Source organism: Pleuronectes platessa, chromosome 21, assembly GCF_947347685.1.
Source record: "Pleuronectes platessa chromosome 21, fPlePla1.1, whole genome shotgun sequence".
Classification (NCBI taxonomy): Eukaryota; Metazoa; Chordata; class Actinopteri; order Pleuronectiformes; family Pleuronectidae; genus Pleuronectes; species Pleuronectes platessa.
Window position 1 is genome coordinate 18,710,955 of NC_070646.1, and position 277,702 is coordinate 18,988,656.

The window sequence follows — 277,702 nt, forward strand, 5'->3', positions numbered from 1 at the left end:
ACTGCTATTTGGGTCATTATACTTCTATCTGTAATGACACCTGACCTGTGGGTTTCTTTCTGTACCATAGTCAGGTCACCAGCCATCAGGGCTGACATGTTGGGACAAACAACCATTTACACTCAATTTAGAGTCGCCAAGGAACCTAACCTGTGTGTGTGTGAGGAGAGGCACACACAGCAGCCTTCTTATAGTGAAGCAACAGTGCCAATCAGGTGACAACCACTGTGCTCTGTTAAACGCACATTAACAGTACCAGGAAAACAAGCCCTTGCTATCTGGGTTACTGTTCTCATATCTGTGACGACTCCTGACCTGGAGGGTTTTTATGGAAAGTTTACTTCTGGCAGATGTATAGATAAATATAAACTCATGACATCAGTGATAATGATGGTCACATTGTGTTTGTATGCTAGAATTATGAATACGAGCATGTTTTATTACCTGTTATTGGGAAAACCCTTATATAACTCAAACTGAAACAGTACAATATGGGGTTGTATTTGTCTTCTGTGACAAGCTGCATCATCTGAGAGAATAACCTGGGTCTGTATTTATACACACATTCAACCATTCACACACATATTTTACACATATTCTTAAGTCACTCATGCATTCCCTCCCAAGTGAGAAGTGCAGGCACCTGGACCACTGTCTTCAATCAGATATAGGATGGATGCTGGTAGAAAAAGACACAAGCTTAACTGAAAATAATAAATGGCAATACGTAGTTTCACCCGTTTCCTGGTTTTGCCTGTGACTATCTCAAGTGTGTCAGAAGTTCATTCATACCATACCAGTAAGCCGTGTCCAACAGCTTACTGTGACATTACAACATTTGGTTTTGGTTACAACTTTTGGTTTTCACCATCCATCCAAATCTAACACGGAAGCACAGGGATGACATATTCTTTAGCTAATCTTTTCCATTCCTTTTCCCCTTTGTCCTTCATCTCCACTTGTGCTATTTAGTTGACAGGATGACAGAGGGTGTTCTCAAGCTGTCAGATGTTTTATGTTCAACTGTGAACGGTGAAATCCTCTATAGCAGCTGAAATGGACACACTGAATCAGAATGGCACCCCCTGCTCCAATATCCCTTTAGCAGCACAAACTTTCCCTGCTCAGTACCAATGAGTCTACTATTTATCTTAGCAACGTTTGTTTTTTGACGTTTAAACCAAATTCCCAGATAATAATGTAAGGGGATAAAACAGGCATATTTAGCGGAATTATAGGACTTTGAGCAATCTGGTGCAGCTTGATTGAATGTAAAGGCCACTGGCCATTGTGGAGCCCAGGTATAGCACATGTTTAGATTACATTTAACATAAAAGAACTTTGAATGTCAGACAAGCTGTTCCTTACTCAACAGCCCTAGTTCTGGTTAGTTTGAAGCAAGTTCCATCAATTTAAACCTTTCCATACTTCAAACTCCCTCATTAACTTGAAGGAACCTCAGGCACAGCCATTCCCAAATTGACGGATGCCGTGGACCAAATTGAAAACCGAAAAATTTGTGCAGGGCCCACCCACACCTTTGATCACAACTATATGATTTCACAAACAGGACTAGAACCACACTCACGTGGGGCAGTGTGGACTAGGGGGTAGAGTGGGTGTTCTCCAACAGGAAGGTTGCCAGTTCAATCCACACTCTTCCCCATCTGCATGCCGAAGTGTCCTTGGTAAGATACTGAACCCCTAAATGGCCCCTCATAAATGTTGAGTGTACTAAAAATGTAAGTCGCTTTGGACAAAAGCGTCAGCTAAATGACATGTAATGTAATTACCATACATATTATTTAGTTTATAGCCAAAATAACTGTATACGAACGTGGGCAAATCCAAAAATGTATTCAGCGTAACAACTTGCAAAGCAACAAATGTAAAAAACATGAAGTGCAAATAGTGGATTGATAACACATATTCTTGCCGTTTGTATAACAGAGCACAACAAGAAAATCATGGAGAAGAAAAACACATTTGAGGCCTTTACGGCTCACCTGCAGTGGCTAGACGGGCCACCAGGGGGCCGCGGCCCACACTTTTGGAATGACTGCTCTAGCAGAATCAAATTCAGTGTGGGCGGCCATCTTCCTCGACCGGTTGGGGTGAGCTGGGAAAAATGGGGAGCGACCTGTGCAAAGGTAAGCCCATTCTTACATGTATCTGTGTTTGAGTGTATGTGAATTTGAAAGTGACTATATAGTCGTTTTCAGATATAAACTCGAGAGAATGTCTGCAGACTTGGGCCCAGCCTTTCTTTCTTGGAGGTTGCCTTTCACACCTGATCAACGAAGTGGGAGATTCTCCTCTCAGAAGCTTTTAGAACACAGGAATCTCTGGAGTGTTCAGGCGAGGAGTTGTGCACCAGCCAGAGGCAGTATAACAATTTTTAACTTCTGCTGAGATTATTTATAGTCCATCGAGACCGATGTCAGCCCAGAAGCAGAAGGTCCTTAGACATTTTTTTATTTTTATAGATATTTCTAGTTTTTATAAAAACACGCCCAGTCGCTCATGGTGAATCCTGCAGAGGGATCTGCTGTTGTGTTCTCACACTGACTCCTGTGGACATTCTGTGGACTTTTTACTAGGGGGCTGAAACTGAATGTCCAGAGTTCAGTGCAGACTGAAAGCAGCTCATGTAAACACCTTTCCCCTTCGGGTGTGCCTTAATGGCCCTGGTGTCTGAATGAGACGTGACATGAAGATTCCAGAGACTCTGTCAGTCAAATAGTTCCGTCCAAGTTATCTGCAACTAAGCACAGCTAAAGGTAGGGTAACTCTTTCAACATTGGATATTTGAAAACAAATACACCCCTTCCTTCACTGCTCATTCAGAGGCTCCACACCCCCTCATTCATGCACAGGCATTGTCAAGGTGAACCAGTAATATCCAATAGTTGGAATTAGCCACCACAAACAGTAGCATTATCTGCAGACAAAATACAGCCTCTGTATTTATACAAACGTTCAACAAACCAGAATCAGTCTCGACAGTGATTGTCTGTCTGCTGTAGAAGAAGCACACATTCAGTGACTGATGCATCATTACCTCTGTACTGGGGGCTGCCCACTCAGAAAACTCTGTGTGGTCGCGCTGGCCAGCAGTGTGGTCCGCAAACAGGAGGCGTTGCTGATCTCAAAAAGTAGAAATTAGCCACTACAAACATAATCATTATCTGTAGAGGAAATTCACCCCCTGTATTTACACAATTAAAGAGTGAATTTCACTCCGTTGCTCAGGGAAAACACAGAGCCAGTGTGTAAGGATACTGAAACAGTGAGTTGATTCAGTGTTCTCATCAAACCAGATCAAATGCTCAACATTGTACAAAACAACCTAAATCTGGTTTGGCTGTCCTACCTTTTCCTTGTTTATTTACAGACATCAGTGGCTGCAGCAGAGGATGTGGTATGCAGGTCCTCTGAATAACGCAGAGGATTTTCTGTTATGAACGAGTCTGTGCAGAGAACCTTCCGAATGCATTTCATCATTACCATAACAAACAGTAGTTGATAAACCTTGATCAGAGATAGTGTGATAAAGAAATGTTGATGCACTAAGAAGCTCTCCCAGAGTGCTCACCTCTATCTGACCTGCTGAACTTGTCAACGCTCTCTCAAATTATGAATAATCACAGTGAGCCACTAACAACCATGCTAACGATCCCATTAGCATCTCTTACTGGGCACGCATACAGCTCCACAGCAGGGGCCAAGGGGCCAGCAGACGCTGTGCCAACGCAGTTTGAGGAATTAACACTTTCATTGACTTACATTGACTTTTTCACCACAGATGCTATAAGCCAATTGACTCTCTGTGAAACTCGGTCATCAAACCAAACAGATGCCCATTGACATTAAAGTGCATCCTTACTGTGCGTGATTAACCACACTGACTTTCATTTGATAAGATTATTTGCCCCCTCTACCATATGTTTAATGCACGCATACGTTTAGGCCCTTATCAGTGAACAAAGGCCTTTAGAAAAAAAAAATATGACATTAGAAGTTTTTGTCTATGGAAATTTGTAAAAGCCCATCACACAACTTATTAACATCCCTTAAAAACATTTGTATTTCCAGCTGTTGACCAGCTGTTGTTATATAATAGAGCTCAATTTGCCAGAGTTTTGTTTACATTCTTTGATTTTATTTTGGTATGCAGCATGACATTCATATTACCTTCTCTCGTTACTGTTATGGAATCAATGCTCTTCAAACTGTGTTTACTTAATATATTTTCCTGTGCTGGATATCTGTAGTAGTGCAAAGAGGCAGATGTAGAGATAACATGCAATAATGTTGTCAAAAACTGGATGATCGCTGCACACGATATTTCTGCAGGGATATTATTATCTTAAAATTCAAATAGAATCTTCAATCTCTTGACTCGCCCCCTCACCTCTCCTGTTCATGGCAACAAGTGGTTCGGTGTATAAACACGCTGCCCTCAATAACACTAGTTCACCAGCTATTACAATGATTTACTCCGGACCGTGTTCAGGCCTGAGGATCTAATTGAAAGCAAGCTAGTTTCAAACCTCTTTCAACACTGTGTTGTAAATTCACTACAATGGTCACGAATGTAGACAAAAATGGCCTTGGCCGTGGTAAGTTTGGTCTCCACTGGGTGATGGGGAACAATGGAGGGAAGCAGACGGTTTCTTTAGAGGAAGGACAGGAGGCAAAGTTCAGAAAAGTTCATTCACATCGTTCGAGGGCTGAACCAGCGTGGATAGGATGGCTGGACATAAAGGTGTCAGCTACAATTTAGTATAACAATCTGGCCATTAAACTGAAACTCTGAGCCACTGTGACTAACAATAAGTACAACAGTTCAGCATTTGTGGATCCAATAATTGCAAGTAGCACAGTAATAAACAATGAGCAGGGACAACAGTACAATGCTAAGAAGTCGGTGAGGAGTGGAGGGAGGCTGGGTTTAAATCAGAGCGGCACCAGAGAGAGAGAGAAACAACCTGTGAAAAAGGCACATCTGCCAGTTAGGCCACCATCAGCCTGGAGGCTTTTATTTGGCCACCTAAGTGAAGACTAGTGTCTTACAAATCAAGCAGTGAAAGTTTTTCATGCTGCAGCTGAGATTGACAGCACCTCAAAACATCCACAATGAGTGTTTGTTATAACCAGGTAATCTACTGCAGGGTCATTGTAAGGGACATGGGGTGTATACAGTTTTTTAATGCCAAAGATCAGCTCTAACCTCCAAGCAGAGAGGGATATTATCCAGCACATGGTTATTTCTAGTCTTTCCTCTTTTGTGTAATTAGGGAATGAACAAATGTAACAATGAAAATGTGTGATTTGTGTGTGTGTTACATAATGGAACTATATATTCTGGTAAGTAAGAGCAGGTGCAGTTACTGTATCCAGATTCCTGAGGTTTTGGCATCACAGTGACGTTGCCTGTGCCTGTGTGCAGACCCAAACCTGTGCTCACCAACCGTATTCCAAGAAGCCACGCCCGAGCTTCAGATACTCCACAGTAGGGCTGGGTGGATAAAGACACTGCTTCAGGGGTGCTGGCAGGAGTGTGCAGTTAGGATAAGATAAGATAAAAACTATATTGATCCACACACCAGGAGGGTTCAGAAGGAGGTAGACAAGAGGGCACAAGATAACATTTTAAATAAAAAAAATACAGAATATGTACATAATATACACCCTTCACTACATAAATATTGTTTGTATAGAAATGTTATTGAGTAAAGTGCAGTGGCAAAGCATGTAAAACTTTATGTGTGCATAAGTAGGTCCAATCAGTCTAAACTGTACATATGTCCACATATATGCAGATCAGTTTATACGTATATAGGCAGATATGGTATACAAAAAGAATAGGTATAATATATATAGGCATTACGTTTTAGGTTTGTCTTGTTCATCCCATTCCTGTTGACACATAATCACAAATATAAACTGGTATAAACATTCAAAGTTCAAGGCAACCCAGACTTCTTGTTCTTGTGAATGTGATATGTCAAGAACATTCATCAGTAATTTAAATACATCTGGCACAACACTCACTTGGACTCAAGGATTACCTTGGTCAAGGTCACAGTGGCCTGTTGATCATCAGGTTGCATCAACTATATCATTATGGAATTTGTTCAAATTTAGATCACAGGTAAAGGTCATGGTGAATCTGGAAACAAACGTATATAACTGAAACTGCGTTGGTTGGCGGAGGCATACAAATCTAGGATGGGATTTCTAGTCTCAAATGAAACTTTGTACGAATGAGCTCCTCTCCCCGTCTCCCCCTCAAGGTGGCGAAATAAAAATAGTTTAAATGGCGTGGTCCTAAAGATTAACTTTGGTAAATCACATATAACAACAATCCATTTTCTGGTTGTTACCCTAAATATGCAGAAGGAATTATCCCTGTCAGTGACCATGTATCCATACTACTGGCTCTCTTCCACTGATCCAATGGGGGTGGAGTGTCCTGAAACTGAGCTCAACAGTTTGAACTCAGTTTCACCCTCTCTGCTCATCTGCCAGGGTCATTAGCCTGTCTGATGGATTTTAGATTTGTCTTTTATTTTCCTTTTCTTCTCACAACGTATTGATTAGATAAAGTTAATGAAATGTGTGTGTGTTTCTGAAACCCACCCAGTTTCGTACATTACTATCATCAGTGAACATTGACTCAAGTTCCAAACACAATCTCACTGCTAAACAAAATTGTCCACAAGTGTTTTTGTGTTTCTCCATTCAGACCTGGCTTTACAATGTGACGGTGTGATTGGACCTCACTTCCTAGATGTATATGCTAATAAACACGCATATCATTTCTGTTTGTGGAGAACAAATGATGTTGGTTTTAGCCAGCCTGACTGATATGCTTGTGGTCAACTTTACCTGTTAGTATGACAGAGTAAGGGTGGAGCCAGGAGGGGCTCAGCAAATCAATGCACTGTTCAGAACTCGACCACTGAATATGATTTTTACTAATTTGAAAAAAGAAATAGGAAAATAATATGTGCCAGTCAATGTTACTATACTGCTGTGGTGGACACAATTAAATCAATGTATGTGACAAACTGAGAAGTGTTAAGATCTTTCTGGTCCATCAGGAACCTGTTGTGCACAGGAGGTATCAGGTGAATAGGCGGTTTTCAATGTGGCCAAGGAAACAGTTGTGATCACACGGCTAAAAGAATGTTGCCCCCTGCGTACCGTGATCGGATCTCAGATGAGATGAGAGAGAGGCTGCTTTCGGGAGGGGCATTCCAATAGACTTTCTACACATTTAACTTTATTCTATCTAGTTTAAAATAAAGGTTAAAATCAAGATTCATTGCAAAACAGTTTTATTAAATAAAAAGCTGATACAATCTAACACAGGTCATTTAAATAAGGTGGGATAAGAAGTTATATAAACAGTCTCTACATTATATATGTACATAATCCTATAGATACACCTCTGAGTTGATTTAAGTGTGCCATGTTTGTGTATAGTGCCTCTTGTTTAGTTTGTTCATATGTTCAAAAAATGAATATATACAAATTCAAAATTAACACTATCATATAAAATACATTCTCAATTAATATACAGTATATACAGTTCACGCCATATGACCACATGGACACAAATCCAAAAGAACCTCTTTTCTCTTCAGGTCAAAATGCAGCCTTTTTTTCTTAAGAACACCTGAGTGCTTCCAAAACCTTTGGATTTGGAAGTAAAAACATACACGCCTCATATTTCACACCACTTTTAGGAAACAGCCCCTTGTAGTCGCAGTTTAATTTTGTACATAGCTGGTAAACTTGGTTGGCAGATTGTCCACAGGATAGACAGTAGGTCCTGTTTTCATGGTAGGCAGCCCATTTAAAAGAGTCCAGTGACACTGTGTGACCACTTCCACCAGGAAGATCTTCAACAGGACTTTGGCAAATTCCTTGCCCACACACATTCTGGAGCCGCCTCCGAACGGGATGTACTGGAACCTGGAAGAGTCGCCTGGGAATTTGGTCATGAAGCGCTCTGGTTGGAAGGCTTCCTTGTTGGGGAAGATCTCTGCCACCTCATGGGTGTCACAGATACTGTAGATAACGTTCCAGCCTTTGGGGATTTGATAACCCTGAAGTGGTGAGGAGAAAAGAATGTGTGAGCAGCTTGTTTGGACACATCCAGTCAAATGCTTGTGGGACCCTTAGGGTTGCATGATCTCTGAACAGTGCACATCAATCTGCCAATCAAACAAACTTCAGAAATCTCTGTTAACGTACATTGAGTTCAAAGGTCTTGAGGGCCACTCTGAAGCCCCCGGGGACAGGAGGGTTGATCCTCAGAGTCTCTTTAAGGACACAGTCAGTGTATTTTAACTGCTCCAAAGACTCGATGTTCAGATTCTGGAAGTCCATCCCCTGCTCCTCCTGAACACAATGACAGAAAAAGGAGCATATTAAGAAAAGAATGGTTGGGAATTCAATAGTGCTGGTTGGTCATTTCAGCTTGATTTTCAGATTTGCTAATTGATAGAACTGAAATAATCTCATTGGTTGAATCAAACTACAGCTGGTTTACTGTTGACACACTTGCTAGCCCAGCTCTCCGTCCAAGCTCGGACAAGACTTGATATCCAGTGACTCAAATCAAACACCAAAGCAAGTTGCACAAATAAAGGCATATTTGTCATTGATGCAAGCAGCTCAGTGCTGTTCATAAGACCTGCCTTCTTGATCAGTGTTAAACATGACCAATTTAGTTTACTTTGCAATAGTGATCTCTATGGCAGGCACAGGCGATAGGAGACATACCCAAAAAACTACCAGCCTTGATTAATGGATTTATGGACCTCAAGCTATGTAAATAACTCACCTTTTCCATTAGTTCCTGCCTCAGTCTGTCCACAACTTCAGGGTTCAGGCCCAGGAACATTATCAGAGAGGTGGCTGTGCTGGCTGTGGTTTCATGCCCCCCGAACAACAGCTCTGTAGCAGACTCCTTAATGGCCTAGAATCAGAAAGGCAGACACTGCATTAGGCCCCAACTTAGGCAAAGGCTTTATGAGCAGGATAGAGGCAAATGTGATCACCCAGTCATTACCTGCATGCTGAAGGGCTCTCCACTCTTTTTGCTGCTGTCGATAAGCTGCTGCAGAGCGTCTGTGTGATTACACCCCCTGTCTGTCTCCTGCACCTTCTTCTTGATGTTCTCCTCTATCTTGGAGTGGATGAAGTTCCTCGCTTTCAGACCCTGGAGAATAGGAAGGATGACAAGAGCGTGAGTCAAGCAAACCCCCGCAGTGAATATCATGTGTTTGAAGCTGATGCTTTAGAGTGTTAAACATTGTTAAATATCATGCGAAATGACTTGTATGGTCCTTCGAGTTTGGATCCCTTAGCTCCACTTTAAAGCATTGAAACGCGGCGTAGCTACAAGACAATTAGGTGTTCGTCTCTTACCCTGTACAGTCCGCTGAAGGGCACCTCGATAGGCAGAGAAAAAAGATTCTTGGTCATTTCCTCGAAAGCTTCCACCAGCTCATGTTCATCAGTCTTGATCTGCTCTGGCTCAAATCCCAGCAGGATCCTCATGGAGATACGGAACATAAGCCGCTTCATCTCGGGGTACACCAGCACGCAAGGGTCCCTTGCCAGCCACTCCTTCACCGAAGCCCGCACCTCCTCCTGGATGACGGGGATGTAGAGCTCCAGAGCTTCCCTGGAGAAGGCTCGCATGATGGCCTGGACAAGAGCAGAGAGGTGAACATCCAAACTTAATTTCTAAAGACAAAAAGATACTCTTTGGCCAATGTGCTTAATCAACAGATACGACAACTCAGAATATACATTTTCTTAGTGCATGGCAAAAATCCTATTAGGTAATCTGTGTGTAGTGCAGTCTTTTAAGTGAATTATTTTTATGATCAACCACTACTTTAAGAAAGTTGACACAAAAAAATCCTGTAAAGTGCCAATTTCAAGTGAAAACAAGTTCAAAGAGCTACAGAGCAGATCTTTTTATTTGATTTGAAAATAAGAGGTTCTTGTGAACATCCTCATTTAGTCTCTGATTAATATCAGATGCAGTACTTATAATACAACAAGTTGTAGAGTGTGGATGTAATATAGATATTTTCTCCTCACTGAACGACATGCACTTAAAACTAATATTTTCTTTAATAAGACTGCAGTGCCACAGGCCGGGCATTGTTCATGAGGACACTGAAGTTTCACAGACTTTCTGCAGACTTTTAAACAGAATCGGGACGTACCTTTTTCTTGCTCCTGTGCAGGGCTCCGTGCACATTTGACAGTGTGTCCGGGCCCAGGATGGTGCGCACAGACGCGGGCCACTGCACAGAGACGAGCTTGTGCTCCCCCAGCAAAATCTGCTTGACGTTATCCGCTCCGGTGACGCGCACTGTGGGGTTTCCGAAGAGATGTGTGCGGTAGATGTAACCGTACTTCTGCCGCTTCATCCGCAGGAACTTTCTCCTCTGCAGGAAACACACACCAAGACCATTAAACAAACAGTGGAAAACGCCTGCAGACTGGTGGCAACACACAGCAGCAATGGAAAGGACATGCAAAACGAGAAGAATTTAAAGTAAGTACATCTTTTAAACTAAAATATTTTACAAACACACATTTCAAGATCTTTAACATGAAGTCGAGTTGGATGGAGTTAAATTAAAAACGTGCATTTCATTCATATAAAGAGCTGGTGGAAACGCAGGACACTGAATAAAAAGTTGATCTGCTCAAATTGGAACATGTACGGTGTTAAATCCCTCAGTGTGTGGAGCAGCCGTGAAAAGTCCCCTTGAGACAGATGCATCTGGGTCGTGCAGTTACCTGGAGGATGAGCTGCAGCGTCTCTCCAATGAAAGGTAAGCCCATAGATCCGGGCGGCAGCGGGCTGGAGCAGCTCGGATCTCTGCCTCGGATCATGTAAACCTCCCACAGCTTCACCGCCACCAGGAAGAGCAGGACGGGCAGCACGATGGTGCACAGCAAGGTGGCCAGCAGCGCGCTCATAGCCATGGTGAGTGGGTGTCAGGCAGCGTGTCGTGGTCCGAGGAGCTCAGGTGAAGCGCTGTCAGCTACTGAGGCTCCGGGCTGCTCATCCAGCGCTTTTATAGGCTGCCGGGACTGCGGGCAGCCCGTTACCTTCTCCTCCCTCAGATAAATTAGTTCACTCAAAGTTCATCTTTAATTGTGGGTGTCGCTCGGCTCCGCCTCCGACCTGTACCGACTGACTTGCCTCGGCCATTTGTTCCAAGGGCCGCATCTTTTAATCCCTACCTCCTGTTGCACGCAGACAATCCGAGGCGGATTTCACTGAGAAAAGGTGCCGATTCCCTCCGAGACAATGGCATCACGTCCCAAGACGCCTTTGTTGGCGACGCGGCAGCTAGTTTACACACTCATTACCTTGGCTTAAGGCCGCTGGCAGGCTCAGGAATCATGCCTGCAGGGCGGCCTGCATTCAAGAGCAAAGCGCTTTACGCAGCGCATTTTCAGCTGCTTCACGAAAAGGAGAAGAGGCTGGAGAGCGTCCTAATCCGTCTCCTGCGGCCCCCACTGGTGCCATTCAGAGTTGAGCTGTGTTTTATTTTCACATGTTTATTTATTTTTATGATATTGCCTGAATGACACTTGAACCAGCTGGGACTACTCCAACATGAGGGTGTTGCCAACATCAGGAGGCATACGAGTGAAAGATGATTAACAGTGGAGTGAAGCGGACCTGTCCTCTGAGTGACAAGGCTTCAATCTCACCACTTTCACATCCGACCTCTTCCTAATCTGGAAGACTTTAACCTCTCCCTCTGTGTGTGTGTGTGTGTGTGTGTGTGTGTGTGTGTGTGTGTGTGTGTGTGTGTGTGTGTGTGTGTGTGTGTGTGTGTGTGTGTGTGTGTGTGTGTGTGTGTGTTTGTGTGTGCGATACAAATGATCTCTCTCTCTCTCTCAGCGAGTTCAAACCTGGGTCAGCACAGTCAGCCGGAGGGACGGGCGCACACATAGGCGCACGGGCACGCAAGGTCATCTCCGGCTCCAGCGCATGAAAAGTAAACACGGAGCAGAGGCTCATCGGCCGTTCACCACATCCTCACCCCGCGTTTGGACTGTTTTTATGACCGGCCATAACGTCAGGGTGTGTGTGCGCCGGGACGCAGTGAGACAGCCTGGCTACTGCTTTTACTGCGACACATTACGCGGATGGATCCCTCTGTTCTGGCTGACTGAGAGGCTGCCCTGAGGTTCACCCTGGTGGGAAGGAACGAAAACTATCACTATCACAGTCTCACAAAAAAACCTGGACATATAATCTGACCTCCCATTTTGGCTCGGATATAACATTATTTTAACCAGAGGACACATTCTCTGTAGCCGCCTCCAGGGATTTGATTTATTGTCTGTTTTTAAACTGATACTAATTCTTCGCTAAATGATTGCTGATGGATAGCCAGTAAATAAATAAACAATTCAGTTAATCTCTACCTGAATATTATTCAGCAGTAAGAAGAATTAGAAAAAACACAGCCATATTTAGATGCTATGGGGCCCTGGGGCAAAGATTAGCCAAAAGGCCCCTCATAACCCCCGCCTTTTCTTCCACTCTGTGCAACATGTGGAGTATCTCTCAAATTGGATATTACTTGGCCCTGCATCTATTATGTTAGTCCAGAGAATACTTTCATGGTGTGTCTATACCCAAACAATGTTTCACTTAAATTAAAAACCATCCGACAAACTGTAAACCTGGAGCTCCAGAGGCCCCAGGGCTTCTCCCAGTCGTTAACCCAGTCTTGGAAACAGCAAGTAGACCTTAATTTCATTGAAAAAGCAGTAAGGAATAAACTTCCTGAACTATCAATATAATCAATTACTAATAGAAAACATAATATGTTTTGATACAAAACATTTATGTGAATTATAATTCTGTTTTCAGAGGGATGTCCTTGGAACATTCATTCCAAACAAATATGACTTACTGTCTGCTGTAAAAAGATGATATAACAACCAACTGTTGCACGTGTTTAAAATAACAATATATATATAACTCTTGGCTATATCAACAAGAGACATTCTTTTTTACTTTAACCTTCGGCTTCCATTCCAGTTAGTCGTTTAATGTGATGACTGAGTACGTTGGAAAACTTGGGCTGCTTTATGATTCTAAGGGATCACTGTGTTGATGGCAGCAGTAGTGGACAAACCCTGGTTTACTGTGTTTTCAGGCAGAGCGAAGTGGGTGATGCATGTTCAGGGTGAATGGGTTTCCAGCTGGTCATGCTGTAGCTGGTGAGTTTTTCTCATCCCAGTGTGAATGTGTGAAACAGGATTCTGCAGGTCAGGTGCGATAAAGCAGGGGGAAGGAGGAGTGGGTGAAGCGAAGTTCAAGTGTAGAGAATGTTTCCTGCCTGTTTATATGTCCACACTCATGTTTATGTCCACATAAGAGCATAACGGTAGGATTTAATTCAACTTTTTTTTAACCTGGTCCAAGTACTAATTTCCAGATCCAAATATTACAGACTGGAAACATCAAAATATTTGGATGAACCATTTCACTACATGAACTCTTATCAAGCACCAACAATATCAACTTCACTAACTAATAACATCCTCTCCACCCATGTATCCTACAGTCTAACAGTAATCAAATAATAGAACATGGTTCCTGCATGTTCATTCAGCTGATTATTGTGTGAGCTAATGGACACTGCAGCCAGTGGGGTCCACAGGAGGGTCTTTGGGCCTTTCAAAGGCCACGTCACACTAATGGGTTCAGTCTTAATACATCACTGTTTCTATTTATGTCTGGCATCAACACCTCAAGTTTTTGAGCCCATCCAAACTACTATCTGCTATGGATACACCTGTTGTCCACACTACTCCGGAGTTATAGAACATCAAAAACAGATACGTTTTAAATGCTACTGGTTCGTTTTAGCTTGAAACTCAGTGGCTGCGTGGTTTTCAGGACAGGTAAAATGGGTGGAAACAATGACATGTCACTCACAACCGCTTCCTGATTGGGCCATTTCGGTCATGACGTAACTTTCACTGATTCGTCAGGCCACTATCAAATGAACCCCTTCTGGAAGAACACAAACAGCAGTAGCCTGAGTTACCAGTGTGGAACACAATGTGGAGCTATTGCAAACGTTGTTGACCCTGTTGTTTTTTTGCTAACAGCTGTTGTGCAGTAAAATTCTGTATTTTTTCTGTAATCTGGGACAATTCCTGATTTGTGTTTTCAGGCCTGTTATTGTTGGCAGGGATTAAAACTGATACACAGCCAAAAGGCTTGTTTGAATATGTTTTAGTTTCCAATCACAGACGTAGAATTATGGATGTAGCCAGAGACTTTTGGAAACACTGCTGGCCCCGTTAAGACACCGGCTAATGAGCAGCAGCATAAGGATATGTGCCAATAGTCTGGTCCACATGTAAATTCTTTAAACAATGCAGGTCACAAAACCATAAGGGCCGGCCCTGTTAACACAATTAGAAAAAAATGTGGCTACCAAAAGTACAATATGAATGGTCAGGTATTGAAATTGTTTAAAAATATATATATATATTCATAAATAAAACTCTAAAATAAATAATAATTGTGGAAAAACTGAGAATTGTTTCTTTTAACGTTTAAATTTATAGGTGAGAGTAGCTGTTCTCTATTTCCTCTACCAAATATTGGTTGATATTGACTTTTCATCTGTGTTATGGTGATGATGGAAGCTGCAGGTAGCATGGCTCTGTTCCAAAGCTGCACGCTCACAAGTACACATACACGCATGCTGATACACACGAGCGCGCAGTCAGCACAAGCGCTAAACAAGCGCTGTGCGTGCACGCATTTGTTCTCTGCCTCCTCCCCCAACTCGCATACTGGCTGACCTGCCTGTGACCCTGACATCTTGGTGAACTCCATGGCGCAATCAAGTTCACTGGCCGTCAAAGATAGGGAGAGGTTGGGTGAGGTAGGGGGGTGCTGCAGAGACATTAACTGGTAGGTTACTCCCTTTTTAAATGATTGAATAATGTCTGACTCCTGTCTACATCATGATTTCTCTGTGCTGTAAGACTGGCAATGCAGGGCCACTCCAATGTTTTTTGGGGGTTCTACTTTAAATTTGATGGCAAACAGGCTCCTGTAAAGAAAACACAACATAAACATTAACTGAAAACCAATGTCTCTTTCTTGTGAAGTGCAGCTTGAAGCCTGTGCACCCTCCTACGACCCGCTAGACCATGTGTGTGTGGACAAATTGGCTTTGACTGACAGCTCCACACTCCTGTTAACTTTGTAGCAGCCGTTTGGGCAGGACGACTTGTTGACCTGTTATTATTCTTATTGGTAGTTAGAGTTTTGTGAAACCATAAACTCTCAGTGCTCAGGCACTGTTTGTACTGTGCATTAAAATACATCCGTGGTGATCCAATCACAAACGGACAGCTCTAATTATTGGGGCCCTATGTTGCCAGTTTTTGCAGCGTGAACCTGAAGGCATCATGGTCACATTGAAAGATTCAATGGACTCAGTTGTTTTACTGATTCACTTGGTTCTCAGCTGAATGCTGAGCTATCTTTGTACACGATAAAAAAAGACCAGAGCATGCAGAGAAATATTTTTCTTCTTCCTTTAGTCTTTATTTTTCTAACCAATCAGAGTGGGTGCTCACAGCTTTTAATCAGTGTGTGGTTCGTCCTCTGGTCTTATACTCCTTGGGCACAAGACTTTGAGCTAGTGTGAGTTGCAGAAGATTATACCTGCAGGTAACATCCGGAGAGTTTACCCTCAGTTTACCGTTCACACGTGCACAACACATCGGGAGGTTCTCTACACTGATGCGTTAACACCAGAATCAAATCCTCCTCATTATTCCGGCCAGAGGTGGAGCAGCCGGGTGAAGCAGACAGATGCAGGAAGTGACATATTAACTCCGCTGCGGAGATCACATGATTTTCTTGACAATGAACTGACACCGTCGTCAGCTCTTATCACCACAACTCTCTTGACACCTTTTTCAGTGTCTTCTTTTTGTGTGTCACTGCTTTTTCAATGGGAGATATTTGTTTTCTTTTTTCTTTTTTCATTTTTGCATCTGTCGTTCGTTAGAAGCGTCAACATCCGTCCTGCACTCGCTCACTGTCAATCCAGAAGGAGATCCCCTGAAGTTTTTTACACATCGGATTCTCCTGGATTTCTTTGGAAATTAAATAGGATGCAAGGTGGAGAAAGTCCGCAGAGACTGTGGAGCATATCAATCGGACATTTGCGTTCACATGCACCTCCTCCTGAAAAGATACGGACATGAGTCCAGTGCATGTCTGAAAGCAGCTCATGACTGAAGGCTAGCGATCTCCTGATTCCTGCATTAGCAGACACAGAAAACATGATAAGATGCAGGTGAAGCTCTGGGTGGAGGGTAACACTTACTGCGGCTGGGGGAGGAAGGGATGGGACAAACAGGGTGGTGTTTCTATGTCTCAGCTTTTCACAGTCTTTTCGCATCTTTCTGCTCATTGTTGTTCTGTCCGGACCAGAACTTAGCTGTACTGATTCACTGTCACCCCTCTCATAGCTTTGTCACTGCCAAACAGCTGTAAAAAGAAACTGTGCTCCACCTGCTCAGCAACAAACACGGAGATGGTCACAGAGCAGCTGGTGAACATGCTGGAGCATTTTGCAGATGTTTCCCTCAGGAGCTGGTGGAGACCAAATCAGAGCTAAAGGCAGAGTGTTTATTGGAATATTTGACTTTCTTTAAACATTCACCTAATAATTTCTACCTCTAACACTGACCTTGTAATGCTGTATATATATATATACATTTTATCTGTTTTATATTCTATTTCTAAGTTACTTAACATTTTTATTTCTGTAATTATATTTTTTTGCTTTCGGTACATCACTTTGAATGTCCTTTGTATGAAACAGGCTTTATTAAGAGCTCAGGTCTTACCTTTGACTTGATTTCAGGAGGCAGACTCAAAAATGACTGAATGAACGTAAATCTTGTTCTGTGTGCTTGATCCTTAACTGTGCACTTAAAGGAATACAATAATGTATGTCAGTATAATGCTAACCATGCAGCTTTAATAATACATTTGGACGCATCCCACTCAGTGTCCTTGTTGGGAAATTATGGCAGAAAATGTCAGAAATGTTAAAACTGCCTCCGGTCACTGTCATGACTCTTGTGGAAGAATTCTTCAACTCGGCGAGCAGGACTACATTTATGCTGATTTACAACACACTTAATGCTAACTGGTCTGGGTGACTCCTGCGTTCTGTAGTTTGAGGTGCAAATCTGAGGTGCATTCCCAGCGGAAGGAGGTCAGAGGGAGTGTCAGGCTCCTGGTTCAACACCAGGTCACTCACAGTTTGTCTCCTGATGTCACGGTCTCTCTGCGCCTCTGTCTCACATTGTGGAACTCTGAAGGATTTTACAGGAGAGAGTGAAAAACAAATGACGTTCACTAGCTCCTTAATAATAACAGTTAAACCAACAATCCATGGTTTTCAGCTAGATACAGAACATTCTGAGTCACAGAGTGGGGTCTTCTCCAGACTATATTCTATTCATCACTATAGATATGCAATGTTTCATCAGATATAATGCAATCTGGATCCGTATTCAAGAACTCTGAATGGAAATGATCCCGGACCTTAATAGAAGCACCTCTACCGAAATGTAAACAAACTGGGTAGATTACTGCATAAAAAAATCTGCAAAAGCAAATCGGGGTAATGCAGAGAACTTTTAAGTGAGCAGACTTAAAAAAGACTGAAACTAAAAGAACGTGACTTTGTTACTTTTAGTCTCCCAACATGGTTAAAATACTGTATCCAAGCTTTTCCCAACTACTTCCAAGATGCCCTCTCTGTTTCAGACTCCACACCTGAACTTTGTAATTCTGCTCTAAACTTTCTGTTAAAATGATAGGTCTCAGCCAAAGCTCAGCTACCCCTGATGACATCCTCCTCAAGAGCCACAGATGCAGTAATAGCTGTGCGCAGCCTCTCTACTAAACTGTGTAAGAGTTATTTATAGAAGAATCAAATTCAGCCCTGTATTCTACAGTGGAGGAGGGTTCATTAGATTCAAGAAGTGAGACTTTAGTGAAAAACTAAAATACTGGAGAAGTCAGTATGTGGGTCAGAGCATGTGAATAAGCAGAGGTGTAGAAGTATACTTGTCTCCTCCTCTGTCTGTCTGCTGTATTGTTAAAGTGAATGTTAAAGCTGTTTACTGCCTTGTTTAAGTGTTTGATCTCTGCACTAAAATACTTGTCACTCCTGTTGACACACAGGAAGGACCCCCACCCCCTATTCTGGTGACTTATAAATAAGTCATAATAGGCTGTAAATAAACACTGGCAAACCACATGTGGCCTAAAGCATATACAATTTAATATATAAAATGTCAAGAAACAGTAAAGTAAGAAATACTCCACTACATATCAAAATTTATCTGAAAAGTAATATCAGTCAAAGTAGCTTTAACGTAAAAGCTCCACACAAGAATGGCTGCCATATAATAATATAAATTAATATTACTGAGACTTAATCTATATTGAGCCTTTTAGTGTAGTAGTTCGTTTTATTAATTAAATTTTTACGATGAATCTTAAAATCAAACCATACCCATGTTCTGATTATAAGTATTTGAATACATACATTTATATAAAAATGGGATATTTAATATTGAGCACAGAGTGGACCAACCAGTATAGTTTTGACTGAGCTCCATTTTATTAGACCAATTCGATTTTTAGGTAAGAGCACTCAAACCTAATAATGTACTAACAAGTACTGTACATGACTGCATGACACCTGCTCGATGCACTATTTCCAAACATGAGCCAATACAGTAGTCATTTACTGCATATCTGGGAATTTGTATCATATGAATATTATGTGCGACTGCGAGGGACTTTGTCAATACTGGTCTTGATGCTCTTTACTCTAGTGTCCAAGCACATGAAGTCTACCCAGGCACGAACACTCTCCTAAACCAAAGGGAATATTTCCAGGAGGGGAGAGCATGTGTCACATGGACAATGTAGAGTTGTGTGAAAGGGCAACTCCGGACAACAATCCAGACAATCGGGGCAAGGTCCGGATTTCATATGTGAAAACAGCTTAGGTATGTGAAAAGAGATGAACCCATGGAGATGAAGGTCATAATGTTGCAGGGTTAATACAGTTGAGCTCAGAGTGCACAGTAGCCCTCTGAGGAAAACATACACATTTGTGTGTGTGTGTTTGTGTTTCTGTGTGTGGGTGCGTGGGCAGGATGGCTGCTGTCCAGTGATAATAGAGGTTTCTAAATGTCTCTCGCTTCATTACATCTGTGGCGACAGGGATCCTCGCATTCAAATGCTGACCCAGGCCAAAGTTCACTGGCTGTTTGTTAGCGTTTGTGCGGTGGAATACAGCGAGGGTGAAGACACAAGACAGAAATCCTTCACATAAGTTACGCTTCTGCCTTTGTCTCTGTGCAAGCGTGTGTGAGCGAGAGAGGGAGAAAGAGCACCTCTATTCCAATCTAAGGCTTTAAGGGGCCACTTCCCCCAAATTAAAAAAACAAAACTCAACCTTTCCTGTATAAAAGTATTTAAAATGGTTTGTATGTTTTGGTTTTGTATTTATATAGCGCTTTTCTAGTCTTGATGACCACTCAAAGCGCTTTACAGTACAGTTTTACATTCACCCATTCACACACACATTCATACAGTGCATCTATTCGCAGCACTTAGTTATTCTATGGGGGGCCATTCGGGGTTCAGCATCTTGCCCAAGGACACTTCGGCATGCAGATGGGTCAGACTGGGGATCGAGCTGTCGACCATCAGGTTGGAGGACGACCACTCTACCCCTCAGCCACAGCCGCCCGCTCATGAGTACTATTCTCGCTTCTCTCTATACAGATAGCTTTGGTTCTATTTGTCTAGGTTTGGAAAGGTTTGTCTCTTAGATTTATGCCTTCACCGGTGATGTGCTGTCACGACAAGTAAGGTGCTGGCATGTTTAAATCTATAAACAGACATCAACCAAAAGAAGACCGAAGCATGGATTTCTCTTCTTTCTCCTGACCTCGGAACAGCGTTATATACCATACAGGCAATGATGTTGCCTATTTGGATCCATTTTTTTAATTTACTGCCCTCTTCTGGCTGCAGCCGGCTAGTGTCTCTTGAAGCTAGCTCCACTTTCAGCCGTTACTCATTGTTTCTGTCATTGTTGTGATGGTCTTACTCAATCAACACGGCCAATATGTGTTGACAAGCAGTCAGGATGTATTGTGCAGCAGCTTGAATAACTCCCCCTGCAAGGGAGGGGGCCCAGGTGGTCATAAAGGAACACTTTGACGTGTTCAAAATGTTTCTTCTAAAGGGAGCATCAATAAATATAATACAGCTTTCTTTTGTCCAATGTGAATTCAGGAACAAAATAATTTCTGTCTAAATCTTATTATGTTGAACATTATACTAAAATCATTGGCAGCAGTAAAGTTGTTGTCTGCTATCTAAACTCTAAACTGGTCGGATTAGCTCCTGGATGTTTAGCTCACATGATCAAAGCTAATTGAAAACAAGTGCCGGGCTGGCAGAGCCTGCAACATGAATCAGATCCAGTCTCCAATAGCACCTGGATTTCCCACTGAGTCAAAGCAGCTTGGGAGAGAGAGAGGATTGGACAAAACTTGTACACCAAGGTTTTTCAGTAGAAGTTGGGTGGGCATCATTAAAATAATTAAACACTCTAAATAATAATGGTGGAATTGCTAAAAGTGTTATAATAAGCATCCCATTGAAAACCCCTGCAAAAGACAGTGAGGACAGCGGAACAGGAGCGTTTCACCAGACTTTGGGGGCCAAGAGGCCCCTGCATCCAAAACCAATAAACCACTAATGTAACCAGCTGTTCCCAGGGGCCCCAGGCTATTGTCTGCTTTGCCTAACTTAACACCCCTGAGAACTCACCACCAACCCCAGACTGCTTGTCCCTCTGCCCTCTGTGAGGAAACAGAATGAAAAACCATTGCCTCCATCATATTTAACAACTCCTTCCCCCAAGACAGGTGTATACTCATCTCCAAGAAATAAGATCAACTTAAGCAGCTCTCAGACGTACACTGAACTCTGGAGAACCTCTGGACATTCTCCGACGGGGCTGTATGTGAGAACTCAAATGTCCGAGTGTCCCATGACTTCTGCTGACTATCTCTGGCCAGTCCCCAGTAAAACCTCCGCAGAATGTCCGAAGGAGCTTATGTGAGGGGATCCACTCCAGGGTTCATCACCAGCGAGTGGACATGATGATGTTTCTAACACGCAACAAATGCAAAAGCTAAAAAAACAAATAGAATAAAAAGAATATCTCCTGATTAAAAAAATGAGCCATATAGGTAGAAGACACAGACAAAAATATGTCATGAGAGCTTTAAATACACAGGTCACAACTGGACACCTGTCTTATAAAAGCTGCATCTGCCAAAATTTGTATTCATGCACATCTTAAACTTACTCTCAGGTGAATTTTAACTTAAGATTTGGATTTTACATTGAACAATTAGAGCGAAGGCTAAATAACTCACAATGCGTTGCTTAGCATACGTCACATACTACGTTGCTCTGATTGGTTGTAGGTCTATCCAATTGAGCGAAGAAGAATTTTACTTCCTGGTCAGTTGAAACACGCCCCATAATCACAGCCCAATGGAGCGGTCTCAGACTCACATTCTGACTAGAATTGTGAGTCTGACAACGTCAGGCTAGGGACGAACAACAGCGTCGAGGAAATTTTCAAAATGGTAAGATTGATAAATATGCATTAGAAGGTTGATAATTATGAAATCGATGTGCATTTTTTTTTCTTGTTCACAGCTCTACCAAACATTTTCCCGAAACTGCTTTGAACATTGAGACACAGCTATATTTAAAATTCTGAAAACAAATGACAAATGATTTATCATTGTTTCTTGATTTGCCGGTTACGTAACAGAACAGTAACCCCAAACCTTTGCATGATTACACCTCTCATGTAAAATGAAATTACCCAAACCACATCAGAGCCAACTGGTAATCAGCTCGAATTAACCTTAATTATTCACAACAAAGTTCATGACCCATCCTCTTTATGGCAGCGTTACAGGAATACTCGCTACAGGGCTGTTCATGAATAATGACAAATGTTAAATCAGCCTTATGTCAGACATTCCTGTTTTACATGTTTTTATTACATCACACAAAAATAAAAACGACAAACGTAGGAAAACAACATCTCAGTCAGGGTGTCTCACTGAGAACAACAAAGGTAAAGCTGTTAACATGTACCCTCTCTACACCCACTCTCCATCTGTGTTAAGGCAAGAACAACTGTCCCACCTTTTATCTGAATTCAAAGAATCACTAACATACATAATGTAAAAACTTGATTTGTGCCATTATACTAGTATATTTGTACTAGTAAAGGGTCTGATCAAGTCAGCAGGAGATTATGTGACACATTATATATTATATAAATCAACATAGATTTATTTGTTAACTATTTCCCTCAGGTACAGAGTTGTGAACCTACACAGTTTCAGTATTCGATCATTTTTTACAACAATGTCTCTGGTTGTGGAAATTCAGAGTAAAGGTATTACACATATCCTCAACGATCTTTAGCGAGCTTGTATTTGTTTAGACTCGTCCTGCTTAGATTTCAGACTTGACTGTAATTCGAGTATTGGCTATTATAAGATAATTTATGGTAAATGGTATGAATACCTGCAGGAGATGGAGAACTGAATGGCACAGGCCTCCAACAAGGAGAACCAGAGAGGATGCGTTTGCACAGAATCACTGCCACAAAAACTGATCTGTGACCACACTATAGTTTGGATGTCTGCCTGTGTTGAATGGAGAGAAGGTACCAACATGAGTCACTGAGCTCCTCATACTGCACTCAACTGTGTTCACCAGGTAAGCAAACAAAGCAAATTCAGAATTGTATTAATTACATATTTACTGTAGGTGTAGATGGAGGGGCATATCACAGTGTCAACCTCCAGTTCAGTTTGTTGCAGACAACCTGATGTAATAGTTTCTTTACAAAATATGCAGTATATACAGTGGCATTTACAAGCAACTATTAAAAAGGCAAAATAAAAATAAAAAGAATCATCAGCTTCAGTGCAAAAAAGCTAAAAGTAGAGCACAGACCCAAAACATAAACAGAATAGAAACAGTCTCATTACAAATGGTTTTATCAGGAGTCCTGTGCAAGTTTAATTAATTACTCGACGTGCCTTCGAGGCTGTAAAGGAACCAATTATTATTGCTGTGCTTTGTGGATGTCTGTGGGTTATTTTATTCTAAAGCTTATTTTCACCCTGAGGAACAAAAAGAAAGAATTTAGAACGTGAATCTGTTAAATATATAGGTTAATTAATACAAGTGTGAATCAAATCATTTGGGTGGACAGCTGTTAACTTCTCATAAATAATCTCCTTCACTGTACAACTGAAGGATTTACAGAGGGAGGAAGAGGGCATGCCACAGGAAACCTCCCTCACAACTATGGAGTCACCCAACAAAGCTCTAGCTGCAATCACTGAGTACAGCTAAAGGTCGTCAGATTAGACAAGGATGTGTTTGACTTGCCAGCTGGTCTGTGAACACCGAAATTTACCACCCAGTACTAACATGTCATCTGAAATACAACATCTGATTACAGGCCTGTGACTTAAGTTTGAGCAAAAGAAATGTAATCATAGCCAGTAAAGACGCTTGTTAGCAGTATTCCTGGCTTGGCTAATAAGACTGTCATGTGGTTGCTCCAGTCTCCTGAAGGGATACTGTGAACCCTCTCTCTTTCTCAAATGAAATGCATACTGGAAACATATTGTGACACAACTGTCTAATGAAATGAATGAAAACATAGGTTAACTAGAATCGCATACTTCCACCAAAGGCCAACAGTTCCCTTAAACTCAGTCAAGCTGCACCAAATTGCACAGTCATAGAAATATAATTTTTTTCCATCAAGATCCATGAATTATTCTCTGGGAAGAAGGTGAACATGTTAAAATCGCCCTATCTCGCCAAGTTATAGAAAGTAAAAAAAAATCCTGGATCAACCCCCTGATCCAAATCTGCAACAAAATTGAATGGGTTCTTCCCTGACTCATAACACATCATTCAAACAAGTTTTGTGGTAATCTGTCCTGTAGTCTTCGCGTACAATCAATCAGACAAGGTTGAAAATACAACCTCTCTGGCGCTGCTGTCAGATAAACTACACAACAGATTATACTGAATAATAACAGCGGCTGGAGCAAGCTGTGCAGCCATATACAGACTGCATTTTCATACCAGGTGTCAGCTTGCTGTGACAGAGGCATACTTCTCATGTGATGACATCACATTTTGCAATGTTCTGACCTATGTCTGCATGAATTGCATTAGTTGGTTCAGGTGTTATGTTATGTTATGTGATCCAACTTCTACACGCATATTGGGCCAAATCATTAAACACCTCTATTTATGACATTCTTCCAATCAGAAAACATGTGACGTCCCAGACTTCAATCTGGGAGTCAACGACTCACAATCTTGTCCATGTTGAGTCACTGTGAGGGTCTGTCTGCAAAGTTTTAATGTACAACATGAGGAAGAAGAAAATGAGACAGGAAACAAAGCTACAAATGAGAAAAGACAACACTCCACTCTTTTCATGAACATCAGTCTTTCAAGACGTCATCATCCACTCCTCTATTCTTCCACCAACCCAAGACCTCAGCATGTCACACACTCACACGGCCGCACACACACGCATGTACAAGAGTTCAGGTATTGGGACAATGAGCTTAACTTGGTCAGAGCCATCTAAGGCTACAGTCCCATCATTCTGGGGGCATAGACAGTAGGTGAAAACCATGTGGAAGCAGTGAGATTTTTCAGCAGAATCTGCAGCACATGTGGTCACATTTCTTAATGATGATGATTGTGCTGGGAGTTTATCTGACTATTCAGAATAAAATGATCCATGTCAATTAGTCTGTGCGTTTACAGAGAGAGGTGTTAGGGTAAGAATTCATCAGAGAGGGGCCGATAAGTCTTAACATCAAGCAAGACGATTGCGAGGTGTTGTTGAAATGAAAAATAAACATTTTTATCGTTACACTCAAAATCTATACAGGTCTTTAAGCATCTGAATTTTCTCCAGACCATAAATTAAATATTTCAGATGAGGGAATCTAGATTACACTCATCTGATTACAGTCATCTGTAAAGTCCATCATTCTAGATTAACAATGATTTCTTCCAAATAAAAAAGCTAAACAATGTGTTCCATTGAACACATTGTTGATGACACCATCCATCTAGAATAGAGGTACTGTTATTTTTTACATAGCACAGGTGTTAATAAATGTATCTACAGGAAATGGTTCGTCCCATTTATGTGAGGGGCAGAAAGTGTTATTGACCTTTAACCTCATTGTGCCAGTACTTAGGAGTGTCACTTCCTGTGCTGTACCAGTCTCCCTCCGCAGCTACAATCATAGCACTCTCACAAATGTACAAACATAGCTCGTCTTATCATCATCATGAAAATACTACAAACATTTTTACTGTTCAGTCCAATAAAACTGTTAAGTGTGTTTGTGTTATTTACATTGGATATTCAATCTAGTTAAACAGTACAGGGAGGACTTGACTTCATACAGATCCTGTGTCTGCTTAATTTCCCTGCATGCCTTGTACAGTGTGTATTGCTGTGCCATTATGTGTGTGAGTTTGTATGCCAGGCCTCCGAATCTTCCTGTTGTGTGTGTCTGTGTGTGTTTGCATGCATGCTTCATCCCCTCTCTGTGCCAGCAATATCTGTGTGTGTGTTCATGAGGACATTCCGTTGACCAGGCTCCTCAGCTGTTTAACCACAGTCTCTATCAGCTTCTGTTTATCTCTGTCGTTCTTCCTGAACTGAGAGAAAATGTTGTTCTTCTTACTGGTGTCCTTCATCCTGGAAACAGAGAGGAAGAGGCTGTCAGACAGATGTATTCTCTTCACTCCGCCTTGATTGTGACAAACGAAACTTATGATGTTATGATTTAATTTGGGTCAGTAGACTTAAGTTACACATTGTCTACGAGTGCAGGTGGAAGACTTTTCTTTTTTAGGGCTGGTTTGGGGCATATTTGAGGTGCAACTGTTACAATTGGGCGGGTTTGAGAGATGTCAATCAAACCCAGCAACTAGTTTGTTAATTTCATTTGTTTATCAAAACAAAAAACAAACCAAACACATATGTGATTTAATGTGGATTAAAAAAGTCTGAAGAGAGTCTATATAAGTTGTGAGGAGCCTACATTTTGTAAACATAGAAAGTTTCTATTCTACATTTTGTAAACATAGAAAGTTTCTATTCTACATTTTGTAAACATACAAAGTTTCTATTTTGTAAACATACAAAGTTTCTATGTTTACAAAATGTAGGTTCCTCACAAAAAATGTAGTGTTACATACATATTGTTTCTATTAGAAATAATATGTATGCAACGCTAAATTTTATATGATAGAGTTAAGGGATAAAAAGAGATACAAAATAAAAGTGTGTCCTGCTTGTTTCCTACTTAGTGTATTTTGGTAGTTCTCGAATAAAACAGAGTGAGACGTAGTGATCACACAGTAGCAGGATATATCCCTATGTAATGTTACGCTACAGTTGCATCTTTTTATCTGTTATTCACTATTTATGATATCATATATGCAGTTCCCAGTTCGAATCCCAGTTTTGTTGGGAGGTCTGTCTGTGTTGAATTTAAATTTTTCCCCAGAAACTTTGCCTCCTCCCACAGTCAAAAGGCATGTAATGTGGGGTTAAAATAATTGGGGAACTAAATTGGCGATTGATTTGAGTGTGAATTGTTGTTTGTCTCTTTATATTGGTCCTGTCATTAGCTGGTGACCTGTCAAGGGTGTACCCCACCTCTACCCAGATTTCAGCTGGGATTGACTCCAGCCTCCCCAGTGACTCTCAAAGGATAAGCGTTACAGATAATGGATGGATGAACGCATAGACTTGCAGAGCCTTTTCGTGACAGAGATGTTCACAAGACATGATCCTAAATTTATGCCAGGTCGAGAACACCATATTATCAAGAATCTGCAAACTGGAGTATCAATGAAACTGAACAGACAATGTTTCTGACAGCAACTGGCTACATGACAATGGTCAATGTGTATATATACACAAAACCTGAAATCAAAGTTAGACAATTTTATAATAGGTTTTAAGAAAAAAACTATTAGACCATACAAAACACATTAAAAAAGTTTGGTTTCAAGACAAAAGACCTCACAATGAAAGAATCACAAAAGTGGACAACTGCAGCTAATGCATTCAACCATGAGCCACTAAATCACTTCGCGTAAATGTATGATCAACCATGGTAAAAGTCACAAAAAGTTGAATAGATGAAAATTAACAATTGGTTTATAAAAATGTGATTACGCATAGTCAAACAATTAGGCAGCCTTTGTGCTGAGCTTAAGAATAGGAAGTAGAACCACTCCTAGATGTGAGTGTGTGTGTAGAAGACAAAAGAAAAGCTAGGAAGCTGCACCTACCCCCGGTGGACTCTGAGTAGCAGCCGTTAGGAGCAGCGGAAAAACAGTAGACAAAATAAGATTTAGAGGAGCAGTAAGAACATTTTTACCAAAAAACAGAGGGAGAGGAAACAAGCGGCCACATTCAACTCAAGCTATTTAAGTTTGAAATGATATGCAATGTCACACAGTAGGGGTAACAGACTCATTCTTCCCCCAAAACAGTGTAGGCAATTGAAAGAACAAGATTGAGACCATATTTAAAGAAGAGCATGCAAACTAGTGAATGTAAAGTCAATGCACAGTCCAAACGTTGGGCTACATGCACATGTCCCCTTAAGGGTTCGACTTGGACATTAACATGAACCTTAAAGCCTTTTTTGAGGAAATTGGATTGATTGCACATTTGCGGCGGCATAAATACCATGGCACTGAAAAATGTTAGGTTCAAAAGACATTTCAGCTGATTTGATTCCTGGTTCACAGATCACGTCCCGAGTAGTGTTGCAGTATGGAATGCACTCACTTCTCAAGTAGAGCCAGGGCAGTGGCTGGATTCACTCTCAGGTATTTGGAGGTTGGCTGGCCGTAATCTGCCAGATATGTTGACCAGTCCCACACCATGAACAGGTCCAAGAGCTATGAAACACACACAGAGATATACAATGTTTAGATATACAGCAGACGTCTATTAAAGACAAAAACCTTAGAGTGGTAAAAAAGAAAGATGCAGGGTGGTGCTACAGGTTTGAAGTTGATGGGGGAATGTGAACAGAAGAGATCAACATGATCATTTGCCTTTCTTTAGCTGTTTTCACACATGTACTGCAACCCTGAACTTTTGTAGACATTCACCAGAGAAGCTGGAAGTCATAGTTTTACAGAGCGATACCACCAACTGTTTCTCAGCTCTGAATAAACCACGTCTCTTTCAGATATTCAAGAGTCAATTCTTTTTACAGGCTATAGTGGCATTTTGTAGTCTGCCACACATTAAGTCATGAAATTAGCAGTAAATAACATCTGATAAATGAGAAGCACTCATTTAATTGATTCTGTCCTTGATTCTATGGACATTTGGGAGTTTTCACACTCCTTTATTGTTGCAAAGTTGAGGCCAGAACCAAATCCTGTAACTACATGGTCCACCCATTTGACATAGGTTAACACCTTGTTTGTAAGGGTTCAATCATGAGATAGGTCTACAATATAATTTAAACAACTAAATGAATTCAATCTATGGTAGTAACTGGGGTGCAACCGCACGAAGGTCACTATCAAGCGAAACAGATTCATAGTGACTGCAGCTGAAACTATGGGGTCTGAGTCTCTTATGCTAGGTGTATGCTAGTGCCAATAATTTGGACAAATTATAATTGGTGGGCCGCCACAGTGTCGATATTTAAGGGAAAACACTGGACTTCCATTTGATCTTGTGCATTTCCTATACAGAGATGTAAACTTTCAGGCTGAAAAGAGAGGTTTGGAGTTACCACTTGTATATGATTGTTTGTGAGACACCTTCCAATTTTTTCCCTGTGGAGGTTGAGGTGACCGTTGTGTCGGTGCAAGGGAGAGGTAGCGATGAGCTCTATGAATCAATGATCTACTATGATGAAAGACAAAATATCTTTATATATTGCTCAGAACGCATTTTTTACACAGCAATAAGCATGTTGCCACTTAAATCCATGACCACCTCTGAAATGTGGTATTGGATCTCATGATGTACTGCGGACGCATTTGGGTGCATCCAGACCTGAATTTAGTGCTGACCACTTGTTATCCGATGACTTGGGATGGATGTTAATACCAGGTTTGAATGGGGTGGGGTCAGTTTCTGTATGTCCTGACTAAAACCCAATCCTCCAGGTTTTCTAACTAAAACAGGGCCTGCAGCATTTCCCAAATTTTAGGGGCTCAAAATCTTAGGAGAAGTGTGGGGGGCTGACAAATGTAGCAGAAGTTAAGTGTTTAAAATGTCTAAATTAGTGTGGATATAGCCAGAGACACAGAGAGCAGGCAGAAGATTGAGAGTTGCAGAGAGAAGAAGATAAGGGGGGGTGCCTCTTCTCTTACATGATTAGTGTTAAGTGTGAACAGGAACATTTAAAATGACCACCCCACGACCCCTGGATAACCTGATGGAGATGACCTCCCTACCCCACCCACACACACAAAGTATGCTAATGTCACAGGGTGAAACAGCTGGGTGTTTGGGTCATGTTGAAAGAGCGGTGAAAGAACTGCTTAGTGATAATAGCATTATTCAGCTGACTGAGAGACTCTGACATACAGAGAGGGGCTTAGCAACAATGCCACGATTCTCACCTGGAGCTAAGTGATGAGCAGGCACGTAGAGGAAGCCACTCACTGAACTCACAACAGTTCGTGGTGGTTATTTTAGAATAATGACCCACTTTAACAGCAGAAAGATGCTCCTTCCGATTTGGCTGCACCATCTGCAGGTGTCAAAAGAGCCACATTGCAGTGCCATGTATTTACTGCTGCTCTCAGACCAGCACGGTTCCCACAAACCCCCATCTCCAAAGGACATTACTTTTTCTTTCTAACAATCCGTTGCTTGCTGTATTTGCAAAACTAATCTTATGTTGACAATGTGAACCTCATGTAAACACACTGATGAAGTTAATATTTTTTATCTCTTGATATCTAACCTTGCCCATTTCCAGATGTTGCAATGGTGAAAATCTCCCCCTGTGGGATTTAAGCGAGTCTATATCTGACAAAAACAGTCCTTAATCTCACAGGATCCTGCTGGGCAAGCTGAGTCATGTTATCATACGAGTGAAATAGTGAACACCTCTGTGTTGTGTGAGGGGTAGTCCACTGTCACTGTGCAAGGGTTCACAGGTAAGAATACAGAACAAGATCTACTGGGAGTCATTATGTTCACAGCTTGCGCCAAACTCTCATCATCAATTTTTTAAATGAGCTTGAGTACTGTTTGAAAGAATAGAGCCGGGGTTGCAAGCAGCTGAAACTAAGTTTTATGGATTCCTGGGTTCTTCGTTAGATGTGAGGTGTCAGTGAATGACTGGCATGCTGCCACCACAACTTGCAACTGTATAACCTGCAGAAAATTGCCTGGGTCAAATTGGCAACGTTAGCGGCATGTGTGCATCTCAAAACGTCTTGCTTTCATTCAGGAACTCATGAGACAGCATCAGACGGGAGTCTCAGGTGCATGTCAACAATGCTGCTCTTCTAAAGAATCGGAGTCTCGCCTTTTTCCTCCCTGTGCTGCATGCATTTGCAGCAAAATAGAAGATAAAGATAATATTTCAACACAGTTTCAATGTCTATGTGTCGAATATGTAACAAAAAATGTATATTTGGAACACTTCCTTATCCGTTATAGAGTAAAACACTCTGAATACACTCTGACTCAATCCATGTATATGTTTTAACAAGGTTTGTGTCGACCAGAGGATGCACAGCTTCCCACAGTAGAGTCCTGGCATTAAGTAATCAAGCTCACTGACTTGGTCAATGTTTATAACAAAATGTCTGTTTGAACATGCATTATATGGATTAAAATAGTACAATTAGGTATTCTAAAAATAAAAAGCCTGAAAAATACTTATTAAAACAAAAATATTTCCTGCACATAAAGAAATGAAAATGGTAATTTAAAAATAACCTCCATAAATGAGCTAGTTTCTTTTAAGTTGTAGGATATCTTTGTAGGATAACAATGTCATTGTTTTGCCCCCTAACACGGTTTGTTAGCGGGTGGTGGTGAGGTTATATGTCCTCTGAGCAGCACTACGTCTTCAGGGCAGGCTGGAAGCTACAAAGACGAGACAGACTGGGGCTAGTTCCTTACCAGGCTAACTTAAGGAGAAGCAATAAAGTACTAGAAGCAATATGAGAGTTTACACTGACGTTACATTCCATCAATGGAGACTCCTCTTGGTTAGTAGAAATTAATGCTGCAATTACATTTCTGACTGGTTGGTAAAGCTAATCTTAACTATATAGCAATAGAAAAACCTACAGGTTCTTTTAAGCCAGTTTATTTAAATGGCGCATTTAATGACTGAGGTGTGATATGTTATTAACCGTGAATGGTTTTAATTGATACATTAACATCAACTCTACTGCAACAACTGCAAAAATCCATTCAAATCTCCAGCCCTTTATAGAAATTCCCTCTATCACACACAAGTTTTGCCTTTCAGTCACTAAACTTACAAGATAACAATCTAAAATGCAGTTACAGCTTAGACATTTTAAGCCATAAGATAAAGGGAAAGTAAAAGGATGACCTGTAGGTAACCTCAGCCTGTGGATGCCTCCAAACCCCTTTACCCAAGGCTGGGATTAATAGGTCAACCAAGCAGCATGTATGAAAGAGATCATGGACACATCTTGTCTAATGAGGTGCATCACAGGAAACATAAGGTCTCTTCAGAATAATATACATTTTGTCTGGGAATTTAGGCATTTAAGCAATTTGTAGAGATTGAAAAATATATTTTATTTGGAACGACACCGTTTTTTATCCAAATATAACAAATATAATAATAATAATAATAATAATAATAATACAAAAACCAATGCAAAGTTCAACATTTTACATTTACTTAAGTTGATAAGTCAGTCAACCGTTTGAATTATCAATCAAGTCCTTCAATTTTTTCTATTTCTTATTTTCTATTCTTTTAATGAAAATACTGTAGGTAAGTTGCAGTGCGAGTTGTTTAAAACGTATAATCAGCGGCTGATGTCTCGTAGGCTTTCCCTGAAAGAAATACAAAAATTCATTCTTTATTTATATATATTTGGAGCTTTAGCTTTACATATATGTTGAATTGCTTGTTGAAATATTTCACATGTTGCTACTTGACTGAAACTAAGACGTTGTTATCCTTTTCATGACATGACATGGATTTATCAGGAAATGACTGCCCATAAATCTTACTTAGGTCAACTAAATAAATAAGACTCAGTGTCTTTCAAACCTGAATTTAACTCACGTCATGCCATGTCAGCTTTGAAACCTCCTTTAGACCTTAGAAGCCCCTGCACTCAGTTAACACAAGAAACACACCAATACTACACATACACACTGTACAACATAAATCTAGCAATATGCCTTCATGTGCACATTGCTTACTACTGGTTTTCCTTTAAGATTTTAATTTAATAAATAGAGAGGGAAATTTGATTCATCCACAGTACCTTACTAGTCACAATCTTACTTTTTTCAGTGTGCTTACAGTGATTTCAACAAACTTACCTAGTATAGTGCGGTGACCTGGACTGCATGAAGCATTAAGCCTCCACCTCAGGCTCAGATTAACAGGTCAACACAGACTCAAGTTAATGAGACGAAGCAGCACTTTACATACCACTGGTGTTGACAACAAAAAGGGAAGGGGGGCAATGTGTGTGTGTGTGTGTGTGTGTGTGTGTGTGTGTGTGTGTGTGCCTGGTTGGTGGGGGGCTGTTTTCATGAGCAGGTGAACTACAGTACAGGTGAAAGTTGAAAAGGCCGGTGAAACACAATATTGCTGGTTGTGATACAGAGAGGTGAAACGTGGGGCAGCTGAAGTACAAAGAAAAGTGTATAAAGGTTGAAAAATATTATTTTGGCAATCCCTGTATTGGCGACTCTGCCATCAGCTTCTAGAACAAATAAATACCAATTGATCCCCTGTTTGTTGTTAGCATCCTTTATCGTAATTATTCTGTGCTGTAATTGCTCAGCTCTTAGCATCAGACCTTTAGTGATCTTCCCTATGTGATTGACAGCTCATCAATTAGTTAGCCTTTTGTGAATCATGGCAAGCACAACACAACTGTGCTGTATTTAATAATGGAGGAACCAGCGCAGGAGAAACACATTACACATACTGGAAGATGATTTGGATAAATCGGGCAGAAAATGTGAGATTTAAATGAAAAAACGACGAACGTTTGCTGATAAGTCTGTTTAAACAAGTATCTTTAGCTCAGGGAGAAACTTTACCTGTCGTAGGTCGATGAAGGCCAGCTGGAGTGTGTCTCCTTGGAAACCAGGGACGGGCTCAGAGCTGGCAAACACTGAGAAGAAACAAAAAAAATAACTTAAAACTTGCAGTATACAGTACACAAAGCTAGTGTCAAAAATTGCAGCTCCAAATCTTCTTTTTATAACTGGGATCATGTAAAACAACAGTGTTGATGTACCCTATTTAAACTCTGAGCTAAGTCACGGAAGGAACACACATCAGTCTTACAAATGCACCGTGTTATCTGCCTCATGCCAATAAAGACCACTTCCTCTTAAGCCGGCAACTTTAATCAATCAATTAGAATGACCTGTGAAATCAGAATGTTTTTTTTTTTTTATGATACTGATACTGTTTGAAATACAGCTTTAGTTTGTACAGAGGGAAATTTTGATGAAAGATTTACAACTTGTTAACCTCTGGAGATTAAATAGTGGAAATTTAGAGGCCAGTACCAATATCGATTAATGAATAATTATAAAACTTTAAAACATTTTTGATAAGGATCCCTTGAATTTGATTATTAAAGAATTGTGACCAAATAGGTACTGAGCAGAACATTTTACACTTTAATAAAAATAAACTTCTCAGTACTTTGACAAGCATTTTTTTTGTCCACCAATAGTTTGCACCAATTTTATAGTCAATCTTTTTCATAAAAAGAAACTGAATTAGCTTTATTATTGTTCATGTGTGCGGCTCATATATACGTTTGAATGATTTACTTATACATTGCAAGTCGGCTATTTCAGTGGTCTATTGAGCAATCGAAACAATCTTCAGAGCCAAATTCGCAGCTTTTCAATATGAAAGCTCGGTAATTCACCTTGATATAAAGCATAACAGCAAAAAAACTAAACAACGATAGTTATGCTTTTACTTTGTAGAGAAATGCTTAAATAGGAAGTGATTCTATGAATGTTGTTGCAATGACGAAGATCAGCATCCAGAACCCTGTGAATGTCTGTTTCAGTCCAATGTGGTTAAATAAAAATTAAGATATTAAAAGGATCCTGCAGGCCAAATATTATTCCTGATGGGCCACATTTCACACAGATTAACAAGTTTTGCCACTCTTCTTTCACTAGGAAGACAATTACAGTACATTTCACGAAAATATCTGCATTTACTGCACCAATTACATGCATGCATGCACCTCAATGCACATTTTAACTTTCGCTTTCAGACATGTTTAAAACAGACCTTGGAAATGTGTTTTTCATTTCAGTCAGAGATCTAAACAAATCAATTAGTAAATCAATTAGTAATAAAATGATGTCTTTCCAGCTCTGTAGATGCAAACTAAATAAACCTAACTATTACACATATTTATACTCACATTCACACTGAATGACATCTAGGTTGAATTGCTGAACGGCTCCCATACTGATCTGTCTGAGTTCCGTGTCCAGCAGCATTTGCATCAGGGATGTGGACAGATGCTTACAGGCTGACATACAAGCTGTCTGGGCCACTTTACCCTGCAGAGAGAGAGGCAGCAGGAGGGAGAGGTGTAAAGACAGACGGAAGAGATGGAAACGTGTGGGAAAGATTAGGATGGGGATGAGGAAAAAGAATGAGGAAACAAAGGAAGGAAAAGAGGTGGAATGAGGTCATTGACAGGGGTGAAAATTAATAAAAAAAAGGGAGGAAGCCATTGTGGACAGAAATGATTTGGTCAGGATAAAGCAAGCAGGAAGGGCAGATGAGTAAAAAGGAAGAGAGTGAAGAGATATAAAAGAGATAGTTTGAGGCAATTGGCAAAGGAGTAAAAGGTTAAATGGCAAAAGACCAGGAGAAAGATTTGTGAGAGGAATATACAGGAGAAAAATAGATGTAGGGGATAAAGAGCAAGGATGAAAAAATATAATTCAGCGTTAGGTCTTGGCTTCACCTTGAATTCTAGATTTAAATAAATGAAAAGCAATCAGCAATTTATAACATCTACTCATTAGCCCAGGGGTCAGGAACATATGGGCTGTAAGTTCTAACGTTTTTTGAAAGATCACTGGGAAAGTGAACAGCCAATTGCCAACCGTCTGTTAAGAAGCACAGACAAACCCCCCCAAAAAACCTCTGCTCCAAACATGCTGAGAGAACTTTCCTCAGAAAGGGCAGCACAAGACTGGAGTCTAGAGACGGCTCTCACTGCATGCACAGTCAACCTACTCTACAATAAAGGTATGTATTTAAATCAGAGCAGACACTTAAGTGGTGCACAAAGCTTTAAAGGCACTGATTTGTATCAACATTATGCATGATGTTGAAAAATTCACAATATGCTTATGTATGCATGTATGTGAGGTTTTACTGGCACAGTCAATAGACTGTATATAAAGACAGATGACACATCTCCACTTCCTCCCACTGTTAAAAACTATAGCTCTATATCAGATTGCTGAGATCGTGATACATGGATTCAGGTGCTGTTCAGTCATCCAATGTTTTGTCTTTTTTACGTTTTAGCTTTGCCCTGATTATACTGATGATGACATTTCCTTCAGTGGCAAACACAAAAGGAAATAACATCAATGACCACTGACCATTGATACATGTAGATACAAGACATGCATCTGTGGGTCAGAGAATGTTCCCAATTTCAAATTGTACATCTGTGAGTCATTTACATGAAATATGTTATAAATTAATAAAGAAAAGCTTTACCAAACAGGTATGTATAATGTGCTAAGAGCTGGGCGATAAAACGCTTAAGATAAATATCGCAGAATAACTTTTCCCCGAAATATAAGACATGGACGATAGAACTTATACCCATCCGTGTTTTGACAGACAACAAGGACAGCCAATAATAATAACTAATAGCTCCGCGCAAATTCAATCATATGGCTGGAATAGAGTTAAAGCCATGCCAGGTTAGGTTGACGCACACAGTACAGAGCGTAGAAGTAGCAGCCGGCAGCAGCACACGTGCTAAAGTGTGGGCTATTGCAGTCATGCCTACCAGTACATCAGTACATTAGTGTGAGTGAGAGCGAAGAGAAAATGACAATAGAAATGTTAACGAAAACTCGAACGAAGAAAACGTCCCCAGCGAACACAGATCAAGGCTTAAAAGACGAGGGCATTGTTGAAAAGAAGGTTAAGAGGAAAAGGAAGTGCAGATACTTTGGCTACTTTGGTAATATCGCTAATCTTTTTTACCATCTGAAGCAGAAATGACTGAAGTAGTAATTTGATTTATATCGTGATATATATCGATATTGACTGATATCGATATGACATATCGCCCAGCCCTACATTTGCTATTAATCTAATTAATAGCATTAACATAATGAAGGACAATTCATACACTTCAAAAGATGAAAATGTTCCCAACCCCTGGACTAACGTAATGAACAGCTACTGTGCAATAGCAATCCTTGTGCATCAAACAATTCTTATCTATACTGGATATTTTTAAGACATTCAACATTTCACGTGTCACGAATATATAATAAAGCATGCTTTGATTACTGAAATCTCTCACTATGAGATATAACACTGTTTACGTTGCCATTAATTTACCAAGATGTGATCTTTTAAAAACAGCAAACATAAAATTAAAACCAGATTCCAACACATGCAGATGAGGCACAACACAATGTCAATCAATAACCATACACATACAATGCTTCACATAATTATACGGCATCATGTTTACAACTCCAAGTTGAAATTGAATTGTGAGTGTTTCCATTACTTGATATTCTTGACTTTGCTCTTTATGTGAGCAATCAGGTTTTAACTTCAAAGTATGAGTTAAATGTTTGAGGTGAACAGGGACAGCAGATCAACACAAGTCATTCTCATAGATATTCATGCAATAAGTCTCACATGGGTTATGTGGTGACCCCAATGGCAAGGACAATTCAACCGCAATGAAAGTCATATTGAAAAATAGCTTCTTAAGGAAACATCCATATTAAAATTATACAGTCATTTGTGTAATCAAAGGTATATGAGTGAATGTTTAAATTCCTTTGTTGCAGCCCAACAACATCTCTGTTACTATTTTTCATGTTGATAGGTGACTAGCAGAGAGACAGCAGTGATAAATGATGCGCAGCATTAAAACCTGCCTATAAAATCTAAATGCTTTTTCATCCTTTGATATTTGTATTTTTATTTGCATCTGTTGCATGGTTGAAAAGTCGTCAACGCGCCTACTCGCTCAAGGTGAATCCTGTTGATGAGTTTATACCAGGAGGCTAGTTGAAAAAATTCCGGGGAAAGTACATATAGGCTCTCATGCAAGAATGTCCATAAATCAGTGCATGTCTGAAAGCTGCTTAACAGTAAATGGTTATGGTAATGGTAAATGGTTTTGTGTTTATATAGCGCTTTTCTAGTCTTGATGACCACTCAAAGCGCTTTACAGTACAGTTTTACTAAAACTAAAAATCTAATCGCAGCACTTTTTTATTCAATGGGGGGCCATTCAGGGCTCAGCATCTTGCCCAAGGACACTTCGGCATGCAGATGGTTCAGACTGGGGATCGAACCGCCGACCTTCAGGTTGGAGGACGACCCCTCTACCCCTTAGCCACAGCCGCCCCAGTAATGGTGAAGAAGAACAGAGAGCACATTATTTCCTACTGTTTTCTTCACTATAATCTAGACAGAAAGCTTTACAAAAACAAACACCACTTTTTTGGTGCAATGTTTTGGCGTGTAAACACCTTCTAAAAGAAAAAAAGCTAGTGTTAGTGTGTATGCAGTCCTGTTGCCTTGGCAGCAAGTTGCAATGAAGACAAATGCAATTTGCAACAGCGTTTGCACCTTTTCCAACTCATTGTTATACATGTGTCTCCTGCTTATCTGTATCAACCACTGGGGGCTGAGCATTTTCTCAAAAGCATTTCTATGAAGTGTGCTTTTACTTCTTCTTAGAGTACCACAAACTGTACAATGACGTCATATGAAAACAAAGGATGTACAATTAAAATACAATTTGCATCCCAAATGCATTCACTCAATAGTTATATAACAACCTTTCATATCTCACCTATATCTGATTAGACAAAAAAGCACAGGAATTAATTGAGGATTTAAAAAATGTATGTATTATTTGAATAATAAATAGCTGAAAAGCAAAAAAGTTAATGTTAACACTTTTCTCCAAGTGTTTTGACTAAGTGTTACAAAAGGAGCCGGACCAACCAACAAGCCCGGAGTAGTGGAACTTCCACTTTCAAACATGAACATGATTTTCATCTCCCCACTGCCTGTCAGATGGCAGCACAGTATTGTAACAGTCAGGCAGGAATACTCACCGACATCGATGCATGGTCATTGTTGTTATTCTGAGCAGACAACCCCAAACCAAGCAAAAATGGAAGAGGGGGAGGGAAGGAAGGAAGGAAAGGACAGGAAAAGAAAGGTGGCAACAATAAATGGACTGGAGGAGGTCAATTCAACTAGCGATATTTTGCATGCTTAACAAGTCAACATAATAAAGGAGTAAAGCAAATCAGTTCAAGCACAGTTCTACTGCAGAAGGTGTGGATGGGAGACAAAAGATATTCTTGGGAAACATAAAACTGAGTTAAATTCAGACAGGGTGGAGAGAAAAGCAGGCAGGTGGTCCATAGCGGTCCAATCAACAGGCTGCAGCTGGCAGCCAAACACACATTTACTGACCAAGTCCTTCAAACTTTATTATCTCCGAAAGTGCCTCATCCAATTGTAGATAATGTCATGGCACCCTATGAGTCAGTAACAGCACTGTTCCCATGCATAACCACAGACAACCAATGCAACACACTCAGTTCAACTTCAAAGTCACAAAATCAATTCACTTTCAGATAGTAGACACACTTTAATAGGGACGTGATGTAGATAGCAAGACAAGGATTGATGGAGCACGGAAAGAAGGAAAGAATTATCACATTCCTATTATTTAAAGCCAAAATCAAAAAGACAATGTCCCACAGAGAGAGGTGCCGGGTTCAGTGGGTCAAAGTTAGTAGGGGGATTAGACTCACTGGAAGGTGTGTGAAGACTTGGAAGGTGGACCGCAGGAAGTTGATCAGATCCATGAGGTATCCAGATGCACGACCATCTGACTCACTCATGCCCCATTCATAGTCTGCAAGCTGGATAAACTCATCAATTTTCTGGTTGAGTTTGGTATAGATCTCTCCCTCTGCAGCATGACGAGCGTCCTGAAAAACATTCGCAATTTATCAGACTTGAAAAAATCTTTTGCACAAAAACAACAGAAATAAGTGTTTGTATAAAACCATTTGGTATTCCAACAACAAAATGCACTTAACACAAAGACAAAATGAGGACACAAAGAAGAGTCCACATTCAATTTACCTTAAATGTGGATAAGCCATAGAGTCTTGTGGTGTGTACCGTTTCAGGGGAGACATTGGTGATGTTTGTTATAAACTCCTCCAAATACCTGCAGGCCTGCTCCAGGTGGGTGGTATTTATGATGATCTGCACCAGCTATAGAAAGAATGATGCAATTTGAGACATTACATATCTCAAACCCCTGTTGCTGTGTGCAACTGACTAGTAACAGCAGCGTGGTTCCCACCTCAGTTAGTCCTATGTGAGGTTTCTTGATGAGGTTTTGCAGACAGCTGCTGAGTGTTCTTGTCAGCAGCAGGTTGGTGGATTTCCGCAGCATGTCATCAATCTCTGTTGAACTGGATACACAAACTAAATTTCAGTTCTCAAGCTGCACAACAAAGAGATATATAATCAGGCAAGACTCAACGTATATGGAAGTGTTCTAGTTTCCATCATGAATAACTCACACTGAGCATAAAGTAGTTATACAGGGACATACCTGCGGTGTAGTGACTCCGAGAACTTGAGGCTGGCATAAATGAACTCTTTGACCTGTGTGTAGATCACAGGGACAGACTGGGACATTGGCAGCTTCTTCGGAAAGTCCTGCTGCATATGGACACAGACAGACGTTCACAAAACACAGAACTGTCATTAAAGGACTCACTAATTAGTTAGTTAGTCATTTTAAAGTCTGCTTCTAGAGATATTCCGTTTTTTTTAATGTTTAATTGAAATAATTAAATGACAATTCATTCAAAATGCTAAACCTCAAATGGTTTTCTGTGAATTACCAAGACTGCCACGATCATATAATGAACCAAAATATTTTAATACTTGCTTTGTGAATATTTGCTCTTAACTAACTTTGTATTTCTCTGGTATATGTCTATATGTGTGTAGAATTAAGTAATAAAACCTTTGATGTAAAGCTAGAGCGTAAGAGTCTATGGTACTTGAAGTTGTTACCTTCTCTATCTCTGCATCATGGAAGGGAAAGCGACTGACAACCACTTTATACTCATCCTCTGTCTCCACTGGGATGGGACTGTAGTTATCCGACTCAAAGATCTCCCTGTGGAAAAGAACACTGTTTAGTGTACGTGTACACTTACATTTTTGGTATGAGTAGTGGAACTTTCTTTCTTTGACACAATCTGTTGTTCTAAAAGTAGTTTGTTGTGTTTTTGGTGGTTCTCATCAAATTTCCTCCAAAGACGACAACATGCTGTGGGTGTATTATCTTGTAGTAATCAGTGACAACAATCACTGCCAATATTTAAACAAAGACAACAATAGGAAAGAAAGACACCTTTATCTGACAGCTTTTGTTATTAAGGAGGGACCTCAGCTAAGATGGATAAGTAACATCTTTTAAGACAAACAGATTAAACTAATTTAATTTATCAAATTAAGAACAAATAAAGTATTGAAAGCAAGCTTTTTGTTAGAATGAGAAGTGTCGTGGGGGCCAAATAAAGCTGTTCTTAATACCATGTGTTGTTGGAGATTTGATGTATTAAGAGTATGAGGTAAACATATGAGGAAACAACACAACTGAATGTTTTTTTCAACACAAAATTATGCAAATATCTCTCACATAAAATGATGGATAAAAATAAAATCAGAGACAGCGACACATCAGCAAAGCCCACCTGAAAACCAGCGCCCACTTCTTCAGCAAAGTTTCATTGTACTGGTCTCTGACCTCGAAAAGCAGGTCGAACAGGCGGTTCACCGGGAAACCATAATCCTGTTCATACACACACAGACAGTACAAGAAACAAAGTGTGTTCATGTCAGTTGCTCTAAACACTTGAGATTCACAAGCTGTTCAAATGAGGTCGGGCTCTGGACCAACCTGTAGTGTGTCAGCGAAGATTACTATGAGGTTCTTCAGCTCCAGGACCAGGTCTGGGTCCTCACAGTAAGACTGGAGATAGATATCAAATATTTAGCATCACTTAAAGTATCTGTGAGAACAGTAGCAACAACACGATGATAATTTACAAAGAAGTATCTAGTGAGGTCACAATGACCTTTGAGATATTGTGTTCATAAGACTGAGACAGAGAGACAGGCTTACGCAAGTACTGATGGACAGACAGGCATCCCTCAGACAACATGATGCCTCCAGCTCAAGCTTTTTGAGTGTGGGAGCATTTTTATTTATTCAACATCAGTCATTGTGAATTAAGTCACAAAAAGAAAATGAACATAACTACTCAGATTAGCTTACTGTCTTCCATTTCCCTGAACTAATCATCACAAATATGAGTCAAGGCAGTGACTGTCCAATATTTGCATGTCTGTAACAAATTATTATTTATTACTCATATAATAGCACTGAGTCTGTTAATCTGCAACTTGCAGACAACTTGTAAACTAAAATGAGTTAGGATTAAAAATGTTGGGGGTATTGCCACTATGCTTTTGAATTTTTTTTACAGTCATTGAATCACTGAATAACAATGTGCGTGACCATCAGAGTGATTAGTAAAGCTGTAGGCAGTTTGCCATCAAGATCGGTGCTTCTTTATTACATATGAATAACATTAAATCAACTTGAGCAACATTAACTTCCTTGAAGTCAATCCTTCACTTTTGGCCTTCCATGTTATGCTCTATCAATATAAATGACAAATCTTGGATTGCAAAATCTACCAGCAATGGTTAAAGCTCAGCCAACATCACTCATGGTCACAAAAATGTACCTTACAATGCACGATATGTAACACCTGCAATTTTATGAGCATACTTATCCTGAGCACTCAATGTTCCATCAAAAGGAATGGAAAATGGCAAAAATGCAAATTATGTAAATTGAAGTATTTATTATGTAGGGAATAGTGACTGGGGCAGCAAAGTCATAGTTTCGGACTCAGCTTCATTGCAATGAAAATTACCATTACTTCAAGTAAGAGTCAAATCTAAAAAAGTTGTCCTTGTAAAGTCAAGCTGCTGTTAGACATGCACTGAACTCTAGAAAACCTCCAGACATTTTGCGGAGGGACAGTACAGACATTTTCAGACATGACCTGAGTGTAAAATCTGGAGAATTGGCTACGGAGTTTACCCAGAGTTTGCCTTTCACACATGCACAACACAGCGGTAGGGTCTCTGCACAGACACGTTCACAACAGCAACAAATCCTCTGGATTATTCAGGAGAGAGCTGGAGCAGCATAGAGCAGCAGCCGGAGGCAGGAAGTGACCTTTAAACTCTCACTTGATTTTCTTGACAACAACAGACATCGGTGTCTTTATTATTATTATTATTATTATTATCACCACAAACTCAATTGACATCTTCGTCTGTGTCTTCTACGTGTATGTCTACACTTTTTTAACGGGAGATAATTGTTTTCTTTTTGAGCTTGTCTTTTTTGCGTCTGTCACGCATTAGAACCCGTCATCAACCCCCATCCCCACTCGCTTGCGGTGATTCCAGCGGGGGTTCCCCTGACTTTATACTAGAAGGCCAGGTGAGAGACGGCCAACTTTCTCCAGCCAGTCCCCTGATATAAAGTCTGCAGAAAGTCCAGAGGAGCCGATGTGACAACACAGCAGGAGATCTTCTGAGGATAATGGTTTCAACACCTCCACGTGACAGGGCCACTGATGAAGATGGCAAGAGAGCTTTTGGTGATAAGGGCCGAGCATGGTCGACACATGATCTTCATAGCACAATTAATACTTTACATCCTGCCTCTGCCTGATGCACCAACCTTCACCTGAATGCTCCGTAGAGTTATGTTTTCTTGTGAACTTGTCTGAGCAGAGAATCTCCCACTGTATATGTGTAAAAGGAAACATCCACAGAAAGTCTGGACCCAATTCTCCGGACAGTCTGTCTGCAGGTCATGTCTGAAAACGGCTATAGTAAAAGCTTGGTGGAAATAACAACAGTCCCTACGGAGGGAGGGGCTCTATTTTTCAGGAGGATGGAGTGATTTATGACCCTGAGAGAAAAAGAGTTGAGTGTGTAAATCAACCGAGTCAATTAACACAACCTGAGGTCTGATGTAAAGCAGCGGCTACCAGCCTCTCTGTTTACTCAAACACACACAATCACGTCAACAATCAGCTGGAGACTCCACTAAACAGCAGCAAATCACAGCAGAAGCAAGGATGTACCCTCCCTATATTAGTCCACGGCTTCCATATCATGATCAATACTGTATATGAATATGGCATAATGTTTCAGTTCTGCAGGCTGCAGTATGTAAGTGTATTCTTTTAATTTGATGTTATTACTGATGGTGCACAGAACTGGTAATACTGTATTTAGAGCTTTTTACTGATCAAACTGGGAGAACATTTAACATTTATTACAGGATTCAACACAAAACTTTCTGTATGTTTACAGTGAATTAGTGGCGGGCTGGCCTACTTTTTCTCTGTGGGCTGACAATGCAGTGGCTCTAAGTGCAGGAACCTGTGTGGCACTGCCTGAACTGTGGCCCAGCAGAGGGGCTGCAGGCCGGGGGGACATAGGGTCTTTGTTAATCTTCCCATCCCATGCTGTGCAGCCCATTCTCTGACCTGTTAGCATAATCCTCTGAGTCATTTACAACTGACTGGAACCCAGTGGTCAGGAATATGCCTTCTTAATCTGCTGTTATTGTTGCAATCTGTCTCTCATTAAGGCCCCAATGACCTCCTCTTTGGCTGCATGCGTATGTGTGTTTTGACCTCTTCTCTTGAGAGTGACATCAGTGGTGTGTATGTGGGTGCACTGACCTCCACAGTGTCCTGTTTGTGTGTGTGTGTGCGTGTGTGTGTGTGTGTGTGTGTGTCAGACTGTGAATGAAGGCTCTTCCAGGATAAATAGATCCACAGCAGGCTCTATTATCTCTCTTAACTCTCAACAGTCTCCTTCTCATTTAAAATCAACTCCCTGCTGGCTGTGTGTGTGTGTGTGTGTATGTGTGTGTGCGCACAGTGCATGTTTGTGTGTCTCTGTGTGTGTGTGAGCACGTGCCTGCTTTCTTTTCGTTGTGTATGTGTGTGTGTGTGTGTGTGTGTGTGTGTGTGTGTGTGTGTGTGTGCATGCATGCAAGTTTATCTTTGAGCACCTACAGAGTGTGTGCGGAGCACAGCGATGATCTTAGACAGGGCCATGTTCCACAGTTCATCAGTGAAAGCTCTAGTCACCAGCCCATGTGTGGCATGGAGGATATGATCCTCCACAACAAAGAACCTGATGACACACACACACACACACACTTCAATACTTTTATCACAGTTCTTTGAAATTGAAACAGAAAGAGCTGATCGATCAAGACTTGATTTCACTGCCTTATGAAACTAAGCTTTTAAAGGTTCAGGGTGTTGAATTTAGTGACATCCAGTGGTGAATTTGCATGTTGCAGCTGAATACCCCTCAACTCACCCTCTCCTTCCAAATATTAATGAGAATTTATGGAAGCCTTCAATTGTTATAAAAACTCAAAAAGGTGTTTAGTCTGTTCAGTCTAGGCTACTGTAAAAACAAATGTGGCAGCCTCTGTAGAGAACCCTGCTCCTAGTGTACATATTAAGTATTTAAATATAAAGGGCTAATTCTAAGGTAAAGAAAAACAACAAATGTTACAATTTAGGTGAAACACACTATTGAAAACATCGTTAGGATTACTTTTATATTCAATTTCTGCCAATAGATCCCTTTCACCTAAATCTTACAAACTGGACCATTAAGGTCAACTGAATCTAATATTAAGGGTAAAATTCTGTACAGAAATAGGAAGAACATCTTACCCAACAATCTGATTGAAGTATCTTCTGTAGCCTTCCACTGTCTCATGCTGGATACACAAAGAAACACACAGAAGAAGCCATGTTTACACAGAGTGGATATATGCATATCATATGACATAGGTTATCATTGTGTAGGATTGCATCAATGAGCCAGGATTGTTTTGCAAGTTATAATCGCTGTGGGTAAAGTTAAGCAAATTTGATTTGGCTATTTGAACTTCATAAATATGCATTATATGCGTGTTGTGATATGTGTTACTTACCATGTTAGCATGTGGCTGCAGCACTAGCCTGGCCTGTTTTTTCCTCTGTTTCCTGTAGTAGTTTTCAAATGTTTCTCGATCACCCTGTGGACAAGGAGAAATACAACACATTTTAATATCCATCCTGAAAGCTCAAGACTGTATTTTTGTTACAAGAAAAAATTCCAAATTCATTTAAGTGGAGAAACAGAATCAGTCGCCCAAACAGCCACACTAAAAAACGTAACTATGTAACCTTTCCATGAAGTATAAATCTACAATAATTCTTATTTTTGAAATAAAGTTTTAAATAATGAGAAGTGCCTGTAGCAGCCTCCACTGCATTAAGTCATAGCTCACAGTTGCAGGATATTAGCAGATTTTCACAGTTTATCAAATTCAACTGTACAGAGAAATGTAGTAATCAGCATACATAGTGTACATAGTATACATGTCATTGAACCTTCACGGAACATGTGGTAATGTCATCACTCAAGTGTGTGTGTGTGTGTGTGTGTGTGTGTGTGTGTGTGTGTGTGCACAACACCTACCAGCACAGTGTATATATGTAAACATCTGTAAACAGGTGAGAAGTCCACAAGGTCCTGAGCTGTAAGAACCTGTCAACACATATGACGATATGTGATTACTGTCAAATATTTACTCTACATTGATGCAACAATGTTGTTCCTACAGGAAGGGGGAGCTAGTGTGCATGCATATGTATTAGATGTGTTTGGTCAATGCTTTTCTCAGAGGAATCCCTCTATCTGGACTGAGAGCATGACAAATTCTGAAAAGTTTCCTACGAAGCCAGGCACACCAACTACTGAGCCACTGGAGCTGCTAACAATGAGAATACAAACAACTCCCAGTGCATCAGAGAAGCCAGCCACCGCACTAAACTTTACCTGGAGATTTCCATGTAAGTTCTACATACAAGGCTGAAGCTAAGTATTTAAAGCTAACAGAAGTAAAAAGCCAGTTTCAAATTTAAAAAGGCTCGACTTAAAGGCTTCCTCTCTGAGACAAAAGATTAAGACTGTGTTCACACAACATAAAAGAGGGTGAAGAGGAAGGTAAACCCGCTGAATTTGTTTCAAAACTTGTCGTCACGCACGGTTAAAGTGGACCATGCACCCCATTCTTTCCAACCCAACCTGGCTACTGGGCCAAAGCTATGCAGCAATGCACAATGAGGTGTAGTTTGACATCACAGGTTTTCTGGTCACCATTTACTTCTGATGCCTTCCTGGTCAAGCTGTTCTCTTTCTTACAGACCAACATGGGAGGTATATAGTAAAATGGCCTGTGGAAGGAGTCATTTTTGCACACAAACTTTCCTGTACATTTATGACCCAAACATAGACAAGCATTTGTTTGAGAATTCTATTGATTTGTTCACATCCTCACCCTGCTCATCCTTAGAATGATATCCAGCTCTAAGAGAGACTCATTCCAAAGAAGAAACAGATCTGACCAGTTATAGACCCATTTCACTGCATATCTTTGATAGAAAGGTAATTAGCCAGATAAACAATCCCCACTTATCTTCCAACCCGATAGCTCATCTCATGCAGAAGCCACATTTATTCTACATGTACTGATCATGAGAAACCCAGTGTAGCATCGATATCCCTCGATGGATGGAAGGCTTTCAAATATATTGATTGACCCTAGATGTTTGAGTCCCTTCTGCCATATGAAGGGCTTCCTATGTTGGGGCACTAATGTCCTCCAGGTTACTTTGCCGCTGAGGCCCCCTTGTGGCTGCATATGGAGGCTAACATTTTTCTACTTGTTGCTGGCAGACATGCTACTGTAGTCAAAAAAAGAAAGTGACGCACCTCAGATGCCACTTCTAAGCAGATTGAATGGGGATAACCGTCCTTCTACATACAAGTCCTACAAATAAGACACTGCATCCAATAAAAGATTTGCAACGTTGAAACCCTCCTCAGGAGGCATGTATTTTTCCAGTTTTTTAACTGGCCAGTTTTGAACGGACATAAAACAGAAAACTGATTTAGACCTGGTAAAAAACATCCATCTTGAGGGATCCAAACACAAGTGCAGGGATTCTGTTATAGTGGTTATAGAAGTTATAGTGGACCCAACCAGAACTGATAGTGATTACTTTGTGATTGTTTGATTGGTTCAAGAATTTATGAGGCATGCATTTCCCATACACATGATGAAAAAAAGTGCCACATTAGGTGTGAACAAAGTTCATCTGCATCAAACCACACAAGACGATCAGGTTTGAGGAGGATTTGAATGTTCTGGCTTCACAATCCAACACAATAGATTAATAACTAAGTAAAGCTGCTTTCAGACAGGCACTGAACTCCAGATAATCTCCTGACATTCTCCGGACTGGCTGTATGTTTCTTCTGCCAGCACTGTAAGAACTCTGGATAATGTCCAAATGAGCCCATGTAAGAATACAGAAGAAGATCCTCCGGAAGATTTACCACAAGTGTGTGGGCTTGTTGATGTAGAACATCCCGGGATGAAACAGCAATGCCATACACGCATAAGACACCTACAAAGATTTCAAGAAAACTTTTGTTGATAAGGGCCGGCGCTAGTGTCACTGTGCTTGTTATGACCAATTAGGAGGTTTGTTAATATATTTATTTTTGGGTTGAGGTGTCATGTTAGGTGTAGAGTGAGGTGGTAGGAAAAGACTGACTCTCCACACAGGGGTTGGTACTAACTCACTTTTTAGTGGACAACTCTACACACCTGAGAGATCGAGGAGCATAACGGCAGCTGACGGCAAATAGCAAACCAACAAGCCTCCGGTCAAGACAGTAACTAACCTGCAGATTATTTTCTTCTACACTAATTTATTATGAACAGGGAGAATCCTCCATTACTTGAATCAACTTTAAACAAACCACAGCGTCTGTGCTGGCCTAGCCTAGCATGGCTAAAGGGTACGCCCGACAGACCGCGTTATGGTTCACGGGGCCCGCTGGACGTCTGGAGGTTCGGCGGAAAAGTGCAAGTAATCCATTGTATCCCATGTCAGATAGTCTTGCTGCACATAGGGAATTGAGGCACATGATTCAAGTAAACTGCATACAGGGCAAGAACTGAATTAAATGTTATCTGGTGAACATAAAGGAGCTAGAGATGAGAATAGGGCCAGCATTTATCAAAGGTGAGCCAGTTCAGTTAGTCTCGTAACGATTTGATCTCAGAATTTATGCATTACTTCCTGCCTCTGCCTGCTGGGCGACCCCTCTCCTGAACAGCACGGAGATTCGTCTGTTGTTGTGAACACGCGTGATTGGAGAATCTCCTGCTGTGTCGTTCATATGTGAGAGGCAAACTCCAGAGAACCGGAACCAATTGTATGACCGCTCAGAGGTGGTGTGGGACACGTGGCCACATTCTTTTTGACTGTGTACACAATTATTCCTTACCTCTTCATCTGCTTCATCCTCATCTCCTGTGTCGTCATCCATCATCAGGCCATTGTGAGTGTGTGTTCGTCCATTAAAGGAGTACACAGGCTTGGTGTAGTGACCCATACTGGCCTGCTTTGTTACTACTCTGTTAAAGGTCCTGTGGTGCTGTGCCTGGTGGGACATCACACACGCACGCATGCGCACAGATCGTTTAAATGATTAATAGCTATTAAAAGCCAATGAGGAAATGTTAAAAACTCTTTGAAAGGCTCATACCTGTCTCATGGCAGTTTCTCCAACCTTGTCTGAGTGTTTTCGGATGCTCTCCAGGAAGTCCTTGAGGTCTGACATTGAGATCTCCTTGATCTCCTCTCTCAGTCTGGGGAGGTTTTCAGCCATGATTTGACAGAACCTGTACTGGCTGACTCTGTTGAACCAATTACATTTTGTCAACGGACAATCAAATTCAACTGACATTTATTTTTGTATTCAAATGAATGCAAGTCAACTGGGAATTTAACCAAATGAGACCATTCAACCAATAAGGCAACATTACAGTCAGCTGGATCTCCAAACTGATTTGAAATGTATTCAATTTGTTTCTGTACTTTCTCTTCAATACTATTTGAAAAAACCTTAAGAGGATGCTCTTATACTGAAGATAATTTTGAATACTCATGAAATGGCATTATTTCTTCCTTCGGGGAAATATAATTCTTGTTGAAACAAGTTAGTGGAACAGGACAATATGCAAAGCAGAATAAGTCTTAAAACTGCACTAATAAATATCACAAACTCTATTTTTCCCTTTTTAGCTTCTATCAGGTCATTGTTATGGTTTATTGGCCCAGAATTTTCTTTTTTGTTTCAGTTTCTCAGTTAATCAATCCAGTTTCAGCCTGTGTAAGAGACTAACTGGTTAATATTGTAATCAAGGCTGTCATGATATCAGATTTACATGGCAAATATAATTGATGAATTCTTTGCATTAAAGTAGCACTATTCTGGTTTTAAGAAACACAAAAAAACTTTTTACTTAACCAAATTCACAATAACAACATAATTAAAATATCTACGGAAAATTTAAAAAAGAATAATAGTAATTATATTAGTCATTTCATGTTTAACCAACAGTTGTGACAACAGTATTGTAAATTGTAGTTATTGTAGTGAATACAAGTTTTGAGAGAGCGAGGTAGACAGAGACAGGGAAATAATTATAACTAATAACTAATACCATCATGTTGATGTGTAAACCAAATAGTTACTCTGCGTCACGATGGAAAGAAAGAAATGTGCAAGACATGCTTGAACATAATCATGTGTGTTTTCAACATATCAATCATTACTTTTTAATAGAGCTGTGAAAAATAACGCGTTAACGCGTTATGATTAAATTACAGGATTAATTCGTTTTTTTTTTTTTTAACGCATTTAACGCATGCGCAGAAGGACCTTCCAATTCCGCCGCCTCTGCACTAGTCGCCGCTCTAATGCAGTCAGACGGCAGCTGCTATTCAAACAAACAAACAACATGGATAATTCTGATGAACCTGAGGACCTTCTGGACGGGAAGATCGTGTTCCAAAAAAAACAAAGATCGAACATTCAGTAAAACCAAGGTGATATGCACACTCTGCGAGAAGACGTTATCGTTTCAGCGTAGCAATACCCGCCTAACCACCGCAACGCGAAGCATGTGTTGCTCGGCGAGGGGCGTTCAAGTGGAATGCGCCAAACCAGACTCACTCGCCGGACACATTGTGCAAAAGAAGCGGTCAGCTTTACTGTCAGAGAATTTGAACAAGTTAGTTTGCCTCACCAACTGGCTAAAGACCGAGTAGCTAAGAGGGCCTTTAGAGGCATTAGATTGTATCATGGTGTGATTAATGGTTGTGTGACAAAAAATATAAAAAATGTCAACCATCCTATGGCTAAGAAGCTCAAATAATTTCTGTTTAATTTAAAAAAAAAAGTTTTATTCAACCACACAATGGCTAAGGAGCCCGAATTCTGTTTAGGATGAAGATTATATTAATGTTCCATATGGAAAAGCAATGATAACTGCTGTAGAACTGCTGAGTTGCAGCACAAAAGAAAAGTTAAATGTCATAAATCTTGTTTTCACAAAAATATTCCGAAAAAATCGGTAATGTGATTAATCATGATTAATCCATAGAAACCTGTGATTAATTTGATTAAAAATTTTAATCATTTCACAGCCCTACTTTTTAAATATTACAAGTATTGTCAATACCAGGGTATCGCGACAGCCCCCAGCTTAAATAATACTGTTGCCCTGTGTTTCCTGGATCTGTGGACAATTACTTGCCAACATGTTTGCCCTCACAACTTTTTTGGTGTTTTCTATTTGTTCTTCAACAAGTGGCCAAAGATGCAATTAATGCAGTCTTTAGATTAGGTAAATGTTATAAAGAGTTTCATTATTTTACCTGGGGATGAAGACCTTCTCCAGCTGCTCCATGGTTTTCAACGCAGCATAGTATCTGCAGAAACAAACTGTAAACCATCAGTAAGGTGGCACAGTCATTTTGTCCTTTAACTATTACAGGACAGATTTTCAAATAAAGGTCAGGTGCCAATATTAAGTTTTTGAAGTTTGTTGAAGTTTAACTGCCATGATCCTTTTCTTATGCTCTTACAATGTAACATCCATAGTCTATTTTTCTTTCCAACCTCCTCTCTGTATACTTGAAAAATTGTGTTACTATTCTTTTAAAGGTCCAGTGTGTACGATTTAGGTGAAAGGGATCTATTGTCAGAAATTGAATATAAAATAATCCTGGTGATGTTGTCACTAATCCAGCGATGTTGTGGTTCATCTAAATTGTACGAATTGTTGTTTTCTTTAGCATAGATCACATCGGGAGCCGGTCCTCTCTACGGAGGCCGACATTTTTTTTAACAGTAGCCCAGACTGGACAAACTAAACACCTTTTGAGTTTTTATGGCAACTGAAGGATACTACAGGTTCTCTTTCATGTTTGTAAGGGGAGGGTGAGGTGAGGGCTATTCAGCTGCAACATGCAACTCCACCATTAGGTGTCACTAAATTCTACACACTGAACCTTTAAAAAGTATTTGCTTTTGTATTTGGATCAGTTAGCAGTGTGCTGTCAGACTATATATAAACCAAGGATTACTAATAAAAGGAATGCAGACTTTATTGACAAAAGTACCTGATGCTGTTCTGAAAGAATTTAAAGTACCAGAGTAACAAGCACGTAAGAATAAAACAGATTTATGTCTAATTTATTTAAATAGTAATCAGTGTTTTAAAAAAAGGTCAACTTTTATTGTCAATAGTAGGTGTCAAACATATTGGATGAAGGGGAATCATAATAAATAAAATTAACAAAATCAATTGAAAAGCAAGAGCAAACATGGTATCACTAGTCTGAGCTAAGAAACTGTGAACGTACCTGTGGATAAGTCTGGAGAATTGGTTCTTTAGTTTACTAGCAGGTAATACCATAACTTTAAATCTCTTTTATAGTTCTATACAAATAAATACATAATAAATAATTAATAATAATGAAACCTGTGTTTCATTCTTTGGTCTGTCACAGTGTGCACACATCACAAGGGTTCAGCTTTGGGTCAGTTTGCTGAGCTCCCATCGTTAGGCTGGTAGGCAGGCTGTGAAGGGATCTAATTGGTCAGTGAGTGTGTGTAAAATTTGTTGCATACACATGAACAGAAGACAGACTCATAAACTGTACAGTGAAAAGGTTTGTCAGAGTGCATGGCACCAGGACAGAGGACACAAAGGCTGCAAGTGGCAGATAATTGAATAGGATGTGACATGGGCATCAGCATATACAGTTTAAAAATGTGCATTTGAGCAATACAAACTCATTCCAATGCATGGTAACAGTGTATAAGCCATGTCATTACTGCTAAAAGTACCCTCCATGCACACAGATCCCACAGGGTGGCCAGCATGGTCTAACTGGCTGTGACAGAGCTGAAGTAAGGGGGCCTTGTTCTAAACAAGGGCACACTGAGGGTCAATTGTCCTGCCAGTGAATGGCCTTTTCCTTTGGTACACACTAATGAACAAGAAAGGGCAATTATTTTCCAGTCTAAAGTGAACTCTCCTCTTTATACAGACAGGCATGTAAATGTGGCCAAACATGAAGTTCATGGGTATAAGAACAAAGTTCAATCAAACCCGCAGAGCAGTAGAAGAGTTGAAATGCTAGAGGAAACTTGCATCATGAATACTGGTTTAATAAGATGTTTGATTAAATTCAATTTTATTCAATTCAATATCATTAAATACAATTTTATTAAATTAAATATCATTAAATTCAATGTTATTTTTAAAGCACCAAATCATAATATACATTATCTCAAGGCACACTACATAGTAAGGTCGAGACCTTCAAAATTGTAGAGAAACCGAACAGTTCCCATAATGAGCAACGATTTTGGCGACTTATGAGCGAAAAAAATGTTGAAAAAACTAGTGTTGCTGACCCCTCAAAACGCTTTACAGTACAGGATGTGCCATTCACCCATTCACACACACAGTCATACAGTTTATCTATGGCAGCACTTTGAAGGGCAATTTGGGGTTCAGTATCTTGCCAAAAGGACCCTGCAGCACATCACTGCAGTATGAACTTTATAGCTGTTTATGATCCGCCACTAAGACCAAAGAAAAATCTCCCTCAAGTGTTTCCCCACTTTTGACGACTTGTCTCTGCTGTATTATTAGCAGTCTTTGCCTCTTCCATTTTTCTAAGCTTTTGTCCAGAGAGCAAACAGCGTTGTCACAAGAGCAACACAAGGCACAGCATTGGCTAGTTTACTAACCCCACCTCAGGAGACATTGCCACAGTGTGTACCATGTATAATAACAGACCTGACTAATCGATCATGAAATTATGTGCCAACTATTCTCATACTAACTTGTTGTTACCTTTTGGTTTCCAGCTGCTCCTTCAGTTTGCTATACATTTCTAGCACTGCAAAAGAAGAGAACATGTGAAAGAGGATAAGTAGAAAGCTTTTTTTGGTTCAAGCTTTTATTCAGTTGGCTCCTAAACAAAAAAAATCTGTAACCAAAGTAAATCCATCAATACATTATCTATACCCTTATCCTGTCAGGGTGGAAGGAGAGCTGGAGCCAATCCCAGCTGAGACGGGGCGAGAGGCAAGGTACACCATGGACAGGTCGCCAGCACAGCGCACAGCCAATATGCAGAGAAAAACCACTATTCACATTGCTCGCGTTGTCACACTATGGTTGTTAAGACTCATAATTTCAGCTGCAGTTGCGGCATGCATGCAGTTCTTTCCCTCACGTGAGAACTTATCCTTCACCTTTCAGCCTGTGTGCCTGTCAATTGGAATGTGGAGAGTGATCTTCATGCACATGCACCCTGTTATTGCCATGGGTGAATCAATTCTGTGGGAAATGCTGATGTTTATTATCTCTATATGAAAGCCCTGTGATGGAGTGGATAGAGTGTACCCCGAATCTCGCCAGCCTCCTGCGAACCTCAGACGACAAGCGTGTGGAATATTTGCTGACTTGGGGAAATAATGCGCAAGACTTGCTCTTTGTTGAACAAGTCAAATTTGAGGCAGCCCATTTACACTAGAATTAAGTGTATTAGTGACCATCATATTGACACACAGGCAGCAGCGGTACCTGGTATACAGAGCTGGAGCTTCTCAACAGTCGTGGCCATGTTCCTCTGCTGGATCCGACAGCAGATCACCTCCTGTGTCTGAGCTGTCACCTAAGGGAAGGAACACACAGTGGAAGGAGACAATGAGAAAGAGGCCACCATTGTTGACTACTGGGTCAAACAAGGTCATGTTTGACGCACGACTCTCTTTTCAATTAACAAGCATGCCTATGTGCCCACAGCACAATAAAAACCTTCTGCATATTCATGCATTCAGGCGTACGCAGACTTACCTCCCTCCCAGCTTCTTGTAGTCTTCGATTAGTGTCTGTCACTTGACCCTTTGAAAACAAAAACAATCATCAGTTTAACACAGCCTCTTTTCCTTTCCCTCTTTTTCCTATATTATTGCCTCCTATACTTTTAAATTTCAGACAACTTACTTATTTTATCAATTATTATCATTATTTTCACCAAAAATCTTATGTTACAGATCAAGCTCCACTGGCTCAGTCTGCAACTTGTAATGGTCCCAAACAAATGCCCTGGGGTGAGCAACATTTCTTATAAACTACGGAGTCCATTTGGTCTGTTTTTTTAAGTTACTCAGTTGTTTCTCATAATGAAACATATTTGTGAGGATTTAAAAAATGCTAAATAGATAAATGTATATATTTGTATATATAAGGTTACGTTTGATTTGATGTGAATTAATCAAAATTCTGATACTGAGCTAAAAGCTTAAAACGAAAATGTAAGTGTGGAAATAGCCTACAGTGGAGTTGATGCAAATCTTCACATGTTGATATGGTTGGTAAGTCACGTATTTGTTGATAGTCTAATCCTATTTTAGAATGTATGAATACCTTTGTTTTGCTTTAACCCATACATGCTGTCACATGTCTATCTGTTCTACCTCACTCTGTCTGCTCCCCCTCTCCATGCCCTCTCTTTTCCCTCTCTACTTCCCTCAGTGCAGCTGCGTAATCAGCTCATTGTCCATGAGGGGTCAAGATCAAAGGCAGGAAAATTCTGATTAACCAGGCGATGGGGACTTGAACCCGTTGCTAATGCACTGGGCCTTTCATGGGGTTTAATGGCTTGTGACAGGCTCTTTCTCACAGATTCAGTGACAAACTTGTTGATTCTGGGTGGGGATTTTTGAACTCTCGGCTCTTGACGCACGGCTGAGAGCCATGACCAAATAGACCAGTCGGCTTTTTGAAGACAATTCTTTCAACAGTGAAGCTTTCAATTGAAATGGTATAACTATATAATCACTATGTCTTACTTCATCCTACAAGGGTCCTGTTATCAGCTGTAACTGAGATATTGTAATCTTCACTACAGTAATCTATCTTACCATCAGTTTCTCTGCATCAGTGCGGACTTTGAGCAGCTCTGTGATGGCGTCCACAAAGCCTTGGTGGTGGAAATTGCACATTTTCTCAATTTCTCGGTCATGGTTCCTTATCCTGGCATCCAGCTTTTCCATGAAGCGCTTGTGGGCATTGGGCTGGTCATCGTAAATAGACCTGCAAGACATAAAAGAGATGAGAAAAAGGGATAGAAGAAAAGGAATAATAGACTATTACAGAGTACAACTTTCAGAATAACTGTCTGAATGATAAGGATTCACATTTTATCTAATCTTATATGTCACTTTGCATGATGGAGGTTCCTAAGCTGCAATATACAGCCTTGATATGGCCAACCGGCAACATCTATGAGCCAATGGCCTACAGTACTGACATCACCATTCATTTCTCCTGGAGTAACAGCTCCATCTAGTGAAGCCAGGAGTGAAATGATAAATTCATAATGCTGTAAAGAGTGTAATTTTGGGATTCTGAACATCTCTGACACTGATATTTGGCATTATGACCTCATATCTACTTTCACTGATACAGGATAACACATGGGCTCTTATTATTAAAAGTGCCTATACATTTTAATACACTGGAACAGTATTGATTTAGTAGTGTTTTTCCTGTGCAATAGCCAACATTACCAACAAGTAACCGTTAAAGGACCAGATTAAATTTTTGTAATTAGAATGGACGAGTGTCTCTGTCACAGTAAAACAATACCAACAAGGGATTATTTTTAGGCAGCATAAGCAACAGAAGGGATTCAGACATCGCACACCTAAACTGTGCAGCTTCCATAGTCTAATTCATCCTGCCATTGTCCAAAAGTTTTTAAAAGACATAGACCAACCCTAACTTGCTGTTTTGCACTGTTGCTTTATTGAGCAAAATAATTAAATACTATTATGATTTCGTTTACTTTGAACTGAAAATACTTATTGTCTGTAAACATTTGAACTGTTATTAATGGAACATGGCTGTTTCTGTCATTTAAAGTGCAACAATTAAATGTGATTTAGACACGCACACAAACATCGCCATCAGCACTTTGGCACTAACTTGACATTTTATAGCCTTCCTTTCACATAGAATCTGTTATAACTATACTATTGCCATTTTCTTAAAATAGACTGTGCATTTCATCATAGTTTCACACAAAGTTTAAAATAAAGGCTTTAATAATTAAATTACTTTTATAAAAGATCAAAGTTGAATTAAAGCTGCAAGCAGTATTGACAAACACTCACACTTGTTGGAGGCCTCAACGGAAACATTGCTCATTCACTTCAAATGGGGCAATGCCTTGAATTGCCAAACTGCTCTGTAATTCTGTTGCTTTGCTTTACTTGTGCTGAATGAAGAAGAAGTTGAGAAAATCTCAACTTTTAAGACAGCATGGGTACTCGCCAACCAAATCAAGTTAATGTAAATATTCATGTGCAGGCAACCGCCATTCAAATCACATGGATTCAAATATACAATGAAATCAGACGTCAGAATGACCTGGAGAGATGAAGCAGAGACAGCTGGTGAACCTGGCATTTTTTTCATCTGCTGCAGTTCCTTTTCTGTGCAATTCCCTTGAACAGGAACTTCACCTACTTTCAATCTGCTTTGTATTGTTACAATACTATTTGAATATGAGCAATGTTTAATTTCCCACTGTGTTGCCTTGGACTGAGATATACAGTGCCTTGCATAAGTATTCACCCCCTTTGGACTTTTCTACATTTTGTCATGGTATAACCACAGATTCAAATTTATTTCATTGTGAGTTTATGTAATGGACCAACACAAAATAGTGCATCATTTGGAAGTGGGGGGAAATATTACATGGATTTCACAATTATTTACAAATAAAAATCTGAAAAGTGTTGAGTGCATATGTATTCACCCCCTTTACTGTGAAACCCCTAACAAAGATCTGGTGCGACCAATTGCATTCACAAGTCACATTTGCAAGTCACATAATTAGTAAATAGGGTCCACCTGTCTGCAATTTAATCTCAGTATAAATACACTCTGTGACGGACTCAGAGTTTGTTGGAGATCATTACTGAACAAACAGCATCATGAAGACCAAGGAGCTCACCAAACAGGTCAGGGATAAAGTTGTGGAGAAATATGAAGCAGGGTTAGGTTATAAAAAAATATCCAGAGCTTTGAACATCTCTCTGAGCACCATAAAATCCATCATAAGAAAATGGAAAGAATATGGCACAACCGCAAACCTACCAAGAGGAGGCCGTCCACCCAAACTGAAGAGTCGGACAAGGAGAAAATTAATCAGAGAAGAAACCAGGAGGCCCATGGTTACTCTGGAGGAGTTGCAGAGATCCACAGCTGAGGTGGGAGAATCTGTCCACACTGTCGTCTACTCCACAAATCTGGCCTTTATGGAAGAGTGGCAAGAAGAAAGCCATTGTTGAAAGGGATCCATAAAAAATCCCGTTTGGAGTTTGCCAGAAGCCATGTGGGAGACACAGCAAACATGTGGAAGAAGGTGCTCTGGTCAGATGAGACCAAAATTGAACTTTTTGGCCTCAATGCAAAACGCTATGTGTGGCGAAAACCAAACACTGCCCATCACCCTGAGCACACCATCCCAACAGTGAAACATGGTGGTGGTAGCATCATGCTGTGGGGATGCTTCTCTTCAGCAGGTACAGGGAAACTGGTCAGAATAGAGGGAAAGATGGATGGAGCCAAATACAGGGAAATCCTTGAAGAAAATCTGATGCAGTCTGCAAAAGACTTGAGACTGGGGCGGAGGTTCATCTTCCAGCAGGACAATGACCCTAAACATACAGCCAGAGCTACAAAGGAATGGTTTGGATTAAAGAATGTTAATGTCTTAAAATGGCCCAGTCAAAGCCCAGACCTCAATCCAATAGAGAATCTATGGCAAGACTTGAAGATTGCGGTTCACAGACGGTCTCCATCCAATCTGACTGAGCTTCATCTTTTTTGCCAAGAAGAATGGACAAACCTTTCCATCTCTAGATGTGCAAAGCTGGTAGAGACATACCCCAAAAGACTTGCAGCTGTAATTGCAGCGAAAGGGGGTTCTACCAAGTATTGACACAGGGGGGTGAATACTTATGCACCCAACAGATGTCAACTTTTTTGTTCTCATTATTGTTTGTGTCACAATAAAATTTATTTTGCACCTCCAAAGTACTATGCATGTTTTGTTGATCAAACGGGAAAAAGTTTATTTAAGTCTATTTGAATTCCAGTTAGTAACAGTACATAATGGGAAAAAGTCCAAGGGGGGTGAATACTTATGCAAGGCACTGTACTTGATCTTTTGTTGCCAAAAGTCTGCCAGATGACAAATGTTACGTTATAGTGGACTTCTGCAAAAAGCTCCCTTGCTGTGTGCTAGAACTACAACATATACTTTCGCATTTTTGTATGATCGAGTGAGGGGCAGTGGCACCAAAACATCCAAACAACATTAGAACAACTATAAGGCATGGACGATATGGAGGAAAACTATATTGTAAGTGTCACAAATGAGCCTGAATAGACTGTGGAGGAACTACAGCATATGGAGGAAGTAGAGGCCACCATTGCCGACAGTGAAGAGGTACATAGCTGCATCGTACTGGGGGACAATTGGTGATGCTACTGTGGAAAATGTACATCTATGCTAACAAAAGAGGAGTCGCTGTGTTGCAGGGTATTTCCAGCTCCAGCATGTGTAACGTGACACAAAATCTTCAGGCCACATAGAAACAAAGGATTAGGAGACGTACTTCAGAGTCCCCGAAAAAAAAAGGAGAAAACAACGTGGAAAAGAAGTCTGAGCACAGAGTAATTTCAGTGAAGGTGCTGCTGACATTGTAAAAATGTATATTCCCAGATCGTACTTGTGCTGTTGGTTTTTAATCAGTGCTGTGAAGTGAACTCTGCTGGCCCCTCTGTTCTGTATAAGATAAGATAAAATGTCCATCTTAAAAGACCATGTGAATGTGTTATGTAAATGCAAAATAGTCAAATAGTCAAATATAATGTGGATTTTGTGCTTACCTGATTACATTAGTACAGACCAACTAACATTAAACCAAGCCGTGCCAGAGTTTGGTACCTGGGGGCCAGTCTAGGTGACAGAGAGCAGAGCATAGTCCACACTCCAGATCAGTGGGTGGCAAAAATGCACTCACAGGCTGAAGAAGACAGGGTACTGGTGAGCCCCAGCATTGCAGTAGTCAAGACAACAAAGCAGGAGGTATTTTGTTAAGCAAATCAGAGGTTTCCTCACCTCATCAAATGTTTACTTTCACTCTGAATCCCTATTAGGGTAAAAAAAAAAAATTCACTTTCATTAATGATAAATATTTTTTTCCCAAATGTTCATTTAATCTACAAAATGTAAAAAAATATATTTAAAATTGCTTTAGTTTGCTTAATCTGGAAACAAAGATATTCAGTTTAGTATATGACACAAAGATAAGCAGCAAATCCTTACAATAGTAAACTTGACTGAATTATGTTTGTCTTCGATAACTAATTAGTAAAGAGATCCTCTCATAACTGAAGTGATGCATTAGACCTGATATAATGCCCAGCACAGCATATGCAAACTGGACAGAGGCCCATCCATGCAGTCCAGTCCTCATTAGTTTCCACGCTGCATTATGAGCTTCCGCTTTCCTGCTATTAATAATTGAGAGCAGGTGCTTGTTGAAACAAATAGATTACTGTGTTCCTGCTTCCTGCCAGGACAAGAAGGAACTTCAGCCAGTTTAAGTAGCCTGTGGGTTACAATGCTTTACCATGACACCTTCCAATATGTTAAAATGCTAGTCATACTACCAACCCCCAGATACATTTTTATCAGACAATACATTTTGATAGCTGTTATAACTTCTTCCTTAACCACCCATGTGTCATGCTGCATTCCAGACTACTTGGAAGTCAAGTTAACATGGCATGTTGTACAGCTCAACTGTTTCACCTGCATTTTGGACTAAAATAGATGTGTGTGAGCTATAAAATGTATTTATCACGTTTGAATAACATAACTCATATTACAAAATGTAACCCAACACAATTATGATAATGACGCCATCAATGTTTGAGCAGACTCTATGCATCTAGATCTAAGAGCAATTACCTCCTTATAGCAATAGCATATACCAGCTAGTCATAGTGAATTTACAATCAAGTTCAGAGGTTGTAAAGATACGAATGTTCGCTGAGGTCCACCAATAATAATCATTAACAAATCTGTGCAGAAAACTATGGAGGACCATACATGACTTAAGTAAAAATAAATAAATGTATAAATAAATACAGAAATAAATAAATAAATAAAATAGGAAATAAATTAATTAATACAGAAATAAATAAATAAATATGTTAATACGAAAATAAATGTCAAAATAAATGTCTTAAATATATTTGCACATTTATTTATTCCCTGATAGATTTCCTTTTCATTTGCAGTGTCCTTATGCTAATGAGAAAGGCGGGCCTAACCGCAGTCTCATGCAGGATTGGTCACAAGAGTGTAATGATCCAGCCCTACTACTTCTGCCTCTCAATGCTGGTGTCCAGTAGCTGTTTGCAGCGTTGAGCCAGTTCACACTTAAAATGAACTAGTTCAAGTTCAGAGGGTTAGTTCAGGTTATTTTTTATTGGGATGATGTAGGTGTCGGTAGTCCTGACTGTGAGCGTCACGTGGTCTACTGAGCACAAGGAGCGAGCCGAGAGGAGAAGGAGGAAACAGAAACTCCAGCTCGGTACAAACCACCTGCAGCTTCTGCTCTGATCATGAAGCCGCTGATCTCTGAGCAGATGTGACCAGAGAAGCTCTGTGTTTCCACTGTTCTACAAAGTCACTGACCGGCTGTTTCACGGTGAAAAGCTCAAGTCTCAGTCACTGCCCGTGTCTCTGAGCGAGTGTGTGGCGGAGCGCAGGGGCTGTGTGTGTGTAGCTCAGTTGACCAATCCTGCTCGAGACTGAGGTTAGGCCCGCCTTTCTCATTAGCATAAGGACACTGAAATCGAAAAATAAATGTTGGAATGAATGTGGAAATAAATAAATAAATGCGGAAATAAATAAATAAATGTGGAAATAAATGCAGAATTAAATGAATCAATGTCTTAAACTTATTTCCACATTTATTAATTTATTTCCACATTTATTCCAACTTTTATTTATTCCGTGATATATTTCATTTTCATTTTCATTTTGACATTTCTTTTGGTATTAACATATTTATTTATTTTTTTCTGTATTAATTAATTTATTTCCTTTTTTATTTATTTATTTATTTCTATATTTATTATATTTTTACTATTACTATATTTTCTATATTTCTATATATATTTATTTTTACTTAAGTCATGTATGGTCCTCCATAGAAAACATTTGGCAGCAGTTTTTCATTTTTATCTGAATGAGCGTTACTCTCATCAGTTGAAATAACATATCATATCAGTAATTTAAACTTGAAATGTTTGAACAAGGACCTTCGGTATTTAGTTCAAGAGTTCAAGTTCATGAGATTAACTAGTTTTCAAGTAAATAAGTCAGAGGCTGTTTAATCAGGATATAAATATCATAAGTATAACTTCTGGACAATAGCAGATATTCAATACTAAACGACTCAGCTCTGAATCAGTGCCAAACATCTTGAAACAGAAAAATTCCAAAATCTAGTGAACTTCAAAACAAAATTAAAAAAAAACTCTGCTTGTATATATATCTTGTAAGAAAATATGTATTATTTGAATAATGTACATTGTGCCCCGCAGCGGGAGTATGGGGTAAGGGGGTCTATCCTCAGGGCCATCCAATCCCTGTACTCCCAAAGCGAGAGCTGTGTTCGCGTCCTCGGCAGCCAGTCAGTTTCGTTCTCAGTGGGAGCTGGTCTCCGCCAGGGCTGCGCCTTGTCACCAATCCTGTTTGTGATATACATGGACAGGATATCGAGGCGTAGTCGTGGTGGGGAGGGTTTGCAGTTCGGTGGTCTGAGGATCTCGTCACTGCTTTTTGCAGATGACGTGGTCCTCATTGGATCATCGGCCTGTGACCTTCAGCACTCACTGGATCGGCTGGCGGCCGAGTGTGAAGCGGCTTGGATGAGGATCACCGCTAAATCTGAGGCCATGACTCTTAGCAGGAAACCGATGGATTGCTTACTCCGGGTAGGAAATGAGTCCTTAGCCCAAGTGAAGGAGTTCAAGTACCTCGGGGTCTTGTTCGCGAGTGAGGGTACTATGGAGCGTGAGATTGGCCGGAGAATCGGAGCAGCGGGGGCGGTATTGCGTTCGCTTTACCGCACCGTTGTAACGAAAAGAGAGCTGAGCCGCAAGGCAAAGCTCTCGATCTACCGGTCGATCTTCGTTCCTATCCTCACCTATGGTCATGAGGGCTGGGTGATGACCGAAAGGACGAGATCGCGGGTACAAGCGGCCGAGATGAGTTTTCTCAGAAGGGTGGCTGGCGTCTCCCTTAGGGATAGGGTGAGAAGCTCAGCCATCCGTGAGGAACTCGGATTAGAGCCGCTGCTCCTTTACTTAGAAAGGAGTCAGCTGAGGTGGTTCGGGCATCTGGTAAGGATGCCCACTGGGCGCCTCCCTTGGGAGGTGTTTCAGGCACGTCCAGTGGGGAGGAGACCTCGGGGAAGACCCAGGACTAGGTGGAGAGATTATATCTCAACACTGGCCTGGGAACGCCTCGGGATCCCCCCGTCAGAGTTGGTCAATGTGGCCCGGGAAAGGGAAGTCTGGGGCCCCCTGCTTGAGCTGCTCCCCCCGCGACCCGACCCCGGATAAGCGGACGAAAATGAGATGAGATGAGACATTGTGCCCCAAAAGTTTCTGAATTTAAGGAATCATAATGTGACAATTGAAGTGAGCACTGAAGCCTCCTTGCACAGCCTGCATATATAAAGTCGAAATTTTAACTTATTATCAGTGATCAATTTACAGGAGCATGTTTACTACACCATAGTCTATTATTTTCATTGAACACAGGTAAATATCCTTAAATATGCCATTAATCTAAGCTGAGGATAGACACCTAAGCTGAGTGTTGGTCCCTTGTACCTTTTCTAGCAGGAGGTGAAGACAACCTTGACTTGTAAGTTGTCTGAAAAGCAGTGTTAGTCCCCATCCAGGAGAGAGGAGCACAAAGGCCAGGTCACAGTGGAGGACACTTCTGTGACCCCACTTGCATTGAGGACACAGAAGAATTAAATCTTTGGTCGTGAAATCTAACCAAAAAGCATACAGCTTTCAGAAACGTTGGTGTTAAGGTGGTTTCTTGGTTCTGTTTTCAAATGTTTCAAAGAATGTTAAGTAGCCAATGACAAGGTAAAAGGCCTGACTGAAATCTAGCCTTATAACATGCTGTTAAAAAGTGACTGTGTTGATAATATCATAGAGGAATTGCGGAAATGAAACAGGCAGCCAGAGGTGCGCACCTTCAGAGCAGATAGCCCCCGATCAGCCCCGGGTGTGCTGAAGGTCCTGTACAGCCTGTGACACAGTATGTGACTCACAGTGTGTGACCGAGTTGCAGACATTCACCTGAAGTCATTAACATTCATTTGTTGAATGAATGTCGTTCCCTATGGCATTGGAAGCTAGCTTGGCACCTGCTTATGATGCAGCATTGCTAGAGAACGTTAGCCTGAGTAGTTCCTCATCCAGTTAGACCGTCATCAAGCTCTTAGACAAACAGACAACACAGCACTAGGGAGGTCATCATGACTCATCTACCATGACACACAGGACTGTCAGTAGCGTTACTTTCTATTTTTTTTTTTGAACGACAACACGGAATAGTTAGCAGTCAACATCTGTGAGATGAAAAGTCCCACAGCCACAGCCACACCCACAAATGATGTTTACATTTTTTGACAGGTCACCAGCCGTCATTGAGAAGTGTGGAAACCCCCCACACTCAGATGTATAAGAGCTGCTTTTAGCTGGTAGAAATGCTGCTCGGTGATAGCCGTTAGCCTGTTAGCTAGCATGCCAGCTAGGCTGACGGCTCATTTCAACCCCATACAGCCTGATAGCAAAGACCGTTAGCCTGCCGGTGGCTAGGTCAGCTAAGCTAGCTAATGGACAAAAGGTCTGATAATAACAGTGATGCCAGCACACACACAGATATTCTAGTGTCGAGGTGCTCTCTGAGGAGCCGTGGATTCCTACCGAAGAGTGGGACCAACACAAGCCGTGTCGGTGCTCTCTATTTCCTGTAGAATCCGCTCGTGCTCCGTTATACACTCCAGGCTTTCATTCTCCGCCATGATTGTTATGTGTGTATTGTGGCTGCAGCTGCAGCGGAGCACAGGCCAGTGCGTCATCTGGTCTGTAGGGGGCGTTCTACAAGTGTCACCTGTATGACAGCAGCTTTGTTTCCACACATCAGACGTTCACCTGAACTATAACTATAATTATTTTCCCCCTTACTCTTGTTGAGGGTTAACGGCAGAGGATGTCACACCTTGTTAAAGCCCTATGAGACAAATTGGGATTTGTGAATATAGGCAATACAAATACAATGTTATTGATTGATTGATTGATGTTATTTAAATAATTTATTTTGTATGTACATGGGGCATGTTAATGTACATATATATTTCTTTGTATGACATGTTTATGTGCCTTTTTTGTCTTTTACTTTTACCTTTGAAACAAAATAAAAAAAGTACTAGTCCACAAAAATATTTGTTATATTATAAATGTATATAATTTATATATATATATATATATAAAATTTATATTATTGAAATGAGACCTACTAACAAACAATGCAGCATATGCATCTTTGTTGAAATAAGTGCTTTGACTGATACTCAGGTTTAGTGTCTTTTAAAGATAATATATTAATTAGGCTACACAAGGAAATCAGTAGGTCAAGTATAGATTTATGAATATTGCCTCTCACACATCCACACCCAGCCCTGCAGATTTTAATATCAGACTGCAAATCGATACCTGCTGCTGCTCATAAAGCTAATTTATTTTTCTGTTTGAAGGGTTTTTGTAAAGTACTTTGCACTATACTATAAATATAAGCATGTACTTCTTAAAGGGATAGTTGACCCAAAAATGAATATTCAGTCATTATCTACTCACCGCTATGCCGGTGGAGGGGTGGGTAAAGTGTTGTGAGTTCACAAAACCCTTTTGGAGTCTCAGGTGTAAACAGGGTTGAAGCCAAATTCAAAACAGTTGAAATAAATGTTAACAAATTTTTCCAACGTATAAAAACAATAAAATGCCTCCATACTGCTCCTGTGGTGTCATCCATGTGTCTGTAAGCCCTGCATTCAAATTCAACTCAAAACGAGTGCATTTACACCATGTGGATCTGCGATCCCTGCACTTACGAGGAGGTGGACATTTAGACTAAAACATAGTGTAAATGATGCTGTTTGGTGATTAGATAATTTGTTAATTTTCATCTTTGGGTGACCTATATCTTCCAATACATTACGTGCAAATATCCATCGACGCTCATGAACTTGTTAAGTTCAATCAACATTTACATGACTCACTTTGTAAATCAGATCAATGACTCCACCATCAATCTTGGCCACCAGTTAAAAAAAATTCCCAAATGAGTTTGAGTTTACCTTAAGGTGGTTCCTAGGGGCAAGTCCACAGATTCTAACTCTGCAAAAATATTTCCAAACACTTTCTCCTCTTCTCTGTTGTCCTCTTCATTCTGACTGGGAGGGTCAGGTAAAGCAGCATGGACCCTGTCAGAGGCCATTTCTCTCTTCACACTCCTGTGTATGATGACTAGATTTCTGCATTTATGAGAGGGGATACCAAGAGCTGTGTGTTTGTGTGCACAGTTGTGTGTATGTGGGGACTTCCAGGGCACCTGCTACGGTCAGCAGAAAAAGAGGGTGCAACAGGAAAAAGAGACCTTGTGATTCACTGGACTTTGAAACCAACCACACTAACTTCTATTGTCCTCTCTGTTAACATTTCTCATATACTGTGAACCCTGACAACATTTATGAAGAGGCCCGACCTGTTGGTTTTATTCAAAAGATAGACATTTTAAACACATTAAGCATTCAGACTTGCAGATAAGATGCTCATTTTTGGTTGTGGGCAACGAATGAATGATGGTGGAAGAATGGTGGGTAACGAGATTCTACTACAATAGAACTTATAATTTTATGTAATACGAGACCCATCGTGACACAGAGCCAATCTGAGAAAACGTGTGGGTGTCAGTGCAATTACAGAAACTCTTACTTCTCTCAGCTAACTTTATCAGAAATATTATTAACAAAATGCCTTTGATTAAGAAAATAAATACTTCAGTGAATAGCTTACGTCCATACATTTCGGGGACTTTTGAGAGACAATTTAAAAGAGAGCGAGGGAATGGTCAATTCTGGACAAAGCAAAAACATTGCAAAAAGGGGGTGAAAAGGTTACTCCCTTGGTGGAGGTGATAACTCTTTCAGCATAAATTTAAGCATGGCAATAATGTTAATAATAATAATGTTAAAACACAGACTATTCATATAGCTCATACTCACAAATCACAACCAATACAATTGTTCACAGTTTGTATTTCATACAATTCTTGGTTGCTGCAGAGTAAAACATCAAGTAAAGCAACAGAGGAGGGACACATCTATCCCCTTGTGCCTTATATGGTAGTAGCATTGTGCATTTCAACACAGTACTGTAACATGTGGTCTCAGACTACCTTCATGCATTATAGTAACAGAACAGTAAAAACATAATAACAAATACTTGACCACCTAATTATACATTGTTTTTGGGGGGTTCTGCATAGTGTATAAACAATTCATTGTTGTAAGGTATTTAACACACTTCTCACATTGTCAGTGTATATATACCAAGGCAGCTTAGAATGTTTTCTGAAATGACATTTTGAGTAAGGCAGCAGACCATGGCCAGCGCACAAAACCACTTTTTTGTGGGCCATTAGGATTGTGGATATAGTAGTTGACAATAAGCTCATTACAAAATAACTGACTATGAGTTTCCGTATTACCCCACAAAAAAACAAGAAGTGAGTATCACCAATCTATGATTGGTGGTCATGGCACTACATGAGTCAAATGTGTTAGTTACCCAGGTCTGCTCCTTTACTATAATAAAGAATGGAGCATTTCATCATGTTAAAAAAAAATTTTTGCCAGTCTGTTGTGCCCTTTTCTGTCATTGACAGGAGCTACAGGTCACAGAGGAAAAGTCTCTGAAAACAAAATTATATACTCAAGCAGGGCTATATGTAGATTATAATAGATTCTCTGCATTATTATTATTATATATTTTTTATCTCATTACTAATTGTGGAGCTTGTCTGATTGTATACCTTACACACAGGTTTTACCTGGTAGTCTTGTAAACACATGCAATGTCATCGGCCGATTTGATTTGGAAAGAAAACAGTTGGCTCAGTTAGAAACTGTCATCAGCAGTGGTGTTGCATCAGAGAGAAAAGGAATTAGAGATAAAACAGGAAGAGAGGAGAGGGGATGTGTGTATCTGTGTGTGTGTGTGTGTGTGTGTGTTAGAAGTGGTATCATACTCTGCTGTTCGCCTCTAGATATCCAGTTGGACATCCTGTCCTTCAACTCATTAGCGCTGCAGGTTTTCCTCTTGTTTTCCACTGAATCCCCCTCTTTGTAATGTTTGATTATTTTTTTGTCCAAGACGGACCTTTTATCATAAAGTGGTAGAGGACTCTCGGAGTTCTCTTTACATTTGGTTAAGATGCTGCACTTGAAGCTGCTTTCAGACATGCACTGATTTTCAGAGATCCTCTGGACATTCTCTGGAGGGACCATGTGTCTGAATGCAAATGTCCGAGCGTGTGCCTCCTGACTTTGTATTTAGTCCGCAGAATGTCTGCAGGAGCTGGTGAGAGAACACAGCAGGAGATCCTACACAGGATTCACCTTGAGCGAGGGGGGTGTTGACACAAATCAACGAGAAAGATTAAGATGTCAAGAGAGCTTTGAGTGATAACGCCTGACACTGATGTTGATGTGCTGTAAACAAAAAGACCTGATCCACTCCACAGTGGCTACATCCACCGAAAATGATATGAAAAAAATGTACTGGTTCAATCACCACTCATCTGCCAGAAGATAGTTCCATTTAATGATGTTTTGGCCAAATCTTCAACCAGTCTTTCCTCTTGCTTGTCCTTTCAATCTGTTAGTTTGTAATCTGTTTTGCAGAACCCAACTTGAAATTCTTGTGCTCAGAATTGTCTGCTTGTTTATTGTCCGTCCGAGCAGATCAGTCAGCCAGCACACCCCCTGAGCTACAGCACATGCTCATTCTGCCATGTCTTACCTCTTGCTTGTCAAAGAGTGGATCATCTTGACCCTTCAATTTGAGAATAACAGCATTGCCAGCACCCATTGTTGAAGCTCATTTAGTAGTACCATCTTGTCAGCGCATCTTTTGTATTAAAAGACTCTTGATTTTTACCTGAATCATGTCTCTTATCTTGAGCTACATGTTAGCTTAAACGTCCCTATTTAAGATTTGGTTAAGGTTAATTTTAATCCATATTAGAAATTTGAAGTGTTAACGTGACAGACCAAAGCAATACGTCCCTTTCACTATGTTAATTGAAAACTGTGACCTCAACAGATAACCCTGTGTATGTTTTCAGCTATCTCTTGAGAAAAAGATTGATATGCAATTCATAATGAGCAATAATCCGTGCAAGTGCCCCATTTGAAAGAGGAGGATATATGGATCACAGCCATAAGGGTCAATGTGAACTTTCACCTATTCTTCTGTCCATGTGCTTTTCCTTTCCATGGTCTGCCAGCTTCCTGCCAGCTTCCTGAGTCTGTCCAGGGTACAGGCTCCCAAAAGACTGCTGACCTCCACAGCATGTTACACTTTAGGACATCTGGGAATGGGACTGGGACAGTTCACTGTGACAACCAGGGAGGTTGTCCAGATGTTCCAGGAAAGGCCTGAGGTCAACTGGATCACATTTTAAATAGTCATGGAAATACAGTATTTAAATAAAAATAGAAAACCCTGGGTGTGTTAAACCTAGCTTAGCTGACGAACTGGAGGCAGAATTTGTTTCAGCCTAGCATGTTATGATACATTTGAAACAAAACCCAAACCACTGTTTCAGCAAAAATTGAACATTACAACATTCATGAAGGAGGACTTATTGAAGGACTATTGGATTATTTGTTTCAAGTGATTTAAGTTTTGAATGTTACTCACCTTTCCATATTACGGTCCACAACTAGCTACAACAATAGAATGTCTTCAGCCTGTATGTGTTACGGTTTGATGGAGGAGATGGACCCAGGATGCAGAGGTTATAAAAAAAAAAAAAGGTGTATTTAATATAAAAGGGGTCTTTAAACAAGACAAAAACAAAACATAACCGGTGACTACTGGAGAGTCAAAAACCCGGGGATGAAAAACACAGGTGCCTACTCTCGTGAGCAGGAGCAGAAGTTGAGCGTCAAGGCGCACAAGGAACACAGAAGATCCGCAGGGGAAAGCTGCACGAGACAGCAGTACAAAACAAACCTATAGACGACTACGTGTAGAAACAAGTAACACAACCACGAGTACAAACAGACAGAGGGCTTGGGGAACACAGAGGCTTAAATAGAGACACAGAGGGAAGGCAGGAGCAATTAACCACAGGTGAAACCCATGAGGACTGGGAAGACAATCACCGAAAGGAAGTGAAGATAGAAACCACACACAAGGGACAGATACTACAAAATAAAACAGGAAACAGAAAATACACTGTTGAGACTGGAATTAACAAACTAAAATGACAGGACGTCACAGTATGACCATATAACTGATTCGACACACTCACAATACGAACTGAACACAATTATATATATTTAAATTTATTCGATTTCTACTTATGTCTCCCTGTAGTAAGTAGACGTGTGGATGCCAAGTATAAATTCAGCAAAAGCCATAAAACTGAAATGCATTTGTGTCATGATTCTGGGCCCTGAAGTCTATGAACTACTGAAATACTCTTGGACTCGAGGTTCTGTTGTTTGGCCTTTTTGGTTTGTGGACGCTATATTGTTTTTCCTTGTGTTCTGGATTATTACCTGCCACTGTAAGTCTGTTTGATTTTTTGTTTATCTTTCACTGACCAAGCTGTTGTGCCTGCATTTGAGTCCTTTCCTGAAACTCTTACCAATAACTGTGGATGGAGCCTTGGTAAGACAACCATAGTGTCTCTCAATGTAAATAGTGGTTTTGCATTTTGATGTAAGTTCTGTCTAAAGGTAACTTATTAGTTTGTGTTTCTCTCTCAAGATGATAGTCATATGTAGTTATCGTAAAACTACTACAACAATTATCCCGGTAAGTAAAAGACCTGTTGATTTCATAAGTTTTATATAGCCTGCTGCTAAATGTTTTGGGAGGATAATGAACTATATTGTGTTTACTTTGACTTGATACCAGCATATCACATTAGTGTGATCTGCAATCTTGTGATCCAAAGGACTGAGATACTCAGTGCATTTAGTTGTTTGCACTTGAGAAGGGAAAAACAACTTTCAACACCTGACACTACTGTCTGTTTTGTTTGTTTAACTATAGGTTCACGGTAGTAAAAAAAACGTATTTGTACTAACCCCTACACCCTAAGCTTTGTTCAGTCCCTAGGAAGAGAACAGCAGCACAAGGGAACACCTGGGAGCTGAACTGACCAAGAAGGAGACAAGTGAGGCAGGGAAGGTTGCAGTCAGGTGAAACACATCAGGGCCGGTCAGACAGCCACAAAAGCAGGAAAACTAAACAATAACAGGATGAAGTGAGACAGACCAGATAAATCAAGGGGGTAAAGTGATCCACTTACTTTTTCCACTTTAAAACTACAATAACAACACATATTGTAATAGTTAAAATCCTGACAGCTAGATTGACAACCACACATTCCAAAACTAATATCGGTCTAGTAACAGAATCATGGGGATTTGTCAATTAAGCACATTTATGATTATTATGATTCATGTGATCTCTTGCACACCCTAGTTTACCTGCACATTGTTTCTCTGTCCAGTTGGCAGGGACAGGGATATTGTTTCTCTCTGCATATTTAAATGCCAGTTCACGGCACTTAACTGGAGCAAGGCCATGGAACTGGTCAGCTAGTTTTTTCAAGTGTTTGGCAAGCTTCTCCTCCATCTCATCTGTGAATATTCTCTTTGCCTCAGCTACTGCACCCCAGGCTACAGATTTTTCTTCCCCGTTCTCTTTTTTCTTTATGAATCTTTAGAGGGTTGTCTTGTCAATATTTCTATCACTTCCAGCTTTTCTTAAGGACTACTTTCCTTGCATGTAGATAAATGGAAGGATCTATCTGTTTGACATTGACATGTATTGTTACAGTCTGCAAAAGCGTGATCTAATTCTAAAAAACCTGCATCAGGACCACCACACCTGGCCCAGTGTTACTGGCTTTCACTAGCTCAGCACCAAACAACCAGAAGCCCCGGGGCAAGATGACAGCACTGAGGTTACATCATGCATGAATCTGACTTCTTATTGCAAATAAATGTGTGGAAAATTTGTGTGGGCTGTGGTTTTGGCAAGAGGTTTAGTTGCTTGCAGGGAATCAGGCTGCTAATTCTGCTTGTATCCATTATATTTGTATCATGTAAAAAAACTTGCAGTGCCTGTTGTAAACCTGAATTTTTGTAATGGGTCCTGTCCTGTGTTAATACTCTGGAGCTACTTCAGAATTACTCCTCTTAAAAGACAACAAAAGGAAAGTTGTGCTTTCAGATGTAAGCACTCAGTATACCTGTCACTGTCTATGTCAGCCGGATAAGGTTAAATGAAATAATAATATTATAAAAATGATTGGTAACAATTTTGACCCAGTCCTGTAGTTTATCCGATGACTTAGAAGATGACATGTCCAAATGGGTTCTGCTGACTGAAGACACACTGTCCCGCCCCCGCTGACTGCTGTGAAGTGCTGGTCACCTGTTTAATTAATTTATATTAATAAAGAATGAATCACGGATCCATTCCCACCAAACTTGGTCCTGCAGTTTCTCAGGCAATTTGCAATAAACATGATCACTGTAAAGGCCATACGAACTGTTTGAGGGATATTTTTTCCACATACAGACAGATGTTTGTGGAAGGTAGATGGATATTATCAAAAATGAATGTCTGCATCATTACTCAGGTTGTGTCTTAACTCATTCGTATGACCCTTGTTTTATTGGGGGTTTGAATGACATAATACTCCTCCAAGCAGTAGGTGGTGTGTGGTGATGCCAAGTTGGAGATGCATTTTAACCTGATGCTCTTACATAAGTGTAATTAACACAAGAAATCTGTTGGTTGTGCCGTGGATGCATTTTATTTAGTAAATAATACCAACGAGACAAGTAGTTTTTCCTCTTAACCCGTTGGAGTGTCCTCATGCTGGTCAGCATGCCAGAAAGCCTCCGTCCACCGGCAGAGTGACTCCATTAGTCATGTTGCTCTTATCGCTGAGCAGGAATAAAATACTATTCACTATGTCCTCCACCTCTGCACACAAACACACAAACACAGAGGAAGCAGGTTTACACATTGGATAACAAATGTATAAAGTGCGTGTGTACACTTCATGATCCTAGCACTGGGAAGGAAACAGTGCAACCTTCCATTTGTTGATTGTGATAGGGCACTGACAAAAACTTACATTCAGTTTATAGACACACTGACAAAATATTAATTTTATGTTTGATTATTCTTTGATTGCACCTGAACGTCCTCACTGTGAAAAACGACCAACAGAATGAATGAGTCAGCACTGTCTTGGTAGAGAACAACACGAACCAAGAACTTTCTACACTCACTCCCTCCTCTTATTCGAGGACACTATGAGCAGGCAAGGGTGAACAGCTGTTCCATTGTTCCACATCCAGGATGGAATCCACATTCCTGAATCTGAATTAACCTTCAGGCTTCTTTTCAGCGACCTGGTATGAACACACACCCTCCAGGTCCCTTCTCTAAGGGGGGGCCACCTAAACGTCGAGTTCAACTTTAGGGGAAACACTTGCTTGATTTGATTTGACTTCATATTAACTAATGTCATACCTGTGTATTAAATCTGCATTTTATTTATCTCAGATTTCACTTTTGAAACGTCAGTTTATTTTCGAAAAATGATGATCTACGCCCTAAAGGTGGGCAGATATCAAGACAGACTAGTGTCCAGTCAAGGGTCTCACCTGCCTGCCACCTAACTTGTGATAGGATAGTCTCAGCTCACATGTCCCTGTACCTCAGAACAGAACAATCGAATAGGAATGTGTACATGTGGCTGAGATAACCGCAGTCATCTGTAGCACCCTGCTGCATTGAAGTCAACAGTATGCGTTTCCAGTCTGCTGGGTCTTACCTGCAAAGCGGCCCAGGGGGATACGCGCCATCATGGTCTTAGCTTTTTCGGGCTGACTCCAGGCTAGACGACCCATCTCAGTCATCACCACTGTGGGGTTCACGCTGTTCACACGGATCTGATCACCACACAACACTGGTACTTTAGTTAAAACTCCTCCATTCACTGAGTGAGAGCTCCATGAAGATCCATTCATTGATATTTAACATGTCTTCAGGATAAAGGTATAAAATGGTTATAAATTAAGTAAATTCAACTCTGCTCTGTTGTTCTCTATTCAATCAAACTGAATTATTGTCATTATTTAAAGATGCAATACTATGTGTATAATGTACAGTAGTATAATGTGACAATAAAAAACGATACAATATAAATGTGATAATTGTAATAAAAGTTGTATCAATGTGTGTTGGATTGCATTATAATACACCTGAGCACCTAGTTCTCTAGACAGTTAATGAATATAAACTCTATGCACATAATATACGGTCAAAGGAACATTAAGGTCTCAATTTCATTCAGGGGCCCTGGTTCTTGCCTCTTCCTTCTGAGGATGGTTTACTTTACAGACAATCAGAAACTAGACCTCCGGAGCTGACTGAGGAATCTGGGTGGGCTTACAGAGAGGAATTTTGCAGTGGTCAATTACGCTCATATGCTGTATATAGGCAGCCATATATACTTTATATCTATATCTTATATCTACACTCACTGGCCACAAGGGTTCACACATTAAATTATCTTTCACCAGGAGAAACCCATTACTTGTGTCTAAATTAAATTGGATCACAAAGACACAGTGAATCCTATTGATCCTGGTGCAGCTCTGTGTCATCCTGCTCACAAAACGACACCTCAGGCTGGAGGAGGTGAAACGCTTCATTGGACGTAACAGGTGTCCCAAACCCGTCAAGCATTCTGTTTTGGGTTTTTGTCCAAAACCCATGCAGTTAAACGCGGAAGCAACTCCAGAGAACTTTCTCCACAGTTTCCCTTTCTCAAATGAACAATGCAGCAGGAGGTTCTCGGCTCATACGTGTTTACAATGCAGCAAATCCTACAGAGTATTCAGGTGTGGGGTGATACAGCAGGCAGAGGCAGGATGTAATGTTTTATTCCACTGCAAAGATATCATCGTTTTGTTCACAGTACATCAACACTAGCGTTGGCCCTCATCACCAAAAGCTCTCTTGACATCTTTGTTAGTGTCTTCTACGTGTATGGCCTGAGATATTTGTTTGCGTTTATTATTTTTCATTTTTGCATCTGTCATGTGTAAGAAGCATCATGAACCCCCCACAGTCGCTTACAGTGAATCCTGAAGAGGATCTCTGTGTTCTCACATCAGCTCCTCAGGACTTGATACTACGGGGCCAGGCTTCAGGTATACCATAAAGTATGTTTACATCTTCCTATTTTGAGTTTTTGTACCATCAAAATTATTTAAAAGTCATAAACTTAATGTATCAAACAACAATGTGCTGCATTAAGATGGATTTCAGTTCCTGGGATTTGTAAGTCAAAAATGGGCTTAAGAGTAATGGTACCTGGTGAGGTCCGAGCTCTAGAGCCATCCCTTTAGTCAGCATGTCCAGGGCTCCCTTGGTGGCACCTGGGACACAGAGATACAAAAATCATAGCAGGGTGTTCAAAAACTGAAATAGTCTTAATTTCCTTAAGTGTACTTGAGGAGAATGTGGTCACATGGCTGTTCCTCTCTTACTCACAGTACACAGCATGGTCTCGGATGGCACACTGTGAGGCCTGGCTGGACACATTGACAATGGAGCCTCTAGATCCTCTGGCCTTCATGCCACGAGCCACTATCTACCAACAGAGACAGAGGCTGTGTTTTATTAAGCACAATTCAGACATTTTAATTTAAACTAATGGTATTATTCCTGTTAGATCTTTTCTATTTGACATGTTCAGGCACTGCAGGCGAGTCAGATGAACCTTTGCTGTACTTGCCCTGACACCAAACCAGAGTTGTACATTTTCTGAATGAAACATGAAATGAAGGGCCATCCAATCCCTGATTTCTGAAATGTAATTTTTTCAGATGTGCAACAGGGATTAGACCCTGAGTTCAAGTGGAGATATGAGGCTGTGTGTCATCTCACAGGACTAGATACCGTTTCCATATTTTCAAATATTATGTAAAAATGGCCTAAATAATTTGGGCCACATATAGTTGTCAAATAAAGAGTTCAAGCCAATAAAGTCTGTCAGCTTCAGAACTAGTTTAAAACTTTGACACTGTAGTCTAACCTTCATCTACAGAATGACCAGTCTATAATGGAGGTAAGGATGCAAATGCAGGGCAGTTATCTTGGTTTCCTTTTTAATAGGCACGGTTTTACCTGGGATACATGCAGCACTGCTTTCACATTCACATTGAATGACCTGGAAAGAAAAGACACCTTAGAACACAGCAAACACATGCCACTTGACATCATTATACATTGCACTGTGACTATTTGCTAGTGTAGCATCATATTTGAGGGAACATAGAAGTATCTCATATTCATCTTACTGGTCAAACTGGTCGGGTGTGACCTCCAGAAACGGCTGCAGGCTGGCAAAGGCGGCATTATTCACCAGCAGATCAATGGGGCCGATGTCCTGCAGGGCTGCCTCCGTGGCCCCCCAGTCTGCCAGGTCCAAGCACACTGGAGTGATGGAAGCAAACTGCGGAGGAAAGAATGAATGTCTAAATTGGGTTTTGGTGGGCAACAACCTCAGATTATACAATGAACAATGTTTCTAGTCAAACAGAAGGTGTTGACTGACTTACTAAAGCAGTACATTACTGTAAAATACTGTCGAAATAAGAATAAAGCACATGCCGTAGTATTTAGTATTTAGTATTTAGTATTGAATGATCAGCTCCAGTATTCTCACAAATTTGTCATCAGTGAGTGTTGTATCCAGAGAAGAGGCTAAAATGTCTATAGCCTTCTCATCTCCCACTAGAGAGGCGGTGGTCTAGTGGCAGAAACTTGGACTATGGGCAGAGAAGGTCTCTGGTTCGTCTCTGGTTCGACTCCACGGAGAGACAACAAAAGACGAACCTGGATTCATCTGTCCAGAAATCCAAGAGTCTCCCTACCCTGTCTAGTGCCCCTGAGCAAGGCACCTTACTCCCCCAACATCTGCTCCTCGAGCGCTGTACATGGCTGCTCACTGCTCTGTGTGTACTGCACCAGATGGGTTAAAAGCAGAGATTAAATTTCCCTACCTGCATGAGTGTGCCTTTGCATGACTGTGCATGTGTTTGGGACAAATAAATGCATCTTATCTTATATTATTTGACTCTCGTGCTTCTCATATCAAGCTTTACCAAAGGCTTCATCTCACAAGATTTATCTTTAAAACTGGATCTTTTTTTAACGTTTGAAATTACTTAAGAATATAATTTTCTTCTGGTATATTTATAGATTAACTTGGTTTTTACAAGCAAAAACTTCACAATGTCACTTTCTTTAAATACTAGGTCTAATTTGAAAAATAAATAATAACAAAATAAGATAAGCAGAGCTGTGTGTTGGAGAGGAAAGTCAACACCTTAGATGATATGAGTGGAGAGATGGAGTGGGGGCGCATTGGGTGGGATGAATCAGAGTGTAAGGGAAAATTCAACTGACCAGGTGTCTCACTGCTGTGGCCTTGGCAAACAGGACACAGCAGATAGACACAGAGGAGGATTTCATATCTTTTTTCTTATTACGTTATTTCTTATTACGTTTTATGAAGCACCTCTTTGTATTAGTTCTGGCATGTCTTCTCTTTTTCATATTGTCTTGTGAAACGCCTCTTTGTATAAGTCCTGGCTTTTTCACACTTGCAGCCAGTTGTTCCATCTTGAGCACCCGTGCTTGTTGTGTAATCTCTGCAGAGCTTACTATTATAAAGACTCAATGGCAACTCCAGTCTGAGAATTTCATTATTTCAAATCTCAAGATGAATTTCCATCGCAAGAGCAAGGTTGGGGATGAGAGGTCAGAGGTCGGGGACTGAGCCCCTCAGTTGGGTGACAGGGTATGTGTGTGTGTGTGTGTGTGTGTGTGTGTGTGTGTGTGTGTTTGGGTTTGCACCTCCTGCATAAGCGTGTCCAGGTCAGCCTGTGTGCGCGTCACCGCCGTGACCTCCGCTCCGCAGCGTGCCAGAGCCAGAGCCGTGGCCCTGCCAATCCCTGAGACACAAAACATCCATAAACACAAAGACTTATTACTGAGTGGATCTGCGGCTGTGACACCAGACCTGACACACACACATTCCACACATGTCTCAGACTATGCCAAACTGCACTCAGTGAACAAAGCATTTTTTTTAATCCATTTTCTCACAGTCTGAACTGGCGAGACTCTCTCAGGGCACATTGGAATTTACATTCATCATCATTACTTCAGCTTCATTACTTAATGTTTGCTAACACATTTATAATAATAATAATAATAATAATAATAATAATAATAATAATTCCTAAACAGAGATTAAATAAATACATCGTGTTTAAAGTTGATCCTTCTGGTACTCTGCAGGTAACCTCATAGTTTTTAGAGGAGCATTAAAATAACTTCTATTGCAAAAGTACGAGGTGAACCAGTTAAAAAACAAGGCCAGACAGCATGCTCACTCAGTCTAAGAAAAATAATCTGGTGGTCCACAGTATTAGCAGCACTCTAGTAGCACCAGCACTGAAGGCTTGTTTCTATCAAGATTTGTTCTATTATCGTTCACTACTTTTAGCAGGACTGTCTCTTTGCTGTGACTTGTCCTAAAACCTGATTGAAACATTTACAATTTACTGCTTAAAAGGGTACTCGGTTGATTAAAAACTTGTTTCTGTGAAATTTTGCATAAAAATAAGAGATTTTAAATCTGTCTAAAATTGCTAGGCCCAAGATTCTCTTTCTTTAAAAGAGGATTTACCAAATCAGTTTTAAAATCAGTGGGGAAGTACATCAAGCTGTAGGCAGTGATTTGCTATGTCCAGGATGTCTTCTATTAAAAAACTGTTTTATAAAGGGAGGTTGGAATTGTGAGGTAGGGTAATACGAGGAGGGCCTCAGTTCTGATACAAATTTCCTGAGAGTTTCATGATTACCAGGCTAAAATGTTCCAACTTGACATCATTGTTGAAACAGGGTATGGATAAAAGTACAGTGTCCTCATTCTGTTGGCAGATACCAGTTCTAATGTTGATTATTTTATCACATTTGTGTCAAAACAAATTGAGTCAGGTAGAAAAACTCTGCGCAAATCATCCTGCAGCGCATATCATCGTGCGGCGCCCTTCATCCTGGGGTGCACATCGGTGCACATCTTCCTGCGGCGCACATCATCCTGCTGCGCATATCATCATCACCACAAATTGAGTCAGGTAGAAAAACTCTGCGCACATCGTCCTGCGGCGCACATCATCCTGCTGCACACATCTCCTGCTGCGCACATCTCCTGCGGCGCACATCATCATAGTGCAGCGTACATCATCATCATGCAGCGCACATCATCATCGTGCAGTGCACATCATCCTGCGGCGCACATCATCACCGCACATCATCCTGCAGCGCACATCGTCCTGCGGCGCACATCATCCTGCGGCGCACATCATCACCGCACATCATCTTGCAGCGCACATCATCCTGCGGTGCACATTATCCTGGGGCGCACCTCGGCGCATATCGTCCTGCGGCGCACATCATCACCGCACATCATCCTGCGGCGCACATCATCACCGCAAATCATCTTTCAGCGCACATCATCCTGCGGTGCACATTATCCTGGGGCGCACCTCGGCGCGCATCATCCTGCATCATCCTGCATCATCCTGCTGCACACATCTCCTGCGGCGCACATCATCATCGTGCAGCGCACATCATCATCGTGCAGCGCACATCATCCTGCGGCGCATATCATCATCACCGCACATCATCGTGCGGCGCACATCATCCTGCGGCGCACATCATCGTGCGGCTTCATCCTGCGGCGCACACCATCACCGCACATCATCCTGCAGCACACATCGTCCTGCGGCGCACATCATCCTGCGGCGCACATCATCACCGCACATCATCGTGCAGCGCACATCATCCTGCGGCGCACATCGTCATGCGGCGCACATCATCCTGCGGCGCACATTATCCTGGGGCGCACCCCGGCGCATATCCTCCTGCGGCGCACATCGTCCTGTGGCGCACATCATCCTGTGGCGCACATCATCCTGCAGCGCACATCATCCTGCGGCGCACATCATCTTGCAGCGCACATCATCCTGCGGCGCATATCATCCTGCGGCACACATCGTCATGCGGCGCACATCATCCTGCGGCGCACATTATCCTGGGGCGCACCCCGGCGCATATCCTCCTGTGGCGCACATCGTCCTGTGGCGCACATCATCCTGTGGCGCACATCATCCTGCAGCGCACATCATCCTGCGGCACACATCATCCTGCGGCGTGTATCATCATCACCTCACATCGTCGAGCGGCGCACATGGTCCTGCGGCGCACATCATCCCGTGGCGGACATCATCATCGTGCGGCGCACATCATCCTGCGGCACATATCATCCTGCGGCGTGTATCATCATCACCGCACATCATTGTGCGGCGCACATCATCCTGCTGCGCACATCTCCTGCGGTGCACATCTCCTGCTGCACACATCTCCTGCGGCGCACAACATCCTGCTGCGCACATCTTTTTGTGCATTTGGGAGAGGCGGTTGACTAGTGGCAGAAAGTTGGACTGTGGGCACAAAATCCGACGGTGGTCTCTGGTTCGAATCCACGGAGTGACAACAAAAACAACATACCTGGACGGACAACACCTAGATCTGTTCCACACTGTCAAAGTGTCTACCCCACCCCACTGTCCAAGTGCCCCTGAGCAAGGCACCCTACTCCCCTAACACCTGCTCCCCAGGGCGCCGTGCATGGCTGCCCACTGCTCTGTGTGTCCTCCTGTGTACACCAGATGGTTCATAGCAGAAAATAAATGTCACCCCTTGTATGTCGTGTATGTGTGTGGGACAATAAATGGATCTTATCTTATTTGTCTCAGAATTTACGAGATAATTATCCCAGAAAAACAGAATAATTTTTTTGTGAAGTGAATGTAATACACTTCTTCAGAAGAAAGCTTATTTTAAGTTCTAAACATATTTAGGGTGTTTTTTTCTCACTTTCTGTACGTCCTATAGCGACCATTACATTATGCAAATTAGGCGATGACGTCATTTAGCGACATCTAGCGACTTTTAGGTGTTTCCGTGAGTTTTTGTTTTAAGTATTTTACCTTTTCCAGCTCCGGTGACCAGAGCTCGTTTACCCGCGAAACTAATCTCCATGGTCGTTCCTGTGCGCAGAGATCCGAGGCAGGCAGACAGACCTGGAACAGACACAGTTAAAGGCTGAACAGACGCGAGCAGTCATGTGACTCCTGCAAGTCTGACTTCAGCGTTGATCGAGCTAAACTTAGCTGATCTCTCCTAAATCCTTAAAAAACATGAGCCTGCATCCGAACGCAGTTTCCTATGGTCTGTTAGCGGTAGTGAGAGACTCACAGGCAGCAGCAGCAGCAGCAGCAGGAGTAGACGTGTCTCAGCTCCGGGCTGCAGGAAGCTCAATAATAACCTCCACACTGTTAATGTTTGTCTTCCAGGTCAGAACTGCACAGTCACTGTGAACACTGTGAACCACTTGTTAACCATATCCAAATAACAAGGTTGTGATATCTCCATACACTGTATATGGGTTCATATCTGGGTTCAAATAAATATATCAGTAAATCCTGTGTGATCTGGTTAATCCACTCACCATCAATTAAATGTTCACTTTACTCTTTATTATGGTGTTTGAACATTAATATAATAATCAATCATATAATGTGGATACAATGGGGATCACAATCCTTGCTACAATGTTATCACTGTAAAAGCTCAACTAAAAATACTATATTTGAGATGAATGTATAAAATAAACTTGAGATTTGGTGGATTTTGAGTAATTATATTATGCTTATCGAAACCTACACATTGAGTTGTTTCCATTAAAATAATCTGTTATCAGTTGCTGTGATAAATGATTATTGTTAATAATATTGTTATATTACTGAGCGCACACACACGCACTTTCTACATTCAGGATGATACCCATTGACATAATGTATTCCCTTTACACACACAGATATGAATGTACTCAAACCCACTTTTTTACATAGTAGTGGAAAGTCCCACAGCAGTAAATCATGGTGAACCTCCACCAGCTTTATTCAATTACACACACATCCCAGTGAGCTCATCATCCATTGTTCTTTATAAGAGACACTTCCCAGTGAGAGGTCTCTATAAAACTCCTATAAATCAGATTTTGGGGCCATTTCGTTCAAATTGTACAAGTTTGCAATAACCACATTACTGCCAAAGCACAGTCTTCCCGTTCTGACCCAATAAACACACATATTGCGGCAGTTCTACAAGCAACCAGTCAAACACTTGAGAATGTAGGAAGATTTTATTCTTAGTACAAAATAATACATCAGCGGTAAACAGTTGAACAACCTCTGTCCTTCAGGCTCACTCACTGACCTGCAGTGACACACAAGCTCTGCATTTTTGATTTTGTCTGTGTGGAAAAAGGAGGATAGCTGTTTAAAACAAAACATTTTACAGGCACAAATACTGCGGCTGGATTGTGTAACATGTGTGGGTGCTGCCAAATGAACCAGTTTATTAAGTCAATGCCACAAACCTGTATTCCAAAGAAGGTCTAGACCTGATATAATGGTCCCAGAGATTTTAATTTTCCCATTTCTAAAACTAAAGCATGGCTGTGGCAGTAAAGGCCTTTCCTCAGGTAGGTCAACAGCAGGGTTTCACTGTAGCGTTAGCTCATCAGAAACCTAATCATCGACCAGGAAACTTCAAGTTAGGACTAAACAGTCAATTATTAGCAACCATCCTCGGGGACCCTTCATAGCAAACGTTGAGATGTTCTTTGGCTCCACCCATTTAAGTCACATGGTTAAGTTGCTTTTCCTTCCTCCTCTTGACCACATCTCAAAGAGTTGACCACAGAGCTACACTTACAACCTACGAAAAAATAAAAGAATATACAAGAGCCAACAAAAACATGAACTAATTTAGACATTTAGCTACAGTCAGTAACTTATAGGAAGCGATACAGTCAACGTAGTGCAAAACCATAGATAGGGACCAGTAGGAAACAGGGAGAGGGTGTTAGGCTGAGAACATGAGGGACAGGACAGTAACAGACTGAAATAAATGTGCACACACAGTAGCGCAAACAGCACAGTCTACATTATTTTAAATTGATTAAACTGCAGTTCATATTTGAAAGAAAGAGAAATAAAAACTTAAATACACACTCAGGCCCATTTAAAGTACCTCAATCATTTTTCACTACAGGAAACCATAGTGATGCTATGTTGACTTTGGGCGGTCACGTCACATCAGCAGTAACCGAACAAGGAGATGAAATTAACTTGAAAACACCAACTGATTTGTTGCCGAGTATGTCATAATAACACTGTAGCCTCCTTCACATACAAGGGCTTCTACCTGATTGTATCATAGGTATTAACAACCTCAGAGCCATCACACTTCAGAGCACAAGACAAGCTGGAAATCGTGCAGTGACTTATTTTATGGTCATCTAGAACCACGTGGCAGCATATGAGTTTTTACTTGACTCTCCTCAGTAACCTGGCCCAGCATGCTGCTCTACTGTTAAAGTTAAACCACAGTGGATCAGCGTATTCTTTCCCACTTCCTGCATTTATCATTGAACCAGTGACAGAAGCAGATTGCAGTCAAATCTTTTTGGTTTGAAATTTCCATCTTTGTGTGTCATTTGGACTGAGCTGTGGCAGAGGCCTTCCTTAGGGTTGTCCCGTGTAAGGTTGCTGTCATGCAAACAACTGCCAGAACAAAAACTCCAACTTGAGTTGTTGAAGCTGGCCCGCAGAATCCTGGTATTAACTTGCTCTATAAAAGTATTGCATCACAGTGACCCATAGCTAAATAGCTGCTGTAGATAACTGAGAGTGCATGTCTATGGTTAGGAAGAGAGGAAGGGTTTAGTCTTTTCCAATCGATGCCTTTGTAACTATGCCACAGAAAATGACTTGGATCCTTCCTCTGTCGTTTCACTTAACCTGTCAAATAGCAGAATTTACTGGGACAGGCTAAGGTTACAGGAATCTCCAGGGTTAGGGTTAGCTACATAAGATGACTGGCCAACTGAAAGCTTGCACTTGGATGGGCATGAAAATCTATTGGTACAAAAAAACTGCTTCATTGAACATAATTCAAACATCCAAGACACATACCATCAGAAGAGAAGTTCAGAGGGTGAGCTTTTTAAAACTTGGACTAAATTCAGCCGCTTTAATTTCCTCTTCTATATTAGGTCAATTTAGAAACCATGTTGCAGAGTTAGTTTCTGACTGCAATGGCAAAGGGAACATTGTCTTATGCTTCATTGATACCTTGTCAACAGGAATAGGAAAATGTACCATTATTAAAACACACATCACATGACTTGGAGGAAACACTTGGTAAGTAATTTAACAACATGTATCAAATGAAAAAAAGTTCTACACAGTGTCATGAACTTATAAACTTGCTTAATTAACATGGGCACTGTTACGTTAAGTCAATTTTCAAAAGCTCATTTACAAATGTAGCTCCAGACACTAATGGCTTCATCCACTCTCATGCTCTGTTAGCCAGAAAAGGTCCTTCTTTGGTTCCACATGTTAGATTCAGCTCTGCCGATTTAAAAGCTTCTCACAATAGCAATGGGCTTTCATGAAGCATGAGATGAGGCTGCTTTGGGTGAAGGCATCCACTTCATGACACGTGAGGAATTCCCAGCTACACGTGGCTTCACCCAAACATGGCAGAGTGAGGCAAAGCTCCAGCAAGTGTCAGTGCTGCACAATTAAAACACTGTGGCGTTCAGTTTTTGTGGCGAGGTTTGATCTTTGGACACCAGTCAGTAATTGGATACAGATGGCAGTGGACTGTCTTAAACCTGCAGGATTAAAAGAGACCAGAGTCAGGGAAAGGGACACATTTCAAGTGTTCAGTGTTTCCCACAGTAGACGCTTTGGTAAAATCAGGCATATAGAGCAATGCACTGTTCTACAAGCAAGCACCAACACTAAGTAGAGATCTTTTGTGTTACTATAATTGTATAAAAATGTTGGATCCTTATCTGTGTCAGTGTAATTATGTTATTAATGTGAAACAGAAAAATGCTCACAGCAAAATGCTAAGGTTTAAGACCAAAGTAAGAGTTTTACTGACATTGAGGCGAAATACATGTCCGATGTAATCCATCTCAAATAAGAACCAATTTAGCATCACATTACCATTCAAATAAGCTTTAAAGACATATGGTATTAATAAGACAGCTTCAGAGTTTGGCCACTTGAATTTCTTTACCTTGTGGGATCTTCAACCAGTGAAAATCCTCCAACAATACTGACCACATTTCTTCTGTTCTCAAAACCTCCGTAGCTGAGAGTTACCTGGAGCAAGAAGCAAAAATAAAACCAAAACATTTTTTAAAGCCAATACAATCCTGGCAAATTCATGTGAAAGTGCCCAAAGTAGGATGGAGATTCATTGAAACCAACTTAAATCTAGCTCATGAGATATAGCATTACCACAGCAGGACATCAGGTTTAAAGGGACCGAAATGATGCAGATTCAGGATCCGAAATCATCGATTATAACTAAATAAATGTGATTGTCAGTTTGTCTGAAGAGCGACAGAAGAGCCGACACACATCACAGAAGAAGCGACACCCCATTTATCCAGAAACATGAATAAGAATTCAGTATGATATTATATAGATCAGTTCTAGGTGTGAGTGACTAGAAAAGAGAACAGGAGGAGAGTCGCTTGTTGGCCGGCGCCGATTAATGCAGCGTTAATATTTCTGCAGATTTCCGATACAGACTTTTTCAGTGAATTATGAGAGAGAGAAAAAAATACAATAATAGTTCAGTGATCTGCTAGAGGTATACATTTGAAGTCATATCACACAGCCCTAGCACATTGCTAAGGTTTCTTTAGTCTCAAGTCCTAATGAACATGAATTATAAACAACAAAACAACAAAACAACAGCCCTACACGCATGCATACTACTCACCTGCTCCAGGAGAGAGTCAGTGGGCAGCTTCTGCAAGTTCTCCAGGTGAGAATGGAAGAGGTGTGTGTGTGTGAGGGAGACCTCCAGCAGCGCCTCAATGATGTAGCCGATGGTGCAGTCGTCTGGGAGTCGGATCTTTTCTGCTGTGCTGATGAAATTCCCTAAACTGAAAGCACAATACATTTTTGCCAACAAGCCTAAACAACAGAGCAAAGTCAATGTCTTCCTATGGGTCGAGTTCTGTTTTGATAAAATAAATTAGCTTTTACAATGTGTTGTCCAACCACATAAGAACATGAAATGACAAACAGAATGATCGCTACAACGCCCCCTGGGTTATATTTCAGGGAAATACAAATCTATTTCTATTCGACATTATTTTCTCATTTGGCTGCCCAGGTTTATGTTGTTCTTACTTTTCATAAGAAATACAAAATGCAGCTAAGTGAGTACCTCAGCTTTGAAAGGTTCAATAACTTTAATAAGTTAAAAGAGCAGAATCCACTACCCACCTGGCCCAGGGGCTCATTTTCAGTGCCAGACCTCTGCTGATACAGAAACCAGCTCCACCTGTGGCGAACCAGAACTTAACAGACACCTGAAATGAGAAATAAACAGTCACATGCACGTTTCTGCAGGAGCACTCTGAAGATTTAGAAAGATAACATTATCAGTCTCCAGAGGGTTAACCGTAAAAAGATAGTGGAGTCAGAAACTCCTAATAGGTTGTAAGTTGACTGACTGATCCGTCACTCTTGACTCTCTCTGAAGCCTCTATAGGGTGATCCAGACTGGGCCGGCCCAGGTAGACATCCTGGCTGTGGTGGTAGGAGGACAGCATCCGCAATAAGCTGGGCAGAATCACATAGTTATCATCATCCACATGGCAGAACCACCTACAAAAAAAAAAAACACGTGGGCACAAACACACAACAGCATACATTAGTTTGTGCCCTACATAGTCACACGTTTTTAGTTCGGGAGCAAAGAGCAAACAAAACAAAGATTTAAAAAAAAAAAAAATAGAATTAAAGCCTCATGCCTATATCCGTGTGTCTCATTTCAGATACCTCTGTTATTACACAAACATTGTTCAGAAGTTCACACAAATGTGTGGCACTGTTAGGTTGTTGTACTTTCACCCTGTGTCCAGTTCACATTAAAGCACCATGAGGTGACAGTCTAGAGTCTGTGCTGCTCTTCATCATGCAAAGCCTCCATCTGCTGGTCTCTCCCTCGATTGTTGTGGTTTATTATGTGGCTGCAGGATGAAGCTCTGACCAACCAAGCGGTCTTCTGCTACACTTCTCGACTCAAGGCAGTTTACTTTAGACCTTTGTAACATTTAAGGTAATCCAAAATCCGTGAAACTGGTGCTGTTCTAAATCTTTTGACCCTTTAAAAGCATGCAGCTGTCCATTGTGTTAGTGGGCTTATAATCAGCTCCAAGAATATCACTACACAACTGTAACTGTTCATTGTGTCCCTGCTGTCTATTGGGATCAGGGACAGAACACGATTCACTCACTTTTTCTGAGACTCAATAAATTTGTCATACTCCACAGACATCTTGCAGCACAAAGCCTGGCGGGTGTGAGCTGCTGAGCAGTTTGTGTTGATGATGTTGGCTCCTGTGAAAAACACGGCAGAGGACAAACAGTTCAGCTGCAGGCGGTTGTGTCCGGATATTACTGTGAAGTGTTTATGCTGGTTGTAGATCATTCATATAATTATCATTGATTTGTTCATACTGCTGTCACAAACTTCCTCTTAGTTTTTCTAAGCTGGTGACCAATGAGCAGGGATCGAGAGCGGCTCTCTGTCAGCCAATTGGCTATGGACTATATAGGCATTCTAAACCAGAGTCATAATTTGTAAATCTAATTGTTAATCTTTTGTTTTTGTAGATACACACAACATGCACAATTACTTTAATATAAATAGCCCATTTGGCAAAATATTAAACCAATTGTAAAAAAAAATTAAGATTATTTTTATTTACACCTAAATGACAAATCAGAATACCATTCTTCACAGTTGCAACAAATGGCTATACATGTTTGTTGTGATTTGACTTTGTAACCTCATGATATGGCCAAACAAAAGGAATGAGGACACTTAAATATCTTTGACCTATGACAACTGTTGGCATCTTACCTGTTCTCATCCGCAGCTCGTTGTCCTCACCATCAGTGAACATGAAGGTCTGAAACAGACAGACAGTGTTAAAAGTACACATATAAATACTCTCCTTTAAGGGCACAATCAAGTGCTCCTTCGTTTTCTCTTGACCATGGGTATTTGTGCAGTGGCAGAGCTTCAAAGGACACACACACAAACACACAACAGAGTCAGGTAGATTTAAAATGAGACATTTCAAATCAAATTTGAGTTGTATAGCCCATATTCACAAATCACAATTCGTCTCATAGGGCTTTAACATGGTGTGACATCTTCTGTCCTTAACCCTCAGCAAGAGTAAGAAAAAACTACTAAAAACCCTTTTAACAGGGTAAAAATACGTAGAAACCTCAGAGAGAGCCACATGTGAGGATCCCTCTCCCAGGACGGACAGAAGTGCAATAGATGTCAAGTGTAGGAAAACATCAAGATTAAAGTTTTTAGCAGCATTGATGAGGGTAAACATTTTGAAGGATAACTTCAATACTATATCAAGTAGTCCAGCTGCAATCATAGTCTATGGACAGCAACCAGCAAGATCATGATCCACCATCCAGATCGGATGCCACTATAGTCCACAGTCATTGTCCACTGCCGCTTATTAGGATCCATCATCATTTCCCACAACATCTAATGTTTAATGTCACCACAATTTCAGAATTAATTAGTGACGCTATTAGAAAGTGACATAAACAATAACATACAAGACTATGATCTGTATGCTTCTATTCCTCTTTCCTTGTCATTTCTCTTTAGGTTTAACGTGTCAATGTTTTTAGAGCCAAAAAGAAAAAAACTTTCTAAATATCAAAATGTCTCCTGAGATACAAGGACCCCCTTGTCCATCCAACGGGACAACAAGTCATATTCACACAAGCACACATTTCACAGAATCAATATTTTTACTATTCATCTCACAAGCTTCAAAAGGAAAGGTAGAATTATTATAATATATTTTTTAAAGATGTAAAATTCACTCACGACTCACTAGGCCTTTAGAGCTTGATAAAACGTATCTCTTACTAAAACAGGACTTTCTGGGTCATGTTTCATGCCTGAACCTGAACAGTGTTTACCAAACCAGACCTTGTCCTAACTACCAAGGGGTGCAAACACAATTAGGGACAACTCATCTCGACGAGGGAAACAGAATTCATCACAATACTGGCCGAAGCACGCTTTCATGCACGCACACTGACACACACAATGCATAGGGAGAGAGAGAGAGAGAGAATCATTGCAGTCTACAATGAAGCAGTCTAAAACACTACATTAGAAATGTTCTCCTATAATGAACAAAAGTTTTACAAAAATACAGTGTAGATCATAAATGAGGAGCTAATTAAACAACACCTCTACCAATGTAGGCCCCTGCATCTTCTTGACACAGAGAGGTTTTTGATCTCATTATCAACTAAGAAAAACAAATTAACAAATCACCCCAAATTATCCGTCCTGCAAGCTCTAATTTGACAAGACTTAATTTGAAAAGACGTACACCATGCCAACCAATCAAATTTCATATTAGCCCATATTTACAAATCCCAATTTGTCTCATAGGGCTCAACAAGAGTGAGGAAAAACTACCACAAAGAAACTTTAACATGGGAAAAACCATCGAAATCTCAGAGAGCCACATGTGAGGAATCCCTGCCTCAGGACGGACAGAAGTACAATAGATGCCATGTGTAAGTGAGACCATCGGCAAAATAACAGTATTTACAACATTGACTAGAAGAAACAGTTTGTAACATAATGTGAAGTCATCACCTTTGATAGGTACAATTATCTACTTCTTTAAAAAGTACAACAACTGATTGTTCCAAAATGAAAATTGGTGTCAGAGCCTCTGACAGTGAAGCCATTCCCCACAGACCTCTGCAGAGACAGCTAGTGATGTACAGTTCGGAGAAGACGGAGACAGACAGGCTCTACTTGCTCAAAGCCCTGCGACCAGGCTTGTAATTTTCCCCCACCATAAAATGAGCCACTCAGTCAAAGGGTCATTTGAGTTAACCTTGGCCTTCTCATAAATAACCATCATCTGTATCTCTATCAGGGATTCAGACTAACTTTTTACATTGGTTGCACTGATGCGCTTGATTTTCTTAATTTTGGTGCACCAGCGCATAATTTAGGTGCACCTAAATTCTCTCGCAAATCAAACGCACAGATAGTAAACTTCAGTAGTCTAAATCCTAATAACTTGTGATGAGCATTGGTTTAATTTTACTGCGAGTTGTTAACACAGGGGAGAGACTTTACTGACCTGAGAGCAGTAAAATAAGGCAGTCACACAGTATGTGAGAGAAAATGGTTGGTTAAAGCTGACAGCTAATACAGAACTGACTCACTGTGTAGCCATTTCGCAACAGACCTGGAATCCAAGCCAGTACGAGATAAGCTGTTGATACAGGGCACACGAACTGAACAGGAAATCCCTCAGGCATGAAAACAGGTTATATGAGCCTCCCTGAATATTAAAGTCCTTTTTTTTGTTAATTTATGTAAAACTTGTACGCACTCAATAATTTTGATAAAATGCCTGACTATGCTCCTGCTGTTGAGTTTGAGTGAAAGATCACAATGTGTGTGCTAGGTTCATTCAAGTCTCCCTGTGAACGCTGGTGCTGGGAAGCTTGGTGGCGTAGTGACTGCTTGTGCTGTGTTGTTAAGTCAATGGTAGGTGAACACAGATATTTCAAGGGAACATAGTACATTTGCAGCATGCACTTGTGTCACATGACTGACTGAAGACTGTGTACCATCTTAACCTTCTGTAAGGTATTGGTGATCGTGCTACACATCATTACCAGGACTTTTACTGATGATGGTTTGCAGTTGCTCAATACAAAAAAACAGTCACAGTTCTGACATCTGATCATTGAACAGACTGTGGGGATTCAATTGCAAGTAATACACTTTGATGGGTTATTGTTAGAATAATCAAACGCACGTGCACACACGCTCCTAAGTCACTTTACATTACATCTACACTAAATTAATGTTATGTAATACATATACTGAAGCTGTGAGGACATATACCAAGGCAGTTTTGGTAAAAACTTTGGTGAACGACTCTGACCCTGGAACAGAGGTAAACCCCCAGCTGGCAGCATTTCAATCAGAACCCATTTTCTTTGGACACAACTAAAACATTACATAAGCCATTACTCCACATGTTGAGCTGAAATGTTTTCAAGCTCCTGCTAAGGAGAAGTTCTGAATCATTGCTGGCCTTGATTTAAATTTGAAAAATCTGAGAGATGTTTTGCCATCTCAGCCTCAAATTCCATCTCTGTTCAAGCAATGCTGAATCATCGTGCAGTCAGCATTGAGTGGGAAGAGACTGAAGTAAAACATGAAAGGTAACTACCACAATGATTGTAAACAGAAGCTGGAGCAGAAAATATTGTGTTTGATAAATGACTTAATGCACTAATAGATCCATTGTGCACACCAGTAATTGAATCAGTGTGTGTAACTGTTACATGTTTAAAGGGATAAAGCCTTTGGGGTAGTCCAGCCTTAGAAAGAGCACAGTGCTGTTAAAGCTACATCAACAAGTAAAAAGGACAGCAGCTCTACTCACATGTTCTTTAGCTTGAGAAACCCAGGTGTGAATTAGCAGCTCCAGTCGGGACTTGTGGTACTTCTTGGTAGTTTTCACAGCAATAAAAATGTCCTTCAACTCTAATGGGTCATGGGATGTAGATCCTAAAGGTCCACCAGCTTTTCATGCAGGAAAAGCCCCTCTGTCAATGCTTTTTGGAGAGTCCACCAGTCTATAATTATCTCCCCCGGTAACTTCCATCTCCATGGTTTCCCCTTGGCCCAATGAGCTTCCATTTAGCCCTGTGGCTGTGTCAGTTGCCCCAGCAAGGACAGACACTGCTGGTACCCTGGTCTGGTGTGATGAGCCTGCATGTGTGGGTCTGATTTGAGGTCGGGGCTGAGGCAGGTCCACCTGAAGAGCTGGGGGCTGGAAGGCCGGGATTAACAGAAGCAAGAGCCCACAGAATGCAAGGGAGAACAGGAAGCAGAACTTGCTGACACCCACTGAAGCTATGTGCATCCTGACTGGCCAATGGAGCAGGTTCATCAGCCTCCAGGGCTGCAGTCACACCCAACACCACCTTGTCCCATCCTCACACCATCACATGGAGTCCTGCACAGAAGAGGAGAAGATTCAGTCTGTTCAATGATCAGATGTCAGAACTGTGACTGATTTTTTTGTATTGAGCAACTGCAAACCATCATCAGTAAAAGTCCTGGTAATGATGTGTAGCACGATCACCAATACCTTACAGAAGGTTGTCAAATTATGTGCCAACTATTCTCATACTAACTTGTTGTTACCTTTTGGTTTCCAGCTGCTCCTTCAGTTTGCTATACATTTCTAGCACTGCAAAAGAAGAGAACATGTGAAAGAGGATAAGTAGAAGGCTTTTTTTGGTTCAAGCTTTTATTCAGTTGGCTCCTAAACAACAAATCTGTAACCAAAGTAAATCCATCAATACATTATCTATACCCTTATCCTGTCAGGGTGGAAGGAGAGCTGGAGCCAATCCCAGCTGAGACGGGGCGAGAGGCAAGGTACACCATGGACAGGTCGCCAGCACAACGCACAGCCAATATGCAGAGAAAAACCACTATTCACATTGCTCGCGTTGTCACACTATGGTTGTTACTGTCCACACAAACAGTAAGACTCATAATTTCAGCTGCAGTTGCGGCATGCATGCAGTTCTTTCCCTCACGTGAGAACTTATCCTTCACCTTTCAGCCTGTGTGCCTGTCAATTGGAATGTGGAGAGTGATCTTCATGCACATGCACCCTGTTATTGCCATGGGTGAATCAATTCTGTGGGAAATGCTGATGTTTGTTATCTCTATATGAAAGCCCTGTGATGGAGTGGATAGAGTGTACCCCGAATCTCGCCAGCCTCCTGCGAACCTCAGACGACAAGCGTGTGGAATATTTGCTGACTTGGGGAAATAATGCGCAAGACTTGCTCTTTGTTGAACAAGTCAAATTTGAGGCAGCCCATTTACACTAGAATTAAGTGTATTAGTGACCATCATATTGACACACAGGCAGCAGCGGTACCTGGTATACAGAGCTGGAGCTTCTCAACAGTCGTGGCCATGTTCCTCTGCTGGATCCGACAGCAGATCACCTCCTGTGTCTGAGCTGTCACCTAAGGGAAGGAACACACAGTGGAAGGAGACAATGAGAAAGAGGCCACCATTGTTGACTACTGGGTCAAACAAGGTCATGTTTGACGCACGACTCTCTTTTCAATTAACAAGCATGCCTATGTGCCCACAGCACAATAAAAACCGTCTGCATATTCATGCATTCAGGCGTACGCAGACTTACCTCCCTCCCAGCTTCTTGTAGTCTTCGATTAGTGTCTGTCACTTGACCCTTTGAAAACAAAAACAATCATCAGTTTAACACAGCCTCTTTTCCTTTCACTCTTTTTCCTATATTATTGCCTCCTATACTTTTAAATTTCAGACAACTTACTTATTTTATCAATTATTATCATTATTTTCACCAAACATCTTATGTTACAGATCAAGCTCCACTGGCTCAGTCTGCAACTTGTAATGGTCCCAAACAAATGCCCTGGGGTGAGCAACATTTCTTATAAACTACGGAGTCCATTTGGTCTGTTTTTTTAAGTTACTCAGTTGTTTCTCATAATGAAACATATTTGTGAGGATTTAAAAAATGCTAAATAGATAAATGTATATATTTGTATATATAAGGTTACGTTTGATTTGATGTGAATTAATCAAAATTCTGATACTGAGCTAAAAGCTTAAAACGAAAATGTAAGTGTGGAAATAGCCTACAGTGGAGTTGATGCAAATCTTCACATGTTGATATGGTTGGTAAGTCACGTATTTGTTGATAGTCTAATCCTATTTTAGAATGTATGAATACCTTTGTTTTGCTTTAACCCATACATGCTGTCACATGTCTATCTGTTCTACCTCACTCTGTCTGCTCCCCCTCTCCATGCCCTCTCTTTTCCCTCTCTACTTCCCTCAGTGCAGCTGCGTAATCAGCTCATTGTCCATGAGGGGTCAAGATCAAAGGCAGGAAAATTCTGATTAACCAGGCGATGGGGACTTGAACCCGTTGCTAATGCACTGGGCCTTTCATGGGGTTTAATGGCTTGTGACAGGCTCTTTCTCACAGATTCAGTGACAAACTTGTTGATTCTGGGTGGGGATTTTTGAACTCTCGGCTCTTGACGCACGGCTGAGAGCCATGACCAAATAGACCAGTCGGCTTTTTGAAGACAATTCTTTCAACAGTGAAGCTTTCAATTGAAATGGTATAACTATATAATCACTATGTCTTACTTCATCCTACAAGGGTCCTGTTATCAGCTGTAACTGAGATATTGTAATCTTCACTACAGTAATCTATCTTACCATCAGTTTCTCTGCATCAGTGCGGACTTTGAGCAGCTCTGTGATGGCGTCCACAAAGCCTTGGTGGTGGAAATTGCACATTTTCTCAATTTCTCGGTCATGGTTCCTTATCCTGGCATCCAGCTTTTCCATGAAGCGCTTGTGGGCATTGGGCTGGTCATCGTAAATAGACCTGCAAGACATAAAAGAGATGAGAAAAAGGGATAGAAGAAAAGGAATAATAGACTATTACAGAGTACAACTTTCAGAATAACTGTCTGAATGATAAGGATTCACATTTTATCTAATCTTATATGTCACTTTGCATGATGGAGGTTCCTAAGCTGCAATATACAGCCTTGATATGGCCAACCGGCAACATCTATGAGCCAATGGCCTACAGTACTGACATCACCATTCATTTCTCCTGGAGTAACAGCTCCATCTAGTGAAGCCAGGAGTGAAATGATAAATTCATAATGCTGTAAAGAGTGTAATTTTGGGATTCTGAACATCTCTGACACTGATATTTGGCATTATGACCTCATATCTACTTTCACTGATACAGGATAACACATGGGCTCTTATTATTAAAGGTGCCTATACATTTTAATACACTGGAACAGTATTGATTTAGTAGTGTTTTTCCTGTGCAATAGCCAACATTACCAACAAGTAACCGTTAAAGGACCAGATTAAATTTTTGTAATTAGAATGGACGAGTGTCTCTGTCACAGTAAAACAATACCAACAAGGGATTATTTTTAGGCAGCATAAGCAACAGAAGGGATTCAGACATCGCACACCTAAACTGTGCAGCTTCCATAGTCTAATTTATCCTGCCATTGTCCAAACGTTTTTAAAAGACATAGACCAACCCTAACTTGCTGTTTTGCACTGTTGCTTTATTGAGCAAAATAATTAAATACTATTATGATTTCGTTTACTTTGAACTGAAAATACTTATTGTCTGTAAACATTTGAACTGTTATTAATGGAACATGGCTGTTTCTGTCATTTAAAGTGTAACAATTAAATGTGATTTAGACACGCACACAAACATCGCCATCAGCACTTTGCCACTAACTTGACATTTTATAGCCTTCCTTTCACATAGAATCTGTTATAACTATACTATTGCCATTTTCTTAAAATAGACTGTGCATTTCATCATAGTTTCACACAAAGTTTAAAATAAAGGCTTTAATAATTAAATTACTTTTATAAAAGATCAAAGTTGAATTAAAGCTGCAAGCAGTATTGACAAACACTCACACTTGTTGGAGGCCTCAACGGAAACATTGCTCATTCACTTCAAATGGGGCAATGCCTTGAATTGCCAAACTGCTCTGTAATTCTGTTGCTTTGCTTTACTTGTGCTGAATGAAGAAGAAGTTGAGAAAATCTCAACTTTTAAGACAGCATGGGTACTCGCCAACCAAATCAAGTTAATGTAAATATTCATGTGCAGGCAACCGCCATTCAAATCACATGGATTCAAATATACAATGAAATCAGACGTCAGAATGACCTGGAGAGATGAAGCAGAGACAGCTGGTGAACCTGGCATTTTTTTCATCTGCTGCAGTTCCTTTTCTGTGCAATTCCCTTGAACAGGAACTTCACCTACTTTCAATCTGCTTTGTATTGTTACAATACTATTTGAATATGAGCAATGTTTAATTTCCCACTGTGTTGCCTTGGACTGAGATATACTTGATCTTTTGTTGCCAAAAGTCTGCCAGATGACAAATGTTACGTTATAGTGGACTTCTGCAAAAAGCTCCCTTGCTGTGTGCTAGAACTACAACATATACTTTCGCATTTTTGTATGATCGAGTGAGGGGCAGTGGAACCAAAACATCCAAACAACTATAAGGCATGGACGATATGGAGGAAAACTATATTGTAAGTGTCACAAATGAGCCTGAATAGACTGTGGAGGAACTACAGCATATGGAGGAAGTAGAGGCCACCATTGCCGACAGTGAAGAGGTACATAGCTGCATCGTACTGGGGGACAATTGGTGATGCTACTGTGGAAAATGTACATCTATGCTAACAAAAGAGGAGTCGCTGTGTTGCAGGGTATTTCCAGCTCCAGCATGTGTAACGTGACACAAAATCTTCAGGCCACATAGAAACAAAGGATTAGGAGACGTACTTCAGAGTCCCCGAAAAAAAAAAGGAGAAAACAACGACGAAAAGAAGTCTGAGCACAGAGTAATTTCAGTGAAGGTGCTGCTGACATTGTAAAAATGTATATTCCCAGATCGTACTTGTGCTGTTGGTTTTTAATCAGTGCTGTGAAGTGAACTCTGCTGGCCCCTCTGTTCCGTATAAGATAAGATAAAATGTCCATCTTAAAAGACCATGTGAATGTGTTATGTAAATGCAAAATAGTCAAATAGTCAAATAGTCAAATAGTCAAATAGTCAAATATAATGTGGATTTTGTGCTGACCTGATTACATTAGTACAGACCAACTAACATTAAACCAAGCCGTGCCAGAGTTTGGTACCTGGGGGCCAGTCTAGGTGACAGAGAGCAGAGCATAGTCCACACTCCAGATCAGTGGGTGGCAAAAATGCACTCACAGGCTGAAGAAGACAGGGTACTGGTGAGCCCCAGCATTGCAGTAGTCAAGACAACAAAGCAGGAGGTATTTTGTTAAGCAAATCAGAGGTTTCCTCACCTCATCAAATGTTTACTTTCACTCTGAATCCCTATTAGGGTAAAAAAAAAAATGTCACTTTCATTAATGATAAATATTTTTTTCCCAAATGTTCATTTAATCTACAAAATGTAAAAAAATATATTTAAAATTGCTTTAGTTTGCTTAATCTGGAAACAAAGATATTCAGTTTAGTATATGACACAAAGATAAGCAGCAAATCCTTACAATAGTAAACTTGACTGAATTATGTTTGTCTTCGATAACTAATTAGTAAAGAGATCCTCTCATAACTGAAGTGATGCATTAGACCTGATATAATGCCCAGCACAGCATATGCAAACTGGACAGAGGCCCATCCATGCAGTCCAGTCCTCATTAGTTTCCACGCTGCATTATGAGCTTCCGCTTTCCTGCTATTAATAATTGAGAGCAGGTGCTTGTTGAAACAAATAGATTACTGTGTTCCTGCTTCCTGCCAGGACAAGAAGGAACTTCAGCCAGTTTAAGTAGCCTGTGGGTTACAATGCTTTACCATGACACCTTCCAATATGTTAAAATGCTAGTCATACTACCAACCCCCAGATACATTTTTATCAGACAATACATTTTGATAGCTGTTATAACTTCTTCCTTAACCACCCATGTGTCATGCTGCATTCCAGACTACTTGGAAGTCAAGTTAACATTTCCAATTTGTGACCTCAAACATCCCAGCTATCCCCAAATAACATGGCATGTTGTACAGCTCAACTGTTTCACCTGCATTTTGGACTAAAATAGATGTGTGTGAGCTATAAAATGTATTTATTATGTTTGAATAACATAACTCATATTACAAAATGTAACCCAACACAATTATGATAATGACGCCATCAATGTTTGAGCAGACTCTATGCATCTAGATCTAAGAGCAATTACCTCCTTATAGCAATAGCATATACCAGCAGAAATAAAAATGAATGTCATAGTGAATTTACAATCAAGTTCAGAGGTTGTAAAGATACGAATGTTCACTGAGGTCCAACAATAATAATCATTAACAAATCTGTGCAGAAAACATTTGGCAGCAGTTTTTCATTTTTATCTGAATGAGTGTTACTCTCATCAGTTGAAATAACATATCATATCAGTAATTTAAACTTGAAATGTTTGAACAAGGACCTTCGGTATTTAGTTCAAGAGTTCAAGTTCATGAGATTAACTAGTTTTCAAGTAAATAAGTCAGAGGCTGTTTAATCAGGATAAAATATCATAAGTATAACTTCTGGACAATAGCAGATATTCAATACTAAACGACTCAGCTCTGAATCAGTGCTGTGATAGAAATTTTACTCATTAGGGCAATGATTGATATTGATGTTTTCGAAAGATAACAAATGTTGCCTGAGAAGTCAGGGTTGCACTCATGACTGTTATGTGACATCCTCACTGACGAGGTCACCAAACAAATCACTTAACAGAACAGAGGATTTGTGTTTGTAAACTACTCAAGGGATCTTGAGAAACAGATGCTACATTCCAAAGGTCTGGGAAAGATTAGGTGACAGGATATGGGTCACCTATTGTTTAACATGAAAGAGGTTGATCGATAACATTTATCTCCTCTCTAGGAGGGGCTTGGAGATGTATAAAGTGTTGCTTTTCCTGTATGTCATTGCTCATTGTATGAAATCCATTCCATGGTCTTGTACATTGATGCCCATCTGCAGATGTAGAATAAACTTCCAGAAAGACATTGTAATGACTTGTGCTTGACTATTGAGAAATTCCCATGACAGTGCCAAACATCTTGAAACAGAAAAATTCCAAAATCTAGTGAACTTCAAAACAAAATTAAAAAAAAACTCTGCTTGTATATATATCTTGTAAGAAAATATGTATTATTTGAATAATGTACATTGTGCCCCAAAAGTTTCTGAATTTAAGGAATCATAATGTGACAATTGAAGTGAGCACTGAAGCCTCCTTGCACAGCCTGCATATATAAAGTCGAAATTTTAACTTATTATCAGTGATCAATTTACAGGAGCATGTTTACTACACCATAGTCTATTATTTTCATTGAACACAGGTAAATATCCTTAAATATGCCATTAATCTAAGCTGAGGATAGACACCTAAGCTGAGTGTTGGTCCCTTGTACTTATTCTAGCAGGAGGTGAAGACAACCTTGACTTGTAAGTTGTCTGAAAAGCAGTGTTAGTCCCCATCCAGGAGAGAGGAGCACAAAGGCCAGGTCACAGTGGAGGACACTTCTGTGACCCCACTTGCATTGAGGACACAGAAGAATTAAATCTTTGGTCGTGAAATCTAACCAAAAAGCATACAGCTTTCAGAAACGTTGGTGTTAAGGTGGTTTCTTGGTTCTGTTTTCAAATGTTTCAAAGAATGTCTAGTAGCCAATGACAAGGTAAAAGGCCTGACTGAAATCTAGACTTATAACATGCTGTTAAAAAGTGACTGTGTTGATAATATCATAGAGGAATTGCGGAAATGAAACAGGCAGCCAGAGGTGCGCACCTTCAGAGCAGATAGCCCCCGATCAGCCCCGGGTGTGCTGAAGGTCCTGTACAGCTTGTGACACAGTATGTGACTCACAGTGTGTGACCGAGTTGCAGACATTCACCTGAAGTCATTAACATTAATTTATTGAATGAATGTCGTTCCCTATGGCATTGGAAGCTAGCTTGGCACCTGCTTATGATGCAGCATTGCTAGAGAACGTTAGCCTGAGTAGTTTCTCATCCAGTTAGACCGTCATCAAGCTCTTAGACAAACAGACAACACAGCACTAGGGAGGTCATCATGACTCATCTACCATGACACACAGGACTGTCAGTAGCGTTACTTTCTATTTTTTTTTTTGAACGACAACACGGAATAGTTAGCAGTCAACATCTGTGAGATGAAAAGTCCCACAGCCACAGCCACACCCACAAATGATGTTTACATTTTTTGACAGGTCACCAGCCGTCATTGAGAAGTGTGGAAACCCCCCACACTCAGATTTATAAGAGCTGCTTTTAACTGGTAGAAATGCTGCTCGGTGATAGCCGTTAGCCTGTTAGCTAGCATGCCAGCTAGGCTGACGGCTCAATGAGACAAATTGGGATTTGTGAATATGGGCAATACAAATACAATTTTATTGATTGATTGATTGATGTTATTTAAATAATTTATTTTGTATGTACATGGGGCATGTTAATGTACATATATATTTCTTTGTATGACATGTTTATGTGCCTTTTTTGTCCTTTACTTTTACCTTTGAAACAAAATAAAAAAATATTTGTTGTATTATAATTACCATATGTATATAATTTATATATATATATATATATATATAATTTATATTATTGAAATGAGACCTACTAACAAACAATGCAGCATATGCATCTTTGTTGAAATAAGTGCTTTGACTGATACTCAGGTTTAGTGTCTTTTAAAGATAATATATTAATTAGGCTACACAAGGAAATCAGTAGGTCAAGTATAGATTTATGAATATTGCCTCTCACACATCCACACCCAGCCCTGCAGATTTTAATATCAGACTGCAAATCGATACCTGCTGCTGCTCATAAAGCTAATTTATTTTTCTGTTTGAAGGGTTTTTGTAAAGTACTTTGCACTATACTATAAATATAAGCATTTACTTCTTAAAGGGATAGTTGACCCAAAAATGAATATTCAGTCATTATCTACTCACCGCTATGCCGGTGGAGGGGTGGGTAAAGTGTTGTGAGTTCACAAAACCCTTTTGGAGTCTCAGGTGTAAACAGGGTTGAAGCCAAATTCAAAACAGTTGAAATAAATGTTAACAAATTTTTCCAACGTATAAAAACAATAAAATGCCTCCATACTGCTCCTGTGGTGTCATCCATGTGTCTGTAAGCCCTGCATTCAAATTCAACTCAAAACGAGTGCATTTACACCATGTGGATCTGCGATCCCTGCACTTACGAGGAGGTGGACATTTAGACTAAAACATAGTGTAAATGATGCTGTTTGGTGATTAGATAATTTGTTAATTTTCATTTTTGGGTGACCTATATCTTCCAATACATTATGTGCAAATATCCATGGACGCTCATGAACTTGTTAAGTTCAATCAACATTTACATGACTCACTTTGTAAATCAGATCAATGACTCCACCATCAATCTTGGCCACCAGTTAAAAAAAATTCCCAAATGAGTTTGAGTTTACCTTAAGGTGGTTCCTAGGGGCAAATCCACAGATTCTAACTCTGCAAAAATATTTCCAAACACTTTCTCCTCTTCTCTGTTGTCCTCTTCATTCTGACTGGGAGGGTCAGGTAAAGCAGCATGGACCCTGTCAGAGGCCATTTCTCTCTTCACACTCCTGTGTATGATGACTAGATTTCTGCATTTATGAGAGGGGATACCAAGAGCTGTGTGTTTCTGTGCACAGTTGTGTGTATGTGGGGACTTCCAGGGCACCTGCTACGGTCAGCAGAAAAAGAGGGTGCAACAGGAAAAAGAGACCTTGTGATTCACTGGACTTTTAAACCAACCACACTAACTTCTATTGTCCTCTCTGTTAACATTTCTCATATACTGTGAACCCTGAGAACATTTATGAAGAGGCCCGACCTGTTGGGTTTATTCAAAAGATAGACATTTTAAACACATTAAGCATTCAGACTTGCAGATAAGATGCTCATTTTTGGTTGTGGGCAACGAATGAATGATGGTGGAAGAATGGTGGGTAACGAGATTCTACTACAATAGAAATTATAATTTTATGTAATACCAGACCCATCGTGACACAGAGCCAATCTGAGAAAACGTGTGGGTGTCAGTGCAATTACAGAAACTCTTACTTCTCTCAGCTAACTTTATCAGAAATATTATTAACAAAATGCCTTTGATTAAGAAAATAAATACTTCAGTGAATAGCTTACGTCCATACATTTCGGGGACTTTTGAGAGACAATTTAAAAGAGAGCGAGGGAATGGTCAATTCTGGACAAAGCAAAAACATTGCAAAAAGGGGGTGAAAAGGTTACTCCCTTGGTGGAGGTGATAACTCTTTCAGCATAAATTTAAGCATGGCAATAATGTTAATAATAATAATGTTAAAACACAGACTATTCATATAGCTCATACTCACAAATCACAACCAATACAATTGTTCACAGTTTGTACTTCATACAATTCTTGGTTGCTGCAGAGTAAAACATCAAGTAAAGCAACAGAGGAGGGACACATCTATCCCCTTGTGCCTTATATGGTAGTAGCATTGTGCATTTCAACACAGTACTGTAACATGTGGTCTCAGACTACCTTCATGCATTATAGTAACACAACAGTAAAAACATAATAACAAATACTTGACCACCTAATTATATATTGTTTTTGGGGGGTTCTGCATAGTGTATTAACAATTCATTGTTGTAAGGTATTTAACACACTTGTCACATTATGTCAGTGTATAAGTACCAAGGCAGCTTAGAATGTTTTCTGAAATGACATTTTTAGTAAGGCAGCAGACCATGGCCAGCGCACAAAACCACTTTTTTGTGGGCCATTAGGATTGTGGATATAGTAGTTGACAATAAGCTCATTACAAAATAACTGACTATGAGTTTCCGTATTACCCCACAAAAAAACAAGAAGTGAGTATCACCAATCTATGATTGGTGGTCATGGCACTACATGAGTCAAATGTGTTAGTTACCCAGGTCTGCTCCTTTACTATAATAAAGAATGGAGCATTTCATCATGTTAAAAAAACAATTTTGCCAGTCTGTTGTGCCCTTTTCTGTCATTGACAGGAGCTACAGGTCACAGAGGAAAAGTCTCTGAAAACAAAATTATATACTCAAGCAGGGCTATATGTAGATTATAATAGATTCTCTGCATTATTATTATTATATATTTTTTATCTCATTACTGATTGTGGAGCTTGTCTGATTGTATACCTTACACACAGGTTTTACCTGGTAGTCTTGTAAACACATGCAATGTCATTGGCCGATTTGATTTGGAAAGAAAACAGTTGGCTCAGTTAGAAACTGTCATCAGCAGTGGTGTTGCATCAGAGAGAAAAGGAATTAGAGATAAAACAGGAAGAGAGGAGAGGGGATGTATGTATCTGTGTGTGTCTGTGTGTGTGTGTGTGTGTGTGTGTGTGTTAGAAGTGGTATCATACTCTGCTGTTCGCCTCTAGATATCCAGTTGGACATCCTGTCCTTCAACTCATTAGCGCTGCAGGTTTTCCTCTTGTTTTCCAGTGAATCCCCCTCTTTGTAATGTTTGATTATTTTTTGTCCAAGACGGACCTTTTATCATAAAGTGGTAGAGGACTCTCGGAGTTCTCTTTACATTTGGTTAAGATGCTGCACTTGAAGCTGCTTTCAGACATGCACTGATTTTCAGAGATCCTCTGGACATTCTCTGGAGGGACCATGTGTCTGAATGCAAATGTCCGAGCGTGTGCCTCCTGACTTTGTATTTAGTCCGCAGAATGTCTGCAGGAGCTGGTGAGAGAACACAGGAGATCCTACACAGGATTCACCTTGAGCGAGGGGGGTGTTGACACAAATCAACGACAAAGATTAAGATGTCAAGAGAGCTTTGAGTGATAACGCCTGACACTGATGTTGATGTGCTGTAAACAAAAAGACCTGATCCACTCCACAGTGGCTACATCCACCGAAAATGATATGAAAAAAATGTACTGGTTCAATCACCACTCATCTGCCAGAAGATCGTTCCATTTAATGATGTTTTGGCCAAATCTTCAACCAGTCTTTCCTCTTGCTTGTCCTTTCAATCTGTTAGTTTGTAATCTGTTTTGCAGAACCCAACTTGAAATTCTTGTGCTCAGAATCGTCTGCTTGTTTATTGTCCGTCCGAGCAGATCAGTCAGCCAGCACACCCCCTGAGCTACAGCACATGCTCATTCTGCCATGTCTTACCTCTTGCTTGTCAAAGAGTGGATCATCTTGACCCTTCAATTTGAGAATAACAGCATTGCCAGCACCCATTGTTGAAGCTCATTTAGTAGTACCATCTTGTCAGCGCATCTTTTGTATTAAAAGACTCTTGATTTTTACCTGAATCATGTCTCTTATCTTGAGCTACATGTTAGCTTAAACGTCCCTATTTAAGATTTGGTTAAGGTTAATTTTAATCCATATTAGAAATTTGAAGTGTTAATGTGACAGACCAAAGCAATACGTCCCTTTCACTATGTTAATTGAAAACTGTGACCTCAACAGATAACCCTGTGTATGTTTTCAGCTATCTCTTGAGAAAAAGATTGATATGCAATTCATAATGAGCAATAATCCGTGCAAGTGCCCCATTTGAAAGAGGAGGATATATGGATCACAGCCATAAGGGTCAATGTGAACTTTCACCTATTCTTCTGTCCATGTGCTTTTCCTTTCCATGGTCTGCCAGCTTCCTGCCAGCTTCCTGAGTCTGTCCAGGGTACAGGCTCCCAAAAGACTGCTGACCTCCACAGCATGTTACACTTTAGGACATCTGGGAATGGGATGGGGACAGTTCACTGTGACAACAGGGGGAGGTTGTCCAGATGTTCCAGGAAAGGCCTGAGGTCAACTGGATCACATTTTAAATCGTCATGGAAATACAGTATTTAAATAAAAATAGAAAACCCTGGGTGTGTTAAACCTAGCTTAGCTGACGAACTGGAGGCAGAATTTGTTTCAGCCTAGCATGTTATGATACATTTGAAACAAAACCCAAACCACTGTTTCAGCAAAAATTTAACATTACAACATTCATGAAGGAGGACTTATTGAAGGACTATTGGATAATTTGTTTCAAGTGATTTAAGTTTTGAATGTTACTCACCTTTCCATATTACGGTCCACAACTAGCTACAACAATAGAATGTCTTCAGCCCGTATGTGTTACGGTTTGATGGAGGAGATGGACCCAGGATGCAGAGGTTATAAAAAAAAAAGGTGTATTTAATATAAAAGGGGTCTTTAAACAAGACAAAAACAAAACATAACCGGTGACTACTGGAGAGTCAAAAACCCGGGGATGAAAAACACAGGTGCCTACTCTCGTGAGCAGGAGCAGAAGTTGAGCGTCAAGGCGCACAAGGAACACAGAAGATCCGCAGGGGAAAGCTGCACGAGACAGCAGTACAAAACAAACCTATAGACGACTACGTGTAGAAACAAGTAACACAACCACGAGTACAAACCGACACAGGGCTTGGGGAACACAGAGGCTTAAATAGAGACACAGAGGGAAGGCAGGAGCAATTAACCACAGGTGAAACCCATGAGGACTGGGAAGACAATCACCGAAAGGAAGTGAAGATAGAAACCACACACAAGGGACAGATACTACAAAATAAAACAGGAAACAGAAAATGCACTGATGAGACTGGAATTAACAAACTAAAATGACAGGAGGTCACAGTATGACCATATAACTGATTCGACACACTCACAATACGAACTGAACACGATTATATATATTTAAATTTATTCGATTTCTACTTATGTCTCCCTGTAGTAAGTAGACGTGTGGATGCCAAGTATAAATTCAGCAAAAGCCATAAAACTGAAATGTATTTGTGTCATGATTCTGGGCCCTGAAGTCTATGAACTACTGAAATACTCTTGGACTCGAGGTTCTGTTGTTTGGCCTTTTTGGTTTGTGGACGCTATATTGTTTTTCCTTGTGTTCTGGATTATTACCTGCCACTGTAAGTCTGTTTGATTTTTTGTTTATCTTTCACTGACCAAGCTGTTGTGCCTGCATTTGAGTCCTTTCCTGAAACTCTTACCAATAACTGTGGATGGAGCCTTGGTTAGACAACCATAGTGTCTCTCAATGTAAATAGTGGTTTTGCATTTTGATGTAAGTTCTGTCTAAAGGTAACTTATTAGTTTGTGTTTCTCTCTCAAGATGATAGTCATATGTAGTTATCGTAAAACTACTACAACAATTATCCCGGTAAGTAAAAGACCTGTTGATTTCATAAGTTTTATACAGCCTGCTGCTAAATGTTTTGGGAGGATAATGAACTATATTGTGTTTACTTTGACTTGATACCAGCATATCACATTAGTGTGATCTGCAATCTTGTGATCCAAAGGACTGAGATACTCAGTGCATTTAGTTGTTTGCACTTGAGAAGGGAAAAACAACTTTCAACACCTGACACTACTGTCTGTTTTGTTTGTTTAACTATAGGTTCACGGTAGTAAAAAAAACGTATTTGTACTAACCCCTACACCCTAAGCTTTGTTCAGTCCCTAGGAAGAGAACAGCAGCACAAGGGAACACCTGGGAGCTGAACTGACCAAGAAGGAGACAAGTGAGGCAGGGAAGGTTGCAGTCAGGTGAAACACATCAGGGCGGGTCAGACAGCCACAAAAGCAGGAAAACTAAACAATAACAGGATGAAGTGAGACAGACCAGATAAATCAAGGGGGTAAAGTGATCCACTTACTTTTTCCACTTTAAAACTACAATAACAACACATATTGTAATAGTTAAAATCCTGACAGCTAGATTGACAACCACACATTCCAAAACTAATATCGGTCTAGTAACAGAATCATGGGGATTTGTCAATTAAGCACATTTATGATTATTATGATTCATGTGATCTCTTGCACACCCTAGTTTACCTGCACATTGTTTCTCTGTCCAGTTGGCAGGGACAGGGATATTGTTTCTCTCTGCATATTTAAATGCCAGTTCACGGCACTTAACTGGAGCAAGGCCATGGAACTGGTCAGCTAGTTTTTTCAAGTGTTTGGCAAGCTTCTCCTCCATCTCATCTGTGAATATTCTCTTTGCCTCAGCTACTGCACCCCAGGCTACAGATTTTTCTTCCCCGTTCTCTTTTTTCTTTATGAATCTTTAGAGGGTTGTCTTGTCAATATTTCTATCCCTTCCAGCTTTTCTTAAGGACTTCTTTCCTTGCATGACCTCAGCGGCGGCACTCTCCATCTCTGTGTTTGGCCCCAGCTTGTCTTCCTGGTGTAGTTTCTTGGCATGATGGCTTTTCTAAAATGTTTATGACATTAAAAATAAAACATATGTAATGTAATATTACACTAAAATATGTTTAAGACTAAAATTAACTTGTTCTTCATGTCTCACTTTACCCCACAGCATTTTTTCTCACTTTACCCCACAGCAAACATTTTAGAAAAAACATCTCTTAGCAATTCAGGCTAATCTTCAGCTAGCATCAATCACATGGTTTTATATGTTGGAAGTTCATCAACATGTATGATATAAGTTTTTCTACCTGATTCAATTTGTTTTGACACAACAGTTGATTAAGTTCAAAGCAAGACAATTTACTTTTACATGCAAAAAAACTATTTTTGTGAAAAAACATACTTATCACAGAACCAGCACAAACTTCTCCTTCATGGCAAGGAGGGAATGGGAGGGGCTTGAAAATATTATGGTCACATGACCACAAATGGTCAAAGCTACTTTATATTTTTTTCATATTATATATGAAAGCTACATAGGGATGTCCTCTGTAGATAAATGGAAGGATCTATCTGTTTGACATTGACATGTGTTGTTACAGTCATCAAAAGCGTGATCTAATTCTAAAAAACCTGCATCAGGACCACCACACCTGGCCCAGTGTTACTGGCTTTCACTAGCTCAGCACCAAACAACCAGAAGCCCCGGGGCAAGATGACAGCACTGAGGTTACATCATGCATGAATCTGACTTCTTATTGCAAATAAATGTGTGGAAAATTTGTGTGGGCTGTGGTTTTGGCAAGAGGTTTAGTTGCTTGCAGGGAATCAGGCTGCTAATTCTGCTTGTATCCATTATATTTGTATCATGTAAAAAAACTTGCAGTGCCTGTTGTAAACCTGAATTTTTGTAATGGGTCCTGTCCTGTGTTAATACTCTGGAGCTACTTCAGAATTACTCCTCCTAAAAGACAACAAAAGGAAAGTTGTGCTTTCAGATGTAAGCACTCAGTATACCTGTCACTGTCTATGTCAGCCGGATAAGGTTAAATGAAATAATAATATTATAAAAATGATTGGTAACAATTTTGACCCAGTCCTGTAGTTTATCCGATGACTTAGAAGATGACATGTCCAAATGGGTTCTGCTGACTGAAGACACACTGTCCCGCCCCCGCTGACTGCTGTGAAGTGCTGGTCACCTGTTTAATTAATTTATATTAATAAAGAATGAATCACGGGTCCATTCCCACCAAACTTGGTCCTGCAGTTTCTCAGGCAATTTGCAATAAACATGATCACTGTAAAGGCCATAAGAACTGTTTGAGGGATATTTTTTCCACATACAGACAGATGTTTGTGGAAGGTAGATGGATATTATCAAAAATGAACGTCTGCATCATTACTCAGGTTGTGTCTTAACTCATTCGTATGACCCTTGTTTTATTGGGGGTTTGAATGACATAATACTCCTCCAAGCAGTAGGTGGTGTGTGGTGATGCCAAGTTGGAGATGCATTTTAACCTGATGCTCTTACATAAGTGTAATTAACACAAGAAATCGGTTGGTTGTGCCGTGGATGCATTTTATTTAGTAAATAATACCAACGAGACAAGTAGTTTTTCCTCTTAACCCGTTGGAGTGTCCTCATGCTGGTCAGCATGCCAGAAAGCCTCCGTCCACCGGCAGAGTGACTCCATTAGTCATGTTGCTCTTATCGCTGAGCAGGAATAAAATACTATTCACTATGTCCTCCACCTCTGCACACAAACACACAAACACAGAAGAAGCAGGTTTACACATTGGATAACAAATGTATAAAGTGCGTGTGTACACTTCATGATCCTAGCACTGGGAAGGAAACAGTGCAACCTTCCATTTGTTGATTGTGATAGGGCACTGACAAAAACTTACATTCAGTTTATAGACACACTGACAAAATATTAATTTTATGTTTGATTATTCTTTGATTGCACCTGAACGTCCTCACACTGAAAAATGACCAACAGAATGAATGAGTCAGCACTGTCTTGGTAGAGAACAACACGAACCAAGAACTTTCTACACTCACTCCCTCCTCTTATTCGAGGACACTATGAGCAGGCAAGGGTGAACAGCTGTTCCATTGTTCCACATCCAGGATGGAATCCACATTCCTGAATCTGAATCAACCTTCAGGCTTCTTTTCAGCGCCCTGGTATGAACACACACCCTCCAGGTCCCTTCTCTAAGGGGGGGCCACCTAAACATCGAGTTCAACTTTAGGGGAAACACTTGCTTGATTTGATTTGACTTCATATTAACTAATGTCATACCTGTGTATTAAATCTGCATTTTATTTATCTCAGATTTCACTTTTGAAACGTCAGTTTATTTTCGAAAAATGATGATCTACGCCCTAAAGGTGGGCAGATATCAAGACAGACTAGTGTCCAGTCAAGGGTCTCACCTGCCTGCCACCTAACTTGTGATAGGATAGTCTCAGCTCACATGTCCCTGTACCTCAGAACAGAACAATCGAATAGGAATGTGTACATGTGGCTGAGATAACCGCAGTCATCTGTAGCACCCTGCTGCATTGAAGTCAACAGTATGCGTTTCCAGTCTGCTGGGTCTTACCTGCAAAGCGGCCCAGGGGGACACGCGCCATCATGGTCTTAGCTTTTTCGGGCTGACTCCAGAGTAGACGACCCATCTGAGTCATCACCACTGTGGGGTTCACGCTGTTCACACGGATCTGATCACCACACAACACTGGTACTTTAGTTAAAACTCCTCCATTCACTGAGTGAGAGCTCCATGAAGATCCATTCATTGATATTTAACATGTCTTCAGGATAAAGGTATAAAATGGTTATAAATTAAGTAAATTCAACTCTGCTCTGTTGTTCTCTATTCAATCAAACTGAATTATTGTCATTATTTAAAGATGCAATACTATGTGTATAATGTACAGTAGTATAATGTGACAATAAAAAACGATACAATATAAATGTGATAATTGTAATAAAAGTTGTATCAATGTGTGTTGGATTGCATTATAATACACCTGAGCACCTAGTTCTCTAGACAGTTAATGAATATAAACTCTATGCACATAATATACGGTCAAAGGAACATTAAGGTCTCAATTTCATTCAGGGGCCCTGGTTCTTGCCTCTTCCTTCTGAGGATGGTTTATCAGAAACTAGACCTCCGGAGCTGACTGAGGAATCTGGGTGGGCTTACAGAGAGGAATTTTGCAGTGGTCAATTACGCTCATATGCTGTATATAGGCAGCCATATATACTTTATATCTATATCTTATATCTACACTCACTGGCCACAAGGGTTCACACATTAAATTATCTTTCACCAGGAGAAACCCATTACTCGTGTCTAAATTAAATTGGATCACAAAGACACAGTGAATCCTACTGATCCTGGTGCAGCTCTGTGTCATCCTGCTCACAAAACGACACCTCAGGCTGGAGGAGGTGAAACGCTTCATTGGACGTAACAGGTGTCCCAAACCCGTCAAGCATTCTGTTTTGGGTTTTTGTCCAAAACCCATGCAGTTAAACGCGGAAGCAACTCCAGAGAACTTTCTCCACAGTTTCCCTTTCTCAAATGAACAATGCAGCAGGAGGTTCTCGGCTCATACGTGTTTACAATGCAGCAAATCCTACAGAGTATTCAGGTGTGGGGTGATACAGCAGGCAGAGGCAGGATGTAATGTTTTATTCCACTGCAAAGATATCATCGTTTTGTTCACAGTACATCAACACTAGCGTTGGCCCTCATCACCAAAAGCTCTCTTGACATCTTTGTTAGTGTCTTCTACGTGTATGGCCTGAGATATTTGTTTGCGTTTATTATTTTTCATTTTTGCATCTGTCATGTGTAAGAAGTATCATGAACCCCCCACAGTCGCTTACAGTGAATCCTGAAGAGGATCTCTGTGTTCTCACATCAGCTCCTCAGGACTTGATACTACGGGCCAGGCTTCAGGTATACCATAAAGTATGTTTACATCTTCCTATTTTGAGTTTTTGTACCATCAAAATTATTTAAAAGTCATAAACTTAATGTATCAAACAACAATGTGCTGCATTAAGATAGATTTCAGTTCCTGGGATTTGTAAGTCAAAAATGGGCTTAAGAGTAATGGTACCTGGTGAGGTCCGAGCTCTAGAGCCATCCCTTTAGTCAGCATGTCCAGGGCTCCCTTGGTGGCACCTGGGACAGAGATACAAAAATCATAGCAGGGTGTTCAAAAACTGAAATAGTCTTAATTTCCTTAAGTGTACTTGAGGAGAATGTGGTCACATGGCTGTTCCTCTCTTACTCACAGTACACAGCAAGGTCTCGGATGGCACACTGTGAGGCCTGGCTGGACACATTGACAATGGAGCCTCCAGATCCTCTGGCCTTCATGCCACGAGCCACTATCTACCAACAGAGACAGAGGCTGTGTTTTATTAAGCACAATTCAGACATTTTAATTTAAACTAATGGTATTATTCCTGTTAGATCTTTTCTATTTGACATGTTCAGGCACTGCAGGCGAGTCAGATGAACCTTTGCTGTACTTGCCCTGACACCAAACCAGAGTTGTACATTTTCTGAATGAAACATGAAATGAAGGGCCATCCAATCCCTGATTTCTGAAATGTAATTTTTTCAGATGTGCAACAGGGATTAGACCCTGAGTTCAAGTGGAGATATGAGGCTGTGTGTCATCTCACAGGACTAGATACCGTTTTGTTGGGCAAGAGTCCCTGCTGAACTGGCCATGTGGTGGGACCCACACAATGAGTCGTAAAAGTAAGGCCTGTGAGCCAAGATGAAACCAGCTCTAAAGTTTCCAGCTAAGATCAAGCATGGAGATAGCATCTCCTCTGGTAGTAACTTCATCCCTGGGGTTTCCCCAGAAACCCCTGCTCTGCTCCTGGCCGTTCCCACTCTGATCTGACCTCTGACACTCAATTGGCTTAAAGCCAGCATCATCTCAGAACCACACCTCAAGGAGGCTGGGCCCTCACAGGTTAATAAGAGGGGCTGCTCATCAATAATCGCGGCCCATTCCCGATTCCCTGAAGATAGAGCTGACCTTTCCAGTTAGTTGATCCAGAGGTAATTTTAGGGAGCAATTACAGACGTTTGTTTTAATTCCATTTTCTTTTATTTCTTTAATTCAGTCGACGTTTTATTTTGATAGGACTTTTTTTTTGTTATTTTAACTTGAAGGAGATCGCCAAAGGAAGTCCACTCGCCGGCCGAGATCACAGACTTTATTTTTCACGATCCCCACAACAGCGCCACAGCTGATCATCCCTGCAGAAGAGACGAGGCCGAATTCCGTTCCAAGAGCAAGAGAAGTTCGCTCTATTCGGCCCAGCGCTGACCTCCGTTGCAACCACGAGACCCAGCGGAGCCCCGCTTAAGAGGCCAGGACTTCACTCACCTAATTCCGAGGATTCGCTGACCGCATGTACCCCGAGGAACACAACACGAGATTCACTGGACTTCCCGAAAATCCGCGCGACACGCGCAAGCAACACCGCGAAGGTCACAGTAAGAGGCTTTATTGTCTGGGCAGAGACTAGTTTAAATACTTAGCGTGTCATGTTTATTTGAGTGTTTGTTTGTAGATCGCTGATCTGTTTTTAGCCGTGTAACGCGTGGCGAACTGGAGACGTCACATCCGGTTCCTTTGTTTACTATGTTCTGAGAAGCGCGCGTAATAAGCCGGCACTTCCCTTTTTAAAGTGTTACCGTCAGAGATATTGTGCGGAGATTTACATCTGTTAAAAGATACATCTCACGTAACTGGACTGCCCGCTTCGCCGGAAGTTTGTCTCTGACGATGTTTTGAGAGCTTTCCTGATCTCTCTCTCTCTCTCTCTCTTTTCTCCTAAACCTGTTTTTACACACGTCCCGACCTACACTTACATATTTCATGTGGCATAGAAAATTCTAGATTTAAGGAGCCTTGATACATCTCGACGCCATTCGGCGCCAGAACCAGGAGATAAGAAATCCCTTTGTCTAAAGATCCCCTTTGTTAAGTTCAGTGACCGGCAGCCATTTTGCTTTTCGCAACGTGTCTTCATTCATAAACCTCCATCTTGAAAGTACGTGAACGTAACATCCTGATCCTGGCCAGACTTCGTCACCACGTGATCTCGTCATTACGCCATAGCCACTCCCTTTTTTCTTTAGACACACACACACACATAGAGACACAGACAGGCAGACACACACACACACCAGTAGATACCCAGTATTACCTGTGTGACCATTGTGATAAGTGCTGCTGCTGCTGTTGCCATCTTTGAAATATTGGTTTTGTTAAATGAAGAATCATTGAAATAACATTAACTTTATTTCCCCTTTTTAATAAATACTTTTATAATTAAAGTATTTGTATTTCTGTGATTATTTGTACATGTGTATGTGAATACAGCTGGATTACTATAGCCTGTGCTCGAACTTAAAACCCTTCATTGTTTATTATATAATCATTAATATTAACTATTGAGATTATTAATTTAACTTTTATCACTTGAGACTGATAACTATAGTTTGACTCGTTGGTCCCTGTAACCAGGGTGGTGCCCCGCTACGATAAGCATTAATTACAGATTGTTTCATTCTTAATAGATAATTTTATTGTTTTCATTAATTATTTAACCATTATTATTTGATAACCGTATCATTTCTAATTAATTATTTTACTATTCTTAATTACTAGCTTTATAATTTTTAATTATTTTTAACAAATAATTTCTACTTTAATAATCATTTCTCATGATTATTAATAATTAGCCAACGTCAAATCTACTACTACTATTTCACAACAGTTTCCATATTTTCAAATATTATGTAAAAATGGCCTAAATAATTTGGGCCACATATAGTTGTCAAATAAAGAGTTCAAGCCAATAAAGTCTGTCAGCTTCAGAACTAGTTTAAAACTTTGACACTGTAGTCTAACCTTCATCTACAGAATGACCAGTCTATAATGGAGGTAAGGATGCAAATGCAGGGCAGTTATCTTGGTTTCCTTTTTAATAGGCACGGTTTTACCTGGGATACATGCAGCACTGCTTTCACATTCACATTGAATGACCTGGAAAGAAAAGACACCTTAGAACACAGCAAACACATGCCACTTGACATCATTATACATTGCACTGTGACTATTTGCTAGTGTAGCATCATATTTGAGGGAACATAGAAGTATCTCATATTCATCTTACTGGTCAAACTGGTCGGGTGTGACCTCCAGAAACGGCTGCAGGCTGGCAAAGGCGGCATTATTCACCAGCAGATCAATGGGGCCGATGTCCTGCAGGGCTGCCTCCGTGGCCCCCCAGTCTGCCAGGTCCAAGCACACTGGAGTGATGGAAGCAAACTGCGGAGGAAAGAATGAATGTCTAAATTGGGTTTTGGTGGGCAACAACCTCAGATTATACAATGAACAATGTTTCTAGTCAAACAGAAGGTGTTGACTGACTTACTAAAGCAGTACAGTACTGTAAAATACTGTCGAAATAAGAATAAAGCACATGCCGTAGTATTTAGTATTTAGTATTGAATGATCAGCTCCAGTATTCTCACAAATTTGTTATCAGTGAGTGTTGTATCCAGAGAAGAGGCTAAAATGTCTATAGCCTTCTCATCTCCCACTAGAGAGGCGGTGGTCTAGTGGCAGAAACTTGGACTATGGGCAGAGAAGGTCTCTGGTTCGTCTCTGGTTCGACTCCACGGAGAGACAACAAAAGACGAACCTGGATTCATCTGTCCAAAAATCCAAGAGTCTCCCTACCCTGTCTAGTGCCCCTGAGCAAGGCACCTTACTCCCCCAACATCTGCTCCTCGAGCGCTGTACATGGCTGCTCACTGCTCTGTGTGTACTGCACCAGATGGGTTAAAAGCAGAGATTAAATTTCCCTACCTGCATGAGTGTGCCTTTGCATGACTGTGCATGTGTTTGGGACGAATAAATGCATCTTATCTTATCTTATTTGACTCTCGTGCTTCTCATATCAAGCTTTACCAAAGGCTTCATCTCACAAGATTTATCTTTCAAACTGGATCTTTTTTTAACGTTTGAAATTACTTAAAGAATATAATTTTCTTCTGGTATATTTATAGATTAACTTGGTTTTTACAAGCAAAAACTTCACAATGTCACTTTCTTTAAATACTAGGTCTAATTTGAAAAATAAATAATAACAAAATAAGATAAGCAGAGCTGTGTGTTGGAGAGGAAAGTCAACACCTTAGATGATATGAGTGGAGAGATGGAGTGGGGGCGCATTGGGTGGGATGAATCAGAGTGTAAGGGAAAATTCAACTGACCAGGTGTCTCACTGCTGTGGCCTTGGCAAACAGGGACGGACACAGCAGATAGACACAGAGGAGGATTTCATATCTTTTTTCTTATTACGTTTTATGAAGCACCTCTTTGTATTAGTTCTGGCATGTCTTCTCTTTTTCATATTGTCTTGTGAAACGCCTCTTTGTATAAGTCCTGGCTTTTTCACACTTGTAGCCAGTTGTTCCATCTTGAGCACCCGTGCTTGTTGTGTAAACTCTGCAGAGCTTACTATTATAAAGACTCAATGGCAACTCCAGTCTGAGAATTTCATTATTTCAAATCTCAAGATGAATTTCCATCGCAAGAGCAAGGTTGGGGATGAGAGGTCAGAGGTCGGGGACTGAGCCCCTCAGTTGGGTGACAGGGTATGTGTGTGTGTGTGTGTGTGTGTGTGTGTGTTTGGGTTTGCACCTCCTGCATTAGCGTGTCCAGGTCAGCCTGTGTGCGCGTCACCGCCGTGACCTCCGCTCCGCAGCGTGCCAGAGCCAGAGCCGTGGCCCTGCCAATCCCTGAGACACAAAACATCCATAAACACAAAGACTTATTACTGAGTGGATCTGCGGCTGTGACACCAGACCTGACACACACACATTCCACACATGTCTCAGACTATGCCAAACTGCACTCAGTGAACAAAGCATTTTTTTTAATCCATTTTCTCACAGTCTGACTGGCGAGACTCTCTCAGGGCACATTGGAATTTACATTCATCATCATTACTTCAGCTTCATTACTTAATGTTTGCTAACACATTTATAATAATAATAATAATAATAATTCCTAAACAGAGATTAAATAAAAACATCGTGTTTAAAGTTGATCCTTCTGGTACTCTGCAGGTAACCTCATAGTTTTTAGAGGAGCATTAAAATAACTTCTATTGCAAAAGTACGAGGTGAACCAGTTAAAAAACAAGGCCAGACAGCATGCTCACTCAGTCTAAGAAAAATAATCTGGTGGTCCACAGTATTAGCAGCACTCTAGTAGCACCAGCACTGAAGGCTTGTTTCTATCAAGATTTGTTCTATTATCGTTCACTACTTTTAGCAGGACTGTCTCTTTGCTGTGACTTGTCCTAAAACCTGATTGAAACATTTACAATTTACTGCTTAAAAGGGTACTCGTTGATTAAAAACTTGTTTCTGTGAAATTTTGCATAAAAATAAGAGATTTTAAATCTGTCTAAAATTGCTAGGCCCAAGATTCTCTTTCTTTAAAAGAGGATTTACCAAATCAGTTTTAAAATCAGTGGGGAAGTACATCAAGCTGTAGGCAGTGATTTGCTATGTCCAGGATGTCTTCTATTAAAAAACTGTTTTATAAAGGGAGGTTGGAATTGTGAGGTAGGGTAATACGAGGAGGGCCTCAGTTCTGATACAAATTTCCTGAGAGTTTCATGATTACCAGGCTAAAATGTTCCAACTTGACATCATTGTTGAAACAGGGTATGGATAAAAGTACAGTGTCCTCATTCTGTTGGCAGATACCAGTTCTAATGTTGATTATTTTATCACATTTGTGTCAAAACAAATTGAGTCAGGTAGAAAAACTCTGCGCACATCATCCTGCAGCGCATATCATCGTGCGGCGCCCTTCATCCTGGGGTGCACATCGGTGCACATCTTCCTGCGGCGCACATCGTCCTGCTGCGCATATCGTCATCACCGCACATCGTCCTGCGGCGCACATCATCCTGCTGCGCACATCTCCTGCGGCGCACATCATCATAGTGCAGCGCACATCATCATCATGCAGCGCACATCATCATCGTGCAGTGCACATCATCCTGCGGCGCATATCATCATCACCGCACATCATCCTGCGGCGCACATCATCACCGCACATCGTCCTGCAGCGCACATCGTCCTGCGGCGCACATCATCCTGCGGCGCACATCATCACCGCACATCATCTTGCAGCGCACATCATCCTGCGGTGCACATCATCACCGCACATCATCTTGCAGCGCACATCATCCTGCGGTGCACATTATCCTAGGGCGCACCTCGGCGCATATCGTCCTGCGGCGCACATCATCACCGCACATCATCCTGCGGCGCACATCATCACTGCAAATCATCTTTCAGCGCACATCATCCTGCGGTGCACATTATCCTGGGGCGCACCTCGGCGCGCATCATCCTGCATCATCCTGCTGCACACATCTCCTGCGGCGCACATCATCATCGTGCAGCGCACATCATCATCGTGCAGTGCACATCATCCTGCGGCGCATATCATCATCACCGCACATCATCGTGCGGCGCACATCATCCTGCGGCGCACATCATCCTGCAGCACACATCGTCCTGCGGCGCACATCATCCTGCGGCGCACATCATCACCGCACATCATCCTGCAGCACACATCGTCCTGCGGCGCACATCATCCTGCGGCGCACATCATCACCGCACATCATCGTGCAGCGCACATCATCCTGCGGCGCATATCATCCTGCGGCACACATCGTCATGCGGCGCACATCATCCTGCAGCGCACATCATCCTGCGGCGCATATCCTCCTGCGGCGCACATCGTCCTGTGGCGCACATCATCCTGTGGCGCACATCATCCTGCAGCGCACATCATCCTGCAGCGCACATCATCCTGCGGGGCACATCATCCTGGGGCGGACATCGGCGCACATCCCTGCGACGCACTTCATCCTGCAGCTCACATCATCCTGCGGCGCACATCATCCTGCGGCGCACATCATCCTGCCGCGCACATCATCCTACGGCGCACATCATCCTGCAGCGCACATCATCCTGGGGCGCACATCGGTGCACATCTTCCTGTGGTGCACATCGTCCTGCTGTGCATATCATCATCACCACATATCATCATCACTGCACATCGTCGAGCGTCGCACATGGTCCTGCGGCGCACATCATCCTGGGGCGCACATCGGCGCACATCGTCCTGCGCGCACATCGTCCCGTGGCGCACATCGTCCTGCGGCGCATATCATCATCACCGCACATCATCCTGCGGCGCACATCTCCTGCTGCACACATCATCCTGCGGCACACATCATCCTGCGGCGCACATCATCCTGCGGCACACATCATCCTGCGGCGTGTATCATCATCACCTCACATCGTCGAGCGGCGCACATGGTCCTGCGGCGCACATCATCCTGCGGCGCACATCATCCTGCGGCACACATCATCCTGCGGCGTGTATCATCATCACCTCACATCATCGTGCAGCGCACATCATCCCGTGGCGCACATCATCATCGTGCGGCGCACATCATCCTGCGGCACACATCATCCTGCGGCGTGTATCATCATCACCGCACATCATTGTGCGGCGCACATCATCCTGCTGCGCACATCTCCTGCGGTGCACAACATCCTGCTGCACACATCTTTTTGTGCATTTGGGAGAGGCGGTTGACTAGTGGCAGAAAGTTGGACTGTGGGCACAAAATCCGACGGTGGTCTCTGGTTCGAATCCACGGAGTGACAACAAAAACAACATACCTGGACGGACAACACCTAGATCTGTTCCACACTGTCAAAGTGTCTACCCCACCCCACTGTCCAAGTGCCCCTGAGCAAGGCACCCTACTCCCCTAACACCTGCTCCCCAGGGCGCCGTGCATGGCTGCCCACTGCTCTGTGTGTCCTCCTGTGTACACCAGATGGTTCATAGCAGAAAATAAATGTCACCCCTTGTATGTCGTGTATGTGTGTGGGACAATAAATGGATCTTATCTTATTTGTCTCAGAATTTACGAGATAATTATCCCAGAAAAACAGAATAATTTTTTTGTGAAGTGAATGTAATACACTTCTTCAGAAGAAAGCTTATTTTAAGTTCTAAACATATTTAGGGTGTTTTTTTCTCACTTTCTGTACGTCCTATAGCGACCATTACATTATGCAAATTAGGCGATGACGTCATTTAGCGACATCTAGCGACTTTTAGGTGTTTCCGTGAGTTTTTGTTTTAAGTATTTTACCTTTTCCAGCTCCGGTGACCAGAGCTCGTTTACCCGCGAAACTAATCTCCATGGTCGTTCCTGTGCGCAGAGATCCGAGGCAGGCAGACAGACCTGGAACAGACACAGTTAAAGGCTGAACAGACGCGAGCAGTCATGTGACTCCTGCAAGTCTGACTTCAGCGTTGATCGAGCTAAACTTAGCTGATCTCTCCTAAATCCTTAAAAAACATGAGCCTGCATCCGAACGCAGTTTCCTATGGTCTGTTAGCGGTAGTGAGAGACTCACAGGCAGCAGCAGCAGCAGCAGCAGGAGTAGACGTGTCTCAGCTCCGGGCTGCCGGAAGCTCAGTAATAACCTCCGCACTGTTAATGTTTGTCTTCCAGGTCAGAACTGCACAGTCACTGTGAACACCACTTGTTAACCATATCCAAATAACAAGGTTGTGATATCTCCATACACTGTATATGGGTTCATATCTGGGTTCAAATAAATATATCAGTAAATCCTGTGTGATCTGGTTAATCCACTCACCATCAATTAAATGTTCACTTTACTCTTTATTATGGTGTTTGAACATTAATATAATAATCAATCATATAATGTGGATACAATGGGGATCACAATCCTTGCTACAATGTTATCACTGTAAAAGCTCAACTAAAAATACTATATTTGAGATGAATGTATAAAATAAACTTGAGATTTGGTGGATTTTGAGTAATTATATTATGCTTATCGAAACCTACACATTGAGTTGTTTCCATTAAAATAATCTGTTATCAGTTGCTGTGATAAATGATTATTGTTAATAATATTGTTATATTACTGAGCGCACACACACGCACTTTCTACATTCAGGATGATACCCATTGACATAATGTATTCCCTTTACACACACAGATATGAATGTACTCAAACCCACTTTTTTACATAGTAGTGGAAAGTCCCACAGCAGTAAATCATGGTGAACCTCCACCAGCTTTATTCAATTACACACACATCCCAGTGAGCTCATCATCCATTGTTCTTTATAAGAGACACTTCCCAGTGAGAGGTCTCTATAAAACTCCTATAAATCAGATTTTGGGGCCATTTCGTTCAAATTGTACAAGTTTGCAATGACCACATTACTGCCAAAGCACAGTCTTCCTGCTCTGACCCAATAAACACACATATTGCGGCAGTTCTACAAGCAACCAGTCAAACACTTGAGAATGTAGGAAGATTTTATTCTTAGTACAAAATAATACATCAGCGGTAAACAGTTGAACAACCTCTGTCCTTCAGGCTCACTCACTGACCTGCAGTGACACACAAGCTCTGCATTTTTGATTTTGTCTGTGTGGAAAAAGGAGGACAGCTGTTTAAAACAAAACATTTTACAGGCACAAATACTGCGGCTGGATTGTGTAACATGTGTGGGTGCTGCCAAATGAACCAGTTTATTAAGTCAATGCCACAAACCTGTATTTCAAAGAAGGTCTAGCTCTGATATAATGGTCCCAGAGATTTTAATTTTCCCATTTCTAAAACTAAAGCATGGCTGTGGCAGTAAAGGCCTTTCCTCAGGTAGGTCAAGCAGGGTTTCACTGTAGCGTTAGCTCATCAGAAACCTAATCATCGACCAGGAAACTTCAAGTTAGGACTAAACAGTCAATTATTAGCAACCATCCTCGGGGACCCTTCATAGCAAACGTTGAGATGTTCTTTGGCTCCACCCATTTAAGTCACATGGTTAAGTTGCTATTCCTTCCTCCTCTTGACCACGTCTCAGAGTTGACCACAGAGCTACACTTACAACCTACGAAAAAATAAAAGAATATACAAGAGCCTACAAAAACATGAACTAATTTAGACATTTAGCTACAGTCAGTAACTTATAGGAAGCGATACAGTCAACGTAGTGCAAAACCATAGATAGGGACCAGTAGGAAACAGGGAGAGGGTGTTAGGCTGAGAACATGAGGGACAGGACAGTAACAGACTGAAATAAATGTGCACACACAGTAGCGCAAACAGCACAGTCTACATTATTTTAAATTGATTAAACTGCAGTTCATATTTGAAAGAAAGAGATAAAAACTTAAATACACACTCAGGCCCATTTAAAGTACCTCAATCATTTTTCACTACAGGAAACCATAGTGATGCTATGTTGACTTTGGGCGGTCACGTCACATCAGCAGTAACCGAACAAGGAGATGAAATTAACTTGAAAAAACCAACTGATTTGTTGCCGAGTATGTCATAATAACACTGTAGCCTCCTTCACATACAAGGGCTTCTACCTGATTGTATCATAGGTATTAACAACCTCAGAGCCATCACACTTCAGAGCACAAGACAAGCTGGAAATCGTGCAGTGACTTATTTTATGGTCATCTAGAACCACGTGGCAGCATATGAGTTTTTACTTGACTCTCCTCAGTAACCTGGCCCAGCATGCTGCTCTACTGTTAAAGTTAAACAAAAGTGGATCAGCGTATTTTTTCCCACTTCCTGCATTTATCATTGAACCAGTGACAGAAGCAGATTGCAGTCAAATCTTTTTGCTTTGAAATTTCCATCTTTGTGTGTCATTTGGACTGAGCTGTGGCAGAGGCCTTCCTTAGGGTTGTCCCGTGTAAGGTTGCTGTCATGCAAACAACTGCCAGAACAAAAACTCCAACTTGAGTTGTTGAAGCTGGCCCGCAGAATCCTGGTATTAACTTGCTCTATAAAAGTATTGCATCACAGTGACCCATAGCTAAATAGCTGCTGTAGATAACTGAGAGTGCATGTCTATGGTTAGGAAGAGAGGAAGGGTTTAGTCTTTTCCAATCGATGCCTTTGTAACTATGCCACAGAAAATGACTTGGATCCTTCCTCTGTCGTTTCACTTAACCTGTCAAATAGCAGAATTTACTGGGACAGGCTAAGGTTACAGGAATCTCCAGGGTTAGGGTTAGCTACATAAGATGACTGGCCAACTGAAAGCTTGCACTTGGATGGGCATGAAAATCTATTGGTACAAAAAAACTGCTTCATTGAACATAATTCAAACATCCAAGACACATACCATCAGAAGAGAAGTTCAGAGGGTGAGCTTTTTAAAACTTGGACTAAATTCAGCCGCTTTAATTTCCTCTTCTATATTAGGTCAATTTAGAAACCATGTTGCAGAGTTAGTTTCTGACTGCAATGGCAAAGGGAACATTGTCTTATGCTTCATTGATACCTTGTCAACAGGAATAGGAAAATGTACCATTATTAAAACACACATCACATGACTTGGAGGAAACACTTGGTAAGTAATTTAACAACATGTATCAAATGAAAAAAAGTTCTACACAGTGTCATGAACTTATAAATTGGCTTAATTAACATGGGCACTGTTACGTTAAGTCAACTTTCAAAAGCTCATTTACAAATGTAGCTCCAGACACTAATGGCTTCATCCACTCTCATGCTCTGTTAGCCAGAAAAGGTCCTTCTTTGGTTCCACATGTTAGATTCAGCTCTGCCGATTTAAAAGCTTCTCACAATAGCAATGGGCTTTCATGAAGCATGAGGTGAGGCTGCTTTGGGTGAAGGCATCCACTTCATGACACGTGAGGAATTCCCAGCTACACGTGGCTTCACCCAAACATGGCAGAGTGAGGCAAAGCTCCAGCAAGTGTCAGTGCTGCACAATTAAAACACTGTGGCGTTCAGTTTTTGTGGCGAGGTTTGATCTTTGGACACCAGTCAGTAATTGGATACAGATGGCAGTGGACTGTCTTAAACCTGCAGGATTAAAAGAGACCAGAGTCAGGGAAAGGGACACATTTCAAGTGTTCAGTGTTTCCCACAGTAGACGCTTTGGTAAAATCAGGCATATAGAGCAATGCACTGTTCTACAAGCAAGCACCAACACTAAGTAGAGATCTTTTGTGTTACTATAATTGTATAAAAATGTTGGATCCTTATCTGTTTCAGTGTAATTATGTTATTAATGTGAAACAGAAAAATGCTCACAGCAAAATGCTAAGGTTTAAGACCAAAGTAAGAGTTTTACTGACATTGAGGCGAAATACATGTCCGATGTAATCCATCTCAAATAAGAACCAATTTAGCATCACATTACCATTCAAATAAGCTTTAAAGACATATGGTATTAATAAGACAGCTTCAGAGTTTGGCCACTTGAATTTCTTTACCTTGTGGGATCTTCAACCAGTGAAAATCCTCCAACAAAACTGACCACATTTCTTCTGTTCTCAAAACCTCCGTAGCTGAGAGTCACCTGGAGCAGGAAGCAAAAATAAAACCAAAACATTTTTTAATGCCAATACAATCCTGGCAAATTCATGTGAAAGTGCCCAAAGTAGGATGGAGATTCATTGAAACCAACTTAAATCTAGCTCATGAGATATAGCATTACCACAGCAGGACATCAGGTTTAAAGGGACCGAAATGATGCAGATTCAGGATCCGACATCATCGATTATAACTAAATAAATGTGATTGTCAGTTTGTCTGAAGAGCGACAGAAGAGCCGACACACATCACAGAAGAAGCGACACCCCATTTATCCAGAAACATGAATAAGAATTCAGTATGATATTATATAGATCAGTTCTAGGTGTGAGTGACTAGAAAAGAGAACAGGAGGAGAGTCGCTTGTTGACCGGCGCCGATTAATGCAGCGTTAATATTTCTGCAGATTTCCAATACAGACTTTTTCAGTGAATTATGAGAGAGAGAAAAATATACAATAATAGTTCAGTGATCTGCTAGAGGTATACATTTGAAGTCATATCGCACAGCCCTAGCACATTGCTAAGGTTTCTTTAGTCTCAAGTCCTAATGAACATGAATTATAAACAACAAAACAACAAAACAACAGCCCTACACGCATGCATACTACTCACCTGCTCCAGGAGAGAGTCAGTGGGCAGCTTCTGCAAGTTCTCCAGGTGAGAATGGAAGAGGTGTGTGTGTGTGAGGGAGACCTCCAGCAGCGCCTCAATGATGTAGCCGATGGTGCAGTCGTCTGGGAGTCGGATCTTTTCTGCTGTGCTGATGAAATTCCCTAAACTGAAAGCACAATACATTTTTGCCAACAAGCCTAAACAACAGAGCAAAGTCAATGTCTTCCTATGGGTCGAGTTCTGTTTTGATAAAATAAATTAGCTTTTACAATGTGTTGTCCAACCACATAAGAACATGAAATGACAGAATGATCGCTACAACGCCCCCTGGGTTATATTTCAGGGAAATACAAATCTATTTCTATTCGACATTATTTTCTCATTTGGCTGCCCAGGTTTATGTTGTTCTTACTTTTCATAAGAAATACAAAATGCAGCTAAGTGAGTACCTCAGCTTTGAAAGGTTCAATAACTTTAATAAGTTAAAAGAGCAGAATCCACTACCCACCTGGCCCAGGGGCTCATTTTCAGTGCCAGACCTCTGCTGATACAGAAACCAGCTCCACCTGTGGCGAACCAGAACTTAACAGACACCTGAAATGAGAAATAAACAGTCAGATGCACGTTTCTGCAGGAGCACTCTGAAGATTTAGAAAGATAACATTATCAGTCTCCAGAGGGTTAACCGTAAAAAGATAGTGGAGTCAGAAACTCCTAATAGGTTGTAAGTTGACTGACTGATCCGTCACTCTTGACTCTCTCTGAAGCCTCTATAGGGTGATCCAGACTGGGCCGGCCCAGGTAGACATCCTGGCTGTGGTGGTAGGAGGACAGCATCCGCAATAAGCTGGGCAGAATCACATAGTTATCATCATCCACATGGCAGAACCACCTACAAAAAAAAAAAACATGTGGGCACAAACACACAACAGCATACATTAGTTTGTTCCCTACATAGTCACACGTTTTTAGTTCGGGAGCAAAGAGCAAACAAAACAAAGATTTAAAAAAAAAAAATAGAATTAAAGCCTCATGCCTATATCCGTGTGTCTCATTTCAGATACCTCTGTTATTACACAAACATTGTTCAGAAGTTCACACAAATGTGTGGCACTGTTAGGTTGTTGTACTTTCACCCTGTGTCCAGTTCACATTAAAGCACCATGAGGTGACAGTCTAGAGTCTGTGCTGCTCTTCATCATGCAAAGCCTCCATCTGCTGGTCTCTCCCTCGATTGTTGTGGTTTATTATGTGGCTGCAGGATGAAGCTTTGACCAACCAAGCAGTCTTCTGCTACACTTCTCGACTCAAGGCAGTTTACTTTAGACCTTTGTAACATTTAAGGTAATCCAAAATCCGTGAAACTGGTGCTGTTCTAAATCTTTTGACCCTTTAAAAGCATGCAGCTGTCCATTGTGTTAGTGGGCTTATAATCAGCTCCAAGAATATCACTACACAACTGTAACTGTTCATTGTGTCCCTGCTGTCTATTGGGATCAGGGACAGAACACGATTCACTCACTTTTTCTGAGACTCAATGAATTTGTCATACTCCACAGACATCTTGCAGCACAAAGCCTGGCGGGTGTGAGCTGCTGAGCAGTTTGTGTTGATGATGTTGGCTCCTGTGAAAAACACGGCAGAGGACAAACAGTTCAGCTGCAGGCGGTTGTGTCCGGATATTACTGTGAAGTGTTTATGCTGGTTGCAGATCATTCATATAATTATCATTAATTATCATTGATTTGTTCATACTGCTGTCACAAACTTCCTCTTAGTTTTTCTAAGCTGGTGACCAATGAGCAGGGATCGAGAGCGGCTCTCTGTCAGCCAATTGGCTATGGACTATATAGGCATTCTAAACCAGAGTCATAATTTGTAAATCTAATTGTTAATCTGTTGTTTTTGTAGATACACACAACATGCACAATTACTTTAATATAAATAGCCCATTTGGCAAAATATTAAACCAATTGTAAAAAAAAATATTAAGATTATTTTTAATCACACCTAAATGACAAATCAGAATACCATTCTTCACAGTTGCAACAAATGGCTGTACATGTTTGTTGTGATTTGACTTTGTAACCTCATGATATGGCCAAACAAAAGGAATGAGGACACTTTGTAAATATCTTTGACCTATGACAACTGTTGGCATCTTACCTGTTCTCATCCGCAGCTCGTTGTCCTCACCATCAGTGAACATGAAGGTCTGAAACAGACAGACAGTGTTAAAAGTACACATATAAATACTCTCCTTTAAGGGCACAATCAAGTGCTCCTTCGTTTTCTCTTGACCATGGGTATTTGTGCAGTGGCAGAGCTTCAAAGGACACACACACAAACACACAACAGAGTCAGGTAGATTTAAAATGAGACATTTCAAATCAAATTTGAGTTGTATAGCCCATATTCACAAATCACAATTCGTCTCATAGGGCTTTAACATGGTGTGACATCTTCTGTCCTTAACCCTCAGCAAGAGTAAGAAAAAACTACTAAAAACCCTTTTAACAGGGTAAAAATACGTAGAAACCTCAGAGAGAGCCACATGTGAGGATCCCTCTCCCAGGACGGACAGAAGTGCAATAGATGTCAAGTGTAGGAAAACATCAAGATTAAAGTTTTTAGCAGCATTGATGAGGGTAAACATTTTGAAGGATAACTTCAATACTATATCAAGTAGTCCAGCTGCAATCATAGTCTATGGACAGCAACCAGCAAGATCATGATCCACCATCCAGATCGGATGCCACTATAGTCCACAGTCATTGTCCACTGCCGCTTATTAGGATCCATCATCATTTCCCACAACATCTAATGTTTAATGTCACCACAATTTCAGAATTAATTAGTGACGCTATTAGAAAGTGACATAAACAATAACATACAAGACTATGATCTGTATGCTTCTATTCCTCTTTCCTTGTCATTTCTCTTTAGGTTTAACGTGTCAATGTTTTTAGAGCCAAAAAGAAAAAAACTTTCTAAATATCAAAATGTCTCCTGAGATACAAGGACCCCCTTGTCCATCCAACGGGACAACAAGTCATATTCACACAAGCACACATTTCATAGAATCAATATTTTTACTATTCATCTCACAAGCTTCAAAAGGAAAGGTAGAATTATTATAATATATTTTTTAAAGATGTAAAATTCACTCACGACTCACTAGGCCTTTAGAGCTTGATAAAACGTATCTCTTACTAAAACAGGACTTTCTGGGTCATGTTTCATGCCTGAACCTGAACAGTGTTTACCAAACCAGACCTTGTCCTAACTACCAAGGGGTGCAACCACAATTAGGGACAACTCATCTCGACGAGGGAAACAGAATTCATCACAATACTGGCCGAAGCACGCTTTCATGCACGCACACTGACACACACAATGCATAGGGAGAGAGAGAGAGAGAGAATCATTGCAGTGTACAATGAAGCAGTCTAAAACACTACATTAGAAATGTTCTCCTATAATGAACAAAAGTTTTACAAAAATACAGTGTAGATCATAAATGAGGAGCTAATTAAACAACACCTCTACCAATGTAGGCCCCTGCATCTTCTTGACACAGAGAGGTTTTTGATCTCATTACCAACTAAGAAAAACAAATTAACAAATCACCCCAAATTATCCGTCCTGCAAGCTCTAATTTGACAAGACTTAATTTGAAAAGACGTACACCATGCCAATCAATCAAATTTCATATTAGCCCATATTTACAAATCCCAATTTGTCTCATAGGGCTCAACAAGAGTGAGGAAAAACTACCACAAAGAAACTTTAACATGGGAAAAACCATCGAAATCTCAGAGAGCCACATGTGAGGAATCCCTGCCTCAGGACGGACAGAAGTACAATAGATGCCATGTGTAAGTGAGACCATCGGCAAAATAACAGTATTTACAACATTGACTAGAAGAAACAGTTTGTAACATAATGTGAAGTCATCACCTTTGATAGGTACAATTATCTACTTCTTTAAAAAGTACAACAACTGATTGTTCCAAAATGAAAATTGGTGTCAGAGCCTCTGACAGTGAAGCCATTCCCCAAGGACCTCTGCAGAGACAGCTAGTGATGTACAGTTCGGAGAAGACGGAGACAGACAGGCTCTACTTGCTCAAAGCCCTGCGACCAGGCTTGTAATTTTCCCCCACCATAAAATGAGCCACTCAGTCAAAGGGTCATTTGAGTTAACCTTGGCCTTCTCATAAATAACCATCATCTGTATCTCTATCAGGGATTCAGACTAACTTTTTACATTGGTTGCACTGATGCGCTTGATTTTCTTAATTTTGGTGCACCAGCGCATAATTTAGGTGCACCTATATTCTCTCGCAAATCAAACGCACAGATAGTAAACTTCAGTAGTCTAAATCCTAATAACTTGTGATGAGCGTTGGTTTAATTTTACTGCGAGTTGTTAACACAGGGGAGAGACTTTACTGACCTGAGAGCAGTAAAATAAGGCAGTCACACAGTATGTGAGAGAAAATGGTTGGTTAAAGCTGACAGCTAATACAGAACTGACTCACTGTGTAGCCATTTCGCAACAGACCTGGAATCCAAGCCAGTACGAGATAAGCTGTTGATACAGGGCACACGAACTGAACAGGAAATCCCTCAGGCATGAAAACAGGTTATATGAGCCTCCCTGAATATTAAAGTCTTTTTTTTTGTTAATTTATGTAAAACTTGTACGCACTCAATTTTGATAAAATGCCTGACTATGCTCCTGCTGTTGAGTTTGAGTGAAAGATCACAATGTGTGTGCTAGGTTCATTCAAGTCTCCCTGTGAACGCTGGTGCTGGGAAGCTTGGTGGCGTAGTGACTGCTTGTGCTGTGTTGTTAAGTCAATAGTAGGTGAACACAGATATTTCAAGGGAACATAGTACATTTGCAGCATGCACTTGTGTCACATGACTGACTGAAGACTGTGTACCATCTTAACCTTCTGTAAGGTATTGGTGATCGTGCTACACATCATTACCAGGACTTTTACTGATGATGGTTTGCAGTTGCTCAATACAAAAAAACAGTCACAGTTCTGACATCTGATCATTGAACAGACTGTGGGGATTCAATTGCAAGTAATACACTTTGATGGGTTATTGTTAGAATAATCAAACGCACGTGCACACACGCTCCTAAGTCACTTTACATTACATCTACACTAAATTAATGTTATGTAATACATATACTGAAGCTGTGAGGACATACAGTGCCTTGCATAAGTATTCACCCCCCTTGGACTTTTTCCCATTATGTACTGTTACTAACTGGAATTCAAATAGACTTAAATAAACTTTTTCCCGTTTGATCAACAAAACATGCATAGTACTTTGGAGGTGCAAAATAAATTTTATTGTGAGAGAAACAATAATGAGAACAAAAAAGTTGACATCTGTTGGGTGCATAAGTATTCACCCCCCTGTGTCAATACTTGGTAGAACCCCCTTTCGCTGCAATTACAGCTGCAAGTCTTTTGGGGTATGTCTCTACCAGCTTTGCACATATAGAGATGGAAAGGTTTGTCCATTCTTCTTGGCAAAAAAGATGAAGCTCAGTCAGATTGGATGGAGACCGTCTGTGAACCGCAATCTTCAAGTCTTGCCATAGATTCTCTATTGGATTGAGGTCTGGGCTTTGACTGGGCCATTTTAAGACATTAACATTCTTTAATCCAAACCATTCCTTTGTAGCTCTGGCTGTATGTTTAGGGTCATTGTCCTGCTGGAAGATGAACTTCCGCCCCAGGCTCAAGTCTTTTGCAGACTGCATCAGATTTTCTTCAAGGATTTCCCTGTATTTGGCTCCATCCATCTTTCCCTCTATTTTGACCAGTTTCCCTGTACCTGCTGAAGAGAAGCATCCCCACAGCATGATGCTACCACCACCATGTTTCACTGTTGGGATGGTGTGCTCAGGGTGATGGGCAGTGTTGGGTTTTCGCCACACACAGCGTTTTGCATTGAGGCCAAAAAGTTCAATTTTGGTCTCATCTGACCAGAGCACCTTCTTCCACATGTTTGCTGTGTCTCCCACATGGCTTCTGGCAAACTCCAAACGGGATTTTTTATGGATCCCTTTCAACAATGGCTTTCTTCTTGCCACTCTTCCATAAAGGCCAGATTTGTGGAGTAGACGACTAATAGTTGTCCTGTGGACAGATTCTCCCACCTCAGCTGTGGATCTCTGCAACTCCTCCAGAGTAACCATGGGCCTCCTGGTTGCTTCTCTGATTAATTTTCTCCTTGTCCGACTCTTCAGTTTGGGTGGACGGCCTCCTCTTGGTAGGTTTGCGGTTCTGCCATATTCTTTCCATTTTCTTATGATGGATTTTATGGTGCTCAGAGAGATGTTCAAAGCTCTGGATATTTTTTTATAACCTAACCCTGCTTCATATTTGTCCACAACTTTATCCCTCACCTGTTTGGTGAGCTCCTTGGTCTTCATGATGCTGTTTGTTCAGTAATGATCTCCAACAAACTCTGAGTCCGTCACAGAACAGGTGTATTTATACTGAGATTAAATTGCAGACAGGTGGACCCTATTTACTAATTATGTGACTTGCAAATGTGACTTGTGAATGCAATTGGTCGCACCAGATCTTTGTTAGGGGTTTCACAGTAAAGGGGGTGAATACATATGCACTCAACACTTTTCAGATTTTTATTTGTAAATAATTGTGAAATCCATGTAATATTTCCCCCCACTTCCAAATGATGCACTATTTTGTGTTGGTCCATTACATAAACTCACGATGAAATAAATTTTAATCTGTGGTTATACCATGACAAAATGTAGAAAAGTCCAAAGGGGGTGAATACTTATGCAAGGCACTGTATACCAAGGCAGTTTTGGTAAAAACTTTGGTGAACGACTCTGACCCTGGAACAGAGGTAAACCCCCAGCTGGCAGCATTTCAATCAGAACCCATTTTCTTTGGACACAACTAAAACATTACATAAGCCATTACTCCACATGTTGAGCTGAAATGTTTTCAAGCTCCTACTAAGGAGAAGTTCTGAATCATTGCTGGCCTTGATTTAAATTTGAAAAATCTGAGAGATGTTTGGAAACGATGTAACAGTCTCCATCTGCGACTCTTTGCCATCTCAGCCTCAAATTCCATCTCTGTTCAAGCAACGCTGAATCATCGTGCAGTCAGCATTGAGTGGGAAGAGACTGAAGTAAAACATGAAAGGTAACTACCACAATGATTGTAAACAGAAGCTGGAGCAGAAAATATTGTGTTTGATAAATGACTTAATGCACTAATAGATCCATTGTGCACACCAGTAATTGAATCAGTGTGTGTAACTGTTACATGTTTAAAGGGATAAAGCCTTTGGGGTAGTCCAGCCTTAGAAAGAGCACAGTGCTGTTAAAGCTACATCCACAAGTAAAAAGGACAGCAGCTCTACTCACATGTTCTTTAGCTTGAGAAACCCAGGTGTGAATTAGCAGCTCCAGTCGGGACTTGTGGTACTTCTTGGTAGTTTTCACAGCAATAAAAATGTCCTTCAACTCTAATGGGTCATGGGATGTAGATCCTAAAGGTCCACCAGCTTTCCATGCAGGAAAAGCCCCTCTGTCAATGCTTTTTGGAGAGTCCACCAGTCTATAATTATCTCCCCCGGTAACTTCCATCTCCATGGTTTCCCCTTGGCCCAATGAGCTTCCATTTAGCCCTGTGGCTGTGTCAGTTGCCCCAGCAAGGACAGACACTGCTGGTACCCTGGTCTGGTGTGATGAGCCTGCATGTGTGGGTCTGATTTGAGGTCGGGGCTGAGGCAGGTCCACCTGAAGAGCTGGGGGCTGGAAGGCCGGGATTAACAGAAGCAAGAGCCCACAGAATGCAAGGGAGAACAGGAAGCAGAACTTGCTGACACCCACTGAAGCTATGTGCATCCTGACTGGCCAATGGAGCAGGTTCATCAGCCTCCAGGGCTGCAGTCACACCCAACACCACCTTGTCCCATCGTCACACCATCACATGGAGTCCTGCACAGAAGAGGAGAAGATTCAGCAGCATATACATATGCAAAAGTAAATAATGTTCTCCTTGTGTAGTGGGAAGAGCTCTGTCAGTAGGTCGTTTTCGAAAGTGCCCACAGAGAAAGAACGACAATAGTTTAAATCAAACGGTAATCAACTAGAAATACTCATAAGTCTTTGGCTTGTCTAGGACAATCTCATCTTGATTCAACAATTTTTTTAAAGATTTCTTGCAAGTGTTTTTGTGATTAAACATAGTTTGAGGATCATTGAGGGATTTCTCCTGGTGAAACATTGTGTAGAGTGTGACCCTGTGTCATCATTCAGTCCCAATTCAAGACACCATGTCGTGTAGTGCGAACTGTGCAGTGATCCGATGATCTTGAAAGTAGTGTGTTTGCGAACTCGGCATTGTCCCACACTTAGCATTGCATCGTTAACTACTTTAATCTGCAACACTTTGTGCAGCTTGGCCACTTGTAAAGCTAGCAAGCTAGCGCGTAGGCTACATCTCCAATCCTGGGTTATGTTGGAAGGATCCACCCAGTGGATGCATTGTTGCTTGTGTAAAGAAGGACGCATTTCTAGGCCCAGTTTGAAGGAGACTTCAAATTGGACATGCTACGTAGTTGCAATTGGCCTTCATGTGCAGCCTCTGGGGGGTGGAGCTTGTCATTGGTGCATTGTTTGTGCCTGCGTGTTGCTAAATGAAAAGAGTTAGTTGGACATGCTTTTCATGGAAAATAATAAAAGTGTTTCCAACTATTTATGAAGAACACATCACATGCTCTCACATTTTAAGCTTTATCGCGTCTAATTTAGCAGCAAACAAATGAGATGCTTACTTTTAGTCAGTGTTAAAATCATCCAATGAAAAGAGAAAACTTCAGCTAAGTGCAGTTAACTTTCGTGGCTTGATACACTGATACAACCATTAGATAAGAAAATAGTAAAATCTCCACACAAATACTACACTATACTACAGTGCACTCCAGTAACATAACATTCATTTACAGCTGAGATCGAAGCACTTTATTTTAAATTAATGTGTGCAGGAAAAGCAGTTCTACAGGTGGTGTTTTATCAAAAGTCCACATGCTGGTTGAAATGTGCACACAGAACGATATGAAAAGTTCTTATCAGTTTCTCAGATTCACTTCCATGTTCCACGACGCACGGCAAAGTAAATGGAGACGATTCCCGAGTGGACTTTGTGCGGAGGCAGCTTCAGGGAGAACAACATCCAGGCTCCTCTGCGGCGCTTGGAGCACCGAGCCCCGGGGGACACGTGAAGTGGCACGACACCGTTAAACTAATCGGGAAGTTAGAAGGAAGCAAAACAGAGACTTGTGAAATAAAACAACGCTTACTTGAACACCTCTGTGTGGACGGAGGGAAACGATGAATGCCACTGCTCGACTCGCTGAATTGCTTTTTTCCCCGACGTGAATTTAACTTCCAAGCAGCCTTGTTAGCTTCTCTTCTTCATTCTGCGTTTAACAACTTATTCACAAGTCGTGTCCACACTCGGGGTTTCTTACACTGCAGCTTTCTTCTCAACTACAGATCCAAAACACTCAGCCACCTCGAGATGGCCTGAGTAACCGCAGCCATGTTCCGGTCGGGTCCTTCAAAATAAAAGCTTCCTTAGTAAAATAAAGCAACTGCTTGGAGACCCAGGCCATGAAGGGGCCTTTAAGGGCTGACACACTTTACACCACAGCTGTGTCTCATAATGTGTCCACTAACTTAAACCCCCTCTTTCTTAAAGGGATAGTTCACCCAAAAACTTGAATTCACTCATTATCTACTCACCAATCATCCTGGTTGGATGGTGGGTGAAGTGGTAATGAGTACCCCTGAGTTTCAGAGGTAAACAGTGTTGCAGTAAAATCCAATACAATTGAAGTAACTGGTGATCAAGTGTCGTCTGATATCCTCTTTGTGAGCTGTGTTCACGTGTGGATCACAGCGGACATTAAGGCTAAAAACCTGGTGTAAATAATGCTGTTACCATTCAAATGTTTTGGTTAAATACCTCTTTTAGGGTGAACTATCACTCTATACATCTCTATATGAAAAAGAAAGATAAGGAAAAGAAAGAAAGAAAGAAAAAAAAGATGACGAAAAACAACAAGCCTAGTAGAACAGAAAGAATTGAAACTGTCTGTATTCATATTGTCCCTGACATTCCTAGAATAGCCTTTTAATATATATATATATATATATACACAAACTGAAATACTCATCTGTGTGCTGGAGCAAATGCAATGCATTATGCATTTGATGTTGCCATGAAAATGACACACTATGTGAAGCTTTTGAGCTCGATAAAACTTTACTCTTTTTATTCATTAGTATCAGTCATGTGTGTCTTGTGTCGGCACAGACACAACTTTTAGCGTGCCATTGGTCCCCATTTTCTTCCAGATCAATAAAGAAATAAGACATAGCACCAAAATGTGACTCTTGACTTGACTATTAACTTCGGTGACTGTCTACATATTTTTACCCTGTTAAAAGGGTTTTTAGTAGTTTTTCCTTACTCTTGCTGAGGGTTAAGGACAGAGGATGTCACACCCTGTTAAAGCCCTATGAGATGAATTGTAATTTGTGAATATGGGCTATACAAATAAAATTTGATTGATTGATTGAAGTAACATGTGTTTTCTGTTTTCGGTTAGGCATGCACAAAGAGCCGCATACAGGTATGAAAAGCACATTGTTTTTTAAGCCTGCCTCAGCGAGCTGTTTGAGATGTGTCCAGAGAGAGTGTCGAGTCCAGTTGCGATATTTTTCAGCAGCTACACCAGAAGGGGAAGGTTGCACTTGGTGGAGATATGCAAGCATACTCACCAGGTAAGCCAAATATCGGTCCAAACAGATGTGAACAGTGTGACAGTGCTGTATTTCCCTGTTACAGTGTCTCATTAATCTGGGTACAGCTAATACAAGCCCATAGGCCCGTGATGGGAATTTCTTGTTAAATTCTTGCAACCTTCTCAGTTTTTTTTTCTTTAGGTCATTCAGCAAAGTATGGAGGCTACACTCTCATGCACCTGGAGAGCAACACTCTTCTAGATTTTCTGCCTATTCAGGTGTGTTACAGTTTATGGTTGTTTTATTGCTTGCATCACATAGAAAAATTATTCTGACTATTACTAAGATTTGTATCATATTGTCTATGCACCACCAGAGCAATGAAGTTGGTGGTAGCTACCGTATGGAGAAGGGGGGGCTGAAGCGATGCCTGGATCTTCTGGAGTCGAGTGGTTTGGCAGTGGAGTACATTATCACTGACCATCATCCACAGATCCAGAAGTTTCTGGGAAGGCGGTATCACACAGTTCTATGATATGTGGCAGTTTGAGAAAGGTAAATATTCATCCCTTTATGTTTCATAACATACAGTGTTACACATTGACTCATGCATATCAAACACAGAGAGGGTCCTTCACAGATCACTTCAGCGCAATGAGAGTTCAACTCTTAACGTATATTTCAACCTTTCATTTCAATGCCCTGTGTATTAGAGGAATGACAGAATGCTTTGGGTTTTGGCTGTAATGCTAATCTGTGGTGATGTAGATGTTACACAGACACGCGTTTACCTGTTCTTCCGGTGCTGAACAGATCCCAGACACCTGAACCTGCCATTGACCATGATGGCCATTCTGTTGCAGAGAGCCTCACATTCCTCCATGCTGACATAAGGACACAGGAGTAAACACATAAGCATTTACACTGTGAGTCGACCTTCAGCAGTTAAACAGAAATTAGTTTAATTTCATTCGCACAATAACTGATTTTATTTTCAATCATCTGATGTCTTTGTTTTCAGAGCTCCAATGATTGAATACGGATTTGTGGGTGCCTTGTGTTATATTATCATCCTCATTTTTATGGGTACATTATATTTACATCTCCTCCTACCTTGGGAGGTGGGAACTACAGCTCTTCCCTCTTTGGTGACGCTCTGGATGGAGTTCCACAATAATCGTTTGGCCTTTGGGTCCATACCAGTGGTGGGCTCATCCTGACATGAATTACAAAAATAAAAGCATGAGGGATACAGGTGATGTCTCTGAATACTCTGTCCCTAACGGTGGCTGTTTGTATAACAAAAGGCAATGTGCGGATCCTTTATATGTCCAAGTTCATTTATGTTTTTATGTCTTATGTGTTGTACCCCTTGCTATCATTTATAATTTAGTATTTGTTTCAAAAAATAAGTTTTTGCGGAGAAATAAATGTGTCTCTAATTTGTCCATGAGTTTTACTCATTCTGTGGTATTATGAAAGCATTACTGTATCTGTTAAGATTCATATTCATCCAGGTCGTGGTATCTTCAGAAAAGTCCATGTAGCCAACTGTACTTGCTTGAAGACGTTTTTCACGTCTCATCCAAATGGCATATTCAGACAAGTCCTAACTGAGTCCAGTTGACTACATAAACCTGTACAACTTCTGAAGATACCATGGCAGTTTTTATGTTCTGCAGTTGGATCTCATGACAGAAATCAACGATTAATAAACATAATCCTCTTTTGTTCTAAGCCTCAAAGGTGCGTAATGATCTGTGGATATTGTGGATGTCCTGCCAGGTGCGGGGGCTCCTGATGTAAATATAAAGTATTTAAAGGTAAATGTACAATTTAGATGAAACACACAAGTGAAAACATCACATGGATTATTTTATAATCAAATTCTTCCAATAGATCCCTTTAACATTAATCTTACACAGTGAACCTTTAACTCGAACATGAACAATTTAATTATAACTAAAACTTGGGACATCCTCAGTCGTTCTAGATCAAATACACTGACAGGACAAAAAAACACCAGATGAAACTCAAAGTCTCTGTTTATTATTGGCCACACACACATTACAGTCCATGCCACAGATCACTGCCCATCATCAGCTGTAGATCATGTCTGTCGTCTTTCGTAAACTTTTCAAGAGTGATGTTATTTTGACTTGTAGGCTTTTCCTCAAACATAGACCTTTTAAAATAAATTAATCAGCTGAGTATTTCAACTGGTTTACAATACTTCTTACAGAATGAGCACAAGGAAGCCACAGATCACAGCACGAGGGGCACAATCTCCGCTCTGTTCTCTTCTCAATGTAACACAACTTTATGGTCTGATAGTAACAACACATCCACTTTGTACCATACGATTTTTTTCAAATTTTGGGTACACTGCTCAAATATTGGGAGAATCACATTGCTTTGCAGTTATACCAAACATATCACCAGATTTTCACCAGATCAATGACCTTTCAACTCCACATTATGTTACTCCATGGTGAAAGCTATAATACCTGTAAGGAGATGGCACACTGCACACACAGCACATTAGATGGTTATTTCAGCTATTTCTTATTCAGATCTTCTTTTTTGTAGTTCTTGTAGTTTTTGTAATAAAATGTGTCCAAAAATAAGAAAGTGAAAAGTTTAGATTTTTCAGTATATGACCTTTATTTCAATGGCATTTCATTGCTCCAATTTCAAAGTATAAATGGTTATTTTCTTAGATTTGCTTAAAAGTGAAATAATGTGTGTACATTACAGTGTTATAGGTGGAGGAAATGTTATGACAGCGGGGGGAACCACGTTGAGTTTTCAGTACAGTGATGATACTGAGTCATGTCAACAGGAACTACTTTGTGGATAGAGCGCAGCCTCATTCCAGACCACATTACAGCTATGATGCACAGGTTATACAAATTACCACTAGAGCGTGACAGAGGGCTGCACATGGGTTCATACATTCAAACAACACAGAAAGGAGAGTAGGACTGTTCATGCTAGAGGGGCTGAGGTCTGATCACTCGTCAAATCGCCCCTCCAAGATGCTGTCGAATGAGAAGGGGAAAAACTTGTAGCCCTGGCCGCAGTAGAACTTGTTCTGGAACTCCACCCTGAGAGGAAGAGACAAACAGAAGGGCAGTGGTGGTCAGAAGTGCGATTTTAAATTATGGCAAAATATACCAACAATGAAAACCATTCTTAATTATTGAATATTGCTTTTAGCCAGGAGAAGTAAAGAATATTATTCTCAAGCCCAAACACACTGAATGCATGTGAGGTTCAGAGGGAGAGCTTAATTTGTTTTGTCTTGTTAGTGGCTCTTCTACCACACCCACCATAGTTTCTCACACAAGGTTGGCGATTAAACACAGGCCAGTAAAAAAACATGGCTAAATAAGCTCTTAGTGCCTGTCAGATAATGTGCATGCCAGAGTGTGTATCCTCTTTGCTTTGTCACAATGATGGTATGCCTACAAATACTTCACAATAAGAATCCTGCTTAGAAATGAAGGGTTTCTGTCCACTGAGAAGCTAAATGGCTTTTAATTGTAAACGGTTCACAGAGTTTTATGAATGTAATAAAAGTGCAAAATAGAACAAGTGGGAGCACATCAAAAGAGTTTAAAGTTTAAAGTTACAGCACATTTGAAAGGAGACCTATATTGCTCACTTCCAGCTCCCATATATTTTTATTTTGAGACTACACTGGTGAAGCTTTGTATTCCTCACAGTTCAAAAAAGTCCTTTATCCAAAACCGCCTGTTAGGCAGCCACTCAGCTGAGCCTCTCACTTAACCAGGGAATATTAGCTCAGGCCTCCTTTAAGATGAATCCTTCAGAGCAAAATTTCCTCTGATTGGCTAAACATCATGGAGCCTGTTGAGGGTTAGACCGACTTCGCTGCCACTTCAAAAGTTGAGCTTGAGCGGAGCTTTTCTCAACTTCTACTCTACTTAGCAACAGCAAGGCCAAGCAACTGCACCACAACAAATTTCAGCAACACATGACACCACTCAATTGAAAGGAGCAGCACAAGCTCTTTGCCCAAGTGCGCGCGTAGGTTGCGCAGTAGCATCGCTTGTTTAGGTAGCAAAGCTGCATAGCTGCATAGCTGCAGTTACTGCTACCTTTAACAGGCTTACATCACACACACCTTTCACACAAAGCGAGCATGTCGGGTTTGAATTTCTCTCTTTTGTACGTCTCACTCTCATTCCATGTATCACTGTCTCACCCCTCTCTGTGATGACACACTCCAAGTGCAGTCAGTTGGTGCAGGTGCAAACACCTTTGCCTTTGGACATGAATGAAGCACCATCTAAATTACTTTTTTGGAGGCGCTGATTGTAATGAAAAACAAAATGTCAGAGGGATGAAAGGCAACACTGGACTTTAGCTGCTCATGTTTACCTTTGTGTGAACAATACTAGCGGGCTAAAATTGGCAAAATAATTAGCGGTTAACACAAAGTTAAACTGAGGAGGTTGGAATGTAGTTGAACGGGTATTCGTATTTAAACAAGTAAACAGGACAAAGTGACATTTTGAAAATAACCAAGACAAAATTCCTGGGGCTGTAATGACTTTAGTGCAGGGCACATTCCATAAAGTGAAATCCTCCCACACGTCACATCCATTTCTCCTCACACACATACAGTCTATTTGAAAAGGCTGTATTATGTGAAAAATAGATGATAAGGATAACGTTTTTAATTAACACACTGCGGTTGTATGCCTCGGTCAATAGTGCAGATTCTGTGTATATATTTCTACACTTTTTTCCAGATTCACATAAAGGTCATTGTAACCTTTACCTTTGTCAACTGAAACCTAAACACTTAATCTGAGTCCATGTGATATCTGATCAAAAGTTGTAGAAGTTCCCTCAAGCAGTTTTGAGAGACACATTCAAGAGGCCAGTCCTAATATGTCACATTCAAAGTAACATGAGGCCACTGTGATTCTGACCTTTGACATTTAGGCACCAAGGGAAAGTTTGTTCCAAATTCTAAGACATTCCCTCAAGCTGCGTACATAGGGGAAAGCGGGGTAATGTGGGACATCGGGATATGTGAAACACCCCCTGTATCTAGGCAACGGAACACATTTGTGGTCATGTGACTATTATGTTTTCAAGCCCCTCCCATTCCCCCCTTGCCATGAAGAAGAAGTTGGTGCTAGTGCTGTGGAAAGTATGTTTTTTCACAAAAATGTGTTTTTTGCATGTAAAAGTAAACTTTCTTGCTTTGAACTTAATCAACTGTTGTGTCAAAACAAATTGAATCAGGTAGAAAAACTTATATCATACATGTTGGTGAACTTCCAACATATAAAACCATGTGATTGATGCTAGCTGAAGATTAGCCTGAATTGTTAAAAGATGTTGTTTTTCTAAAATTGTGGCTGTGGGGTAAAGTGGGACAGTGTCTCACTTTACCCCACCATGAAGCACAAGTTAAGTTTAGTCTTAAACATGTTTTAGTGTTATATTACATTATATATGTTTTACTTTGAATGTCATAAACATTGTAGAAAAGCCATCATGCCAAGAAACTATACACCAGGAAGACAACCTGGGGCCAAACACCCCTCGAAGAGATGGAGAGTGCAGCCGCTGAGGTCATGCAAGGAAAGAAGTCCTTAAGAAAAGCTGGAAGGGATAGAAATATTGATAAGACAACCCTCAAAAGATTCATAAAGAAAAAAGAGAAAGGGAAAGTTAAATCAGTAGCCTGGGGTGCAGTAGCTGAGGTAAAGAGAATATTCACAGATGAGATGGAGGAGGAGCTTGCCAAACACTTGAAACAACTAGCTGACCAGTTCCATGGCCTTGCTCCAGTTAAGTGCCGTGAACTGGCATTTGAATACGCAGAGAAAAACGATATCCCTGTACCTGTGCAGGTAAGCTAGGGTGTGCAAGAGATCACATGAATCATAATAATCATAAATGTGCTTAATTGACCAATCCCCATGATTCTGTTACTAGTCCGATATTAGTTGTGAATGTGTGGTTGTCAGGATTTTAACTATTACAACATGTGTTGTTATGGTAGTTTTAAAGTGGAAAAAGTAAGTGGACCACTTTACCCCGAAGCTGGGGTAAAGTGGGACACAAGACCACTTTTTTTAAAACAATCATATTTTCACTGCCCTTTGTCCTGAAGACATTCTGATCATTTCCATTGCTAGAAAACATCCTGAATTAATGGGAAATGTGTAAATTTTACTGATTTATCATTTTAGCTCGCCTAGAGGGGAGCAAATGTAAAAAAATGTCCCATATTACCCCGCTCTCCCCTACATACTAACAGACGGACGGACTGATGGACGGACGGACGGACGGACGGACAACCCGAAACAAAATGTATGCGGCCTCTAGCTGTCACCTGCCTGAAGGCATAAAAAGTGCATTTTATTTTCTGTCTGATAATTCTACCTTAAGTTTTAGTGTCAACATAAAAACCTGCTGGTACAGGATGTATCACAGAGTACTGGTTCATCACAGAAAACATATTGTTTCGGCCTCTGAGCCTGGGCTTATTATGCACATATCTTTCAGTCTGTTCTACTAATGTGCCGTCAATAAATGGTTTATAAGGATTTATGAATTGTAACTGATGCATGGATGGGAAACATGGAGGCAGCTTGAACTAGCCTATGACACAGTTCATGGTTATAAAAAGCGACTTAGAAATACAAAAATTATAATTCTTTAATTCTTTACAACTCTGTGATTAAAGAAATAAGATAACATGAACGACAGAAATAAAAAAAACTAAATTGTAGCCTAACACATTCAGAGTGGTCCTTTCTATTACATGTCATCACTGACAAAGACAAATGGCAAATGTTTTGAGATAAAAGAAATTAAAAGTTTCTGCTCTGGTAAAACCTCAGGTAACCTTGAATGTGGGCCCACATTTCTGCCTGGGACAAGCTCCACAGTGCTTAGCAGAAAGAGGTGGGAGGAATCAAAGCCTTTTTGAATTCCTGAGCTGTCTTCACCTTCACTTCTTGTTTAGCATGTCACAGACATTTGCACATGAAATGATGACAGAGGTTTGTGGAAATGAACTGTGAGAGTCAGTGGATGGGACGCATGGGGAATACCATGTGACCAAATATGGCAGCTGAGAGTCAGGGCAGTCTGTCAGTGACCCCCACCCCCTCCCCCCCAGACATCTGCCAATGAAGCTGGTCTCTGATGTGCTGCCTCCTCATTACATCAAGAGAACTCATGTTAATGTCATACTGATAATTAACTTCTCAACTACCCGAGTGAGTGTGACAGAGTGAATCAAGTTCTGTTCATTTCTGCTACAGATACAAGAACGGGTTTGAAAAAAAAACACAAGACCCTGAAAAAGACTAAATGCATATCAAAACCATACGCAGGATAATCTTTTTTATTATTAAATTCATTGTAGTTGTTTATTTTTAAAATAACCTATATACTCTGCTTAATGTTAGTATAGTTGAATAGTCAGTCTTTAAAAAAAGTAACTTTTGACCTGTAATGGCTGGAAAATAAATGAGAATTTTTATTAACTTTTTACCATAGTCTGTTTTACTAACTAAATACACAATTACTTTTTTTTTTATGACAGTATCGAGCATTTTAAAAGTAAGTTAAACATGCGTCTGTTAAAAACATTGCAGGACAATTTTGTGATAAAATGACAGCACCGCTTATTTTGTGTCAATACATATTGGGTGTCATGTTTTCAGAACAGTCCTTGAAATTCTCAAATTCTGACAACGCCTGACATCTTCATTTAAGAGGATTTGGGTTCCTGCTGGCTCCTGGCCTCAGCAGAGAGGGGAGTGCTCAGGAATGTCTCCTGGCCATGGCAAATATTTGGCCTGCGAGAGCTGTGTGAGAGGACAACACTTAAAAAGAGGAAAGAAATGAGAGAACCTCTCATCTACCTCTGCACACAGCTGTGGAGATGGAAAAAAACACTTGTTCCTAGCACCAACACTAAGCTGGACCCACTCTGATGTGCTTTTGTGTTGATAACTCATCAGCATGAAGAGTGGACTGCAGAGCAGAGGCTCCGGCTTAACTGCTGTTTACTTGTAACATCTCCATTCACTCCCCTTTGTGAAAAATACTCCACTACTCTTTTTAACCTTGGCGGAGACCTGCTGAGCTGACACGCTGCTGCTTTATTAAAAAAGTGCCTCAAGATCACAGTTACACACACCAGAGCCTGAGAGCATTTTGTGATGCTGAAGCACATACGGATGGATAGTTAATGTATTACATAAAAAAAGTTGTGTAAAAAAAGCCTCAGCAGCTTTCTAAATCTGCTGATCACATGTTAGTCATTTGCTGGGACTTTTTTAGAGGTGTATTCATTCTCAAGTGAGTATTTGGAACAAAAGGACAGAGTGTGCGTGTGTTCATGGTGAATAGACAACGTTTGTTTAGCCAGGGATGCAAGCACTGTTCTTCTGGTTTGTGTTCAATTTAGATTTCTTCATGAGACCACTTCTGAGCGTCAGTAAGTTTATAAGAGGGTCACTAGTGGCCTTTCATCCAAACCCATTTCTAAACACTGACAGACATTTGAAATTGAGCCACAAGTTAAATATGACCACCCCTCTGGATTTTCCTGCTGGTCTTGTCACTTAGCTCGTTACTTATCAGGCAAAATTAGCATCAGTATCTTATCTGTGAGGTAATACTGTCTGATAAAACCAGCCTTTAAAATGTTTCAGATTATGGCAGAATTTAACATGCACTCAACCCTTGGGGAAAATAGGATTTTCGTTTAATAAAATATGTAAACTAAAATATGCGCTTCATGTGTAACCCTTCATTCAAAACATGACTTTCTTCAGGTGATCCAGCAAAGATAGATTCTTGATAGAAAGAGATTTCAAAGATATTTGCACAATCCCACAGATGTTTGGTATCATATCATTATAAAAGGTATTTTACAATGAGATATCTTGTTGCCTCCACTTGTCTGATCTCTTTAAAATCACTGCAGCTGCTTCCAAGCAGACAAAGTTATATTTGGCCTGGAGTCAAGCTTTTGACTTTCCATCTTACTCTGTGTTAATGAAGACGTTATGGTCCATGTGTGAGGCAGATACTGCAGGTGGGACTATGCAAAGGAACACAGAGGTGGTTGGCCAAAACTAGGCTGACCGCTATAACATCTGATCATTTTGGCTTTTTCTTGTTTTTTTAATTTCACAATATTAGACAGATACAAGCATTCTGGTGCTACAGATGCTGATCTCCATCATGTAGTAACAGTTTAGCCTACAAAGTAAAATCGGGAGAATGTTAAATTTTTGCTGAATTATTCATAATTTTATCAGAAAAGTTGTGAAAAGTTCAGTAAAATATTCAAGCTTAAATATAAAAATAGATGAGGAAAACTAATGAGGAAATAACTAATGACCACATTTAAAGATCTGACTCACAGACAAAATATTTGTAACATTCTATCTACACACAGCACTAACTGTGAAAATATAAATAAAAATACTCTTTCACTTTTGAAAAAACACGCTCTCTCTCCTTCCCAGTATGTTGCCGCTTTACTTTCTTTACGCCATTTATACACATCTATCTGACCGTGAAGCCCACGGTGTATATGAAACACTCCCTGTGTGCTCATGAATCCCTGGATTTATATCAGTATGTGCTCTATGCTGAAAGGGATGTTTTCCTCATGAAATACTGAACATTTATCATCACTTTCACTATACAGTACCTCCTCCTCATAGTTCTCTGTACAACACAATCTGTGTGCACATTTCAAAATATTATTACTGAGAATCCCATCTGTTAAAATGTATTAATATGATTCATGATTATAGCTGTTATCTTCTAATAAAATCCTGCTACCTGTTAATACATATATTTGTATTAATGCATAGTTTTATCTCACTCCCTGTGTCAGGGTAATCCATGATTTCTTTACACTGGATCTCCTGTGATCTATACAGTGTAGCTTCCCTATGTGTCATAGCAGTATACACTGGCGCAGGCCGGCTCAGCAGGGGGGAGGTGGTGCTAGGAGGCGATGGAGCTGGGTGTGTGTGAGGTTATCTTGAGACCTGTTGCTCCCACAGATTGGTAAACCACTCTGGGTCAGGAATGTTTCATGTTGCATTCCTCATGTACATGCAAAACTGAAGAGCTACAGCTCTGGCAGTGATACCTGGTTCGAGAGGTAAAAGACAGCTCACTGTGTGTATGTTTTCAATCAATGTGGAATTCAATGTGCAGGCATATGAGAGTCTACTGGGAATTATGCTCTTAAAACGTGATGAGTGTATGCATGACTGCTTTTGCTCGCCTTGCGCATTCACACATATAATACCAATTTGGTAGCATGCATGTCGGCTGTGTGAGTGTGGGTGCTGTATGTGTGTGTGTGTGTCTGTGCATGTGTGACTAACCAGTGCAGACGCAGGGCGTGCAGGAAGGCTGACAGTCCCTCCATGACAAGCAGAATGGCGACAGTGAGAGTGGCAAAGGCCGAGAAGATGATTGACAGACCAAAGAACCCGCCCCCGCTCCGGGAAGACAGACCCAGGTGCATGACCATGGTCCAGAGCACCTCCGACAGCTCTGCACACACACAAAGATAACAACATGACATGAATGGACTGGACTTAAATAGGATTGTTATATAGTCCAATGTCACTGAGCTGATTTACTGCTATATATATAATGCAGACAAATAGGGTTTTTAACTACAACCTCTTAAGACAACATGTACTTACGTGCATGAGCCAGGCTGAGGGCCCAGAGGCGCAGGTAGGAAGCCGTGTTGGAGATGCAGCCCAGACAGTATTCTATGGTATGGATAGCCTGGATGACTGCAACATCTCCAAAATCAAACTGAGGAAAACCAAGATGATTAGCACAAACACCATGGGTACAGTCACAGTAGGTCTGACTGTAAGTGTTTTTATGTAGAATATTAAGAGGTTAGAAACAAATAAATGGTATTTAATAAACCACAAATATAGTTATGAGGAGATTTAGGTGTTTAACCTCCACAGTCTATCTTTCTACTAATTCTACAAATGTCAGTCTGTCTGTCTGTCTGTACCTTTGTCTGTGTGTACGTCTGTCTGTATGTACGTCGTTTTGTCTGTATACGTACGTCTGTCTGTAAGTGGAATGCAAATCTCACAAACAGTTGATCTAACCACTTTCACACTTGGTATGTGTATTGTAAATTGCCAGAGAAAGTGATATCATTTCAGAACTCAGCCACTCTGCTCTGCACGTCCTCATGTCACAGATCCCTTTACAATCTCCACCCACAGACACACCTTCCTTCCTTCAATCAACTCATTAGTCTCCCCAGTATATCTACCTGCCTGTTTCCTTTGTCCTCTGCCAGATCGTTTAGTGTGTTTGTGCCTAATCCTTCCAGCGTTTTCCCCCCCGACTCATCTCCTGCCTGATCCCCATCGTGACCTGCCTGCTTTTCCCCTGGACTGCTCTTCTGCCTGCTCCTAGTCGGATTTACTTGTATCGGACTGACTGCCTGGCTCCTGACCCCTGCTACATTTTAATAAAACAAGAACTTTGCTCATCCCCACTCTGCTTCAGTGTCGTCGCTTTTGGGTTCACGCCTGCCATTCTGCCAGCCCTGACAGTAGAACTGTTTCAGGAGGGCTAACTCATGACAAGGAATAAGTAGCTCCAATAACACAGGCAACAGCCCATTAAAAACAGGCAGGTTAACAAGAGACTCACATGTGGGTATAGGAGAGGCGACAAATAGTAATATTTATAGCACTGCACAAACATTACAATGTTATAAATGATTTATTAATTCAGTGCTTATAAAGGCTGAAAAGAGAGACCTACAGTGATTTTTTCAACATGTAGTGGCATGCTGGCTCTAATGGGACATACTTAGAAAAGGAATGAATTGAGTATCTTGTTAAGATTCACTATTCTCAGAGGAGAAAACAATGCACAGCTGTTAATGGACATATTTAATAAAACATATTTAATCAGAAACACATCACCCACTACCCTTACATGCACATAAGAACAATCTGAGAAATCAGGTAAACCTACACATGCACTGTAGTAACCTGATTACTGCATATGCATGTGTTCATGCTGTGAACCAAGCACATGTCTATCCATCCATAAATACATACATGCACACATACAGTGTTGTGAAAAAGTATTTGCCTCCTTCCCTTCCTTAATTTGTTGGCATATTTGTCACACTTAAATGATTCAGATCATCAAACAAATTTTAATATTAGAACAAAATAACCCAAGTAAATACTATGCAGTCTTTAAACCTACCTGGTCCCTTTGAAAAAGTAAATGCCCCCTTAACCTAATAAATGGTTGTGCCACCCTTGGCAGCAACAACTGCAATCAAGCACTTGCGATAACTGGCAATGAGTCTTTCACATCGCTGTGGAGGAATTTTGTCCCACTGTTCTTTGCAGAATAGTTTTAATTCAGCCACCTTAGATGGTTTTCGAGCATGAACAGCTTGTTTAAGGTCATGACACAGCATCTCAATCGGATTTAAGTCCGGACTTTGACTAGGCCACTCCAAAACCTTTTTTTTTTTTTTTTTTAGCCATTCAGAGATGGACATGCTGGTGTGTTTCGGATCATTGTCCTGCTGCATAACCCAAGTGCGCTTGAGCTTGAGGTCACAAACTGATGGCCAGACATTGTCCTTCAGGATTTTCTGGTAGAGAGCAGAATTCATGGTTCCATCAATTATGGCAAGTCGTCCAGGTCCTGAACCATCACACTACAACCACCATGACTGGTGGTTGACTGTTGACTGTTGACTGTTTGACTGTTGTTATGATGTTGTTTTTATGAAATGCTGTGTTAGGCTAGCCACTCCTGGGAAGATTCACCACTGTTCCAAGTCTTCTCCATATGTGGATAATGGCTCTCACCGTGGTTCACTGAAGTCCCAAAGCTTTAGAAATGGCCCCATAACCCTTTCCAGACTGATGCATGTCAATTACTTTGTTTCTCATCTGTTTTAGAATTTCTTTAGATCGCGGCATGATGTGTTGTTTTTTGAGATCTTTTAGCCTACTTCACTTTGTCAGACAGGTTCTATTTAAGGGATTTCTTTATTCAACAGGTCTGGCAGTATTCAGGCCTGGGTGTGGCTAGTGAAATTGAATTCAGCTTTCCAAAATTTTTTGCTAATCACAATTCATTCATAATTTATCATGGGGGGCAATTACTTTTTCACATAGGGCCAGGTAGGTTTGGATAGCTTTTTTCCCTTAATAAATTAAATCATCATTTAAAAACTGCAATTTATATTTACTCGGGTTATCTTTGTCTAATATAAAATTTGGTTTAATGATCTGAAACATTTAAGTGTGACTAATATGCAAAAACATAAGAAACCAGGAAGGGGCAAATACTTTTTCACAGCACTATACATGGCTCCGTTTGTTAAGGTTCTCACATTCCATCTGGTGTTTCTGCTTATTCAGTCTGTTCATTGTCTATGTTTAAAGATGTTTCAGTATAAAGGAAACAGCATGTTTTTTTAAAATATTGAACGCAATAGTAAACATCCCCAAATAAAACTAAAAAGTACAATCTGCGTATGTATGTTTGTATAATCTTTAAAACTAAGGCTCAACCTTCTACTTGACATTGAGAAATTGTTATCAACCAGCTGTACCATCAGAATGTGGCCAATAATAACAATGAGCAGTGGAAATTACTTAAAATGGAAATCGTGATATCAACTCAAAGGTCTAAAGACCGTGTAAACCAAACACAGTAATTTGTCTCCTAACATGCTATCAGTAAGTGATTACAGAAAACGTGTGGAAGGAATGGGATCTATCTAGTCCGGAATTGTGAAGTTTGATCGTTTTACATGAATTCCTTGTTTCCTGATTTTTAAGAGAGTCTGGGCAGTTGATCGAACAACATCATCATATATTTTATTGGTTAACATGATGAAATGGGGTCCTCATTAGCAAAGCCTGCCCCCCAAACTATTTAAGAGCTAGAGCCCCGCAGCATCAATGGTTCTCTCTCGCCACAGTTCTGAGGCTTGAAGCACCTGCACTGAAGCACACATGCAGGTGATGAGTTCAAGTACGACGAAATGAAGCTTTGAACAGACGACAGTGCAATTAAACACAACACTGATGATTACTTTTAAAGATATCAGTGTAATTAAAATAAATATGATCAAAAAACAGTTCAACAGCCCGCATTGCTTTAGTAAATTGACAAACTGTGTACACTGGGAGACTGTAGCTTGGTTGTACTCTCTGTTTGAGTTTTTCAAAAGCAACTCTAGGCAGCGGCCTGCCCAGGGGCCACGGAAGCCACGCCCGGTTAAGGAGCAGCCGAATACTGCTGATTCTTTTAAGCAATCAAATTTGTCTGGGTGGTTGATAACACAATGCTCTGTGTTGTTACAAACTCAGAAAATATATTTTGAATTGCTTTAAACGGCCTTTAGGAGTGCCTTCTTTGACCTTTGACCGTTGGCTGATCCTCCAAGCAGAAAACAAAGAGCAAATATGTCAGGCTTGTTGGAGTTTTTTCCTTCTTTCCCCTGAACAGGATCACAGTGCAGGGACTTGTTTGTGTATTGTAAAGCCAACAGAGTTCCTCCGTTCTCTCCATCCTGGAGCAAGACAAGCCTTTCCTGTACGAAGTGGGCTGAGAGTGGAGGAAACATGGGAGTCTATTGCTCTACGTTGCCCCTGTTGGGTTTGGCTTGGCCCTGGTCTGGTTTCCTCTTTCCATGCTTCTCTTTTGTCCTTGGACTCATGAAACGGAGTTCAAGGAAGCAGTGCTCATTGTTTCCATTCAAAGGCGATCTGAGTCAAGTGGCTAATGAAAACAACGCATACATGCTGTAATGGCAAAATAGAGGGAAGCACTGTTTAGGAATGTTGTCATTAAATATTTCAACTGTGTAGAGTCACGTGATTTCGTAGCATATAGTTATAATGTAGAACAACGCCCTGTTACCTGCCGGCCCCATGTTGCCCCCCACATTTAACAGTCCTAAGCGTTTGTTTTTTTTATTGCAATTACAGGGAGTGTCGCACGCGGTGCAGAAAGAGGCAATATTGGTGCTGTCACTGAAATAACACAAGCAAAAGCCTAGGGTCAAAGAAATAAAGCTTGCAAGCGCCTTATCCTCTGAAACACTCCACTATGGCTGCATGGCCCAGTGGATAGAAACAACCTTTTTTTACAGGGCTTTTCTGTCTCCTTAGTGGTCTTTTCTAACTTCCTGTCATTCAGGGTGCACATGAGAGCGTATTGCGTACGTGTTTCCTGAACTGGACTCCCTCGCCAGTCATTGTTCATAATCCCCCTGCAGTCATCAGCTCTGTCCCATCACACAGTAAAACCTCTAGTCTTGCAGCTCATTAACTCCTCATTAACTTGAGGATACACAAGCTGCTCCTGGCAGACCCTGCATGATCCTGTTAGTGGCGGGTCCCAGTGACAGAGATTGCTTCTCTACAGCTATACATGCAAAATTCTGCATTGCAACTTTGACTTTGCAATCGTTTAGGCCGACACACACAACATTACAAAAACAGTTTGTGTTTCTGACAGATGAGCTATTTCTGGACCACCGCCCCCCATCCCCACAGTTTGGTGACTTGATGTGCAGTCGCCTACGTCAGTTCCACATCTGGCTACTGGATTACTGCGGGAACAGAGATATCGCCTTTGTTGACCCGTTTTTTATAACGACCTCGGCTTTTCTTTTTTTTTTTTTAAACAGATGGCTTCCATCCTTCCCAGGAACGCTCACACCTTTTATCAACAAACACTGAACTGTACTGCATTCCTCTAAGGCTTCTTGCTGATAGTCAGACCAGCCTCCTTCTTCAGCCTTCACTTCATTTTTCTGTTTCAAATGACGACAGCTTAACCAGTAGTGTGGATTTGTTGATACCAAGTCCTATTGCTGTAGGTGGTCTAGTGGCAGAAACTTGGACTATGGGCAGAGAAGGTCTCTGGTTCGTCTCTGGTTCGACTCCACGGAGAGACAACAAAAGATGAACCTGGATTGATCTGTCCAAAAATCCAAGAGTCTTCCTACCCTGTCTAGTGCCCCTGAGCAAGGCACCTTACTCCCCCAACATCTGCTCCCCGAGCGCTGTACATGGCTGCTCACTGCTCTGTCTGTACTGCACCAGATGGGTCAAAAGCAGAGATTAAATTTCCCTACGTGCATGAGTGTGCCTTTGCATGACTGTGCATGTGTTTGGGACGAATAAATGCATCTTAACTGAACAAATTATTAACTACTGACCAGGATTTATTGTCACTAAATTATGATCAAGTTTACTCCCTCCCTAAGCATCTTTCTGCAGCTTCAGAGTCAGAGAACGAACGATCCTGTGACTATTTTAAATCATTTTATTTCTTCTGGTCACCTGTTTGAAAATAAAATAATATTTAAGTCGACTGATTCTCACTTCAACAGTTCTCTGGAGATATTTGAAGCCTTGGCTTTGTCTAAAAAAGGCTACTGGAGCAGACCTTTTGAGTGCAAGACTGGCGGCACTTTCCGATTTATAACTTATAGTAATATAAATAACACATACCTTTAATTTAAAATAAGAGAATATTCCTTCAGTGTAGAAAGCAGCATATGTGGTGCATCTATAAAGCAGTGACACCAGCTACCAAAACCGTTAACCTTTAACCTCTCATGCTTAACTAATCAATAGCCACTTTCTATCTGAGCATTACATTTTACACCCCCATCTGTCTGGTTTCAGATCTACACATCTACACTGTGGCTGATAGAGGAGGAATAACTCAGCAGCCAAGATATGGATACAAATATCCACAGTCCTGCCTCAGTATTAAAGGCAACAGGAACTAAATACACCAACACAAACCCACTGACACCAGTGCAGGTGCAGTCTGCTGAGCTCTCATTACTTTACTGATGAAGCAAAGGTAATTTCTAATTAATTAACAACACAACACTATTGATCTATCTGAAGTTAGGGAAAGCTGTACAGTTAGTAAATACATGGGCATATTGGATTGCCTTCCTTTAGCGTAATGTGACTATTGGTGTACAATCATAACCGAGGGATCCCTCCTGTGATTAAAGTAAGGCTAGTTAAACTAGCTCAAGATTGGTGATAAGCCTGACAGTGCAACCCCCAACAACCCCGCCCCTTAAGTCAGGGTGAGAACATTTGGTTAATTGGTTAAAATTGTATTATGTAAAGAGCATACTCTCGAACTAACCAAACAGGCACAGACAAAGATTCCTCCATTTATTATTAGGATGGCTAGTATATTAACTCAGTGATGTCTCTAACACGTCAAACACAACAAACTACGGTTGGAATGTGTCGGTGTCCATGTAGTCTGCCATGTCTCTCTGCCAAATCTCATTATTACTAATAAGACCCGGATTGGAAAAATATTCCTGATACTTTAATCTCACACCCGTTCATACTGTGACTTGCTTCTGAACTGACTTGAAGGACCCATCGTATGCCCATTTGACCACAGTTGATATGGTTCCTTGGGGTCTTAATGAAATATCTGTAACATATTTTGGTCAAAATGCCACAAGGATCATTTAAAACAGCACCCTTTTTACCCTGTTTAAAACAGCCCTCCTCAGATTGACCTGTTTTGAGTGCCCCGCCCCCCTCCTCCCTCCTTCTCAGATACAAGCGCCCAGATGTTTAGCTATCCATTACCTCTGTAGAAATATGGCTACTGGAGACTAAGATACAATCTTGCAACGATATCGTTTTGAACCAGAGTCAGGTGAGCCGAAGCCTGGCTGCGAGAACCCCAGTGTGGAAGGATGCTGCGCCAGCTCCAGCTCCCACTGCAGGGCTGCGCTGGGGAGCTGGGGCTCTCAGCCAGGCATCAGCCCCGGGAGAGGGTGGAGCGCGAGCCCGAAGCGCGAGCCCGGCTAGCGTTTGCTCCCGTTAAATCGCGAGTTAACCCTAGCCGGGGAGCCGGGCCGTCTCTCCCCAGAGCCGGTGAGATGAAGTTAGCCAGGCTCCCTACATGGGCATGGTTGGAACATGACATATTTTTCGGTCGTAACCCCATTCGACGCCATCTAGCGTATCGTTTCTGACAGAGGAACCACAACAAATCGCGGGAGTGGTTTTTTTCTAGAGTTTTTGGGACGGTAGACATGCCAGATACCCAAATTAACGTGTAGAAGCACTACAAAAGTGAAATTTTCATATGTCCTCTTTAAGTGAATTCGTCGACAGCTCTCTAGAGGTTACCCCATCAGTTAGTTTCTCACTGATGTCTTTGCTTGTAAAAAATATGATTTTTGCAATGTTATTAATTGTTTTCACAATTTTTTCACAAGTTCAATTCTCGTGTCTTGTTTCCATAAATTACAGTCAGGAAAAATCACAATCAGATCAAGACAGCATCCAGGCATGCTGAAAAAATACCAAAATCAGGTTCTTACCGGCTCCTCCTCTGATTGCTTGAAAATAAATGAGAGTCAAAGATTAGTGGCAAAATTCAGGCACTTCATCAGTCCAGATGTTTCCATCCTCCTTCTGGATCATTGTTATGAAGTTTCTTTCCACTAGACTCTGAAGTTCTAACATTGTACGAGATTGTTCGAGATTAAGGGTCAGATTTGGACCACGTGGTTGGGTAAATAATAATAATAATAATAAAAGAACTTTCATTATGGACAGGCTCAGATTTCTTTCCCACAAGATGCCACAGTGCATTATAAGGATTTCCGTGGAAGTATGGATAAGTCTGAGTGCCAGAACTCATACACCCAACACCTTGAACAAGGTGCTACTCTTAAACCAATGATTATAAGTTAAAAGGTCAGTGTTTGTGCATGATAATACACAATAATACAAACACAAGTGATACAAGTGTGGGTTCTTTAAGATGAACCAATATTAATCGAATGTATGTGGATGTTAACAATTTCTGTGGCCCAGCCTGATAATGTTACAGTTATTATTGCTCTGAACATTATGTAATATCAAATTCCATCACCCAGTTGATAAGTCATGGCTCCACGGAATATTATACAGTTGGAACAATGATAACAAATTATAGACTTCACAGTTATGCAATATGTTTACCATAAAGAGATTTATTATGCTGGTCAACTGTGAGAATATAAACCTCTAAGTAACAGAAGGAAAAACTGGGAGGTGTTTTCAGAATTCAGATATTCCACTTTGTTTGTGTTACTGAAATGGAAAATCCATCTCTTATCAGCTCTGGTCCATTCCAGCCTTGCCTTTCCCTCTAAGGCCCACATCTCTGCCCTCTCCCCTTCCAACCCAGGAAAGACTGTTCTCTCATATGAAGATACAACAGACAGCTGGTGAATGGGCGGGGACAGACAATTTATTTTTACTTTTTACTTTTAACCCTTTAACCAAGACTACAAGTTAGACCAAAAAGAAGTAAGTGTACAACAACAAAACACACAATTTAGTCTGAAAGATATATCTACTCTTTTACTGCAACAGGCAGTCTGATACAGTAAATCCAAGTAGTAAAGGCATATAGTTGGTATAATAATCCAACAAAAAAATGAAATCATACATAATAAATGCCTGGAAAAGGGTTTAATCTAAATTTGTTAATATTTAATGGACTCACCTCTTCTCCCTCCTCTGAGTGCTGGGAGAGGTGGTCGTGATCCATGATGCCAGCCTCATCCTCCGTAGGCCCGTTACCCACCCGGACACCTCCGAACTTCTGTGTGCCCTGTTGGGTGAGCCCGGTGCATGATGAGGACACGCCTGTTTGCTCTAAAGACTGCTCTAGATTCTCTGCAGGGGTTTCTTCCCTCTTCTGCGACTAGATACAAAAGCCACAGTGTCTAGCTTAAAGCAAGCCTTAGATAGAATTTTATCATCATAATTTGCTTGCATTTTTCTAGTCAAACAGGACACCCGGTACTGTGAGCGAAGGCTTTCATTCCAAAATGAAATATATCCAACAGCTATACGATAATAGGAATGATGTATGAATGGTTCAAGTACGACTGTTTCATACAAATTTACTGTTCAGTTCATAAACGGTATAATCAATAAAACAGTAACCTCTCCTGCCCTAAATATAGTTCTTCAGATGTGGATTAAGCTGCTTGATCGTGTATCATTCCAGCAAATAATGTTGACTAATGTTACAAGTTTTGGAAAAGAATAACTTTTGATGCATTAAATTGATCTACAATCTAGTGCAAAAGCTTACATTTGATAAAGTTAATAATTCCATTCAACAGAGAAATGTTCCTATGGATTTGACCACAACTCTTGTGAACAGGTACGTGTCTTCTTTCGGATGGGACTGCAGCACTTTGAAGTGTTACACAACAAGGTGCAGCCCCAGAGTGCTATATTTCACATTCCATGGTTAAACAGGTTTTTGTTGGATACATAGCATTTGGACAGAAACTTGCCAAGAATAAAGACTAAAATGGCAGATCACACACTGTAAGGGTGTTCAGTTTCAAATTTCCTTTCAAAACATATTTTCTTCCAAGGCAGGCTTTAAGCAGTTCTCATGGCAACACAACCAACCACATAACACGATACAATATGCATTGAAATGAATGGCAGAATAGGGAAAAAGGGTTATATCAAAGGTTATAACTTTTACTCATCAAAGGTGGCATTAAGGTCATAGGGGGGGTCAGATCCACATACCAGTTGCATTTTCCTCAGGTGCTGACGCCGAAGCACCATTGTTTTCACAATCAGCATACAGGGTACACATGCAAGGGCAATCAGCACCAACAAAATCTGGATCCCCATCTACAGATTTAAACAGAGAGAGGTTAACAAGGTGTTGATGTGTAGCAGTTAGCAGAAGAATCCTAAACCAGGCCTGAGTCCCTCCTCCCTCTCACTGGTAGTACACACACACCAAGGAACTGTTATACTCTGCTTCCTTACAGTCAAGGTTCTTGTCACAGTTATATGTAATGTGCTGATAACGAATGTAGCAGATGTCGCAGTTCCTGGCGATTTCCATCTACAACTTCATCTCACAAACGAGGAGGAAATTAATACTAGCCACATATATTGTTAGCAGGACTGAGCGGATGTGAACCTCTGGGATAAACCTCCTTATGGATGACCTTCACAATCTGCTCTCCCAATGGCTGCTTTAAACAAAGAAAACAATATTTCCTTGATATAGGAGAAACCTTAAGGTCCATTGTTCCAATAGCCAATTACAGTACAGAAAAAAGTCTCTCCATCCTAACCAATCAAATCAAGAACAGGCAGCTGATTTCCCAAATAGGCACAGTAGGGAGTTTTTTAATCACAAGCCTGACAGGCAGAAGTGAGCATATCATTTGTCAGCAAAGACAGCGTCACAACAACCTAAACAGTACCTAAAAAGTATCGTTGTGGATGAAAATAGCATTCAGGAAATAGTCACTAACAGCCCTTTAACGTAACATGGATGAGACACAGGGCTAAGTGAGACGTAGTCCTGCTTGGAGATAGGGTCGTTAACCAGTTTGCATTTTTGGAGCATTTCTTTTAGTTCCCTCTAAGAGCTAAGACGACCATTTTCTGGTCAAACCGAATTTAATAGTTCTTGCAATAAAGTATAATTCTCAAAATTGTCTGAGTATATCTGGCCTTTACAATACATAAGGATTCAAGGATGAGTGGTTGGTTTGGAAAAAATATATATAATGTTTAACCTCTGCAGAGAGTAAACCACATTAGATACAAAGAGGTTAGGCTACTCGTAACTGTGATTGAATCTGCATCCTCCACAGCATGATGAAAAAATGTCTATAATTTAGCCATCATCACCCATACTGTCATCTGGTGAGCTTGATATGTAGATTGGTAAAAACATTGCTATGCAAGTTCCTTGATAGAGTTTCCCTTTGGCACTATAGTGTTAACTTACATCTTATGTCCTGTAGTAGAGCTAAAACAATGAAAACTACTGTCCCAATGTTTTGTGGTGGAACTGTAGATCTCGCTAGCAGAATAAAGGTTATTAGAGTAATTTGAAATACTGTTCTTTCACTGTCCTGAGAAAAAACATGTGAGTGCCAATTACTTCTACAGAAAGAAGCATCAATTCACAAACTCCCTGCCAGATCAACTCTGCTGTTCTTTGATCGCGCCTTGTCATTTTGTGGACTTGTTTCATGAGCTACTCTGCACCGCTCGACAAGTGTTCAACCATGTTAGTGTGAGAGGGAGAGGCAGGAAGCTGGGAGAAGCAGAGGGGTGGATGAGGAATGGAGCACCTGTCCCCTGTACAGGGGCTTGTTGGTAGGGTCATTGTAGTTAAAGAGACACATGTTGATGAAGTGGATGAGCAGGCTGGGAGCATCCTTGGAAGTAAAGGCGTCATATGCCGTCCACTTGTAGAAGACCAACAGGGCAAGGTATCCAAACAGGCTGAACATGAAGACGATCTCTGGGATGAAGCCTAGAAAGATGTTCAGTGGCTTCTTGAAGTACCTGTAAGAGCAGTGAAGACATTAAACACATCACACAGACAAAACACATCTGTTACAAACTCCATTTGGGTTTTTCTCCTACTCCTTTTTCTCGAGCGTTTTCTCCATTTCATGCGTGTGTATGTAGATAGATAGATGGATGGCAAAGCGTTTTATTCAGGCAAAAAACAGGCTTATCTGCGAGCACCTCGCTTTTCCACATTGTTAAATTCTACGTCGTGTTGAGTTTATCTGGTTGACAGCTAAAAAACAACCCTGTCACAGAGACAAACACAGGGGTCTCCTGCTTATTTTCATTTTTTTGCATCTGTCACATGTTAGAAGTGTCATCACCCTCTCCAGAGGCTCTCACTCGGACATTTGACAAACACACACACACACACACACACACACACACACACACACACACACACACACACACACACACACACACACACACACAAGTAGTAGAATGACACTGAGTCAACATTCAGTGTTATCCCTGAGTGTAGCACTTACAGGTGGTTGAAGAGACTGAGAGACACTCCAAACAGCATGTGGATGACACCCAGGATCACAGACATCTTCATTTTGAAAGAGTTGAGGAATGTCAGCTTGTTGGTGGCAAGATTCCAGATCTGCAGAGACCAAACAACAGGGTCACAACTGAGACCCAACGACGGCAATCTGTTCCGTTTTACTCCTCATTTCTATAAGCGTGCACTAGTATATCAACTGCATTATTTGTTCCATTATGTTTTCTACTGTTGCCACTCTGGTTTGGCTCTTTAATCTTTACATATCTTCAGTTCAGAACTCAAGAGGCCTTTTGGATGAGAGGTGAAACATCATCATGAAACACAAGCAAGTCAAGTTGCCTATGAACAGCTCCTACAGATACCATGACGTATGACTAAGAACCTTCACAGATAAGTTCACAACAAGAAAAACACTGAATATTTCTAGCCTTATCCTTTAAGCTTACAAACCAGTTTACAGCAGTGAAAATAACAGCCAGGTATTAATTTTGGTTGTTTTAGTGGGTTTTACCGGGTCGATTCCAAGCGGATAGGGCCCGTTGAACACACCAGGAACAACAGGGTCTAACTGTAGAACAGAATTTCCATCCAGGGTCGCAAATCTAGGACAGATCAAGATTATTCTCATGATATGCATTTTAGAAAACAGAACAGTTTACTACCTGAAACATCTACATACAATCATATGATTGTCAGACACATGTTATACTGTATGATGACAGAACAGGATGATACCTGAATTATATTAGTATTTTAGTATACATTGAATAGCTAGGTTGTATCTATAATGGTTTCAAACAATTAACATATTTCCAAGTAAGTTAAGATACTTCAACAAAATGTCATGCCATATATAAGGTGCGGTGTTCAACCTCATTTGTTCTTTGCTGGTAAAGAAACCGTTAATATATCATTAAATTAACTTGAGGTTTGTAATCAAGAATAAAGAACTTCTCAGACAGTATCAGTCCAAGCTGAGTTGGTAGACTTACGTCCAGTTAGCTCCTTTGGGGCTAAACATGGGCCTGACGCTCCATCCAGAGCCAAACATATTCAGTGACTTGGAGAAGCAGTCGTTGTAAATGAGGCCGGTGTAGATGGAGAAGAGCCCCATCAGGAGGATGATGTAGCGACCAGCAAACACCATGTTGAAAATCTACAGAGACACACAGCAACTTCATATGTTTAATGTTTCTAATATGTGCACTATGAGATTGAACTATGAATCTTTTTATCATTGGATTGATTGTTAACGTCTTTACTGCACCTCATTGTCACACTTCTGGGCGACGAGGCGACTCTCTCGGATGACCAGGTAGAGGGCAGCACAGGTCATCAGCGCACCGTGACCCATGTCACCAAACATCACCGCAAACAGGAAAGGGAAGGTAATGATGGTGTACGGAGCTGTAACAGGCAACAGACAGGATGAAGCCATTAGACTAAAAGATCTACAATAATCACTGATGAATGCTGAAGTTGACAAGCTGCTGGGAACTTAAGTGTTTTGCAGTTAAGGTCAAGCCTACTCCTTTTTTTGGGAATACAACTGACCAGCATTTTACACCCAAGGTAGTAAAGACAAGGACTGTTAACATATTAAATGCACATGTATAAAACTTGTATAACTCAATAATATATAATCATAATATTTGGAAAATTATATAATAGATGATGCACTGATAGAAAATGATGTGTCGAAAAAAATGGTACTGCATTATACATGAGGATGTGAGGAAGGTGAGAAAAGTATAAAAGTATAAAAATATTTTTCTAATGGTAAATTAAGCTATTGTACTATTTACAATGTATATTTTCATAACGCCATTGTCAATACAGCAACAGAGTCATGTTATGTTCACCACTCTACTGCTCTCGCACAAATGTATTTTTGATGCACTGATTATTTCTTGTCAGTTCTAGTTTTGTGCTATTTAATCACAGTGAAGCTCTGGTTTCATACAGATAGAGGTTTTTTGTACTTTGAGTTTCTGAAAGGCTTTTCAACAGTTGACCTGTTGACGGGGACAAGGGAAATTCAAATATGCACTATTGTGATGACTAATTAATTCAAACACAGACAAAGAAACTCCTGTTTGACCTGGATTGATCTCCCGGTAGTTCCCGATGCCATAGGCATCAACGATGTTCTGGAAGCCTGATGTGAACTTGTTGGTCTTGTTGAATGTAGGTGGAGTCTGCTTGGTCTGCATCCGGTTGAGGATGGATGGCACTGTGGAGCCACTCCTCTCCTGCCAAAAGAAGCCTCACATATCAATCACATATTCAATTCCAGACCTGAACATTTCCAGAGAAACCCAACAGTTCACAGAATGACCAAGCACTTTGGCAACTGTGGAGAGAAAAAACTCCCTCATTAACTGGAAGGAACCTCTAGCAGAACCAGACTCAATGTGGGCGGCCATCTGCCTCGACTGGCTGGTACTGTCCATGCTGTAGGTGTCCTAATCAGCTAGCTTCTAGAGATCTTCACAGTCTCAGACTTTACATTGTCTAATGTTGGAATTCAACCAAAAAACTGTATCCAGTCACTCGACTCAATCTGTGACCTGTGTTACCATTTGTGATGGGATCTTACTTACCTCCTCTGTGTGCAAATAATCATGCACATAATGTCTGTTTGCAAAGACCAATTATGTTTTAGTTTTTTTAAACCAGATTAAGTTAAGAGCCAGAGAGATGCTGGGATAAAGTTCCACCAATATAAAAGTACTCGACATAAGGGATGCACACAAACAAATACTCAACCAAAGTAACTCACCGTCCCTCTGCGCAGAGCAAACTGGATGGAGTCAAGGTCTGAGACGGGACACCACACCTCAGCGATCAGACACTTCTGGGTGACGTCGATGTTACAGAGGTTGAGCGTGTGGTAGATTGCCTTCATCTTCCTCACCTTGATGAACCACACCCGCATGGTCTTGGAGGCGGCCTGCAGCACTCGCTGACGGTGGTCCTCTGTTTGGTTCAGCACCTACAGGAACAGATTTGTTTTGTTACATTTCATTACATATCATTTATCTGACGCTTTTATCCAAAACGACTAACAATAACTACACTAACAATGTGGGTGTAACCCAGAACAGCAAGAATCATGTATTTCAGACTGTGGACACTGTTCAGTCAACACTGGATGTTTGGATGTTGTTAGGCCTGACAGTTCTAACAGCTGACCTGAGGTAAGGTGCAATGACAGCTATTATATTTTTTGGTATCGAGAGAAAATGTTGATTCACAATGAGAAAAAAGTCTATGACAATTCAATTTAATTCAATTTTATTTGTATAGCGTCAAATCATAATATACATTATCTCGAGGCACTTTACAAAGAAGGTCAAGACCTTAAAAGTGTTTTTATAGAGAATGACCAACACTTTGGCCACAGTGGACAGAAATAACTCCCTCATTAACTGTAAGAACCTCTAGAACCAGCCTCAGTGTGGGCAGCCATCTGCCTCGACCGGTTGGGGTGAGCAGAGAAAAATGGGGGGGGGGAGAGGAGGGATGGGTGGCACTGATCTTTGACCTCTTCACTATTGACCGCATCTGGCTGCACCCTTGGGATCTCTTCTCTGGATCAGAGTGTGAGCTGTATTTTTAAAAAGTATGGAATTTGGAATGTCAACTGTCCTTAGACTCATGGTCATGTTTGTACACATAACTCAATCTTCGTTGTCCTCCTGTGTAAGATGCTCTGTTGTAGTCTCTCTCAGGCTGGAGAAAGATCTGTCAAGCGGAACCAAGGCTTTTTTTCCAGGCTTAATAAGGGAAAAACTTAAGGAACCACTTTGAGACAGGACAAAGGTTTTTCACAGATAAACAGATAAACTGAGCAGGCTCCTGAACACAGACATCCTTCTGTGCAGAGTTAAATTAATTTATTTTGATTCGGTGGACAGCATTGTTACAAAGTCTACAAAGGCGCTTTGAAAGAAATATTAAATTAATAAAGTGAACTGCACTGCTGCTAATGTGACTCAAACAATAAACCGGCATTACTCCAAGGTTAACAAGCCTCACCCTACTTCGTTTTCATTTTCAAAACCCTTTTGAATTTATGTATGTGATTCCCGCCCCTCTTCTGATGTCACACTCTGCCTCACTTTGATACAATAATGCTGATGCGGAGGAAATGCTCCATTGCAGTGACAAACATACCATCTGGAGGTCGTCAATTCGGCTATTGACTCCAGCCAGCATCTCCTTCCTCTCCTGTGGGGTCTCTGGACAAGGGTAGAGGGAGGCGCGGAACCTGGAAATATACACCAGCCAACAGAGTCAAGCATGTGTCAACTTTATTCTCCCCACACAAGCTATATGTTAGTAATGTGTCATGTCTACTCCTGCACTGTGATACGACAGTCCAGCAAGCACACGCAGACAGTGCTGAATGTCGCCAAAGTGAACAGGGTGCTTGTGCTGGTTTGGACTTGGTTCAACTTGCGAAACTTTAAGAACCATTTAGCTTTTCCATGGACTAGAGCCGCCTTATAGAGACACTTTATTATGTCACCATCACTGTCTACGTCTATGATGTTGCAACACTTGTACCGACTGCAAGCCATGGTTGGGCAATTGGACGATTATACCATCTATCAGTGAATCGCTGGGTCCATCACCCGTTTTTTTGCCGCTTATATTTAAATATATACATATATGGCAGTTTTACCTTAATCTTGTTGAGGGTTAAGGGCAGATAATGTCACACATTGTTAAATCCTGTAACACAAACTGTGATTTGTGACTGGCCTTGGGACTGCCTTGGTGGAAAAGGAGTAACTATATCATTTTCGGACCACAATTTCATTTCACATGCTAACTTTTAATTTAGGGACTAGTATACATTCAACAACATCATAACATCAAGCAGCTCTTTTGCTTTTTGCCAACACACACTTTGCGGCTGACTGTTGTAAACACTACTGTGTCTAAGTGAAGCAAATACAGCATCACATAAACTGGCAAAAGGATTCAGCAAAATGATCCGGGGCAGAAAAAGAAAATTACATAAGCTGTAAATGTGGAGCCAGCTGATGTGCCCGACAACCTACAACATTAAATTAACTTCTACACACACTAGATACCGGTATCATCATCATTAACATCTGACACCAGAGGGAAGCAGTAACAGCCATCCCATCGGAGAGAGGTTAGTGCAATATATGTGTTCAATAATTCAGTATGGCCCTCGGCTGTTATAACAATTGATCTTATAGTATAAGACCTCTGTCTGTTGACCTCTACCCCTCCTGTGGCAGAATCTAGGAGGTTTGTCTGTGATCTAGGGCTTTACTTTCATCCTAAAATAGTATGAAGTAAAGGCAGGAAGACAGAATGTGACACCCACCCCTCACAGATTTTCTTCACCCTGTTCTTCAGCTGATCACCTTGGAAAAAGATGATGAACACCGATTTGTGGACTTGGTCTCCCTGTTGGAAAGAAAATGTATGAACAAATGTTGTGGTATATGTGTTTGATTCCAATATGCAAGTATTCAAGGTAGACATTTTCCTACATAAGTGTTTGCTACCTTGTACTTTTGTACAAGGACCATGCAATATTTCTACTCTCTTTACTCCTCTATGTCTTTTTTGTTTTGTATGCTGACCGTGGCTGGGTCCTCCAGGGGGTCCTCGATCTCTGCCTTCCTTAAAAAGACATTTCCACGACACACCCTCCACAGCATCCTCTCAAAGGTGGGAATCCTCTCCCTGCTGATCACTCCAGCCACAAACCTGTAAAAAGTGCATGCAAAACTGAGTACACTATTATATATATAATACTTTTGTAATTTGTTTTATTATTTAGTCCTTGCTAGCTAAATGGCCTAAATGGATACTTGATGATACTTGAAAGACAGATTATAACACCAAACTCAGCCACAATTGTGGCTCACTTACAGAGCCCAACGCTATTGACTCACATTTATATCATGTGTGCAAAAGATTTCTATGAAATTTCCTTTTCACTTAGCCTCCAGGGCTGTCCCCATAAATCAGCTGAATACCTGATTGACAGGTTTTGTTCCAGAAAAAATATCTGAGATGATAAGTAATTGTACTTATCATCTCAGATAAGTACAATGACTTATCAGTCTGCATTTCTGACAAAGTATTAAAATACTTTGGATATGTAGAGTTTGATGTGATTATTTGGTTGCTCTAATCATTCTAATCTGATAGTCTGCTGAGGGACAATAATTCAATTAAGTAAACTGGACAAGTCTTTAATTCAATCAACAAAAACCATCCCGTGATTTAAGCCAGGGACATGTTTATAGATGACTGCAGTCAAAATACAGTTAACTTTTATGTGTTGCCATTCAGGTGAGTTAATATTTGGCCAAAAAATAAATAGTGTTTGTTAAAGAATACGATGCAGTCCTCATGCTTTACCCCAGTCTGAGAGGGGCCCCGCGACCCCCCTCATTGGCCTCCATCAGAGATGATGACTCCTCCAGCAGGTTGGGATCCTCCATCTGTCAAAGACAGATCAGAAAGGCCACATTTACTAAAGCATATACTGTACATTTATATAGTATATGTATTCTGACATAATGGTTGTGGCACTATTCTTTAATATTCAACTAATAATAAAACTGATGTACAACTTTCAATGAACCAGGCTCACTGATGGTGTGGACATATAAATGCGTATAAAAGAACATCAACTGAATCATTTTATGAACTCCTGGTCATATGGTGCAGTGTGTGTGTGTGTGTGTGTGTGTGTGTGTGTGTGTGTGTGTGTGTGTGTGTGTGTGTGTGTGTGGGTGTGGGTGTGTGTGTGTGTGTTTGTGAGAGAGAGAGAGACAGAGAGAGAGAGAGAGAGAGAGAGAGAGACAAACCTCATCAAAGAACTGCTGTGTTCGACGAAGGATGTGTTTGAGCTCTGTCAGCTCCAGGAAGTTCTTCTTCAGGGCTTCCTGGTTGGTGTTGATCTCCTTCAGTTCATTCTCCAGCTTCTCAAAGGTGGCCTGCCAATAACAAAAAACAGACGCTCACTGTTAGAGATTTACAAAGAGCATTATGATACATTTTGTATGTATGTGCTTTAGGCTTCTGAATTTGTGAAACAACTAAGGCCTGGACTGAACATGGTGATTGTTTACCTCCAGATCGATCATGTCCCTGGGAAAAGGAACCTCTGGGTTTTCTCCAGTGTCCACAGTTGCGATGAGGGCCTTCTTTATCTCCTTCTCCACAAACCCTGTTCACCAGAAACAATTCACGTTTCAGCAAAATACCAAATTTTTCCAGAGAGGCTGATGAAATAATAAATAAGAGTAACTGACTTGATTGTAAAAACTCACTTGAGACAAACATAAACAAAATATATGAATCAAATTTATGTGGTCTTCATCTGACAGGAGGAGGAACAGGGGATCATACAGTTGAAGATGGGGCTGCACTATATCTTTGCTTGGGCCTTATGGTTAATAGGTCTCATTACTTACTCAGTTTCCTGTCCATCTCCTCACATCTCCTCACTTCATTCACGAACTTGCGCTGGAACACGTTTACATCTGGGTTCAGCTGCCGGTGGAAAGAGACAAGAAAAAAATTGTTTGGCACAATAACTGTAAAGATAGTTGGTAAACCACAAAAAGTGACCCAGGAAATGAACTCTAAACCCGTTTAAATACATGAATTAACGCATGTGTGATGTCAAATGTCAGCCACATGTCCTGTCTGACCTCACACTTCATTCCCCGACTTCAACGTAGATTATTTCTTTCTACAGACAAGATCATAACTTGAGAACATTTGTACTTACATCTCTAAACTGGACCATGCCCAGTTCTCCCAGCTCACTGACACAGCAGTAAGCGGCCTCTGACTGCAGAAAGAGCTGGGCCAGGGTCATCTCCTCGCTCCTGAACAGTTCCCCCATGATGACCACAACACTCCACCTCAGCTAGAATGAAAAAATGCTGCACACAGGGCGGGGACATACATAAACAGGAACTATTCGAAGTTTTTAATGTCAATAATTAGTACTGTAATGTTGTGTACTTTATTGTTGATTGCAGAACTGTACAACACAATATACTTTACTGTTTAAAAATTGCTATACTATAATATACTCTTCTGAACTATACTACACTATGACATTCTTCTATAATACACCACAAAATTAAATTTTACCATACGGTACTACTATGATTATTTTCTCTACTCCTCTATACTATAATAATATAAGCTTTTATACTACACTGATACACTATATTATGTTATAATATTCTATATGATGCTTTCGATAATATAGTTAGCGATACTATTTCATATACAATATTACTGCTACTCTATAATTGATCTACTATACTTTACTATTCAATACTGTAATCTTCTACACAATACGATATTACTGTTCTATTCTATTATACCATATCATAATGTACTCAAATATTGTACTATACTACAGTATACTACACTATATTGTTTAGGTAAGGGCAAAACAATAAAGTTGAAGTATGATAATTGTATTCCACACTATTATGTTCCACTACACTGTACAATATAGTGTTGACTTTAGTCGGTGAATTATCAATCTACCAATGATTTTCTTTAGTAACAGATTCATATTTTGTGCATAAAATGTCAGCGTCTAAGACCCACACAGGCCTCAAACCCCCTTGTTTGCTCTTTTTGTTTCTCACCCAATGTGCTTGAAATTAAATTGTTGCAATTTGTCTGAAAAGTATTGATTAAATCCAGGAGCTCGATTTTCCTTCAAATATAAATTCCTGACCTAAAAGGTTCTCTTTTATCAGATGTCTATTCAAATGTCCTGTGAAAAACTGAAGTGACACAAGTGATCAAATTACATTTGAAACAATTGCTTCTCAATCAAATCAAAATATCTCTAATAAACTTGATGACCCTACCAACAAGTGAATACCGCCATGATTGTTCTATCCCTGCAGAACAGAAATATTGTACAGTACAGTTACATGGTAACAAAGGTTGATGTAAGGTTAATATCCATTCAATGCACATGATGATTGCTATGTGATGAAATTGTAAATGGACTGTAGCGCTTTTCTAGACTTATCGACAATTGAAAGCACTTTACACTGCAAGTCATTCACCAAGTCACACACATTCAAGCAGCATTATTTCCTGCAGCACTTTTTCTGTCACACACCGTTCACACTGCCAGCAAAGCCATCAGTGACACTTTGGTGATACTGTGTCTTGCCAAAGGGATGCAAATTTAGAGGGATCAAACCACCACCCTTCTGGTTAATGACCAGAAGGTCATTAACAAATTCACTCTTCCTCCTAAACCATGATTATGACTATGATGATTATGTTTACTTGTGACAAAAATACACTCATCGATTGAATAGAGTGACATCATCTGTCATGTCATTGTGCAACCTCCGGCTGCTTAATCATACATTGAATCTTGAATATGTTGGCTCCATGGCGATGCAAGCCTTTAAAATAATAGCTCATACATCCCCATGACATGAAAAAACAACAACAATATGAAAACAACGCATTCAAAGCCCCAGATCAGCACAGGCCTAAAGAGCAGATAATTCCCAGTGTGGCAGCATCCCTCCTCATCCTCCTCCTCTTCTCCCTTTCCCCCCTCCTCCTCCTCCTCCTCCCCCTTCTTCCCCTCTTCCTCCTCCTCTTCTTCTCTCTCTTCCTGCTGCGTTTCCTTCTTATCTTCCTCATTCTCTTCCTCCTGCTCTTCCTCCACTTCTTCCCCCTCTTCCTGCTGCTCTTCCTCCTGCTCTTCCTCCTCTCCATCCTCCCCCTCCTCCTCCTGCTGATGCTGCATCTCTGCCCTTCACGGCTCAAGGACGCCATGATGCTGCTGGAGTCTGGCCTGCAGCTCTGTCAGCATCGCTTGCCTCCTCTCACGTTACCCAGTTTCATGAAGGACTCCCCATCATATAATACAGATATTAAATTATGATCAAATCATTACATTGTATTACTATACTCACAGCAATAGATCTAATGTCCCGATGTTTTTCTCCGTTATACACCAACAACGAGCCGCTGATCCGGTGATGGTGCGAACAGGCTGTCACGATCTGAGCTATTTATCAGAACGGAAACGACTCGTTTCATTCGAATAACACATATATGATTTGTATCCTTTGAGATTTGTCAGATTATCATCATCATCATCATCGCCGTCGTACTCGCAGAAAACACGTTAGGATTTCATGGTTCATTCATTCATTCCCACACCCACACACTAACAGCACATGTGGGTCTCCACATGAAGTCAGACGTCGGTTCAATAAGAAAACATGTGTTTAAATGTAAAACGTGTGTTGACTCACCTGTACTGTGTGCGGCCTTTTAGATGCTATGGTCCTCACTGTATCAAGCTGCACAGAGTCCACTGGCAACGTAACGGAAATCAAATCATTTCAAAATAAAAGCACAGCCTCTTCACACCACGGACGTCTTGTTCATTTCAAAAAGCATTTTCCGAAAATTATAATGATACTAATATGTTTAAAAGCTTCTTTCGAGGATTCCGTCATTTTCACCACCTTGATGTGTGTGTGTGTGTGTGTGTGTGTGTGTGTGTGTGTGTGTGTGTGTGTGTGTGTGTGTGTGTGTGTGTGTTAGTGTGTGTGTGTCTGTGTGTCTGTGTGTTTATGCATGTGTGTCTTTGATATTCTGCCAATATTCAGTTTGGAGATTCATTCCTTTACAGTCCCCACTATTTCAAGCTCTGATAAGATAACTACCATGAGAAATGTGTTTTTATTTAAATGCTTACAACTAATTTCTTGTCATTACCACCTTAAGTCAAGTGCTACCAAAACCCATTTTCTAAATGTCCTTACATAAGGTCTACCAGATGTGGTGGAACAGTCCACAACCGGCCAAGTGTTGAGTCAGTTCTAACAAGTTCCTGCTGAAATTTTCCTCTTACAAACAGACGCAGTAGAGTTTCAACCACTGTCGGTTCCACATGGTTCAGGGTTTAAACCAGGACACTGGCCAGCTGCCAGAGAGCAATTTTGGAAACATGGAACTCCCATAATGTACATAAATTACAGACGGCTTTTAAAAGATAGCTTTCTGCCTCGTTCCACGGTGCCATGTGGTTTTCATAGCTTGTATGCATCAGGCTGTTTTTTCCAAATGTTTTTTTACATCAGAAGACCATAGAGCAAAAGGCACCACTGAGATCCACTTGGAATAAAATGTGAGTGTAATGACTGAAAGGTCAACTTTGGAAAATGGTTTCCAAGGGAAATGACCCAAGACTACTACACTTAATCTTACACAATGAACCTTTAATTCTAATCATATGGAATGGAACTTGAGTTGTTATTTTTGATGAACATTTGTATTTATATGTATATGAATATATAAAGTAAAAATGTATGTTAGCTTTAACAACAAAGAAAATCTGTATCATATTGTTGTCAATCTTCCTCGTCTTCTTGCCTGGTGTCATCCATTTTAAATCAGGCCCTGCCTTCCATGTGATACAATTTGCTTTGCATGGATGGTAGAAATTAGTGGAAACAGGAACAGATCCTGCCTGACATTCCTCCTTCTGCTGTGCCTGAGCTTGTATACAAGCAGATCAGCACAGCTCTGTTCTAACTATTTAAACCACTCTGAGTGAGGCTAGACCAAGGGGGTGTGTCATTGAATCATCACAGGGCTGGGCCTTTTATTGTAGGTGGAGTTGCACTGATGTGCATGTGTGTCTATATGGGGAGGAGATGAGGGAGGGGTTTGTAGAGAGGTGGGGAGTCCAGTGGAAAAAAGGGGGGGGGGGGGGGGGGGGCGGGAGAGGAAAAACCCTGCCAGCTCTAGCTTGACTGGAGGGTTTTCTCTCCCTGGTGCTGCATTCGCACTCTAATGCTCATGTGGTAACATCCAGGACTGCTTGGCTTCCCCTGTACTTTGGCCTGATTCCAGTGATCTCAAGTAGAAAGGCGAGAGAGAGACAGAAAGAAGCAGAGACAAAGTGTATGTATGTAGGAGAGAGATAAGTGAGTTTAAAAGCAGGAGGGAGAAGCAGAGATCTGGAAAAGGGACGAAAAGAAGAAGCGATTGAGGGAGAAATCAGCTGTAAAAAGTGATCTAGAAGAACCAGTGGTGAAGAAATATTGATTAGCTGACTGACAATAAATCCACCAAGATGGCAACCATGGAAGCACTGGAATCCTCAAGTGCCCTGCTGGAGCCTCAAATGCTAACTGAGATCTCAGACGACGAGATCAATCTCGCACCCTCAGACTATGAAGATGATGCCCTTGTTGCAGTCAAGAAAGAACTGTCCACCATGGGCACGGAGGGGGATGCTGCTGAAGACAAGGATGAGGCTGCGAAGGTGGACACACAGGTGAACGGGGTCATGGTGCTGACTTTGCTTGACAAGATCATTGGGGCAGTGGACCAGATCCAGCAGACCCAGAGCGGGCTAGAGGCCAGACAACAAGAAATGGAACGTTCGGTGACCAGCATCCAGGGCGAGCTGACCAAACTGTCCAAAAGCCACAGTACCACGTCCAACAGTGTAAATAAGATGATGGAGAAGGTGCGCAAGGTGAGCGTCAATGTCAAGACGGTGCGGGCCACCCTGGAGAAGCAAGGAGGCCAGATCAAGAAGCTGGAGAACAACGAGGCTGAGCTGCTCAAGAGACGCAACTTTAAAGTCATGATCTACCAGGTAGGACTGTGTGTGTATGTGTGTGTGTGTGTATTATTTTGTGGTCGTAGTTTGTGTGTTTGAGGTCAAAGTTGTTTACGTAAAATAAATGACACCTTATTGGTTTAGGGATGGGTGTGGCCCATGGGTGAACCAAGCACATGTAAAGGTTCTGGAATGAAATCATTTTATTACCTCATCACATTTTCCAAAAAAGGCATGAGTGATGGTTTAATACAAGTAAAAGAGGGTGTTGCAAAAGATAATTCTCAATTAGCTGAAATACATTTGAAGGAGTGGTCTGAGGTTAACTTCTGAGCATGTGCTGAAGTGACATTTCTGTGCTAGAAGTGCTATTTCTCATCACTGAACCTGCAGTACTAAGAACACTCCTCTCAGACAGTATTATTTTCCAGGAAAGGAGATATTTAGAATTTAGAATTATTATTTATTCTTATCCAACCAATCATATCAGATATTTAATACATTTGTAGTCTATTCTCTGGCAAGTCTATCCTAATGTTAATCCTACGGTAAATAAACAGCAGTAAGTTATATATCAAGAGGGATTGTAATAATATTAACATATTGCCATAATCATTCATTATTAATTCATAATTATTTATCATAATTCAATAGAATAAAAAGAATGTTGAGACATATACCCGCCTATGGAGACAGTGAACAGCTTGTAGTTTTTTACCAACTCCTTTCACAAAAAATAAAATAAATGTTGAAAAACATCAAATACTCCATGATGTTAGCCTACAGCAGCATTATATATGTTCTTAGAACACACAGAAGCAGTGATCATGGGTGTATGCCAGTGTTTGTCCCCCTCTACCCGCTCCCAGATCTACTGTATGCTGGATCAATAAGCATTATCCACAACAGATGGCTTCCAGATATTTTCCTTTCATGGCAGGCCATGTATAGGACTAGAAGAACATGACCTAGCCAAGTCTGCTAGCTGCCCACCTCACACAGAACTAATTTGGAAAGTCATTTAACTTATTCCCCTTTTTATGCAAAGATGGAAAATACCACAAGTGAGTGCAAGGCCCTGTTAACTGCAGAGGAATGTTTCATTGGAGGTAACTGAGCACATTTTTATTCGTTTGTTTACTGAGGGGAGTTGAGGGGAGCCCTGTTTCTTTTTTTAGCCTTTGCAGTGGGATGTATAATAGCTCTCAGGTTTTTGCACTGTGGTGCAAGAACATTCAGAGTTTCCACCCTTGAATCAGACATCATGGTTTTCACTGCCCCCCCTCTCTCTGTTCTTCTCTGTCTCTACTCAGCGACTGGGCAAAAGTATAATAAGAGCTCCATCTTAGGCAACCCAGACTGTATGACTGTAAATGGTTGTGCATTTCTAACACACGAACACAGTATATATGGGTTGCTCATCTTGGCATACCTGCAAAAGAATTTACTCGTAATGATTCGCAGATGGGCAGGGTAGAGCTCTCGGCAAAAATAAGCATATCTCCATCAGTTCATCTGACAAATCCGATGACTGAACCATTCCTCAATCTGAAAGAATCATAAATCAACATTTCAATTAGAGAAAAATAAAGTCTTGAAGCTGAGGGCTGCAAATTTCAATACAATGTACCAGAATTACCACACTGAAAAACAAATGGGTAGGGATTTTGTTGGCATCAGCCAACTGCTTTGGCCCGTTGGCAAGAGAGACTCCCACTGAAATGCCTATCTCTATCTCTGGCCCCGTCACTAACTCAAAACACTGGCTTTGTTTACGGTTGCCAACAATGACATAACGTCAGATTCATCTTCATCAAAAAAAGCCAACCACAATGGGTTCTGGTTTCAATTTTCTGTGCTACTTTGTTGCCCTCCAAGGGCAGATCCTATCAATATCAACAGTAAACACCCCCAGTGAGTTGTAATACTGTAGAACATTTGCTTAATTAGGACAGTGTGTCAACACATGAATACTTGGCCTTTCCTGGGGACTTATTCCTCAATGCGCATGTCACATGTCTACCTCCAATAGTTTCAACACTGGGGAGTTGATAGAAGTATCTTCAGTAGATAGTTGTGTGTATATGCACTTAAAAAACATCATGGCAGGTCTAACTAAACAAAACAGGCTGCAGTTTTCAGATTGATTTAAATCTGTATACTGTTAATTAGCTCTTGGTAGGCCAAACCACAATATTAGCCATATATATTAGTGTATTGATTATGTGTGTACATTTCAGTTGAAAAATCGAATATATATATATATATATATATATATGTTTCAGTTCATTTAGAAATAGTGTCATCATAGTTTGTCCACTAGAGAGCACTGGCAAGTACATTTGTTACATACATACTTCTCTGTATGTTCCTTGGTCATATTTAAAGGATTGTTATAAGAAATAAATGTTACGTTAGAGTTTATGTTAAAAACAAATATCAAAAGGTCCTCATCAGAATTAAAAGTATTTGGTATCACTGTTTGTGCTTTATCAAAAAAACATTCCCATTGTGGCTTTATCAACTCATGGTATATTTGCATGGCTGATAATTTATTAAGGAAAATACCCCAGTGGATCAAACTGTGTAGTTCAAATCAATGTTATTCCAGTGTGCTACAGCAGTAGTTCTCATACGATGGCTGTTGTTTGGGGTTTTAATTAATCTGTTTATTTGGTTTTAAGAATAACACTCATAAAAAGCTAATAAATGTCCCCTCCCATAGCTTAGATCTCCTCATAAGCAGTATGATATTGAATCGGCATATCAACATTCCCTTATAGGGTTTTCAATGTAATAATCTTATCCACCCCGGGGTTGTGACCTGATATGAGACTGTTTATAGGTTTGTGATACATGTAACCTAGCAACCAGATCATGTCTTCTGATCATTTCCAGATTTTTTTTTAACAGACTGCTCCACACTTGTCAGTCTGTGTGAGGTGGGAGTTTAGATTTACTCAGCCATGAATTGTTCTGCCTGTGCCCCTAGGAAAAGCCCTACCCTGGTGCTCAGTGAAACATAGAAACCCAGTTACTGAGTGGTGTTTACCCTCACATAGGGGCTCCTCAGCACGAGGGCTTTGTAGTGGAGCAGGGTGTTTAATCTCTGCCTTAGTGGCCCAGCAGTCTGTGCTCCACTCCCTCTTGGGCCCCCTTCATAAATGTGCTCCTAACAAGACTTGCGCTGATGAGATTCACGACTTTGCTCATCTGGGTAACTTATGAAAGACAAAAGATGAACTCCTTAGATATGATGAACATGAAAACATATGTAAAACATATTAACGAAACCTTAACTAACACTTAGTGTCCTGATTCCACATATTTCTTCCCAGATTGCATATTTAATTCTGCCACAATTCATCACCGTCAGTCAAACACTAATATCAGCCAAACCAAACCCAGCTGTTGTTGACGCCAACGATGCAAACAATACCCCATTAAGCCACTGGTATGTTGGATCTGCCCAGGCTACTGCACGATGTGTACGTGGGAAGAATCAGCACTGTCAGCACATCAGTTGGAAAAGACAATCTCCTTGTTAGCATGAACAGCTGTGCTCTTCTGGTTGAGTATGTTCATGTGGGGGGGGGGGGGGGGGGGGGGGTGTATGAGAGAGAGGAGGGGCAGCATTTAGGGGCAGCATTTAGGTCAGTGTTTGTTGATTAAAGCAGCCCTAATTCCTACACTTTGTAATATTAACAATTGATCAAAGGAAAATAAACAGGGCTTAAAGGGGACCACAAAGAAATGTTACTGCTGAATGGCAACTGTTTGCTAATGATAGTGTGTCATTGTTGTGTTTCCTGCTTGGCCCTTTGCACCCACATGACCAGAATTCCCTTATTGCAGCTTAAATCAACCCAGCGAGCAAATCATTGAGAGGTAACAGAGGGAAAAGATCAATACAAACTGAGAGAAGAGGAGATGTCCATCCACTTTGTACAGGGAGTGGATGGGTGTGTTGTGGTGAGGAGCATATTTAGACAGCTGATTCATAGCACAGGCATCCCCAGCTCTCCATGTTAACCTCCTCTTTCCTCCGGCTCCTCATGTGGAACCAGTCACAGCCGTGTTTCTCCCTCTTCCTGACTCCTCCACCCAGGAGGAATTCATTCCGCACCCTGCCCCGCCCCACACACCGCCCTAACTCCCTTACCACTCCATAATTTTCCTCTCTCTCATCTCAATTCACTATTTCTTTGTCCCACGTTTTGAGTGCCTGCAGTTAATTATTTATAATCTAAATGTGATACCCTAAGAAATTAAGCAAAACAAAGCAAGGTAACATCATCATGTACATTTTTAGGGAGTGTTTCTGTGATTTGAAAATGAATGTGATTCGAGCAAGTAATGAGTTTTGAAGAATTTCAAAACTACTAATTTCTACAAGAATTAGTAGTGTTACATTTGTTGTGCAAATACTCAAAGGTAATTTAAAGCAAAGTCATATATAGTATATATAAACAAAGTACGGTGCATGTAGCCATGATAACATCTCTAGCCTTTTTACCATAGCACGAATCAGCTATGCCTCATTCTTATGACTCAGGCTTCAAGCCAAATGTATCAATGGAAATCTGACCATCAAAGGAATCACTATCTATGACAGAGAAAAAAAAATCTCAGAAATATCTCTCAGAACAGAACTTACAATTTTTATGCTGTAGACTACTTTTGCACCCCCACCGCCCCAAATACCTATTGCCTCCACATTTTCCCACATTTCAATCAACACCACAATTTCAAAACTTCACTCAATCATTTTCAAATGAGCTAATCTGGATGTTCGCCCCTCAAAAGATTAAAACCAGATTTGCAACACTTTTGAAAAGAACCTTATGATAACTCCTGTTATGTGGGCGCTACATAAATAAAATTGACTTGAATTGTCTTGTACAAATGCAACTCATTTCACCGACAGCCTGGGAGCAATCCGGCTCCCAATAATGTTTAGTGAGTAAATTCATCAAGCGTGAACCTTTTCTTCTCACACAGGTCGATCCAGGCCCATATATGGACATGTGAGCCAGAAATGTTCCCGGCTCGGTTTACAGGGCACATTGTGTCTAACATCGTTTCAGCCGGGAGCAGTGCTCTTTGGTGGAGTGTTTACTCTGTGGCACAGTATATACAGTACTGGTGATGTGCATGTCAGGCAATATGGTGAGGACATTGATGAGAGCTTGTTGACAGTATGGGGAGGAAGGAAAAGAGAGAAGGAGAGCCGACAAAGGAAACAGAGTGAGATAACTGAGGGCTAATGGAGACTGAGAAAGAGCCATCTAAAAATAGCAACTATCGCATACTTGTTTGATTGTGAGAAGGAAAGGCCCTTTTGGAGATCATGTTCCTGTTTGGATTTGAAGATCCGAGGCAGGGCGCAGGCACCAGCTGCTGGCCCTCAGGCCACAACATCTGCTTGTTTGATACATGCTTATATATCATCAACAATACATTGATAGATTGATACATATTGATATCCTTGCAGGGAACTTCAATTACCTTTTTGTTTCTGTCAGATGTTCCTGTGCTCTTATTCAACTGCAGTACTGTTTGAATTGTTACTAGGACCCATTTGTATTGTACAACTCATGTTTATTTTGCCCTGGGTTCACATGGTTACACATGCACCAGTTTGTTCCACTTAGTTGATACTATCTGATGTTAAAGACAAATTTTCACACAAAAATGTTTGTCGAAAGTGCCATAGTATGAACATGATCCATCACCTGCTCCCATGCCAATCATTACCAAATATTTTCAAGGAAGCGTGGGTAACTCTGTGTGGAGTAGTCTCTTCTAATCTGATGGCAGGCAGTTGCTTTCCAATACAAACCTTAATGTTCCGGTCTTTTGTTATCACACTTTTTGCTCGAGAAGGAATGTGAATTTTTGATTTTGATTTTAACACACCAAACGCTAATAGTACTACCAGTACACCTTCTTCTTTTCATCAACACATATACTTGGATTGTATAATCCTTGGAAAATCTGCTCCAGGCCATCCAGGTCTAGTCAATGTATCCTGGAAATATTCCAAAAACTGCCATATAGATAAAGCTTGAGTCAGTGGAGTGAAACCAATAATTTCAATGTCTTGTAAAGTATTGTAAATTACTATTATGTTGCTTCAACTACATTAACATTGGGGTATGAATAATTTATTTGTTGCTTAAACTGGTTAAAAACTCAAAACTAGCCTTGTCTCAAAAATAGCATCATAATTTTGGAGCTGCTGTGAAATGTATAACAAATCTACTCTAATGCCGATCACTTGACATCAATTCAGAAAAAATCTTTCAGATCAAATCTCTTTTTATTTATAAGGTGAAGCTTTTCCACATGAGTCAGATGTGGATGACTCAAAGTCAAAAGCTGTGGTTAGTGAAAAACATTAGTTTGTTTGCTCATATGATCCACACTGTCATATGATTCCAGCCTTGAATCCTCTCTTGGCTGCTTAAATTATTGGCCCTGAACAGAGGAAGGCTTGTAATAAGTTACCCTATCATCTCGGTCTATGATGACTTGAATATTAAGATCACTTTTTCAAGTTTCTTTTTCTGCGGAATGAATGGAAAGATGTCATGATGAAACTTGCTTAGACAGACTACAAAGGACAGAGGACTGGTATCATGCCATATTGGCATACTGCAGCCCTGATTTCTGAGAAAAATACACAGATAAGATCTCTACTAAAGCTGAAAACGAGGATCTTGAGATAAGAGAACCACGTCATTATGAAATTCTCATTATAAAATTCTTGTTTTTAGCTTTTTGCACAGAGACAGAAACACTGCAGTTTATAGACAATACTCTCAACGCAGTAAACTTTTTATAGGCATTTCATTTGTAGTAATTTAATCTTTTTAGATGTAAGTTACATATTATACAATGCTTGCTTTGTACTGTTAGCAAGAGCTTATAGATAATTACACTATTAAATGTAATAAATAATAATCTCTCCATATATTTACGTGTCCAACTACATAGTTGGCTCAGGTTAGAAAATAGGAAACCACAAACAGACAAATAGTAGGCTGCATGCAAGGGTAGCTGACTATTCGATGGCCTGCATGATCATGGTCTTCCTTGCTAGTTAAGAGACCATTCATCGTAAGTGCATACTAAAATGAAAAGTGGTAATGGTAGTACAGAACTGCGTCCAATCAGGGGCCTACCGTTAGTGTGGAGATTTGAGGGTTAAAGCAGAGGACTCTACACAAACAGTAGAGGAAGAAGCAAATTCTTTTGCAGATCCATAAACACCAAACTCCTCCATTGTTATTGGAAAGAGTAACAGGCGGTGGCCATGGGAACCACCACTGTCTTCCCCGACTGTCCAGGTCCCTCTTAGTCGAGCAGGGGGAGTTGTTCACGCAGTTAGAGGGGCCAGAGAGGAGGGGGACAAGGCTGCCAAGCTTCAGCTGCTCATCCCATCACAACAATAACTAGACCCCATTGTTCAAGGGTGATGAAAATATTCCTCTTGTATATTTGCATAAAGTTGTCTTTGGATATGGCAATGGAATAGTACACTCATCATGTGACGTGGGTGGGTGCTATCACTCCAAACTGGGCTTCTGAGTGTTCATAATACAAAGGATAGTGTGTGTCTATGGCACAAAATGTGTGTGTTTGTGTGTGTGTATTTGTGTGTGTGTATTTGTGGTCCTACATGAAAGTACATGATCAGAATGCCCACGAACCAAAGTTTGTCGTAAAAACAGACACCAATGATAGTCAACAATGGAAAGCTGTGTCTTGCAGTGAGAGCTGAAAGGAAAGCGAATGAAAACAGCACAAAGTGCCTGACACACATGTGTCTGCAGCCTTGGAAACACAACAAGAAATCTTAATTTCGACGTCATTCATGTGTGCTTCCTCACAAAAACCCCATGTTTAGGTGGATGGTTTATGCAAACGGGTGTGGTCTGAAGGTCCACATCCGCGAATACACGAAGAAGCTGCAGGAAACTGTAGCACTGTAGAAAATATTCTCATTACAAATTGGCCACAAAATACCATAACAAGCAGAAATATCTGACCAGGAGAGGAGAGGATGTGATGATAATTGGTGAAAAATGAAATTCAGCTTTCTCACTTTCCCATCTTAATGGAAACCATGACTTCTTTATGAGCCAAACAGTAAGTAGTTAAATACTTCTTGAATAAATTAATTACTGATTGTTGATAACAACCCATCATGTGCTATTAACAAGTATACAGCAATATTCAATAGAGTGGGGGATCGAAATGAGTTGCAGATAAAGAAGGTATTTCAATCAATATCCCCCAAAACGATTGACACTGTGAGGCACTAAAACCTGCAGGTGTGAGTGCAGGTTGCAGCAGACAGGAGTCATATCCACAGGCTAAGAAACACTGAGTCAGGTAACAGGCGAGCCCTGAAGCCACCAAGCTGTCTCCTCTACATTCTCTGCAGTTCAACATCCATCTGTCAGTCACCACCTGCACAGCTTACAGCTACATTTGGTCCCACATTATCAAAGTGAGTTGTTAACACTAGCGTTGTATACACTTCCATTTATATGGATGTGATTCAGTTGGGTAAACATGTAACAAAAATCAAAAGCTTTTGTTGGACTGAAAGAGTAAGTGTGACTGGAGGTAGTACATACGTTTAAAATAATCAAGTGTAAACTTGTTTCATATTGAAATTGCTAGAAGAAAGGATTCAGTCATTCAGCACTAGTATTCAAAGACCAATGCTAACAAGGCTATGTGCTCTTTTCTGTGTTGGGAGAACCATGGCTGCAGCATCCTGAAACTGCTGCATAGAATTCATGAAAGGGGGACAGGACGGAGACATGGCTTGTTCTCGCCAAGTTCCGCACCTAAATTTATTAGTAAAGCAGTCTTTTGTTTGCCTTATTCATTCTCCTTTGTTATCCTTCAGTATCCAACACGATTGTGCTTTCTTTGTTTCTCGAGACCGATTTCCCATGGTCCTTAAACAGAGTCCAAGAATACAAAAGGCACAGTGAAGTACTAAATGAAATTATAAACCCAAACAAACACATTTATCATAAATGCACTGACACACTGATACTATCCAGTATCATTGGGACTTACATTACATTAGAGTAGAGCAATAAATATTACACATTTATTTATATAGACCTCTCCTAACACAAGTGAAAATATAGTATACCTCCTAAACATGAGAGATGATTTGTGGAGCCAGGCAGTATAATGCATGCAGGTGATACTGGACAAGCCGGTAAACAGCAGACATTACTTTAAGCAACTTAGTCAAAAAACTCTGACAGAACATTAATTATTTAGAACCATATTTTGTCCCTTCACAAGTTCATACATTTAATTTGGGGCTCTGCAATGGGTTTACATGCAGTAATGTTCCAAATGCAGCTGCAGGGAATCTTTTCCCCCTTTTGTCTACGTGTTAGCTCATGGCCCCGCCTCCCAAATAGGCAACTGCTCTGATTTTCAGCAGACCAACTCCTGTGTGATTGGACACAGAGCATGTGTCGGAAATATTACGCCCTTTACACAGAGGCTTCCTGATCAGATGAAAAAACAGGAGCCACGGTATAATTGCATCAAGTCTGCCTTACCAATGTCACCATAACTCCCTGGCCGCCATGTTACATGTAAGTGGCATGAAAAAAAGCCAGGGCTTTGGCAACCTAGCGGAATTTTTACATGCACCTAAAAACTACTAAAGAAAAGGAAAGATACAATAAAACCAGATGATTGGGCATCAAATGAGGCTCCAGATTATTTCCTCTATTTCTAGTGAATATATTGCTAAAGAGCCAAAAACAAGCACAACTTTAAAGTCAAATTAAATGCACTTCAACAGACTGCTAATCAGCTTCTTGATTTGATACAGTATTTAAATTAAAACTGCTGAAATTGCCCGTCCACCCGGTCTTCTCTGTAGGAAAAGATTATCTAGCACAGGAGTATTTGTTCTGTTGCCATGGAGCTGTAAACACTGATCTCTCTCATTCCTCAGTGATCCAAGAATCTAAGTTCATTCTCACACTATTGACTGAGGACAACACGTAAGGCAAAAGGAAACAAAGAAAGGGGTGGGAAGAAGGTGAAAGGCAGATAACAACTAAGAAAGAAGGAAAGAAAGAAAGAAAAAAAGAAAGATAGACAGAAGGAAAGAAATTTAAAGAAAGAAAGACGAGGTTGCTGCAATGCTTTAAGGCAAGGACAGGCTTGGTGACTCATCCGTCTCTCTCCCTCCTCAGGGACCAACAGCATGCCATCACTTTATATAGAAATGTCTCTCTCTCTCTTTCTCTCTCTCTGTCTCTCTGGTCCCATGTCACTGATTAATGGGGGTGAGTGGAAAACAGAAGGAGAGGAAAGGGTTCTCTCCCCAGAGTTTTTTAATGTGTGACTGTGGGACTATTACGATCTTTCTCATGGCACTTATAGAACTGCTCTCTCTTTCTCTCTCTTTCTCTCTCTAACACACACACACACACACACACACACACATATATATATATATATATATATATAAATATATATATAAACACACATTGAGAGAGAGAGAGAGAGAGAGAGAGAGAGAGAGAGAGAGAGAGAGAGAGAGAATGTATGCCTGCACATCTTTCACCCTGAGTCTGATTAAGATTGGACTGACATTAGTTTGCTGTTACTTAGTTAGAAACCCTATCGAAACATATCTTGGGTATTATGAGGTTATTATAGAATCCAGACTATGTAACTTTGGAAATGGGTAACACAACATTGCATTAACTAACAATTACATTCCTAACCATGCAGTAGATACTAGGACTTTCTACATCTGCCATGTTTCTCTGTATTTGTGTTCTTGACTTGTGAAAACTTGTGATCCAAATCCTTTGAATTTACAATCATTACCATAACCATTGAATATTTAAAAAATGCATGAAATTATCCCAGAAATGTTTGTGGATAATACCCCATTTACAGGTTTGACCTTTTTCTTCAGCAATAAATTCATTGTTTCAAATACAGTACATATATGAGAAACTGAGGTGGAGCAATGAGTGCCCAGCACACATATCCACATACACAGCAGTCAGAGCCCAAGGTCATCCAGGGATAATTAGAGACTATGCTGACTTTATGACTCATGTCCACTTATTCTTGTGCCCAAAAATGTGAGGGACATGGAAACTGTAGCTTTTAACAAGCCAACCTTAAATGATAGCATATTGAACATGTTTTTGATGCTGGAAACACAAATGTAAATGTACTGTAAAGGTATCACAGCTCGTCCTTCACAAGAGGGAATACCCCTGGTAAAAAATACTGAGCTGAGACCTGGCTTCACTAGTGTTGAGTGTATCCAGTTGTATTTAAATGACTTAACAGTGTGCTATGTAATTACTTCTTAAAAGGGAAATACTTATTTTGTGTGGAAAAGAAAAGCTCTTTTGTCAAAGAAAAAAAACAGAGAATTAGAGCCTCAGGAAGATATTTGATGACCCATTTTTCTTCTGTTCCTTGTGGAGCCTAAGAAGCACGAGCTACAACATGCAAGAATTACAGTGAGTTATACTCATTCTTGAGCTTGAAAACAAATGTTGTGAAAACAGCCTCATGACAAATTCAATACAAAGCTCTGAGTCATTTCACTTATTATGAACTTCATTTTGAAGCAATAACTTGTCCATGACAGCTGATCAAAAGCTACAGATCAGCAACTTATGGACGTTGTTGTGAATCTGTTTTCTCAAGTTAGTTTGAAAGGTTTTTTTTCAAAGCTGAAGAAAAATAAAAACTTGTCCTCATTTGACTCTCAGTTCATTTTGAAATCAGCTGTTGTATCATGAGCATTTGCCTTTTTCATGGATTTACTGGAACATCCTGTCACTGCGTGTGTGTGTGTGTGTGTGTGTTTATGTGTATAATGGAATGCACACTTCTAAGCTCATAGCAAGCTTACTCCTTATACAGTTACATCACACGCACACACATACTCATGCATATATCTTTTCCACAGCAGTAGGGGAGTTCTGAGTGGTTTGAGTTTAAACAGGAAAACAGAAACAGAGAGGGGTGTGTTACAGCGGGATTCCTCTCCCTCTCTACTTTGGGCTAATGAGTGGTTGCAGTGTGGGCTCAGAGTGGAAAGCGTCCATGGTGTGTTTCATATCCCACACACACACAAACACATACACACACACACACTTACACACACGCACCTCCAGTCGGAGTGGGTCTGTCCCCTGATTCAAATGTTTTCTCATGGAAAATCTTTTCCCCTTCCTCTGAAGCATTAGAGTAAGGTTCACCACTGTTACCATGGAGATACAAGTACAACTAAATGTTATGACCGAAAAACTGTGGCGGCAAAACTTTGAATGGTTACGATAGTATGATTTTTATTAGTTAGTTTTATAAAAATAATCTTCAGAGACCAGTGATGTGCTCTCAGGACATGTAATCCTGTCATTTACTGCCCTCTTCTGGCTGCAGCAGGCTGTTATCTCTCGAAGCTAACTTGATGACTATCCAATGATATAAGTCTAGGGGGTTGGAGCAGAATGTGAAGGGGCAAATTACCCTTTAAATTATCATCTAAATTTAATATATGTTGTTTTATTAATCACCATTGTCAACATGTGTGTCAACGAGCAGTTTTTAATAACGAACTTTAATAAAAACGTTACTCCGCCTAGTGTTCTGGCGGTGAATTGCTTTGCAACAAGCGCAACCCTCAGAGAAGCATAAATTAAAACGAGTCCTTCGACACAGCTGCGTGAAAAGCCGCAGACGCAGTTGCAGAAGCATGAGCCGGCCTTTTAACCCACTTGCCTGAGGTAACTGCTCTGGCATTGTTGCCGATGCCATAGTTCCCCTGGGCTGGTTGATAGCCAGGTGTGGTTCACCACTGCCTACACCGCGGAGATTCTAATATGCCCGACAAACAACATCCTCAACGTCTTTCAGTAAACACACAGGCACAGCCCAGAGAGCAAACTGAGTCATACACCTGTCTGTCTGTATGTATGTGTAACAAATATCTTGCAAATCATTTATCTTTATGGCTTTACACTTTGTACGTGAACTGTTAATTACCCATGGATTTATAGTGCAGAGTTTGGTGCAATTTGGACACATTCAATATTAATACAAATTTAATGAACATAGCTAGGTATTTTCGAAATCAGGACTGTACTAGATACTAATTAAGACCAAAAATGGAGTTGGTTAGTTCACCAGTTTAGTCCAGACGAAAATGTCACATTTGCTTGTCAGAATATGTTTGTTTGGTTACATGTAGTACTCAACTGATAGAACAGTGAAAATAGAACAAGTGAACTTGTTGTATTTTTTTAAACTGTTGGATGTATTCTAATAGTATTTGAAAATCAGGCCTAATATCCATATTACAATTTGGTTTTCATTACAGGGAGCAGTAGACCACCACAGATACTAGGTCACCACAAAGCTGTGGGCGTTGCTCCTCTTTCAAAAATGTTTAAGCCATCATGTATTTGAAATAGACATTTTAAATTAGATAAAATCACACATTAAATGAGATGTAGAGAAATTTAAATGTAAAGTCTTGGGCCTAAATGCTTGTGCTGAGTGGATGGTGGGACAGATTCATCATGCACATTCATGTCATGTGAGAGAAACACTGCATTGTGCTGACAACACAAAACATCATCCAGCTGATCTCAACAACTGAAGCACACACAATGGACGGCTTTTGTAAGGACTATATGCATGCATCATATTGTTAGCTACTTCTGTTCAATTGCCTTGGTGCCAAAGCCATGCTCCTCCAGAGGCTAAGGCTGTCGCCTCAACTAGACACTCTATATGCATTATACCTGTTGCACAGCTTTTTCATCTGTAAAAATGTTTATGCACCCGTCTAGTAATTGCACTTTGTGACGTCCCCTCTGTTGCCCAAAAAAAAACGGTATTATTTATTGTGTTGCAGCTGCAACCACCTTCAATGGAGCTGTGCTGTGATGAAATTGGCTACAAAACAGACCATAGTTTGAATAGACTGTCTCTTTTTTTCTTTTTTCCTTCAAAGTAGGATTGTTCAAAGTATATAGTGTTTGCATTTCTTTGGTTTTGTCAACACTGTCAAGGGAGCAGTACTCTTCTCTGTGCTTTATGTGCTCGGGGCTTACATTCATTATGTGAAACCATGGTTGTGACCAGATAGTAGCGTAGACAGAGTGTGAAGAGGTCATATTATGGTTGTTAAAGGAAAACTTTGGAGGATTTAGTGGCATCAAGTGGTGAAGTTGCGCATTGCATATTAATACCTGAATACTGTAGATTATTCTCCCCTTCCAAGTGGGTAGAATAATCTACAGTGGCCTTCAGGTAACATATAAAGAGAGGTCCTCTCAGAGTTTGATTAGTCCGTTTTGGGCTACTGCAGAAACGTGGGGCCTCAACATGTCGGAATCTGTGCAAAAGGACCTGCCCTGTTGTAGATGTGAAAGGTTTATTCTAAGTGGAAAAAAACAAACAACGGCTCTTAGTGTCAGGTGATAATGTAATAAAACAATCATTGGGAAAAGTGAGTTCAAAGAAAGAACAAGTATGGCAGTTTTAACATACCCAATTTTGCATAGAAATTAGTCAAGTAACCAGAGAGGTAAACTTTAAATACGGCAAGGACCAAACCAATTCAGTGAAATAACAGGAATGGAGACTAGAAACCTGGATAATGTCCAAATCATATGTACAAGGAGATCAATATCAATGTTACTCATATTCCGTGTAAACGACATACTGTCAGGTAAGGTGAAGTTCCAGAGGATAATGTATGCTATTTACTAACAGCAATGGAACAGTGTAATGTATTGTGAGCTCAAAGGTGAGTATGAGAGCGTGAGTGTTCATGTACGCACACAAAGTGAGTTGTTAGGAGAGAGCCTGAGTAAAAGCACTGTAAATGCCTCTCAGATGAATGAGTTTTCCACCAGCCATGAGTCACTGCAGCAACATGTCCACCACTGACGGATGGAAAATGGGAAAGGACCTCCACAACGAAGTAGGAAAATGTAGATGTGAACAATGCAGTGATGTAGCTTATGACTATGTGGGTATGTCTAGGTAGTGGAAGAATGGAATGCAGCAGTGGTTACAGAAATTGAGGGCACACACACAGGCACGCACACACTCACACACCCACACACACACACTTATAATCACAGCAGGAAGGCATGAGAGATAAAGAGCAAATTGCGAAGCCCCATATTGTGATGAAATAAATCATGATATGACTACCCCCATTGCTTCAGGACATGCTGACACACACTCTCTCTCTCCCTCTCTCTCTCTCTCTCTCTCTCTCTCTCTCTCTCTCTCTCTCTCTCTCTCTCTCTCTCTCTCTCTCTCTCATGCACACACACAAACAAACACAGACACATTGTGGTCTATTGTGTTTGGCAACAGACTTGCCTCCTGACAGTCATTGTGTTATTTAGGAGCAAACCAGACATGGAAATGATTTCCTTGTGCATCTTTTGCAAGACTTCGGGGCAAATTGCTCACTCGCTGGCTTGCTCCGAAAACCAAACACACAGACATGCACAAAAACACATTCGGGCTCATAGAACCATTACGTACCACATTCGTCAATTTTCCATGCCTGTGAGTGCACCTTCCTGTCTTTGGCCCAGCAGCCTCATCGAGAACAATGTCCCATTAAATTAGGAGGGTCAGGAAGTCAACACACCAAGGTGAATGCCTGAACTTCCCCATACACTCTTTCCATGTACTTTGGACACACACACACATGCATACAACACAGAGTTCCCTCCTGCACTGCAACTTCTTTTGAATCCATTTCATGCAAACATCACATTTGGGGTTTCCCTAGTCATACTGTTTACACATCATTTCAAAAGCTTATGGTATTCGACCGTATTACCCTTTTTCTGAAGTGCACAGTGCATTATTTAGTATATTTAATGAAAGTACGAATTACTCTTCAGTATGGCCATGGCCCATTCATATTTATTAGGTTTTATTCACTGTAAACATCTGTCCCAGAGCAATTCCACTCCCAATGAGTTAGGATGGGAGGTTAAAAGGGGTCCAAATCCAGACGTGACGTGAGCCCTTCACTCACTACTACGTCTTGCATATAAGATAAATCAATACATAGCAATAAATATTCAACTATTAATTTAACAGCATTCCATATTTCACATTCTTGTGCAGTTCCACAAGATAGATCAGCATAGAAACATTAAACTGTGCTGTCCACCTTTAATGAGAGCTCTTGTGATGAACTGTGGGGCCTTGTCAAACATTTGGACTATATGTTGCTTAAGTGATTTGCCATACCCACTGCATTGTCTTTGTAATCAAAACAAGATGTAATGAATTTGAGCGAGAAAAGTTTTTTCCAACCACCCCCCTGTCAACACAGCTGCTCAGGCTGAGATCCCTCATCCAAGGTCAAGTTTACCCAAGATACTGCAGTACAATACCTTCATAAAAACTGCCATGACACTGAATAGCAACAGAACACAATAGGCACCGGGCCCACCCACCGCTTACTCCCGTACCTCCACCTTCTACCCTACACTTTGACGTTATCATCTTCCTGCTGAGCAGATGGTTTTCCAAGAGTCAGAAGCGTCATCCCACTTGTGCTGTTACTCAGTTCATAAGACTTTTTCCACACCTAACAGCTGCCCCCCTTCCACTCTGTGGTCCTTTGTTCTAGCTCTGCTGTGTTCCTGTTTTGATCATAAAGGCATGTAGAGGGAGAGGAAAACAGAACACGTACAAGTGTTGGCTCATATGCAGACATTCAGGAGCCCAATTTGGGGAGGTTTTCCCGTGATGGAAAGAGGAAGCCCCCCCCCTCCCTGATGTATTAAGAGGACACAATAAAAAGGTGGAAAGAAAGACTTCCTTATCTGGAGTGTTAATGAGAGAAAAGTGACACAAAGGTGAGTGGGATCTAGAAAGGCCATGGGAATGGAGGAATAGATGATGGAAGAAGTGCAAGAACATGCAGTGATGCTGTACCGGAATGTTTTGTCAGGTTTAGGTTGGGTCAAGTGGCGTCAGATCATATACTTATGTCTGTACAGGTGATGTGAAAACATCTCTGAGGACATATACATGGGGTCCAAAAGTCTGAGACAGTAAATGGTAAATGGATTTGTATTTATATAGCGCTTTTCTAGTCTGATGATGACCACTCAAAGCGCTTTACAGTACAGTTTTACATTCACCCTTTCACACACACATTCATACAGTGCATCTATCCCAGCACTTTGTTATTCTATGGGGGGCGATTCAGGGTTCAGCATCTTGCCCAAGGACACTTCGGCATGCAGATGGGTCAGACTGGGGATCGAACCGCCGACCTTCAGGTTGGAGAACGACCACTCTACCCCTCAGCCACAGCCGCAGGGCGTCTTTGTCCTGAGGGGGTCACTGAAAACAAAATGGTTCCTAATATGAACTGCTTGTAGAGCTTTGCTGTGATCTCTACATTCTGTCCTGTAGGTTTTTTCTAAAGGTAAATTCAAAGCTCACGGAGTATCCTAAATGAAAGGCATCGTTCATCATTTCCATCACAAGTGTCCTTGGGCAAGATGCTGAACCCCGAATGGCCCCCCATAGAATAACTAAGTGCTGCGAATAGATGCACTATATGAATGTGTGCGTGAATGGGTGAATGTAGAACTGTACTGTAAAGCGCTTTGAGTGGTCATCAAGATTAGGAAAGCGCTATACAAATAAAAAACCCATTTACCATTTACCATTCATGGACTTGTTTAGGAGTCCGAAACTAAGACCATTTTAAATTATCTGTGGTGAACTAATGCTGTCAACTAAAAGTGTTTTTTCCTTACTCTTGTTGAGAGTTAGGGCAGAGGATGCCCTATGAGACAAATTGCGATTTGTGAATATGGGCTATACAAATCAAATGTGGTTGATTGATTGATTGATGGATGAAGAAACATGCAACACTAAGATTAGATATGATAGATGTAGATAGATTTTAGACAGCTTGTAAATAAAATAACACCAACAACAGCAGTGACAAATAGTATATCACAGGAATTTATTTTGACAAACCTTTGCAGGATCGTTTTTACTAAGGTCATCTGGCACTGGTTTCAGTGGGGGGCCAAGGGGTGGTGTGGCAGGAGTGTGCCAGTGGTAGTTAGTGCTAGACTTGAGTCTAACTTTAGTTTGATTTTTTATAATGTAAACTGTATGCTAGCTTGCAACAACACAGTGGTGTGACAACTAACTTGGCTAAATTTCAGCCTTCACATTAGCCCTAGTCAGTCTAGCTTAATCTAGCTTAAGAGGGGCCGTTTGCACACATGAACTATACATGTTGCGAGATATGTGAGACACATGCATCTTTCCATGTCTGGCGATGACAGACTACACTGGGGGCACTGTGTCCACTGTGGGTCGTCCTCTAACCAGAGGGTCAGTGTTTCGATCCTTCCTTCCCCATTCCCCATTCTGCAGGCAGAAGTGTCAAGTGATACTGAGCCCCTTACGACTGTGCTGTTCTCATAGAGAAAGTTCTGCCAATAGATGCACTGTACAAATGGGTGAGGTCCTTTGAGTTGTCAGCACTATAAGCGCTATATTAATATATATATCTATATATATATATATCTACATATATATATAGATATATATATAAATGTATAATACATACAGCACAGAACAAAAAAAGTCTATCTGCTTTTCTCTTTGATTTTCCCATGAGTTATGACCCTTACCTATATATGTTAACTTTTTCTGTCTTACAAAATAATTGTTTCTGCCTTTTCATTAGCTCTCCTATACCTTACTGTCATGTATAAAATTAGAATTTTCACCAGGCAATATTCTTCTTGATTCCTTAACTTTGAGAAACTTCTACCATTTACCTTAAACAATAACAGTCATTGTGTTCTGTTCTTCATAGGATGAAGTCAAGGTTCCCTCAAAACTCAGCATCTCTAAATCCATGAAGGTTTCTGGGTCTGTGGCAGGAAGTAGAGGAGGCAGCTTGATGGAGCTTAAGGAAGCTGTGGAAGAGCCTGGAGAAGAGGAAAGAGAGGGAGAGGACACAGACAAACCCCATGTAGACCTCTCCTCAGACGAGGAGGGGTTGGAGATTGAGGAGATACTTGAGGAAACTCGTGCTGAACGGATTAAGCGCAGCAGCTTGCAACGCGTACAAACCCTGAAGACCGTCTTCTCAAAGGAGAAGATGGATAAGACAAAGGCAAAGACCAAAGAAAACCTGGAGAAGACCAAACAAAAAACCAAGACCAACCTGGAGAAGACAAAGCAGAGGACAAGAGAGAACCTGGAGAAGACCAAACAAAAAACCAAGGACAACCTGGAGAATGCAAAGCAGAAGACCAAGGAGAACCTGGAGAGAACACGTCACAACATTGAGAAGAAGATGGGAAAGCTTGGAAACCGCATGACTGTCAACCCTGAGCGCAAGCAGAAGATGCAGACATCCCAAGACAAGGTGAAGAAAGCCTTCACACCAGACCATGTTGTTTACGCCCGCTCCAAGACTGCTGTGTACAAGGTGCCGCCCTTCACCTTCCATGTCAAGAAAATACGTGAGGGTGCTGTTGAAGTGGTACAAGGCACTGAGATGGTGGAAGTGTCTCAGGATGCCGAACCCTTCAGTGATGTGGATGAGGCAGTTGAAGAGGGCGGAGAGGAGGTTGAGATGGAGATGATTAACGGAGGAGGGGATGAAGACGAGGCTGAGGAGGATGAAGAAGAGGACAGCCACGATGCCCTGCATGAGGACGAAGATAGAGACAGCGATTAGATAAAGATTGAGGAATTTCCCAATATCCCGACAAAATTAAGTGCAACAACCCAAAGTCTTCTGTAAAAACTGAATACATTCGGAGGATCAAGAAGATTTCTAGAAAATAATAACAGTTGACTGTATATTGGATCTTATTTTCACTATTTTGGCCATTATTCCTTTCAGTTATAAGAACTTTGTACCCACCACAGTAATTGTTGAGATCTGGAAGCATGGTGATATTGCTAGTTGACGACAGATTCGTCAACCAGATAGGTATTAAATAAATTAATACATTGTCTAGATTATCCAAACCACTTTATTTGGAGGCAAACTGCTTCCAAAATGTCAGTAATAATTGATTGCAAAGGTGTGCACTTTTACCTTGGAAAAATTCATTTTACAATCTGGAGCAACCAATTTTTACTATATACATTTATTGGGAAATGAATTTGAGTGAAATTAACTTTGATGCTAATTGCTTCATTACACTAAAACCCAAATGTGTGCACTGAAATTTGTTTTGCTTAGCTATAGCCCAAGTATTAAATTTAAATGTCAAACATTGTTGACAATCCTAAATACATTATGCTAGAGCAGTCTAGTATGTAGTCTAATGCACTTGGTTTCATAGACTTTGAAGTTTGTGTAGACCTATCAGCCTACCAAGTTCTGCACTGGCTATTGAACAAAGACAGGAGGATCATTGTTTCACACTGACAACACATCCAAGATGATTTCTGCTTTTTAGGGATTCAGGTGTGAATAGGTCAAATTTTGAGATTAAACTTCCTGAGGACAGGGGACTCATCAGGACTGTGTTTGAAGGACTTAGAGAAACATGGAGGGAGATATTATTAGTTCAGCCTGCATTTACCAAATGTTACATTATGAAGAAATTGCTTAATACCTGTCTGTTTATCTTTACTGTTTTCAGTGGTCATGTTTTTGATCCACATGGTCAATGCTTTTGACTGCAGAAGGCGGGACTCGATTTGATCCACTGCCGAGGGAGAAGGCACTCACTCTTTGATATACAGACCAACAATGTGATAAACATGACATTTCTTTTTCTTTTTCATTAATCCAGTCCTGATCATGCCATGCTCATCCAAGAGAATAACCCAATTAGGGTCCCAAAGCAGTGCGACAATGAGACGGTGTTGTCCAGGATAAAAATACATGTGCTTAAGTCTGTTCAACTCAAACAGAGAAAACCATCCAAAAACAACAGTGTAGCCATAATAGCATAATATACTGAGATTGATTGATTATTGCAATCAAACTGTATTTTTAAGTAATTCCTGACCAATAGTGTAAATGCACAACTATGGTAAATGTTGTACAGCAGGTCAAAGTTGAACTGGGAGGCTGGAAAGGCTTGCCCCTGTTTTCTTATCTGATTAAGTTTGGCTAATGATGGAAGGTTTGTTTGTTTTACTTGCTGTCTGATTGGTCTCCTCGTGTCACTAGACTCATCAAACGGTTCAGCAAGGTTACCCATGGTTGGTTAACTAAGTACACAGCTTCAGTCTCACTCATTAACTTTCATTCCAGCAACAATAGGCACCCGTAGTCATTGAGGCTGAATGTGTAAATAGGCAACTCTTTGCTAAAACATTCACCATAGCAACCTAACAGGGTGATACTATGTCAGTGTTGTATTCACAGCTTGTTGTTCCTTTAAATGGACATAGAATATCGAAGAGGAAAGCTAGTACCAGATAATATTCTGGTGTAGAAAAACTGTACACATTGCACAGAGAGGGTTAGCAATGAGGAGTCAGGTGCCTTGCCCCCCATCAGTATAATCTGCTTGTGGGTCTCAGCATTTAATTTGGTCCAGACAATACATTATCTTGTCTATTACTTATCAACAATAGGAATGTTGGCCAATATTACAAGTAAGACACAAGATGGGGCTAAAAAATGAAATAAAATTGATAACAGCTACTTAAAAACCATAGTTTTAAGAATTAAAGGAAAAACAATCCCATATTTGTAAAAGCATTTCAAGGTTTGTTAAGAGTCCATTTGTGTTTGGATGGTGTAGGGGATCACTAAAAGTGAAAGAAGAAGAGGAAGAAGAAGAAGCAAGAAAAAGGTAATAGCTAAACTGTCCTAAATCATCAGTAGGGTTTGCCTTTGTGAGAAGGTGTATTATTTTCAGTATTTCATTTATTGTTTTATTTTAAATACACTACACTTACCACTAAAACTAGTGGAATAAGTATATGACTCAACATCTGCCCATTGAATTTCATTTGAGTTCTCATGAATTGCTAAAATGCAATTCACAATTATTATATTGATAAACACATTGACTACATGTTCAGGCTTATTCATAAATTCCTTGGGTTTAAAAAAAGCACATATCACACATGCAACATATTTGTACACCCCCTTTGTTGTTAAGTTGTTTGAATACTGTTATCTTACTCTGTTTAATGTAAGCATTCTTTAGAAGTCAATTGATTCTGTTGCAATTTTGACGTTTTCATTAGCTCACAGTTTTTAATGTATGATTTTGTAGGTAATCACTCTTCACATTCTGCTGATGTTATGTCTTTTTCATTACTGCATAATGCAACCCAATTACTGTCTTTTATATATATATGTTTTATACCAACTTTCATGCAGTACTCTTTTATAAGATTTTACTGCCGGTGTTCCCAAGAAAAAAACCTGCACCCAAATGAAGGTTTATGAAACACAAGATTAAGACAGTCCATTTCATTTCACTCAACAATCATTTTCACCATTATTATTTTCCCATGAGTGTTTTGCTCTTATAAAAACCTGCCATGTATATCTTAATATGTGTTTCATAAATTAAATGGGATAAGGACCAATTCTTACATTAAAAACTGACAAACCTCTGGTCAAAGAAGCTTGTGTGTTAATAGGACCTTTCTATATACGACCAAGTTTCTTTTCATGTGCATGATATTGCTGTGGTCTGAGACTGACCCCTAGTGTTCAGTCGTCTTGCTGTAAGTTTCTCTGTTCCAGGTTAAAGGAACATTTCAGCTCCAACTTTTTCTTTTTCAAATAACCATTTCATTGAAATATTTCCCAAGAGCAAGACTCTATTGTCCACATTTGCCTTTTTGTAATAAGATGTAAAAGTGTGTTTCATTCTGCACAACGATTGGTGGAATTATATGAATGCTTTGCAGGAATGAATTTTAAGAGTTGATGTTTTTTGTTGTTGAATGATCTGCTGTGACTGCATTACTTTTGGCAAAGTCAAGATAATATTCCATCCACTTTAATTTTTACAAACTAATGCTGTTCAGAATAGTGGGGCCTATCTTGACATAATTTGGTGTGAAGGGGTTTAGAAACTAAACAGGTCAGCAGCGTATCCAAGGGCTATCACAGAGACCGACACAAGAAACATTAATGAATCAAAGAAAGAGTTTTTATATAACTTTTGATCATGTCACCATAGTATTTGTACTGTCCAGTGTGTATATGTGTGTCTTTGTCCAGTGTGTTATGTCTATCTTAGACATAAATTACAATTTTATTTGTGTTCATTTTTTGTATATAATGTGAATCACTGCCAATGCAGATCACAATGCATACTGATTTTATTTACCGGAGAGCCTCTTGTCTTCTGTTGCATAACTTCTTCAGCATTTAGAACCGCTTGATAATGACACTGGCACTCATGCTTTCAAGGATAAAGCATTCCAGCCTTTTTGATCCACGGTTGTGGTACAGACATTCGGTGGTTTAAGGCTCAGTCCTTGAAAGTAAATCAACAATGCCATGTCTGTCAAGGCAGTGACAACATGCAGCCATGCTGAGGCCTTTGTCAATGGAGCACCAAATGTTGTTCACATGTAACTGTTTCTTTGCTTTTGTTTTGTCATTAACAGATGCTAGTATAATGTTTATTGTTTATTTCTTAACCACTAATGATTTAATTAATAAAAACGACTTGGTTCACAGTGACTGTGTTTTTATTTCATGTTAGCAGACAAAACTGAAGAAATAGCATGAGGTTAGAAAATGCATTCCCAGTCATTGTGCACTTTAGTATTGTTGTCTAACCCACGATAAATTATGACCGTAGCTACCAGTTGCAAAACCAAAAACATTGTTAGAATGTTGCCGGGGTAGAACCTAGAAGGTAAAAAAACAACATATGGATTGTTGTTTTTGTTCTAACATCATTTTCTTAATCATTATTACAGTAAAATATTTGGATCAAGCACTGATCCTTCCACAAGCACCACATCTTATATTTATCTCAATATGACCAGTGGGTGTCCAGTCTTCTGTATGGAGTCAGATTGAATATGTGTTGCTGGGTGTAGCAGCTGAGCAGTTTCCTGTTCGCAGAGATACCTGCAGAATGAGGAAAGAAAGAGATGACCAAAAACTTGACATGTTATATGTTGTGCAGCTGCATTAGGCTCAGGAGGCAGAGCAGGCATCCACTACGGCTCCTCCATTCCGCTTGCCTAAGAGTCCCTTTGCTAGACACTGAAAAACAGACTGTGATAGAGAAAGTGTTGCATATACACTGTATGAATGGGTGTGTGAATGGCCGAATGGCAAAAAAAACTGAACTGTAAAATGCTTTGAGTGGTCATCAAGACACACATCTGTAAAATAAAACAACATTCAAACATATCCGTAATAAAACAACATCCACACACATCTGTAATAGAACAACATCCACACATATCCGTAATAAAACAACATTCACATACATCTGTAATAAAGCAACAGCCACACACATCTGTAATAAAACAACATTCAAACATATCTGTAATAAAACAACACACACACACATCTGTAATAGAACAACAGCCACAAACATCTGTAATAAAACAACATTCACACACATCTTTAACCAGTTTTGACAGTAGCAGCCCAACATAGAAAGTCATGACAACAGCCTGCTCTGTGAAGAACGTCTCTCCACCACCTACAGCTGCTGATGAACTGCTGAATCAGGCAGGATGATCAAGACCTGCAGCCAACATCAAACATGGGCTGTGCATTTCCGTAGGACACAGATTAATAAATGCCTCTGAGTGCAAGATGATTCATCATACAGTCGTACCTGTTATACAGAAAGAGGGGTAAGGTTATGATGTACAAAATGTATAACAAGAGATAAATGAACAATTAACACAGGCAAAAAATAAATTTTTCATTTCATTGGGCATATAAACCCCAATACTTGAGTTTTCTCAAACCAGCTCTTAAGACAAGCTTCAAGTGGTTGGCAGAACCCTCTACTGCCAACCAGCTTCCAATGGCAACGAAACCTGGAGGCGCTGTGGCTCAAACCGCACCAGTGGAGGACAACCTTTTCTTCCACCGCAAAAATGTACTTCACAGGTTGGGGAGAGTGACCAGGGGAGCAGCCAACACACTCTTGGCTGTCATTCCTGTGGCCCCATACTCTCCTTTCTTGACTTTTGGGGAAATGTGTCAATAAAGGGAAAAAACCATCACATATACACCCTAATAGTTGTAAGGAGTTATGTTGCCCTTCATAAAAAAATCATTAAAACCAGTTACCCATCGTAATGATGCTGCAATTAATTTCTTGTATTGCTTTTCCAAACTCACCCACTTCCCCAAATGCTAGTTTTTATTCATAGGACAACTAAGCCGTTTTTTGGAGCATTTGCAAACAATGAGGGCTGAGGTGTGATCTGACAAACCAGTTATCATATAAGAAGATTTAATCATCCTCCATGAGATGATCTGAGGTCAGTCAGCTCTAAATATTACCACCATATCCTTTGGTTTCCATTTTGTTCAAACCTTAGCAGCAGCCTTTAGGAGAGCTTTTCACTCTGAGAGCAACCACCAATGATGGGGAAACCTCGGTCCAGTTACATTACATGACTGCTTTTACTCTGAGGATCAAATTAAAACAAAACTTAATTTGTAGAGTTGGCAGAGTTAGTTAAGACTTCTAGCTAAATTTGATATCGTGCTCATGTATACCAGATGTAATGCAATTCCCTACAGGCAGTCCTACTATGTCACATTAACAGTAACATGAGATCACTTGACCTTGACCTTTAACCCCCAGGTACCAGAATCTAATCCTTTCATCTTTGAGTGCAAGTGAATGTTTGTACCAAAGACATTACCTCAAGAGATAATGTTCAAGAAAAACATACACATTCTTCGTGATGTTTGTTCAAGATATGATGAAATTCCCCTTGGGCATTTCCTTCAAGGCTTAAGACTGGATGAAAAGTAGGTGCAGACGATCAACCGTCATTACACACCCCTTTTGACGCACTACCCGCCCACAGACACACAATTTCCTCATATTCGTGATTGATCTGTGACAGGCTTGCAACCCAAATATGTATCTTGTTCCCACTCTCACTGTCAAACTCCTTTTTGGGACTCTGTTACGCCATGACAGGCGCCCCATTCCAGCCTCTCTAAGACCTGGGAGTGAGACCCTAAAACAGTTCTTGTTAGTGGGGATAGTTTCAGTAAAACGTGTGGGTAATTTGGCAGCTTCTCCCCTGATAATAGGAGGGGGACTCTGCGTACTAACCCTACACCCCTAGGGTTATAACGAACTTGCATGGAGGCTAATACATTTATATGCCCATTCAAATGAGAAGCTTGAGCTTTTAATTGCTGATGGCATTACAGTAACATTTCATGGTCTTCCATCCAGTAGTTGACAAGATCCCTAAATGTCAAACATTTCAACCTGCTGGTAGAAAATCAGGGTGATCAACAAAGTCCTGAGGATTCTTCTTCAGTTTGCCTAAAATTGAATGGCACTACATCGGTTACATACTTAATAATTCACTCCAGCGACTTACTGCCACTAATGTGGCTGAAAATAAGATGATAAAATACCATTCATTTTTAACAGGAGAAAAACACAAAGTTATTATAGCAAATAATGCCACTCAGTTAATTAAAAAATGTGTTTTATTTCCAAGTCAAATCCAAACACCAAACTTCCGGCAAAGTGTAGCACAATGTGGAAGTACATGAGGCAGATTATACAGAAGCCAGCGGACAACACAGCAGCAGTGAGCTGGATACACATATTTGGTTGATTCAAGGACAAAAGGGGAACTACTACTGCATTAGTAAAAATAAAACGTTTTGTGTTTCAGCTTTTATTTCACAATAAGCGTAAGAGGTAAAGGCAGCACACGAGTTACATAGTGTCCCCATATACACTCAAATCATTTCGTTGATTTGGACACAACTGCCTTTTTCCCCCCACAGTGACTTTCCTGAGGTTTGCTGTGTTAACTTCATTATGGGTGAGTTGTGTTCTATGAGAGATTTTCCCTGGATGCTGGTAGTAGTACAGTGTTATGGACAATGGCTTTCAAATGTTCTGATGGACAGTGCTGTCCTTACCAATTCAAAAGGCACGGAGAGATCTACGGAGCAGTGAATTTCCACAGAAACGTTTACTGAAGGTTATTTCAGGATAACGGAGAAGCTAGAAAAAGATTACCATCATCATCATCATCATCATCATAATGAGCAGAATGGACAAACTGCAGCTGAGGTGGGTGGGATAATTCTTTCTCTGGTTTCAGAAGCAAAGCTGCACACATGATCAGAACTGTGATGGTTATGTATCTGATCTACTAAGGATCAATTAGTAAGAGTTCTGATGATCAATTAATGGCCCTTTCCTTGCAAAAATGAGTGACGCAATGCAAATAAAATTGGTGTCATCCTCTCACATGTGGGGATGTATATTACAGTAAACTGAATGTTTTTGAATTGTGGACAAGTGGTCAGAAAAACTGAACAATTCAAAGATATAACTTTTAGCTTTGGATGTCTGAGGGTAAATAATTGAGATTTTTTTCAAAATGTTTATACACTTTGTGGACAAAACAATTAATTGAATTAATAGATGATGAAAACATTTATAAGATAATAAAACTGTTATTTTCAGTCCTGATCTGCTCTCCGATTATCCAGGCAGACAAAAAGTATCATGGCATATTATATACACCGAAGGTTCCATTCTGACAACATATATTTATACATACATCGAATTAGAGAGGGTAATTCAAAAGTCTTGAAACTTATGTATGACGTTTTACAACTGGAACTACTGTTAAGCATTTACTGTTTTGTTTTAGTATGTTACAGACAACTGTTAATACACAGAGACTGAAGCTGTGTCAGTAAGCATCTGAATAGCGCAGCTAAGGGTTTGATCTGGTTTAGCTAAACAGGGACTTTCTGGGTTGAATCTGATTGCTGAGTCAAATTCAATATATAATCACTACTTAACATTCACTATTAAATACTACAAAATGATGATGTTGCTGACAGTTGTCTTATTTGATTGTTTATTATTTTTGTACTTTAATCTCTATTACTGGAGAAAGAATATCTGAGCTTTCATCTATCTCTGTGACCGCTGGCCAGTCTACATAAGCAATGGCGTTGGTTGGTGTTTAAATTGATCATAAACCATAGAACAAGCAAATAGTAAGATAAGCAAGTGAAGGAACCAGAGATCCCAACTGCAACTGGAAACATGACCAGTGATTACTCTCAGCTCAATGACAGAAACTTAAGTTCTACCAGGTTCCAACTTCAAACCAGACGTTGAACCATGTTTGTGTAAAACCTCATGTTGTTCAGATGGTTTCTTCTACAGGACACAGCTTCTGGGCTCACACTGAACCACAGGTGAAGTTGAAACTGCAGCTTCCCAGGACACTACTTGATTTAGTTTCCAGCATGACAGGTTTAAACCTGTCTAAAGCCAATGACACAGCGGTAACTGCAATGCCCCTACATGGGAGGCATGGTTGTTGATTTAGACTTGTTTTGCTAAGTGGCTCTAAAGCAAATGATTAAAGATAAACTTTGAAAAATAGGGGGAAATAAAATTTCCCATCATCCTGTAAATACTGCTGGTGTTCACAGTGGCTGATGTTCAGCTAAAGTTACATAGTCTCACTTTTTTATGGACTTACTACTAGATAGATAGTAATAAGTATACAACTATTATTAATTATTGACAAAGAGAGAAGAGAGTCGGTTTTTCTGCATTCAGTCACATTAACCCATGTTAACTGAGTGTATAAAAATCCCATTGACCCAACCCAGGTCTTCATGACCGTCCTGAGAAACTATGATGGGCGGAGAGAACACCAGGCCCTGTCCTCTGTCCAATGCCAATAAAGCTGACTCTTGAAAACATGGTTTACCATCTCCACTGAGACAATATTGATTAGAAAAAACATTTCTTATCTTCTGCGGGCAGCAGAAACATGATGAATGTGAATTGTAATGTTGATCTGTCAGAGGGACAAATGAACCCAGGACATCTCTTAATGTGGCTGCAGTTCGGAGAGAATTAAAGGACTGCATAAGATTAAGTAGACCTGAAGGTGTGCAGCAGTATCAGGTTTCAGGTTCAGGACTGCTGGCTGCTCCACTGGTTGGCCATGGGCCTGCGGAGCAGTTCCTCTACATGACGGGCCACGTCCATCGTGTCCTCCAGGTCAAAGTCTCCATCTGCATCCAACATGGTGTCACTACTGACAAGAAGAGAGCAGAAACAGACTTTGGATGTTCTATCATAAAGGCCATGCTGTATGTAGGTAAAAAAATCTATTTCAAACCAAATTAATTTTCTCATAGACCCCGTCACGGATTCCTCAGCCAACTCAAATATGCTCGTAATAATTTCACAGAAATTAATCAACATAAGGGCTTTCTCTTTTTTATTCAAGCTTCAGGTGAATCTCTGTAGGTTCATAACCGACTCCTTTCACCTGGTTTCAACATTGAAATGTGATACAGTGTTATTACCTCCACCAAAGAGGTTAAGCTTTCATTCGACTTATCTGTTTTTCTATTTGTCTGCAGGATTAGACAAATAACGTACAGAACAAATTTGTACCACAGTAAGTGGAGGGATAAGGTCGGTCATGTTGGGACAGCTTTTAACTATGTCGCCTTGGAGAGCAGGTGATCAATTTACAAAGGCATTGAGGTAATGATGCAGTGTTAATTTTGGCAGCTATTTTTGATTTAGTCTTAGTCTTATTCTTTTGACGAAAATGCATATTAGTTTTAGTCACATTTAGTAATTTTTATCCTTCTCAGTTTTAGTCTAGTTTTAGTCGACGAAAACGAATTACATTTTAGTCTAGTTTTAGTCACATTTAGTAGCCACATTAAACTTCTTTTCTTCCCATCTCAGGCCCAGGGACCCTGTGTTGTGTCTAAAACTGCATAATAGTTTAGCTTGCAGTACTTAGGTTGTCCATTAGATATCCCTACCAGCATAAGTCTATACAGTTGCAATCAGAAATATTCAACCCCCCAAAGATTTTAAGGATTTATCAATTAAAGTTGACAGAATCTTGCTCTTTGAGCTCTTTGAGCAAGGTTCTGCTTCGGATGACTTCTTTATGAGTTGAGTGATACAGAAAATCAACACGGAAAATGCATGATGTAGTATTTGTGTGTAGCAGTATATTTTGTTAAGATAGCCATGTCACAATTATTCAACCCCTATATAATATTGTTGTTTTTAAAGCTGTCTGGCAGTTTTTTTGTCTTAAAGTTGAGTTGAAACATTATTAAGCCTTTGGGAACTCTATACTGATCCTTTATTTGCTTCAGCTGTGATGCATATATAAACCCCACCCATGAAGGTATTCAAGGTGAGTTGCAATCATGGGAAAGACAAAGGAGCTTCCACAAAAGCTGAGAGAGGAGATTATTTCATCACACCTGAAAGGCCTTGGGTAGAAGAAGATTTCCCCAAAAAAATATATTCCAAGAGACACAATTGGGAACATTATAAGGAAGTTTAAAACTGATGGAGCAGCTTCAAACCTGCCTGGCCTTGGAAGAAAGCCCAGCATTTCATCAAGGACCCTCAGCAACTTAGTCAGAACAATTCAGATAAACCCCTGTGTGACTGCAAGACACCTACAGGATGACCTGATGAAGGCTGGTACAAGTGCGTCAGTGGCAACTATAAGACGTGCACTGAATAAAAAAGGACTTCATGGCCGGCTTCAAGACACACTCAGCTCTTGACCACAAGGAACATCAAAAGTTGACTAGAATGTGCCAGGAGGAATTTGGATAAGACTACTGAGTTTTGGGTGACAGTTCTATGGACTGATGAAACCAAACTGGAACTGTTTGGACGTATGGACAAGCGGTATGTCTGGCGTGTGAAAGGCCAGGCTTAGGACCAGAAGAATACCATCCCCACAGTCCAGCATGGAGGTTGGTCAAAGATGATGTTGGGCTGTTTTTCTGCGGCAGGAACTAGTAATCTTTACTGTGTACATAGCATCCTTTATTCACAGAAATACCAGGCCATTTTAAAGAGAAATGTGATGCCTTCTGTTGACAAATTAAACCTTGGTGATCATTGGACTTTCCAGTAAGACAATGATCCAAAGCAAAACCTCCAAATCCACCAAAGCTTGGTTGAGAAAAAGATCCTGGAACGTCCTGGAGTGGCATTCACAGTCACCAGATTCAAATTTGATTAAAAATCTTTGGTGGGATTTAAAGAAGGCAGTTGCAGCATGGAAGCCATCAAACATCACTGATCTAGAGGCTTTTGTACTTGAAAAATGGGCAAGATTCCTATCGAGAGGTGTAAGAAGGTTGTCCGCACTTACCGAATTTTTTTTTTGAAGTTATAAAAGCTAGAGGATGCGCCACAAAGTACTGAAGCTGGGGGGTTGAATATTATTGCACATGCACATGTGTTGAAAGAGTTCCATTTTTCATTTGAACTTCAAAGTTAAGTCAACTTCTGTTGTGAAAATAACTAAAATACGCATCAATACATATCTTTTGTTGTTTGATGAGGTTTTTGTCATTTATTGTCATTATCTGTCATCCACATCGCTATAATGTCTATTGAGGTGAGGGGGTTGAATATTTCTGATTGCAACTGTAAAGCAACCTTTACTTTTAAAAGAGTAATTTTGCCCCCTCTTCCCCCAAATAAAATGTGTCTGGAGCTGCAAAACATGTTTGATAACAAAGCTAATAAAGTTTAATATAAAGTTATACTAAACTAAACTATAGTTTGTTGCTTTTACGAAATTATAGAACAACAATAAAGAAAACTCTTGACATTGTATTGCTATTTGTACCTGTTACAACAAAGGAAAACACTGAATACTTATGAAGAGAAGAAAATACACAGGCAAGTGTAGGCCTACTTTGAAATAAATTAAACACAGAACTTTGTAGTGCTATTTGAGTCCTCCCAATATTTGTGGGACATGTATGAAATAAGAAGTACCCTATTTTGAAATAAATCAAAACATATAGCTGCAGCTTAATAGCTTAAAATATATATTTAGTTTTAAATGAGAAAACAAAAAGTGAGAGCAGGTCAGGCTGGAGGTGGACACAGAAACTGAAGCTCGGTACAAACCAACTGCAGCTTCTGCTCTGATCAAGAAGCTGCTACGCTGATCTCTGAGCAGCTGAGACCAGAGAAACCCTGTTTTCACTGTATCCATAGTTAAGAAGCAGTTAGTCACTGAGCGGCTGCTTCACGTGAACGAGCTCTGATCTTGTGTCTCTGAGCGAGTGAGCGGGGCGGGGGGGCGGAGCCTCGGGACCGGTGCGCTATCTGGGGCACACACACACAGACACACACTCACTCGCCCGCTCCTGATACTTCATGACGGCCCGATACGATGATGTTTAAAACAATTATTGTGACTTAGTCAACCACCAACATTTTCGTCTTGTCTGGTCAACGAAAGTTAAAATAGATTTAGTCATAGTTTTTATTTTCAAAGATCCGTTTTCGTTACGTCTTCGTCTCATCTTCGTCATGGAAAAAAGTTTGTTAACGAATATTTTTCGTCATAGTTTTCATCAACGAAATTAACATTGTACTGATATCTGATCTACTGAGCGGCCCACATGCCAAACAAGCCAGTAGCCGGTCAGATTTACCTTTATCCTCAGCGTGTCCTCAGGTTTAGCTTGTACCGCTGTTGCGATTAAAAGCGCGGAAAACGTGACGAGGCTAAGGTTTACAACTGAAGATAGGTGGTCGCTGTCTGCTAACATCTACTGGTGGTTGGCATCTTAATAAGTGTGGTAGACCTTTTAACATACAATTGATATTCTCCATCTTGTCCTGTGTCTTCAAAAGGAAATGATGTTTGCCTCTTTGCATTTGTGTTGGTTATTGTCTTGTCATCTTATCTTGTCTTTTTGCTCCTGAAGTTGACTGTTGACTTGAATGATATATGTAGAACTCATGGATCAGCAGAAATGTGTAGCATATGGTTGAGTTGACAAAGGTAAAGGAATGTACTTACATAGGAGGGTAAACACTGAAGTTGTTGGGGTGGGTCACAGAGGGAGAAGCTGTCTGATCCATGAATGAAGGAGTTGCTCCGCTGGGTTCAGGGTTTGGGGTGGTAAATCTTCCAGAGACACAAAACACGTTTTGTTATTTTGCTTAATAATTATGTTTTTATTTTACAACATAATTACAATTCTTGGACATTCCTCTGTCCTATTTAGAGTTATAATCACCAAAGCAGAGTCCCCCCTTGGTTGACCACTTTAGTAATATGAAGGCATATAGGGATATGAGGCAGATCCAAAAACGCACATTTCCAGATGGACTGTGATTTAGAAAGGGAACACTGTGGCATTTTGGCATCCATGTTATTTTTGTGCACACTTTTAGTAACTTTTAGTATGAATCCTACACACCGTTTTATAAATGAGGGCCCAGGTCATGATCAGATATCACTGATCACGATGACAGGGCTGAAAACTGCATCTGTGGTGGAACAAATTACTTGAGTGAGGCCCCCTACTCAGGAGGTGACAGGAAAAAATGAAACCTGAGATAAGCCCACTGTGATCCTAATGAAAGTTGGCCCATTTAATGCAATAACTTTAAATAACTAACATTACACAGTTCACTTAGTCCTAATATTCACACACACAATATTATGGAATTCTCTGAGAGTAATGGCCACCACCAATCATCACCAACCTTTGTCCATCTTTATATACATGTTCAAACAAATTCAGATCCACCTGGTAAAAACAATTCCAAATATTTCAGTAAAAATACTTGCACACTTTTAATTGCTAAATATCTGGTTTCATTTGTACTGTATAGACATCTTCAGGGGAATTTGGCCATCTTAGAAAATGGCAATATTTCTGCCAGAAATAATAAGCCTGCCTGAAGTCTTGCAACAGTCTGAGTCAGAGTAAAAGTGATTCAGTCCTTCAAAGGTATGATACCATTAACTTTTCAGAACATTGCAAGACACATCAGTCTGAATGCTTTACAGTGTTATTTTAGATGGATGGATGGGGCGTCATCTTTCAGCGACTCTTACACCAAATGCATATCAGGCTTCAGGAACTTGCTACTTAATCAGTCCTGTCAGGTACTGGAGGGTGTGAGGTGAACAGAGTTTCCTGTAGCAATTTTAGAAAAAAGAAAGAGGTCTACTTACTCTGGGACAACTTGTTTGATCTGTGGTTTTACATATCCGTCTACTGCTTTTGCTGAAAGAGACACATTAACTGAGTTTAGGATTTTTAATTAAAAAATATCAGAATCAGAATTATTTTATTTGCCAAGTATATTTACACATACAAGAAATTGCCTTGGTGTGATTGGTGCATTGTACATAAAACAACAATCAGACATAAAACATCAATATAAAAAGTAAGAAAAATAAGTTATGGGCATGTGCCGTGCTAAGGGTGTAGTGATTGGTTTCGGGATAGTGCCAATAATATATATTGACATCAGCTAATTATGCCCATATGATAATATTGTGTAAATAATTTAGTGCCTCTTAAAATTCTTACAGAGTGGAGGGGTGTAGTACTTGGCAAAAACCTCATCTTTGGGCTGGTCAGGGTAGAGATACAGAAGGTGGTTCAGGTCACTGATGCGATCAGCCAGGGAACGAATGGAGAAGTCCTTGGTTGTGTAAGGTAACAGATTCCAGACCAACCTCTCCCCTTAATTAAAGACAGGAACCAGCACAGATTACAATCACAAGACTTACCAACTGATTCATATATTATTAATGCTGCAGAGAATGCTGCATTTGCATTATTTAGTGGGATTAGGAGCTCACTATTGACAGGAAAAGTTTTTATATAGGATGCTACATTTCACATGAGCAAAATCTTGCCTAGCCTTCATTCCGCTTTATGTTATTCTACTGACGTTATAATGAATTGCCCTAGAAATTCTAACTAAGAGTAGAAAGGCTTTAAAGGGCAGTAATGTACCTGATTTGTTGGGATTCTCAGCCACCCAGGCGATGGTGATGCCTCCGATCTCAGAGTCACTGAATCGCAGCAGGAAGGTGCCGTTGGGTTTGGACAACAACATGTCCTGTGCCTGCTGCTTGTTTACAAAGCCTAGGATGGCACTGCATACAGATTCACACATTGTTACACAACTATTTCATGCAGTGGCTCAACGTGTGAGCACCTTCCTGGTCATGGCAAGTGAAGGCTAAAATGTATTCGTTTAATTATTTTTCAAAAATTGTAATATGTAAAGTTTACATTTGTTCTTCCAAGGAGACATCCTGTTCAATAAATGCATCAAATCAGACCCTTGCACAAATAAGCCTCAGAACGGACACATCACCAACAGAGCTGATGTTATGTCTTCTGTTGAAACGTGTTTTGTTTCATCACTCATCATTTTTGACTTTATTGAATTTGTGTAAAAGTGCAAATTCCGGTCCTTCACAAACTTTAGGAAAAGTAAAGGAAAGAGTAAAATTTAAATGCATAACACTATAAAAAGTGAACATAAGAACATGCTCTTAAATAAAGACAGGAAATAAACAAAAATAGAAATGAATATGTATTATGTGGGGGCAGTAAGACGTTCAGTAATGAGAGTTTAATAATGAACAAACAATAAATGGACGTCAAAAGAATTTTGCCTGGTCAAAGAAAAAGGTAGGTCAGTCACATGTTGGTTTGTGCAGTGTTTCAAATGTGTTTGTGTGTGAATTCAAATAAGCCACCAACTAACCACCAAACAAAATTGGTGGTTTGTTTGGGAGATTTGCTACTGTTGGACAGATGTAGATGTTATACCATTTATTATGTTTTTTTGTAAATCTGGGTCTTGGGGAAACACCTGATTACTCTCGGAGCAAAGCTTGTAGTGTCTCCTAAAGGAGCTGTGCAAAGTCTGATTAATATCCTCAAGCGATACTGGAGTACTTTGGTTGTGTTTGAAGAGTAAACTGGGGGGTTGTTGCGGAACTTTTAATAGACTTAAATCAATGTAATGCACAGAAAACGAGCCAATAATCAGGATAATGCTTTAGCAGTGTAATGCTAAATCAGTACTTTTCAATCTGTAGAATGACTAAATTCTCTCTGTAAATCTTCCATTTGCTGCCTTCCAGGGTATTTATGTCTCACGTGGCTGCAGTGATGTTCGAGTGTAGGACACCATGACATCACTAGTGAGTGTGATTACAAGTGCTACCAAGCAAAGTCTTATCCTTAATGAGATATCAAAGTTTTAGAGGTGAAAATGAAAAAAGTCAGCATGAGTCATTACCCATCATTCCAGTGAGGCTTGAGATGTTTCTTCATGAGCTCTACAACTCCATCAAACCACTGCCAGAAGGTGAAGTTGCGTCCAGGTAAGCTCTCCTGTACAAAATAAGCATATTAGAACAAAATGTTTACATGCACACAAGAAGCTGCCACTGACACTCTGTATTGATGGCACAGCTTCTTTTCTTGCATCAAATGAGTCTGAAATTTACAATCAGCCTTGGAAAGGAGCTGGCCTCACCCGATTGAACTGGGCCCAAGAGATGGTCATCTTGCTGTAGTCCTCAGGGTTGTTGCTGCTGCTTGAAAAAGCCTTTTGTGCCAGGAAGACCAGGTTATCCTCTGACAGGCCACGCCCGCTGTGCATTTCCGCCTTGTACTTCATATCCAGGGCCTCGCACAGCTGGGGCCACAGCACCTTTTCTGGCACGATGAATGGCACCCTGCCCTGAGGAGAATAGGTATGCCGTGGGAAAATATGAAAGAGAAGCACAGGCCTTTCAGATTCAGTTGTTGTTTCAGTGAAACATTGTAAAATTGCACCTTTATGGTCATTTCTAAGATTTAATAATTACACTGAAAGACGAGCGTGAGACACATGAAAACATATGTGAAAAAGCAGACATCACACATATAACAAACTGGAGCTTTGAAAATAACTGACGTTTGTGTTTCTGATTCTAGAAAAATTTCATGAAAAAACATGTAATATTACTAAAATATGGTCACAGTCTCAACTGGAGAAATATAGGGAGCCCATTGTGGAAACCGACAGTACAGGAGTCGCCAACTTACCGGCTCAGCAAAGGCATTGTCCCACAGGACTGTTGCTGTAGCATTGTTGTCCTGACTGCCGTGGACGATCACTACCACAGGCAGTGATAAGGTCTGCAGGTTACAAGAACAACAATAGGTGGGTAACAGATTCTTCTGGATCATTCAAACTCATGCCAGAAAACATTAGGTTTACAGAAAGCTTGGACAAAGCCATAATCTTGCTAAATAGTACTGGGTAATAATAATCTTCCCAAGGAGAGAAACACAAAAGAGATGAAATCAATAAAAGAGGACTAAAGTAATAATCAGTGGTATAATTTCTATTACAGATCCCAGTGTCCCCTCTAATTACTTTGACATGGAAGACGAGTTCGTTTCCCCCGACACTGAACTGTGATTCAAACAGAACTGTGAACTTCTCCTCCGTCACTGACTCTGCACCTCGACGGTCAGAGCGCTTGATCCGTTTCAGTGACTGTAAAAACACAGAGATCAAAGACATGAGAAAGCATCAGATGAATTCTGCTTAAATACAACTAACACGACCAATGTGGGGCATAGAAAAACAGCTCTGCAGCTTCTAGCGAGAAGCTGGACGTCACTGAAATAACTGTGTAAACAAATTAAGATGTTACTCAAGTAAACATGTAAGCCTACAATACAAATGTAAATAAATACAAAACACTCAACCCCAAAGTGCGATGGTATTGTGTTAATGGAATGGAATGCTGACTGCATTTATACAGAGTTTTTTAATTAATGCTATCTATTTGTAGGAGCAGTCATACTAAAGCAGCTACTCCAGCCGTCTTCTCTGCAGAGAAAAGCTTCCTCATTCCTCCCCGGCAAGCTTTTTGGAAAAAACTCTTTTGTATCCCTCTCACATACCATAGTAATATATTAAACTATTTCCAATAGAGCCTACCATGTTTCTGAAGTGTGCACTGAGGGTGCCAGTGGCCTGGTGATATTCCATCACACAGTTGTTGTTGAGGATTTCTCCACTGCTTTCACTACAAAGGCAGAAGAAAGCGATTAGAAATAATTGAACACACCCTGTAGCTCTTCAACAAAGGAGACAAAATAACAAACAAATCTATTAATCTCACATGATTAACCATTTTAGTACATTCATGAAATAACTTCTAATATCTAACAAAGTACCAGCTATAGTCACCCACTATTTTAAGCCTTGTATAGTCACAATTAGGTTTTACTAATGCATCTGAAAAGCAAGTGGGATGCATCTGTCTGCTTGCTGTGCCACTCACCTGTGTGTGCTCTCATTCTTCAGCAGAGCTTTGGCCTGCTGCTCACTGACAATAACAGCCTTGACCTGTGGTGGGTTCATGTGGACGTTCAGTTTTCCGCCCACCAGGAGGCGCACAGTGGCTGCAAACTTGGTCTGAGTCTTTAACACCTGGGGTGGCTGCTTTTCAATGATGAAGGTGCTGAGGAAAAGATGGAACAGTGACATGATGAGCAAAAAAAAAGTGTCAACGGCCTAATTCATTGGCCATCCCTCATTGTTCAAGATATGTTCACATATGGAGTTATAATAATTTAATGATTGATGAACAGGTTAGAAGATCCTTGGCATTTGAAAATAGCAAATGTCTCTATATTCCGTCATAAAGAAATTCTGCTGCACAATGAGCACAGATATAAAAAAAATTACCTGCACCACGATGTGTGATTGTTGCTATGAAATGTGTGACAGAACATTTTGAAAGTAATGTAATTTGTCAAACAAATAACGAGTAAAAGACGTAAAATTTATCCTAATCACGTGTCAACTCACATCCTCTCTGGAAGAAACAGATAGTGACTGAAGGTGAATTGGTGTTTTCATCCAGGTTTTTATATTTGTTGATAGATGTTAATGTTCTTGGAAAAATCTGTGTTAATGCTGTATAGCACAGACACATTTTGATGAAGTTTCAACAAGTCATCAGGGGATGACCTCTACCCCAGCACCCACCTAACAGCATTTCAGTTACATTAAGTTATAGTAATGACAGGAATATTTCTCTCATAAAATCCAAAATATCAAAAGATTCCACTAATTATTTGATTAAGATAGCTGTGAAGTTTCATGGTAAGGAAACTAAATCATTGCAGACAAAAATTTGATTACTGTAATAACAAACAGTGAAAAAGACAAACTAAAAGGGTGGTAAAAAGCAAATACCATTAAGGAAAAAAAAAAGTCATCTTGTGCAATCCTGTAAACGCTCACAAAAATCTGAATAAGAATTGATGAGCAGTCACACCCCTGACTAAACCATAAACCTACAAACATCAAAGTTATGGGTAGCTTGAAGTAGCTATACCCCTGGCCTCCTGCACACACAGAAGATGCCCCAGGAGGCCTTATTCACATTCATAAAGCACTAAAAAACTGTTTGAAACAACTCCTTTGACAACACCAGAATCCTCACAAGAGTAAAGACCTACTCACTGTCAGGGCACTACCTGTATAGCTTCTCCTGAATCACTTGGCTAGAGTCTCCAGCCTTGGCTTTATAACAGTTGGAACTAACACCCAGTTTGCCAGAGCACAGGTGGGGTAACTTTCCTACAGGAAAAGGAAGAGGTTAAGTCAAGTTATCACCTGGTAACCAGGGCGGAGATGATATCAGTGATGTCACTATTGAGCTTGCTCAGCAGCTCTTCCATGGGGCCTGGCAGGGGGAGCTGTTGGGTTAGATGCTCACAGCGCCGGATCTGCTGCCGGTTCTGCCAGATCAGGTCAGCCAGCTTCTCACACCTTGTGGACAAGCAGAGGATTTTGGGATACCACCATCATGTGGGGGGGAAATATCATCAGTCACTCCTCTATAATCCCATGCGTTTCTAGATTTGGTTTCTCAACCTAAATGCCTTTATTAAAAGAGAACATTTCTACAAACTTCTCTCTATCATAATTAAACATGCACTTGCATGGAGGCAGGTGAAACTGTTCCATCCATCCCTGTAATATATTATGTAAGTCAAACTAATTAACATGCATTTCCAGTATGTACCAGGACTGAAGGACATCCAGTCCCCCCTCATGAGGACCCCCGTTGCCAGCCAGCTGCTGCCTCCTCTTCCACTGGATGAGTTCCTCATCAAGGATTAAAGTTTGCTGCTTCCTCAACAGGCCCAGGGTCTTCTGGTGTTGCTCTGACAGGTCCTGCAAACACACCACCAGCCAAATGCTGAGTTACTTTTGCATTTACTCAGTGCATTAACATATCAAGCTGCACAATATGAGAAAAATCTTGTATCCTGATAGGTTGTTTCATATCCCGATATTAATACATATCATGTGCAATACTGCTTAAAAAGTGCTACCATAGAATTGTGTCCCTTTAGGCACTCAATAAATTTGGTTATCAAAATAAAATATAAAACTTTATTTGGTTAAAGTTGGGTGCACCACCCTTCAAAGAAGGGAAAAGATAGCCAATTTATTGATTAAGATCAGTCTCATTTAGATCTAGTTCAATTAGAAATCTCAATATTTTACCATTAAAGATTATATAATGAACAGTGAAGGTTATGGAGTTCTTAACAGTGTAACGGTTGGCAAAATTCACTTATGCAACATTAAATGACAGAACATTTGTGAAAGAAAACATTTATTATGAACATAATAAAGTATAAAAATAAAAATTGTTACCCGATACATATCGTCACATCGCACAGACCTTTTAACATACAACAGAGAAATTATGATCCTGGGAGAAACAAGGTTACAGTGTAGGAACCTGGTTTACATATGTGGGCTTCTGTGTGAACTGATTTTAATTTGAAGGAGGATATTTTCTGTGTTTGATATCAAGGTGAAACATTTATTGTCAGTTTTTCTTTTTTTACATGTTACTCACGTCTGGAATTGAACTTGAGGTACTGGTGGATAAGAAGCTAACTTTTGTAATTGAGTAGTCTAAAGTTTTGACTTTCATCCGATTACTTTGCTGTAGCCATATTCTCTTCCTGGCGTCTTTGATAGGAACATGCTTACACATGTAAAAAGCTAAATAGAAATCCAGTTATACAAACACATTGCCTAGGGGAAAGCTGGTTGGGGTGGTCCGATTTCTTTGGTAACCTTCCCCAGGATGATAATGATCTTCTCATATATAATATTGAAGAAATCAGATTACTGCAAAAAGCAGACAGTACCCTTTCTACATAAACAAATGTTAACATGATGACTAAAATATATTTTTGATAGAGCCCGCCCAAATCATTAAATAAGTTACATTTTTGAAATAGGAAGTTTTCATTTAATTTATATGCAACACCAAATTGTATAATGCAAATTCTACATATAGTGCCTTTGTGATAGTCACCAAACAAAACAGAAGTTGTATGAATAAATAATGATGTGAAGAACTTAAACTCTTTGTGGGGGATTTGACAATGAATTCATTAGTGTCACAGCCTGACGAAAGAAAGTGCTCTACAGTCTGATGGTATGGAAGAGGGCATGCCCCAACAGGCTGAACAGACCGTGGTTAAGTCTTAAGTATCCTTTAAAGTCTGCAGGCATCTCACCTCACCAATATAGCTGATCTATACGCATCTCAACTCATGATAGATGAGAAGATTGAATCACCCACTGCAAAGCCTTCCTGCCCTGGGCAATGCAAACTGCAAGCTTGTGGTGTTTCCAGTTATGATCTTTTCTATTACTCTTCTCTAAAAGTTTACAAGGTCTTGTCACAGAAAGTTATGAACTGTCAATAGTGTAGTTTGGATTTTTTGGGAATCTCCTTTTGTTCCTACATAGAAGAGTCCACTAGGGCAAGTGTCAGATCAGCTGGAGTCATGCAACGCTTCCTTTGAACTGGAGGACAGAATGTACAAGGATAGTGACCCAGAGCTTGTTCACCAACAACAAAGAATCAAAATATAATAAGTAACTGGCTGGACTGGAATAGTAGAATAAGTGGTCGACTTTTTGTTTAAAACTTAAAAGCAGAAATACAATTTATTTATTTGGTTCTTTTCCTGTTTTATTAAGATTTATATTTATTATCCCAATATTAAAATTATATTATGAGCAAAGGGACATACAATTTGAGAAGAATGGGACCAAGAATAGTCTTTGTCAAATAGAAGTTGTGAGACAGTAGCTGATTATTTAATTGAGCCTCAGTAACAACTATTTTACATTAAACTGTCCGCAACTGTGTCCATAAATCTATGAATCTCATTGTCTTTGTTAGATGAAAGCTAATGCCAGTTATACCTTATTAGCAAAGAGTAGATCATCGGCCCACCAAAGCCCATAGAAGGCTATTAGATTGAAGGTCTGAACATTTAAAGCATGTAGGATTCAAACCTCGTCTTTCCTGAAGGGTTTCTGTGTTTACAATACTGTGTGTGTGTGTGTGTGTGTGTGTGTGTGTCCACACTGATACAACTTAGTTTTAAAATAATCTACATCCATACTAACACACTTTATGTTACAAATTATGTGACCATTAATGCACACTGGGCATGCCAGTGGGAAAAGAAAGCAGATTCTCTTCTCTGCAGTTGACTGACTAAGCAGTTTTCAGACATGACCTCACATGGTTAAATCTGGAGAATTGGCAACAGAGTTTACAGAGAGTTTGCCTTTTAACACATGCACAACACAATGGGAGATTCTCTGCACAGATGCATTAACAACAGCATCAAACCCTCCACATTATTCAAGCGAGAGGTGGATCAGCTGGGTGCAGCAGAGAGAGGCAGGAAGTGAGATATTAAATCACATGACACACACGGACACCAGTGTCAGCTCTTTACACCACAAACTCTCTTGTCATCTTCGTCTGTGTCTTCCATGTGTCACAATAATCGTGTAGTCAAAATCTGATACAGTGACAGACCTAGAGTGGCTGGCATTTTGTATCATTGCAAACCTGTGATATTGCAGAGCCAAAGTATATATGTTGTGTGTGTGTGTGTGAGAGTGTTGTTTCTCCATACAAGCCTGTATTTCTGTAGTGTGGTGGCCTCTCTGGTGAGCCAGGCCTCCACAGTGGCCCTCTTGCTCTGTAGGGTGGTCTCTCGCTGGGTGCGCTCGGCTGGAGGCAGTGAAGACAAGTTGCTGAGCTGTGCTAAAATAGCAGGAAACAGATAACAGACAGATGTTTCCAACATAAATCACTGCTCACTTGTTGGGGGTCTCCCACTGTGTTCATCAGTCTCTACTAACTTTCTGCAGACTTTTATACTTGAGGGCCAGGTGAAGAAAGTCAGCAGAAACTATGGAGGCTTTCACTCAGTTATTTGCATTTTCACACGCACCTCCTCCCGTGAACATAAACCTGCAGAGTTCAGTGCATGTCTGAAAGCGACTATGGTGTGTGAATATTCATGTTGACATAAAAACAACTGCTTAATGCTGCGCAAGAGGTTTATCTACTGCATTACCTTTGATACAAGTTGGATTATGTATTAAACTTAATGCCAGGACACTATGGTATGAAGACAGGCATCTTCCGGTCTGTAGATAACAATCAAAGCCCCGTTAGAGCAAATAAATGGGTTCAGAAAGTGAAACTCCGGATTGCTTTTACTTTGAAACGGTTTGTGACAGACAGATAAACATTGTGGTTCACAGTAGAGTAAACATAAACAGTTTAGATGTTCATCTGTTGAATTTATGTCACAAACAAATGGTTGCAACACTTTCAGTAAGCGTTTAAAAATGAAAGGACTCCAGCGTTCCTGTTGACCAAATCGATTCTTTTGTTAAAGCAATGTGTTTGTTAATTTGTTAAAAAAAATGGTTTAATGTAAAATATTTGCTGGAGCGGAAGATGCAGGGCTTCATAGTGTATAGTACTGATAGATGAGTACACAGAACTACTTTTATACAAGGACACAGTCATATTTCTGGCCATATTCAAGGCAGAGCCTATATGCAGAAACATTGTGCAGCAGTAGCAGCTCCTCTGCAAAACATATTGTCAAGCTCATGCGATAAAAATATTGTGAATACACTTACCACTTTCAGTTCGGGAGGCAGATACCATCTTTTCATTTAAGAGTAGGCTCAAAACCTTCCTTTTTGATAAAGCTTATAGTTAGAGCTAATTAGTGCGGAAGAACGTAACTTTTTCTATTTTATGACACATGACACACAGAGCTTCTCTTTCCAGCTTCTCCTTCCTCTTCTCCATCCCTATCCCCCTTCCCCGGAATCCCTTTGCTTTATCACCCGCAGATCCAGGGCCTCTGTGGCCGCACCATGGATTGGTTTGTGGATCGCGCACCGGGGGTCGCAGTGTTGGATCCAGTGTGGCGGATTGTGAGTTATGTGGGCTGATCATGGTGCTGGTGGCGGACCCTGTGTCGCGTTGGCATTGGGCACGGGCGGTGGACCAGGACCGCGGTGGTGGCTCGTGATGGGTCCTGGTGGGCGGCGGTGGACGGTGACTGAGGACTGGAGTGGCGTCTGGTCTGGATGGTGGATCGTGGTCCTGCTGGTTGCTGAGCATGGACTGTGCTTGCAGCGGGACTGCTTGGCATGTCATGTTGGGGTTGTCCTTCGGGATGTCTACCCTCATCAAATGCTGCTAGAGACTTTAATCTTGATGATGTTTTCCTGCATGTGGCATCTATTGCACTTCTGTCCGTCCTGGGAGAGGGATCCCTCACATGTGGCTCTCTCTGAGGTTTCTACTTATTTTTACCCTGTTAAAAGGGTTTTTAGTAGTTTTTCCTTACTCTTGCTGAGGGTTAAGGACTGAGGATGTCACACCCTGTTAAAGCCCTATGAGATGAATTGTAATTTGTGAATACGGGCTATACAAATAAAATTTGATTGATTGATTGATTGAATAGAGCCGATGCTGTGAATATGAATTGATTAAATATTGTGCATTGAATAGATCAAGTTGTATAACTGCCTTTCTTTGTGTATATTTATGCTTTTACATTCAGCCTTTAACAATAATATGACCCTCCAAAGTGTTTTTTTAAGATATCGGGTTGGTAGATCTAGGCTTACATTTGGAATAAAAAAGTCATCTTCGGCTTGAAAAGGTTGGTGACCACTGCTTTACAGCATCTGGGCGGCCCTGCTAGCCCCCTCTTTGCAGCGCCACTGCATCAACGCTCATTAGCCTACTCACCGGCTGTCAACAACTCACATATAGCACTGATCTATATAATAACCTTTTATGTTCCTGGATAAACGGAGCGTCGCTTCTTCTGCAACACTGAAGTTCAAACACAGCATTGGGTCATTATCTGCAGGAAGTGTGTGTCTGCTCGTCTCTGTGGCTCTTCACATAGTCCATTCACTAGTTTTTAAATCAATGATGTCGGATCATGAATCCATCTCATTCCAGTCACTTTAACCCTGATGTCCTGGCTGTGAGCATCACGTTACATCTCTTACTTTGTAATTATCAGGTGAACGGAGTGCATGCAAAATCTTGGACTTTTTCAATGTTTAAATATGTGTCTAATAAACTCTGGAGCAAATCAAACAAACACAAAGTAAACGTCAGTACTGTTCAGGTCGTTATAGCTTCTGATTAGTGCTGGTGTTTATTGTTAACGTATAAGAGTTAACCCTGAAGGGGAGCATCAGCCACTGTCCCCACCTCCAAAGTCTCAAAATTCGACTTAAAAGGGAGTGTCTGTTGGGTGATTTTGAGCACTTACGAGCGCGTAGGGAAGGGCAAACTGCCTCAGCCCAGTGCTTGCAGAAGCACAGTTAGGAATGCAGAGCAGTAATGCTTGGGAGTATTGTTTTGCGCCTGAAGAAACTGTTCTGTGCACACGGTCTTTGGTTGTGGTTGTTGTTTGTACATGCACAAATTGACTCAGTTTATTCATTTATTTATTTATGTATGTCTCTGTGTGTGTGTGTGTGTGTGTGTGTGAGTGAGTGAGTGAGTCTCTCACCCTGGATACGAAGGTTCTCCTGGTACTGGATGATGAAGTACTCCTGGCTGTGCTGCAGCTTTCTCAGTTCGTTCTCAGTCTCCTGTGTTGCCAAACGAAGTTCCTCAAAAGCCTGGTTGATCTGTTGGTGCCGCTGTGACAGGCTGTCCATTGCCTGGCCGCCAGCCTCAGAGCTGGCCTGAACACACAAACATTTAAAATATTGGAACGTCAAAATCATTTCCCCCCCCCCGCTTTTTGCCCCTTTAGTTTTGTACGAACAAAACCATGGGGCCAATTCATACATTTATTTGTATATTTGATTTATCATCTTCCAAACATGTAAATCTCAGCCATTGATCCATAATATAAAAATGAAACATCAGCAACGTCTTCGACACTTACATTTGTAGCTTCTTGAACCAGCCTCTGCTCTGAGTGCAGGATGTGTTTAATGCAGCGCACCAGCTCCAAAGGACAGCGGTCATAAGTGCTCTGCATGCGGACACAAGCAAAAATTATTTTTAACTAAATGTGAGATGAGAAAGGATTTTTTTATATGATTGCAACACATCTGCTCCAAATGCACATATGATGTCCCACAAAGACGGGACTGTTATGAGCACCAGAATTTAAAAAAATTCTCTTTTTTTATGATCCACTTATGTTTATTTTCATATTAATAGAACTTAGAAATCAATTTTTTTGATTTTTGGGGATTTAAAAGATTCTGCAGCCAGCTTAAAATGTAGTGATGCTGAGGATTATTACTTGTATTCTTTATATTATTTACTCTATCTATTAAAAGAATGTAAGGTAAGGAAGTCAAATTATTTCAGCATAATGTTCCACTGTCCAAAAACAAGAATTATGGGCGATCTAGTTTTCCTCTGTCTTACAGTAGCTGACTGGTACCTTGAGCTGGTTGGCACAGTGGCCCAGCTTGATCTTGAGAAGAAAGCCGTCCTCTCCTCCCTGAAGTTGAGCTCTCCTCTGAAGCTCGGCCACCAAGTTGTCCAGCAGGCGCTTGGCTTTGGCCTCCTCCGCTGGGTTGTCCAACTCCACAGAATCCCTTTGAAATGTTCATCATTAGATTACTGACCAATGCAAGGCCAATCTCAAGCTCAGTGTTGCTCAACCAGAGCCGTTTTCAGACATGTACCAGAAATTTTCCTGAAAATGAAGCCATGCTAATATACAACAGGACATTTTTCAGAGAAATCCCAGCAAGTGAGGGGGGATGTTAATGAGTTTCTAACACTAGATGGACGCAAAAAACAGAAAGATGTAAATATCTGTTGGTGGAAAAGAGGAGCTGACAATGAAAAACTAGATTGGAGAGCTTTTGGTGTTAGGCGCTAACGCCAGAGTTGATGTGGTGTAAACAGGAACACTGAACTTTCTGCAACAGACTATATATTTTGTCCTGCCCCCGTGCATGCTCTACCTGGCACCACCCCTGGCCTAACTGTTCCTTAAAGCTTTCTTTTTTTGTGAACGCGTCTGACACAAGTTCATCTCTGAAAACAGCTCAAAACTAGGTGCACTACACTAAATATATTACATGTTACCTACATCCAGTCTAAGACATCTTGTATCCAAAGAGATAGTGTCATTGATCAATCCCAGATGCTGGGAGCGACTTGAGTAAAAGTAAAGGTCATGGTGTCTGTCATACCACAGCTGGGTCTCAATCCACTGGGCCAGGTAGTGCCGCACCTCGATGGGAAAGTGCTGGCCATACAGCGCCTGCATTTGGTGAGACGCCTCACCCTGGAGCTGCTGGGCCTGGATCCACATTGCCATGGTGCTCCTGTGGAAGCAGGGGGATTGCAGGAAAAGAAGCCAGGCACAGGATGAGGAAATAATAAATCACACGACCAGAGGGAGATTTTGGAAAGAAAAGAAGATGATGGGAGGAGGGTAAATAGAGCAGGAATTTATGCATACAACTTTTTTTTAAACAATGTCTGCCAAACTGGTGAGCGGTTCCAAGTGGAGACAAGATAAAGGTCTTAAGTTGCAATCCTGACAAAACCACTTTCTAAACTTCCTGATTCACCATTGAAAAGATACTGGGAGAGCGTGGCCTAGGGGATAGAGTGGGTGCTCTGCAACAAGAAGGTAGCCGGTTCGAATCCCACTCTATCCCATCTGCATGCTTAAGTGTCCTTGGCAAGATACTGAACCCCTAAATGCCCTTTCTAAATTCTAAAAATGTAAGTCGCTTCGGATAAAAGCATCAGCTAAATGACATGTACACTTCCAAAATTCAGCTTTGGGTCATTTGTTAGAGAAACTCTCCTCCATCTGACAAACTGACACAACACGGATGGATTAAAACTCATTTAGAGTGATATCTCATTTAGAATCGATTTCTACACTCTTTCTCTGTAGGACAAAGCTAATGTAGCCAGTGTCATTAGTTCAGTGTTGAACTCACTCAGAGATCTAAACGGATCATATATGTATATACATATTTATATATACGTACAACCACCATGGGTCTATGTTCTGCAGTAACACACATGAGTATGGATCTGAGAACAGGACTTTCTGATGTTTCACCACAGAGCGGAACATAGAAAGGAAGCTGCGCTGCAACAACTTTGACAGATAGCTTAGCTTGCTAGCGTTACGATACCTTGAGGTTTGCTCGTTGGCTACCAGAAGAAACTTGCAAATAGCGACCTCTGTCTTTTTACCGAGCAACTGTGCAGATGCGTGTGTGGCGGTGGTGAATGTACGTTACATGTATTGCTTTGGTAGAAGCAACGCAGAGGAACGTAGCTAAGCTAGCGAAGGAGAGCCATTCTACTAGCTAGCATAGTCATGGAGCTAAGTGACAGGAGAGCGCTGAAAGTTCCTGCTCCACAAGTGGTTCACAGAGACTCACCTTTCAGAGGCTGCCGCAGCTCACAGCTGCACCATGGACGAGCAGCACACACGCACACACACACACACCCACTCACTCACTCACTCACTCACACGATTAAAGATCTCACAGGTCGGGTCGCGTATTGTCACATCGCCAACTTTGACGCCTCCTGGTTTCTGGTAAAGCAGCTGTTGTTGACCAGCACCGAGTCAAGAGCAAGCATTAAACACAGCTTCCTGTTTCAAATTTCAGACTAAAAGTCTGATTCAACCGCGGTGATATATCCAATATGTATTTGACAAACGGTGGGTCTGGTTGTACTTTATCTGTATAGTAATGGGCTGCATGAACAAAATGGTGGGATTTTGTTATTGTGAGACAATTATGAGATTATTTAGATGATTTGAGGTAAGGTACAAAGGTTCCTCATATCCGGTTATATCCATAACTTTAGAATCTAGATAACTTTGTGCATTTCCGTTAGGAGCCCCGCCCCTAGCCCGCACCCAGCTGTATGACAAACACACAACTATTTAATTACAGACAAAGATGGGCAGTATTTCTATTACTTGTATTTGAAATACGTATTTCAATTACTTTGAGTATTTTGTCATTTGTATTTGATAGGGCCGATAACAAATCTAACGTAATTTGTAACAAAATACTTGCCTCCCTGATGGTATTGCATGATGGATAAGTATCTGCCTGTATTTCTCAGCATTGAGGATACCAATAATGCTGACCAAATCTCCAACTCCATTTGCAGAAATGCAGCCCCAAACTTGCAAGGAACCTCCACCATGCTTCACTGTTTCCTGCAGACACTCATTATTGTACCACTCTCCAGCACTTCAGCGAACAAACTCCTTTCTTCTACAGCCAAATATTTCAACTTTTGACTCATCAGTCCAGAGCACCTGCTGCCATTTTTCTGCACCCCAGTTCCTATGTTTTCGTGCATAGTTGAGTTGCTTGGCCTTGTTTCCATATCGGAGGTATGGCTTTTTGACTGCAACTCTTCCATGACGACCACTTCTGATCAGACTTCTCCGGACAGTAGATGGGTGTACATGGGTCCCACTGGCCTCTGCCAGTTCTGAGCTGATGGCACTGCTGGACATCTTCCGATTTCGAAGGGAAATAAGCTTGATGTATTTTTCATCTGCTGCACTAAGTTTCCTTGGCCGACCACTGCGTCTATGATCCTCAATGTAGCCTGTTTCTTTGTGCTTCTTCTAAAGAGCTTGAACAGCACATCTGGAAACCCCAGTCTGCTTTGAAATCTTTGTCTGGGAGAGACCTTGCTGATGCACTAGAACTACCTTGTGTCTTGTTGCTTTGCTCAGTCTTGCCATGGTGTATGGCCTGTGACATCAAACTGTTTTTCACAACCTCACATTGGTAGCAGAGTTTGGCTATGTTCCTCACCTTATATATACAGTCTATGTTCCTCACCCAGTTTGAAGCCTCCTACACAGCTGTTTCTGTCTCAGTTAATGACAATGTTTCAACCTACATGTGAAATTGATGATCATTGGCACCTGTTTGATATCATTGGTTGATCATACACCTGACTATAATCCTACAAAATCCCTGACTTTGTGCAAGTCTACCTATAAGAATTGAGGCTGGTTTGAAGGCAAAGGGTAGTAACACCAAATATTGATTTGATTTCGATTTTTCTTTTGTTCGCTCACTTCGCTCACTTAGCCTGCGCAATTTTTTTATTAATTTGATTTAATGCCGGCGCACCTCCTGCGGCACACATCTCCTACTAGATGTAGGAGATGTGCGCAGCAGGGATGTGCGCCGCAAGAGATGTGCACCGCAGGAGATGTGCACCGCAGGAGATGTGCACCGCAGGAGATGTGCACCGCAGGAGATGTGCGCAGCAGGGATGTGCGCCGCAAGAGATGTGCACCGCAGGAGATGTGCGCAGCAGGGATGTGCGCCGCAGGAGATGTGCGCCGCAGGATGTGTGCGCACAGTTTTTTTAAAAATTTGATTTAATTATTATTTTTTTTGTAAATAAATGTTTTATTTATATGCACCTCAGGGTGTGCAACGCAGGATGTGCACCGCAGGAGATGTACGCAGCAGGAGATATGCGCTTCAGGAGATGTGAGCAGCAGGGATGTGCGCCGCAGGAGATGTGCACGGCAGGAGATGTGCGCAGCAGGAGATGTGAGCCGCAGGAGATGTGCGCCACAGGACATGTGCGCAGCAGGAAATTTGCGCCGCAGGAGATGTGCGCCGCAGGAGATGTAAGCCCAGGAGATGTGAGCACAGTTTTTTTATTAATTTGATTTAATTTTTTTTTTTTTTTGTAAATAAATATTTTATTTATGTGCACCGCAGGGTTGGCAACCCAGGATGTGCGCCGCAAGAGATGTGCACCGCAGGAGATGTACGCAGCACGAGATGTGCGCCGCAGGAGATGTGCGCACAGTTTTTTTATTAATTTGATTTAATTATAATTTTTTTTGTAAATGAATGTTTTATTTATGTGCACCGCAGGGTGTGCAACGCAGGATGTGCTCTGCAGGATATGTGCGCCGCAGGAGATGTGCGCCGCAGGAGATGTTCGCCGCAGGAGATGTTCGCCGCAGGATGTGTGCGCACAGTTTTTTCATTAATTTGATTTAATTATAATTTTTTTTGTAAATTAATGTTTTATTTATGTGCACCGCAGGGTGTGCAACGCAGGATGTGCGCCGCAACAGATGTGCGCCGCAGGAGATGTTCACGCAGGAGATGTTCACGCAGGAGATGTGCAGCGCATATACTCATCCCATATCAAATTTAAATTTAAAAGCTGTTTTAACCGCTGCTTTAAGATGAAAAGGACAGTTGTGGAGCTTTACTCTAAAGAACTCACGTCAGTCGTTTGCGTCATCATCTGATGTGCATGTCCAATCAGAGCCTTGTGAATGCAGAGTTTGTCTGCCGCAGACTTGAAAGGATCGTGTTAATTGTGTTCCGTACGAGTGACTCTGTTTTCGGGACTTGCTGAAGTCGACACGACACTGTTTCCCTGGAGGAGAAGATGAGTGCGTGGGAAAGCAAAGCCGCGGACCCGGTGTGGAGGAGTCGAGGCGGAGAAGACAGGCGCACAGTCCCTGAACTAAGGTCAGACTCAGCCAACGAGCTAAGCCATTGCTAACTGCTAAGCTAACTCAGATTTGAAAAACGTGTGAACAACTGTGGGATTAGGGAGACAGTTGCTAAAAGTAGAATAAAGCATCGAGTGATTTAGCGGAGCTAGTCTATGTTTAAATATGTATGAACTACTTAAACCGAACAGTTTGTTCTTGGTAAGTTTTTTCATAAACGTGGCTGTGAATAGAACGTTTCTCGTTTTTTTTTAACAAACAGCTACACACCACAGACAGCTACACACCACAGACGTCTACACACCACAGATGTCTACACACCACAGATGTCTACTGTCGTCGCAAGGCACTAAACTTGACCTCGCCTCCGGCGACTGGACAAACGTGTTTGTTGATCCAGGATTTGAGAAGAAATAATTAGACACTTATACATGAAGTTCTGGAAATTGAACATTTATTGTAAAACAATGAAATACTTACAGAGAGTCTCTGGGGTTCTGCCGGACACGTCACCAGGTTCACTGGATCATGTCGAGAAGAAGCGCACACTCATCCTAAGTCCACAGTATATATAATCAGACACAGGGTGGGCACAGAGGCGGTTCTTTTTCTTTGAGGGAATTCAGTTATTGGCCAGATGTATACTGTTTCCTCAAAGTGCAGTTTTTTGCAAGCAGATCACTTTCAACTGACCAGGTGTCCCACTACTGTGGCCTTGGCAAACAGGGAGCTTGCTACAGTGGAGAGACCCAGCAGATTAGACTTAGAGGAGGATTTCATATCTTTTTCTCACCATGTTTCATGAAGCACCTCATTGTATTAGCTCTGGCACGTCCTCTCTCTTTTCTGAGCATCCGTGCTTTCATTATTTCAAAACTCAAGATGAACTTCCACCACACACTTTTCTCCGAATTGTATTTTGCAGTCAGATTGACACTCAGATTGATACCTGCTTTCTGTGGTCGTGCTCTGGGCCTGACCCTGTGTCTGAGTCAAAAAGATATACATCATTCCAAATAAAAGAAACAGTTGTAGCATTATTGATTATATAGATTATACAGCTAAAATTATTCACAGGATATAGGTAAAATATAATCACAAGATACAGAGAAACATAGATATCTCAACACTACACACTGGGGCAGATTCAGACAGAGTCTCACAAAGAACATATGACCCAGAGGCTGCAAAGAGACATTTCAAGCTTCACCTGATTAGCTTTTCACTGGCTAGGCTAGTTGTTTTTGTACAATATTTGTGCTGTATGTAAATAAAGCTTTGACTCGACATATACCTCGTTCATGTTTTTTCTTCCCTGTACAATATGTTAACATATAACATCAAGCATCACATGAATGAATGTATAGTCTTAATTAACTGCATTGCTTTTGTTAAAGGCTTACTAATAAATAATGATTTATTATATATATAACTAGTAACAACTATATATAATTTTTATTATTAATATTGTGTGGGAGGGGTTTACCCCACGTGTGTGCTGCAATGACCCAGGGTGACCAATGGCAACAGTTCAACCAGCCAATCACGAGTGACTTTCCGGGTTGGTTTCCTCCAATGGGGAATCGAGAGAGGCTCAGCAGCGCCCTGAGTCATATGCTAATTAAATAACACCTTCGCTCCGCTGCTCTCCCCCTTTGTTCTCCAGACCCTCTCTCCGAGGTACGTTTACTCCGCTTCCCTTAGGTTAACGTCGCGGAAGAACGCGGTGCTGTCGTGCTGTAAATAGGCACTAACTTCAGGGGATCAGGTAACTTCCATAAGATTTCCCATGATACTAATTCTGCTTTCGCCTAGTGTGTGCGCCGCAGGAGATGTGCGTGGCAGGAGATGTGCGCCGCAGGATGTGCGCGCGCAGTTTTTTTATTAATTTGATTTAAAAAAAATGTTTTAATTTAAAATATATTTTTAATTTAAATATATTTTATTATGTGTGCGCCTTAGGATCTCCTGCGGCGCACATCCTGCATCGCACACACTGCGGCGCAGAAGTGCGCTCAAGTGGGGCAGCATTGCTAGCTCTACGTCCAACCCTATACCCTAATCCGGGCTTGGGACCAGCCAAATTATCTGACTGCAGCTGGGACTGCTGCTCACGGCAGCACCTGCTGCTCGTTGAAGATAAGATTAAGATACATTTATTTGTCCCAAACAGGGAAAGGAGGGAAAGTAGGGAAATTTAACCTCTGCTTTTAACCCATCTCGTGCAGGACACACAGAGCAGTGAGCAGCCATGTACGGCGCACAGGGAGCAGATGTATGGGGAGTAAGGTGCATTGCTCAGGGGCACTAGACAGGGTAGGGAGAATCTTTGGACAGATCAATCCAGGTTCTTTTTTTTGTTGTTTCTCCGTGGACTCGAACCAGAGACCTTTTCTGCCAATAGTCAAAGTTTCTGCCACTAGTCCACCGCCTCTCCCCATTGTCAGTCACTGCAGAACGATACCAGGAAGCTCTTAAGTACTTGATTTAATATCAAATCTTTTATTTTGTTGTCATCGCTTAAATTAAATCTCTTCTTTCTGCCTCCATTTTGCACAACATCATTTTTTTGCATTTTTCAAATCTCTGTCACAATCTTTTCTTACATTCTGTAATAATGCCCAAAGACATCGTCCCTTTTTTCTCATCAAGCGTCCTCCTCTCTGCAGATGGATCCCTTCCACACTTTGTTCGGAGTCAAGTGTCTCTCCCTCCTCGGAGACGAGTAGATAACGCCGTTGAATCCATTGCCGAGAGTCGGCCTGCAGCCTGACCTCCTGAGCTAGCACAGCTCCCCAACATCACACACACACACACACACACACAAACACACACACACATCCATTCTCACATTTCGTAATTCATACTTGGCCTCCAGAAAGTTAGTACAAATGCACAGACAAGTGACAGGAATCCGAAGCTATTTTTCAAGACATAGCACACCTACACTTTGACAAGTGCATGTTTTATTAAAACTATTTCAGATAATTGTCTACTGATGCATGTTGAAATTATTAAATTTTTTGCTTTGAGTTTTTAAGCTTTATTAGGATTAAGGTGTAAACAGAGACAGTTTCTCTGTTTGAGAGGGAAATTCTCTTCTTATAATATTAATGGTTTATCTAAATTATTCTAATAGACCTGTAGTTTATCTACTTGAGGGGTAGTTATGTACGAGATAGGTCTTTTAACAACTCATGTGTTTTGAATACACAAGTATCCACCATTACTACAACTGTGTACACATCATTCATATTGTGTTGTGTATGACCAGAGATGGGCAGTATTTTTATTACTTGTATTTGACATACGTATTTCATTACTTTTGAGAATATTTTTTTATTTGTATTTGATAGGGCCGATCAAAAATCGAATGTAATTTGCAACAAAATACTTTAGAGTGTAGTAATTTTGTATTTAAAATACTCAAAATACTTTCTCCACAAATCAAAAAACCGTTAGGGTTAGGGTTAGAGACGAATCCAACACCTTATGCTCCACTCAGCTGCAGATCTTGGCGTGGTGGCAGAGAGTGAAACGGCTTCCTCCAACCTCCAAGATGATGAGGAAGATGACTTCTTTGCTTTCTCAGCTGAAGAAACTTAATTCCAGGAAAGACAGGAGATCACACGCCACAGCAAAGCGAAGATAGAGACCCTTCGTTTTCTGGAGGACACCAGAAAAGCCCTGCTTCTTTTCAGCAGTAACCATTCATCAAGCTCCTTTTTGTTCAATTTAACATAACCCTCCCCTCTTCAGCTCCGGTTGAGAGGCTGTTCTCGTTTGCAGGAATAATATTCCATCCGCACAGGAGGCGGTTAACACCAGAAATATTTGAAAAGTTAGTTGTTCTTAAAGGCAACTAAATTGGCCACTCAGTGGTTGGGGCTCAAGAACCAAATTGGAAGGATTGTTATGTCATAAAGATGTCAGTATGAACCTCTATGAGACACTTAACATAGGGGTAGAGTGGTCGTCCTCCAACCTGAAGGTCGGCAGTTCAATCCCCAGTCTGACCCATCTGCATGCCGAAGTGTCCTTGGTCAAGGTGCTGAACCCCGAATGGCCCCCCATAGAATAACTAAGTGCTGTGAATAGATGCACCGTATGAATGTGTGTGTGAATGGGTGAATGTAAAACTGTACTATAAAGAGCTTTGAGTGGTCATCAAGACTAGAAAAGCGCTATATAAATACCAAACCATTTACCATTTAATATAGAACTATGTAGCCTGCCATGCCACTGGCCAAGGTTCAGTAAAAGAGAAGTAAGTAGGCTACTGACTTGTTAAGTTACCTGTTCACTTTTGATTTGATTTACTATTTACCTCTCATTATTATTTATTTTTCAGTGCAGAACTTGATGTACAGTAATTTATTTAGGCTCTTTACCTGTGTAAAACTGGTTTTAATTCTATATTTTGCTTTTATAGTATACATAGGCCTAATGTGTGATGCTATTGTTGTGTGATAAATATTTTCTTGTTGATACAAAGCCAAACTGTATGGGCTGTTAAGTCCCATTAAAAAAAAATGTATATACATAATCAATCAAGTTGTTGTCTTTGAATAGCTTTGCATAGTTACACTGACATTCTGTGACTGTTCTTCCTTTTTGTGGGGTTCACCAGAGCTTTGTGTACATTATATAGCCCAAACCTGAATGCTCTGGTTTCATTTATTTGAAGGGTAATTTGTATTTTGTATCGAAATACATTTTGATGTATTTTTGCTCATCCCTGGTTAAGGCACATGACACAAATTCAGCTCCATTGACTACAGCAAACGCAAATCAATTATCTGCAACTCTTCCCTCCATAGCTTCATGGTCTCACTGCACACGCTTAAAGGTTCAGTGTGTGGGATTTAGTGACATCTAGTGGTGAAGTTACATGTTGCAGCTAAATACTCCTCACACTCCCCTTCCAAACATGAAAGAGAACCTGTGGTAGCCTTCAGTTTTCATAAAAACTAAAAAGGTGTTTAGATTGTCCACTTGTTTACAATTAAGATTAAACACACTAATAAAAAAATCGATAGGATTATTTTATATTCAATTTCAGCCAGTAGATCCCTTTCACTTAAATCTTACACTGGACCTTTACAATTAATTGTTGGTTGTGACAATTGACCAAGAAAGACCAAGAGAGAGAGAGCTTGCTGACAGCAGACATGTGGATATCAACATACAGAGATTTTACTTTTCAAATTGTATCTCTGCTTCCGCCCCTTAAGAATGCTTGTGTCTCTACAAACTCACAAAGTGATGAATTGATGCAACTGATGATGTCACAGATGTTTGCATATAGATTACTTCTCCAGTACCCCCCCAATAACCTGCACAAACCTGCAGTCCGCAGGGCACTTGTATTAACATCATATGACTTAAGAACAGTTTCTCCCATCAGGCTCCTAAACTTGCCGTCAACTCATGACTAACAACCCTCTGCACATCTGTTTCCCTGCCTATTTGCACAAATGTGAAACAACTGATACACACGGTGCAAGAACTACACATAAAGCGGATAAAATAAGTATTGAACACATTTTTCTCAGTAAATATATTTCTAAAGGTGCTATTGACATGAAATGTCCATGAGATGGCGGTAACAACCCACATAATCCATACGTACAAAGAAAACCAAACAAACAAAAGTTCAGAAATTAAGTTATGTGTAATAAAATGTGTCATACAAGGTGTCACACAAGAAACTTCTCATGATGGGTCAAAGCAAAGAGCTTTCTCAAGTCCGTCGTAACCTTATTGTTGCAAAACATACTGATGGCATTGGGTGCAGAAGGATTTATAAACTGAATGTTCCAGTGAGCACTGTTGGGGCCATAATCCGGAAATGGAAAGAACATCTTTTCACAATAAAACGGCCACGACCAGGGGCTCCTCGCAAGACTTCTGACAGAGGAGTGAAAATAATTATCAGAAGAGCAGGTACAATTGTTTAAAAAAAAAAAACGTTAATTAATGCACTCAACGATATGTCCTGTATGCACGCTCGCCACGCAAGACTCCATTGCTGAAGAAAATGCATGTTGAATCTCGTTTGCTGTTTGCTGCACAACACTTAGAAAAGCATGTGAAATATTGGGAGAATATAGTCTGGTCAGATGAGATCAAAATTTAACTCTTTGGATGCCATAATACGAACTGTGTTTGGAGGTAAAATGGCACTGCACATCACCCCAAAAACACCATACCAACAGTGAAGTTTGGAGGTGGGAACATCATGCCGTGGGGCTGTTTTCAGCATACAGCACTGGCAAACTTCATATAATTGAAGGAAGAATGAATGGAAAAATGTACCGAGACATTCTTGATAAAAGCTGCTGCCTTCTACCAGGATGATGAAGATGAAACGAGGGTGGACATTTCATCAAAACAATGATCCCAAAACACACAGCCATGGAAACTCTCAATTGGTTTCAGAGAAAGAAAATAAAGCTGCTAGCATGGCCCAGCCAATCACCTGACTTGACTCCAATAGAACATCTATGGAAAGAACTAAAGATCAGGGTTCATTGAAGAGGCCAACGAAACCTTCAAGATTTGAAGACTGTTTGTGTGGGAGAATGGGTCAAAATCACACCTGAGCAATGCATGTGACTAGTTTATTTAAGGTATTAAATTAATTTCAGTTAAATACTTTTTTTCCTGTGTCATTCCATTTTATTACACATAACTTAATTTCGGGAACTTATTTGTTTGGTTTTCTTTGTATGTATGGATTAGTTTGGTTGTTACCAACATCTCGTGAAAATCTCATGTCAATTTAGAAATATATTTACTGAGAAAATTGGTGACGTACTCAATACTTATTTTAACTGCTGTCACATGTGCAATAACTATACATACACATACACATGTGCAAAAACTATAAATACACATAGCACAATACTACGAACACACTCCATACACATAAAGTTATTCCATAATTTGCAACGGATGTCACACTGCACCTTTGAATGTATATAGTTTTAGTATTGTCTTTTTAAGCTCTTTCAACCTGGCTTTTATTTTATTGTAACCGTTACACTGCTGAGCTGACCCTATGTTAACTTGCATAAGATATGACAAATACAACTTGAAAACACATGAAGACAACTGGAGAAGTAATGTCCTCTTCCAGAAATATAGTGTTGCAGAGTAGCCTACTCTGATTGGTCTGGATTTCTCTTTCTCTCTCTCTGATTGGCCGGCGGTGTTTCAGTAAACCCAGGCTTCCTGGTTGTTTGCGATTGGGGAAATCAAAGTAGTTTTTGAACGGTGGGAAAGTTCGGCTCTGAGATCACGATGTCGCTGAGCAGCAGCTGCAGCCGGGCGCTGCTCGGGCTTTTCTGTCTCCATTTGACTGCACAGGGGAAGTTTACCGCTCTGGACCACATCAGCCCTAAAGCCAGCGACAAGGCGCAGGGGCGAGCGGTGGTGGAGCTGCTGAAGCGGCTGATCGGGAACAGGTCCACGGAGTTCATCGTGTCCGTCAACAGGAGCCTGTCCAACGACAGCCTGGACGTGTGCGAGCTCAGGTCCACGAGGAACAACAAGGTGGTGGCCACGGGCAGCAGCGGAGTGGCCCTGGCCTCTGGCATCTATAACTACCTCAAATACTTCTGCAGCTGCCATGTTTCCTGGTCCGGTGACCAGCTGGATCTGCCCAGTCCTCTGCCTAGGCTCAGCGGCGTCCAGCGCATCAGCAGCCCGCACAGGTCAGTGAGCCCCTGGGGGCATTACTGGCTCCTGGCATAGGCGACATAGGCGACTGCCTAGGGCGCATAATAACGAGAAGGCGCCACAATAGGCTGATTTATCATGAAATAATACATAATTTAACCAATGCAGTAACGTCCCACCATCGTCCTCTAACCCCGGGGTCACAACGGAGGCAGAAGCACCAAAAAGCGCCTCGAAAATCTGTGCGCGTCCTTTCCGCGCCCATGTTAATGAATCGGGCTGTTCGCACCGGCAGCGAGCACCGGGAAGCTGAGGGGGGTGAGGAACCACAGGCAGCAGGTTCATTCACTCTGCAGTAACTGTAGTGAATGAGGGACACTTCAGGGGCTCTTTCACTTTCACTTGGATGTGAGACACTGGCTGGGATCCTGCTGCTGTGGCTCGGTGTATTTCTGAATTACCGCTTTAATTAGCAGACACCTCTTACGAGAAACAAGTCTGAAAAGTTGCTTACAAGCAAACTGAAGATTAGTTTTCAATAAAAACAGCTCTAAAAATAGTCCAGGACCTGAAATCTATTTTGTCTGAGACACACTTTGGATTCGTTCCATGCCGAACCTGAACGTAGCTGAGGGTGGGGCCATTACTGGCAGATAGGTCCATGGTTTAAAGACAGAGGTCAGTGAGCACCAGTGACCATTACTGACACAGGTCCATGGTCTACAGACACAGGTCAGTGAGCACCAGTGACCATTACTGACACAGGTCCATGGTCTACAGACACAGGTCAGTGAGCACCAGTGACCATTACTGACACAGGTCCATGGTCCACAGACACAGGTCAGTGAGCACCAGTGACCATTACTGACACAGGTCCATGGTCTACAGACACAGGTCAGTGAGCACCAGTGACCATTACTGACACAGGTCCATGGTGTACAGACACAGGACAGTGAGCCACAGTGGTCATTACTGATACAAAGGTCCATGGTCTACAGACACAGGTCAGTGAGCACCAGTGACCATTAATGACACACAGGGTCATGGTCTACAGACACAGGTCAGTGAGCACCAGTGACCATTACTGATACACAGGTCCATGGTCTACAGACAAAGGTCAGTGAGTACCAGTGACCATTACTGACACACAGGTCCATGGTCTACAGACACAGGTGAGTGAGCACCAGTGGCCATTATTGACACAATGGTCCATGGTCTACAGACACAGGACAGTGTGCCACAGTGGTCATTACTGACACAGGTCCATGGTCTAAAGACACAGGTCAGTGAGCCCCAGTGAGAAACATGTCCCAGCATGATTTGGCAAAACTTCTCCATGCATTTATTTTAAGAATGACTGGACAACTATAATAGTATACAGTTGACGTGTCTCTCAGGAAAAAAATTTTCAGAATGCTGCTGCTCGAGTCCTCACTAACACTAAGGAAGAGGCTGATGTCCCTCCAGTTCTAAGATATTTACACTGGCGGCCTGTCTGTCAAAGAATCAACTTCAAAATCCTATTGTTGGTTTATAAAGCACTGAATGGTTTAGGGCCAAAACATATTTCTTATCACTGTACGTTATGACCCCTCAGGTCGTCTGGATCAGCTTTCTGTCCCCAGAGTCAAAATGAAACATGGAGAAGCAGCATTCAGTTTTCATGCTCCACATTATTGGAACAAGCTCCCATAGACCTGTAGGTCCGCTGCAAATCGTAGTTCTTTTAAATCACTGCTGACGACTTTCCTGTTTGCCACGGCCTTTTATTTAATCATACATTACTCATTTCTTAAACTGAACTGTTATTTTTACTCGTTTATTTATTCTATTTATTTATAATTTTTTTTGTATTTAACTCTTTTAATTTGTATTTAAATGCTTTTTCCTATTGAATTGCCTTGTTTTTGAATTATGCGGTACAAATCAACTTGCCACATCAACATGTGATCAGCTTAAAAATGTGAAACCTTAATGAAACTAGCAAATAGCACATAAAGAAGTTACAATGATTCACTGTGATCAGGTGTTGAGGTGTTGCTCCTATTGAAATAGTAGATCTTCCACCATTGTTGTCAGGTGGACGTTGGAGTTTAGCTGAGGCAAATGAGCATAAAATCATGAGCAGGTTGACTAACTGTGATTCACATCATTTCGAAAATGACTGTAGTCAAAAGCAGATGAAGTGCGTGAGTGCTTTGTGAATATTTTCTTTTGTGTGGCCTGTGTGTAGAATTCATTAACGGGGCCATTTTACTGACGTCAGCAAAACGGCTTCTTTGAAAATGCCGCTGTAGCAGATCCATCCATACTCCTCACAGCAGCAGTCACGGGATGTCACCTGATAGAGGAGCTTCTTGTTCCAATTAGTTACTGAACGATCGGTTGTACTGAAAGTCACAGACGTGCCGATGTAGTTCATGTATTTTATCAGCTGCAAACATCTCAAAATCTGTGTTTCTGTGCTGCCTGAAAATTACACAAATTAAGTATATTAATGACAAATCAAGCTGTATGAATAGGACTGCTGGGGTTTGTCTATGTTATGGAATTCCATGAAGGCAGTGTGGCACGTAGCCTCAAGCCCCCTCCTCTGCAACGCGGCACCTAAAAAACCCTGGCGGCACGACAAATGGGGCATTGTCACACATTATTTATTATTCTTTACTCTGAGCACTATGGACACTTGTACCACGGACGGGCCCTTTAAAGGAACATTCGTTTCAATTATCTGTTGTGCATTATCCCTGCATCAGCTCACTGCAGTTATGTCATGAGCACAGGCATTGGACTGAAAAAAACATGGCACACATGGGACAGTTTGTTTTCCCATGACTTTGGGTTACAGCTCGAAGCTTTAATCATTTATATAGAGCAGATACCAAAGTTTGGGATGGACACCTCCGCTGTTGAAAAAGGTGTGCTTTTTGAAATGTCATTTAAAATACAGCTTATGTTGTTAAGCAATATGCACATTGAAAATACACTGAAATATGCAAGTAAAGAAAAAGGTGTAGAGAGTCAACTCAGTAGTGTTTGTCACTTTGAGTCTGTGGGGGGATTTTTAATGATCTCTCTGTTGGATTTTAACACACAGTGCATTTCATAAATATACAGACAGTGCAACTTTTTCCATTGTTTTGTCTTGGCACTTCTGCATATAGGATTTAAAATAAAACAGTTTCAATAAGGTGAATTAGGTTTAAGTGTGTTTAAGATTAGTTTCAAGTCAGCACTTACTGTAACCCTCAGTTCATCATTTCATTTATAGTCCCATGTTGAGTAAGTAACTAAAACATAATCTAATCAATGTACTTGTACACTGTACACACTACAATGTACAAGTACAACAATGTTTTCATCCACCTGCTCTCACAGGCTGACTGGAGCTCCCTTTAATAGACATGTTATTGAGAACTGACTGTTACTTGTTTTGTTTACAAAGGTAGTCTCAGAACATGCCCAGGAACGGCCATTAGAGGCAATGTCAACGGATGAGTAGAGCTGGGTTACAGAGTTAATGGCAGGGGGAACTCTCCATGAAGCGTATCATAAAAACTCACAGACACTGTGGCTGGAGCCTTCAGAAACTTTAATTAGGGAGTGCATGTCACTAGTTTGCTGTGTGAGCAGGACAGTGATATCTGGGCCTTACTAATATTCAATTATATTTCATTCAATTTCAATTTTATTTGTATAGCACCAAATCGCAACGTAGATTATTGCAAGGGACTTTAGATACCGTAGTGATAATAAGATAATAAGATATTCAATTATATGTGTCATTCAAACTTTAAAGGGGACATATTATGCCCATTTTACCACAGTTGATATGGTTCCTTGGGGTCTTAATGAAATGTCTGTAACATATAATGGTCAAAATATCACAAGGATTATTTAAAACAGCACCCTTTTTACCCTGTCTAAAACAGCCCTCCTCAGATTGACCTGTTTTGAGTACCCCGCCCCCCTCATCCCCCTCACTCCTTAACGAGATACAAGCGCCCAGATTTTTTGCTATCCATTACCTCTGTAGAAATATGGCTACTGGAGACGAAGATACAATCTTGCAACCATTTCGTTTTGAACCAGAGTCAGGTAGGCTGAAGACTGGCTGCGAGAGCCCCAGCTCCCCAGCACAGCGCTGCAGTGGGAGCAGTTGGAGCTTGAGCTGACGCAGCAGCAGCATCCTTCTACACTGTTGAGTCAATGTTTAGAGGTGTCCCGGGGTCCCTTGCTTATTTGGCCACCTAAATGTCTGACGGGTAGCAGCAGCGAGCTAACGCTAGCCGGGCTCCAACGGCCCTGGCCGAGCCCGGCTAGCGTTAGCTCGCTCGTCCAAGGCCATGTAGCGAGACCCCCTACATGGGCATGGTGTGACTATGACGTTTATTTCGGTCGTAATCCCATTCGACCCACTCTAGCGTATCGTTTCTGAAACAGAGGAACCACAACAAATCGCGGGAGTTGTTTTTTTCCAGAGTTTTTGGGACGGTAGCCATGCAAGATACCCAAATTAACGTGTAGAAGCACTACAAAAGTGAAATTTCATAATATGTCCCCTTTAAAACACAACCAAATAGTATGTTTAATTAACTGAAGGCTATAAAACACTGGATGGCTGCTAATTTCTTAAAACTAAATGATGAATGAAGATTTCTGCTGTTGTCAGTGTTGTCGCTAAAATAATGGATTGTCCTTTGCTTTTTGATGAAATCATCCAGAAGAAATGACGTTGTTACTCTGACTGTGGACCAATATGCCAAATGTTTAATTCGCCCCAGTTTTTTCCAGTCTCCCATTCCCTCCCTTTTCACCTGCCTTAGTAAAACATCCAAAATCATATTGCTTTACTCAGTGATCTCTGACCCAGCACAATATAGTTGTAGAGTGAGAAGGGAGACTATACTTTAGAACCGCTGTGAGGAGTTTCCCTCAGTGTGCTCACAATACAACAGGACAGACACAACAACACTAAACACAACCGAAATATGTGTTGGGATTTTTGTGGTTCATAAAATATCCCCAAATATAAGCCCTATTTAGATATTACTTTAGCAGAGTGTGTGTGCAGAATTGGGGCCTGACTTTCTCCAGAGTTTTCCTTTTACACAAGATCAACTCAGAGGGAGCTTCTCCGCTCGGACACATTCACATCAACACAGAAATCTCCGGAGCGTTCAGGTAAGAGGTGACGCAGCAGGCAGGGGCAGGACCTTAAACAAGCGATCTCGGCAGGACCTCTGTCGTGTTAGAAACACCATAAGCATGCCCACTCGCTCGCAGTGAATCCTCCAGAGGATCGCCTTTGTTCTCACATGGGCTTATTCAGACATTCTCCTGAGGTTTTACTGGGGTACTGGCCAGAGAAAGTCGGGAGAAGATCTGGAGGCAATCACTTGGACATTTTCCTTCGCATATACTCTTTAGAACATCTGGAGAATCTCCGGAGTTCAGCGCAGGTCTGAAAGCACAAACAGGATCTAGGTGCCTGACTGACAAAAATGTAAGGGTCACCTACTGTACACTAAAAGGGTGTAGACAACTTTCCACAACTGCTTGAATTAAAGGATGTCAATTTTCGGCCTAATGATAACAAGGCATGATTTTCCTTTTTCCCACCTGTTTTGTATTTGATTATCTTGCATGCAGGGATAATAAACAATATTTGTGTGTGTGTGTGTCTCTAGATTCAGGTATTACCAGAATGTCTGCACTTTTAGCTATTCCACTGTGTGGTGGGACTGGCCGAGATGGGAACGAGAGATTGACTGGATGGCACTCAATGGGATCAATCTGCCGCTGGCGTTCACTGGACAAGAAGCCCTGTGGCAAGAGGTTAGAGCAAACCTGTTCACCTGAAACTGGATACATTCTTAACCAAATCTACACTAAAACACAGGAACACAAATAAATCCGCTTGTAGTGTTTGGGTCTGCTCCATTATTGGCTCCTTAAAAACTAGATTTACATATTCTTAATATGTTTTGGAACAGATTTAACAAACATTTGTTAGCTTTTAAAATGATCATGCTTGGCAGTAAGGGGCTTTACATTGAATCAGGAGTTTTGTAGATGAATTTCACACTCTAGTTTTGTAGTAAGTTCAACAACATTGATAAATTGTCTGTTGATCTCTGATAAGTGTAGCAGCATGTGAACATCAGCTTATTGGTTGTTGGGGAGTAGAGTGGGATGCCACTAACCAGACGGTTGGAGGTTTGATTACCAGCTTCTCCAGTCTGTATGCCGAAATGTCCCTGGGGCAGATGCTTAACCCCAAATTCTGTGCTGCCAGTGTGTGATAAAAAAATATCACTGTGAGTGAGTGATGAGTGTGTGTGTGGATTGTGTTCTGAGTATTATGATATATTTATTAACTTCTGATGTACTTCTAGGTTTACCGTGCTCTTGGACTAAACCAGTCGGAGATTGAAGAATTCTTCTGTGGCCCGGCGTTTCTTGCCTGGAACCGAATGGGAAACATGTTCAAGTTTGGTGGGCCTCTGCCGCAGTCCTGGCATATAAACCAGCTAAACCTCCAAGTACTGAAACCTCCATACTATTTAACACAGTTTAAAGCTAATGTGTGCACAATCACATCTCCTTCCATTAGAATCATTTATAATATAATCACATTCTGTGAATGGTGGCTTCAGTTTGTACAGTTAAAACTATTGTGACGAGCTTTTGAAGCGACCTTCTCAAATTGAAATGAAAAATAAAGTAATATATGCGTTGTTGCGTATTAGCAGTTGTTGGCCTAAATGGGCAGTACGTTATTTGAAGAATTTATTCATAAGATGTATTGATAGTATCAAAGACAATCATGCTGCTCTGTGGAGCTCAGCCAATCAGAGGCTGAGCGTCTCCTCTGACTGTTGTTACACACAGCCAGGCAAGTCACAGGTCACAGATTGTAGCCCACTTCTGTAACTTAGTAAGACCCACCTGTAAATGCAAATAGCGATAGCCGGTTAGCACTGAAATGAGCTGAACAGATGGACAAATCTGGACTCAAATGCTCAGACGTCAAAGTCTGAATTGGGCTTTCTATCCAAAGTGTGGCAGATTCCATTACAAGTCCAGGTCTAATGCAGGAGCGGTGGACCTGCCTAACTCATGTCAGTTTGCTTAAAGGCCATCAAGCAGAAGCATTGTATGAATGCAGAATCCAAAACCGTCCCCAACATCAGGGTGAAGCGGTGATTGGGCATTTCGGAACGCAAGTGGACAGTGGAATAGAATTTTGAATGCGATTGAGAAGGCCTGCAGGCAAGAGGCTGAGAGTCTGGCCAGATCAAGGCAAGTGCTTGAAGGGAACGTCTACCGGCAGCTGCATTACAGGATCGTATAAACTGGGATTATGGCAGATATATGCTTTTGCTGGGCAGCAGCTGTAAAGGCCTTGTCTTTTTTTCAGAGCTCCAATTAACGTTGTGTCCAGGTGGGCCATACTGGGGGCATGGCTGGGGGCGGTGACATCACAAAGTTGTAGAAGTCGTGATATCTTGTTTCAAGAACTATTATGACCTATTTGCATTTATTGGTGGTTTAAGTACTTTAAAACTCTGGCACTAATATACATCACATGGACCTGATGTAAAATCTAAAGGACTCAGAGAAAACAACAATATGGAACCTTTAAATTTCAGTTTATTACAAGTTGGGTCTTGTGTTTGGAGTTCTGCCAGCTCTTCCTACTGTACTCAACAAAGAAGATGTTAATACCTATAGGCAGTGATGAAATGGAGTTTAGCACGTTTCACTTGAGCGGTTTTGAAATGATCTCCTCACATGACATTTTCTTTCTGTGCAGTTTAGAATCTTGGAGCGCATGAGGTCATTTGGCATGACTCCTGTGCTGCCGGCCTTCTCTGGGAACATCCCCAAGGGAATCCTCAGGTCACTCATTGATCTTTATGTTCAAGCATTTCACCATTATACACTTTTCTGCATTATGTACAACATTTAAAGCCTCATCAACACTGGATCTTTGAGGCTGATACCAGTAGTGATAATAGATTGAACATAAAAAAAAAACAGTCAAGACTTGTCTTTAAGTAATTGTGACCAAATGTTTATTGAGTGAAACATTTTATATTTATTTATTTTACTTGAAGGTTATGAGCCGAATGAATGAAAGGCTAAATGGGTTGTTAGCAAAGTTATATTTTATTGTTCTCTATGTAGTTACTGGCCATGTTGTGCTTTTTTAATTCTTCACGCAACTACTCCAGTTCATGTAAATGCAGCACCATGGAGACACTGTCTGAAAGTGTGCTCTGGTATCATCAGGCTTTTAAACCTGCCTCTGATTGTGGTAATTAGGGATAAGTAGGTTGGAACCTAGTTATTTTTTACAAATGTATATCGTGGTATTGAGGACATTTTAAAGAAAATGAAGTTTGAACTCGACCAGACACACATTTCTCTCTAAGTGCATGATTCAAATTCAAACCCTTTGAATCACTGAAGTGTTCTTTGTATTTCAGGTTGTATCCAGCAGCAAACGCAACCAGACTCGGACCTTGGTCTCATTTTAACTGCAGCTTCTCATGCTCATATATGTTAGACCCTCGGGACCCCCTTTTCCTCCAGATTGGGTCCCTCTATCTGTCTCAGGTGGTGAAGCAGTTTGGGACGGATCACATATACAACACTGACACCTTCAATGAGATGAATCCTCCGTCCTCTGACCCCACCTACCTGTCAGCAGTCAGTCGCTCTGTCTTTGCCTCAATGACTGCAGGTGAGTGTGTGGATGACTGACATCCTTTTCATTGTGAACTTTAAACCTGATACTGCCCATATGTTCTCTGAATGCTGATATTTTGGGAAACAAGTATACTACTTAGTGTTTCCCACTTCCGTAGTGCACTACTTCGATGACCCTCTGATGACCTGTTGGGATTTTCAGGCATGTTTGAGGATTGTTCTTCTCTTGTCCGTCATCCAAACCTCATTTTCTCCCCAGTTGATCCTCAAGCAATTTGGCTGATGCAAGGCTGGCTCTTCTTCAGTGATGCAGCATTCTGGAAGTCGGCCCAGATTCAGGCCCTACTACACGGAGTGCCCCTTGGACGAATGATCGTGCTCGACCTGTTTGCCGAAACGGAACCAATTTTCTCCTACACTGAGTCGTTCTATGGACAGCCATTTATCTGGTGCATGCTGCATAATTTTGGTGGTAACAATGGTTTCTTTGGTACAGTGGAAAGCATCAACTCAGGGCCCTTTAAAGCCTTGCATTTCCCAAACTCCACTCTCGTGGGCTTAGGAATGTCACCAGAGGGCATAGAGCAAAATCCTGTGATGTATGAGTTGATGAGTGAGCTGGCTTGGCGCAAAGAGCCTGTCAACTTGTCCAAGTGGGTATCACTGTATGCAATACGCCGTTACGGCAGCACAAATGAAAAGGTAACCACTGCATGGGTCTGCCTGTTCGCCAGTGTCTATAACTGCACCGTGCCACATTACCGGAACCACAACCACAGCCCACTGGTGCGCAGGCCTTCCTTTCACATGAATGCTGACCTTTGGTATGACCGGGCAGACTTGTTTAAAGCATGGAAACTGATGGTAGAGGTCGCTCCTTCTCTAATGACCAAGGAAACCTTCCGGTACGACCTCGTGGATGTGACTCGGCAGGTTCTACAAGTCCTGACAACAAGCTATTATCAAGATATCATAAAGGCCTTCCAGACTCAAAAATTGCCAGATCTGCTAACGGCAGGCGGCGTGCTGATCCATGACCTCCTGCCTGAGCTCAGTAGTTTGCTGAATAGTGATCGCAATTTCCTGTTAGGGACGTGGTTGGAGAGTGCACAATCCTTAGCCCTGGATGAGAGGGAGGCACAGCTCTACGACATGAATGCCAGAAACCAGCTCACATTGTGGGGTCCCAGTGGTGAGATCCTGGACTACGCCAGTAAGGAGTGGGGAGGGCTCATGGAAGACTACTACGCCCAGCGCTGGGGGCTGTTTGTCCATATGCTAGTAGAGTGTCTGGACAGTGGTCGACCATTCAAGCAGGACACCTTCAACCAGGCAGTTTTTCAGGTAGAAAAGGGATTCATTTACAACCGCAGGAAGTACCCGACTGAGCCACAGGGAGACACATACAACATCGCCCACAGGATCTTCCTCAAGTACTACCCACAGGCCTTAAAGAGGCTATAGTGAGCACAGACTGCAATGTGGAAAAAAACTTGCCTCATATCACAGCAAGAAGAATGTTTTCCTTCACCTCCGGTTCTACATGGCTGTCCCAAAACATTTTGATGTAGAAAATCGTAGGGCCTGAATTCACAGGAACAGTGTGCTTTACATACTATAACTATTCTATGATAAAAGGGTTCTGACACTTAAACTATTCGTATATGCATCCATTCCTTATAACAGAGAAGACTAGAAATGAAAAGTTAAGTTAATGATTTACTGAGTTAGAGACGATCGTGTCTTCATGTGCATGTGTGCATGTACCTGTGGGTGCATGCATCTATTGATGCTTTTTGATTCACCTAAACTTAAAGAAACGTTTTTTAAACATGCACATTGTATTTTACAGAACGGATATTATTTGTGTGTGTATGATCTTTGGTGGCTCAGACTAGATGAGGGCTATGCAAATTTGTAGTAGATACACCTATTACATAGCCGAACCATAATAAACAGAGACACACACGTCTACAGGTGATGGTACCATTGCAGCATGTCTTTGGCTGGTGGCAGGAAAACCAAGCACACAGAAGGAGAACATGCAAACAGAACCGCCCTGCACAACGGTGACGTATCAGTGAGCTGTAAATGTGTGGTTTCACTGGATAAGTGTCCCCCCCCCTCCTCTGCCTGCACTCTTTGTAAGCTCTTTGCCTAGCTAACACATTGTGTAAGCAAGGCAAACCATGACCCAACACTAGCTCGACAGATATGAATCTGATATCATTGTCCGATCTTGCTCTCAGAAAGACAGCAGATAGGCACGTCTCCTTAAATGTTGAGCTATTCCTTTAAATCCCACTTCCTACACCGCGTCTACAGGTGGCATGTGGGTATCAAAATGCCTGTTACCTGTCAGTATGACTTGAATCTGTATAATGCGTCTTATTCTGAGCAAAGTGACCGACCGGGTTGGCTGTAACATTACAAGACAAATGGGTGAGTAGCAGTTACCAATCAATTGGGATGTTTTGATCTTGCTCACATGGTCCGTAAATCTGGGACGGAGTTGGTGTAAAGGTTTTATCGTAATTTACTATTTTGTTGTGCCCAGATGGCTTCTCCCTTTCAAAGATATATTTTTGTAAGAATATCTATAGGTGTTAAACTGAGGCGCATCACATGTACGACAACAACATCTGAAGAATGCTATTTTTGTTTTTATAAGTCACATCTTTTTCTATTTTGGAACACTCAAATGTAGCTGATTCCTTTTGTGATGCACTCAGTTGTACTTCAGTTCATTTACATTTTTATGTTATAGGAGAATGTTATGTTATGAGCACGGTTGAAATTCATAATATTCATAATATGCCAACAAACATATTGTATTTTTGTATTTTGATTAATTAAACTGCTGTGATCCTTCAACTAAGGCATGTTATTAAAGTCCTCAGGCTATGTGACTAATACATTGTCTTAATTCTCGATCTTTGTTGTGTGTGTGATCGGTGGTGAACATCATTAATCTGACCTCCATACAGCAGATTCATCTCTCGACTCAATCCTGTGCCTGTTTAGTGTGAGAGGCACTAGTCAGTAACATGACAGTAACCATTCATGCTCCTCATTTAACTCCTCATCATGTATTCAAAGTACTGGTCTCAGTGTTAAGACCTCAGACATCTGAAACATGAGGAGCCACATCACAAGCTAAACAAATATTTTTACTTCTATAATGTGTTGTATTTTATTAACTTTATTTTATTTATTTTTTAAATTGTAACCAACTGTAGTGGAGTAAAAAGTACAATATTTCCTTGTAAACTTTTGTGGAGTAAAAGTATGAAGCACCAACAAAGTGACCTCACAATTGTACTCAAGTATAGTATGTTTTAGTTTACACAATATATAAAATGTATCAGTAAATTTAGGTAATAACATACACTGCAGTGGTTCAAGATTAAGTGTCTATCAGGAATGTGCTTTTATAAATCATGTAAATTGTATCTGTAAACACTAAACAGCCATTAGATGGTGCATGGATACTGAAATACACATGATCAACTACACATTACCAGCTACCAGTTGGTCCTACTTTTAAAATATTTTAAAAATGTATTCCACTCATGAATAAGAATTGCCAATTTATATTACCCTACATATTAATGCAGTATATAGATTATTTGCTTTTTCAGGTGTTAGCGAGATTATGATCAACTAATGACCGCAGTGGATATTAACACCAGGACTGAGAAGAGAGAAGTAGAATACAGGTCATGACTGCGTGTTGAAGGTCAATTAATTACCAAGACACAAAAACTGATACACTTAATATCTCAAGTGTGCTTTCGGATTTGTGTCATATATACTTGTATATATTTCCATTGGGCGTTCCCTCGTTTGATCTGGTTACTATGACTATTAACCACATTATTCAAAATAGCATTTTTTCATAATTTTGTCTTATTTTTATTTTACCTAACAGACTCGTACTGGGTTCTTTCTGATGATAGCTACAATAATAAATATAATTACACCACAAACTAAAAAAAGGTTTGGTTACATACTTTAAGTTGTTCAGATCCATATTCAAACATTTAAATAATTCTACCTAGTTCTTTCATTTGGTTGAAAAAACTGTCCCCATGACCTTTGGAGCCAGAGAACAGGAATTCTTCAGACAGGCATGAAATCTGGATCCCACAGAAGGAGGCTGCTGTGTTCATGAAACCTGTTGGGCCTCCTGCTGTATATTTTAAACAGTGGTTTGAAAGAAAGCAGGGGACAGTGAGTGAGACAAGAACTGACTCCAGAAATGAAGCAGCTCACCAAATACTTTGATTAGTATTTTTATTGTTGAAAAAATAATGATTATCAGGTTTATAGGTGTTGAGGGATGTTCCTCTCCATATGTACACTATGATATTTTCTGTTCTGTTTCAGGCTCATATATAAGATGTGTTAAATCCAGTATATCAAAATTCAAACATTCTCAAAACCCACACTGTGAAGATGAAAAGCTCCACATCCATGTGGAGCTCATCCGGGCGGAGCAGGTTCAGCCTCTCAGAAAACCCCACGTTTTGAAAGTGAGTTTGTGGCTTCCTGGAAATCCAACAGCGGTTGAGAAGCTGAAGCGCTCGAGCCCAACTCTCTATCCATCAAAACGTTTGGATTTCATGATGTCAGCAACAACAGCATGCCACAAGCATTCACACGTCACACCTTTTACTCTTTATCATGGATGGTATTCCACAGCCAGTCATACCAACCGTGCATTTACACCAGGCATCACACAAAGACACTTAAGTAGATCAAAAGTCCTCACCAGGAAGAAAATGGCTGAAGGATGTTACAGCCAATCAGAACCACAGATAGTTTTTACGTCTGTGCTTTTGGTAAAACATGTGACACCGTTTCCTTTCCTCAATGCTGCATTTGTGTCCAGTGGCAGAGTATGTGTCGATATAAAAAAATGAAGCTCGGCTCATCTTTGAGCTGGTGAGTTCAGTTTCGTTTAAGAAACTCTGACAGCTGGAGTGACTGATAGGATTAACTCAACTGGTTCTTTCGAGCTGACGTAAATGCAGCACTGAAAAAAGACGGTTGCTTTGACTGAAGGCAAATGATTCTGAAAAGACACTCGTGCCCTTTTACCATCGTATTACTTTTGTCTTCCTGGATCCAATTTAAAGAACCATACAGATGGTTTTGCATCTTTTCCCCATTTACTTGACATTACATTACTGCCATTCATTTTTCAAAGCATCTACTATGGTTTCAGACTGATGTCGAACCAGGCAGCTGCTGATTTGAAGTCATTTCAGCAAATTCACTCACAAATGAATGTTCTGCTGCATTTACAGTTTGGAGTGTGAAGTTTGTACTGTAAGTATTTGTACTATATAACTTAAACATAGATAAACATACAGATACAGAAATATATTATTTGATATTTAAGGGTCGATAAAATTGATTATAAAAATAATTTACAAATGAAAATATGAATTAATCAATGAATACTTCAAATTACAAACATCTGTCCATAAATTAATAATTTCAAATACATTAATCAAATACAATATATATAATAATTAATACAAATGTAAAGATCTTTTTGAAATTGCCTTAATTGTACAATCAAAAGATCCAATAAGTACTTTTGCAATTTAGTCTATTGATACATTTTTAATTTGTGAAGAAATTCAATGAAATGCTTCATTTTCATATCCCAGAATGCCAGTATCTGTTTTATTTTATTATTCTGTATTGTTTTAACAGTGACAAAGTTAATATGGACATTTGAAGTTGGATGTTTTTTTTACAGTAGTAAGGATATCAATCTATGGTGTCTATATATGCTTGAAATAAAGAAGACATTATAGAGATTTCTTGATGAGTCAAGGCAAAAAAATTTCATTTTGTGACAATTTTAGGACGAGAAGACTCAACTTCATTACTCTCTTTGTCCTTTTTCTCTGAGATTTCTTAACTTCTGTTTACATCGTCCAACTTGCACAGACTTTACAGATCTATGCAGTCTCTAACTGGACTTGATTTGATCAGAAAAAATATCATGTTTGATTGTATTTCAACGCAAATAAGAGCCACCGAATCAAAATGCACATTTACTCAACTCATCATTTCAATGAGGAAATATGTTGAGAGATGACTTGTGTTCAATTCAATTAAAAACATGCTTTGAAAATAGCTGGCAGTAATGTACAGTTCATATAGTTTGTAGTTAATGGTCAAAAAGAGGTCACACAAGCTCTATGGTTCTTCAATGGAGAGCAACAGCTTAGGTATTCTGTTTGAAATATCATGACCTGGCTATTCCATTACTCTGTAGTGCATGAAAGACAAATTTCAAATGGGAGAAGCCAACAAGCTGGAGTTCTAGAATATACCGTAAATCATGTTCTGGCCTGTATTGGACTTTTCCTGGTTACAAGGAGCAGCAGAAATGTAAACAACGTAGAACCCGACCAGACACAGTTTCCCTTGCATCTTTATCATGAGAGGAGAGAAGCCAGAAAAATCTATTGAATTTGTACTTTTGGACAGATACAGTGCACTCACCCTGGATTACCACAAGTCAGCATGGCCCAGTGGGGGCTGTGCTGATACGACACATGTCAAGCAGTGCAAGCAGTTACATTACATGTAGTCCTGAGGACTACAATGTAATGGTGTCTTATTTATTTCAAGTATGGGTTAAAGGAGCATCCAGAGATGATACCACACTTGTGAGGTAGCAGAGGTGAGTGGTCAGGTCTAGATCCAGACTCTTCACTGACTGTAAATAAATTCCATCTTCCAAAGCTGCAACATGCACAACTCTTCTAATGATCAAATTTAGTAGTGGTCAGTTCTGTTACATGTCTGCGCTGCTGCTGGTAGATGCCAATAAAAGGGTTTGAAGCATCTTTCAATCATTTACAACTTACGGCATTTATTTCATTTTGTACTGTATTATATGTTATTTGTACCATCTAGGCAGTCACTGTATATTCCTTTCAAAGTGCTATGAAAATCAACTTGCAGTGTGAAAGGTACATTTACGTATATACCTATAATTAGTCCCGTGGCCAACTCCTGGCTCCATACCGAGAATCTTTAGTCTTTAGATTCAGTGATGGTCATTCAGACCATCAAATGGTAGGGGCAGACGCAGCATGAGAGGAGGCTGGAGAAACATATAAAGTAAACATGTGATCTAAAACTGCTCCAGGCTGTGATGTAAAGAGGGAATGACTAATGAGAAGTACTACGTGGGATCAACATGTAAAAAATCCTTCAAATGAAAGGGCTGAGTAACATCGGTTGACATTGATTGAAGGGGGTCAAAGTCAAAGGTTGCATTACAGCGAGTCAGTTGACTACCAAACCAATTCAATCAAGAATGCCCTGTATGCTAATGCATGATATGCTTTTTTTAGTTAGCCATAATACAACTGACTAGAAACAGGAGAGATTCATAAAGCTGCCAGAATGATCAATAATCAATATTTCAAACATAGATACAACATGGAGACATGAACACAAAATAAGGCGGTGACTAAAAAAAAAAAATTCTTCTAACTCCTGTTAATATCTCTAAAGTAATCCTTAAAATTCACATCAATTATTTATTTATTTTTAGAAAATGCTAGAGAAAATATATTCTGATAGTTTGCAGTCTCTTTTGGTTCAGATTAAAATCAAAATACATTTGATTAAGTTCATTTACTAAAGATAAGTGTTTTCATATTGTTTGTTATATTCATTTTTACCATCTGCAAAGGTCTGTGCATGTTCTTGATTCAAATCGAAGCTGGTTTGTGGCGTACTGGGGCAGTGACATTTAGCATTCGATTTTAAAGCAGCTCCTTGTTAGTGTAGAGAGCAGAGGATGGAGTCAGTAAAGCTTCAAAGAAACCTAAACCCCAGACAGTGGCACAAAGGTAACCACTTAGCATTTAACAATGATAAAGTTGAACTATTTCTATCTTAAAAACACACACCTTTTGATCAAAAGGTCAGTTGCATTTGTGCTATTGTGTACAGGCGAGGGGAGCAGAGACACAACACTTCATTGGCTGTAATCACACTAGAAAGTCAGACTGAATTGAGGATGGACATTTACACTGAAAGCTGCACTGTCATTTCTGTTGTTATTAGTGGAATTACTAAAATTATTTGTTCCTTTTTGAATTCCCTTATGTGGGATGACAAAAACATTAACTACAAACTAATCAAAAGACCGAAACCTGACTGTGAACCTGCCTTGGGCCTCTCGGTGTCTGGGGACGCACTGCCTGTATTAATGCCTGGGGGCGAAAGGCTTCCATTCGACTCGGGGCATCCCTCATTGTGACCATGGCTTATCAAACTCAAGATAAAACTGTTCATCAATATCTGCTCATCTGAACAGAACTTGAGCTTCAAAGTCCAACAAAACAAAATTCAAAGAAATGTTTTAATTAATGTGTTTTTCCAGAGCTTTCAGCTTACTCTCGTGGCTTGCAACAACTGAATCTAAATCTGTTGATGAAGGCCATGGCCCAAAAGGCTGAAAGACACAAGATCTATGTTATTTCTCGACAAGACAAAAGGCCTCCGGCTTCCAGAAATCCACGGCAGCTACACTTTGTCAATTGAGAGCACTGGTCTCAATACAGTTCACGGCACCTTTAACAGTCCTGGTATGGCAACATTAGAATCAGTGTACAGATCATCACTCTGTGTATCTTAACCAAACAGGACTAACCAGTGAAGCTGTAGGCTCCACCTGTTATCGTGTTGACATCCACCTGCACTGAGCCAAAGAAGCCCCCCCCCCCCCCCCCCAAACCCCACCAAAAACATAAAACCATTCAGTTGCTGTCTTTCCCTTTTTAGCAGCGACTCGTCAGTAGAATCTCATTAAAGCAGCACGTCTCAAAACTGTTATTCTACAATCTTAAAAATCCTTAGGGAAGTTATAATTATTAATGTAATATCAACCAATCAAAGCACAGCATATGTCACCCAGTATAACATGCTGCTTCTGTCAAACCCCATAATGCACTGGGAAGGGTGGAGCTTCCAAGTGTAACTCATAGCTAATCCAAGACGGAGTTCTAGTCCACAGCAACGAGCACAGGCTTCAGATAAAAGAGGGGATTTGGCAGCTGAACATGTACAACAATTAAAATATTCATGGAAAAAGACAATATACTGTGTAAGTTCATTGTACGGTTAAGAGGATGAGATAAGGTCAATCATGAGATAAGACTATATAAAACAATCATGTAGAGTTGAACAACCAGACAGCATGAGGATCATCTTGTAGGACAAAAGTAGTAATATTAAACAGTTTTCTTACAGTAAATTTACCTGAGTTAGATACCTGTAGACAGTGGTTTCAACAAAAACACAAAATGACAACCCGACTTAAACATCAACATTCTGCAGACTTATTGTTGACCCAATGCTCACAAACTTACATCAAGTCTGTGTGGACGAACCCTCAAGACGTCCTGAAGACGATTGAATTTAGCAATGAAGGAATTTGGCAGCGAGCTGTGAACCAAAAGGAGCCTTTTACTGTGCCATATCAGTTACTGTAGTTTATGTAGTTTGTATATATATATATATATATATAAATAAAGGCCTCACTGTCTGATAGCTATCAACTAAAGTGCACTAACTTTCTGGTTGCTTCATTTCAATAAACTGGAAATGAAACTTCAGTTTTCAGCATATGACTGAGGATCAGCCTAACCCACAGCTGTTAAACTACTATTGTGGGAATAATAAAAGCCACTAAGCTCAAGTCAACAGATCAATTTCCATTAGATTCAAACAAACTTCTTCCACTGCAGAAAAGCTTTAGAGCAGAGGACTACGAAGCCAATCCAAAGGATCAGGAGTGGTTCCGCTCGAGAACGTTTTTAGAACGCATCAAATCAGCTATATTAATTTTCATTTCTTATCTTGCTCCTAATTTGCCAGTTGTCAAAAACAACCCTATGTTTTAAAGAAACTATTTTACTTAACTCAACAGTTCAAAAACCATGTGATGGTGCTTACTGACTTGATTGGTATATGCACCCTGAACTTCCTGCACCATACAGCTTGGGTGTGATCTTCTGTGATAAATGCGTACTGCTTCAGGGCACTACGTCACACTCCACATGTGGGTGTTCAGCTAATAAAAGAAAAGCAGGTTTGGTATTCTAAGTAGAGACATCACGACAGAGGTTAATCCTTGTATCGATAACACTAGATGTTTTTAGGAAAGCGTGACTGCTGGTTTGTACTAAAAATTATGATTTTGTGTTTGCGCTGCTTCTAGTTACCTTAATGCTCAGAATTAGATCCCACAGATCTGAATGTACCTGCATCCTGTATAAACCACTTGTGGCTGCAGAAGCTACTTGTTGCCGCTGCTCAGCAGAAGTTACATAGTTTTTCATTTAAAGAAAGCACTGAAATTATTACAGCTACTAAGCTTCAGACATCTGATTAAAAACTGACCCATTGTGCGCTGGATTGCTTTATCAAAATACATGTAAGGTATCAGTGGCAATGGCAATATGGAGGAACATGGCTATCACAGTACAAGTTATTGTATATTGCAATATTGACAGTATATAGCATATTTCTAAGAAATTCAATTGTTACTGGAATGTCTGCATTTGGCCTCTGAAAAAAGAAATCCAAGTACTTGATTCACATTGCTGTCAAAGACATGTAAAACCATATTGCCATAACCCTGTGCAGCACACCAAAGACTTTAAAGGGACAGTTGCTATGATATAAACTGTGGAGAGAAATCCCTGTTACTTGCCTAATTCCTATTATATCTGTTATAATCCCTACCCCTAGTTTCATATGTACTGTTAACCACTTTGAGATTTAAATCCATTCTAAATGGACTAACGTTGAAGTCAGGTTACATGGAGCTTGTGTGGGCATCAGTAAATCATGCAGCTAAAGATGTTGTGTTTAAGTACAGGGTTGTAATGCCTTCATGGACTGACTAGTGCATGTAGCATGTAGAAATGCAGCTGTCACCTTATGCCACTTCCCCTCTGCATACAGGCACACGTACAGACACAGACACGCACGTGACCAAAGGACCATCACAACCAGTTGAGATGATGAAGATGACGACGATGATGATGGTTCAGTTTTAATATTCACTTCTTTGATTCTTCCCTCTCCGCCGCCTTTTGAGAAGACAGAAGGAGGGTTGACGGGGAGGAGACAGAGGTTCACTACGAGCAGTTGTGGAGCTTCAGCTGGGGTAGGAAGGAGTGGGAGCTCTACGCAGAATCACAGAGGATCTGCTCCAGCACTGTCAGCAGGTGTTTGAGGCCGTAGATGTAGCCATGATCGTGGCTCTCGCTTGGGAAAACGTGGGCAAAGTCAATCATCCTCACCTCCACCTCTGTGTCTCTCTGACTCTCCTCTTTTGTCTCGTGTCCTTGTCCTTTCAGCTCCTCTGCCTCCTTCTCCCTCTCTCCTTCGACAACCTTTCTTTCCAGTTGTGATTTGTTTCTGTTGCCGTTTGGTGGTTGCTCTGACTCTCCTGTTCGTTTCCATGTGGAGTTGTCTTCCTGACACAATATAGAGTTGTTATCTCCAGAAACTGAGCTCACTGATGTCTCCACAGTTTCATCGACTCCACTGGTGCCTTGGAGATGACCCTTGGCACAGTGGTGGCCATGTTTCATGTGGTTGGTGTAAATTGTGGCTAGGCTGAAGTCCCAGGGCACCACCACTTGAATGTTGTTGTTGTTGTACTCGGCCACTACCCTTTCCTGCCCCAGCCCTTCCTGTCTTGCTTCCCCCTCTCCCCTCTGACAGCTGTCAACCGCTGATGACAACATGGCTGTTTTCCCCACGGTTGGGCTGATGGATGGGGTGCTGAGAAGCATGGAATAGGAGGATGAGGAGGAAGAAGAGGGGAGACCCTCATAGACGAAGAGAAGGGAACTAGCGTAGAAGGCCAGCTGATGCTGGGACTCAAACCAGTGGAGTATTTGCTGCACCCTGTGGATGCTGGCTGACACTGCATCCCTTCTGAGACAAGCACCATTATGGAAGAATTTAGCCAGACCTGGAGTAGAACGGAGAGGAGAGGAGAGGAGAAGAGAAGGACAAGGAGAAGAGAAGGACAAGGAGACGGAGAAGGACAAGGAGAAGGAGAAGGACAAGGAGAAGGAGAGGATATGTTAGAAACCAGATTGTAATTCTGTGTGTCATGCTGTAAATATGTGAATATATGACATGAATATTATTTGAAGATGTTGTTACTGAAGATGTAACCCTAAATAAAAGTGAACTTGTGTTAAATGTGAGATTGGCCTAGGGGCTTATTATAGTGATGTTCTCAAAGGATATTCATACACTTCGATGTCAGTAGGAGAAAGCCACTTATGGAATATGTTGATATCATTATCAGTTACACACACACACATACCTTCTTTAATCGTGTCCTTAACCAGTGCTCTTCCATAGTGCTGATCGTAGGAGTCAAAAGTGTCACTGCACACTTTATATACCTGAAATTCAAGAAAACACGTGTTAGTTAGTTGGTTCTTGTCCCTAAAACACACACTATGGTAATGGTGTTTATACACACTTACCAACCAACAAAGAATAAGTCACTCAGACCTATTTCCATTATACCTGAAGGTCCAATACCTGAGTATTTGATCCATTCATTGCAATTCTGGTAGGGCCGAGAACAGTTTTATATGACATACGTACATCCTGTCATGATGACCTATGTGCGTCTACCTGTACTTGACATGGATTGGTTTGTGGACGGGCATACTGCTGACGTCAGTGTGTCTATTCGGTGGGCAGTAATATTTTCTGTTTTCTGGAGAGAATGAATGAAATCGATTCAATTTGCAAATTTTCTTGACATTGTAATATCATTATATTACTACCAGTATCACCAACCAGCTCAGTACATGGCACTGTTATATTTTCAGAGTTAAAGACTGCAACTGGGTAACTCAGCTTCTGGATAGCCCAGTAATGCTTCTTCTTAAAGTTTTCTCAATACAGCAAATTATCCACTGTGGTCAGAGGCACCCTTCACACCTGATATTTTGGTTCAGACTTAACTGAAATGTCTGAGGGTCCGGACCAAAAAAGGGAGGTTTGAAACCAACCCTCTAGTCTTCAGCAAACACCTTTTCCTGTCAAGCTTATTGTAGAAGCTGGTTAATATGTAATCCCTCTTCAGTATACACTTCTGCAAAAAAAGTTGCCTATTTATTAACATTCATTACGTGCTTCATATGTACCTATGGTGCAGCAGCATAGATCACACATACATACACACTTGTGGGCTTGGGTTAGGTGAACACCTAACCCAAGCCCACAAGTGCACACTGCCTTTATGACCAGTTTACAATAGGTGGGGACATGCTGCAATAAAGCTGCGGTCCCACCACTGACTGTCATTTACACTGAGGGACTGTTTGGACAAACTTCATCAGGCCTTTCAGGTCAAACCATTAGTAGACAACGACTGGCAGTTCTAATCTATTACTAATTTCCTCAAAACACAAGTCACGATCTCCTCTTATTTCTGAATCACACCCACATCTCTTCATGTCGTGCTCCCACTGAGGTGGCTGCTGCTCTCTCTGTTCCTCTTACGTAAGCTTAGATTAAGTTATGTGACCATGGATAAATGTGGATGTTACCATCCTTGGTAGCATGAATGTAAATGGTAAATGGTTTTGTATTTATATAGCGCTTTTCTAGTCTTGATGGCCACTCAAAGCGCTTTACAGTACAGTTTTACATTCACCCATTCACACACACATTAATACAGTGCATCTAATCGCAGCACTTTGTTATTCTATGGGGGGCCATTCAGGGTTCAGCATCTTGCCCAACGACACTTCGGCATGCAGATGGGTCAGACTGGGGATCGAGCCGCCGACCTTCAGGTTGAAGGACGACCACTCTACCCCTCAGCCACAGCCGCCCCAATGTACATGACTGCCCGATGGATTTGATGGGTAACTGGACAAGACTGGATATTATTTATTTTAATTCAATCTGTAAAAAATTCTCTTCAGTTAAAACCATCATCTTCAAAAGGCACAAAGTAAAAAAAAAACACTAACTGCATCTTAAAAACTATTGAAAGCAGTGTTTCATCGGTACACTTTAGATGATATCGTTCGCATTAGTTGGTAGCATAAACTACTCTCTTGCTCAAAGGACAGGCAGATGCAGAGCATGCGGATCTGTAAAACTTGTCAGGCAGTTCAATGTGTTGGAAGACTAACGTTTCCAAGAGGAAGGAATGAGTCTCAGTGAATATTTAAATGGAGCTTAACTTTCCTGTGGAAATCAACAAGACTTTAAACTTAACCCAGCTGATTCAATGAACCTGTCCCATGTCGCAAAAGAATTCCATTTAACTTTAAACACAAAAAGATTCATCTCATTTATTCTTTTCAGTTTGTTACATTCTGCACACAGGAAAACCCAAACCAAGACACACACTGATGATTATGATACTGGATGTAGATTATAATGGAAACGGATCCAACTGATAAATGTTTCGCTATTTGATTATCTTTCTTTGCCAAAGATAAGACGTCCTTCTCTGTATTTCCTGTCATCTGTCTGTCTCACCCATGAGGAAAAAATTATCAGACACTAGCATGATATGTTTGTGTGTGTTTATATGTGTGTGTGTGTGTGCATGCTTATATCTTTGTGAGGAACATTTTTACTATATAATTCTTATTCTTAGGTTTAGCTTTAGGTTAGAGTCAGGCATGTAGTTATGATGGTTAGGGTAGGGCCTATAGGGAATGCATTTAGTCAATGAGTGACCTCACTGAGAAAGAAGTACAAGAATACAGGAATGTGTGTGGGTTAGGGTGTGTGTGCGGATGCATGAGAACATTGTTCTCTTCAGCTCAATCAACAACTTGGACATATTCCAAATCACATGGGTTAAAGATTGACTTCTGCTGTGTGATGAGGATTTGTATAAAAAAAAAATGTAATTACACTACTGTTTTGATATCAGTCTGGTACAATAACTTGACAGGTAGTGGATATAAAAGATTATTAATCTGAGTTTACGTTGAAGATTAATTTTTGTAGAACAATGAGCATGGAACCAGTTAACCTGTGACAGTGTGAAAGATGGGAGTCCAAAGGTGTGCTGAACTAGCAGATAGGTTCCAGGAGGGGTCCACACACACTGCAACAATAACAGCTGGTTTTCATGTAACACCATGACTGATAAAGCATAAAACAACAAGATAAAAGTAATCCAACCATGAGTTGAGTCCGAACTAAACATTAATCTTGTCCTTAATGGAGAGGGTATACAAATACAGACTGCTCCTCTTAAAGCACAGTTTCAGCTGACAGGCTGTGTGCATTTCCGCAGCCTGGGAACAAGAAGGCTTTTCTGTGATCGGCCGACTTCAACACAATGTGGGATGATATTCCAACAAAGCTTCTTCAATGGCTAACAACTGCAACAAAGTACAATTTGTATGAATGAAATTAACAAATGACTGATTCTATTGCTACCTCTTTATTTTAAACACATGCTCGGACCTATTCTTATAGCACGACTAACTGATAGTTATGAAGGTAGTAATGAATAATTATAGATCTAACATCAGATCATTTTAATCTACATGATCTCACATCAGAGACTTAATGACTCAGACAGGGACTTTCACACCACACTTAAATGGACATTTTATAGGAGGAAAAAACGTCAATGTGAAACCAGTAAACCTGAAACCAAAACTAAGCTTAAATAAGTCTCATTCTATACGGTCTGTTAGCATTTGTATAGGGACAAAAAGTGGGGCAGCAAAACTTACTGAACTATTAGTTTTATTTTATCGAAGAGCAGCGCACCGCCCAGTCCTTTTCTCACTTTGTGGGGGCTGGGCTCACTGGCTAACTACAATACTGTATGAAATCTACCCTCCCTGAGCCAACCCTCACTGGCATTACTTGGAATTTAAAATATTTGCAGCGCAGCATCTTATTTATGGTGTTATTTATTCATACATTTATGAAAGACCACAAATGAAATATAATTCTTTGAAAACACTGAAATGCAACATGTGGTATCAAACAAACAGGATGATTATTTAAACCGACAAATCCCACTTAGGAGTTTTGAAATGATTACATAGGTAGCATAAAGATTCCCTGAACAGCAGCTCAAACTCACCCTCATGCCGAGGACCAGGAAGCCGATCTCCTCCATCAGTGGGTATTTTCTGATCTGCTGCTCACGTTTCTCCAGCGAGGCAAACGGGTCATAGCTGCACTGGCCCAGCTTCACGTCCATGATGCACGGATTGACGAAGCGACGAGTCACATCCTCCAGCTTCAGGTACAGGTCTGAGACACGAGAGTGATGACTGAGTACACTGTACAGGCAATATCATCATATTGTATTATATACAGCATGTTACTTTGTATGACAGATTTTCTAACTGGGATTGTTTTTTTCAAAATCTATGCTATTTTGTTCATGTACAATGAGTAGAATCCTTCCTCGTATCATATGAATATCACATAATATGCAGAGGAATAAGCTTATTTATATAAGCCAAATAATGTAAAATTTGGCTCTGGCCCCTTCTTGTGATTTTACAAGGGTGAATTTATATCCATATATCCATGCATTTATTTGTATATATATATATATATATATATATATATATATATGTATACCATATCTACCTATATACGTATAGACGGTCTAATCTGCACATACAGTGCCTTGCATAAGTATTCACCCCCCCTTGGACTTTTTCCCATTATGTACTGTTACTAACTGGAATTCAAATAGACTTAAATAAACTTTTTCCCGTTTGATCAACAAAACATGCATAGTACTTTGGAGGTGCAAAATAAATTTTATTGTGACACAAACAATAATGAGAACAAAAAAGTTGACATCTGTTGGGTGCATAAGTATTCACCCCCCCTGTGTCAATACTTGGTAGAACCCCCTTTTGCTTGCAAATGTGACTTGTGAATGCAATTGGTCGCACCAGATCTTTGTTAGGGGTTTCACAATAAAGGGGGTGAATACATATGCACTCAACACTTTTCAGATTATTACTTGTAAATAATTGTGAAATCCATGTAATATTTCCCCCCACTTCCAAATTATGCACTATTTTGTGTTGGTCCATTACATAAACTCACGATGAAATAAATTTTAATCTGTGGTTATACCATGACAAAATGTAGAAAAGTCCAAAGGGGGTGAATACTTATGCAAGGCACTGTATATGGACAAGTCTATCCCAATATCTCCTTATAGTTATACACAAATTAGGATTTACATGCTCGTGCAATCTTCCTGTGCCACTGCACTTGGGTCAATAACATTTCCATACAAACTATTTCTGTAGTGAAAGGCGTTTTTTTTATTATTCTCTTGTCTACCTCATTCTGACTTGGCTGCTGCTGTAACAAGCAGGGTTCATACACATTTTGACCAGTGGATTTCCATGACTTTTCCATGACTTTTCCATGACTTTTCCATGACTTTAAACCAAATTTCCTTGACCGAACATTTTGTGAAATCTCGGTGTATTCGCGAAAAAGTGACAATGTAGTATTCAAACTAACAATGAGAATTCCAAGGCATACAGTATACTTTAAATTACACAAACCCAAGTATGCCTGCTTATATTTTAGCGTATTTCTTTAAAAGCATATGAATTATTTAAAACTCAGCGTAAATGAACTAGGGATGGGCATTCAATTAAATGGTCTTAATCGATCGTTGGGAGAATTAACGATCGATTTTCGATTAATCATTAATATTTTCATATTAATATTCACTATTTATAGGCTATATTAAAATGCAGTGAAAATAGACAAAACTAAGCGTGTTTCCTCATTGAGATCTTTATTCGAAGATGAACAACTCTTGTGGCAGTTAAACGGGATCTGTTCACTGGTAACACTTGAAAATATGCGCTGCTGTACTCTAGACTAAGCCCCGTTTGGAGCTAGCTGAATTTGACTGTCCCTCTCAGTCAAGTTATTGTCACGCCCTAACTCCCGGAACCCCTGACACAGACCCGGGTCTGTCCGGGTTCCCCTCCAGGTGGACTGACGGTCCGTGTGCGGACATGAAGCCGAGCAGCGCAGGTAAGCTCCGGGCTGCTTTCTCCAAATGCTAACATCCTCGCTGTGATGCGTTCAAGGCAACTCGGATATTCCGACGTCCTGCCACATAGCGAACATGCAATAGTTTTCATCCATGAAAAACTAATGTCATCGACGAAACTCATCGTCTATTAATTATGTCCATCCCTAAAATGAACAACATGAAAATATTAATATAACAAAATTCCATGACTTTTCCAAAACTTTTGGGAGATAATTTTTTTCCATGACTTTTCCAGGCCTGGAAAAACACATTTTAAAATTCCATGACTTTTCCAGGTTTTCCATGACCGTACGAACCCTGAACAAGTGAAATTCCCTTGTGTGTGGGCCGAGAAAGTTGTGATCTATGGACAACAGAGTAATATCAGTTTGAGTCTCTTACCACTGGGGCTGTCAGGAGAGGACCAGGGTCCGTAGTACTTGGGAAGGTGGTTCTGGAGCTCCAGGAGACACGGATCACAGCACTCCTCTGCATACACCTGGGAAACACACATTTACCACATCATCATAATTCTACACTCTACACACAGGCAGATACTGTGTATCTGGTGTAGGGCAGAAACCAACAATATTTTCATTATGCTTTTATCGATTAATATATTTTTGGATGCCTCGTCCTGATCGAGTAAATTGTAGAATTTCCAGTATCTGTGGCTGCTTGGTTTTCTGTGCAGTATCCATTAAGATGTATTGTTTTTCTGATGGAAACTGTACAGCCAGACTATTAGCACCAAAACTGTCAAGTGTGGAATAACATGCTGTTAACAAAAAAAATATTAAACTGTTAAATATAGACCGTTAATAAACCAGAGAGAGAGAAAAAAACACATAAATAATGTAATAATGGTTTTCTTCCCACTGCAAGTAGACCGGTGCAGGATGGCACCTGTGTGACATTTAGGTTTCTTGGAGTCAGACTAACTTTTGTTTGTCTGGTGAAGACAGAGGCAGACATGATGCCATGACTCACTCCTGTTTGAACAGCACAGCTAAGCTCTAATGCAAACACTGTCACTCTGGTGCAGACAGATATTGATATGTGCGATTAGGACATGATATCGGAACTGATCATCAAGAATTGACATTTCTCCATCGATCTTTTTATCTTTGACTCCTGCTGAGAAAGTCCCACTTTGGCTTATTCATTCATATTCAGCTTTTCTTTATAGTGTACCACTAAATATATAGGGTAATGACAATTTTATTTAAAATGATTTATTTGGTACTGAAGCCCAAGAAGAATTAAGTCATCTCCTGGGAAAAAAACTGAAATATGAATCTATAACGAAAAGGTCCTTATTTCGCTCAGTTTTGATCCTTTGAGCTTTGTATTTGTGAGTTTTCTTTGTGTTACATTTTTCTGTGTTTGGGATGATATCATGTATTCAAATTCCTCTCTTGAAAATCTTCTTGAGACTGGGTGTCATCTTTTCAGTATCTGTGTATACAAACCAGTGTTCATAACTCCATTTCTAAATGTCATCTTTGCTAAACCATGCAGCCCCCAATCAACACGGGAGTCATTCATTAAACAAGTATACCCCCAGATACAGTCATGTTCTCTTTTACATCATGGTAACTTGATCCCAAATTGTAGTTGTTTGTTATTTTGTTGCATAAAAATAAGCTGTGTAACCTATGGACTTAGCAAAAATGACACATCATGAACACAGTGAATATGACTCATTGCTGCACTTTATCTTCCATCTTCCTTGGCATCAAAACATCGAAGTTTTTCACTCGTTATATCGTTGGTGTTATTCAGAGCTTTCCACAAGGCTGAAGAGTAACAAGCATGAGTGAATAAAATGGCTGTAAAAACTCTGTTACCACTCTTCCTTCATACACGGATCTTAGTTATTGCAAAGTTTTCCTACCTGACTATAAAAAAGTAGTGAATTATTTAAAATAAAAACAGAAACTAAAGAATTAAGAAAGAAAACCTCACTTTGTATCATACAAAGCAGTGGAAAAAGATTCAGTGACCAAATTAACAAAAAATGTAAAGCATAGATAAAATGTATGATGTGGAGAAACACATAGATCATATATTATAACTTTATTTGTGTAGCACTTATCTAAACAAGGTTACAAAGTGCCTCACAAAAAAATTAAGAATGAATTATAATAAAAGTTATTCAATTCAGTTCAATTTGAAGGGCCAAATCACAACATAATAGGGACAAGACTTTAACATTTATAGAGAAACACAACAGTCCCCACAACTGTGGTATGTATATATATATTTATATATATAATAATGGAGCTACATGAAGCTCCATTACCTCATATTCACTTTATAAAACATGATTTGGAGAATCTGAAATAACAATTAAATTATGTTTCAAGAGGAGCAACATGAGACCTGAGAGAGTCCTCTCTCTGCTGTTGCGACTCCTGTTAAGGTACTGCTGTGTTAGACGAGGGACAGGAGTCGCTGGTTTGTCTCAGACAGATACGTTTATAAAAGTTTAACCAGATTCAAGACAAACTAACATCATCATTCAGACTAAAGTCAGACAGCTGATATTTTATCTTCTCCTGAACTGTTCCCTACATGTCAAGTGCAGACAGGTGGTCTGAATATTTTATAGAATCGGCCTTCTAAATCTAACAAAAACTAACAAGCATAGTCATTGTCAACTCAAATGAACGTCACTTCACATGGTTCACTCTGTCTAGCAGAGCGTCTCCGTATCGCACTGTGTATGTGTGTGTGCATGTATATGCGTTTGTGTGCATGTGCAGCCCCGCCCCCGGAGGGGGATCAGTCAGAGAATATCAGAGCCAATGAGAGCTGATACAAATGAGGCTTCATATTAAAACACAAATAAAACAAGAAATTATAATAAAAGGCCAGAATGAGCCTCAATAAAATTAAATAAATAAAATGTGGAAAGCATTGATTCTTTTTCAGTGGTTCTTGCTGGTGTCTTACCCTGCCAGGCGTCTAATCTTATAGGGTAAACAATGTTTGTTTAATTTTATAAAGGCTTGACTGGTCTGTACCTTCACCTAGATTTTGTGTTGTGGTGACACCTCAGTCAGCTTATGGCCGCACCAAAAAGATGCACATGCTTCTTTTATCATTGGATTTTCACATTGATTTTGAGCATGATTCGAGTGTGAATTAAACAAATCAGATATTAATCAATTCATTTAAATAGTTGATGAATCCAACATATATATAAAGACATATAAATTAGTGCATAGGTATTACCATGCTGTAAAACTGCATCTCTCGTGGACCTCTTGGTGGAGGCTGAAGCTGCTTCAGGACTGTTCCATCTGGATGCTGCAAAATGCCTGCAATGAAAGATGGCACCAAAAATCAACTCAAAAAAAGGTTACAGACTGCAAGGATGCTAGAAGAGAAGTAAGAGCTGACAGCAGCAGCCATCATTTGGCTTCAAGCCCTGTTTTAGCATATTCGTAAAACAATAACAGCAATGAAGTGAAGTGAAATCAATTCCAGACATCTCAGTTAAAGGTTCATCAACAACCCATTGACAAGTAAATCATTGCAAATGAAAAACGGGGTCCATTTAATTAGATTTTTTGTTTGTGGCAGTTTTTCGAAAAAAGGTTAGACATCTGAAGACATCACCTTGGACTCTTGGGTTAATCCTGGCACATTTAGTATTTTCTTCAAATTTGCAGCTGGGGAAGTACACATTAAATAAATGTTAACCAAAGATAGTCTCTTATTAGCTTATCCTGTTACCAAACTTTGGTGCAACATGCAACAGGTCTGTCACTTTTTATTTAAAATTTGTACATTTATTCAAACGCTGGGGGGAAGTCCATATTATAGAAGCACATCAGACCTACTGTCAGCTTGACCTGTTCCATGCCCTCTTTAGCAAGCAGTAAAATATGTCATTACTTTATGCTGGTTTGCTATAAAAAATGGAGGACGCTAGCAAGAGAAGCCATCCTGAGCAGTGGACATCCTGACACTAGAGGATCTGAGAAGCTGCATGTGCAAGTTTTTTGAGATCTAACTTGTAGATGGCAAGATAACCATGAAAGATGAGGCTGTTTGTCGTCTTGGAACCATGCAACTGCCATATTATGAATCATTTAAGGTTAACCATAAATTTGGTTCCCTTCGCAAGCCTTTTTGCAGTGTAGAAAGAAAGATGATGAGTCCCCTGTTACATCATCACATGCTGACCTCAGCTGATTACAGATAGACTGAATGAAGCTGCAGTGGAGAGGATTAGTCCTCTCTTTGGCAGATGTCTAGGTTCCCTCAAAGAACACAGAGTTGTATCGACACACATGCAAAATGCAAAACAAGATGCACAACATACAAATATTTGCAAAAACAACCAGCAGACGAAAGGATGGGTTGGGACCAGGGAGTGAGCCTGAGGGTGGACATCTGTCCTGTGTCTGGAAGGCCACCAGACTCCATCCTGAGAAGAAGCAGGAATCTCTACAGCTACTTTAACACTGATCAGACCTGCTGCATGTTTGTAACTACATATCAACACTACAGCACTGCACTGTCCATCATCAGTCCAACACACATCACAAGTAAAGTTACACCATGTCTGCACGGGAGGTATAATGAACGTTAGCAGCACATTAGCTCTGTCTGCGTTTAGTGCAGGTCACCAGCAAATGGCAGCACTCACATCCCAACATTCAATCACTGTACATATGCGTGTAAACTGGAGCTGACCTACAGTCATGGCTACATCCAAACAGCAGAGTGAAATTGGTTTGTAGACAGCTGGACTTATTAAAATAGAGGTGCATCTATTCTGTCAGTTTCTCACAGCACATACACATCCTTTCTGGACAGTAACAGATACTACCACATATCGTTAACATGGTTTATAGTGGTAAAATAAGTATTGAAATAATTTTCTCATATAAAATCATGCGATCGAATTTAAAGATGTGCAAACACGCTATACAGGTTTAAAGGGATAGTTCATCAAAACATTTAAATTCACTCATTATCTGCTCGTCACTATGCCGACGGAGGGGTGGGGGAAGTGTTTGAGTCTACACAACACCTCTGGAGTCTCAGGGGTAAACAGTGTTGCAGCTTAATCAATACAATTGAAGTCAACTGTAACCACTTCTTTTGACTTAATAAAACAACAGACAAAGAAACTCCTATTCTAATCAGTTTTTAGCCTGAATGTCCTGTGATAGCCTCATCGGAGGCTGTTTACGTATCCTCGGGCACATAGAACACAGCACACACTCTCGCCCCAAGGGCACGGCTAAAAACTTGCTGAAAATGACATTGTTTCGAGTCGCATAAGAATGTCGGGGCCTGCGGTCACTTGGATGACACCACACTAGCAGTATGGAGTCATTCTGTGTTCTTTTTCTGCGGTCTTTATTAATACTGAAGACTGGTCACTTGCTGAAACACTTTTTACCACTTAAACTCCTCAAGTGTTTTGTGGACTCAAACAATTTACCAACTCCTCCATCGGCAAAGTGGTGAGAAGATAATGACTGAATTTTCATTTTTACTTGAACAATCCCTTTAAGTCTTGAATGCAAAACTGTGTTACTGTTACTGTTGTTCAGTTGGTGTTGTTTAAACTGTATGATTGTTTTGGAGGTTGCACTTTGTGGTTCTGTTGAACTGAAAACGTGTATAGGCAGTGGCATGAAGGTACAAGACACCAACAAAGATGTCAAGAGAGTTTGTGGTGATAAGACAAAACACTTATATTGATGTGCTGTAAACAAAATCCTGTGATCTCCACAGCGGAATGAAGAGGTTACATCCTGCCTCTGCCTGCTGCACTAGCCCTCGCCTAAATCCTGCGGAGGGTTTGTTGCTGTTGTGAACACATCTGTGCAGTGAAAACTTCCGCTGCGTTGTAATGTGCATGCAAGGCAAACTGCGATCCAAGTCTCTGGAGTTCCTCTGCCGGTCATGTCTGAAAACAGCTAAAGTAACTCAAGTATCCAGAAACTTGAATTTAGCTCCAGTGTCTTCCATTTCCCTTTGAGAGGTTGGCCGACTGCGTCCAACTGTGGTAAATTCACTTGAACATGATTTAGAAAGTCACACATCTGTCTATTGACACTCTCACAGCTGGTGACTGTTCAACTGACAGTAAAGTTGAGTAAAAATAGAGATCATTGCTGATTAATCAGATTGTAGTACTGGCTTATTTTACTATACTTTATTAATAAACGACTTGTCAGCAGCCAGAGTAGTGGTTTAAGTTTCTAAGTCGTGGTCGAAGTTTTTGAGTCGTTGTTGAAGTTTCTGAGTCGGGCATTCAACATGGAGAGTGTGGAGCAGCGGACAAAACAGGACTCTCCTGTAAACTGCTCCACTTTTATGACTCAGCTGGACTTTCACCTTTGCTTTTCTGTCTACACTGTTACTACATTATGATCTAACCAAACACACCAGCAGAAAACTCCGATTTGCATTCTACATTTTCTCAGTGTCGGCTGATATCTTAACACGTTCTTCTTTCTTATTAAACCAAACTTTTTTAAAGTGATCAGGGTTGTCATCAATCAATAAAATGTCTATTTGTATAGCCCATATTCACAAATCACTATCTGTCTCGTAGGGCTTTAACAAAGATTGACATCCTCTGCCCTTAACCCTCAGCAAGAGTAAGGAAAAACTACTACTAAAAGTTCAGAGAGAGCCACATGTGAGGGATCCCTCTCCCAGGACGGACAGAAGTGCAATAGATGCCACGTGTAAAGGGGAACATCAGAAAGATATCGGTATTTATTGTCAGTAATGGTAGAGTATGTGAGGAGAAATATTGTATATCAAGCAGGAATATAGGTTGGCAAGGAAATAATGCAGTAATGCATTTTCTTCGAGAAAAACTACTAAAAAGTGACAGAAAAACATCTGATAATAAATAAGTTGATATTATGTGTAAAAAATCTATTTGAGTTTCATCTTTGGAAACTGAGTTTTAATTTGGTGAGACATTAGTTTGATATGACGATGTTACACGGCTAACTTCTTTCAAACATACTGTGCGGGGCTTTTCTCTCCTGTTCACTACTTATCAACGGCTGCTAAAACAGACTGATTAACTAGTCCAGCTCTTATTGACACACTGTATAACTACACACTTCCTGTTTACAAAACACCCAGTCAAATACTGGATCACAGAGGGGCACAATACAACCAAGGAGCCTCAGATCACTGACGGGTGAGAGTGGAGGCCTGTGGAAACAGTGAGGAGGATCGTTTTCACTCAGCCGCAGTACCAGCTGAACAGGATTCCAGGGCTTGTTCTGCAACTGTCATGGTGACTAAAGGAGACTGTTGGTTCAGTCAAATCTGTGTCAACACCCATTTCTTAGTTGGAACTGCGCCTGTGTTAATGATTATTCCCTACCAAGCAAGGAGGGTTTCAGATAACATCGGCCAACTTTACTGTGTGATTGCTTCACTTCTTCTGAGCGGGGACACTGCCAACAGAGAGGGGACACTCAAATCATCATCACACACATATTTAACAGACCAAACTTGACTGTGTGGTCACTATGTTTTTCCTGAGAAACTAGTAAGACAGATTTGAACATATATAATACAAGATTAGCAGCACACATCTTGTTTACCTTTTTCACTATTTAACAGCTGCTGATCAGCAGATGGTTGCACCAGTAGCTTAACTTGGAATACATCGCGAAAACACATAAACACAGCTGTCATATCGTGGCACTATTCATTGACTTTGGAGGATTAATTTAAACAACCCTTATATTTATTGCAAATGACACTAGCTCCGACACTGCTGCCACTGCACAACTAGAATCGGTCGGTGGTGGTCAAAACTCACATCAGCTTGCTGCCAGAAGATTTACACAGCTCTCCATTAACAGTATGAAATCGGATGCTATACTAATCCTATCACAAATCACAGCTAGCTGAAGCCAGAGGACTAACAAACAGATAGAGGGCTGGCTGCTAACTGACTATTCAACTCTCTTGCAAAGTTAAATATGTCCTTACTCCTCAAATGTATGAAGTTTGTGTGAGAGACTGCATTTCATTTTCACTTGTTAGAGAAAAGGGACTGCTGCTCTATTCACCCCGTGTGCGTGTGTGTGTGTATGTTTATTTCATCTTGCAACTTTTGGAAGACAAAACTTCATAGCGCCATGTTGAGGACAGAGCTGTTCTTAGTGCCTGTGTGTCAATAAAATAACTTCCAAATTCTATGGTGAACACGAGGTGAACCAATGGTAGACTATGTCGCTGCCTCGGAAAAACACGGACAATTCGACCAAAGACATGGAAGCGATAAAATGGCCAGAGCAATTTTATCATTTACGAACCAAATAGGAAGTGTGGATCCATGGCGTTTTCTTAATCCTGAAAAAAAGCAGTTTTCTTTTTATTCTCCCGTACATACAACATTTTTATGAATCGATTACTTTTTGTTGATAGTTATTCCCTCTGCTGTCAAAAACACAGAATATTCACCCACAGTGATATCTGATCATGCTCTATTGTTACTTGACATCTCGTTTAAACTCTTACAAAAAACTTGCCCTTCCTGGAGGCTGAATTGCACACTGTTAAACTGTTAACACTTGTACATTCTTCACATAAGAACTACGTAAGTACTAATAGGATGAAATCTCAATATTTCACACTTGGTAGAAGGTCTCGCCAGGGAATGCCCTCTGAGCCTGTTGTTATTTGCTGTGGTGATCGAAACTTTATCTATTGCGCTTAAATCTGTCAATTTGAGTCAAGGAATTCTCAGATATGGCTCGGAACACAAACTTTCGTTATATGCGGACGTTTTATTATTGTTTATTTTCGACCCGATATCTACTATCCCCCAGACAGTCGAACAGATTCTATACTCTTTCAGGTTAAAAATTGAAGTGTAGAGTGTATGCTTTCCTGTAAACAACCTAGCTCTTCAGATCCCTGATAAGTACTTTCCCTTAAGATGTGGAAAAGCTATTTCAAGTATTTGGGTTTGAACATCTGTCGACAATTACGAGACCTTTATTAAAATGGTTTCCCACCCTTAATTGACTAGCTTAAATTGGACCTAGAAAAGTGTAATAGTGTGCATATAACCATTAGTAATTGCATTAAAATGACTGTGCTCCTAACTTCTTTTGTATCTTTTCCAATGTCTGCTAGTCTTTATAACCAAAGCATTTTTCCATTCAACAAACAAACTAATTTACTCTTTTTTTTCGAAAGACAAGACCCCAGGATCAGGAGAGAGTTTTTACAAAGACATACATCTGTAGGTGGATTGGCGCTTCCTAATCTAAGAAACTATTACTGGGCAGCCAATATACACAAAATGAATCTCTGGACCCAGGAAAACACAGTAAATTGGTGTGAACTTGAAGCCAAATCCTTTCCCTCTACCTCACTTTTGGCTTTGCTTTCGTCTAATTTGCCCATTAGGCCAACCCAATTTTCATGCAACCCTATTATGTTTCTACCTTAAGAATCTGGTCTCAATTTAGACTGGCTTTTGGACTCCAGGGATTGTGTAACCACAGTCCCATTCGCAATAACCACTCCTTACCCCTTCCCGGCAATGATATGGCCTTTTCTTTATGGCAGAGGTCAGGCCTTGTCAAACTAAGGGACATTGACGATATCTTCTGTAGCTTCAATGGATTGTGCGAAAAATGTCATTTATTTGGATACTTCCAGGTCCATAACTTTGTTAAACTAAATAATGCCTCTTTGCCTAATAATCTCCTATCACTGTAATTGACTCAATTCTGATTTGTTGGATATACCCAACAAATCAGAAAAGCCTAGTCTCAAAGTCTGACATCTTAATCTCCGGTCTCACAGAGGCCTCTCCTGATAAAAAATCAAAAAAAATTGGGAAGATGAACTTGGCAAAGTTATAGATGGCAATGACTGGGATAGTGCATTAACTCGAGTGATTGACAGTACGTCCTGCTCCAGGCTCAATCTGATACAATTTAAGGTTGTCCATCGCATCTACTTTACCAACTCCAACTCTCCACAATATATCCCAGCGTCACAGATGCATCCCAGTGTCACAGATGCATGTAATAGCTGTCACATGTCACCATCAAATGACACACTTGTCTTGTTTTTATTTCCAAACACCTTGTTGGGGCTTTAAACACGGCACTGACACTGTGTAAAGAGGTGGCCATTTTTGGAGTATTACCAGCACATCACACAATTAGGAGGGACAAAAAGATTAGTATTGCCTTTAACATCCTTGTTAGCAAGCAGAAGAATATTGCTGGAGTGGAAGTCACCTTTTGCACCCAAAGCTTCTCTATGGCTTAAAGACGTCATTATGTTCTTAATCTAGAGCAAATCAAGTACAATTTGAGGGGATCCCCTGGAAAATTCAGTCTGTTTGGGAACCTATGATTAAATATTTAGTAGTTAAATCAAAGACCCTACAGGACAAATGAAGCACTCATCACTGATGCACACTCTCAATACGTTTCAACTCATTTACAGGGCTGATTGGCTTTCATACTCTTTCGATTGATCATTTTCTTAACCAATATGCTAAGAAGGAAGGGTTGGTTATTTATCATTATTTATTACTTTACTCTATATACATTTTTTTTTCTCTTCTCATTTTTTGTATTTGCTGAAACCATATGTGGGACCGGGGGTTAAATATCATTTTTAAAAAGTCCTTAATATTCATTGTATTCCATTTTACCTGTTAAATACAGTCATGAGAAAGCTAAAAGCAGGACATGCTAATTATGTAAAATACTAGCATGCTGGCGTGGACTCACATGAACCTTGGTCAAATTTTGCAAGTCCATTTATTCAAATAATGTTAGAGGAGTTGTGATTACAAAGACGTGGAAGGACAGCTGCGTCTCGTCTGTCTTACAACATGAGAACAGGTTTTCCAGGAAATTGGGGTTTATCAAGGTAACAGCCAGAGCAGCAATTACTTATCCGTCTGAGACTGTGCTGTTAAACCAACTGCTGACTATCAAGTTCTGTACAAAAGACTGCTGACTATCAAGCACAGTCAGTTCAGTTCAACACTCTAACTTTGCACAGTGGAGGTTTAGATAATGTCAGGTGTGCTGAGAGCATGGCTGAATGCATGGATTCTGAATGGTCACAGATTCTCCACAGAGTTCATTTCTGATGAGATTTAGAGATTGAAATCAATCAATCAATCAAATTGTATTTGTATAGTATTATTTGTATATTTAGCAAATCACAATTTGTCTCATAGGGCTTTAACAATGTGTGACATCCTCTGTCCCTAAACCTCAAGAAGAGAAAAAACTAAAAATATATTTATGTAAAGGATATTTTACATAATTTTCACATGCATGAATCATACTTCACAAGCACGCGCCTCTCTCATGTATAAAAACAACATTGTCTAATGAAAAATCTCACTTTTATGACAGCAACTGAGCAAAGACAGAACTGAACTTTGTTATCCACGGGTTCAGGAAACATCATACAGAACCAAAAAGATACATTCTATGTTAGTCGATCTTTATCTGATAAAACTCTACAGTTGAGAGACACAAGCAGGACTTTGGAGGAGGATATTTGGATGAGAAACTGCTTGGTGAACTATTAGTAGGTGTAACAGTTAATACATGAATGCAGGTGTTAATAACAGATTAACAGAAGGATGTGAGGTTCAGTGATAAAAGTTATATTTGCCGGGGAAGAAAAAAAGATCTTTGTCCAGTTCACTTACCCACTTTATCTACTCCATACTTATGGCCGGCCACCTGATGTGACAGGGGGACGCAGCCGTTCAGATGAGCCGGGCCGTTGAGATGAGCTGGAGCCGGACCACTCTGCTCTTTGGCGGGGGGTCCGCCGGGGAGCCGCGGGGTCATGTTGACCCCCACCCCGGCTGAGCTGGAGGTCAGGTCCAATCTGCCGAGAGCTAGAGAGGACTCCATCATCACCTGATGCTGGGTGGCTGACATTTGTAAAAAAATAACAATAAAAAAAGGTGGACAAGAACGGATTCTTGTTCCAAAAACGGAAGAATTGAATGTATAATCAAACTATGGAAGTGACTGTATTAATTCACATGCCGCCACCACCAGCACAGGTTGAGCAGTTTCACACAGAAGGTCCAGTCCACGTGAAACACGCACACAAGCCTCGGTCGTGCTCGTTGTTTTCGACTAGCGACGTGACCCGTGTGGTCAGCCCGCTGTGGTCTGCCCGCTGTGGCCGGTGGAGAAGCAGATCTCCCGGAGCAACTGGGATCCAGTTATTTTCATTTCAGGAACAGCAGCATAAATACACCCTGGACACATCCCACTTCCACCAGCCTCCACCACAGCGCAACAATACTACTTCCGCTCGGGGCTTCCGAAATAAAACGCAGAGAAAACGTAGTGTACGGCGTAATGCTACAGTCACGATGCTCTCGTACTGATTTGCAAATGTGTTACACCACAGAAGACTGAATTCAAAGTAAATCAGTCTTATAATGAAGGCAACATAACGCAACTTCCGGCCTAAACTGTTCCAAGTTCAGTTAGCTTGACGTAGCTCCACTTCCTTACCGAGCACTAAATGATGTTGTCTGTCCGTAAAGCTGGTGTTACATCCAGGTCCAGTCCAGCACTGCAGATGCAGGCGGAGACAATGAAGCCCTCAAATGCATAAATAAGCTAATGAGTCCAGTTTCCAATCGATGACTTATCGATACTGTCCATTAGGCTGCTGGAGCGTCACAGTTTAGCAGAGCAGGGGGACATCGCCGTATGAGCGCCTTCATTACGGAGGTCTGTGTGTTGACGATGATCCCAAACACGACGTACTGTTGTGCTGGAGTCCATGATATAAGAGGAGTTCTGCGGGTTCTCCTCTGGTTCTCCGCCGGTTCTCTCAGCCTCACAGATCCAGGTCAGTGTGGGCGGCTGCCTTTCTACGTAACCAACAACGCCCAAAGAGCCACACACGTTTACGACACTAGCTGTGACTGTCGCAAAATCTACCTTTTCATCCCTTTACGGCAGCACTGGGGACTTATTATCCAAAGAGACAATAACCCCAACGGCCAACAAATCTATGATGCTCTCTAATAACAGGTTTATTTGTTCAGTGGATCAGGTACGGTATAATTGATACAATATCTAAAATAGTCAACTTGAGGTGTATAAAATATAATATGTCATGTCTTCATCCATCACAAGCTCACTGAGTTTAGAACAGGGGGATTTCTCCAAAGAGGTAGAGTGAAGCACAGCTACACATTGTTCATGAGGTATCGCTTCAAATCTTTCGATTTAAGAATCTGATTTAAGAATAACAAGCCTGATTAAATAGTTTTATATGAAGGCTAAATTTACTGAACTGAATTTACATTCTCACATACAGCACCTCCCGAAAATGGCCAGAGATTTTCTGGGGAATGTGGGGAGATTCTCAGGGGTTCACTTTGATACAAAATACAAATTACCCCTCAAATAAATGTATTAAAATAAAATACAAAATACTGGTGCCAGAAAATGTAACAAAATACAATACATGTATTTTGTATTTTGAAATATAGGAAATACTTTTTCTGGATTTTCCGTTTTCTCACAATTTGGTATAGCAGAGCATTCAGGTTTGAGCTATATAATGTACACAAAGCTCTGGTGAACCCCACAAAAAGGAAGAACAGTCACAGAATGTCAGTGTAACTATGCAAAGCTATTCAAAGACAAAAACTTGATTGATTATGTATATAATTTATGGACTTAACAGCCCATAAACTTTGGCTTTGTATCAACAAGAAAATATTTATCACACAACAATAGCATCACACATTAGGCCTATGTATACTATAAAAGCAAAATATAGAATTAAAACCAGTTTTACACAGGTAAAGAGCCTAAATAAATTACTGTACATCAAGTTCTGCACTGAAAAATAAATAATAATAAAAGTTAAATAGTAAATCAAATCAAAAGTGAACAGGTAACTTAACAAGTCAGTAGCCTACTTACTTCTCTTTTACTGAACCTTGGCCAGTGGCATGGTAGCCTACTTATTTCTCTCTTACATTGGCCAGTGGCATGGCAGGCCACATAGTTCTATATTAAATGGTAAATGGTTTGGTATTTATATAGCGCTTTTCTAGTCTTGATGACCACTCAAAGCTCTTTTGCAGTATAGTTTTACATTCACCCATTCACACACACATTCATACGGTGCATCTATTCACAGCACTTAGCCATTCTATGGGGGGGGCATTCAGGGTTCAGCATCTTGACCAAGGACACTTCGGCATGCAGATGGGTCAGACTGGGGATCGAACCGCCGATCTTCAGGTTGGAGGACGACCACTCTACCCCTATGTTAAGTGTCTCATACAGGTTCACACTTACATCTTTATGACATAACAATCCTTCCAATTTGGTTCTTGAGACCCAACCACTGAGTGGCCAATTTAGTTGCCTTTAAGAACAACTAACTTTTCAAATACTTCTGGTGTTAACCGCCTCCTGTGCGGATGGAATATTATTCCTGCAAACAAGAACAGCCTCTCAACCGGAGCTGAAGAGGGGAGGGTTATGTTAAATCGAACAAAAAGGAGCTTGATGAGTGGTTACTGCTGAAAAGAAAGCAGGTCTTTTCTGGTGTCCTCCAGAAAACGAAGGGTCTCTATCTTCGCTTTGCTGTGGCTTGTGATCTCCTGTCTTTCCTGGAATTAAGTTTCTGAGAAAGCAAAGAAGTCATCTTCATCATCATCTTGGAGGTTGGAGGAAGCTGTTTCACTCTCTGCCACCACGCCAAGATCTGCAGCTGAGTGGAGCATAAGGTGGTGGATTCGTCTCTAACCCTAACCCTAACGGTTTTTTGATTTGTGGAGAAAGTATTTTGAATGTGAGCTGTTCTATGATAGTAAACTGAATACAGGTCGACACAAAGTTGTATGTAAAATAAAATTCCTCCTATATTTATATACGCGACAAATCTAGCGAATTTTTTTGGTGATATTGGAGACTTTCTGGTGTTTTGGAGACTGACCTGAAAGCACGTATCGTTCTGCAGTGACTGACAATGGGGAGAGGCGGTGGACTAGTGGCAGAAACTTGGACTATGGGCAGAAAAGGTCTCTGGTTCGAGTCCACGGAGAAACAACAAAAAGACGAACCTGGATTAATCTGTCCAAAAATCCAAGAGGATTCTCCCTACCCTGTCTAGTGCCCCTGAGCAAGGCACCTTACTCCCCCAACATCTGCTCCCCTTGCGCCGTACATGGCTGCTCACTGCTCTGTGTGTCCTGCACCAGATGGGTTAAAAGCAGAGGATACATTTCCCTACATTGCATGAGTGTGTCTGTGCATGTGTCTTAATCTTAATCTTAATCCTCAACGAGCAGCACTGGAAAACATGAGTCATTGAGTTCAGTCTCTTCATCGATGCAGAGTCCACATTGCGATGCATCTAAGAATCGAGACATTTCCAGACCTCTAGTGGTGAAACTGATCCCTTTCAGGACCCTGAAATAAAACAAAAGTACTTATAAAAAACAAAACTTGCTCATTTGCATCATTTTGCTGGTCCCAAGCCCGGATAAAGGACGAGGTTTGGACGTAGAGCTAGCAATGCCGCCCCACTTAACAGCCTTTTGATTAAATTTGATATTCTAACATTTAACAATACAGGACAAAATGGATTTATGAGAAGTGATGGTCTATTTCAATGGCAAGATAAAAAAAACAAAACAATAATCAACAGAAGAATACGGATATAACAAAATATTTATCAGTTGGGCGTTTAACAAATAGTTTATAACGCTTTAGAAGCAACAGGGACGTCCGAGTGCAAATTAACAAGTTTGACAAAGCTAATAAATGTTAAATATTTCAAAAGCCATTTTCACAGAATCTGTTTAGTTTGATCTGAACATAAGACTGGGAATCCTCTTCACACAGAGTGAAGACAAACGCAACCCTCTGCCCACAGCGGCAGCACAACCCGACAATGATCCACGTGGATTTAAATAAGCTTGTGGAGCCTGTGGATAAGACATTAAACGAACCGATGATGAGACACCACCATTATGTGTTCCACCTCCTCCTGTCTCCTTCCTCCAATGCTTTCCTAAATAGCAATCTCTCTGTTCTGTAGAGCAGTGATTTTTCAACCTTTTTTGAGCCGCGGCACATTTTTTTAATTGACAAAATCCCGGGGCACACCACCAACCAAAATGACACAAAATGACACTCTATGGCCTAACACAGTACATATAATACATATAGTTAGTAATATAGTTTCTAAATGTAAATACACTCACTCAGTGTGAAACCTGGGCCTGTTAAGATGAACACAAAACTGATATCCTGGCAGGAGCGGAATACAGACACACACAAAGCTCTTCCTCAACAGCTCTCAGTGTCTCTCTGTTTTTAGTTTTTATCGCAGTCAAGCTTGAAAAGCTCAGCTCACACATATGTTGTGGAAAACAGGAGCCATGTCCAAATAGCTTTGTTGGCCAGATTGGGGAACTCCTTGGCAGCAGATAACCAAAAACTGTCCAAAGGAAGATCAGCAAAGTTTAGCTTTAAACCACAATCTTGTTTCAGTTCAATAAGTTCCTCTTGCTCCTGTAAAGTCATGTCCTTTCCAGCAACTGATGCTGAGCTGTATGGTTCCCTAACCCAGTCAAGACATTCTGTGAAGGCTGAAGAGAAATAAAATGACAACTTCTCCTCAAGAGTTTTCAAATGTGTGCCTATCACCTCGCACATTGCAGCAGTGTTGACATCATGCCTTTTCTCAGTCAGTGGGAACATCTTAAGGTTGCCACGCTGCACATGTTATTGCCAGAGCTGCACATTTAAACAGAATCCATTTATTTGATCAGTGCCTGTAAGCAGGTTTTCATTTCGTCCTTGCAAACGTGTGTTCAGTTCACTCAGATGATGAAATATATCAGCCAGGTACCACAAATTAGTTGCAAGCAGCTTTGAGTAATTGGACCTCTCAATTGGCAGAAATACTTTCCACCCACTGGAATAGAAGAGTATTACATTATCTGCCACATTTTATTACAGCACAGACCAGGGGTGCCAACAATTTATAGGCCTGTGAGCTACTCATGAAATGACCAAATAACGTTGGTATTTTTTTCTAAATCCTTTTTTTTCTCCTGCGGCGCACATCCTGCGGCGCACATCCGCTGTGCCGGCTCACATCCTGCGGCGCAGATGTGCGCACCTCCTGCAGCGCACATCTCCTGCAGTGCACATCTCCTGCGGCGCACAGCTCCTGCGGCGCACATCTCCTGCAGCGCAGATGTGTGTACATCTCCTGCAGAGCACATCCTGCTGCGCACATAAATAAAAAATATATTTAAAATTAAAAAAGTTATTCAAATCAAATTAATAAAAAAACTTCTCGCGCACATCCTGCGGCGTACATCCTGCGGCGCACATCTCCTGCGGCGCACATCCTGCGGCGCACATAAATAAAAAATATATTTAAAATAAAAAAAAATTATTTGAATCAAATTAATTAAAAAAACTCCGCGCGCACATCCTGAGGCGCACATCCTGCGGCGCACAAAAATGAAAAAAATATTTAAAATTAAAAAAAATATTTAAATCAAATTAATAAAAAAACTTTGCTGCGCAAATCTCCTGCAGCCAGACGTGTGTGTCCTGCGGCGCAAATGTGCGCACATCTGTGCCGGCGTACATCTCTTGCGGTGCACATCTCCTGCGGTGCACATCTCCTGCGGTGCACAGCTCCTGCAGCGCACATCTCCTGCAGCGCACATCTCCTGCGGTGCACAGCTCCTGCGGCGCACATCTCCTGCAGCGCACATCTCCTGCGGCGCAGTTGTGCGCACATCTGTGCCGGCGCAGCGCACATCTCCTGCGGTGCACATCTCCTGCGGTGCACATCTCCTGCGGTGTACATAAATAAAAAATATATTTACAAAAAAAACTAAATTAATTAAATCAAATTAATAAAAAAACTGTGCGCGCACATCCTGCGGCGCACATCTCCTGCAGCACACATTTCCTGCAACACACATATCCTGCTGCACAGATGTGTGCACATCTCCTGATGCGCACATCCGCTGTGCCGGCTCACATCCTGCGGCGCAGATGTGCGCACATCTGTGCCGGCGCACATCCTGCAGCCCACATCTCCTGCAGCCACATCTCCTGCAGCGCACATCTGCGCTGCAGGACCTAAAACTAAATTTTGGGGGCAGTGTCAAAGGGGAACCCAGTGTCCAGGTAAAGGGCATAGTGTCCTAGAGCAGGGGATTCATGGTAACCGACTCAAGTGTTTTTCCAGGGGGAGCTGAGGAGTAATCCAGGGAACAGTGTGGCTGAGCGGGACTGACAGATCAAAATGGATAGGTGATCCAGATGCAAATGAAGAAAAGGCATATGGCACAAACAGGCCAGCACAAAATTCCAAACTCTCCAAAGAAGCATTCAATAAAACCAGTGTATTCGAGTTGCTCAAGGTGATGATACCACAAGAGAAGTGGAGTTCCCACAGCCGTCAAGGCCTAATTCAGCATAACTAAGGGATGGTTCAGGCCTCACCTGAGCCAGCTCTAACTATAAGCTGAAAATCGATATATCATTAGTTCACTTTCTTTATAATTTCAGGTTCCTGATATTATTTTTTATAATAACCCTTTAGTAACTTAGAGTTAAAGTGTTAATTGACTCTGCACTGAGTGAACATACTCAAATTTTAAGTATTTTTGTGATATTTCTGTGATCATGATTGCATGTGTAGCCCATATTATGACTTTATTAATATTTATCATTTAAATGTTATTTTGTAATATAGAACTACACACACACACACACACACACATACACACACACACACACAAAGAGTCCAGCTGTTAGAGGGTTCTTATGGCCTTTCAGCACCATTTGAACACCATGATACTCTTTGAATTAGAGCTTTACGTGAGAGTACCATAAGCCTCTATTACAAGTTGGTTAGGATCATTATACAGGAGACAGGTCTGTCTCTGGTTTGTGTCTCCTTTAAACTATTTAAACTATTGATTGAACTCTGTATTGAATATATAAAAAACAAAACAAACTTTTCCCCACACTATCATATTCCAAAGTTTGATCCATAGATAATGAATTATAATAAGATATCAGATTTGTTCACATAAAAACATGCAACAAAATGCCATATTGAAACCTAACATGGTATCTTA

The 277,702-nt window shown here is 40.7% G+C and overlaps 11 protein-coding genes and 1 long non-coding RNA gene across 23 annotated transcripts; 3 read left to right on the top strand and 9 right to left on the bottom strand.

Annotated features, from left to right (window-relative positions):
* Window positions 1-7,329: 7,329 nt before the first annotated feature.
* On the bottom strand, window positions 7,330-11,031 carry LOC128426926 (cytochrome P450 26A1). Its single transcript, XM_053413992.1, has 7 exons — window positions 10,843-11,031; window positions 10,260-10,484; window positions 9,448-9,729; window positions 9,089-9,238; window positions 8,861-8,995; window positions 8,269-8,406; window positions 7,330-8,120 (listed from the first exon to the last, which is right to left on the bottom strand). Exons 1-7 carry the CDS (start codon window positions 11,029-11,031, stop codon window positions 7,782-7,784), a joined length of 1,458 nt encoding a protein of 485 aa, XP_053269967.1. The 3' UTR covers window positions 7,330-7,781.
* Window positions 11,032-22,229: 11,198 nt separating this feature from the next.
* Window positions 22,230-67,223, bottom strand: exoc6 (exocyst complex component 6). 5 transcript variants are annotated; one of them, XM_053413201.1, is made up of 25 exons: window positions 65,564-65,674; window positions 60,654-60,684; window positions 56,380-56,551; window positions 55,310-55,357; window positions 55,037-55,127; window positions 54,302-54,347; window positions 51,807-51,860; window positions 49,630-49,780; window positions 49,369-49,524; window positions 46,486-46,554; window positions 45,956-46,039; window positions 45,693-45,739; window positions 45,015-45,135; window positions 41,795-41,866; window positions 41,589-41,686; window positions 40,903-41,008; window positions 40,433-40,542; window positions 40,178-40,289; window positions 39,952-40,086; window positions 39,615-39,794; window positions 38,904-38,933; window positions 34,970-35,111; window positions 33,609-33,682; window positions 28,137-28,249; window positions 22,230-26,024 (listed from the first exon to the last, which is right to left on the bottom strand). In XM_053413201.1, the coding sequence occupies exons 2-25, from the start codon at window positions 60,656-60,658 to the stop codon at window positions 25,898-25,900; spliced, it is 2,343 nt and encodes a 780-aa protein (XP_053269176.1). In that variant the 5' UTR covers window positions 60,659-60,684; window positions 65,564-65,674; the 3' UTR covers window positions 22,230-25,897. The 5 variants fall into 5 exon arrangements, with proteins under 5 accessions (XP_053269176.1, XP_053269173.1, XP_053269175.1 ...); XM_053413198.1 differs by lacking the exons at window positions 60,654-60,684; window positions 65,564-65,674 and adding an exon at window positions 66,994-67,223; XM_053413200.1 differs by lacking the exon at window positions 60,654-60,684 and having other exon boundaries at window positions 65,564-65,708.
* A 6,517-nt stretch (window positions 67,224-73,740) lies between these two features.
* Window positions 73,741-82,505, bottom strand: LOC128427388 (L-xylulose reductase). 3 transcript variants are annotated; one of them, XM_053414490.1, is made up of 9 exons: window positions 82,367-82,505; window positions 82,099-82,191; window positions 78,893-78,990; window positions 77,332-77,486; window positions 77,159-77,201; window positions 76,523-76,622; window positions 76,343-76,407; window positions 74,796-74,913; window positions 73,741-73,936 (listed from the first exon to the last, which is right to left on the bottom strand). In XM_053414490.1, the coding sequence occupies exons 2-9, from the start codon at window positions 82,148-82,150 to the stop codon at window positions 73,833-73,835; spliced, it is 735 nt and encodes a 244-aa protein (XP_053270465.1). In that variant the 5' UTR covers window positions 82,151-82,191; window positions 82,367-82,505; the 3' UTR covers window positions 73,741-73,832. The 3 variants fall into 3 exon arrangements, with proteins under 3 accessions (XP_053270465.1, XP_053270466.1, XP_053270464.1); XM_053414491.1 differs by having other exon boundaries at window positions 82,099-82,200; window positions 82,276-82,444; XM_053414489.1 differs by having other exon boundaries at window positions 82,099-82,444.
* A 791-nt stretch (window positions 82,506-83,296) lies between these two features.
* Window positions 83,297-134,977, bottom strand: LOC128427155 (beta-1,3-N-acetylglucosaminyltransferase radical fringe-like). The gene is given in 9 exon segments (XM_053414252.1): window positions 83,297-85,859; window positions 86,273-86,358; window positions 86,987-87,152; window positions 87,499-87,584; window positions 87,729-87,882; window positions 88,515-88,617; window positions 89,144-89,192; window positions 92,760-93,335; window positions 134,844-134,977. Coding segments are annotated over 8 exon segments (1,230 nt in total). The 5' UTR covers window positions 93,270-93,335; window positions 134,844-134,977; the 3' UTR covers window positions 83,297-85,783.
* LOC128427156 (L-xylulose reductase) lies at window positions 109,814-120,948 on the bottom strand. 4 transcript variants are annotated; one of them, XM_053414254.1, is made up of 9 exons: window positions 120,856-120,948; window positions 120,588-120,680; window positions 117,029-117,126; window positions 115,494-115,651; window positions 115,321-115,363; window positions 112,581-112,680; window positions 112,403-112,467; window positions 110,869-110,986; window positions 109,814-110,009 (listed from the first exon to the last, which is right to left on the bottom strand). In XM_053414254.1, the coding sequence occupies exons 2-9, from the start codon at window positions 120,637-120,639 to the stop codon at window positions 109,906-109,908; spliced, it is 738 nt and encodes a 245-aa protein (XP_053270229.1). In that variant the 5' UTR covers window positions 120,640-120,680; window positions 120,856-120,948; the 3' UTR covers window positions 109,814-109,905. The 4 variants fall into 4 exon arrangements, with proteins under 4 accessions (XP_053270229.1, XP_053270230.1, XP_053270231.1 ...); XM_053414255.1 differs by having other exon boundaries at window positions 120,588-120,689; window positions 120,765-120,918; XM_053414256.1 differs by having other exon boundaries at window positions 115,494-115,648; window positions 120,588-120,918.
* On the bottom strand, window positions 121,779-134,984 carry LOC128427154 (beta-1,3-N-acetylglucosaminyltransferase radical fringe). Its single transcript, XM_053414251.1, has 9 exons — window positions 134,844-134,984; window positions 132,904-133,479; window positions 127,629-127,677; window positions 126,985-127,087; window positions 126,201-126,354; window positions 125,971-126,056; window positions 125,463-125,628; window positions 124,749-124,834; window positions 121,779-124,335 (listed from the first exon to the last, which is right to left on the bottom strand). Exons 2-9 carry the CDS (start codon window positions 133,411-133,413, stop codon window positions 124,260-124,262), a joined length of 1,230 nt encoding a protein of 409 aa, XP_053270226.1. The 5' UTR covers window positions 133,414-133,479; window positions 134,844-134,984; the 3' UTR covers window positions 121,779-124,259.
* Window positions 134,985-136,505: 1,521 nt separating this feature from the next.
* LOC128427157 (uncharacterized) lies at window positions 136,506-137,377 on the top strand. Its single transcript, XR_008333324.1, has 4 exons — window positions 136,506-136,571; window positions 136,670-136,848; window positions 137,107-137,219; window positions 137,315-137,377. It is a non-coding gene; the product is annotated as an uncharacterized LOC128427157 (long non-coding RNA).
* A 994-nt stretch (window positions 137,378-138,371) lies between these two features.
* atp6v0a1b (ATPase H+ transporting V0 subunit a1b) lies at window positions 138,372-169,676 on the bottom strand. Its single transcript, XM_053413754.1, has 22 exons — window positions 169,626-169,676; window positions 167,093-167,249; window positions 166,773-166,851; window positions 166,428-166,525; window positions 166,164-166,292; window positions 165,712-165,794; window positions 164,925-165,051; window positions 164,663-164,745; window positions 163,474-163,567; window positions 162,077-162,289; window positions 161,396-161,546; window positions 160,562-160,701; window positions 160,287-160,450; window positions 159,806-159,896; window positions 159,275-159,393; window positions 158,561-158,777; window positions 156,984-157,091; window positions 155,932-156,132; window positions 154,757-154,774; window positions 147,042-147,159; window positions 146,715-146,886; window positions 138,372-139,400 (listed from the first exon to the last, which is right to left on the bottom strand). The coding sequence occupies exons 2-22, from the start codon at window positions 167,207-167,209 to the stop codon at window positions 139,307-139,309; spliced, it is 2,616 nt and encodes an 871-aa protein (XP_053269729.1). The 5' UTR covers window positions 167,210-167,249; window positions 169,626-169,676; the 3' UTR covers window positions 138,372-139,306.
* Window positions 169,677-171,103: 1,427 nt separating this feature from the next.
* Window positions 171,104-195,709, top strand: LOC128426632 (caveolae-associated protein 1). The gene is made up of 2 exons (XM_053413630.1): window positions 171,104-171,988; window positions 190,896-195,709. The coding sequence occupies exons 1-2, from the start codon at window positions 171,458-171,460 to the stop codon at window positions 191,766-191,768; spliced, it is 1,404 nt and encodes a 467-aa protein (XP_053269605.1). The 5' UTR covers window positions 171,104-171,457; the 3' UTR covers window positions 191,769-195,709.
* Window positions 195,710-198,674: 2,965 nt separating this feature from the next.
* LOC128426633 (signal transducer and activator of transcription 5B) lies at window positions 198,675-221,111 on the bottom strand. Of its 2 annotated transcripts, none has more exons than XM_053413632.1 (19): window positions 220,906-221,111; window positions 219,688-219,822; window positions 218,925-219,081; window positions 218,415-218,504; window positions 218,031-218,208; window positions 215,097-215,227; window positions 212,150-212,301; window positions 211,738-211,893; window positions 210,395-210,574; window positions 210,049-210,136; window positions 209,476-209,598; window positions 209,142-209,234; window positions 208,588-208,794; window positions 208,348-208,442; window positions 207,045-207,187; window positions 206,613-206,768; window positions 206,252-206,303; window positions 205,085-205,192; window positions 198,675-201,292 (listed from the first exon to the last, which is right to left on the bottom strand). In XM_053413632.1, exons 2-19 carry the CDS (start codon window positions 219,813-219,815, stop codon window positions 201,172-201,174), a joined length of 2,358 nt encoding a protein of 785 aa, XP_053269607.1. In that variant the 5' UTR covers window positions 219,816-219,822; window positions 220,906-221,111; the 3' UTR covers window positions 198,675-201,171. The 2 variants fall into 2 exon arrangements, with proteins under 2 accessions (XP_053269607.1, XP_053269606.1); XM_053413631.1 differs by having other exon boundaries at window positions 198,675-201,295.
* Window positions 221,112-231,250: 10,139 nt separating this feature from the next.
* naglu (N-acetylglucosaminidase, alpha) lies at window positions 231,251-243,316 on the top strand. The gene is made up of 6 exons (XM_053414108.1): window positions 231,251-231,718; window positions 237,374-237,521; window positions 238,082-238,228; window positions 239,503-239,588; window positions 240,179-240,435; window positions 240,661-243,316. The coding sequence occupies exons 1-6, from the start codon at window positions 231,306-231,308 to the stop codon at window positions 241,863-241,865; spliced, it is 2,256 nt and encodes a 751-aa protein (XP_053270083.1). The 5' UTR covers window positions 231,251-231,305; the 3' UTR covers window positions 241,866-243,316.
* Window positions 243,317-244,680: 1,364 nt separating this feature from the next.
* ipmkb (inositol polyphosphate multikinase b) lies at window positions 244,681-271,449 on the bottom strand. Of its 2 annotated transcripts, XM_053414350.1 has the most exons (7): window positions 271,062-271,449; window positions 270,233-270,463; window positions 261,757-261,842; window positions 258,919-259,015; window positions 256,570-256,742; window positions 252,802-252,883; window positions 244,681-252,438 (listed from the first exon to the last, which is right to left on the bottom strand). In XM_053414350.1, the coding sequence occupies exons 2-7, from the start codon at window positions 270,444-270,446 to the stop codon at window positions 251,642-251,644; spliced, it is 1,449 nt and encodes a 482-aa protein (XP_053270325.1). In that variant the 5' UTR covers window positions 270,447-270,463; window positions 271,062-271,449; the 3' UTR covers window positions 244,681-251,641. The 2 variants fall into 2 exon arrangements, with proteins under 2 accessions (XP_053270325.1, XP_053270324.1); XM_053414349.1 differs by lacking the exon at window positions 271,062-271,449 and having other exon boundaries at window positions 270,233-270,936.
* Window positions 271,450-277,702: the final 6,253 nt, after the last annotated feature.

Excerpts from the sequence above, each read along its gene's own strand:
- LOC128426926 (XM_053413992.1), bottom strand. The coding sequence starts at position 11,031 with ATGGCTATGAGCGCGCTGCTGGCCACCTTGCTGTGCACCATCGTGCTG. Across the intron at positions 10,485-10,842 it reads CGCTGCAGCTCATCCTCCAG|AGGAGAAAGTTCCTGCGGAT; the intron begins GTAACTGCACGA and ends TGTTTCCTGCAG. Across the intron at positions 8,407-8,860 it reads GGCAGGAACTAATGGAAAAG|GGGATGGACTTCCAGAATCT; the intron begins GTGAGTTATTTA and ends CAGGAGGAGCAG.
- exoc6 (XM_053413198.1), bottom strand. The coding sequence starts at position 67,133 with ATGGCCTCTGACAGGGTCCATGCTGCTTTACCTGACCCTCCCAGTCAG. Across the intron at positions 55,128-55,309 it reads TACAAGAAGCTGGGAGGGAG|GTGACAGCTCAGACACAGGA; the intron begins GTAAGTCTGCGT and ends TCCTTCCCTTAG. Across the intron at positions 28,250-33,608 it reads CCTTCATCGACCTACGACAG|CTCTTGGACCTGTTCATGGT; the intron begins GTAAAGTTTCTC and ends TGTGTTTCATAG.
- LOC128427388 (XM_053414490.1), bottom strand. The coding sequence starts at position 82,150 with ATGGAGATTAGTTTCGCGGGTAAACGAGCTCTGGTCACCGGAGCTGGA. Across the intron at positions 77,202-77,331 it reads ACACCCGACCAGTTTGACCA|GTCATTCAATGTGAATGTGA; the intron begins GTAAGATGAATA and ends TTTTCTTTCCAG. Across the intron at positions 74,914-76,342 it reads TAGAGCTCGGACCTCACCAG|ATCCGTGTGAACAGCGTGAA; the intron begins GTACCATTACTC and ends TGTGGTGATCAG.
- LOC128427156 (XM_053414254.1), bottom strand. The coding sequence starts at position 120,639 with ATGGAGATTAGTTTCGCGGGTAAACGAGCTCTGGTCACCGGAGCTGGA. Across the intron at positions 117,127-120,587 it reads GGTCACCGGAGCTGGAAAAG|GGATTGGCAGGGCCACGGCT; the intron begins GTAAAATACTTA and ends TTTGTGTCTCAG. Across the intron at positions 115,364-115,493 it reads ACACCCGACCAGTTTGACCA|GTCATTCAATGTGAATGTGA; the intron begins GTAAGATGAATA and ends TTTTCTTTCCAG.
- LOC128427154 (XM_053414251.1), bottom strand. The coding sequence starts at position 133,413 with ATGAACCTGCTCCATTGGCCAGTCAGGATGCACATAGCTTCAGTGGGT. Across the intron at positions 125,629-125,970 it reads AAAATGAGCCCCTGGGCCAG|TTTAGGGAATTTCATCAGCA; the intron begins GTGGGTAGTGGA and ends TTGTGCTTTCAG. Across the intron at positions 124,336-124,748 it reads CTGGTTGAAGATCCCACAAG|GTTTAAGACAGTCCACTGCC; the intron begins GTAAAGAAATTC and ends TTAATCCTGCAG.
- atp6v0a1b (XM_053413754.1), bottom strand. The coding sequence starts at position 167,209 with ATGGGGGAACTGTTCAGGAGCGAGGAGATGACCCTGGCCCAGCTCTTT. Across the intron at positions 166,293-166,427 it reads GGGACATGATCGATCTGGAG|GCCACCTTTGAGAAGCTGGA; the intron begins GTAAACAATCAC and ends TGTTATTGGCAG. Across the intron at positions 162,290-163,473 it reads GAATTGACGACCTCCAGATG|GTGCTGAACCAAACAGAGGA; the intron begins GTATGTTTGTCA and ends CTGTTCCTGTAG.
- LOC128426632 (XM_053413630.1), top strand. The coding sequence starts at position 171,458 with ATGGCAACCATGGAAGCACTGGAATCCTCAAGTGCCCTGCTGGAGCCT. Across the intron at positions 171,989-190,895 it reads TTAAAGTCATGATCTACCAG|GATGAAGTCAAGGTTCCCTC; the intron begins GTAGGACTGTGT and ends TGTTCTTCATAG.
- LOC128426633 (XM_053413631.1), bottom strand. The coding sequence starts at position 219,815 with ATGGCAATGTGGATCCAGGCCCAGCAGCTCCAGGGTGAGGCGTCTCAC. Across the intron at positions 212,302-215,096 it reads CACTACAGAAATACAGGCTT|GACCTGTCAGAGCAACACCA; the intron begins GTATGGAGAAAC and ends GTGTGTTTGCAG. Across the intron at positions 211,894-212,149 it reads CTGGATGTCCTTCAGTCCTG|GTGTGAGAAGCTGGCTGACC; the intron begins GTACATACTGGA and ends CTTGTCCACAAG.
- naglu (XM_053414108.1), top strand. The coding sequence starts at position 231,306 with ATGTCGCTGAGCAGCAGCTGCAGCCGGGCGCTGCTCGGGCTTTTCTGT. Across the intron at positions 238,229-239,502 it reads TAAACCAGCTAAACCTCCAA|TTTAGAATCTTGGAGCGCAT; the intron begins GTACTGAAACCT and ends CTTTCTGTGCAG. Across the intron at positions 240,436-240,660 it reads CTTTGCCTCAATGACTGCAG|TTGATCCTCAAGCAATTTGG; the intron begins GTGAGTGTGTGG and ends TTTTCTCCCCAG.
- ipmkb (XM_053414349.1), bottom strand. The coding sequence starts at position 270,470 with ATGTCAGCCACCCAGCATCAGGTGATGATGGAGTCCTCTCTAGCTCTC. Across the intron at positions 259,016-261,756 it reads AGATGCAGTTTTACAGCATG|GTGTATGCAGAGGAGTGCTG; the intron begins GTAATACCTATG and ends TGTGTTTCCCAG. Across the intron at positions 252,439-252,801 it reads TAAGGACACGATTAAAGAAG|GTCTGGCTAAATTCTTCCAT; the intron begins GTATGTGTGTGT and ends GTTCTACTCCAG.